At 38.4% G+C, this 283,099-nt stretch overlaps 1 non-coding gene and 3 pseudogenes across 1 annotated transcript; 2 read left to right on the top strand and 2 right to left on the bottom strand.

The window, feature by feature from the left end:
- Positions 1 to 140,621: 140,621 nt before the first annotated feature.
- Positions 140,622 to 185,862, top strand: LOC102401395 (annotated as a pseudogene).
- A 13,562-nt stretch (positions 185,863 to 199,424) lies between these two features.
- On the bottom strand, positions 199,425 to 282,790 carry LOC123332466 (annotated as a pseudogene).
- Positions 233,446 to 233,563, top strand: LOC112584163 (annotated as a pseudogene).
- LOC112584074 lies at positions 251,051 to 251,160 on the bottom strand. The gene has a single exon (XR_003108429.3). It is a non-coding gene; the product is annotated as a U6 spliceosomal RNA (small nuclear RNA).
- Positions 282,791 to 283,099: the final 309 nt, after the last annotated feature.

The raw sequence follows: 283,099 nt of genomic DNA, 5'->3' as shown, positions 1-283,099 counted from the left end.
TGTGCGGTAGTTTGAGCATTCTTTGGCATTGCCTTTCTTTGGGATTGGAATGAAAACTGACCTTTTCCAGTCCTGTGGCCACTGCTGAGTTTTCCAAATTTGCTGGCATATTGAGTGCAGCACTTTCACAGCATCATCTTTCAGGATTTGGAATAGTTCAACTGGAATTCCATCACCTCCACTAGCTTTGTTTGTAGTGATGCTTTCTAAGGCCCACTTGACTTCACATTCCAGGATGTCTGGCTCTAGATGAGTGATCACACCAATATGATTATCTGGATCATGAAGATCTTTTTTGTACAGTTCTTCTGTGTATTCTTGCCACCTCTTCTTAATATCTTCTGCTTCTGTTAGGTCCATACCATTTCTGTCCTTTATCGAGCCCATCTTTGCATGATACGTTCCCTTGTATCTCTAATTTTCTTGAAGAGATCTCTAGTCTTTCCCATTCTGTTGTTTTCCTCTATTTCTTTGCATTGATTGCTGAGGAAGGCTTTCTTATTTCTTCTTGCTATTCTTTGGAACTCTGCATTCAGATGCTTATATCTTCACAAGCTGGAATCAAGATTGCCAGGAGAAATATCAATAACCTCAAATATGCAGATGACACCACCCTTATGGCAGAAAGTGAAGAGGAACTAAAAAGCCTCTTGATGAAAGTGAAAGAAGAGAGTGAAAAAGTTGACTTAAAGCTCAACATTCAGAAAACGAAGATCATGGCATCTGGTCCCATCACTTCATAGGAAATAGATGGGGAAACAGTGGAAACAGTGTCAGACTTTATTTTTTTGGGCTCCAAAATCATTGCAGATGGTGACTGCAGCCATGAAATTAAAAGACGCTTACTCCTTGGAAGAAAAGTTATGACCAACATAGGTAGCATATTCAAAAGCAGAGACATTACTTTGCCAACAAAGGTCCGTCTAGTCAAGGCTATGGTTTTTCCTGTGGTCATGTATGGATGTGAGAGTTGGACTGTGAAGAAGGCTGAGTGCTGAAGAATTGATGCTTTGAAACTGTGGTGTTGGAGAAGACTCTTGAGAGTCCCTTGGTCTGCAAGGAGATCCAACCAGTCCATTCTGAAGGAGATCAACCCTGGGATTTCTTTGGAGGAATGATGCTAAAGCTGAAACTCCAGTACTTTGGCCACCTCATGCGAAGAGTTGACTCATTGGAAAAGACTCTGAAGCTGGGAGGGATTGGGGGCAGGAGGAGAAGGGGACGACAGAGGATGAGATGGCTGGATGGCATCACTGACTTGATGGATGTGAGTCTGAGTGAACTCCGGGTGTTGGTGATGGACAGGGAGGCCTGGCGTGCTGCAATTCATGGGGCCGCAAACAGTCAGACACGACTGAGCCACTGAACTGAACTGAAGCTATATTTATACCTTTGTTGATCCTTATATCCATGATTAGAGGGGTTTTTCTCAGAGTTATTACAGCCATTACAGCTTTTCATGCCTTTTAAACTTTGAGCATTAGGTTTTTAAGTAATGTTCTAACTTAGTTAATACTGTCACTAGATGCAACTTCTCAATTGATGTTTCAAAATATGGCTTTACCCATTCAAAAATTTCAAAAAGGACAGTGATAAATCTTCTGCTATTGATTTTCTCTTATAGACAACATCAGTTTACACATTAAATTACATTCTCAGATTTCTAGAGAAATTTACATTGTACTTTTGTTGTTGTTCAGTCACTCAGTCATGTCTGACTTTTTGTGACCCCATGGACTGCAGAACGCCAGTCTTCCCTTTCCTTTACCATCTCCTGGAGTTTGCTCAAACTCATGTCCGTGGAGTCAGTAATGCCATCCAACCATCTCATCCGTTGTTGTCCTATCTCCTCTTGCCTTCAATCTTTCCCAGCACCAGGGTATTTTCTAATGAGTCAGCTCTTCACATCAGGTGGCCAAAGTATTGAAGCTTCAGCTTTAGAATCAATCCTTCTAATGAATATTCAGTATTGATTTCCTTTAGGACTGACTGGTTTGATCCCCTTGCAGTCCAAGGAACTCTCAAGAGTCTTATCCAATACCACAGTTCAAAAGCATAAATTCTTTGGTGCTCAGCCTTCTTTATGGTCCAACTCTCAGATCCATACATGACTACTGGAGAAACCATAGCTTGGACTAGACAAACCTTTGCTGGAAAAGTAATGTTTTTGCTTTTTAATATACTGTTTAGGTTTGTCATAGCTTTTCCACCACAGAGCAAACATCTTTTAATTTTATGGCCACAGTCCCCATCTGCAGTGATTTTGAAGCCTAAGAAAATAAAGTCTGTCACTGTTTCCATTATTTCCCCACCTATTTGCCATGAAGTGATGGGACCGGATGCCATGATCTTAGTTTTCTGGATGTTGAGCTTTAAGCCAACTTTTTCACTCTCCACTTTCACTTTCATCAAGAGGCTCTTTAGTTCTTCTTCATTTTATGCCATAAGGGTGGTGTCATCTGCATATCTGAGGTTATTGATATTTCTCCTGGCAATCTTGATTCCAGCTTGTGCTTCTTCCAGCCCAGCGTTTCTCATGATGTACTCTGCATAGAAGTTAAATAAGCAGGGTGATGATATACAGCCTTGACAGACTCCTTTCTCGATGTGGAACCAGTCTGTTGTTCCATGTCCAGTTCTAACTGTTGCTTCCTGACCTGCATACAGGTTTCTCAAGAGGCAGGTCAGATGGTCTGGTATTCCCATCTCTGTCAGAATTTTCCACAGTTTATTGTGATCCACATAGTCAAAAGCTTTGGCATAGTCAATAAAGCAGAAATTGGCTCTCTCTGAGCTTCTCAGATGGTAAAGCATATTCCTGCAATGCAGGAGACCTGGGTTCAATCCCTGGGTTGGGAAGATCCCCTGGAGAAGAGAATGGCAATCCATTCCAGTATTCTTGCCTGGAGAATCCCATGGACAGACCACGAGATTGCAAAGAGTCGGACACAACTGAGCAACTAACACTTCACTTTCATACATACATACCTATGATAAAGTTTAACTCATAAACAAAGCTCAGTAGGAGATTAACAACAATAAGTGAAAAAGAAATGAACAATCATAACAATATACTGTAATAGCAGTTATGTGAATGTGGTCTCTCTCAAAATACAATACAAATTTAATGCCTTTTCCATCTTAACTAAGTACTTACGCACTGTGACAACTTTTGCATTTTGAGATGTGACAGCAAAACTAGCATTAATTTCTTTTTTCTCTTTCACAATTTCACGAATAGATGATTTGCTTTTATCATAGATATTAGTAATCTCAGCATACAATTTTATTATTTTTTTCTTCTTTAAGTGGAAAACTTACCTTTTCACTTAAAAAAAATATGTTAAGGCTTCTCTTTGGAATACCCGAATTGCTTGCAATACTACTACTCTTGCACATTAGGGACATTATTAAGTAAAATAAAGGTTACAATGAAACTATGAGCCATGCCGTGTAGGGCAACCCAAGACGGACAGGTCATGGTGGAGAGGTCTGACAGAATGTGGTCCACTGGAGAAGGGAATGGAAAACCACTTCAGTATTCTTGCCTTGAGAACCCCATAAACAGTATGAAAAGGCAAAAAGATAGGACACTGAAAGATGAACTCCCCAGGTCAGTAGGTGCCCAATATGCTACTGGAGAGCAGTGGAGAAATAACTCCAGAAAGAATGAAGAGACAGAGCCAAAGCAAAAGCAACACCCAATTGTGGATATGTCTGGTGATGGAAGTAAAGTCCAATGCTATAAAGAGCAATATTGTACAGGAACCTGGAATGTTGGTTCATGAATCAAGGCAAATTGGAAGTGATCAAACAGGAGATGGCAAGAGTGAACATCGACATTTTAGGAATCAGTGAACTAAAATGGACTGGAATGGGTGACTTTAACTCAGATGACCATTATATCTACCACTGTGCGCAAGAATCCCTTAGAAGAAATGGAGTAGCCATCATAGTCAACAAAAGAGTCCAAAATGCAGTACTTGGATGCAATCTCAAAAATGACAGAATGATTTATGTTGGTTTCCAAGGGAAACCATTCAATATCACGGTAATTTAAGTCTATGCCACAACCAGTAATGCTGAAGAAGCTGAAGCTGAATGGTTCTCTGAAGGCCTACAAGACCTTCTAGAACTAACACCTAAATAAAATGTCCTTTTCATTATAGGGGATTGGAAGTAGGAAGTCAAGAAATACCTGGAGTAGAGTTTTGCCAAGAGAATGCACTGGTGTTAGCAAACACCCTTTTCCAATAACACAAGAGAAGACTCTATGCATGGACATCACCAGATGGTCAATTCTGAAATCAGATTGATTATATTCTTTGCAGCCAAAGATGGAGAAGTTCTATACAATAAGCAAAAAACAAGACCAGGTACTGACTGTGGCACAGACCATGAACTCCTGAGATGGTTGGATGGCATCACTGACTCAATGGACATGAGTTTGAGTAAAGTCTGGGAGTTGATGATGGACAGGGAAGCCTGGAGTGCTGTAGTCCATGGGGTCACAAAGAGTCGGACATGACTTTGTGACTGAACTGACTGACTGACTGAAGGGTTATTTGAACACAAACACTGGTGTCACAACAGTAGATCAGATAACAAGGAGAGCTACCAAGTGATTTGCTGGACAAATAGATGGTTCACATCCTGGGTGTAATGGAGCAGGATTGAGTGAAAGTTCATCATGCTATTCAGAATGGTACAAAATTTAACTCATATGAATGGTTTCTTTCTGGAATTTTCCATTTAATATTTTTGGACTATGGTGGGTAACTGAAACTGTGGAAAGAGAAATAACGCATGAGGCCGGACTATTGTATTATGAATTCATCTGACACAGGTCCCTAAAACTCAAGAGTTCTTTTAACTCTTCAAAGTAAAGTCAATGCATTTCTCCTTAAAAATAAAACAAACTGTAGATTTGTTCTTTTTTTTTTGGAATCAGGAGAGTTCTATTGCTTATACTGCTTATTTTTCATAGCTGCTTTAGTGCTGTCTCTATTCTCCTCTTTTAAAAGATTGTGTGCAGTGAGAATGATTTTTCCACTAGAGTTTTTTCTAAATATCGTTATGTCTTACATGTCTATATTCATTAATCCAATAGTTATTTTTAAGTATCCATTTCTATCAGGTATTGTTTCAGGCATTGGGGATATAGCAAGGGGATTAAACAGTCATTTTTCTCTTATTGTGTTTTATGGTGTTCTTGTGTGGGGGAAGACAAACAATAATCAAGAGGTAAATGTATAATGTATTGGAGTATGAAAGTGTTTTGAAGAAAAAAACATCAGAATATTGGGGGTGCTAGCTTACATAGGATGGTCAGGAAAAACCTCTTCAATGTGGTATAATTTAAACAAAGGCTTCCAGGAAATGAGGGAGTAAGCCATATGGCTACATTGGGGGAAGGGCTTCCCTCGTGACTCAGCTGGTAAAGAACCCGCTTGCCAATTCAGGAGACTCAAGAGATGCAGACTTGATCCTTGAGTTGGGAAGATTCCCCTGGAGGGAGAAATGGCAACCCACTTCAGTATCCTTGCCTGGAAAAACAGAGGAGGCTTGTGGGCTATAGTCCATGGGGTCCTAAAGAGCTGGACATGACTAAGTGCTCATGTACACACACCCTGGGGGAAGAGGAGAAATAAAACCTTTCAATTTATAAAATGCATTACAAAAAGTATTATTTTATTTGAGTTCCACAACAACCATACAAAGATAAATATATATTATTATCATTTTTAATCTTGTGGAAATTAAAACTGAGATAAGGCCAAATGAGTTGAAGTTACCTACTAGGAGAATGACAGGAAAGCTGTTACACGGAATCCAAGTCAAATCCTGTTAGCTCAGTAACAAATGTTATTGCTGCTTATTAGGCAAATGACCTTACAAAAGTTACTTATCTTCTCTAAGACTCAGTTACTTAATTATTAAAATGGTCATAATATGAGTTGTGACTTCATAGAGCTGTGAGAATTATAAAATAATTTGTATTAAGTCACGATACAATGCTTAGCTTAACAACCCTTGACTCTAGTTCAGGGATTCACATAGTTCAAACTATGTGTGTGTGCTAAGTTGCTTTAGTCATGTCTGACTTTTTGCAACTCCATGGACTGTACACTACCAGATTCCTCTGTCCATGGATTTTCCAAGCAAGAATATTGGAGTGGGTTGCCGTTTCCTTCCCCAGGGGATCTTCCCAATCCGAGGTCAAACACATGTCTATTATGTCTCCTGCATTGGCAAGTGGGTTCTGTACCACTAGTGCCACCTGAGAAGCCCTTGGACCAAACCCTATCTGTTGGCTGTTTTTATAAGGCATGTGAGCTAAGAATGTTTTTCACATTTTAAGTGGTTGAAAAAAAAACCCAAAAGAACATTATATGAAATGCAAATTTTATTGCTCATATATAAAGTTTTATTGGAACATGGCCATTTTCATTTATATTTTGTCTATGACTATTTCATCCTGCAATAGCAGAGTTGAGGAGTTATAACAGACACCAGGGCTGCAAAGCTGAATATTTAGTATCTAGGCTTTTACAGAAAAACTTTGGTTGATCCCTGCTCTGAATGTAAGTGCTCAGTTTTGTGGCCCAAGCTATATTTCATTTCATTGATTCTAAGGGTTTATCTATCACACTTGATTGCTGAAGAGTGATTCCAGATTCTTCTTTTTTCCTAACCCTCTGACAGCTGATTTATTAACAAGTTTTGACAGGTCCATGGATCCAATCATTTCCCTATTCAGTTATTACCATTAGAGAGACAATGAGCTTCCCTTGTAGCTTTGTTGGTAAAGAATCTACCTGCAATGCAGGAGACCTGGGTTCAATGTCTGGGTCAGGAAGATTCCCTGGAGAAGGAAATAGCAACCCACTCCAGTATTCTTGCCCGGAGAATCCCCATGGACAGAGGAGTCTGGCAGGCTACAGTTCATGGGTTCGCAAGAGTCAGACACGACTTAGCGACTAAATCACCACCAAGAGAGACAGTATAAAACTGTCCAGTAGTCAAATCAAATATAAAAATAGAACTTTGACCCATAACCTGAAGCAACATGCCCAAGAAACTAACACCCTTAGGTACAAAAACAGCTCTGTAAGCCAGCCTACTGCAAGTTAGACTTGCAGGAAGCCAGACTGCTATCTTTAGACACAATCCAATAAGATAAATAATAACTTCTATGACAATCAACCCAGTTGGCTAAGATTTCATTAACAACTGAACTGGTCCCTAATTTTTGTTCCTGCTTTCCATTTAGGACTAACCAGAAAAAGCCAAAGGCTTCCCAGGTGCCACAGTGGTAAAGACTCTATCTGCCATTGCAGGAGATGTAGATTTGTTGCCTGTGTTGGGCAAATCCCCTGGAGTAGGAAATGGCAACCCACTCTAGTATTCTTGCCTGGAAAATTCCATGGATAGAGAAGGCAGGCTATAGTCCATGTGGTTACAAAGAGTTGGACATGACTGAGTGACTGAGCATACAGAGAAAACCAAATAAGCACTAATCACAAAGGATAACTTGCTTCTCGTTAGCTCACCTTCAGCTTCTCCATGCCAGCAGCTGCCAATTGGGGCATTCCTGAAGCCTTCTCTTCTCCTGATTACAAAGCTTTCCCATTCTTCTGCCTGCCTTTGAGTCTCTACCAAAATGAAAGTGATGGTGGCCAACTCCCTTGCTATGTAAAGCTCTGAATAAACAGCCTTTGCTTACCTCACTTAGTTATTTTCATTTATTTCCACACATCACAGAGCGAGCCTCTATCAACTTTTGCCTCCACAATACAGAAGCCACTAAATGGGGTTTTCCGCTCCTGGTCCTTTGGATTTTCTTCTTGCCCCCTTATAATTTGCACCCAGCATTCAAGTGATCCTTTTGGAATATTAAATCTGATCATATCAAGCCTGAATTTAAAACCCTCTTATTGTACTTTGAATAAAATCCAAATACCTACGTACACCTAAATGCCCTATAGGGTGTGTTTCCTGCTTACTTAAAAGAATTTTATCATTTGACCATCAACCCCTTTTCATCAAAGTGAAAAGCAAACTTATTCACTTTGCTTTTGTCTTAGTTTTGTTTCTTCAACCCACCAATCTCTGTTGTGCCTTCAGTCTTTTGCATCTATTTCCCAGCTCTTGCAAAGATGGAGTCCTTGCATTTTCAATTCTTCAGGTGACCTTCTCACACCACCCAATCTGAAGTAGTTCCTCCTGTCCCAAGGTTACCCCTTAAGCTTTCTATTGTTTTTTTTTTTTTTTCTTAAAGAACTCATCAGCATCTGAGGGTATCTTGTTTATTTTTCATCATCAGTTTATTTCCCACTAGACCACTCTATACAATAGGAATTCCATCTTGATATCTTGTCAGTTACAGTTGTAGCATAAAGATGATTTTTTTCTCTATTTACATCTCTTTGATCATATCTTACAATTGAGGAGTGTGCGCATGTGTGTGTGCATGCGCGCGCACACACACACACACACAGAGTTGTAAACAGGAAAAAGTCGGTGTTGATAGGCTCTGCTCAAAATCCTCAACAATATGTATAGATTCTTTTCACTGTTGAAGGGACTACACACTATATCTTATTTGACCATTTTTCTGTCTTCATCTTACCCTGTTTGTACATATTGGCTCCCTTTTTAAAAATAACTCAGATATATATTATTTAACTATTTCCAGTGGGATGGATCTAATATTTTTTTAACATAAACAATGATACAATAAATATTTTGTTCATTTGTACTACTATTTCTGTAGAACAGTTCAGTTCAGTTGCTCAGTTGTGTCCGATTCTGTGACCCCATGGACTGCAACATGCCGAGCTTCCTTGTCCATCGCCAACTCCCAGAGTTTACTCAAACTCATGTCCATTGAGTTGGTGATGCCATCCAGCCATCTCATCCTCTATTGTCTCCTTCTCCTCCTGCCTTCAATCCTTCTCAGCATCAGGGTCTTTTCCAAGGAGTCAGTTCTTTGTATCAGGTGGCCAAAGTATTGGAACAGTATTCAGTGAATACTGTGGAACAGTATTCAATGTTAATGTTGTCTCAAAGAGTATGCCTATTTTAAATTTGGTACATATTGCTGAACTGCTTTCTAAAGAGTTCTATGAATTTCAATGCCTCTTAATAGCTCCTGTTTCCCCATATCTCAACAACAACGAATATTGCCAAATTTTTCATTTGGATTAATCTGGTGTGTAAGACATGATATTACATTACCACTTTTAATTTTTTCATTCAATATATGAGGCTGAACATATTTACTTATATGTGTTGGTTATTTGTATTTATTTTCCTGTAAATGGCCAGTTCACATCATTGCTCTTTAAAGAAAATTGTCTTTATTTTGATTTATAAAAATCAAAAAATTGATTTTTATGTGCTCTTTAAAAAATTCGGACATTAATTTTTCTCCTAGGTAAATGTTTCCTATTGTCACTGACCTTTCAACGTTGCTTCTACTATCTTATAGCTAAATCTATTATTTTTTTTCTTTGTGGCTCTTAGATTTTGTTACTTGTCAACCTAGAACTTCTTCAGTCAAAAATTATAAAAATATTTCCCTGTAGTTCCTTCTAGTAGTTTTACAAATTTTTAATGTTTGGATCATTCATCCATATAATTTTACCTAACTCTAAGTGATCTAAATAAAATTTTCCCTTGGTAGATAGCTAACATTATTGACTGAGATGTCAAATTTCTACCATCAATTTGAAATGTTGATTTTATCTAATACTAAATATCCATATATATATGCATAGTTATTTCTTGAGTTTTATTCTTTATCTTTCAAGCAAAACTGAAAGATAGAGTATATAAAAAAGTACACAAATTGTAAATATAAAAGCTTGGTGATTTTTACAAAGCAAACATACATTATAACAATCAGCTATGTCAAGAGATAAAATTATCACTATTTCAAAAACTTCTCTTTTCTAGGTAGACAATTACATCTCCAAAAATTGACAACTCTATCTTTTAAAAATACTATCTTTCTTTTGCTCCTATTGTATTAAGAAAGTCTCCAGAAATGTTAAAAGCAAGGACCTACTTGTCTTATTTCTGCTTTCAAGGGAATGCCATTGATCTTTCATTATTAAACATGAGACTTGCTTCAGGTTCTTGATAGATTCTTCCTAATAAAATTACAGATTTTTTTCTTTTTCTATTCAAGTTTATGAAGATTTGAAAAGTCATGCATTGGAATTGAATTTTTATGAGGCAACAAGCAGAATTGTGCAAAGGTGACCTTGTTGTTCAGGTGGACTTGCTTGGACATCAGGCTATCTGAGATAAGGATGCCTCCCCTACTTCAGGAGGAGAGAACTCGGCTTTCACCCCTTGCCACTGTCCCTTTGCAAGAGGGGCTGCCATGTCCTATTGTCTCAAGGACTTCAGTAAGACAGATGACTAAACTTTCCAGGTAATTTCTGTAAAATGCTTTCGCTCCAAATCCAGAGAGGCTGATGTTAGGCAGTCTGAATGTAATCTGCACCCAAATGCTAGACTTTCATGACTGAATTATAAGGAAGAGAGATGAGGATATGGAGGTGGTAGTAGCGGTGGGGAATTAAGGTGTTGCCACTGGAATAACTGTGCCTTGGGATGGTTGACCTCTCTGTGACGTGTTGGAGGGATTAGGAATGTCTAACTATGCTGTCTCTCCCTTTGCTAACTACTGACATACTATTTCCCCATTTCCTCTCAAAAGTGTATTCCTTAACCTGTATGATGTGACATTGTGGACTTCATCCTGAACTTTGTGGGTACAGATGATAACTCAGATTAGACCCACCAGGTGGGGAAATCACATAAAGTATTCAATCATTTAGCAAGATTGTCATATTTTTAAAGCCAATCTGTCAGTGATCTGAATTATATGAATAGATATTTTAATAAAGTACTTTTTTTTTCTTTTTTTGTGATAAACTTTAACATGATACAATCCTGGGTCTGATTTGTCAATATTTATTTATCATTATTAAAATCTCTATTCATGAGTAAGAGGAAGCTATTCTATTTCAATAGAAATATGTGGTTTCTTTGTAAACAATAATTCTGACAAAATGTTTGATAGCTTTTCATTTTTATTCTTGTGTTCTGAATAAACTTAAATAACAAAATTATTATAAGTTTATTAGTTTATTAAATAAAAAAGTTATAAGTTTAGTAGAATGGACCAGAAAAGTGGGCCTTGTGCATTTTGGGTGAAAGGTATATATTGACTACATTTTCAATACTTTCTTTTCATTATTGTTTTATTTGGATTTCCTATCTCTTTTTAAATTCAAATTTTGTAGCTTCAGCCTTTCTGGGAAATATTCTATAATTGTCCATTTCATATAATCCCCACCTCAAACTACTGAAATCAATATCTATGTTTCTGTCTTTAAAAACTATCTCACAAAAAATATCACAATGTTTCTTTTCTTGTTCTTAATTTTATTTATTGATATCTTTTTTCTAAAAAAGATTTTCTAAAATTTTTGTTTCTAAAGAACCAGTTCCCCAATGTTCATCACAGCACTGTTTATAATAGCCAGGACATGGAAGCAACCTAGATGTCCATCAGCAGATGAATGGATAAGAAAGCTGTGGTACATACACACAATGGAGTATTACTCAGCCATTAAAAAGAATACATTTGAATCAGTTCTAATGAGGTGGGTGAAACTGGAGCCTATTATACAGAGTGAAGTAAGCCAGAAAGAAAAACACCAATACAGTATACTAACGCATATATATGGAATTTAGAAAGATGGTAACAATAACCCTGTGTATGAGACAGCAAAAGAGACACTGATGTATAGAACAGTCTTATGGACTCTGTGGGAGAGGGAGAGGGTGGGAAGATTTGGGAGAATGGCATTGAAACATGTAAAATATCATGTATGAAATGAGTTGCCAGTCCAGGTTCGATGCACGATAATGGATGCTTGGGGCTAGTGCACTGGGACGACTCAGAGGGATGGTATGGGGAGGGAGGAGGGAGGAGGGTTCAGGATGGGGAACACATGTATACCTGTGGCGGATTCATTTTGATATTTGGCAAAACTAATACAATTTTGTAAAGTTTAAAAATAAAATAAAATTAAAAAAAATTATTTTTGCTATTTTTCTATTTTTAACATTAATTTTTCTACTATCTTTATAAATATCAACTACCTATGATAAGTTGGTTTTGTTATTAAAATTTGACTTCTTGTATTTAATACTTAGTTCATTTATTTTTAATTCTTTCTTGTCAGCTAATACATGCATTTAAGTCTATAATATTTTTTGGCTAAGTGCTTCTTTGTTCATCACAGAAATTTTGGCAGTAATTTTAAAATAATCTCTAATATCCTCTTTAATATAAGTAATTTAGGAGATTATTTTTAAGTTTCAAAGAGACAGATTTTATTTTAGTTGTTGTTCATTACACATATTGAACAATTTGTTTTTTGATGCATGATATATTTCTACTTTTTTCCCAAGTCAGTACATTCAGTAACTTTTGTCTCATTTTCCTAAAAATTTCATTGTGTTAAGTTGTATGGATGTATCATAATTTATTTAATCATTACCATATAGGTGGAAATTTAGATTCTTTAGGACTTTGCTCTTGCAAAGAGTCCTACAAAAACATACAGTATCTCTATACATATGTGAAACTATTTCTTCAGGAGAACACCCTAAAATGGGACTCATGGGTCAAAACTTACATTTTGAATTAGGTCCATGAGATCCAATTGGGTTTTAAAAGTCTTTAGACACACACACACACAGGTACACACACACACAATAATACTGTTTTCCCTCATCCTCTAATTTTACCATCATTAGATGTTATCGGTCTTTGTGTATGTGTGCCAATCTGATTGTGCTACGCAGAATAATGGCCCCCAAAGATGCCCACACCCTAGTTCTCAGAATTTAAAAAACAGTACCTTGAAAATATGATTGAAGTTATGAGTTTAAGATGGGGATATTCTTTTCATTTTCCTATCTATGTGAGTCCCAATACAACTGCACGAGCTCTTAAAAGTGGAAGAGGGAGGCACAAGAAAGGGTCAGAGAAATGCAGTAAGAGGACTTGACCAACTTGCTGATTTTAAAGATGGAAGTAGGTAACTGCGAGGTAGAAAATCTGGTAGCTTCTAGAAAGTGGGGATCTGCGCTCAGTTTACAGCCATGAAGAAATCAAGACCTCGGTCTAATAAATGCAAGAAACTGAATTCTACAAACAACCTAAATAAAGAGAAAACATGCTTCCCTAGAGCCTCCAGAAAGGCAGGCAGCCTGCCATTACTTTGATTTTAGCCAGTTGAGATCTGTGTTAGACTTCTGACTACTAGAATTGTATGATAATAAATTTGTGTTGTTTTAAGGTATGGTGCTGTGTCACTCAGTTGTATCCAACTGTTTGAGACCCAGTGGACTGTAGCCGACCAGCCTCCTCTGTCCATGGGGATTCTCCAGGCAAGTACTGGAGTGGGTTGCCATGCCCTCCCCCAGGGGACCTTCCCAGCCCAGGGATCGAACCCAGGTCTCCCACACTGCAAGCAGATTCTTTACCATCTTAGCCACTAGGGAAGCCCTTTAAGCTACTAAATTGTGATGATTTGTGACAGCAGAAATAGAAAACTAATACACTGATGCTTGAATTTTCCTTCCCTAAAGCAGTGAAGTGGACCATTTTGTTTTTAGATCATAGCTTTTTTTTCAAATTGTGAGTAGGAAATGTGATGTAAGCCCTCATTTTAAAATTTTGTTGATATTTCCTTTGAGGCTTAGTGTGCCTGTGTGGGTTCTGTCTCCTGACTTAATTCTGATTGTTACTCTGGTATATGTAAATATTCCATTTCTATTTGAAAATAATGCAAATTCACTATTGGGTTCAAAATTCTTAATTGCTAAGTAGATTGATTAAATCAAACTCAAATAGTTATTCAAGCTGTTTATATCTTTCCTAATTATTATTTTCTACTATTTATTTTCCAATCATTCAGCTTTACATATGCTTATAGTTTTTCTCTTTTCATGCTTTTCTCAGGGTTGGTTAGAATTCTTTTTTCTATTTCATTTTTTTCCCTCTAGGGACCTGGAGTTATATTTTCTATTTCGTTACCATGTACATTTAAGCAAAAATCTAATATTCATATATTAACACTTTTACTGTAAATTTAAACTACACCTGACCTCTTGAATAACATGCTAGAAAATTCAGAACTGTGTCTTTGTTTAACCTTCAAAATTAGACATTATTATTATTATTTAATATAGACTATTGTGGTTATGTTTGTTTACACATTAATCGGTTTCTTTTTTCTTTGTCTTTGGTGTACTGCAGATGCACTTCAACTTACAAAGTATGAATTTCTTTTGTCCTATTTGTAATGCATTGTGTTTCTTGTCTTTGTGGTTTCATATCTCTCCTGAGTTCAAGAAAATTCCATCACTGTCTCTTCAAGTAGTGTCCATCTTCCTCATTCTTCATACTCTCCTGAGAATTGATTTGATGCATACTGAACCTCTTATTATATCCTATAGGTCTCTTGATTTCTCTTTCATATCATCTATTCTCTTTGTTTTCTGTGTTGTTATTCATCAGTGTCTAAAACGCTTCTTTAATATATATATTGCAACAATTTTATTTTACACTTTCAAAATTCTATTTGCTTATTAAAAAAAAAAATCTGTTGGTCACTCTGGGGTTTTACTGGTATCTCAGACAGTAAAGAATCCACCTGCAATGCGGGAGACCTGGCTTTGATCCCAGGGTTGGGAAGATCCCCTGAGGAGGGCATGCTAACCCACTTGAATATTCCTGCCTGGAGAATCCCCATGGACAGAGGAGGCTGGCGGGCTACAGTCCATGGGGTTGCAAATAGTTAGACATGACTGAGGAACTAAGCACAGTCCAGCAGAGCTGGTCACTCTAGATAGTCTCATGTTGCTTGCTCAGTTTGGTATTTTCATTAAAAAATTTTCTTCAACTATAATATAAAAGTTCTTTTATACTATATAGCTGATAATTTTAAATACCTAAAGTTCTTGAGTATTCAAATTTGTTTATTATTGATGTTGATATTCATTTACAGAAACTTGTATACTTCAGTGTTCACATTTCCTTGACTGTAGGCTCATCTAAGTTTGATTTGAATGTAAGAAATTTTAAGGGACTAAATTGATGAGGTTTTCCCCCTAAGATATATTTACTGATGTTTCTTCTGGAGACTAGTGGATCCTAGTTACTTTAAACCAAGTATGTAGTCACATTGGTTCTCTTGGGCCTGGTGCAGTACTGGTACATCATCTATCCTTCATGCAACCCTACCTTTCAGATTTTCCTAGAACGTATTGCTTCTCTTTCAGTTATAACTTTATTTCTCTTTCCCTTTTGAAGCTTTCTTTACTTTCCTGAAAGATCAACAATACAGTAAAAAGTTTTACCCTGGATCTAAATGTTTTGTAGTGGAAGGTCCTTCAAATATCTTTTGCCCCGTACTCCCTGAAAGAGAAACTACCTTCTATTTCTAATAGATTTTGAGTTTTATATTTTAAATATGTGTAATTAAGTACACAGCTTCTGCTTTATTAACTACACCAAAGCCTTTGACTGTGTGGATCACAATAAACTGTGGAAAATTCTGAAAGAGATGGGAATACCAGACCACCTGATCTGCCTCTTGAGAAATCTGTATGCAGGTCAAGAAGCAACAGTTAGAACTGGACATGGAACAATAGACTGGTTCCAAATCGGGAAAGGAGTACATCAGGGTTGTATATTGTCACCCTGCTTATTTAACTTATATGCAGAGTACATTATATGAAATGCCAGGCTGGATGAAGCACAAGCTGGAATCAAGATTGCCAGGAGAAATATCAATAACCTCAGACATGCAGATGATACCACCCTTATGGCAGAAAGCAAAGAAGAACTAAAGAGCCTTTTGATGAAAGTGAAAGAGGAGAGTGAAAAAACTGGCTTAAAACTCAACATTCAAAAACTAAGATTATAACATCTGGTCCCATTGCTTCATGGCAAGTAGATGGGGAAACAATGGAAACAGTGAGAGACTTTATTTTCTTGGGCTCTAAAATCACTGCAGATGGTGACTGCAGCCATTCAATTAAGAGACGCTTGCTCCTTGGAAAAAAAGTTATGACCAACCTAGACAGCATATTAAAAAGCAGAGACGTTACTTTGCCAACAAAGATCCGTCTAGTCAAAGCTATGGTTTTTCCAGTCATGTATCATAGTCCATGATCATAGTCATGAATGGATGTAAGAGTTGGACTATAAAGCTGAGCACCGAAGAATTGATGTTTTTGAACTGTGGTGCTGGAGAAGACTCTTGAAAGTCTCTTGGACTGCAAGGAGATCCAACCAGTCAATCCTAAAGGAAATCAGTCCTGTATATTCATTGGAAGGACTGTTGTTGAAGCTGAAAATCCAATACTTTGGCCACCTGATGCGAAGAGCTGACTCATTTGAGAAGATACTGATGTTGGGAAAGATTGAAGGGTGGAGGAGAAGGGGATGACAGAGGATGAGATGGTTGGATGACATCACCGACTCGATGGACATGAGTTTGTATAAGCTCCGGGAGTTGGTGATGGACAGAGAAGCCTGGGGTGCTGCAGTCCATGGGGTTGCAGAGAGTCAGACACGACTGAGTGACTGAATTGAACTGAATTAAGTACATTAATATTCATTACTGTTGTAACATCTTATTATCTTTTATCTGTATAAAACATCATTTTTTATCATATCATATTTAATGCTTTTTCCCCTTCAATGCTATTTTTCCAATAGTTATGTTATCACTTTTGTTTTCTTTTTGTTAGCATTCCCTTACCATTGGTTTGTTTCTCATTCATTAGAATTTTTGCATTTTTAAACTTTTTAAAACATTTATTGGTAATTCATCATTTATATTAGACAATGTGCAATATACTTGCGCAGTTTCATTATACATGGTTTCATTTCTCATTTTCAGCCTTTCTGGGACCTATCGATCTAAAGATTTGGATTTTCAGTTAAGAGAAATAAGTAATTTAATTATTTTCTCCTTCTATTCTCTTTCCTCTTCAGTTCAAAGTTCTAATAGATTTTGGAATTTTTGGATTTAGATACCATTTTAAAAATCATTATTTCTTATGATTTCTTTTTCTATTTACCTTGCATTTAGGATAACCCCATATTTGAATCCCTCAGTATAATAACTAATTTTCACCTAAATCCATTCTGTCATTCAGCTATTTTATGCCTGCATGCTAAGTCATTTCAGTCGTGTCCAACTCTTTGTGGCCCTATGGACTGTAGCCCTCCAGGCTCCTCCATCTATGGCATTCTCCAAGGAAGAATACTGGAGTGGGTTGCCATGCTCTCTTCCAAGGGATCTTCCTGACTCAGGGATTGAACCTGCGTCTCATGTCTCCTGAATGGCAGACAGGTTCTTAAAACTAGTGCCACCTGGGAAGTTCCTCAGCTATTTTATTAAATTTTAATTTTAGCAAATATGTTTTGAAAGATTCAATTATTCTTTTATTGTGGCTTATATATTTTCTTTTACTTTTAAAATACAGAGGCAATATCCTCAAAATTTTCTGAGAATATTTTTAAAATTTAATTCAAAAATTTCTGCTTTTTCCTGCATTGATTCTGATCCCAGGCAATTAGTTCTCTGAGTTCTGTTCATCGCTTATTTTTCTTTCTTTTGCATTGCTTGCCTATCATAATTACTGGTAATTTTTGCTTGCTCATTTGTACTTACAGATTAGGGCCTGCAGTAATCTCATGAGTAGCTATGCTGATAGTCTCTGACTGAGGGTCTCTAGACAGTGATTGAAGGTTTCTATTAGAGCTTTCACAGTTTTGTGGAAGTAGGAATTGAGTTTTATGCCTGGTTGGCATTTTTGTTGGATGGATTTTTCTTTTTTATGAGGAAGCTCTTTGTCCCTTGTAAGGACTGTAAGTTACCTGGGCTAGTGTCTCATTTCACTTGTCTTAGGACACAGTTGTTTTCTTCCTGGAGTAGAACTAAGTAATGAATGAATCAGCCTCCTTTCTAGGGCCCACCTTTTCTCCCAGCACTCACTGTTTACAGTCAGGAAGCTGTTTTGTGTTTCTGAGGAAAAACTCACTAGCATGGTGGGGTACTCTCTTTTGTGATTTTTGCCTCTTTCTGAGGCTTTGATTTCTTATCCCTACTAGATTTTGTCCAACATTCATACACACACCACACACACACACACAATCTCTCTCTACCTCTGGCCCAAATGCTATATACGGGAGGGTCTGCTAGAACTGGGGAGTGAACTGTATATGCTCAGGTCACAATTCTATATAGCCTTCCAAGACCCTGAAGGGCCCTGGACAGTCACCCAGGCCCAGGCTTCTAGTGTGAAACCCTGGGATCCCCATCTGACATCTACCAAGATCCAAGGCCATAGCAACTTCAATGCACCATTTTATTCTGAAATTAGAAAATTAGGTCAGGCAGTCAGAGGACCTGAACAGGAGCCTGCCTGATAATACCCAATGCTGTCAGCTTTTGCCATCTCTTTCTCCTCTTCCAATAGATGAGAGTACAGTGCCTTCCAAAGACCACTTGCCTTTATGTCTATGCAAACCACAGACCATGTCACACTCACCTGCCTAGAGCCTCCAATAATTGAAGGAGGGGCACTCAAGCTCTGTGATTGCCTGAACACACGCAGACCATGGGCCCATACAGGATTGGCGGGACTCTCGCCACTCTCATATCCTGGAGAAAGGCTCATTAAACCTACAGCCTATAGCATGTCTACATTTCACTGACAACCTTCCAAAACAACAGCCTGATGCCCTGAACTATGACACAGCAAACAGTCTCACTTCAAGACCCAGCAACCTCATTGAATGAAACAGCCTTTCCAGCAGAAGTTGAGTCCAAGGGAATAAATGGCCCTTACTCCCTGAATCCAAGGGGTACACTAAGGAGCACATAGACTGTGGCGCTAGGCACCTTGGGCTCCTCATCTGGGTACTGCTTTGTAGAAAAAGCAAGATCCTCCAAGTAGGGAATAAAAAGAGAAATACACACACACGCTCTCACAACAAAAAATTCCCAGACACTCACCAATATCCTCAGAGCTAGTTGCTTGTGTGGCAGCTGCGGAGCATCTAAAATTCGTGGCAGGGGGTCTCTGTCCCTCCTAGAGCACTTAACCTTGAAGAGCAGCCTCAGGGCATTGCTCTCTCTTTTTGACCCAGTCCATCTATCAGTACCAGTGATGGGGGAGCTGGCTCCTTCACCAAGTCTTCCGGGAAATAGTCTCGTTTGAATACCAAGCAGAATGCTCAAAGAATGAGGGATGAGGCCAGGGCTGGAGACACAGCCAAGTCCCAGAGGTTGTGCAGTGTGGAGTTTCCCAGGAAGGCAAACCACAGTGCAGTTGGAACTTGCAAGGTGAGGTACGTGACTTCGGCTGTGTGGGGGAAATAAACGCGGGTCCCAAGAGGGGGGCAGGTTGGGCTGGGATGCGCCAAGGGTCTAGGGGTGGCTCAGAATATGGAAAAATGATTCCCTGAGGCGGTGCAGCAGACATGACGCACCTGAGAAAGGAGTCTGATCTCGCGGGATCTCGGTAGCGGTACAGGTGCGCGTCAGGGGAGCCTGGGATGAGAGACACACAGGTGCCCAATGCCGAAGGTTCCTCCCTTCAGACGCGTCTGTGAGGAGTTTGGCTTACCTCGCCTACGGCACAATGCCTAAAGCTCTGGGGGCTTCTTGACCTCCTCTAGTCAGAGTCACAGAGCAGTGGCAGCTCAACCCAGAGGTCCGAACAGGTAGGGACAAGGTGCTTTGACCCAAAGGCACCTGAGTGGGACCCCAAACTCTAGTCTTCAGAGAGCCTGAAGTGGCCGGGGGACGGGGGGCGGAGGGGAAGCTACACCAGCCTCTGTCTCTGAAACCAGAGTCCACTTTTTGTCCTCTGCCAAGGCTCAAGGCCACAGCAACCTGCTGCTGCTGCTGCTAAGTCGCTTCAGTCGTGTCCGACTCTGTTCGACCCCATAGACGGCAGCCCATGAGGCTCCCCCGTCCCTGGGATTCTCCAGGCAAGAACACTGGAGTGGGTTGCCATTTCCTTCTCCAATGCAAAGTGAAAAGTGAAAGTGAAGTCGCTCAGTCCTGTCTGACTCCTAGCGACCCCATGGACTGCAGCCCACCAGGCTCCTCCATCCATGGGATTTTCCAGGCAAGAGTACTGGAGTGGGTCGCCATTGCCTTTTCCGACAACAACCTGAATGCATTCTAATCTTAACAAACAAACAAGACACAGCTTTTTTTTGGAGCTGTAATTCACGCAGCGTACATTCCGCCCGTTTAACCTGTACAATTCAGTGGTTTTTAGTATACTCAATTTTAGTATACTCAATGTACAATTCAGTGGTTTTTAGTATACCCAAAAGTTGTGCAACCATTGTCATTATGGAATCCCAGAAGAGTTCCCATTTTATCACTCTCAAAAGAAACCCCCTGTATTGGCAGTCACTTTACGTTTGTTCCTCCGTTTAGCCTATGGCAACAATTGATTTACTTTCTGCCTTGATGAATTCATCTATTTTGGAGATTTCAAATGAAAGGAATCATACAATATGTGTTATTTTATGTTTGGCTTCTTATATTTAGGATAATGTGTTCAAGGTTCATCTATACTGTAACATACATCAGTATTTCATTCCTTTTTATGGCTGCATGACATTCTGTTGCATGGTTATACTACATTTGTTTATCCATTCAGCAGTTGATGGACATTTGGACTATTTTAACCTTTTGACTTTTATGAATAGTGCTGTTATAAATATTCATATGCAAGTTTTTGTGTAGAACTATGTTTTCTTTTCTCTTGGAATATACCTAGGAGAGGAATTGTTGGTTCATATGGCAACTCTATGTTTAATTTTTGAGGAACTGCCAAACTGTTTCACAAAGAGGCTACACCATTTTGCAGCCCCACTAGCTATGTATGAGGCTTCCAGTTTCTCCACAAACTTGGCAATACTTGTTATTGTACATCTTTTTAGATTATAGTCATTTTAGTGGTCATGAATCAGTACCTCATTGTGTTTGAGAACCTAGCTTATTAAGTGTTTTTTCATGTGCTTGTTGGCCATTTATATATCTTTGAAGAAATGTCTATTTAGAATCTTTCCCATTTTTAAATTGGGAATTTTTCTTTTTGTTATTATTATTGTGAGTGTTCTTTATGTATTCCAGATACAAAACTGTTGTTATATATATGATTTGTAAATATTTTCTTCCATTCTGTGGGTTGTCTTTTTATTTTTTGAGGTGTTCTTTTGGACATAAGCATTTTTAGTATTCATGATATCTATTTACCTATCTACTTATATCGGAGAAGGCAATGGCACCCCACTCCAGTACTCTTGCCTGGAAAATCCCATGGACTGAGGAGCCTGGTGGGCTGCAGTCCATTGGGTCCCTAAGAGTTGGACAGGACTGAGCGACTTCACTTTCACTTTTCACTTTGCATTGGAGAAGGAAATGGCAACCCACTCCAGTGTTCTTGCCTGGAGAATCCCAGGGACGGGGGAGCCTGGTAGGCTGCAGTCTATGGGGTCGCACAGAGTCGGACACGACTGAAGTGACTTAGCAGCAGCAGCATCTACTTATATATTTTTTGGTTGCTTGTGCCTTTCATATCTAACAAAAATTTTCTTCTATTTTTTTCTTCTAAGAATTTTAAAATTTTAGTTCTTAAATTTAGGTCTTCATATGTATTGAGTTAATTTTTGTGTGTGGTGTGAAGTAGTGGCATTTTTCTAATAATTTTCTTTCATCCTTTGGATATGGTTTTTTAACAGTTTTTTTTAGCATAATTATATTAACTGATTTGAAGTCTTTATTTAGTTAATTTTATAATCTATGTTTCTCAGGAACTGTTTTTTTTTTTTAATTGATTTTCCCCCTGTGTGTTGGCCATAGTTGCCTATTTCTTTGAGGATCTTATACTTTTTTGTTGAAATGTTGACATTTAAAATAATACAATGCTATACTTTTGAGTAATAGACTCCTACTACCTCCAGAGTTTGTTGTTGTTGTTATTTGCTGACATTTGTGTTTATTTGTGACTTTTCTGGAATAATTATATAAAGTCTGTGTTCTTTGTTACATCTGACCACTGATGTCTCCACTTGGTTACCCTAGTGGTCAGCTCAAAATTGGAGAGAGATTTCCTTAAATAATTTGTGTAGGTAAATCTTCCAATCTTTGCTAAAGGGCTCTATGTGCATATTGGGTCATGCCTGAGTGCTCTAATGGATTACTTATAACTTTGCCTTGGCTTTAACTTTCTGCTTGTGCAGAGCCTCAAGTTCAGTCAGAGGTGAGAGATTAATATGTTCTTAGGTACTTACTGGGCATGCACACATTCCTCAACATGATGTGGCCTTCTAGATTCCAGTAACATGTCAGAGCTTTTCAAAGCCCCCTATGGACACATTACCCAGTTTTTTCTTTTAAACTTTTTTGGCTGTCCTCTTGGTAGTCCTAGCTGAAATACCACTTCGAGCATCTGCTGATTAGACAATTCCTACATTGTTGTTCAGTTACTAAGTCCTATCTGACTTTTTGCAACCCCATGAACTGCAGCACGCCAGGCTTCCCTGTCCTTCACCATCTCCCAGAGCTTGCTCAAAATCATGTCCATCGAGTCAGTGATGCCATCTATTACATTTATCTTATCCTCTGTCACCCCCTTCTCCTCTTGTCCTCAGTATTTCCCAGCATCAGGGTCTTTTCCAATGAGTTGGTTCTTTGCATCAGGTGGCTAAAGTATTGGAGCTGCAGCTTCAGAATCAGTCCTTCCAATGAATACTCAGGGTTGATTTACTTTTAGGATTGACTGGTTTGATCTCCTTGCTGCTAAGTGACTCTCAAGAGTCTTCTCCAGCACCAACATTTAAAATCATCAATTCTTTGGTGCTCAGCCCTCTTTGTGGTCCAACTTTCACATCCATACAAGACTACTGGAAAAATCATAGCTTTGATTACGTGGATCTTTGTTGGCAAAGTGATGTTTCTGCTTTTTAATATGCTGTCTAGGTTTGTTGTAGATTTTCTTTCAAGAAGCAAAAGTCTTTTAAGTTTGTAGCTGCAGTCCTCGTTTACATTGGTTTTGGAGCCCCCCAAAATTAAATCTGTCATTGTTTCACTTTTCCCCTATCTATTTGCCATGAAGTGATGGGGCCAGATGCCATGATATTCGTTTTTTTGAATGTTGGGTTTTAAGCCAGCTTTTTCACTGTCCTCTTTCACCTTCATCAAAAGGCTCTTTATTCCTCTTCACTTTATGCCATTAGAGTGGTATTATCTGCATATCTGAGGTTTTTGATATTTCTCCCAGAAATCTTGATTCCAGCTTGTGATTCACCAGCCCAGCATTTCACATGATGTACTCTGCATAGAAGTGAAATAAGCAGGGTGACAAGATACAGCCTTGACGTACTCCTTTCCCAATTTGGAATCAGTCCATTGTTTCATGTCCAATTCTAGCTGTTCCTTCTTGACCTGCATACAGATTTCTCAGGAGGCAGGTCAGGTAGTCTGGTATTCCCATGTCTTTAAGTATTTCTCAGTTTGTTGTGATCCAGACAAAGGCTTTAGCATAGTCAATGAAGCAGAAGTAGATGTTTGCTTGGAATTCTCTTGTTTTTTCTATGGTCCAATGGATGTTGGCAATTAGATCTCTGGTTCCTCTGCCTTTTCTAAATCCAGCTTTAATATCTGGAAGTTCTTGGTTCACATACTGTTGAAGCCTAGCTTGAAGAATTTTGAGCATTACTTTACTAGTGTGTGAGATGAGAGCAGTTGTGCGGTAGTTTGAGCATTCTTTGGCATTGCCTTTCTTTGAGATTGGAATGAAAACAGATCATTTCCAGTCCTGTGGCCACTGCTGAGTTTTCCAAATTTGCTGACATATTGAGCATAGCACTTTAAGAGCATCATGTTTTAGGATTAGAAACAGCTCAGCTGGAATTCTATCACCTCCTCTTGTTTTGTTCATAGTAATTCTTCCTGAGGCCCACTTGACTTTCCAGGATGTCTGGTTCTAGGTGAGTGACCTTACCATCAGGGTTATCGCAGTCATTAAGTTCTGTTTTTGTACAGTTCTGTGCATTCTTGCCACCTCTTAATCTCTTCTGCTTCTGTTAGGTCCTTGCTGTTTCTGTCCTTTATTGAGCCCATCTTTGCATGAAATGTTCCTTTGGTATCTCTAACTTTCTTGAAGAAATCTCTATTCCATTGTATTGTTTTCCTGTACTTCTTTGCATTGTTCCCTTAAGAAGGCTTTCTTATCTCTCCTTGTTATTCTCTGGAACTCTGCTTTCAGTTGGGTATATCTTTCCCTTTCTCCTTTGCCTTTTGTTTCTCTTCTTTTCTCGGGTGTTTGTAAGGCCTCCTTAGACAACCACTTTGCCTTCTTGCATTTCTTTTTCTTGGGGATGGTTTCAGTCACTACCTCCTGTACAATGTACCTTTGTCCACAGTTCTTCAGGCACTCTGTCTACCAAATCTATTCCTTTGAATCTATTCGTCACCTCCACTGTATAATCATAAGAGATTTGATTTCGGTCATACTGAATGGCCTAGTGGTTTTTCCTACTTTCTTCAATTTAAGCCTGAAATTTTCAATAAGGACCTGATGATCTGAGCCACAGTCATTCCAGGTCTTGTTTTTGCTGACTGTATAGCGCTTCTCCATCTTTGGCTGCAAAAAATATAATCAATCTGATTTTGGTTTTGACCATCTGGTGATGTCCATGTGTAGAGCTGTCTTTTGCCACATTAAATATTGTTGATTGTTTTTAAGAAATGCATAGCAGGTAAATCATTTTTCATAGGATACCCTCTGCATCAGGTCAAAATAAAGATATACCTTGTGAATGGTACTTTTTAGGGAACTGGTAGGTGATATACTGCTATTCTAGGGGCTTAGGGCTTTTGGAGGAGTTCCAAACCATTCTGTGCTCTCCAGACTCAGGGATTTCACAGCTACTGTTGTTGTGAAGTTATTGGTTTTCAAGCTTGGGAAGGTTGGGAAGACAGGATTCAGTTCAGTTCAGTCACTCAGTCGTGTTCAACTCTTTGCGACCCCATAAATCCCAGCATGCCAGGCCTCCCTGTCTATCACCAACTCCCGGAGTTCACTCAAACTCATGTCCATCAAGTCAGTGATGCCAACCAGCCATCTCAAATCCTCTGTCGTCCCCTTCTCCTCCTGCCCCTAATCCCTCCCAGCATCAGAGTCTTTTCCAATGAGTCAGCTCTTTGCATGAGGTGGCCGAAGTACTGGAATTTCAGCTTCAGCATCATTCCCTCCAAAGAAATCCCAGGGCTGATCTCCTTCAGAATGGACTGGTTGGATCTCCTTGCAGTCCAAAGGACTCTCAAGAATCTTATCCAACACCACAGTTCAAAAGCATCAATTCTTCAGCACTCAGCCTTCTTCACAGTCCAACTCTCACATCTATACATGACCACTGGAAAAACCATAGCCTTGACTAGATGGACCTTTGTTGGCAAAGTAATGTCTCTGCTTTTGAATATGCTACCTAGGTTGGTCATAACTTTCCTTCCAAGGAGTAAGCGTCTTTTAATTTCATGGCTGCAGTCACCATCTGCAGTGATTTTGGAGCCCCCAAAAATAAAGTCTGACACTGTTTCCACTGTTTCTCCATCTATTTCCCATGAAGTGATGGGACTGGATGCCATGATCTTCGTTTTCTGAATGTTGAGCTTTAAGCCAACTTTTTCACTCTCTTCTTTCACTTTAATCAAGAGGCTTTTTAGTTCCTCTTCACTTTCTGCCATAAGGGTGGTGTCATCTGCATATCTGAGGTGATTGATATTTCTCCTGGCAATCTTGATTCCAGCTTGTGTTTCTTCCAGTCCAGCGTTTCTCATGATGTACTCTGCATAGAAGTTAAATAAGCAGGGTGACAATATACAGCCTTGACGTACTCCTTTTTCTATTTGGAACCAGTTTGTTGTTCCATGTCCAGCTCTAACTGTTGCTTCCTGACCTGCATACAGGTTTCTCAAGAGGCAGGTCAGGTGGTCTGGTATTCCCATCTCTTTCAGAATTTTCCATCTGTGATCCACACAGTGAAATGCTTTGGCATAGTCAATAAAGCAGAAATAGATGTTTTTCTGGAACTCTCTTGCTTTTTTGATGATCCAGCAGATGTTGGCAATTTGATCTCTGGTTCCTCTGCCTTTTCTAAAACCAGCTTGAGCATCAGGAATTTCACGGTTCATGTATTGCTGAAGCCTGACTTGGAGAATTTTGAGCATTACTTTACTAGCATGTGAGATGAGTGCAATTGTGAGGTAGTGTGAGCATTCTTTGGCATTGCTTTTCTTTGGGATTGGAATGAAAACTGACCTTTTCCAGTCCTGTGGCCACTGCTGAGTTTTCCAAATTTGCTGGCATATTGAGTGCAGCACTTTCACAGCATCATCTTTCAGGATTTGAAATAGTTCAACTGGAATTCCATCACCTCCACTAGCTTTGTTCTTAGTGATGCTTTCTAAGGCCCACTTGACTTCACATTCCAGGATGTCTGGCTCTAGATGAGTGATCACACCATCGTGATTATCTGGGTCATGAAGATCTTTTTTGTACAGTTCTTCTGTGTATTCTTGCCATCTCTTCTTAATATCTTCTGCTTCTGTTAGGCCCATACCATTTCTGTCCTTTATCGAGCCCATCTTTGCATGAAATGTTCCCTTGGTGTCTCTAATTTTCTTGAAGAGATCTCTAGTCTTTCCCATTCTGTTGTTTTCCTCTATTTCTTTGCATTGATCGCTGAGGAAGGCTTTCTTATCTCTCTTTGCTATTCTTTGGAACTCTGCATTCAGATGCTTATATCTTTCCCTTTCTCCTTTGCTTTTTGCTTCTCTTCTTTTCATAGCTATTTGTAAGGCCTCCCCAGACAGCCATTTTGCTTTTTTGCATTTCTTTTCCATGGGGATGGTCTTGATCCCTGTCTCTTGTACAGTGTCACAAACCTCATTCCATAGTTCATCAGGCACTCTATCTATCAGATTTAGGCCCTTAATCTATTTCTCACTTCCACTGTATAATCATAAGGGATTTGATTTAGGTCATACCTGAATGGTCTAGTGGTTTCCCCTACTTTCTTCAATTTCAGTCTGAATTTGGCAATAAGGAGTTCATGATCTGAGCCACAGTCAGCTCCTGGTCTTGTTTTTGCTGACTGTATACAGCTTCTCCATCTTTGGCTGCAAAGAATATAATCAATCTGATTTCGGTGTTGACCATCTGGTAATGTCCATGTGTAGTCTTCTCTTGTGTTGTTGGAAGAGGGTGTTTGCTATGACCAGTGCATTTTCTTGGCAAAACTCTATTAGTCTTTGCCCTGCTTCATTCCATATTCCAAGGCCAAATTTGCCTGTTACTCCAGGTGTTTCTTGACTTCCTACTTTTGCATTCCAGTCCCCTATAATGAAAAGGACATCTTTTTTGGGTGTTAGTTCTAAAAGGTCATGTAGGTCTTCATAGAACCGTTCACCTTCAGCTTCTTCAGCATTACTGGTTGGGGCATAGACTTGGATTACTGTGATATTGAATGGTTTGCCTTGGAAACAAACAGAGATCATTCTGTCTTTTTTGAGATTGCATCCAAGTACTGCATTTTGGACTCTTATGTTGACCATGTTGGCTACTCCATTTCTTCTGAGGGATTCCTGCCTGCAGTAGTAGATGTAATGATCATCTGAGTTAAATTCACCCCTTCCAGTCCATTTTAGTTTGCTGATTCCTAGAATGTTGACATTCATTCTTGCCATCTCTTGTTTTGACCACTTCCAATTTGCCTTGATTCATGGACCTGACATTCCAGGTTCCTATGCAATATTGCTCTTTACAGCATCGGACCTTGCTTCTATCACCAGTCACATCCACAGCTGGGTATTGTTTTTGCTTTGGCTCCATCCCTTCATTCTTTCTGAAGTTCTTTCTCCACTGCTCTCCAGTAGCATATTGGGCCCCTACTGACTTGGGGAGTTCCTCTTTCAGTATCCTATCATTTTGCCTTTTCATACTGTTCATGGGGTTCTCAAGGCAAGAATACTGAAGTAGTTTTCCATTCCCTTCTCCAGTGGGTCACATTCTGTCAGATCTCTCCACCATGACCCGCCCATCTTGGGTTGCCCCATGGGCATGGCTTAGTTTCATTGAGTTAGACAAGGCTGTGATCCTAGTGTGATTAGATTGACTAGTTTTCTGTGAGTGTGGTTTCAGTCTGTCTGCCCTCTGATGCCCTCTTGCAACACCTACCATCTTACTTGGGTTTCTCTTACCTTGGGCGTGGGGTATCTCTTCACGGCTGCTCCAGCAAAGTGCAGCCGCTGCTCCTTACCTTGGACGAGGGGTATCTCCTTACCACCGCCCTTCCTGACGTTCAACGTGGGATAGCTCCTGTAGGCCCTCTTGCGCCTGAGCAGCCACCGCTACTTGGACGTGGGGTAGGTCCTCCCGGCCGCCATCCCTGGCCTCGGGCGTGGGGTATTAGGGTGAGTTAAAATGCCATTAAATTTGCTGTTCTTATCAATGTTCATCTCTTTTCCTTGAGTATACATTTACTATATTGTTGCACATCTTTAGTTAATTTCAGAGTTCTGAAAAAGTTGATTTTGATGATTTTTGCCAGTGATTTTCCTCATTGCTTTTATAGAAAAGCAGATTTTCAGCTATCAAGTCCTAAATAACTCAGCCATTTTGGAAGTGCTCTGATATACTGAATGCTGATCTATTTTCGAATTTGGTTGTTTTGTATACTAATACAGAGATTGCCATAAGTAAACATAACAGATAACAATATACTTAGCTCTCATAACATTTAAAAAAATAACTATTGTAATCTTTTGGAATCTATCAATAGTACAAAGATATCATGGTTTGATTATTTGCCTGTTTCTGTCCTAAGAGTTTTCTACCTTAAGGTAGAAAGCACTTAATATAATTGACAACCTAAGATTATCACTATGAACACAAGCTTTGTCTTCTGAAAAAACATAGGTTGAATATTTGTTTTCTTATAAGTGTATGACTTTAGACATATTGCTAATGTCACTGACTTTCAATCTTCTCACTTATAAAATAGCAACCGTAATATATACCTCATAGAGTTATGCTGAAGATTGAATGACACAATGTATGTAAAGCTCTTTCTTCAATAAATGGTACCTATTATTATTTAAAATTGAAGCTGGTACTTTAGATATAATTTCAGTGGAGGAAATTAGTAGGTGGGATGGTTTATTCATTGACAGAAATTTAATATCCTCCCACCTCTTTCATTTGGTTAGTTTGAAATTTTTCATTCTGATTTTTCTGCTGTGGTTTTTGGAGGGATCTCATTTATGTATTTTAATTCCAAAGCACAAGAGAGTCCTCCTTCTTATAGTGTCCCCATAAATTGCACTTATCTGCTTTTACCAAAGGGCCAAGAAAAGTGCTAGAGGTTACTATCTATCTAGATTGAGCAGTCAGTTGAGCAGAAGTAGGCTTAACACTTCATATAACATAATAATTTTAGGTATATAACTTGGCATGCCAATGATAAGCACAGATGTTTTACAGAATGTTATCTATCTTTTGTTGTTGTTTAGTCACTCAGTTGTGTCTGACTCTTTGAGAGCCCCATGGACTGTAGTCCACTAGACTCCTCTGTCCATGGGATTTTTCAGGCAAGATTACTGGAAGAGGTTGGTATTTCCTTCTTGAGGAGATCTTTCTTACCCAGGTATTGAACCTGCATCTCTGTGTCTCCTGTATTGCATGTGAATTCTTTACCTCTGATGCACCAGGGAAGCCCCATATCTATCTTATTAGTTAAGTAAATATAACCAGTCCTAGATGGCAATAGCATCCAAATGTCAAAATATTACTTCCTGATATTTTCCAATATCAGATTATGCCCTTCCCAGTGTGTGTGTGTACTCAGTCGCTCAGTTGTGTCTGACCCTTTGGGACACCACGGACTATAGCCTGCCAGACACCTCTGTCCATGACATTTTCCAGGCAAGAACACTGGAGTCGGGTACCATTTCCTACTCCAGGGGATTTTCCTGACCCAGGGATCAAACCCATGTCTCTTGTGTCTCCTGCATTGGTAGTCAGATTCTTACCCAGTAGCAGGTATTAAATTAATCCAATAGATAAAATGAAAAGATACCACTTTCATAATTTTCAGTTACTATTGTTGTTCAATCATTCAGTCGTGTCGAACTCTTTGAGATCCCATGGACTGCAGGATGTCAGGCTTCCCTGTCCTTCACTATCTTTTGCAGTTTGTTCAAATTCATGTCCATTGAGTCAATGATGCCATCCAACCATCTCATTCTCTGTCACCCACTTCTCCTCCTGCCCTCAATCATTCCTAGCATCAAGGTCTTCTCCAATTACTTGGCTCTTCATATCAGATAGCCAAAGTATTGGAGCTTCAGCTTCAGCATCAGTCCTTCCGATGAATATTTAGGGTTGATTTTCCTTAAGATTGACTGGTTTGATCTCCTTGCTGTCTAAGGGACTCTCAAGAGTCTTAACAAGCACTACAGTTCCAAAGCATCAATTCTTTAGTGCTCCGTCTTCTTTTTGGTCCAATTCTCACATCCATACATGACTACTGGAAAAATCATAGCTTTGATGATACGGACCTTTGTCAGCAAAGTGATGTCTCTGCTTTATAATATGTTGTCTAGGTTTGTCATAGCTTTCCTTCCAAGGAGGAAATATCTTTTAATTTCATGGCTGCAGTCACTTTCTGGAATGATTTTGGAGCCCAAGAAAGTAAAGTCTATCACTGTTTTCATTTCTCCCCCACCTATTTGCCATGAAGTTATGGGACTGGATGCCCAATTTTAAGTAGCACATACACAAATAATTAATAACAAAAAATTAAATCCAGTAGTGTTCACACACATGAGTAACAAAAATTTAAATTTGGTAAATGTATATAAGCTTCCCAGGTGGTGCTACTGGTAAAGAAACTGCCTGCCAATGCAAGAGATGCAAGAACCATGGGTTTGATCCCTGGATCAGGAAGATCCTTGGGAGGAGGAAATGGCAATCCTATCGAGTATTCTTGCCTAGAAAATTCCATTGGCAGAGGAGCTTGGTGGGCTACAGCCCATGGAGTGGCAAAGAGTTGGACACGACTGAGCAATTGAGTATAAACACGAAGTGTATACGTAAGCATTTATTTATACATAGTTTTCTCAATTAAATAGAATGAAGCTTTTTGTTTACATGATCTTGTGAGACTCAGAATAAATATGTTCAAGTATTTTGTTAAGATATATTTGAGTACCTGAGTACTTAATGAGTCAATATTTAGGTAAAATTATAATTTTTGTTACTAATGAACTTTGAGTTGCTACATAGAAGTTTATTGGAAGCAGAATACATGGAAAATAGCAATTGCTCTTTTGTGAATTTTTTCAGTCCACATGTGTTTTCTCTTCTGAAGTTTCCAGGCATCTCCTTAGTTTAATCCTGTGCCTCTTGTTGAGTTTTGGTGATGACAGTCTTTGCTATTTATAAGCGTGACTTGCTCACCCAGTCCATGGATCATTTTCAGAGATTATTAGTTTCCTTATATTCTTTCTTTACTTCCTGCCTTCATTCAGTTAGAGATTTAAGGAAATAGTTAATTTCCAGCATATTTTATAGATGATTTGAAGAGTTTTCTGAAATCAAAATGTTAATTTTTTTTCAAGCCTGAATAAAATTAGAGAGTGAACCAAGAGTATGTGTAGAAAAAAAGGTAAGTGGAGTACGAGTACTAAACACAGACATTATAGGTAGTAGTCTTCCCATTGTCATCTACGTTATTTGGCTATCCCTTCTTTTACAAGGAAAATGGATCTAGAATTATTTGACAAATGGAATCTGTAATGCTTTCTTTAGGATCCAAAGACATTTCCCCCCAAGTAAAAATTGGAGGAAGTTTAATATTTATGGAGAGACTGCAGTGATCCAGATGTTGTGATGAGAAGTCCTTTATACATTATTTAAAGTTTATCCCAGTCCTAAAGTCATTACTATTTATTTTTTCTTTTCAGATTAAGAAATTTTTGCTTAGAAAGGTTAAATATTTTGCATAGGTCTTACCACCAATAAAGATAGAGCCAAAATACCAACTTAGGTCTACCAAATACCTAATTCTATGCCATTTTCAAGATACTTTCTTGAATGTGGTGTAAATGTTTAGATTAAGGAGGCAAATAAGTATTTTTATGAAATGAAAAATGTTAAAGAGTGCATTTATGTAACTTTTAAAATGTAACTTTTGATAGCAATAGGTGGTTCAAGAATTGTAGCAGTGATATTTTTCCCAGGCGTTGATAAGTAAGGAAATAAAAACCAATGCTACTTTCTGTCATCCTTCTTCCCCCAATACCCCCACCCTCTTTTAAGAATGTAATGTTTAGTCATAAACAAAACAAAAAACCCTAAATATATGTCCTATTTCCTGTATGTGGGATGGCCATGTTTCCAAACATAAAGAGTCTATTGAACATTTGACTCAGTAAGTCATTAATTTTTTTGTGGGAACATTGATAATTCTTATTGTTAATATTTCATATTCCATTTCTTCTGTACATTTAGAGTTGTACTTGGAGTAACTATTCAGTGATTAAGGCACATTTGTCATCCTCTCTTTAATGATTTCTGTGGCCTATCCAAATCCAAATCCACTCTTCACTCTTCTCTCTCTTGTATGTCCTAGGAGGCTGACATTTATGGAGTACATTAATTTGATCTCCTACTCTCATCCTTTCTGTTGGGTTCTCTGCGGTAGTCCCCATTAACAAATTGGGAGCAGAAAGAAAATAAGACTGAAGTGTTTTTTCTTCCTGATTTCATAAGATTGCTTAAATCTACCTACAAAAGACCACTGCCCCTGTAGCGATAGTTATTCTCTTCAGGTTCCAGCAACTTCTTCCTCTCCATTTTTTTTTTTTTTTTTGGTCAGACCTAGGAGTAATAGCATTGTGGCTTGCTGATTTCCCTTAACACTTATTTACCGTTTTGTGAAGAGTCCCTTCTTATTCCCTTTGAGTGTGAAATCTGCTTCCTCCTGGGAGCCCAACTGACACACAGCTAAATACTGAACTGTATACTAGCTTCTGTAGTTAAGACAGAACAGAGGGTGATTTTTAGAGGAGGAGATACTACTAACATCAAAATAACATATCCAATGAAATAAAAAAATACAAATTAATATAACCCTGTGCCTGAATATGAGTGTGGACATGGAAAAGAGAAATGGAGTTAGTAAGGTTTATTGAGTCTTTAAGTAAGTTTGGTGGAGTACTGCTAAATATTTTAAAAAATTGGCCTCAGTATAAATTCTAAGCATTTTTTGTTTTCAAGGTATAAGACATAATCTGATAGAATGACATATTTGGATCATTTTTGATATAAACACACAGTGATTGATTTCAGAATATGATCAATGAGATCTATTCTATCCCTAAGACATTGAATGGTACAGTACTCAGAGAATTTGCCATTTGGTTGCCTTTATAGAATTTGACTTTTAAGTAGTGAACAGTCCTTTGCAAGTTGACCAATAGTTGATATAGTCTTAATGGAAATTGACCTTTGGATGGTGCAGTTCTTAGGGAATTTGATCTTGAATGGTATAGTCCTTTCTAATTTAACCTATAAAGTCATTGGATGAGTATCCAAAAAGATATGTACTACAATATTCAGCAATACTACATGCATATCTGATAAAGGACTTGAAGTTTATAAAGAACTTTTTTATAGTAGTTCAGTTCAGTCGCTCAGTCATGTCCAACTCTGCAGCCTCATGGACTGCAGTACACCGGGCCTCCGTGTCTGTCGCAAACTCCTGGAGTTTACTCAAACTCGTGTCCATTGAGTCAGTGATGCCATCCAACTATCTCATCCTCTGTTGTTCCCTTCTCCTCCATCCTGCAGTCTTTCTCAGCATCAGGGTCTTTTCTAATGAGTCATTCTTTGCATAAGGCAGCCAAAAACAATCCAGTTTTAAAAACAGACAGAAGTTTTAAACAGACATTTGACCGAACAGGCACATGAAAAGATGCTCAACATCATTAGTTATTATGTGTGTTTGTGCTCAGTCACTCACTCATGTCTGACTCTTTGTGACCCTATGGACTACAGCCCACCAGTTTCCTCTGTCCATGGAATACTGGAGTGGGTTTTGCTATTTCCTACTCCAGGGGATCTTTCTGATCCAGGGATTGAAACTGCGTCTCTTGCATCTACTCCATTGGCAGGTGGGTTCTTTACCACTGTGCTACCTAGGAAGCCTTAAAATATATATGTACCCCAAAGAAAGCAGTGGGATTGGAGATCAATATTATAGGGAAATGTAAGTTAAAATCATATTGAGATGCCACTATAGATTCATTATAGTAACTAAAATTAAAAAAGATTGACAGTAATAAATGATGATGGGCTTTTGGTATAATTTGGAGTCTCTTATGTTGCTGATGAGAGTACAAAAGGATAAGGTCACTTTGGAAAACAGCGTTAGCAGTTTTTTATAAACACACACCATATGATTCAGCAATCTTGCTTCTAGGTGTTTAATCAAAACAAATATAAACAGGTCCACACAAAGGCCCACTCTAGTCAAATGTTCATAGGAGTTTTATTCATAATAACTAAAAGCTGAAAACAAGCCTAAGTCCATCAGAGGATAACTGGTTAAATAGTTTGTGTTATACTCATGCAATGGAATGCTATTTAGCAACAAATAGGAGTGAGGTACAAATATTAGTATATTGGACAACATGGATAAATCTCAAAAACATTATGCTAAATGAATGAGGTCAGAAACAAAAGACTAAATGCTGTAGGACTCTATTTATATTACATTCTAGAAAAGGCAAAACTATTGGGATGGAAAACAAAACCAGGAATGGAAGCTAGGGGTGTGACTGACCTCAAAGAGGAATAACGGAGCTATATGGAAATGTTCTGGTTCTTGATAGTGGTAGTGTTTACATGACTGTGTATATTTGTCGAAACTCATCAGACTACATTTGAAAGAGTGAGTTTTATTATGTATAATTGTATTTCAATAAAGCTGACTTGAAGAAGGAAAAATAGAATTCAGCAAAATCTACTTCATAATAGATGTATATTCAGTTACTCTTTGAAGTTGTTGATGATATACTTTGATATTGGGTATATTTCAATGTAATTCACCTTATTTGGAATTTCCAGCTCTAAAGGATATAAGATTATTTATACTTCTGAATAGCATGTTACTGGAAAAGTAGAGTAAGCTAATATAATTTATTTCTTTTGAGAAAAGATCTTACTTATTTGCTCTTGTGCAACAGAAATACTTGTGCATATTATGAATGATGGATAAGGATGAAGTAGCTGAGAAATTCTAAGAGAGGAGGAAAGACTAGAGTCAAGGGTCCTTGAAAATGATAATTTCCAATTAAGGAAAATAAGCAATTCAAAGAGCTACGGCCAACAAAAATCAGTTTTGCATAAATCTTAGCCAATCAGACTGAGGAGTTCTTTTTGGAGTTACCTGGTAGAGCTCTCAAAGTAACTCTAAAAGAAACTCCTTAGTTATTTCTCAGTAAAGCTGGAAATAAAGAGAAAGTTATTGAAATCATACACATTAATATCTATTTGTTTTATAGTAGATTATACTTACTTCAACAAATAGAAAACCAAGATTATATAAAATAAGTTCTGTAGATTTCTCAGCATTTGGTTAGTTCCCAAAGTTTAAGCTGAATTTTAGATTTTCCTATTATCAATTTCTATACAAGAAGATTTTGAGGTGGTTCTTTTATTTTTATATTGTTTTATCAGATGCCTCCAACCCTTTCTGAAGCAACAACACACATGTTTTTATGTTTGTGTATTCTTGGGAGAATTACAAATATATATTTTGTCACAATCCTGTCCTTACTTAAACCAGTTCAAAGTGTATTTTACAGTCTATAATAGTTACATGAAAACAGTGATAGACTTTATTTTTGGGGGCTTCAGAATCACTGCAGATGGTGACTGCAGGCATGAAATTAAAAGATGCTTGCTCCTTGGAAGAAAAGTTATGACCAACCTAGATAGCATATTAAAAAGCAGAGACATTACTTTGCCAACAAAGGTCTGTCTAGTCAAAGCTAGTTTTTCCAGTAATCATGTATGGATATGAGAGTTGGACCATAAAGAAAGCTGAGTGACGAAAAATTTATGCTTTCGAACTGTGGTGTTGGAGAAGACTCTTGAGAGTCCCTTGGACTGCAAGGAGATCCAACCAGTCCATCCTAAAGGAGATCAGTCCTGAATATGCATTGGAAGGGCTAATGTTGAAGCTGAAGCTTCAATACTTTGGCCACCTGATGCAAAGAGCTGACTCATTTGAAAAGACCCTGATGCTGGGAAAGATTGAAGGTGGGAGTAGAAGGGGATGACAGAGGATGAGATGGTTGGATGACATCATTGACTCAATGGACATGAGTTTGAGTAAACTCTGGGAGTTGGTGATGGACAGGGAGCCCTGGCGTTCTGCAGACTGTGGGGTCATGAAGAGTTGGAAACGACTGAGTGACTGAACTGAACTGATGATAGTTATAAGCAGTCCTGAGAAGGGTTTGCAAGTATTATTTTACTGAGTTTTGTTCTGTATTTAGACCAAAAACTCTAAAAAGTAATTTATCCAACTTTTGTTTTGGTGATTTCCATGAAATGAGAAACAACTGTTCATCAGTAAATTTTTTTTTTTGAAACATTATCTGGAACTATCAATTAAATTAGATAAAGAAAAAGTGAATTTCATATCTCTGAGAAGTGGGTATATTAAGTGCTATACATTTTTTGGATGATTCGTTCAAATTAAAATAATTGAGAGTCTGCCAACAGAATCCAAAAGGAACTTGGCAGTGAATTTGTAGCATAGACATATATTTTATCTTCTATCAAAGAGTTTTTAATTTAATAGGGAAAGTAGGACCTATTTAAGTAAAGCATAAAGCAGAAAATAAATCCAATGAAAGAGGCATATATACATTTCTTATTCAGATCAGAAAGAAACATAACTTATCAAGGTCAAGATCGTGGAAGGCTTTCTAGAAGACGTGGCATTTGGACTGTGCCTAAGGGATGAAAATGGCAGGACAGGTAAAGTCATTGAAGTGGGAGGGCATGGACTGCCTGAAGACATAGATAGGAACAGTTTGGATGTGTATGAAGAACTGGGAGTGGAACAATTTGGCTTGAAACAGAGGAATAAAGTGGGGGAAATAAAGAGGAACAGGATGTGTTGAGATTCTGGATGCATGACAGGTTAAGGAATTTGGATTTTATTCCATTTACAGTTGAGAAATCAGTTGGTCCTAATTTAAGCATTGGAAAATTCAGTGTTCTACAGAGAATTCCTGTTGTCTTGTGAGAAGTGTTAAGAAGTCATTTGCGTGTGTACATGAGTGCTAAGTTGCATCAGTTGTGTCTGACTCTTTGCAACCCTATGAACTATAGCCCACCAGGTTCCTCTGTCCAAGGGATTCTCCAGGTAAGAATATTGGAGTCGGTTTCCATGCCCGCCTCCAGGGGATCTTCCCAACCCAGGGGTCAAACCCGTGTCTCTTATGTCTTCTGCATTGGCAGGTGGGTTCTTTACCACTAGTGCCACCTGGGAAGCTCAAGAAGTCATTTAGCAGAATTTATTTTTTATCTATATTCTTCTTTCTCTTCCCTCTGATATGCTGTCTAGAGTGTCTAAAAGCAAACTTTCCAAGATTTCCAAGTTGTATCTGATGGCACCTCAAATCAAATCATGGAGAAGGCAATGGTACCCCACTCTAGTACTCTTGCCTGGAAAATCCTATGGACAGAGGAGCCTGGTAGGCTGCAGTCCATGGGGTCGCTGAGAGTCGGATACGACTGAACGACCTCACTTTCACTTTTCACTTTCATGCATTGGAGAAGGAAACGGCAACCTACTCCAGTGTTCTTGCCTGGAGAATCCCAGGGATGGGGGAGCCTGGTGGGCTGCCGTCTATGGGGTTGCACAGAGTCGGACACGACTGAAGTGACTTAGCAGCAGCAGCAGCTTAGCAGCAAATCAAATCAATAATTTATTGAACCTCAATTTTATACAAGGCACTTTGTCCCAGTTGTGAGGCACTTCTCAAACTGTTTTATCCCAAATCCTAAATGCTGAGTGTAAAACCTCTTACTCTGAGGGTTCTAGGGAAATAGCCCCAAACAAACCACCAGCATGTTTCTAAAAGGAATTTTTTGTTTGTTTTTATTTTTTTATACAATTAAAATTTTTTTAAATTGGAGGATAATTACTTTACAATGTTGTGTTGTTTTCTGCAGTACAACAATGTGAATCAGCCATAAGTATGTATATATATATATATATATATATATATATATGTATCTCCCTTCCCTTTTGAACCTTCCTTCCACTACAAATCCCTCATCCTATACCTCTAGATCGTCACAGACACTGGGCTGGGCTCCCTTTGTTATACAGGAGTTTCCCATTAGCTCTCCATTTTAAACATGGTAGTGTATATATGTCAGTACTACTCTCTCAATTTGCCCCGCCTTTTCTTTCCCCTACTGAGTCCACAAGTCTGTTCTCTACATCTGTGTCACCATTCATGCCCTGCCAATAGGTTCATCAGTACCATTTTTCTAGATTCCATATATATGCATTAATATACTTGTTTTTTTCTTTCTGACTTAACTTCACTCTGGTTCCACTTATAATAGGCTCCACTGTTTTTTTTTTGGAAAGGGAACTTTAAACAACATAAACAATTTTTAAGACACTCATTAATCTTATTAGTATTAAAGGCAAGTATTCATAGCCTTGTCGTGGCGAAGGAACTTTGTTAGCTCAGTGAAGCTATGAGCCATGCCATACAGGGCAACCCAAGATTGACAGGTCATAGTGGAGAGTTCTGTCAAAATGTGTTCCACTGGAGGAGGGAATGGTAAATCACTCCAGTATTCTTGCCACGAGAGGCCCATGAACAGTAAGAAAAGGCCAAAAGGTATGACAGCAGAAGATGAGCCCCCCAGGTTGGAAGGTGTCCAATATGCTATTGGGGAAGAGCAGAGAACAATGACTAATAGCTCCAGAAAGAATAAAATGGCTGGGCCAAAGTGGAAATGATGCTCAGTTGGGGCTGTGTCTGGTGGTGAAAGTAAAGTCTGATGCTGTAAAGAACAATATTGCATAGGACCCTGGAATGTTAGGTCCATAAATCACAGTAAATTGGACATGATCAAGTGGGAGATGGCAAGACTGAACATTGACATCTTAGGAATCAGTGAACTAAAATGGACTGGAATGGGCAAATTTAATTCAGAGGACCATTATATCTACTCTTGTGAGCAAGAATCCCTTAGAAGAAATAGAGTAACCCTCATAGACAACAAAGGATTTTGAAATGCAGTACTTGGGTGCAGTCTCAAAAATGGCAAAATGATCTTGATTCATTTCCAAGGCAAACCACTCAATGTCACAGTAATCCAAGTCTATGCCTCAACCACTGATGCCAAAGAAGCTGAAGTTGACTGGTTCTATGAAGACCTACAACACCTTCTAGAACTAACACCAAAAAAAGACATCCTTTTCATCACAGGGGATTGGAATGCAAAAGTAGGAAGTCAAGAGATACCTGGAGTAACAGGCAAGTTTGGCCTTGGAGTACAAAATGAAGCAGGGCAAAAGCTAACAGAGTTTTGTCAAAAGAACACATTGGACATAGCAAACACCCTTTTCCAACAACACAAGAGATGACTCTACACATAGACATCACTAAACTGTCAGTACTGAAATCAGACTTATTATGTTCTTTGCAGCCGAAGGTGGAGAAGCTCTATACATTCAGCAAAAACAAGACCTGGAGCTGATGGTGGCTCAGATCATGAGCTCCTTATTTCAAAAATCAGACTTAAGTTGAAGAAAGTAGGGAAAATCACTAGGCCATCCAGGTTTGACCTAAATCAAATCCCTTATGATTATACAGTGGAGGTGATGAATAGATTGAAGTGATTAGATCCCTTGAAGGGTAAACAAAGTGCTTGAAGAACTATAGACAGAGGTTCATAACATTGTACAGGAGTCAATGACCAAAACCATCCCCAAGAGAAAGAAATGCAAAGAGGCAAAATGGTTGTCTGAGGAGCCCTAGAAATAGCTGAGAAGTGAAGAGAAGTAAAAAGCGAAGGAGAAAGGAAAGAATATCCATCTGAATGCAGAGTTCTGAAGAATAGCAAGGAGAGAAAAGAAGACCTTCTTAAATGAACAATGCAAAGAAGTAGAGGGAAACAATACAATGTGAAAGATTAGCAATCTCTTCAAGAAAATTGGAGTTATCAAGGGAACATTTCATGCAAGGATGGGCAAGATAAAGGACAGAAACAGTAAGGACCTAACAGAGGAAGAAGAGATTAAGAAGAGGGAGCAAGAATACACAGAAGAACTATTCAAAAAAGGTCTTAATAATCCTAATAACCATGATGGTGTGGTCACTCCCCTATAGCCAGACATCTTGGAGTGTGAAATCAAGTGGGCCTTTGGAAGCATTACTATGAACAAAGCTAGTGGAGATGATGAAATTCTAGCTGAGCTATTTCAAATCCTAAAATATGATGCTGTTAAAGTGCCGCACTGAATGAGTCACCAAATTTGGAAAACTCAGCAGCGGCCACAGGACTGGGAAATGTCAGTTTTCATTCTAATCCCAAAGAAGGGCAATGCCAAAGAATGTTCAAGCTACCAAACAATTGTGCTTATTTGCTGACGCTGGTGCAGCCTCGAGCTCTCCAGAGAAGGGCCACATCCCTGGGCTTGCGGCCGGTGAGTGGAGGGATTTGACCTGAACGTCCTCCAGGTGCGGGTGGGGTCCAGACGAGGAGGCGAGGAGGTGGCGGCAGGGAGGTGCAGGCAGGACCGCCGTGGGCTCAGGAGCAGACCCAACGTCAGGCTGTCTGCCCCTGAGCCCCGGCCTTGCTGCATCCTCGCTGTGTGGTTTTAGTTGCTGAGCCTTCTGGAGGTCTGCTTTCTCATCTGTGAAACAGGAAGGGTACTGAGAGCCAGGGCCCGGCGTGCTGATCTGCAGGGGCCAGCAGCCTGGGACGCCAGGCACTGTCTGTCCGCATGGGGAGCGGTTCCTTACACAGAGGTCACTCAGAAGCCCCCACACTGGCACCGCAGTGTTCTCGGGGTACAGGTGGTTTCAGAGCCCCTTCTTTGGCATTGCTCTTGGGCTTGCGTCTCTCACCTGAATGTCTTCTGTGGGGGCAGTCCTTGTCTTTTGTAGCCAAATGTCATTGGTGATCCTGTCTTTTGCAAAAGGAGGATAATCTGGCTGAAGAGCCCACTGGGGTCAAAAGCCAGGTCTTGTATGAAGGAATGTCACTGGCTCTGGGACCAGGAGGAGGTGGCCACGTGGAGTAAGAGCGGAAGTAACTTCAGGAAAAGGCGGGACCCCGAGGAAAAATAAATGCTGGCGTGTTTCAGAGAAACCCTAAAGCATAGATACTTTCTAGAGATTTGCCTAGAGATTTAAATGGAGGGAAGGGGCTGGTCCTGAGTTCATTCTGGCAGGCAGAAAGATGGATTTAAAAGTAGATGAGGTGAGAGAGGGGTTTGGGGACAAGATGTGACATTTGTTTGGAGGAAAATAAGTCTGGATGTCAAAGGATTGATTGGCCACATCCAAAACCAGTATCACAGCGAATGGAGAGATGCAAAAGAGGAGAAATCAGAAAGAGGACTTGGGAGGCAGAAAACGAGAGGGGAGAGGCGGTCTGTGGTAAAGATCCTAGAACCCCGCTGATGTCTCCGTGGGGTTTTGTAGTCCAGGTTCTGCCTTTCTAGCATCTTCTTAAAAGAGCTGGGACGGAAACATGGACCCTGTCCATGGTCAGCCTGTTCACACCCTCATCACAGGTGGGCCTTCCACTGAGTGGGGCCAGAATCAAGAGCAAATAACTAACCTCAGCCGTCTCGGCCCCAGGCGGGGTTGGTTCTGGCACAAGTGCGTCAGAGCCAGAGCGTTTGTGGGCAGCGGTGGCCTCACAGAGGCTGCCTTGTGTGGCTGGAATGTGCCATTTGTTCCACTAACCGTCTTCAGCCACCAGGAGCCTGACTGGAGAGGAGGACAGGAGCGGAACGGGAAGCACTGCCCACAGGGCACCCCTGTGTGTGGGGCTCTGGCCTCAGGGCCGCAGGCTTGTCCTATGAGTTCAGTTATCAGAACCCCAAACACTCCAGTGGTCACCTCTTATTTGCGTGTCTTCTCCCTCGGAAGGGCAGCCACAAGGCCAGCCCTGGGCCAGACCTGAAAGTGTGATACCAAGGAGGAAGCAGCTAGAAGACAGAACTGTCATGGTTCTAAATACACCGAACATCACCGTTTTATGAATTGGTTGAGTAAATGCAGTCCATAAGCTGTCATTTATGGTTCGGATTCCTAAGGGCAAGGAGGCCTGAAGGTGACTCAGATATTGGCCCTGCTCAAGTTCCCCGGAGCCAGGGCTCCTGTTCACAGCCCTGTAAGGGTGAATGGGGCCGGGGGAGCCAGAGACCACTGTCACCTGACAGATTAGCAGAGTGAAGCAAACACACCAGAAGCCATGGCTGAAATCCAGATTCTCTTATATTGTATGTAGCTTCAGCCTTTTTACAAAGCAATTTGATATTTTTTGGACTTAAAATATGTTTTAAATATTTAAAATATTCATTTACTTAACCTGATAATTTCCTTTCTGAGAGTCTGTAGCCTATAAAAAATCCCAAAATATGGATTAAGATATATAAATATCAGGGGACTTCCATGGCGGTCCAGTGGTTTGCCTTCCGATGTAGGGAGTGTGGGTTTGATTCCTCGTTGGGGAGCTAAGGGAGAAGGCAATGGCACCCCACTCCAGTACTCTTGCCTGGAAAATCCCATGGGCGAAGGAGCCTGGTAAGCTGCAGTCCATGGGGTCGCACAGGGTCAGACACGACTGAAGTGACTTAGCAGTGGTAGCAATAGTAAGGTTATGCTCAGTGTCCTTCAGACTGCTGCTGCTGCTGCTAAGTCGCTTCAGTTATGTACTGCTCTGTGCGACCCTATGGGCAGCAGCCCACCAGGCTCCTCCATCCACAGGATTCTCCAGGCAAGATTACTGGAGTGGGTTGCCATTTCCTTCTCCAATCCTTCAGACTAGGCTTCAGCAGTTTGTGAACCAAGAACTTTCAGATGTACAAGCTGGGTTTAGAAAAGGCAGAGAAACCAGAGATCAAATTGCCGACATTCTTTGGATCATAGAAAAAGCAAGGGAATTCCAGAAAAACATCTAATTCTGCTTCATTGACTACTTGAAAACTGTTGACTGTGTGGGTTACAGCAAACTGTGGAAAATTCTTAAAGAGACTGGAATACCAGACCACCTTACCTGTCTCCTGAGAAACCTGTATGCGGGTCAAGAAGCAATAGTTAGAACTGAACATGGAACAACAGACTGTTTCAAAATTGGGAAAGGTGTACGTCAAGGCTGTATACTGTCATCCTGCTTATTTAATATCTGTGCAGAGTACATCATGTGATATGCCAAGCTGGATGAATCAGAAGCTGAAATCAAGATTGCTGGGAGAAATATCAAAAACCTCAGATATGCAGATGATACCACTCTAATGGAAGAAAATAAAGAGAAACTAAAGAGCCTCTTGATTAACATTCAAAAAACTAAGATCATGGCATCCAGTCCCATCACTTCATGGCGAATAGAAGGGGAAAAAGTGGAAGCAGTGGTAAATTTTCTTTTCTGGGGCTCCATAATCACTGGGGACAGTGACTGCAGCCTTGAAATTAAAAGATGCTTACTCCTTGGAAGGAAAGCTATGACAAACCTAGGCAGTGTATTAAAAAGCAAAGCATCACTTTGCCGACAAAGGTCTGTGTAGTCAAAGCTGTGGTTTTTCTAGTTGTCATGTATGGATGTGAGAGTTGGACCATAAAGAAGGCTGAGTGCCAAAGAATTGATACTTTTGAACTGTGATGTTGAAGAAGACTCTTGAGAGTCCCTGGAACAGCAAGGAGATCACATCTGTCCATCCTAAAAGAAACTAACCCTGAATACTCATTGTAAGGACTCATGCCAAAGCTGAAGCTCCAGTACTCTGGTCACTTGATGTGAAGAGCTGACTCATTGGAAAAGACCCTGATGCTGGGAAAGATTGATGTTAGCTAAAAGAGAAGGAGGAGGCAAAGGATGAGATGGTTAGATAGCATCACTGGCTCAATGGACATGAGTTTCAGCAAACTCTGGGAGATAGTGAAGGACAGGGAAGCCTGGCATGCTGCAGTCCATGGGGTCACAAAGAGGTGGACACAATTTAGCGACTGAACAACAACAACAACTGGATCTCCCAAAAGTCTGAGTAAAAAAGTCTGCACAATATTTATACCTTGGCTTTGTGTACCTACTGTAGATTACCTTTCTTTCCTGAGTTCATTTTACTCAGTTTGGGGCATCTCAGATAGCAAATGTCTATGGCTTTAAAAACTTTGCAAATATATCAAGGATATGAAAGAAAAGGATTTTGGAGAAAGCAATATTATTTTATGCTTTAAATCCAAAGTGCTTATTTAACCCATTAAAATTTCAATTCAGCCCTTGATGATATATTATTAGGCAATGATTCAGTAAAACTAGCCAGATAGAAAATAAACAATTGAGTCTAGAAGAGAGATAGAAAATATCACTTTACATGAGCTCACAGAGTTAATGTAACATATACTTTTTATTTTAAAAGAAAATTGATTTTTTTAATGTTCTTGAAAAAAAATCTTGAAAATTAAAACATTATCTTAAAAGAGTTTAAATTTGTCATTAGATTAAAAACTATGTTAATGATAAAAATTTTAAGATTTAGTTTGTAAATACAAACATAAAAGAATTTTTGCCACAATTTCTTTCTAAAAGATCTTTGATTTTTATCCTTCCTCTCATCCTTTAGACTTACTTAAAATTCATGTAGTATTTTTAACATTTATTATTAATGGAGCTTGTATCTAACTTTTATTTTAGTTAAGAGAATTTACTTCAGTGATTCCCAAACTTCTATTTAAAGATATAAACCTTTTTTTCCAGTCATTATAAGTTATGATATAAATCTCAGAATCTGTATATATCTCCTAAGTATTCCAAATAATTTGGAAGGATATGCAGTGAAATATTAATAGTCTTTTGTATATATGTCTTATACATATTTATGTATTATAAGATATGTATGTCTTATGTTGTCATTGTTGATTAGTTGCTAAGTTGTGTCCAGCTCTTGCAACCCCATGGACTGTAGCCTGCCACGCTGGCTCCTCTGTCCATGGGATTTCCCAGGCAAGAATTCTGGAGTGCGTTGTCATTTCCTTTGGCAGTAGACCTTTCCTACCCAGAGATTGAACCCTCGTCTCTTGTTTGGTAAGTAGATTCTTTCCAGAGTCATCTGGGAAGCCCATGTATGTCTTATATGTGTATCTATATGTCTTAAATTTTTTAAATGAGCAAAATAATGTTAATAGTAGAAAATATAAGGCACTTAAAATAGTCCTTAAAATAATAGTCTGCTAGTCTTTGATATTAGCATGCTTACTTGTGGACATTTTGATTTTGTTTACTCTTGTCTTTGAAAAGGTGATTCTAGATTGAAAGTCTTATCCTTATATTTCCTGTTGGGCTCTCTTCTCCGCAATGAAGATATCCATTGTCTGATAGCTTTGATTTTGGAATGTTAGAACTATCAACTGTGATAGTAAAACAATAGGACTCGGAAAGGGGTTTCCTGTTAGTACCTTCTCTTAGTTTTGTTCATATCAGCAGGCATGTGGTTGTTCCAGGACAGGTATACTGGGAAATGCAAGCCATAATACTAGGGCTAATGTAGGCTACCACATCTCAGTGGAGAAAGTCCTGATGTTCATAGCAAATTGTTTTCCAAACACTTAAATCCTTGCTTTCTGTCCATTCCTAAGAGTAGGTAGTCTAGTTTAGGTAACCCAGTACTTACAAATTCATTTATTTCTCTGAATGTTTTCTTCTTTCTTCTCCTGTCTTGTAAAACTCAATCCTATGGTCTGGAATCCTAATATAATTCCTTCTGTACTTTGTTAATCTACATTTTCTTTGTGGTGATATATGCACTTATGTGGATGAATATCATGCTGGATATAGAAAGAGCAGTCAAAACCAATCATAAAATCACATATCTTCCATCCTTTCCACAAGGAAAGGAATTCTGAAATTCCCCTAGAGGATCAGTGTTGATTTTTTGGCATTTTCATCACCCAGGAATATAGTCTACCTTGACTGCCTGTGAGTTACAAAAATAAAAAATCAATTTTTTTCTATTTCCTACATATGAAATTTTATTGAATATACTCTCTCCAATTATCTATCTCTCTACTCTCAACCCAGCTCAGTTAAAATAATAAAATTTCACACTCTACTACCTCTAAATATCAACTTGAAGGTAAAATAAAACAGAGAAATCACAATGTAGTGAGAAGAGTACAGTGTTTAGAATCACACAGATCTGGGTTTGAGGTCCCTATCTGCTTTTCACTGTGTAATTACAATCATGCAGTGACTGTAATTACATGAAGAAGTGAAATCAAAGTCACTCAGTTGTATCTGACTCTTTGCGACCCCATGGACTATACAGTCCATGAAATTCTCCAGGCCAGAATACTGGAATGGGTAGCCTTTCCCTTCTCCAGGGGATCTTCCCAAACCAGGGATTGAACCCAGGTCTCCTGCATTGCAGGAGGATTCTTTACCAGCTGAGCCACAAGGGAAGTCCATCAAATCATATGACCTCTCTATACCAATTACAATTAGGATTGATATACTATTGTAGAGTAGTTGATATATAGTAGCTGTTACTGAAATTTATGGATGTGAAAATATTTTAAAATTTACAAATGCTTTATAAATGAAGAATTAGGGTTTTTCTTTTTCTGAAAAGTTTTCATGTTAATCCGCCTCAGATGCATTTGGCTTTTTTAATGCCCTAACAGCTCATAGATCCATCTTTCCCTTTAGCTTATTACTGTAGTTACTGGTTTCTTCTCTTCTTTTCTCTCCATCTCTGCTCAGGTGGAGCTTCTTGTCTGAATGACTGATTGAACACTTAGGATAAGCTTTTAAGCACTGATGTATATATTTTAAGTTTATATCTCATTTTCCCCATAGTATTTAACATAGTGCTTTGCCCATGATTCCTTCTTAGTACATGTGACCTGGGAACTTAAGGAAACTACATAGCATATAGGCTTTGGCTCAGACAGGCTGTCTTTTGGTAAAGGCAATCTGGAACAAGCTTTAGATCCAGTTTGAGTTTTGGCTCTGGCTCTGACTATCTCTAGATATTTGTTTAATGTCTCAGATTTGTTTTTGTTCTTTTAGAGGACCCAAATTAGATTATGGTTAGGAGAGTTGTTAAAGATCTGCCTTGGGGCAAAACCTTGTTTTCTTTTTTTAGGTATGTTAATTTGGATTGCTTTCTCTAGCCTCCTGCCCAGATGAGAAGTTTTTTTCTTTGTATATTATATTTTAATTATCTTCCATGGTAGCACAAACCTTGTCACTTGCCTCACTTTTTTCTACCCACTCAAATGTCAGAGCCTCATAGAATTTAAAAATAGAGATGTTTCTGCTACTTATTTTTGTACTTGGGTGTTTTGGGGCAAGTGGTGGGAATACTGACTCCTAAATTGTCAAATTTTGAAGGAAGTCTTAGTAAATGTATAAAAATTGTGTAATAAAACAAATGTTTTCATCTGCCAATAAAACAATGTTTTCATCTGCAACCACCTTTGTTTGGCTACCTTTCATTTCACCCTTCCTTTCTTATAAGGATTCTTCCAAATTCTCATGTAGCTGTACTTCTGATTTGTTGTCTAAGTGCTTCAGAGAAAGGTGACCACTCTCTGATTCCAAGGAGTAAGTCCTGGTTGGTCTAAGGCTTGTCAGTCTTAGCCTTTTTTCACAGTTGCAGTTCAGGATATGGGCCTAAGCCAGGTGGCCTGTCAGCGTCTTATGCAGGAAGGCCTGTGTGTGCGTGCTAAGTCGCTTCTTGACTCTGCGACCCTGTGGACTGTAGCGCTCCAGCTTCTTCTGTCCATGGGATTCTCCAGGCAAGAATATTGGAGTGAATTGCAATGTCCCCCAGGGAATCTTACCGACCCAGGGATTGAGCCCACATATCCCATGGCTGTGCATTGCAGGCAAATTCTTTACCATGGAACCCAATTTGAGTCAATTAAATACAGAAAGACAAGAGTGTTTGGAGCTTCAAGGAATTGAAGTTTTCTGACCCAGAAGAGAAACTGGGAATTGCCACAGCCACTTTTCTGGCATGAAGGAAGATATGTTGAAGATGAAACCAAGTCAGAGGAAAGAAGAGTGAAGGGGATCCCAAAGAAATAGAACTTAAGTTCTAGATCAAAGTTATCTTGAGGACTAGCCTACCTCTTGACTTACATTGATGAGAATTTGAACCTTTTGTTTAAATTGATCTGAGTAAGGTTTTGTGTTGCATGCATCTGAAAAGATTTTTAAGTGATATACCAGTTTAATATTAATGTTTTTTTTTAAGGCTGAAAATGTGGTCTAGGTCAGTACCATCCAAAAGAATTTTGTGCCGTGACGCAAATGTTCTGTATAAGTGTTGCCCAATGAGGTCACCGCTGTCCATATGGAGCTTTTGAACAATTGAAACGTGGTTAGTACAGCTCAGGAAGTGAGTTTTTAACTTAATTTTAATTAATTTGAAGTTAAGTTGCCTCATGCTAGTGGCTACCGTTTGAGGTAGCACACAGATCTAGACCAATTAACCTTTGATGGTTCAGAGCACTCTACAACATCCCTCTGAAACTTCTTTCTCCAAGTGATCACTAATAACTATTTTGAATTCTATTTAGAATTTGCCATATAATTCTAAAACAAAGCAAAGTTCACATTTTATTAAACTAAAATATCAGTTTTGTGTGTGTTTATATGTGTATTAACTGTCTTTTATTTGCTCAGATTTGTATTTCATGTACTGGGGCCTTAAGAAGAACAAGCATGTGCCTCTTCCTTGATAAGGCTTCCCTGATGACTCGGCTGTAAAGAATCCTGCAATGCAGGAGACACAGGTTCAGTCCCTGGGTTAAGAAGACCCCCTGGAGAAGGAAATGACAATCCACTCCAGTATTCTTACCTGGGAAATCCCATAGACAGAGGAGGCTGGTGGACTATGGTCCATGAGACTGCAAAGAGTCAGACATGACTTAGGGACTAAAAAAAGCAATAATTCCTTGTTAAATAGCTTCAGACAAACACATAAAAACAACCCTGAACAATACAGAGCAATGTGTTTATCTTTGAGTTGCTAAAAGGCTTGGAAAGAGAAAGACTGGGAAGGCTTCTTTGATGAACTCTAACCAATATGGTTTTCTAAAGAGAACAATGATGACGTGTGTAGTGACAGCTTTCTACTAAGGAAACACTATTTATTGCAAGGCATTTATCATCTTTTTTACTTTCTAATCTATAGACCTCAAGTAACATTATTAAAATTTTACTGCCTTCTTACTAGGAGAGAAACAGATTAATAGATAAGTGCCTTTTCTGAACTGATTATCTTTGTCATATTAAGTACTAAGTACAGCTTTTGATGATGAGTCTTATGCATTTTGATTTACTCTGTTTTGGGTGGCTCTCTTTTTCTCCTTCTCTTTATCTTTCCTAGGTATACTTTTTATAGACATATGTGCAAAGCATTGCATCTTTTCCATTAAAAAAAAAAATTCCTAACTTGGATATGGTAGTCATAGCATGGAGGGAATACATTCTTGGTTGAATTTTTCATTCTTTAGGTCTCTGCCAATTACTGTCAAAAGCAGTGGTGACTTTTTGTAAGGTGGATGCTTGTTCATTAGAAAGTGGCCTGAAACAATGAATTCCCTTCACATAAACCATTGAACTATCATGAGATGGTAATGACTTTCTGTCACTCCCAACCTAGGTCTAATCCAAACTCCTGACCCAGAGGTGTGAAGGCTTTGTAGCTCATTAGTGATTCCCTTGGAGCCATCAAGTGCCAAGTCTCTAGTCTGTAGTCACATGGAGCCTACAGTGAAAAAGTATTGCGCACCTTTTAGCATTAGTTGTATTTTAATGGCAAACGTAATAGGATTTACTAAGCTAAAATACTTAAAAGGTAGAAAATTAAACATTCTCAATATTTTCTATGTGAGATTAAAGTGATCATGTTAACATGATTTAAAGTACTTTATTTTAATTGCATTATGTTACTGAAACTGTTTCATGGTATCTTACTGAGGATAATGGTCTAATTCAGTAGGGCAGTAGTGGGTTTTTTCATTTATTCTGGTGTATAAAATGTGATTTCATGAACTAGGAAGTAAACTGAGGCAAAGGGATGGTTCTTTATGCTAAACTAAAGATAGCTTTTATTATGTGGTCAGGATAACTGAGTTTTCTTTGCTGATTTCTGAATTCCTTAAGAAAATCATATTTTGAATTTAAATGAGAATAAAGAACAGAGTTTTTAAACCCAGTTTTCCTGTTACTAAATTAGCAAAAGTTGGTGGTGGTCTAGGAGTGCTCTTTGAGCTAAGAAGCCTGATCAGGTTTTTTCAGTCCACTGTAAACTTTGAATTTCAGTTATGATGTAATGTTATACTGCTTCAGTTAAAACAATTTAATTAGTTTTATTTTTATTTCTCTTTATGTTTAAGCTTGAAACAAAACCAAATAAAACAATAGGTAGTTTATCCAGAGTGACTGTAATTTCATTTTCATTTCTGGGGTCTATCAAACCGAAGCATTGTCAATTTCATGCTTCCAAATATATCCATTATTTATAGGTCTTTATACTTCTGAAATATATATTTCTTTGTGAAACAATTTTCTTGATGAGAAAGTGGACCAGTTGAACTCTTAACTAAATACGGTGATATATTTAACCCAAACAATGTATAATATACATAATTGAAGTGTTAATCATTTTATGAAGTTAAGGATTTATTAGTGATTCTATTACAACACCTCATTTTAAGTTGTTATTTGTTGAAAATATTTCATCAGAAAAATAAGCTTGATGGCAAAATTTGATTGAATATGAGTAATTTTTATCTTCTTAGTTAATTTTTACTTGAAAATTACTTTAAGCTCTAATGATTTACATGTTTACAATTATTCAATTTTAATTGAATTAAATGACAGAAAAGATATGCTCAAACAAATTAATATATTATAAATTTATGTTTAGTAGTCAAGAAATAGCTCATGTTGACATGCAATTGTTGCTGCAATTTAAAATTCCTATTAACTTCTGAAGAAGAATCTTTTTGAAAGTGGCAGACATATTAACAGTGATCTTCATTTATCACATTTCCATCATAGCACTTTGTAAGTTGATATTCTCTTTGCTAAACTGACCAAAGTCAATATATACTCCAATTATAGCTGGATGAACCTGACAGCTTGTATCTTCTGTCTGAAGGTTGTCTGCCTTGTTGAGTAGCCTGTACAGACAAGCTGCCAGATCTTCATTAATACCCACATTGCTTTTTTATTGTTTAGAGAAAGTGGCATTTGAATCATTTGGTAGAATCATCCAAAGAGTTGTGTACTTTCATGGCTAGGGTAAATTTTTATTTTGAGTTATATCTTTTTTTTCTCTAAAATTCTGAAAATTTAGCCAGTAGCCAAGTATTTTTACTTTGTGGTTTGTTGTACCATTGTCTTACCAAGTCTTAATCCTTAAAACAGTGCACTGTACTTATTTTTCATAGTTAGTTTCAAAAGCATTTTTAGATATTTTTACCCTTATGATAATACTTGAAGTTAAATTAAAAAGATGATATTTTTATCATCATTTAACCAATAAAACATTTGAAATGCTGTTCTCAGAAGTTAATGATTTGCTGTTGATTAACCACCTGGTTACTGGTAGAATTTTTCTTGATGATATATTGCTTTTATGGCCATCCAATTATTTTCTAAATGAAAACCAGAACCTCTTCAGAGAGTAGATGAGTAACTTTGCACATAGTGTAACTTAAGTGTCTTATTATTCTCTTTAGGAAGCCATATCGATTACAGTTAGTGAAAAAAGTCTTTCCAATCTTCCAAGTCTTTTAGCACTTACAGATGCAGACCAATCATTTATTGCTCTGGATTATTCAGGGTTGTATTTGTATGTGCTCTCTTAACTAGTTGGTAAGGAATAGGCATATGCTGCTTCTTATAACACCCATTTGTGAAATACAAATTGAGCAAATAGAAAACTTTCAGCACCCCACTCCCCTCACATGTACCCGTGCACCACTGACATTTTAGAGTAGTCAAATCTGAACTTTGTTTTTTTTAAAGAATTATTAAATACAATTCAAAATGTAATTCAGAATAGTTATTAGTGTCTATTTGGACACAGAAGCTTCAGAGGGATGTTGCAAAGTCATCTCAGCCATCTGAATGTTGATTGGTCTAAATCTGTCCTATCTCATATGGTGACCATTAGCCACATGGGGCTATTTAAATTCAAATTAATTGGAATTACAAATTCAGTTCCTTAGTTGTGCTGCCACATTTCAATTGTTTAATAGCTTCATGTGGATGGTGGGTTACCTGTCCTTATTGGGCAGCACTTATACAGAAAGAACATTTCCATTATCACACAAAGTTTTTGTTGGACAGGACTGGTTTAGACATTTTAATCTCTAAGCTTAATATAATTATATTAAAATATAGTATTATTTTTTCTACAATAATAAAACCCTAAAGAAATAATTGGAAAATAATAGTGAACCCCAAGGAAAAAGAAGAAAATCAAAGATTAAAGTTTTGATTGGTAGCTGTTTTTCTTTGCAAAGGAGATAATTTGGTGTTGTTTTTTATACCTTGAATTCTAGTTTATAGGAAGAGGCATAAATATCAATTATGGGGTTCTGGGATCCCTCAGCCTTCTTTTTTTTTTTTTTTTTGTAATTAACAACTGTGCAAGCCTGCACAAGCAGAAAGCCCATAACCCTCTCCTATTTAGAAGACGAAGATATACAAATGCTTCTTTAATATCCCAGAGGGGAAATCCACTAACACATCATCAGAATACTGGAAGAGAAAGAGGATACTTGTACTTGGCAATTAATCAGTTTGAAATATTGTCCCCTACATTGTTCTATTAATGATGACCTAGCTATATAAAAAGTTTAGGGATTTTGGTAGATGGAAAAAGGGTCACTATATATGCTGCATCTGTTGACAGGTTTAATTTCATTTTGAGCTATTATCACAGAGGCTGTGTGAATACTATCTTAGTAATCTGCTGTTTTCTCAGCTTATTCATAACAGTCAAAGGAAAGATGGTATCTTTGATGCTTTCTTAGGAAGGCAGAAAGCAAGTCTGTTATTAAATTTTTGTCCAGGAGTTCATCTGTCAGGTCTAGAAATGACTAGTTATTGTTACCATATACCCAAGAACATCTATCACTGATATGAAAAAATAAAAATATTTTGAAAGAATTCGACCGATGGTGAGTCCATGTTATTTTGCCTGTCAATTTTATGATTAAACAACAGTTTCTTTTTTTATTTCCTGGATAATTCTTCCAATGAATGTTGGATCTTTTTGAAGTAGAAAACTTGGAGGTAAGGGTGGTATTAGGGAACAGATTAGATTTTATGAAACTGATAAAGGATGCTTTTACTGTAATATTAGTAACCGTATTTATAGCAGTATGAAGAAGTGAATTCTTCAGTATATTGGTCAAAGATGAATTAGTAAAACTTCCCACTCCAATGGGCTTCTCAGCTGGTGCAGTGGTAAAGAATCTACATGCCAATGCAGGAGACTGGGGTTCAGTCCCTGGGTTGGAAAGATTCCCCTGGAGTAGGTATTAGCAACCCACTCCAGTATTCTTGCCTGGGAAATCTCATGGACAGAGGAGCCTGGTGGACTACAGTCCATGGGGTCACACAGAGTCGGACATGTCTGAGCACGCAAGCAACAGCAACCCATTCCAATGTGCAGTTAGGTTGCTGAAGTATACCGGATAGAAGTTTTTATAAAGTGGATCCTTTAAAGTCTTAGCAAGTTAACCTAATGTCGACTTTAAAAAGTGATTAGGACTGTGGCTATTTGTGTATCCTGTTTTAACGTTGCTACCTTTATTCTAGATTGTTCATAAATAATTTTTACATCTACTTTCTCCTAGAGAATTCTGTTCTGTTACCCATCTCACAAGGATAAAACACAAGAATTTATTTACAATAAATACAAGTTTGCCTGAAAAATATAATTTTCCCATTAAAAAATTAAACTAAAGTGAGTCAGAGAAACAATGTTATTTCCCTTGTTCTAGGTGCCTGATACTTTATATACCAACCATGTCAGAAAGTGAGTATTTTCTTCTATAAATAAAGCATTTTGATGTTCCAAACTCTCTTAGAAATGAGATCCATTTATCCTAAGTGCTAAAATAAAATTTCTACATTCCAGTGAGTGAGGATACATGAGTAAAAAATAAGAGCAGAAGGACCGTCAAGGGAAACGTTAAAGAATCCAAGGAATGGAGAGTGGGTCAAAAGAGCAGAAATAGATGATGTGGCTTTTTTCCCCCTTTCTTAACACTCTCCCTTTTGCAAAGGTGAATATTTTCTTGCCTCAGCTTTATTTTTCAAATTATAATCAAGACAGAAATAAGTCAGATCGTTGAGACTCATTTGTTTTCCTTCTGAGCTAAGGTAAATAGATCTAATTTCTTTCAGAGATAAGTCAGTCAGTTAAGTTCAGTCATTCAGTTGTGTCTGACTCTTTGAGATCCCATGGACTACAAAACGCCAGGCCTCCCTGTCCATCACCAACTCCCAGAGCTTGCTCAAACTCATATCCATTGAGTCAGTGATGCCATCCAACCTTCTCATCCACTGTCATCCACTTCTCCTGCCACTTTCAAACTTTCCCAGCACCAGGGTCTTTTCAAACGAGTCAGTTTATCTCATCAGGTGGCCAAAGTATTGGAGTTTCAGCTTTAGCCTCAGTCCTTCCAATTAATATGCAGGACTCATTTCCTTTAGGATTGACTGATTTGATCTCCTGGCTGTCCAAGGGACTCTCAAGAGTCTTTTCCAACACCACAGTTCAAAAGCATCAATTCTTCAGCGCTTAGCTTTCTTTATAGTCCAACTCTCACATCCATACATGACTACTGGAAAAACCAGGAGATGGACCTTTGGCTAGATGGACCTTTGTTGACCAAGTAAAGTCTCTGCTTTTTAATATGCTGTCTAGGTTGGTCATAAATTTCTTCCAAGGAGCAAGAGTCTTTTAATTTCAAGGGTGCAGTCACCATCTGCAGTGATTTTGGAGCCCCCAAAAATAAAGTCTGTCACGGTTTCCATTGTTTCCCCATCTGTTTGCCATGAAGTGATGGGACCAGATGCCATGATCTTAGTTTTCTGAATGTTGAGTTTTAAGCCAACTTTTCCACTCTCCACTTTCACTTTCATCAAGAGGCTTTTTAGTTCCTCTTCACTTTCTGCCATAAGGGTGGTGTCATCTGCATATCTGAGGTTATTGATATTTCCCCTGGTAATCTTGATTCTGGCTTGTGCTTCATCCAGCCTGGCATTTCATATGATGTACTCTGGATATAAGTTAAGTAAACAGGGTGACAATATACAACCTTGACGTATTCCTTTCCCGATTTGGAAGCAGTCTGTTGTTCCATGTCCAGTTCTAAATGTTGCTTCCTAACCTGGATACAGATTTCTCAAGAGGCAGGTCAGGTCATCTGGTATTCCCATCTCTTGAAGAATTTTTCATAGTTTGTTGCGATCCACACAGTCAAAGGCTTTGACATAGTCAATAAAGCAGAAGTAGATGTTTTTCTGGAATTCTCTTGCTTTTTCGATGGTCCAACAAATGTTGGCAATTTGATCTCTGGTTCCTCTGCATTTTCTAAATCCAGCTTGAATATCTGAAAGTTCACAGTTCATGTACTATTGAAGACTGCCTTGGAGAATTTTGAGCATTACTTTACTAGCATATGAGATGAGTGCAATTGTGCGATAGTTTGAGCATTCTTTGTCATTGCCTTTCTTTGGGATTGGAATGAAAGCTAGTCCTGTCGCCACTGCTGAGTTTTCCACTGCTGGCCTATTGAGTGGGGCACTTTCACAACATCATCTTTTAGGATTTGAAATAGCTCAACTGGAATTCCATCACCTCCACTAGCTATGTTCATAGTGATGCTTCCTAAGGCCCACTTGACTTTGCATTCCAGGATGTCTGTCTCTAGGTGAGTGACCACACCATTGTGATTCTGGATCATGAAGATCTTTTTCTTCTATGTATTCTTGCCACCTCTTCTTAATATCTTCTGCTTCTGTTAGGTCCATACCATTTCTGTCTTTTATTGTGCCCATCTTTGCATGAAATGTTCGCTTGGTATCTCTAATTTTCTTGAAGAGATCTCTAGTCTTTCCCATTCTATTATTTTCCTCTATTTCTTTGCATGGATCACTGAGGAAGCCTTTTTTTGTTTTTATCTCTTCTTGCTATTCTTTGGAACTCTGGATTCAAATGGGTATATCTTTCCTTTTCTCCTTTGCCTTTCGCTTCTCTTCTTTTCACCCATGAACAGTATGAAATAAGTCAGGTGGGCCTAATCGACAGTGTGGGAAAGAGTGAAGAGATAACTTGGTAACTGAGGGGAGACCTCAGTTGTCATTTCTCTTGACTTATGACTGCAAGGGGGTGATTTGCACATTGTAGGGCAGGTTATGAATTTTAAATGACATTTGCTGTGATCAAGCACTTGTTCTTTACCCTCAAAATCTCAAAGGTTATGCTTAAGAAAACAAATAAGTGACCTCTTGCTATTATGAATCTGTGTATTCTGTTTGCTAGAGAGCAGGTAATCAGGACTAGAACAGTTTTGATTTAAATGGAATCATCCATTTCTTATATATGCATCTTTACCTGATTTTCTTCTTACCCTTCATGTTACCCTTTCCTGGAATTTTGAAGCAATTCTCTGTTGGTATAAGGGAGGACCAGTTACACAATTTGCAAGGCCCACTGCAAAAAGGCAATGTTGAGTCCCTTATTCATAAAGAAAGAAAAAAAAATAATGTAATGAAAGGTATTAAGATGTGATTAAGATGTGTTTTTAATTTGTTATTTAATGCCATTCTAAGAAAACAAAAACTGAAAATTTAAATTATTAGCATAAATTTTGTTCACCTTTATACTGCGTAATGCCAGTTTTAAATACAATTTTAAATGCAATTATCTTGTATATGAAATCATCAAAACTATGCAGTTTATATTTCGTAGCTCATACATGCATATGTATTTCTTTCTTACCGGAAGAGTGGAAACTCTATACAAAACTAACTCAGCTACTTTTATTTCACTTCTTCATGTGCACACATTCTACTGATACTCCAAGTTTTTGGCTTTTTGATGAATAAGAAAGGACTGAAAGGAAAAATGTCATGCGCTGCCTTCTTTCTCTTTCCTTGTGTGTCATCATTTTCAGTACACGAGATTGGCTGATACAAGGATCTAACACTGGTAAGAAAGGATAAATAGGATTTCTTGGTCATTTGTGTTTTTTAGAACACCTTTACCTTCTCTCTGTATTTGAATCAAGTTCTGATTTGAGTGGAAAGTTTGGCTTCTCAAGGGTTTCAGTCCCTCTACTTTCTCTGTCATAGGTGGAATACTTTTAGTACTCACTGTGAAAAGGCAGAGGAACCAGAGATCAAATTACCAGCATCCATTGGATCATATAAAAAGCAAGAGAATTCCAGAAAAACATCTACTTCTGCTTTATTGACTATGCCAAAGCATTTGATTGTGTGGATCATAACAAACTGTGGAAAATTCTGAAAGAGATGGGAATACCAGACCACCTGACCTGCCTCTTGAGAAATCTGTATGCAGGTCAAGAAGCAACAAGGACTGGTTCCAAATAGGAAAAGGAGTATGTCAAGGCTGTATATTGCTTCACTGTTTATTTAACTTATATGCAGAGTACATCACGTAAAATGCCAGGCTGGATGAAGCATAAGCTGGAATCAAGATTGACAGGAGAAATACCAATAACCTCAGATATGCAGATGACACCACCCTTATGGCAGAAAGTGAAGAGGAACTAAAAAGCCTCTTGATGAAAGTGAAAGTGGAGAGTGAAAAAGTTGGCTTAAAGCTCAACATTCAGAAAACGAAGATCATGTCATCTGGTCCCATCAATTCATGGGAAACAGATGGGGAAACAATGGAAACCATGACAGACTTTATATTTCAGGGCTCCAAAATCACTGCAGATGGTGATTGCAGCCATGAAATTAAAAGACGCTTGCTCCTTGGAAGAAAAGCTATGACAAACCTAGGCAGCATATTAAAAAGCAGACACTATGTTGCTGACAGCAGTCCATCTAGTCAAAGCTATGGTTTTTCCAGTAGTCATGTATGGATGTGAGAGCTGGACTATAAAGAAAGCTGAGCACCAAAGAACTGATGCTTTTGAACTGTGGTGTTGGAAAAGACTCTTGAGAGTCCCTTGGACTTCAGGGAGATCCAACCAGTCCACCCTAAAGGAAATCAGTCCTGCATATTCATTGGAAGGACTGATGCTGAAGTTGAAGCTCCCATACTTTGGCCACCTGATGTGAAGAACTGACTCCTTGGAAAAGACCCTGATGCTGGGAAAGATTGAAGGCAGGAGGAGAAGGGGACGACAGTGGATAAGATGGTTGGATGGCCTCACTGACTCAATGGACATGAGTTTGAGCAAGCTCTGGGAGTTGGTGATGGACAGGGAAGCCTGGCATTCTGCAGTCCACAGGGTTGCAAAGAGTCAGACATGACTGAGGGACTGAATTGACTGACTCACTGTGAATCTTGATGAACTCTTATGTATCCCAGATCCACTGGTTTTCTGTGCTCATCGGACATTTGAACTTCATATGTGAAGGGGTGGTAAGGAATGTGAATACCATATGGCACCTGTCTTCTCTGTTCAGGTACATGGTTGATTTTCCCATTGGACTTCACTTACAATTACACAAGTTTAAAGAACATTATGACAGATTTCAGATGCTGACAAAAGAGCAAGCTTGGGGACAGTGCTGCTGCACAGGTAACATACCCATGAACTTGGGCCTGATGCAGGGTCTTCATATACCTTCTCTACCTGCCATGCTCATACTCGTGGTCCCCTTTCTCTGATCTTGTCCACAACAGATAGTTGACCGCATCTTCCTGCAAAATTCTGGGTTTGTTTTATTCTGTAAGCCACAAAGCAAAGACTTCCTTGACTAGGCTGGGAAAGAAATTGCCATAATAAAGGACTACTTCTGAAGCTCCAATATTTAAACATGCAACTATGTCAGGTTTAGGTATAAAATACATGCTGAATTACATAATCTTTTTTTTTTATAAGTTAGAGGATATCCTCTACATGTTTTTTGAGCTCTTAGATCTTGCATGCAAAACTTAAAAAATATTTTCAGTTTTTGTCTAATTTGGGGCCTGAGAGGTTACGAGGGTTCATTATCCTGTTTTTAACTGTTTGTACCTCAGTTTCTAGAGATGGCATTCAAACCCTGTTCCTCTACCCTTATCTCCCTGGCTTTGACTTCAGTGAAAATTGACAAGGGTTCTCTAACCTATAAATTCATTGTGACCTTGGGCAAATTTTAAAATCTTTCTTAGTTTATTTCATTTGTTAAAATGGGATAATACCTATCTTGCAGATATAATTTAAGGATTTAATGAAATAATAAAAGTGCCTAACAGCAGTCCTATCACGTGTGCTCCACTAAATCTTTTCTGATAGTAAGTTAATTAATGTAGGAAATAAATCCCTATTTGCATCACAGTCGCCTCTCAATCTTTATGTGAGTTTAAGATGTTTAATTATTATTCCCATAACTACTGACTCAATCTTATTTCCTTAGCGTACTATGTTCTTACTCATTCTAAAGATTTTCACCTTGGGTGTGCTAGTGGATTTTAGGTAGATGAGTACTTGCCTGCTTGCTTCACAGTAAAATGCTAATACAAAAAACAGCTTGACACTTGGGCTTCCCTGATGGCTCAGACAGTAAAGAATCTGCCTGCAATGCAGGAGACCAGAGTTCGATCACAGCTTCATCCTTACCTTCCATCAATTATTTTTGCATCAGTTATGCAAACTAAAATTTAAAAAATCAGGCATAAAAATATTATTGGTGTGGTTTTACCCTTATGTTACTTTCTAGCTCAGTGTTTTTTATTATAAAATTTATGTTTATTAGAGAAAATTTAAAATACTAACAAAAGAAAATGTGCATTGAAGATACCTGATATAAATAGTTTGTCTTTTCTTTTTGGTCTTTCTTAACATACAACTGTAAAAACACTGTTGGGGTAGTAGCATATATAAAATTTTATATCCTGCTGTTTTAGATAATGTTATATTGTAAACTTTTTTCTATTACAGTCTGCATGAACATGACTGCAGATTATACTACAACATGGATTTATTTAATGAATCCTCTGTTTTCTGATACAGTTTCATTTGTAGTAAATACCATATTGAAAATCTTTTAATACAAAACTTTTTCCATTTTCAAAGCTATAACTTTAGTTTGGAGTCCCAGAAGAACATTATTCAGTTCAGTTCAGTCGCTCAGTCGTGTCCGACCTTTGCGACCCCATGAATTGCAGCACGCCAGGCCTCCCTGTCCATCACCAACTCCCAGAGCTCACTCAGACTCACTTCCATCGAGTCAGTGATGCCATCCAGCCATCTCATCCTCTGTCGTCCCCTTCTCCTCCTGCCCCCAATCCCTCCCAGCATCAGAGTCTTTTCCAATGAGTCAACTCTTCTCATGAGGTGGCCAAAGTACTGGAGTTTCAGCTTTAGCATCATTCCTTCCAAAGAACACCCAGGGCTGAGCTCCTTTAGAATGGACTGGTTGGATCTCCTTGCAGTCCAAGGGACTCTCTAGTCTTCTCCAACATTATTGGATTAAAGCATTTCACATGTTTTGTCTCTTGATGCGTGTGTGCTCTGATGCTCAGTTGTGTCTGACTCTGTGACCCCATGGTCTGTAGCATGCCAGGCTCCTCTGTCCATGAAATTCTCCAAACAAGAATACTGGAGTGGGTTGCCATTCCCTTCTCCAGGGGATCTTCCCAACCCAGGGATCAAACCCAGGTCTCCTGCATTGCAGGCAGATTCTTTACCATTTGAGCCATCAGTGAGGCCCGTATATAGCTATATTTTTATTTTCTATCTCTAATTCTTCCATCATGAAATACAATATCCTTCAGGTCATTTGGTAAACCACATATTCTTAATAGTTATGATCTCCTAGCAGGAGGATGGAAGAACACACTGAAAAATTCCTACAGAGCTTGTATTATTTTTGATGTTCTCATTTCTTTAACTACCCCTCCCTTCATAAAAACGTCAGGAAAAACCGTGATTTCCTGTCCTAGTGGTATGAGCAGGACTGGTTTATCCCTGTCCCAGACTTTGCTCATTCCCTGTCTTGATGCCTTTATGTGTCCTCCCATCCTTATTCTCCCTGTGGTCCCCAGACGTTGTTTTCTGTATTTGCGTATCGGCAATGTGGTTTTACATTTCTCTAACAGTTTGAGTTTGAAGCCCTTTTTGAGTTTTTGAGGGTTTTTTTTCCTTTATTTATTTATTTTTTTAAAGGTTCAGGCTCTTTTGCTGTATTAAATGTTGGGAAGGAAAATGTTAGAGAAACATTGTATTAGGATGCTAAAATCTCTTTCTTTCCCTGAAGCTAAAACACATACAGTTTTACCCTGAGGAACCAATTCTTTAGAAAACTAAACGAAAAGAAAAATGAAATGAAAGGCAGCCTACATTAAATTTCATTTACGCCTATTGTTTAATTTATGTTCTGGATCCCTTGATTCCTTTTCTGCCCTAGGCATGTGGGATAACATTTCTGTATGTTTGGTCACTTCTTTGTTTTTCATCCTATCTTTGGGCCTTCTGGAAGTTTCTGTTCTGGAGCTTTCTTAAATCAGCCAGCCCTTACTTCTTCCGAGGATTGATACGTCAAGTGGAATATTTTTTTGCAGATGTGTTGGCTTAGATTTTTTTTTTCCATTAAACCTTATTTGGCTTTCTCCTTTTTGACTTATAATAATATGATGTCTTCTGTTGACCAGTTTTTAAAATTTTGATTATTCATTTGTGCTTGTTTTCCCATATTTTCTTAGTATTTTGTTTATTGATTTATTTTGGGTACAGCCTTTGAACAGACATGGGGATTTCCCATGAAAGTTATAATGAATATGTGCTCTCAGCTGTGGTGTGGACCTGTGTAGATCAGGAGTGGTTCCATATTGGGAGCCATGTGGCTAAGCAGGATATAATTGCCTCATTTTTGACCCAGCAGTCGAAGATGCTGTGCTTTGCTGGAGGGAAGTGTTCACAGTAACTGCCTGTTGTAATTTTTTTTTTTTTTTGAGGATTAACAGAAGACCTTGATTTTTAGGGTTTACATATGGTTGCTTTCCCAATTGTACTAACATGGACTTGCAAAAAAGCACCTCTACTTCAAGGAAAAGAAAGTCCTGAGTCACTTAGTATTCCTTACACTCTGGAAGTCTGACTATAAAGGCTTACACTTCCTGCTGCGATTGTATCCTCCCTGAAAGAAATGAAGCAGCAATGTGAACTTAGTTCTCTTTATCTGCGCAGTGCTCCTAAGTCCCAATTTCTGCAGTCTTCCCTCTCTTGCTATTTAATACACTTATCGTTCTCTTCCTGGCATTCCCCTATAGGAGAGATTGAATTTAACAAATGTACACTAAGAATGATAGCTGACAGTAATTCAATGAGCAGAAGATTAAATCCAATCATAATTCCTGAGGTAATGGAGACGGGTAGGGTATGCAGATCTCAGAAGAGTCAGAGATTAAATGAAACTACACAGTCCTTTTGACTATGTAGCCACTAGGAAACTGTAATAACATTTTAAGGTAGGGTGATACCATAGCCTAAAGATTTATTTTTTTTAAAAAATGAACAAAGCGTCACAGTCAAGTTGATGCAATAATTTTGCAGTCCCTCGAGCTGTTAGGCTCAAGTGAAGAAAGATGTTAGCTAAATACAATCTGGAATGAATACATTAATTTGCAGAGTCCCTTTCCCCCATCGTGCATAAAGTCTTGAACAGTTTTAACTCAGATGGATTTTAGTCCATGATAAAAACTGGAAAGACTGTCTGCAGAAGCTTTTAAAAATATAAATAAGTCACATTAAGGATAAAAGGGTGGGAGGAGGAGGGAGAGAAGATTTGTGAAGACCTAAAAAAGTAACTGCTTGATTTAATGTCTGCAGATGAAAGCTGTGGACCAGCATTTCTCATGAGACTCCATGGAGGAGTGTCACTGGTGGCAGCTATTGGAGAACTAATGGCAAACTTGCAGCTGGGGTGCTTTCTGGATCCTTCTCTACCAGCCCTTCTCAGTGGGATGGCAGGATTAGGGCTGAGGCTGAGAAGATAATGGAATTTGCATGCCTGGCCTGATTGCTTCTCTCATCTGATCACTAGTATCAGGGTGACAGCTGCCATTCCAACTGTCTGAGCAGCAAGCGGTAGAGCAGAATATCGATTGCAGGTGTATCTTCATCAGTAATGTTTTGACAATTAAGGAGAAAATGATTCACTTTTTTATCACCCTTACTAAAGAGTATATGAAATATTTAGTCAAAGACTTGGAGGGTTTAGACATCCCAGTGTGAATTTTTGAATGACCCAGCAGGGTTCTGCTTTTAAAATGTACACACCATCATGAATAATCATCATTCTTGGGGTGGGTGTGTCTGTGTAAAGACATTGAACATTGCATGTGCAATTCACATACATATACCTCAAAGGAAGACTGTAAACTTTTAGGAATGCTACAGTAGGTCATGATATTGAAATTGGGTTAGATTTGTTAAAATTCCGATCGAAAGTGATAGAAAAAAAGTAAGGAAGAATGTTTTGTTTTGAAGGATTAATGAGTTGAAACAAAGTATTATGTGATTAAAAAATAAAATGCCTATTATATGTTAATTTTCATAGAGAGGAAACCATTGGATAAATAAACCTGCTAATATGTACCTCAGACATTTAAAATGTGCATGTTGTTTGACCTGATATTTTCATATCAAGGATTAGGTGAGGTTCACCTGCTTGTCTTACTTAAATAATGTATCTTCCTTGTTGTTTGATTTTTCAATTAAAAGGTACTTCTCTTTATCCTCTATTAAAATTATATAATGTTTAACAAATATGAAAGAATATATATATGACAGATATGTAAGTGATGAAGCATGATAATAACTGAGCACAGTAAATCCACCATTCAGTTAGGACCTAGGCCATTACATGATTATGGTTCTTTCCTATCTTGTCTCATTTTATCCTTTCAATAGATAACCAATAATCTGAATTTTATCATTTCCTTTTCAAAAATGATTTTATCACATAAGCATATATTCTTTTTATTTTGTTTTTCAAAACTAGGGTATCAGTTTCACCCATTATGGTGTACAATTCTACCATTTTGACAAATATGTACATTATTATAATCAAGTCAGTCCCTTGCCTTACCTCAGCCCTTGGCAAGCACTGAGCAATTTTTTTGTCTCAAAAGCTTCACCTTTTCTAGAACGTCATGTAAGCGGAATCATATGTCATGTGGTCTTTTAAGTCTGTCTTCTTTCACTCTGCATAATACATCTGAAATTCATTGATGTTTCTGTATGTATTAGAAGTTCTTCTTATGACTGAGTAATATCCTATTATAAGGACATGTTTTCTATAGTTTATTGATTCATCAGATGAAAAGTGTTTTGAATTTCCAGTTTTTGGCAATTACAAATGTGTCAGCTATAAATATTTGTATACATGTCTTTGTGTGAATTTAAATTTTCATTTCACCTGAGTAAATATAAGTGAGATTTCTGGGTTGTATGGCAACTGTATGTTTAACTTTATAAGCAACTCTACAAGATGTAACAAATATTTCCAAAGAGGTTTTGTCATTTTGCATTTTCACAAGCAATTTATCAAAGCTTCAGAGTACTCTGCATCCTCCTTAGCACTTAATATTATCAGATGTTATATTTTTTGTTTCAAATTTGGTCATTCTGATGTTAGTAGTACCTCATTGTGTTTTAATTCACACTTCCTGAATAATAAATGATTTGAGCATCTTTCATGTGCTTATTTGCCATCTATATGTCTTTGGTGAAGTGTCCAAAATTTTGCCCTTTTAAAAAGTGGGTTCTCATATTCTTATTGAATTCTGAGAATTTTCATAGACAGACACAAGTCATTTAACAAATATATGATTTGAAGGAAAAGTCAGAGGAACCAGAGATCAAATTGCCAACATCTGCTGGATCATGGAAAAAGCAAGAGAGTTCCAGAAAAACATGTATTTCTGCTTTATTGACTATGCCAAAGCCTTTGACTGTGTGGATCACAATCAACTGTGGAAAATTCTGAAAGAGATGGGAATACCAGACCACCTGATCTGCCTCTTGAGAAATTTGTATGCAGGTCAGGAAGCAACAGTTAGAACTGGACATGGAACAACAGACTGGTTCCAAATAGGAAAAGGAGTACATCAAGGCTGTATATTGTCACCCTGTTTATTTAACTTATATGCAGAGTACATCATGAGAAACACTGGACTGGAAGAAGCACAAGCTGGAATCAAGATTGCTGGGAGAAATATCAATAACCTCAGATATGCAGATGATACCACCCTTATGGCAGAAAGTGAAGAGGAACTAAAAAGCCTCTTGATGAAGGTGAAAGTGGAGAGTGAAAAAGTTGGCTTAAAGCTCAACATTCAGAAAACAAAGATCATGGCATCCGGTCCCATCACTTCGTGAGAAATAGATGGGCAAACAGTGGAAATAGTGTCAGACTTTATTTTTCTTGGCTCCAAAATCACTGCAGATGGTGATTGCAGCCATGAAATTAAAAGACGCTTACTCCTTGGAAGGAAAGTTATGACCAACCTAGATAGCATATTCAAAAGCAGAGACATTACTTTGCCAACAAAGGTCCGTCTAGTCAAGGGTATGGTTTTTCCTGTGGTCATGTATGGATGTGAGAGTTGGACTATGAAGAAAGCTGAGCGCCGAAGAATTGATGCTTTTGAACTGTGGTGTTGGAGAAGACTCTTGAAAGTACCTTGGACTGCAAGGAGATCCAACCAGTCCATTCTGAAGGAAAGCCCTGGGATTTCTTTGGAAGGAATGATGCTAAAGCTGAAACTCCAGTACTTTGGCCATCTTATGCGAAGAGTTGACTCATTGGAAAAGACTCTGATGCTGGGAGGGATTGGGGGCAAGAGGAGAAGGGGACGACAGAGGATGAGATAGCTGGATGGCATCATTGACTCGATGGACATGAGTCTGAGTGAACTCCTGGAGTTGGTGATGGACAGGGAGGCCTGGCGTGCTGCGATTCATGGGGTCGCAAAGAGTCGGACACGACTGAGCAACTGATCTGATCTGATCTTTAATCTGTGACTTATTTTTTTCATTCTTTTAATAGTCTTTTGAAGAACAGAAGTTTTTAATTTTGTTAATGCCCAATTTATCCAATTTTTTCTTTTATGTATCATGCTTTTGTGTTGTATCTAAGAATTTTTTATAAACCAGAGTCACAAGATTTTCTATTTTTTTCTAGGAGTTTTATTGTTATAGATTTTAGCTTAAACAAGTGATCCATTTTCAGTTAATTTTAATATATTGTGATTCATATTTTTATATGGATATTCACCATCATTTGTTGAAAAAAACTGTTCTTTCTCAGTTGAATTGCCCCTGCAGCTTTGTTGAAAATTAAATGAATATATATATTTGATCTACTTCTAAACTCTCTATTTTTGGGGGAAAAAAAAAGATTTATACGTCTATTCCTTGACTAATACTATATTGCCTTAATGGTGTAGCTTTAATGTAAACCTTAAAATCATGCAATATGAATGTGAGTGATTAATTTTAAAAAATTATCTTGGCTATTTATTTCTTTATCTTTCCATGTAAAGTTTAGAATCAAGTTACTTGTTTCTACAAAAAACTTACTGAGATTTTGATTGAAATTAAATTGAATCTAGAACAATATGAAAAGTGACACCTTAACCATATTGAGTCCTCTAGTCCATTGAAAGTAACACTTCTTCATTTATTGACTGATTTGATTTTTGATTTCTTTCATCAGTGTTATACAGTTTTCATCATACAGGTTGTGTTAGATTTTTGGTGCTGTTATAAATGGTACTTTTGAATTCCCAGTTGGTCATTGCTGACCACATACAAATACTGTCTATTTTTGTATATAGATTTTGTATCTGAAACCTCTATTAAGTCACTTAATAGTTTTTATAGCTTTTGAAAAATAGATTTTTGGGTTAAAAAAATCTACACAATCTTGTTTTCCATTAATAGAGACACGTCTCCATTGTATCATCTTGACTCTCTGGTATGATGATGAATAGGAAAACAAAGATCCTTGTCTTGTTCTGATATTAGGGAGAAAGCATTCACTTTTTCATTAATAATAGGATGTTAGCTGTAGATATTTTGTAGATGCCCTTTTATTCCTAGTTTGCTGAAAGTTTTTAAAAATTATGAATCAGTGTTGAATTTTGCCAAATTTTCTGTATCTACTGAGATGTTGATGAATTTTCCTCCTTATTTCCATTGATATGCTGAATATATTGTTTGCTTTTCAGATGTTTAAATCCAGCATTTTTTGAATAACCATTTGGACCTGATGCTTTAGTATTTCACACATTTCTTGATTTTTGTCTGTGTATTCATGAAGAATATTGATCTGTATTCCACCCTCCACACCTGATGCCCATGTTGTCTTTCTCTGGTTTTGATGTTAGAGTATTTCTGTCCTCAAAAAATGACTTTGCAACTGTTTGTTCTTTCTACTCTAGAAGAGATTGTCAAATTTTATTCTTTCTTTCTGAAATGTTTGAGAGAATCTGCCCATGTAACACTCTGGGTTTGGAGAGTTCTTTGTTGAACACTTTTAAACTAGGAATACACTTTAATTAATAGATATAGGATTAATTATGTGATGTGTTACTCGAGTGAGTTTTCATAGTTTGTGTTTTTAAATATCTGTTATATTTGCAGTGATGTCTTCTCTTTTAAATTCTTAATATTTGTAGGTCATGTATTCTTTCTTACTGTGTTGGTCAATTTGGCTAAAAGATTACATTTGTTTTTCAACTCAACAGCTATGGTTTCATATATTTTTGTCTTTGTGTTTTAGTTTAATTGATTTCTATTTTTACCTTTATTATCTTATTCCTTGTGCATACTTTGGGTATAATTTGACCTTCTTTTTCTAGTTTCTTAAGGTGTATTCTTAGATTATTTATTTTAAATTTTACTTCTTTTTCAATATAAGAATTTTAATGCTATAAATATTGATTTAAATGTGGCTTTAACTGAATTTCACAAATTTTGACAAAATTTTCATTTTCATTACATTAAACATATTTACTAATTTCCTTTGTGATTTCATTTTTAAGTTATTTAGAAGTATATTGTTTGTTAGCTAAATAGTTTTGAATTATCCAGTTATCATCCCATTATTAATTTCTGATTTAATTCCATTATAGTTAGAAAATATATTTGTGTGATTTCAGTTGCCTTGAATTTGTTAACATTTTGTTTTATGTTCTGAATACAGCCTATCTTAAGGTATGTTCCATATGCACTTGAAAGGAACATGTAGTCTATCATTGGTGGGTGGAGTGTTTTATAAATGTCAAATTATGTTGACTGATTGTACTGCTGATGTCTTCTACATTCCTTCTGAGTATCTGTTCTCTTCTTTCATTGATTATTGAGAATAGATTACTGAGGTCTCCAATATTATTTCAGTTTGTCTGTTTCTCCTTCAATTCTATAAGTTTTTGATTTGTATATTTTGATGCTCTGTTATTAAATGCATATACATTTAGGATTAAGTTTTCCTAGTGAAGTTTTCTTCTTTATTCTGGTAATATTTGTTTTTATGAAGTCTATTTTTTTTCCTCCTATTTATATATGACTTTAGTTTTTGCATGGCTTATATCCTCCCACCCTTTAATTTTTAACTTACTTATGTATTTGTGTTTTTAAGAAATTAATTAATTTTTGACAGCACTGGACCTTTCTTGCTGCATTCGCCCTTTCTTTAGTTGCAGTGAGTGGGGACTACTCTCTAGCTGTGGTGCACACACTTCTTACTGCGGTGGCTTCTCTTGTCATAGAACATGGGTTTAGGGTGTTCAGGCTTCAGTAGCTGTGGCTTGTGGGCTCTAAGGTGCAGGCTCAGTAACTGTGGTGCATGGGCTTAGTTGCCCTGCAGCATGTGGAATCTTCCTGGACCAGGGATCCAACCTGCATCCCCTGCATTGGCATACAGATTCTTAACCACTGGACCACCAGGGAAGTTCTGTGTTTATGTTTAATGTGAGTTTCTTATAGACAATAGAGTTGGCTCTTGCTTTTTTAACTAATCTAACAATGTTAGTATTTAAATTGTTATGTATTTTGGCGTTCTATGTAACAATTGATGTTTTTAGATTAACCTACCATCTCGTTAGTTATCTTTTATTGTTTCATCTGTTTTTGATTCCTCTCTTACTTTCTTATATATTATTTATTTGTATGATGATTCCATTTTATCTACACAATTGGCTTAGTATTTACCTCTTAATTTTTTTCCCATAGTTGTTCTTGGGTTTATATTTTTTATTAGTCATAATCTGTGTTCATGTAATATTTGCTACTCCATATATAGTGTAAGAAATTATAATGTTATACTTCCAATTCTTCCCTCTCATCCTTTGGGTTGTTGTTATAATTTTAATTTCACATATGCTATAATAACAAATAATAAGTTGCTACGGTTTTTGTTTTGATGGTTCACTATTTTTTAGATCAATTAAAATTGTTTTTACATTCATTAATGTTATTTCCATAACTGTTCATTTATTTGTGTAGCTCCAAATTCTGTCTGTTGATATAGTTCTTCTAACTAGGGAACTTCTTTTAATGTTCCTTGTAGTGCAAGTGTGCTGGTAATAAATTCTCTCAGCTTTTGGGTATCTAAAAAAAATCTATATTTTTACTTTTATTTACTTAATTTTGGCCACAGAGTGTGGCATGCAGGATCTCCAGCTTAATCTTCCACTCTCTGGTTCATACCTATGATCTTTGGGTTAAGGCATTTGTCTCTAAGTTGTGATATTAATGTATGCATGCCTTTTATGTGCGTTTACCATTTGCTAATCTGCTTTCGGAGAAGGAAATGGCACCCCACTCCAGTACTCTTGCCTGGAAAATCCCATGGATGGAGGAGCCTGGTTGGCTGACATCCATGGGGTCACTGAGGGTCGGACACGACTGACCGACTTCACTTTCACTTTTCACTTTCATGCACTGGAGAAGGAAATGGCAATCCATTCTAGTGTTCTTGCCTGGAGAATCCCAGGGACGGGGGAGCCTGGTGGGCTGCTGTCTATGGGGTGGCACAGAGTCAGACACAACTGAAGTGACTTAGCAGTAGCAATCTGGTTTCAGGTCATAGAATTTTTTTCTTCCCTTGGGAGATTTCTTGCTTCTTGAGAGTCTATCAATATAATATGTTTTATGCAGCATCTAGTTGTTTGGTAACAAATGAGACCTTTCAGAATATTTAGATTATCAAATCTCAAAGAGCACAGGTCTTCAACGGTGTGTTTTGTAATCTTTTCATATCCACTCACATAGATATACCTCCATCTTTCTAATGTTTGCATGGTATTATATTTTAAAGGTGTAGCATATTTTAAATTTATACTCCCTACTTAGAGGCATAAAGACTATTCCCAGTTGTTAGCTGTTTCACACGGTATACAATGAACATCATTGTGCTTAAATGTCTGTAAACTTGTATCAGTATGTATTTACAGGATACATTTCTAAAAGTGGAATTGCTGGGTGAAAGGCATTTTGAAGGTTTTTGGTAAATATTTTCTAGCAAATTTAAATGTTATTAGAAAATATATAGATTGTTTCTTATATGGTCAGTATTTCCCCTTCAATAACAGTAAAATCTTATCTATATATGGAACATTTTGTAAAAATGTAAGTTGTGTAAAAGGAGTTTAGTAACTGGGTCCCAGCGTTGGCTCTGCCATGAATTTAATTTGATTTTGGATAAGTGAGTTGAGTTTCTTAGTTCTTTGTATCTTTATATATAAACTGAAGACTATTAAACTAGACCAGGGATTATTGAATTTTATTTCAAAGATGAGCTGATGACCCTGATGGGTCCACGCTTCAGGGAAGAAAGCCAAGTATTTACCTTTTTTGTTTGTTTTATTTTATTTTTTTAATTTTATTTTATTTTTAAACTTTACATAATTGTATTAGTTTTGCCAAATATCAAAATGAATCCGCCACAGGTATACATGTGTTCCCCATCCTGAACGCTCCTCCCTCCTCCCTCCCCATACCATCCTTCTGGGTCGTCCCACTATCAGTTCAGTTCAGTTTAGTTCAGTCACTCAGTCGTGTCTGACTCTTTGCGACCCCATGAATTGCAGCACACCAGGCCTCTCTGTCCATCACCATCTCCCAGAGTTTACTCAAACTCACATCCATCGAGTTGGTGATGCCATCCAGCTATCTCATCTGTTTTTCCCTTCTCCTCCTGCCCCCAGTCCCTCCCAGCATCAGGGTTTTTTCCAATGAGTTAACTCTTCACATGAGGTGGCCAAAGTACTGGAGTTTCAGCTTTAGCATCATTCCTTCCAAAGAAATCCCAGGGCTGATCTCCTTCAGAATGGACTGGTTGGATCTCCTTGCAGTCCAAGGCACTCTCAAGAGTCTTCTCCAACACCACAGTTCAAAAGCATCAATTCTTCAGCGCTAAGCTTTCTTCACAGTCCAACTCTCACATCCATACATGACCACAGGAAAAACCATAGCCTTGACTAGATGAACCTTTGTTGGCAAAGTAATGTCTCTACTTTTGAACATGCTATCTAGGCTGGTCATAACTTTCCTTCCAAGGAGTAAGTGTCTTTTAATTTCATGGCTGCAGTCACCATCTGCAGTGATTTTGGAGCCCCCTAAAATAAGTCTGACACTGATTCCACAGTTTCCCCATCTATTTTCCATGAAGTGATGGGGTCAGATGCCATGATCTTCGTTTTCTGAATGTTGAGCTTTAAGCCAACTTTTCCACTCTCCTCTTTCACTTCATCAGGAGGCTATTTAGTTCCTCTTCACTTTGTGCCATAAGGGTGGTGTAATCTAATATCTGAGGTTATTGATATTTCTTCCAGCAATCTTGATTCCAGCTTGTGCTTATTCCAGTCCAGCATTTCTCATGATGTACTCTGCATATAAGTTAAATAAGCAGGGTGACAATATACAACCTTGACGTACTCGTTTTCCTATTTGGAACCAGTCTGTTGTTCCATGTCCAATTCTAACTGTTGCTTCCTGACATGCAGATAGGTTTCTCAGGTCAGGTGGTCTGGTATTCCCATCTCTTGAAAAATTTTCCACAGTTGATTGTGATCCACACAGTCAAAGGCTTTGGCATAGTCAAGAAAGCAGAAATAGATGTTTTTCTGGAACTCTCTTGCTTTTTCGATGACCCATCATTTTAATATGATAAGTTATGATATGAGATGATATAAAATATGATAAAACTAGAGAAGATTTATTAAAAAAAAAGTTTCACAATTAAAACTAGTTTAAAATCCCTCTGCCTAGATGGATCATCTAAAGTCATTTCTAGTTTCAAAATTTTGTAACTTATGATTCTGTGCATACCTATGATATACTTTTCCAGTATTTAAACTACAATTATGGTTCCTGTTATTTTCTCTTCATTTAATTCAAAAATAAATGCCATTATTTAAAAAAAATAACATGAGGTTTCTTCCTCTAATTTCTTCTATTTCTCTTTCAAATTGAAAATGTTTCATTCAACTACATTTTTTTTTCAAAGAAATGTTAAATTTAGTGTCTTAATTTAATATCCTTCACACTTATACTGAATTTAGATATATAACACCCTATCATGTCTTTTCAGAGAAGGCAATGACACCCCACTCCAGTACTCTTGCCTGGAGAATCCCATGGACAGAGGAGCCTGGCAGGCTGCAGTCCATGGGGTCGCTAAGAGTCGGACACGACTGAGCGACTTCACTTTCACTTTTCTCTTTCATGCATTGGAGAAGGAAATGGCAACCCACTCCAGTGTTCTTGCCTGGAGAATCTCAGGGACGGGGGAGCCTGGTGGCTGCCGTCTATGGGGTCACACAGTGTCGGACACGACTGAAGTGACTTAGCATAGCATAGCATGGCATCATGTCTTTTAAAATTTTCTTTGGAGTATATCCATAGCTCATGTATTGGTTGCTTTCTTATAGAATGCTTCATTGATTTCCAAGCCCCAGCATATTCTCTTATAGTTAGTATTGAATGCAATTGTCACATTTCTTTTGTCTGAACACTACTTCCACCATAATAAGATTTTTTTTTTTTTTTACATTTTTGTGGGAAACTCTAATTACCTTAGATAAAAGAACAAAACTCTTGGTTTAAATCTGTTAATCAGGCTTTCTTAAAATAGCCATTGAGGCAAACTGACTCACTCTCTCATGTGCCTGATTATCATCCATCTTCAGAATTTTAAAAAATCACTCATTTTACATCTATGTTAAGAACTTCTATACCTCCACAAATTCCACTTTTCACACTACTAAAATGTGACTTTGTCTAAGAAGTTTTGTCCTACTAACTAGGGAGGAAAGATTCTTCTTTCTCTCATTTCAAGCAAAGTACTTGTACTTTTTCTGTAATGAGGAAACTGATTTTATTGAAAGAGTCTTCAGTAAGGCTGAATTTGTAAGAATTTTACTCACATTGGGCTGAAGTTTGCACATGCTGTATCTAAAAAGAAATTCATCAGGGAAATAAGTAGATTCAGATTGTAGGATACACAATATGCAATACACACATGTGAGTGTGTGTATACATCCCCCCCTCCCAACACACATCAAATTTTGAAAAGGCTTTAAGTTTGGAAATTCTTATTTCTACCTTAGATGAGAATATGTTAAAATAAGAGAATATTTCAGCATGTTCTCTGTAATTTAAAGTGATTTTCCCTTGATCTGAATAGTGCTATATTATATGAGCTTATTAACTAGCGAAAAATTTAGGTAACTTACAATATGGATGGTATAATGAACTTCCCAGCTCTCCCTTTAGGGTCAAGGCACTCATTCCCGAGCTGTTAGAAATGTTGGTGACTGACAGGTCTCAAGTGAGTCCCTCTTTGAAAAATGCCTTCAGCTAAAGAGTGTAATCTTTACCACAGTCACAGCCCGTCTTTGTAAGCAGCCTGCACCCAGCACCACTCCAGTGGAAGTATAAAATCTTTGTCCTCTTGCCTTAACTGGGTTAACTCTGATGGGCCATTACAGCTCCACAGCTCACCATAGAATTGGAAAAGGCCAGTATTTGGTGAATGAATAAATAATTAAATATGTGAAAAGAGGAAAAGAAAGAGTCTCAACTGAGTCTTACTAGGGAGTAAGTTCCACACTTGCTCTTGGACAGGAAGCAGTCGGCAAATAAATTTAAGACTATGAGGAATTACATGAGGTATGAAACTAGGGCTTCTTCAGTATCTTCCCACCAACTTGCCTTAAGTCTCGAAATTCCCATTTTAGAGATTTATTTGTAATGGGAATGTGGCTGAAGTGAGAGTGCCGAGTTTATCTTGCCGGCTTCTGAAAAAAGAACTATGCAAGGTAAAACAAAGAAACAACCTCCTTTCCCAACCCCCAACCCCAACACTACAACATAATTGGAAAGTCAAGGAGATGCCTTGCAAAAAAGGGTGTCATGTTACACTGATATAGTATTTTCTCAGACTTAAATTATTCTGTTAAATACTGACTTTCTATGTTTTATAAAAAGATCTCTATCAATTTATTAAAGCCTTTCGGGGTTATATAAGAATCTTCTACCTTGAAAAGATTAAAGCAGAGACCTTCTAAATCAGTGAGCAAGAACAACTTCCTGCCACCTACAGAAAATCTTGCTGCCAAGGTAAGAAATGACAGACCTATAATATTTATGCCAAAGATAGCATTTCTTGGGCCCCAAATGATATATCTGGAGACCCTATATTTACTGACTTTGTTTTTATTGCTAAACTATCTTTTATTACAAATAAAGTTCACTTTAGTTCCCCTTTGGATGGAGAAAAACCATTTAAGAACTATGCCATCCCTTTTTCCTACAGTTATTTCAGTTGCAGGGTTTGGAAATTAATTTTTCTGTAGGTTCAGGAGAAATTTATCAAGAGCCTTTCTACGTTTTTTTCTGACCACTATATAAAACATCCTAGAAATTTAACTGCTTCTGATGTAGTCATCTTGGGCCTCTGGATTCCAATTGGCATTTTGGTGGATGAGGTAGAGGCATTTTTGATTTAGGTCACAAAATTTCAAACAACGTGCACTCTATAGGGGAGTAACATGTCCTATGATTTGCTTTTATCAACTAATGTTGTTTTCCCCCCTACATGTGGTATCTGTTTGATGTATATTGAAATGATTGTTATAGAATCTTAAGGGAGACCTTGGCTAGGTTTTGGCCTTTGACAACCTTTTCTCAATGAAATGGGGTCTAGGAGACTGGATAAAGGCTTTCCCCTAACAGAATTACCTTGGAAGTAGAGAACAGGGAGAAATGCCCCAGGAAGCTGAGTATTCATGATGGACAGAAAGGAGACCAGACACCTGGAGTAGGTGGGGCCTTGATTAGTGGAATACCCTGTTTGATAGGGAGGGAATCCCTTAGCAGTTCTTAGGATTTCATTATCTCTTTCTCTGCTGAGTTATTTTTGACAATAGAGTCTGTAACCTTGGAATATATTCTCTTTGTTGACTGAAAAGCTTTACTATATTTTTTCTACCTTAGAGTCAAAATAATTTTGTATTAAAAAACCATGAGCTTAATGACATGTAGCCAGTCATTTTAAAACCAAAAATGCTGACTGAATTTGGACTTACATTTTTTTTTCCCTTTGAAAGATGTTGCAAAACTAAAATGAAAAAAAAAAAAAAAAGCATGTTTGTTATTTGGTTTCTGTTCATAGACACAAACTTTCAGAGTATAACTTTTTGTTTATATATATATATATATATATATATATATATATATATATAGGAGAGGGCAATGGCACCCCACTCCAGTACTCTTGCCTGGAAAATCCCATGGACAGAGGAGCCTGGTAGGCTGCAGTCCATGGGGTCGCTAAGAGTCGGACACAACTGACCGACTTCACTTTCACTTTTCTCTTTCATGCATTGGAGAAAGAAATGGCAACCCACTCCAGTGTTCTTGCCTGGAGAATCCCAGGGACGGCGGAGCCTGGTGGGCTGCTGTCTATGGGGTCGCACAAAGTCGGACTCGACTGAAGTGACTTAGCATAGCATATATATATATATACACACACATATGTGAAAAGAGATGAATCCAGCTATTCCTTGTAATATTCAGCTTGTGATAGAAACCCTCTTCTTTACTTAAAAAGCCAAAATCATTTCTCACAGAAGTTTTGTTATTAATTTGTGCTGAGGTAATAATCTTTCTTTAAAAAAATAGAGTGAGTCAAAAGAGATAAATTTGACATTTTAGAAAGGTAAGATCTTGATTTAACTGCAGATGAGGACTTTGGTTACTGAGGGACATCGTTTTCTCTTTTAATTAATTCCTTTTCCTGACATTTCTCCCATCATGAGGCAAATTTGTTTGTGGTGCTTAACCTTTAAGTATGATATCAGTTTTCACTGAAGTCATGCAGTGACCAAAAGTAAATGTAAGACAAGAATAGTTTTTTTTTTTTTTAAAGGCAAAAATGCCTCAAACTAAGTTTGCAGTGATATTTGTATCTTAAATGAGTCTCTGTATTAGACATAAATTTTGCTAGTCCAGACTAGGAATCAGGTGGCCCATTCCAATAAACCTCAAATAATCTCAAGTGGGTAGTAATCTTCTCTCTTCATATATGTATGACAGAATCATTTTGCTATACAATAGAAATAAACACAACAAGCTAAATCAACTATATTTCAGTTTTTAAAAAGTGTGTCCGAATGCCTATAGAAAAATAAGGGATATAAAAAATGATAAAAGATTAAAGAAGATTATTACCTACTGGCCTGTTGGCCATCTGTATGACATACTATACATTTGTTGAAGAAGCATCCAAGTAGACCTGAGTTATGTTACTGAATGTGAAAAAAGTGAAAGTGAAAGTGAAAGTGTAAGTCGCTCAATTGTGTCTGACTCTTTGTGACCCCATGGACTATGCAGTCTATGGAATTCTCCAGGCGAGAATACTGGCGTGATTAGCCTATCCCTTTTTCAGCAGATCTTCCTGACCCAGGAACCTAACTAGGGTCTCCTGCATTACCAACTGAGCTATCAAGGAAGCCATCAGGGAATTCAGTTGAGCATATAAGTTGATAGATCCTTCTACCTTCTATTTCTTATATGTTTTCAGACTAACTCAATATATGAAAAGAAAGAAGAAGAAGCTCCTAAGCTAGTGCCCTGCCTTCTGATGTACTCCTTTTTTAGCTTGAGTGAAAGACAGAGTTAGGCAGAGTTGGCACTAAATCTTATGTCACTAACTAGCTATGTTACTCTGACCGAAGTCCATAACTTCTCGGAAAGTAGGGAGGGGAACATAATTTGTTCCTCATCTGTGAAAATGGGAAGTACACCTTTATCATGTAGATTTAAAGAGGAAGCTCATTTACAGATTGGATGATTATTCTTATTTTTTGTTGGCCATTAGCCAGAAGTTATATGCACATGCATATATGGCATTCAGAATTGAAATCAAATGATAAGAAAACTCCCCTACAGATGTTGCTAAAAGAAAAGGGCAGATTTTCTCTTTCTAGTGTGGTTTAGAACCAATTCTACTTGAAGGCAGAAGAGTGAGCTAGAACAATCGCTTATGCTTTATAGTCTTATTAATCTGCCTGTTTCATTTGCTTCCTTTTGGCACAAATAGTAACTCCCTCAACATGTTGAATTTAAGGGGAAAAGCCCACCACGCTGGTGCCGAATGTTAGTTAAGTGCTGATTAAGTGAGTTCTGAATGTACGTATGGCTTGACAAAAATTATTTATTCAGTCAGGGAAGAAACTAATTCACACAGCAGTGCCCTAATTGGCATCAGAGAGGCATTTCCATAATGCCCTTAGGAAAAGCAGGAAGTTGATTAAATAGAAAAAAATGCACATGGAAATAGGAGAACAAAATGTGCATAGAAGAATAAAAATGCAGTTGTTAAATAATCGCCCTCGTGATATTTTTTGCCAAGAAGTTACCTTTGATTTAATGCAGGAGAGAGCACCTGGGAAAATTTCAAATTGGAGTCCCTCCCAGTCCTCCCCTCCTTATACTAAGAATCCATGGCGCAGAATTCAAATACTAAATCTAAGAGAGGCAGGTAAAAAGAACAGTGGAAAACAGATGGCAGCAGTTACAACTAGCAAATTCCCAGTTGGTGGCTCTCACATTTAGAAGCGGGCATCTGTTCTTCTTCCCCACTGCAAAGTGGTTTTAACTTAGAGGTGTTAAAAATATCTAAGTTGCTGTTTTATTCATTTTTGCTATTTACTGACTTTAATGACTTACAGTATATCCAATGAAAAGTACAATGTTTACCCAAGCGGCAAGAGACTCAAAACAGAAATATGGGATGCTGTTAAAAAACCTTGTGGTCTACCAAACGGTATGTATGGTTTTATAGGTGTACCTTGCTTTGTGAAATAGGGGGTGCCTTCACCTTTGTGTAAATTGAAATACGCTTTAAAATACACCTGGAGCACTTGCTAGTCAAAGATTCCTAAGCAAGTCTCAACCTCTCTGGGCCTCAGTTTCCTTCTCCACAAATAAGGAAGAACAATGCCCACTTTGTTATTCTGTTGTGCAGGTTTGTTGTGAATATTAGAGACAGTGTCAGTAAACTGTGTTCAAAGACTTAAATCTTGTAGATACTTAATAAATGATAATACATTTTATTATTTATGAGAATTCCCATTTTGAGATACATATCCATCCATAAAAAATTGAAAATGTCAGGTGTGCCTATATTCATGAGTAAGAAAACCTCAAAAATGAGAGAAAAGAGGTATTCTTTCTAATTATGAATAAAATGTCAATAGCCTCTCATTTTTATGTTATTGTAAAGATGGCTTTCCCATAACTTTGTAATAGTTCCAGGAAGAGAGTCCTATTGAACTGAATATCATTAATATAGTGCCTGACATTGAGTAGATGATCAATAGGTATTTATTGACCACTGGCTAACTCATATTTCATTTTCTTTCCTTTCTTGCTTTAAAAATAATTTTATTCATTGTAGAAAGAAGTAAGCCAGAAAGAAAAACACCAATTCAGTATACTAATGCATATATATGGAATTTAGAAAGATGGTAACAATAACCCTGTGTACGAGACAGCAAAAAGACACTGATGTATAGAACAGTCTTATGGACTCTGTGAGAGAGGGAGAGGGTGGGAAGATTTGGGAGAATGGCATTGAAACATGTAAAATATCATGTATGAAACGAGTTGCCAGTCCAGGTTCGATGCACTATACTGGATGCTTGGGGCTGGTGCACTGGGACAACCCAGAGGGATGGAATGGGGAGGGAGGAGGGAGGAGGGTTCAGGATGGGGAACACATGTATACCTGTGGCGGATTCATTTTGATATTTGGCAAAACTAATACAATTATGTAAAGTTTAAAAATAAAATAAAATTAAAAAAAATTAAAAAAATAAAAATAATTTTATTCATTGTAGAAAATTTAGAAACATAAAAACATAAGAAATTTAAAAAAACTCAAAATCGTTAGACATACTTTTTAAAACTGTGTGTCTTATGTCACCACATTGACAAAGCACTGTTAATAAGATTAATTTATTAATATTTTTCCTTTCTCTTAAAACTTATATTGAGTAATGAATCTATGTACAAAGAGAGGGTTTGTAATCACTGATTCTAATCTCACAAATTCTATTCTAATCTCACACTCTGAATATTCTTTTTTCAGTGAGGCAATATTAATAATAATCACCTACATTTACTGAACTATTGTTATGTACCAGGTAATATATATTTAAACCTCAGAACAGCCCTAGATATGTGACACTGTTATGTGTAAGTGAGGAAATCACAGCATTCAATATTAAGGAATATGCCCAAGAGCTCGTGGTAGAGTTAGGATTAAGGTAAAAATGAGATCAGATTCTATAAGGTGCACTGAATTATTCTGCTTCTCTTTTTTGTCTTGAAAATGAATTTTTTAATGTCATAGTTTTATTTTTTAAACTGAAGTGTAGTTGATTTTCAATGTTATATTAGTTTCAGGTTTTACAGCATAGTAATTCATTATAGATTATACTCTATTGAAAATTATTATAAAGTATTGGTTATGTTCCCTGTACTAAACATTACGTCTTTGTTTGCTTATTTATTTTATACCTAGTAGTTTTTAATTCCCTGGTGGCTCAGACAGTAAAGTGTCTGTCTACTATGCGGGAGACCCAGATTCGATCCCTGAGGCAGGAAGATGCCCTGGAGAAGGCAATGGCAGCCCACTCCAGTACTCTTGCCTGGAAAAATCCCATGGATGGAGGAGTATGGTGGGCTACAGTCCATGGGGTTGCAAAGAGTTGGACACGGCTGAGCGACTCACTTTTTTTACTTTTTATTCTCTTTTGTGTAGTGGTAGGAGCCCAGATTTTGGAATCAGATATGCTGGGGAGGGGTACGCTTATTCCCCATATGCATGTGTCCTCTCACATGGAGAGAGTCTTACTTCTGATCACTTTCTGTCTCATGATTCTCCTTCTCTGTGTGATAAAGAGATTGACATCTGTTTGTAAGGAGGTTTAAGCTGGTCATCATGGCCTTAGACGTTTCTTCTTGATTCTTTGTTTGGGATCTACCAAATGGAAAGAACATGCTTTCTCAGCTGTTCCTTGGAAGTGCCGGTTCTATCTCTGTGAGTGAGTACAACCAATAATTTTTTTATAGGCAGAGGAAGTAAATTCAATTCAGGGATGATTAAGACAGCCTGTTTCTTTGTATCTGAGTTACCTTCTATTTAGCTCTTTGTCAGGAATCCATCGTTCTGACCGATGTTTATCTCTGAATTTGCTATACACTTAGGCATAGAAGGAAGGATTAAAAAAAAAAACATTTATTTATTCATTTATTTCACTGTGTTGGGTCTTAGTTGCCACATGCTGGATCTTTCATTGCAATGCTGGACTCTCTAGTTGCCGTGGGGTATGTTCAGTCATTCAGTTGTGTCCGACTCTTTGCAACCCCATGGACTGTAGCACACCAGGCTTCCTGTCCTTTACCATCTCCTGGAACTTGCTCAAACTCATGTCCATTGAGTTGGTGATGCCATCCAATTATCTTGCCTCTGTCATCCCCTTCTCCTCCTGCCTTCAATATTTCCCAGCATCAGGGTCTTTTCCAGTGAGTTGGCTCCTTGCATCAGGTGGTCAAAGTATTGGAGCTTCAGCTTCAGCATCAGTCCTTCCAATGAATATTCTGGGTTGATTTCCTTTAGGTGCATGGGGGAGGGAGGTGGGGCTTAATTGCTCCTCAGCATGTGGGATCTCAGGTACCACTAGTGATAAAGAATCCACCTCCAGTGCAAGAGTTGTAAGGGACGTGGGTTTGATCCCTGGGTCAGGAAGATCCCCTGAAAAGAGGCATGGCAGCCCACTCCAGTATTCTTGCCTGGAGAATCTCTGGACAGAGGGCTATAGTCCACAGGATTGCAAAGAGTTGGACATGACTAAAGCAATTTAGCACATGTGTATGCATGTGGGATCTTCGTTCCCCAACTAGGAATTGAACTCATGTTCCCTGCATTTTAAGGTGGATTCTTAATGACTGTACCTCTGGGAAATTCCCAAGGATTATATATTGACCTTACAAAACTCCTAGACTCAGATACTTTTCTAATCGTCAATGTCTTTGTTTATGTGAAACCTTGGGCAGGTGATTTTGGGCTCCAAAACCACTGCAGATGGTGACTGCAACCATGAAATTAAAAGACGCAGCCATTCTGACTGGTGTGAAATGGTACCTCATAGTGGTTTTGATTTGCATTTCTCTGATAATGAGTGATGTTGAGCATCTTTTCATGTGTTTGTTAGCCATCTGTATGTCTTCCGGGATGGGGAACACATGTATACCTGTGGCGGATTCATTTTGATATTTGGCAAAACTAATACAATTATGTAAAGTTTAAAAATAAAAAAAAAAAAAAAAAAAAGGGACGCTTGCTCTTTGGAGGGCTTCCCTGGTGGCTCAGACGGTAAAAGCATCTGTCTGCAATGAGGAGACCTGGGTTCAATCCCTGGGTTGGGAAGATCCCCTGGAGAAGGAAATGGCAGCCCACTCCAGTATTCTGTGGAAGAAAAGCTATGACAAACCTAGACAGCATATTAAAAAGCAGAGACATTACTTTGCCAACAAAGGTCCATCTACTCAAAGCTATGGTTTTTCCAGTAGTCATGTATGGATGTGAGAGTTGGACCATAAAGAAGGCTGAGCACCAAAGAATTGATGCTTTTGAGCTGTGGTGTTGGAGAAGACTTTTTAGAATCCCTTGGACAACAAGGAGATCAAATCAGTCAATCCTAAAGGAAATCAACCCTGAATATTCTGGAAGGACTGGATGGACTTCCAGCTGGAAGTACTGGTGCTGAAGCTCCAATACTTTGGCCACCTGATGCAGAGAACTGACTCATTAGAAAAGGCCTTGATGCTGGGAAAGATTGATGGCAGGAGAAGGGGATGACAGAGGATGAGATGGTTGTGTGGCATCACCGACTCAATGGACATGAGTTTGAGCAAGCTCTGGGAGATGGTGAAGGACAGGGCAGCCTGGCGTGCTGCAGTCCATGGGGTCGCAAAGAAATGGACACGATTGAGCGATGGAAGAACAACAATCGGCCAGTTACTTCACCACTCCATGCCTCAGAAACTTCAGTTGTAATTCAGGACATAGCTTTTCCTCCCTCATTTTTTTTTCCTAGTCTTAAATGAGTTAACATGTGTAAAAGTGCTGAGAAAAAAGTTTTTTGAAAAGTAAGGAGGGAAAATCAAGATGCAGAAGTTTGGTTTCAGTTCAGTGGGCTAAAATTTAGAAAGGAGAGGTGTTTTGGGGTACATGGAGTACTTACCATTCCAATCACCCCATGACCCAGTCCCCATGGACCTAGAACTGAACATAGCTTATGTTACTTTATCTCATCCTCACAAAACACTGTAATACAGAAAATGTTTTCGCCATTTTATGATGTGGACACTGAGGCTTAGAGAGGTTATACAGCTTATGAAGGGTCACACAGCTGGCAAGAAGAAAGACTGGCATTCCCTACCAAGTCTGAAGTCCATGTTCCTTCCAGGAAACAGCTCTGATGATTGTAGTGGGACCCGAGGTGGTGAGTATAGAATCAGATACTGAGATGTCCTGTGAGTATGGGCCATTGTGAAGGAGATCACTGAATGACACAGAAGGATGACTTGAACCAAGAAATACAGCCCTCATACAGATTGCAGGAGTAAAGGTTTACAAGTTGGCACAAGGATGCTATGGTTTCTTAAAGAGAAATGATTTTTTATCTATCACTTTTCCCTGTTTATAGTTCAGGTTTTAAAATACTGGTTTCTTAATACAGAATCATACAGCTTGTGGTCATGTTCTCACCCTTCAGAATTTCAGTACTGGGTTTTTTTTTTCCACTAAAGTTCCTACTACATCCAACTAGAGGTCATCTCTTTCTGTACCACCATCCCCATTAATCCCCTCTATGTCTGTCCTCTTTCATTCTCAACCTTGAAAGCAACGTGGTTACCACACAAGGAATAGTAATATGTAGAAAGAAATACACGTGACTTAGGGGAAATATTGGTAGTGCATCTGCTCTAAGAGCCACAGAGAGGCTGCATAAAAGGTAAGGGATTTGAAGGGAAAAAAACAAAAATCTGTCCCATTAGGGAATTAGGCCAAAAGACATTTTTTAGAACAAAGTGTGTTTGGCTTATGGTTGTCCTTTAAGGAAAAGGGCATTTTCTCGAGGGACAAACTTGACTTTAGTCATCATTTGAAACAGGTACAGATGATTTTATAAAGTTAATAGAAACTGAAAGCAACATTTGTTGAGTACACTGTGCTGGATGTTTTGACCCACATTATCTCAGTTCATCTTCATGATTATTCTGAAAGGTGGAGATGATTATCTTTGCATTTATGAAAAGGAAACTGGGGCTCAAAGTGAACGAGTATTTTGCCCAGGCTCACCCCCCTAGTAATTGCAGGTGCTCGTACTCGTGTCCTGTTTTCATGGCCCCTGCTCATTTCACTCTTTCTTGCATAAGCTATTAAATATGAATGAGGGAGTCTTCACTAGAAGGCATTTTCCTCAAAGCAAGTCTAGGAATCCCTTCTCTGCTTGTAAGTAGACACATTAGTATGATCTCCATGTCCATCTATAAATTTTCTATAGTGTGATCAATTCTGAAACTGGCAAGGACAAACGGGCAAATAGCTGCTCTTTACAGAAGGTCTGGAATTGGAAAGAGAATGGCTGTGCTGTGTACCATGAATTTTTCAAGAGAAATATTGCAGGGGATGGAAGTCTTGATGGATATGAATATTTTTTTTTGGGAAAAGATCCATATGAGAAAATCTTCCAACTTGGCAAAGACTAAAGATGCAGAGTTTCTAGGATCAAAGTGTATTCACAATGTGAAGAACTATCCCCTGACCATCAGACTGGAAGAGGGAGGCTTCTTTTAAATCTTTTTTCTTTTATTATTTTTTTTCTGAGGGGAAATTCCTTTTTAATTTTCTTTTGCTGACTAACTCTTCCCTTTAATCATTTTTATCTCTTGACTCATAGCAATTTCCCTCCTTTCCAATAATAATAAAGACAAATCTTTTTTGAGTTTTCATGTCAGGACATTGTTTTTCTCCTGAACTGTGCAGAGGTCAGCAACAGAAAGTCGAATTGAGACTAGTACCAACGCTTGAGCAGAAGCAGAAGTGTTTCATCTCTTTTCTTTCTGTGCATTCTAGAGTCACAGAGAATAAAATGTCTTTGGCAACAGGAAAGCAATGTGAATCAATCAAAGATCATTTATAATCTTTATAAACTAGAGAGAAGAAACAGACTTTGGAAAGTTCCTCAGAATCCAGGGAAGTTGGATAAAGGGAACCTGAGGTAGTTATTTCTAAATGAAGCTTAAGGTTTTTACTAAAGGACTTTAGTGCTAAAAATTTTTACAAGCTTCATTGACATGTCCTAATTTTTAGGATAAATGCCTAAATAAGGGAGTAGGGATTACTGTACAGAGCTCTCTGTCTTAGAATCTAAGGTGGTTGTGCACAGTTGATGCCAATGTTCACTTCTGAGTTGTTCTTTTCAAAAAAGCTTCAATTTATCAAAAATAAAATCGTCATTATTATCTCATTATAACATGGGCCCTGGATATGAAAAAAATTGATTACCTGATCTTTAGTTCCTTACTCTGTTCTATCTGTCTCTAATTTTGTTGCTTGGGGATTATTGAACTATCAACACTCTTCCTGAATAATCAATCTGGTTAATTTAGCCTATAAACCACTTTCCCCCTTGTGTCTGGTGTAGCATATTGTTTAGTAATGTGCCCAGTAAAGCATAAAAAGTAACTCCCAGAAATGGAAAAAGAAGCAGCACTCAGATTTTGAACTCTGGCATCTTGCACATTTTATCTGTCTTCTGGACTATGTGCTAACTGACTTTTTATTTATTTTGTTTTTATCCATATGACTAACCTTACCTCATTCTGCTCAGCAGCTGAACAGAATGCACAGTGTTATATTCTGAAGCGCTTACTCATTCTTTATTGCTTTTATGACAAAGCTGTCCCTCCACATGTCTGCTCTGCCCTCTGACCCAAGGCACTTGCATCAAGTAAACATGCCAGATGGTGGAGAAAAGTGATGGGTCAAAGAACAACCCTCGAGGGTCAGAAGTCACCAAATCCTTCTTCAGAAAGCAAACTTAAAAGCAACAATTTCACCAAGTGCTGGGAGTGCTTTCTAGTGGAAACAGAGGTGGGGAGGGTAGACCTTAGTTACATATTTTAATTTCAGTGTCTAATGGTTTTAGGTACAGTGTATATTTGGCTAATTTGAAAGTAAGCAATTTAAGAGAAATAATAAGGCAAGTGGCATAGATGGATCAATCTTATACTCAGCAGAGAGCTGCAAGGTGAACTGTTTGTGTGTGGATGAGCATTCTCAGCTCTGGCCAGAAAATTACAGAAACAGTGTAGATTCCTTTTCCATTTTGGGGGTTATTGTTGAAAGTTGAGGGCAAGGAAATGCCATTATCTAAATACTCTGAACCCCTAAAAAGGCTCTATTAACCCCCTTGAAGTATTCGGATGAGACATTCCTTTTCCTTTCTTTGTTTGGTGTGGTGGTGTGTGAGTGCAGGTGGATGAGTATTTGTGGAGTTACTGTAAATACCTTAAGCACAAGGGATGTGGAGAGCTGTTTTATATTAATGTTTTCAAAAGCAGTTTAACAAAATGCTTATTAGCTATTTGATAGGACTGGCTATTTTAGAAAGAACATTAGAGTAGTAATTACTCTTTGCAAATAAGCTATTAATAGCAATAGATAGGCACTCTAAATTCTGTTGTAGATGATGATGGTATAACGTAGAGTGAAATGTATTAGATTTATACATAGAGTCCTAAAATATTTTTAAAAATAATTTAAAGCAAGCAATCTCTGTGTTTTTTCTATTAAGAGCATTGCAATACACTCCTGGCCTTAAAATTCTTTCTGGGCTAAGTATTGTCATGTATGACTTTCAGGATGGAGTGTGTCTTTCAGTTGCTAAGACGTAGTGACTTTTTCCTTTGTGATAAAATGAATTCTCTAGCTAGCTTTCAAGTATAAAATAGCGATTTTAATTGGTATTCCAAACATAGAGGTTATTTCTAAGGCTTAATTTGTGTCTAAGCTATAATATATCATCCATGAAAAGAATGATACTAATACTCTTCAATTATTATCAAATTAACACTTATTAATATCAGTTTAATATTAATAACCACCAATTATTGAGTGGCTACTATGGGCTAGAAACTTGATGAGGCACTTTAAATCCAGTCTAATTTAATTTTTCTAGCAAAAGCAATAGCAACTAATATTTATTAGTGTCTACAAATTACCAGTTGCTGAGTTTACTGCTTTGTGTATGTTTTCTCATTAAATCCTCAAAACAACTCTACAGCGTAGGCACAGTTCTTCCTGTCATTTTTATAAATAAGAAAATTGAAGTTTAGATATTAAATAACTTGCAAGGTCATACACCTGGTAAGTGGAATGCATAGATTGGAACCCAGGGTGCCCTAGCGCCAAGGCATGAGTTCTAAATAATGTTCCCAGACATTATTATTATCCCAACTATATTAGTAAGACCACTGAAATTCAGACATATTGCATCTGACCAAAGTCACACTGCTATCAAGAGGCAGACTGTTGTTCAGTCACTAAGTCATGTCCAACTCTGTGTCCCAGTAGACTGTAGCCTGCCAGGCTCCTCTGATCTCCACTATTTCCTGGTGCTTAGTCGCTCAGTCATGTCCGACTCTTTGTGATCCCGTGGACTCTAGCCCACCAGGCTTCTCTGTCCATGGGGTTTCTCCAGGAAAGAATACTGGCATGGGTTGTCATGCCCTCCTCCAGGGGATCTTCCCAAGCCAGGAATTGAACCCAGATCTCCTGCATTGCAGGCAGATTCTTTACCATCTGAACCACCAGGGAAGCCCACTCTGTATCTCCTGGAGTTTGCTCAAATTCATGTCCAAGCAAGAGGACGAGGGAACATGCAAACTCAGGGTTTTCTGACTTACAGGACCACACTAGATATGGTGGAAACTCTCTCAGTAGATCTACTTTCAAACACCCTAATGCACTAATTAATATCCTTCATCACTTCTGTAAACTGTGCAGACTGGTACTAACTTCATTTTCAGTACTCATGACTAGTGGGCTACTTTCTAGTATACTTACATATTTCTGCTCCTGATAGTTTAGTTGTGTGTTTACAGTTGTATAGTTTCTAAACCTGTTTATGCCAGTTGACCATGTTATATAGTTATTTTAATGACTACATAAACCAATGAAAATGAATGTGGAAATAGAATTATTATTTCTATGAAAACTAAAGTGGATGGAAAGACTGAATAAGGCAAGTTGAAAGCAATTTTTTTTTTTTTTACCTAAATTAGGTGTGAATGATTCCATTATAAAGAATTGGGGAAAAATAATAAAGTATTGAATAAAATTTTTACTAACAGTTGCTTTGCAATTGTGCTTAAATTTTCACTTTCACTTTAAATAAATTCTAGGCTTTCAAAGAAAAAGCTTTGTTCTAAATCAAAAGATTGACCATTGAGTGGATATTTATACATGTCAGAGTAAAATAAAATATTTAATATGCACTTATCATTTTATGATTACATAATAATGCCCAATAAGAGCATTTCTTCTCTATTATTATCCTGTTTACAGCTGAGAAACTGAGGTGCAGGGTCAATAACCTAGATCATATCATCTGGTATAACGGCAGAGCTAAGACAAAGTTGCAAAGGCAGACATAGGATATAACTCTATGGTTCTCCATGGCCTATGCTTTGCCCTTTATGTCTTGCTAAGATGATAAATTTGAGGGTTACAAAACATATGCCAGGAAACCCTATGGAAAGTTATTGGACTAAGGCTGACCTTGAAAGGTCCCCACTATATTCCCTGCTCTCAGAAAGAACTTCCCTTTTCTCAGATAGATATTAACCTGTTTGATTTTTCAAAAACTCCAGGGAAAAATGTTTCATTGTATCACGTAGTGATTATCATTGTTATAAGAATTTTATTTTCCTTAGAGACTCTACCAGTATACACTACTTCTAAGATATAGAGCTTTTAAGCAGTAGGAAAGAACGGAAATAACTTATAATGACATGACAGTATTACTGAAGATGTAAGTCCCAGAACTTCTCTACTTCATAATGTCTTCCTCCAACTACTTACTTGACACTTTCTGAATTATTCATAAGTGAAAAAAAAGACACTGTTTTAGACTTGATTATTAAAATCGTTTGAAAAATTATTCATTAAACTAGTATCTATTTGTTGAATTAGTAGGAATAATTCAGCTTTCCTGGAAGATTTACTAGAGAGTAATCTATGATCACATTTTCTGAAGAATTGAGGCAGGATTATGGTGAACAGGGGGGTCATTGCTGTGTATACTCCCTTGCTTCAGGATTTGCCAGTGTAATGGCCAGGTTCTTTGTATTATTTGCTATGACTGCATAAAAAATCACCTCATAACCTAGTGGCTTGCGGTAGTAATATAACACTTATTTACCATTTCCCATGGTTTCCACTGGTCAAGGTTTCTGTGGCTTACCTGGGAGATTTTAGCTAAGGGATTTTCAATGAGGTTCCAGTCAGATGTTGGTTGGGGTTACAAGCATTTGAGGGGTGGACTCCGTTTGGAGGATCCACTTACAAGGTAACTCCCTCACATGATTGGCCATTTGGTGCTGGTTGTGGGTTGGAGGCCCCAGTTCCTCTGTACATGAGCCTCTCTGTGAGACTTCTTGAGTCTGCTCATGGCATTGTGGCTGCTTTCTGTCAGAATGATGATCCAAGAAACCAAAAGGTAGAAGCTGCAATACCTTGTCCTGTCCATACTCTGTTGGGGTCACACAGGGTTGTAAAGGGCAAAGGATCATAAGGGGCCATTTTAGAGGCTGATTAACACGTTCTCCTAGAAAAAATCCTCCTAGAATGATGGCAGTAATCAAAATCTGCTGTTGTTGTAATGAAGGCTTTCTCTCTTTCAGAATGTAAGTTCCTTTGCTGCCTATATTCTGCCATTTCTTTTCAGTTTTTTTAGTGTATAGATTTTAAGAAGTCTTTTCTTTTTGACCCTTGTCTATCCCTTCACCCTTGGTCTGAGTTTGGAGGCTGTATTGTTACTGCAGAACAAACCACACCAAACCTAGTGGTTTAAAATAACAAACATTAAAAAAAAAAACTTTTTATTTTGTTTTGAGGTATAGCTGATTAACAAACAATGTTGTGATAGTTTCAGGTGAATGGCGAATGAATTCAGCCATACATATACATGTATACATTCTGCCCCAAATTCTTTTCCCCTCCAGGCTGCTGTATAACATTGAGCAGAGTTCCATGTGCCATACGGTAGGTCCTTGTTAATTATCCATTTTAAATATAGCAGCGTGTTGTACCCATCCATCCTAAACTCCCTAATTATCCTTTCCTCCCAATCTTCCCCCAGACTCTTGGCAACTGGAAGTTTGTTCTCTAAGACTGTGAGTCTCTTTCTGTTTTGCAAGTAAGTTCATTTGTATCATTTTTTTTTTTTTAGATTCCACATATAAGGGATATCAGAATATTTCTCCTTCTCTGTCTGACTTACTTTACTCAGTATGACAATCTCTAGGTCCATCTATGTTGCTGCACATGGCATTGTCTCATTCTTTTTAATGGCTGGTTAATATTCCATCATATATATGTATCACAACTTCTTTATTCATTCCTCTGTTGATGGACACTTAGATTGCTTTCATGTCTGAGCTCAGAGAAGGCAATTACACCCCATTCCAGTACTCTTGCCTGGAAAATCTCATGGACGGAGGAGCCTGGTAGACTACAGTCCATGGGGTCGCTAAGAGTCGAACAACTGAACGACTTCCCTTTCACTTTTCTCTTTCATGCATTGAAGAAGGAAATGGCAACCCACTCCAGTGTTCTTGCCTGGAGAATCCCAGGGATGGGGGAGCCTGGTGGGCTTCCATCCATGGGGTTGCACAGAGTTGAACATGACTGAAGTGACTTAGCAGCAGCAGCAGCAGCGTGTCTTAACCATTGTAAACAGTGCTGGGATGAACACTGGGGTGCATGTATCCTTTTGGATTGTGTTTTTCTCTAGATATATGCCCAGGAGTGGGATTGTAGGGTCATGTGGTAGCTCTATTTTTAGTTTTTTAAAGAACCTCCATACTGTTCTCCCTCAAGGTGTGGCAGCAGTGGGATGTGGCTTAGCTGGTAAAGAATCTTCCTGCAGTGCAGGAGACCTGGATTCGATCCCTAGGTTGGAAAGATCCCCTGGAGAAGAGAACAGCTACCCACTCCAGTATTCTGCCTCAGAGAATTCCATGGACTATATAGTCCGTGGGGTCACAAAGAGTCAGACACGACTGAGTGTCTTTAACTTCACTACACTTCATACTGTTCTCCATAATAGCTGTACCGATTTATATTTCCACCAACAGTGTAGGAGGGTTCTCTTCCTTCCACAGCCTCTCCAGCATTTATTGTTTGTGGATTTTTTTGATGATAACCATTCTGGTTGGTGGGAGGTGATATCTCATTGCAGTTTTGATTTGTATTTCTCTAATAATTAACAATGTTGGACATCTTTTCATGTGCCTCTTGATCCTCTTTATGTTTTCTTTGGAGAAAGGTCTGTTGAGATCTTCTGCCCATTCAGGCTGCAGGACTGTGATTTTCTTGAGTCTAGTGTCTGCTCTCTGAATGATGAGACTGGTCTAGGGGGTAGTGCAAGCTGCCTGGAGGGCCAGGGTTGGTGCCTGCCTATTTGGAACTGAGTCCTGGTCTTCTGATGGGCAGCACCATGTCTAGGAGCATGGCTAGAGGTGTCAGTGGAAGACTCTAGGCAGCCTGTCTGTTGATGGTGGCTGGGGGGGCTATGTCCCCACCTAGTTAGTTATTTGGCTCGAGACTTCCCATCACTGACACTTATAGGCTGTTGGATAGGGCCATGTTTTGGCAGTCATGAGTGGAAAGCAGGTCCCAAGATGGCAGCCACCAGCAGGAGAGTTCATGCTGTAGAATGTTCCCCAATATCAGTCTCTATGATCTTAGTTTTTTGAATGTTGAGTTTTAAGATCATGGAGACTGCAAGCAGTCATGTTTGGGAACAGTCTACAGCATAAACACTCCTGCTGATAGCTGCCATCTTGAGACTCTCCTTCTACTCATGAGTGCCAAGACCTGGCTCTACCCAATACCTATTAAAACTCTACATTCAGTAAACTAAGATCATGGCATCTGTTCCCATCATTTCAGAGCAAGTAGATGGGGAAAAGATAGAAACAGTAACAGTCTTTACTTTCTTGGAATCCAAAATCACTGTGGATGGTGACTACAGCCATGAAATTCAAAGACCCTTGCTTCTTGGAAGAAAAGCTATGACAAACCTAGACAGTGTATTAAGCAGAGACATCATATTGTTGACAAAGGTCTGTATTGTCAAGGCTATGGTTTTTCCAGTAGTCATGTATAGATGTGAGAGTTGGACCCTAAGGAGGGCTGAACATTGAAGAATTTATACTTTTTAACTGTGGTGCTAGAGAAGATTCTTGAGAATCCCTTGGGCAGCAAGATCAAACCAATCAATCCTAAAGAAATCAACCTTGAATATTCATTGACCATACTGATGATGAAGTTGAAGCCCCAGTACTTTGGCCACATGATGAGAAGAGCCAACTCATTGGAAAAGACCCTGATGCTGGGCAAGATTGAGGGCAGGAGGAGAAGGGGCAACAGAGGATGAGATGGTTGGATGACATCACTGATTCAATGGACATGAACTTGGGCAAACTCTGGGAGATGGTGAGGGACAGGGAGGCCTGGCATGCTGCAGTCCATGGGTTGCAAATAGTCAGAGACAACTGAGCTACTGAGCAACAACAATCTGTTCTTGGTCACATCATTTGCAAATATTTTCTCCCAGTCTGTGGATTTTCTTTTTGTTTTGTTCATTGTTTCCTTTGCTGTGCAAAAGCTTTTGAGTTTAAATAGGTCTCATTTGTTTTTGTTTTTATTTCCATTATAATAAATCGGAGACTGCTTGAAAAAGATATTGCTGCAATTTATGTCAAAATGTGTTCTGCCTATGTTTCCCTCTAGGAATTTTATAGTGTCCAGTCTCACATTTAGGTCCTTAATCCATTTTGAGCTTATTTTTGTGTATGGTGTTAAAGAAGGATCAAATTTCCTTTTTTTTTTTTTTTTTTTAATGTGTAGCTATCCAGTTTTCTCAACACTATTTGTTGAAGAGACTGTCTTTCCAACATTGTGTAGTTTTGCCTCCTTTGTCATAAATTAATTGGCCATAAGTGCATGGGTTATTTCTGGGTTTTCTATCCTGTTCCATTGATTATATTTTTATTTTTGTGCCAGTACCATACTGTTTTAATGACGGTAGCTTTGTAGTAAAGTTTGAAGTGAGGAAACCTGATTCCTAAAGCTTTGTTTTGCTTTCTCAAGACTGCTTGGCTATTCAGGGTCTTTTATGTTTTAATAAGAATTTTGATATTTTTTTTGTTCTAAATGACATTGGTGATTTGATAGGGATTGTGTCAAATCTGTAAATTACCTTGGGTCTTTCAGTCTACGAACATGATATATCTTTCCATCTATTTGTGTCTTCTATTTCTTTCATCAGCATCTTATAGTTTTCAGACTACAAGTATTTTTCTCCTTAGGTGGGTTTATTCCTCAGTAGTTTATTCTTTTTGATGCAATGGTAAATGGAATTATTTCTTGAATTTCTCTTTCTGATCTTTTGTTTTTAGTGTTTAGAAATGCAATAGGTTTCTGTGTATTAATTTTGTAACCTACAACCTTACCAAATTCACTGATGAGTTCTAGTAGTTTTCTGGTAGTAGCATCTTTAGGATCTTCTATATATAGTATCATGTCATTTACAAATAATGACAGTTTAACTTCTTTTTCAATTTGGATTCCCTTTACTTCTTTTTCTTCTCTGACTGCTGTAGCTAAGATCTCCAAAACTATGTTGGATAAAAGTGGTGAGACTGCACATCCTTGTCTTGTTCCTGATCTTAGAGGAAATGAATTCAGCTTTTCACCATTGAGTATGATGTTAGCTGTAAGTTGGTCATATGTGGCCTTTATTATGTTGAGGTATGTACGCCCTATGCCCACATTCTGGAGAATTTTTATCACAAATATGTGCTGAATTTTGTCAAAAGCCTTTTTTGTATCTGAGATGCTCATGTGTAAAATGATAACCATTTGTTTGCTTATTATCTTGTGGATCAGCAGTTTAGGCTGGGCTAGGTTGGGTAGTACTATTTTGTTGTTGTTGTTGTTGCTGTTGGTTTTATTTTTGTCTTGCCTGGGGTCACTAATACAAATCATCTGACAGCTCAAATGGGGCTGAATGGTCTAAGGACCTTACCTGTCTAGTGTTTGGCCAGTTGTCACATCCTTGATTCGTTCCTATGTGGCTTCTCCAGTAGACTAGCTTGGGGTCATTCACACAGAGGTTTCAAAGTTGAAAGAACAGCTAGGAGAGGTATGAGTATGAGGTATGAGTATCAAAGTGAAAGTGAAAGTCACTCAGTTATGTCTGACTCTTTGCGACCCCATGGACTATACAGTTCATGGAATTCTCTAGGCCAGAATACTAGAGTGGGTACCTTTTCCCTTCTCCAGGGGATCTTCCCAACCTAGGGATTGAACCCAGGTCTCCTGCATTGCAGGTGGATTCTTTACCAGCTGAGCCACAAGGGAAGCCCAAAGTGAAAGTCACTCAGTCCTGTCCAACTCTTTGTGACCCCATGGACTTCTCCCAGACAGAATACTGGAGTGGGTAGCTTTTTTTCTTCTCCAGCAGATCTTTCCAACCCAAGAATTGAACCAGGGTCCCCTGCATTGCAGGCAGATTCTTTACCAACGGAGCTATCAGGGAAGCACATTCAATTCTCTGCTTGTAGTATTGTTTGCAAATATTCCAAGGGATAAAGGAAGTCTGGATAAATCCAGATTCAAGTGGTTGAGACATTGATGTTACTTCCAATGGGAGAATTGGCAAAGTCATATTGTAAAGGGGAGTGATACAGGATGAGAATTATTATGACCATCTGTGCAGTCTGCCAAAGTAGCTTTCCTTTGTCCTTTGGTATAGCCTTTCCTCATCTGTATCACCCTCTAAGCTATAAGCTCCCTGAGGCAAGGACCTTGACAGGCTTATATTTTTATGTATCTCTAGCACCTTTTCCATTGTTACATAATTATTCATTGAACTGAATTGAATATAAAGCACTTTCAGGGAAAAGAGATCATGAAAAGGGCAAGTAAAGAATGAAATTGAAAGACTCATGCTCTATTGACAGTTTTGACTAGATTAGTTATTTAAACAACTGCTCAATCCAGGCAAATAAAACCATTTGATTTTTAAAAGCTAGGTTATTAATTGTCTGAGCTGACTAGCTGTTTGGTCAATAAGTTGGAACGAATTGTGGATGTATAGCCAAAATAAAATTATAGTATGCCAGTCGATGTCAGTTTGACAATACTTTCCTATTGCTGGTTCACATTAGACAACTTTTCAAAGATTACTGTTAATGCGTTCCAAAAGTGGTTAAAAGCTTCATTTTATCAGTGAATTAATAGTTATTAAATTAACAAGTATTGGACAATGGAGATGGGAGCCCCTAGGGAAGTGAATGTTTTCTTCCACAAAACCCTGAAGCTGTGTCTGAGGTCTAAAGAACAAATTCCCACCCAGCAGAGTATCCAGTGATTGAATGAAAACATTTGGAAGTTGCATAGTCACTTATTTGGGAGGAATCTGATAAAAAACCAAAGCACAGAGAGGTTAAGTAATTTGCCCAAGATCGTACTAGTAAGTGGCAGACCTGGAATATAAGCCCAGCTCTCTGGATTCCTTAGTCTATGCTTAAGAGACAATATGTGAAAAGTACTAGACTGGATACAATAGCTCAAACCCTGAGTCTTTGGAGTGGGAGCACTGACACCAAGACAGTAGACTACCAGATAACTAACCCTAGGGAGTATTAAATAGTGAGAAATCACACAAAGGAAACCACTTGAATACAAGACCCAGCATCACCCAACCACCAGTAGCACCCTGTGCAGGATGCTTCATCTAAACAACAAACAAAACAAACATACAAGCCCAATCATCAACAGACAGGACTACCACCTCACTCAGCCTTGCCCATCAGAGGAAAAACAAACAAACAAAAAAACAAAAACTCAGCAAAAATCTGACCCTATACAAAGCTTACACAAACCACTGGACCAACCTTAGGAAGGCAGAAGCCAAAAAGAAGAAAGAATTCAACCTTCTTCAAGAAAAGAATTCAACTTTCCTTGAAGCCTGGGAAAAGGAGACCTCAAACACAATAACTTAAAAAAAATAATGAAAAGGCAGAGAAATACTGCACAAATGAAGGAACACACTAGAAACACAGAAGTCCAAATAAATGAAGAGGAAATAGGCAAACTACCTGAAAAAAGAATTCAGAATAATGATAGTAAAGATGATCAAAAATCTTGAAAAAAAATGGAGAAAATGCAAAAATCAATTAACAAAGACCTAGAAGAATTAAAGAATAAATATACAGAGACAACACAATTACTGAAATTAAAAGTACTCTAGAAGGAATCAATAGCAGAATATCTGAAGCAGAAGAATGAATCAGTGAGCTGGAAGATAAAATGGTGGAAATAACTTCCGAAGAGCAGAATAAAGTAAAAAGAATGAAACGAGCTGAGGACAGTCTCAGAGACCTTTGGGACCATATGAAATGCACCAACATTTGAATTATAGGGGTCTCAGAAGAAGAAGAGAAAAAGAAAGGGTCTGAGAAAATTTTTGAAGAGATTATAGTTGAAAATTTCCCCAACATGGAAAAGGAAATAGTCAATCAAGTCCAAGAGGCACAAAGAGTCCCATACAGGATAAACTCAAGGAGAAACACACCAAGACACATACTAATCAAACTAACAAAGACTGAAACACAAAGAAAGAATATTAAAAGCAGCAAGGGGAAGCAACAAGTAACATACAAGGGAAACCCCATAGGCTTCACAGCTGATAGTTCAGCAGAAACTCTGCAGGCCAGAAGGGAATGGCAGGACATATTTAAAGTACTGAAAGGGAAAAGTCTACAACCCAAGATTATTGTACCCAGCAAGGATCTTATTCAAAATTGATGGAGAAATAAAAAGCTTTTCAGACAAGCAAAAGTTAAGAGAATTCAGCACCTCCAAACCAGCTTTACAACAAATGTTAAAGGGACTTATATAGTCAATAAATAAAAGAGAAGAAAAAGATCTGCAAAATCAACCCCAAACAATTAAGAAAATGGCAATAAGTACATGCATATCAATAATTACTTTAAATGTAAATGGATTAAATACTCCAACCAAAAGACACATAGTGGCTGAATGGATCCAAAAACAAGACCCATATATATGCTATCTACAAGAAACCCACTTCAGACCTCAAGTAACACATATTGACTGAAAGTGAGAGGATCAAAAAGTATATTTCATGCAAATGGGAAGCAAAAGAAAACTGGAGTAACAATCCTCATATCAGACAAAATAGACCTTAAAATAAAGATTACAAGAGATAAGGAAGGACATTACATAGCGATTAAGGGATCAATCCAAGGGGAAGACATAACAATTGTAAATATCTATGCACTCAACATAGACATATGTCTCAATACAGGAGACAGACACTAACAGACATAAAAAGAGAAATTGACAGTAACACAATAACAGGAGGAGACTTTAACACCCAACTCACACCAATGGACAGATCATCAAAACAGAAAATTAAGGAAGCACAAGTCTTAAGTGATACATTAGATGAGATTGATATCTTCAGGATATTCCATTCAAATGCAGAAGAATACACCTCTTTCTCAAGTGCAGATGGAACATTCTCCAGGATAGAACACATCTTGGGTCACAAATCAAACCTCAGTAAATTTAAGAAAATTGAAATCATTTCAAGCATCTTCTCCAACCACAATGCTATGAGACTAGATATAAATTACAAGAAAAAAAGTGTAAGAAACACAGACACATGGAGATTAAACATGTTTCTAAATAACCAGCAGGTTACTGAAGAAATCAAAAGGGAAGTAAAAAAATTTCTAGAAACAAATGACAATGAAAACATAACAACTCAAAACCTATGGGATGCAGCAAAAACAGTTCTAAGAGGGAAGTTTATAGCAATACAATCCTACCTCAAGAAACAAGAAAAACATTGAATGGACAACCTAACTTTACACCTGAAACAACTGGAAAAAGAAGAATAACAACAAAAAAGTCCCCAAAATTAGTAGAAGGAAAGAAATCATAAAGATACAAGCAGAAATAAATGAAAAAGAAATGAAAGAAACAATAGTAAAGATTAATAAAACTAAAAGCTGGCTATTTGAGAAGATAAACAAAATGAACAAATCTTTAGCTAGACTCATCAAGAAAAAAAGAGAGAAGAATCAAGTCAACAAAATTAGAAATGAAAAAGGTGAGATTGCAACAGACAATGCAGAAATGCAAAGGATAATAAGAGATTATTATGAACAACTATACGACAATAAAAGAGAAGGCAATGCACCCCACTCCAGTACTCTTGCCTGGAAAATCCCATGGACGGAGGAGCCTGGTAGGCTGCAGTCCATGCTAAGGGTTGGACACGACTGAGTGACTTCACTTTCACTTTTCACTTTCATGCATTGGAGAAGGAAATGGCAACCAACTCCAGTGTTCTTGCCTGGAGAATCCCAGGGACGGGGGAGCCCGGTGGGCTGCCATCTATGGGGTCGCACAGAGTCAGACACGACTGAAGTGACTTAGCATATGGCAGTAAAATAGATAAATTGGAAGAAATGGACAGATTCTTAGAAAAGTTCAATCTTCCAAGACTGAACCAGGAAGAAATAGAAATTATGAACAACCCAATTACAAGCACTGAAATTGAGGCTGTGATAAAAAATCTCCCAAAAAACAAAAGCCCAGGACCAGATGGCTTCACAGGAGAATTCTATCAAACATTTAGAGAAGAGCTAATGTCTATCCTAAAATTCTTTCACAAAATTGCAGAGGAAGAAACACTTCCAAACTCTTTGTATGAGGCCACCATCACTCTGATACCAAAACCAGACAAAAACAACACAAAAAAAGAAAACTACAGGCCAGTATCACTGTTCATCACTGATGAACATAGATGCAAAAATCCTCAGCAAAATTTTAGCAAACAGAATTCAGCAACACATCAAAAACTCAAATACCATGATCAAGCTGGGTTCATTCCAGGGATGCAAGGATTCTTCAATATATGGAAAACAATCAATGTGATCAGATCAGATCAGATCAGTCGCTCAGTCGTGTCCGACTCTTTGTGACCCCATGAATCGCAGCACGCCAGGCCTCCCTGTCCATCGCCAACTCCCAGAGTTCACTCAGACTCATGTCCATTGAGTCAGTGACGCCATCCAGCCATCTCATCCTCTGTCGTCCCCTTCTCCTCCTGCCCCCAATCCCTCCCAGCATCTAGAGTCTTTTCCAATGAGTCAACTCTTCGCATGAGGTGGCCAAAGTACTGGAGTTTCAGCTTTAGCATCATTCCTTCCAAAGAAATCCCAGGGCTGATCTCCTTCAGAATGGACTGGTTGGATTTCCTTGCAGTCCAAGGGACTCTCAAGAGTCTTCTCCACCACCACAGTTCAAAAGCATCAATTCTTCGGCGCTCAGCCTTCTTCACAGTCCAACTGTCACATCCATACATGACCACAGGAAAAACCATAGCCTTGACTAGACGAACCTTTGTTGGCAAAGTAATGTCTCTGCTTTTGAATAAAACCATATGATCATCTCAATAGATGCAGAAAAAGCCTTTGACAAAATTCAGCACCCATTTATGATTAAAACTACTCAAAAAATGGGCATAGAAGGAACCTACCTCAACATAGTAAAGACCATATAGGAGAAGCCTACAGCAAACATTATTCTCAATGGTGAAAAACTGAAAGCATTCCCCCTAAGATCAGAAACAAGACAAGGATGTCCACTTTCATCGCTGTTATTTAACATAGTTCTGGAAGTCCTAGCTACAGCAGTCAGAAAAGAAAAAGAAATAAAGGAATCCAGATCAGAAAAGAAGAAATAAAGCTCTCACTGTTTGCAGATGACATGATACTGTACATAGAAAACCCTAAAGATAGAATCAGAAAATTACTAGAGCTAATCAGTGAATTTAAAAAAGTTTCAGGATACAAAATCAATACACAGAAATCACTTGCATTTCTATATACTAACAATGAAAAATCAGAAAGAGAAATTAAGGGATCAATCCCATTCACCATTGCAACAAAAAAATTAAATATCTAAGAATATACTTACCTGAAGAGACAAAAGAACTGTACACAGAAAATTATGACACTAATGAAAGAAATCAAAGATGACATAAACAGATGGAAAGATATTCCATGTTCCTGGGTAGGAGAAATGAATATTGTGAAAATGACTATACTACCAAATGCAATCTACAGATTTAATGTGATCCCTATCAAATTACCAATAGCATTTTTCACAGAACTGGAACAAAAAAAATTCCACAATTCATATGGAAACACAAAAGATCTCGAATAGCCAAAGCAGTCTTAAGAAAGAAGAATGAACTGGAGGAATCAACCTTCTCGATCTCAGATTATACTACAAAGCTACAGTCATCAAGACAGTATGGTACTGCCACAAAAACAGAATGGAACAAGATAGAAAACCCAGAAATAAACCCATGCACCTATGGGTACCTTATTTTTGACAAAGGAGGCAAGAATATACAATGGGGCAAAGACAGTCTCTTCAATAAATGGTGCTGGGAAAACTGGACAGCTACATGTAAAAGAGTGAAGTTAGAATACTTCCTAGCACCATACACAAAGATAAATCCAAAATGGATTAAAGATCTAAATGTAAGACCAGAAACTATAAAACTCTTAGAGGAAAAGATGGGCAGAACACTTGATGACATAAATCAAAGCAAGATCCTCTATGACCCAATGGAAATAAAAACAAAAGTAAACAAATGGGACCTGATTAAACTTAAAAGCTTTTGCTCAGCAAGGGAAACTGTAAGCAAGGTGAAAAGACAACCCTCAGAATGGGAGAAAATAATAGCAAATGAAACAACTGACAAAGGATTAATTTCCAAAATATACAAACAGCTGGTACAACTCAATACCAGAATACCAATACCAATCAAAAAGTAGGAAAAAGACCTAAACAGACATTTCTCCAAAGAAGACATACAGATGGCTAACAAACACATGAAAAGATGCTCAACATCACTCATTATTAGAGAAATGCAAATCAAAGCTACAATAAGACATCACCTCACACCGGTCAGAATGGCTCTCATCTAAAAGTCTACAAACAATAAATGCTGGAGAGTCTACAAACAATAAATGTGGAGAAGAGGAAATGCTCTTGCACTGGTGGACCGGTAAACTGATACAGCCACTATGGAAGACGGTATGGAGATTCCTTAAAAAACTAGGAATAAAACCACCATATGACCTAGCAATCCCACTCCTAGGCATATACCCTGAGGAAACCAAAATTGAAAGAGACGCATGTATCTAATTGTTCATTGTAGTGCTATTTACAATAGCTAGAACATGGAAGCAACCTAGATGTCCATTGACAGATGAATGGATAAAAAAGTTGTGGTACATATACACAATGGAATATTACTTAGCCACAAAAAGGAATGCATTTGAGTCAGTTCTAATGAAGTGGATGAACTTGGGACCTATTATACAGAGTGAAGTGAGTCAGAAAGAGAAAGATAAATGCTGTTATTCTAACACATGTATACGGAATCTAGAAAAATGGCATTGAAGAATTTATTTACAGGGCAGCAATGGAGAAAGAGATGTAGAGAATGGACTTATGGACATGGGAAGAAGGGAGGAGAGGGTGAGATGTATGGAAAGAGTAACATGGAAACTTACATTACCATATGTAAAATAGATAGCCTAATGGGAATTTGCTATATGGCTCAGGAAACTGAAACAGGGGCTCTGTATCAACCTAGAGGGGTGGGATGGGGAGGGAGCTGGGAGTTTCAAAAGGAAGGGGATATATGTTTACCTATGGCTGATTCATGTTGAGGTTTGACAGAAAACAGCAAAATTCTGTAATGCAATTATCCTTCAATAAAAATAAATAAAAAAATAACAAGTATTAATTTATATCTGATTAATGAGAAAAATAAAAGCAAATTGACATGTATATACTGTAGCTATTAAGTAGATAAACTTTCATAGCATGAGGTCCATGGAAAGAAAGAGTGAAAGGGACCCTATGATGAAAGTTGAAAGACTGAGAACTGGGTTAAGTGCCTTAAAATATGGGGAAGCCAGTATAGTTTTAAAAAGTAGGTCTCATAAAAATTGTGTGAATTAAGAGAGTAATGATAGAAATTAATATATTACTTATCTACTGCTCTGTACAAAAAATTACCCCAAAATATAGTGGCTTGAAACAGCAGTAATTGTTTTCTCTCATGAATCAGGAATTTAGATAGGGCATAATGGGATGAGTTATGTTTAGTAATATCTGGGGCCTCAGTTGGAAGAATTGAGAGTAGGGGCTAGCGTAATTTGTCAAAGGGTAATACCCATACAGGTGGCCTGATCTTTCCTCACAAAAGGTAGTTGGATTCCAAGGATAAAGACAAAATAAGAGATCAAAGTAGAATTAGAGAAGAGAGAGAGAGAGTGCTATTTGCTGTTGATGACCTAGCTTTGAAGTCATGCATTATCTCTTCTGCTACCGCTATTCATGCTGGTATTCATAAAGTACAGCCCAGTGTCTCTAGGTGGGGAAATAGGATCAGTCTCTTAATAGGGAGTGACAAAGTGCTTGAAGCACATGTGGAACCAGAAATATTGCTGTGGTCAATTTTGGAAAATGTAATCTGCCACCATGAAGTGTAAGAACACTTGTTAGATTTTTAAAATTATATACTCATATGGAATTTTTTGACTTGTGGCCTGAGTCATGAATATGATTAATAGTGTTAAACAGAACCCAGAATATTGACTCTAGGGGGAATGCATTAATTATAATATTTTTCAAAGAATTCAGGAAACATGAGCAATAACTTTCTTGTCATTTTGGTGGTACATTTTTATTACAAATGACAACAACTGAACTCAGATTGTATTCATCAATAATAGGGAATTTATTGATTTATGTAGCTGAAAAATTTGGGGAGATAATGCCTATTATAACTGGATAAAGAAAGGTCTCAAATGGTGCTGTCAGGAATCAGTGTCTCATCATCTTTCAGCTTTGTTTTTCCATTTTTATTTCTCAGGCAGACTTTCCTCAAGTCTTAGAAAAAGAAGTCAGCAGTAATTCTAGGCTTATATCCTTTCAGCTTAGCAACTCTTTTTAAAATAGAGTGTCTCTTTCTCAGTGGTCTCAGCCATAGTTCAGAGTACTGAGACTCAGTGGGCTGGACTCAGAAAAAAAGACTATGAATCACCTCTGGGTGGTTATGGTTCTCGTTAGGAAAGCTCGGATCACATCCATAAGGCTAGAGGTTGTGGTTGTATGTGTGTCTGTGCTAAGTCTCTTCCATAGTGTCTGGTTCTTTGCTATCCTACGGACTATAGCCCGCCAGGCTCCTCGTCAATGTGATTCTCCAGGCAAGGGTCCTGGGGTTGGTTACCATTTCCTCCTCCAGGGGATCATCCCAACCCAGGAATCAAACCTGTGTCTCCTGGTGCTCCTGCATTGCAGATGGATTCTTTAACCTCTGAGCCACCAGGGAAGACTCAGAGGTTGTGGTTGGCCACATCCACATTTTATGAATTAAGAGCCATAGTCCACCTTGAACTGACCTTTAACAGGAATAGGAGGAATATGGTACTGATACAGACACTGTGTGCCTGCGGAGAAAATATTTTCCAGCAATGACAGAGTGGATGACTTTGGAGGTCATCAAGAAAAGAATGAAATACCTAAGCACTGACACTATAAAGAGGAAATCAAGAGCTGGAGCTGCTGATTGAGTTAATGAGTTATGTACCAGTCTGACTTTATTCTTATATATTTATTTGACATGTAGTTATTGAATGGGCTTCCCTCATGGCTCAGCTGGTGAAGAATCTACCTGAAATGCAGGAGACCTGGGTTCAATCCCTTTGTTGAGAAGATCCCCTGGAGAAGGGAAAGGCTACCTACTCCAGTATTCTGGCCTGGAGAATTCCATGGACTATACAGTCCATGGGCCGTACAGAGTCGGACATGACTGAGCGACTTTCACTTTCTATTGGATATGTAATGTATGCCAGCCATGGAATTTTATATATTTAGCTAGTAGTGCAGCTTGAGTCTAAGTGAAAATTAGACTTGCCTATGTACGCCTGGCAGATACTTGGGGTGAGGCTGGTAGAAAACTATTGTGTGAAGACCTCAGAGCCTTTAGTAAAGTTTCATGCTGAGAGGAGGGGAGACTGAAGGAAAGTGAAAACCTGTACAGCTGGAGGAGAAAAGAAGGGTAGCATAGTGCCTCCCATTCAGATCAGTTCCCTAAGACCACTGTCCTTGAATTACACGTGTGCTTAGTTGCTCAATCATGTCCGACTCTTTGCGACCCCATGGACTGTAGCCCACCAGGCTCCTCTGTCTGTGGAATTTCCTAGGCAAGAATACTGGAGTTGGTTGCCATTTCCTTCTCAAGAAGATCTTCCTGACCCAGGAAGATCGAATCTGAGGCTCTTGCACCTTCTTTACCACTGTGCCACCTGGGAAGACTTGATTTATGTATGAACCCCAAAGAAAGCAGTGGGATTGACTGGAGGTCAATACTGAAGTTGCTGTAAGAAGCATCTGTAGCACTGTGTACAACTTCATCCAGAAGAAAGAAACCCAAGGAAAGAGCAATATTCTCCTACTTTGCAGCTGAATTAGCTGATTAGCTTCCGTATCCTGAGTATTACAGTGTCTTGGATGTGGCAGGAAATATTTCCTAACAATAATTCCAGCAGGCATAAATTCAGACTAGTGAGAGTGTATTTATTTATGAGTTTATATTTGATATTCTCTGGCTACTTCTAAGACTATCTGGGAATACTTTTTAGAGAAGGAAAGTGAAGGTCAGAATCATACAAATATGCATTTTTGCAACTAAGGAGGCATTTGCATTATATATAGTTCAGTGTAATCAAATACTAGGAGTACAAAGTAAGAATAAATTGTAGTAAGAAGCATTAGTAAGTCAATAGTTTTCAGTACTATTAGTATGTGCTATTTGTTTTTCTTTAATACTAGAAGTTGTGAGTAGATCAGAATGAAAAAGATTACACTTTAAAAAGTATAAATTTTAGACCAATGTATGAAAACCTAGAGTAATATTCAGGGGCATGTTGGAAAAAGCCACCATTGTTTCTCAAATGTACTGATTACATAATCTATAATTTTAAAAAATGACCATAATTATCTAATGGTTCTTCTAGGATGTTATGTCAGAAATGTTTGACCTTGTCTAAGATCCTACACATAAAATGGTGAAATATACTTCTCTTTAAACTGCTCTATTCTCAAATACATTAAGGAAACTTAGGGAGCTTAATTAGCCCTGTGATAGACCAGAAGAGAGATGGAGTAAGACATGAGATTTAGAATAGTGGGCTCTAATAAAAGTATGTTTAAAGTATGCAGGTTAGAAAAAGAAAACAAGTTCAGAGACGAAAACATTTGAATTTTACTTTGAAAGATGAGTTGAAATTCACTGGATTTCAGGGATAGTGGGAAGAGACGATTCAAGGTAGAGGAAAGAGCAGTGCACACACACAAAATAACCCCATGTTTGGGAAGAGTGAGCAGTTTTGGTTCTGGAGCACAAGGTATTGGAGGTAGACAGAGATTAGTGGATAGAGAATCTTTCACATTTTGCCTATGAGTTTAAAGTTTATCATGTGAGACACTAGGGGCTATGAAAAGATTTAAACAAAAGAGTGATTTACTTTGTCTCAGAAAGATTACTTTGGCGTCGTTTTGGAGCACTGGAGAGGGTCAAGATGAGGGAGAAGAAGCTAGTTAAGTCTTTCATTCATAAGCCATGCTAGACATGTCTGATACTCCATGGCAAATTGTCTTGGTAGGTGGTGGCTGAATGTTTACCAAGCAGCTGTCCTTTCTGTTTGGGGTTTGCTCTGGGCCTACTTCAGATTTCATGAAGCTAATGAATATGAAAAAGGTATTAATAGTCTACTGTATTTTAATATAGCATGACTTTTATTTGGGTATGCACAGAAGATAAATGGAATAATTGCCTATCTGATTAACTTTTGAAAAGGTTAAATAAAGGGATTCTGATAGGCTGCCTTTGACAGAATTTATATAAATATCAGGGTTTTTAAGGTTGTTTTATTATGTAATTAGGGCTATATTTTAAATGTCACAGTGTGTTTCAAATGTAAACATTTACTCAACAGATTTTTGGAATATGTGCGTATTATATGGGAAAGCATCTGTCCCTATAGCCTTTCTACATCTGGATCAATAAAGTTGCCCAACTGACAGCTTAGTCTAGCTTCAGGTTCTAGAGGTAATCCTGCTCCCATTCTGGAAAAATGAAGATGCTTCAGACAGACCACTTGGGAGGACCTACACTGAGGTCTTTGGATAGACCTTTCACTGGTCTGATTTTCTTACTTTATTAATTAGGATCCCAAGACTGTGCTTCTCAGGTGGTGCTAGTGGTAAAGAACCTGCCTGTCAGTTCAGGAGACATAAGAGATGTGAGTTCGACCCCTGGTGTGTTATGGTCCATAGGGTCACAAAGAGTCAGACACAACTAAAGAGACTTAGCATGCACACACGCACAGACTGTAGCCACCAGGCTCCTCTGTCCGTGGGATTTTCCAGGCAAGAATACTGGAGTGAGTTGCCATGTCCTCCTCCAGAGGATCTTCCCTACCCAGGATCAAACCTACATCTTTTACCTCTCCTGCATTGCAGGCAGATTCTTTACTGCTGAGCTACCAGAGGCCCAGGCTATAGTCTATAGGGTCACAAAGTGTTGGATATGACTGAAGCAACTTAGCATACACGCACACCCCAAGACTAAGCCATAGCTTGTATCCCAGATTCAGTAACATGTTTCAATCCCTGTCCTTTCTCTTAATCCCTGCTTTGATAATTCATTTAATTCATTAATAATTAATTGATTAATTATTCATTGAATAACTCATTTAATATTCCAATTTCTTGACTGTGACCTTTTACCACCTAGGACTCAAATCCTCTCTCTGACCATGCTACCTGCTATGGGGCCTCTTGGACAATCAGGCTAGCTCTATAACAGCTCTCTCCAGGTGTGACCCTTCTCTGTATTCTCTTCCCTAGGACGTTCACTCCCATTCCATACAGATAACTGGACCTTATAACTGGTTCTCAGAGAGCTGGTTCTCAGCTTCTTTTGACTTGTTCTGTCCATTTGCAGACTATTCTCTGGTTCCAAATGTAAACAAACAGCAATATTTTCTATTTACTCTAGGAGAGTGACTTTCAAACAGCTTCTCCCAGAATCTGTGGAGATATTTTAAGAATTCCATGTTTAAATTTGATACAATTTTACTTCAAAATATTTTGATTATTAAATATGCCCACCCCAACTCTTAGTCCTTGGGTCCTCAAAATAAAGTTTAAAACCATGGATACAGGGAAAATTTTAATTGGCTATTTAGCTTAGAAATGAGGCACCCATTCTTAAGATGTTTAGTAGTACTGAGGCTTTTTCACACATCTTAAATTGATTGAAGTGTTTACAAGTTACAGGAAAGGCTATCTTTCTGGTTATTTGTCTTTGTAATACCAAAAGGTATTTGTAACAGGAGAGTGATGAGTGGTCAACCTATCTTTGCCACTAGCTATCTGAGTGATCTTGGTCGAGTTCTTTAGGTCTCCTAGTGTTGGTCTCATCTGGAAGTTCCTTAGGAGGTAGAGCAAGGATCAGAAGATATTGATATCCTAGTAAATACTTATTATCTCATTTCATGGTAGGTTTGACACTATCTTATGATGTATAACACATAGAGATTCTTATGATGATTATTATTAGAATGAAGATAGTAGAGTCAGATTGTCCTTGTTGGTATTAGTTTTCAATAACTAACTAAATCAATAAAACCTAAACTATTGAGCCAATCATGGGAAAAGAACATCATAAAATGAGTAATGATTGGTCAAAAATAGTGTATGGCCCTGTCCTAGATGTCCTGCAGGACTCTTGATTGCATGTGATGAAAAACAAAAACAAAAAATATTTAAATTTGCTTTAGGGAAAAAAGTCAATGGAAGACAAAATGAAAAGCCTAAGGTATGGATCTGTGAGACCTCTGTGGAATGGCTAGATGAAGGAGTCAGATTATGTTTCTGTAATCTCTCTCTATCTCTCTCTCTTCCAGTCCCTCTCTGGACCAGGGCTTTTCATTCTCTGCTTTGCTTTTTTGCTCTGGTTGCTTCATTTCTAGCCAGGTTTTCTTCCTATGATGATGTGGTATGTTCAGTGTAATATATATGTAACAATTCTGGCAAAGGTCCCAGATGTCATCCTTGTTCTCTTATTGCTATAGATACATGGACCTAGGCTACATGTCCATTCCTCAGGACCACTTGTTAGGTCTGCCCCAACCAAACCTCAAAGGCTGAGGATAGGATGAGGGCTGGTTTCCCAAAAGGAGGAGTCAGCTTCTTTCACCAGAAATTGGAATATGCTGGAAGATGTCATTGCTGTCACTTCTAAGTGCATGATCTTGGATAAGTTCTTGAATTTCTGAACCTTAGATTCATCACCCCTTATTGATAGAAATAGTTCCTCCAGAGGTTTAGGTTGATAGTTAAATAACCTTAGGTATTAATAAGCTTCTCTGAGTAGTTGGCATAAAGTCCTCTTAGTACATCTAATTCTTTCTCTGTTTTCAGTAGCATGGAAATAAGACTTGGGAGGAAGCCAAGTGTAAAACAAGAATTACTCTGAAATTTCTACCACAATTTCCCTTTCCTTTTGATCTTACACATTTATAAATGGAAAGCATCATCTACGTAACTTTTTCTATAGGTCTGCACTGTGTTAGGCAGTAGACATATCCTATGCCCAAGAGGATAACTTCTTATGTTCTTTTGGGGCCTTGTGACCCTCAGGTAGCTCCAGTTACCTACCCAGGCTATATAAATATAAAAAATATATTTATGTCAGAGCCTAACAGCCCATGTCAAAAACGTCATCAGAGGCAGAAATGCCTGAAAAGCTCAATATGTCACCTCCTAGAGAATACTAGCCACCCTAGGCATAGAAGTTGAGAACTGTGGGACTGTCAATCAATGTGCTGATTGGTAATTAGCTACTCTCCTGTTTTGTCCTGTTAATGTGAGGACGAAAGCTGTGATGATATTGACACAAGCTGAAGAACATGCAGCAATTTGAATGTGTTGTTTGTTGGAATAAAGCTGTGGTTATGTAGCTTTAGAAGTGCTAAAAGTAATTAGTTACAACTGATCTTGACTATCAAAGAAATGCATGGGAGGGAGATTCTGGGGTATCCTTTTAGTTCCCGATTGATTTTTGCTGTAGGTTGTTTTTTGTAATTTTTCTAATAACAAATACTGTGTGACAATAGCCTTCCTTCTAGCATGATTGTGATCTTCGGTCTCTTGGTCCTGACAGAATCCATTAGTTGATGCATTACATGCCTGGGTAAAAGTACAGAGCTGGTCAAGTCCCATTACAATGAGAACCTTTGTTTAACAAAATGGTTCCCAAGTTTTCCTGTGGCATAATTAATTCAGGTAGCATAGAAAATGAAATATTTGGATAGCACAGAGTATTTGGAAATTCTGTTCGGATTCCTCTTAAATAATTGTGAAATTATTTATTGCTTATTCAACAATTAAAAATTATCTACTGTGTCTGTTGCTTGGCATTGAGCCTTTAGCAGTGGATGAAACAAAATCCCCTCTCTGAGACATCACATTCTAGTGGATGGCAAAGATAATTGTATTAGTTTGCGAAGGCTGTCATAACAAAATACCACAGACTGGAAGCTAAACAAAGGAAATTTATTTTCTCACAGTTCTGGAGACTTAAAATCCAAGATCAAGGTGTCAACAAGTTTGGTTTCTCCCGAATACCCTCTCCTTGACTTGCATAGGGCCACCCTCTAGCTGTGTTCTCATGTGGTATTTCCTTTGTGTGTGCATTCCCCCGGTGTCTCTGTGTCTAAATTTCCTCCTCTGATAAGGACATTATGTCAGATTTGATTAGGGCCCACCCCATGGCCTTCTTGTAACTTAATCACCTCCTTAAAGTCCTTATCTCCCAATGTGGTCACATTCTGAAGTACTGGTGTTAAGACTTCAACGTATGAATGTCATGGAGACACAGTTCAGCCCAGAACAACAATGAAAATAAAATCAATGACTTATTGATTAAGTATATATCTTATATATAAGTATATATTACTTAAGATATTATCCTGGTACTGTAAAAGAAAGTTAAGCAGGATAAATGATGGGATGAGAAAGGGGTACATTGTAAACAGGATGGTCAGAGAAGTTCTATCTGTTGAAATAGCATTTGAACTGAGAAATGAAGAGAAGGAATGAGGCCCAGAAATATCTGGGGAAGGGGTGAGGGAGTGTTTTAGGCAAAGGAGATGGTCCTTCATGTAGAAGGAGAAGTACCAAGAGGCAATGTGGCTGGAATGGAGAGTGTAAAGGGCCCAGATGAGATCAGAGGTAACAAGCCCATCATGGAAGGTCTCAGAGGCCTACTCAGAAGGTGTGGCCATCTTCTGGCAACAGTACATTACTAAAACCTGCAGTAAAGACTGTGTGATCTGTGTTGGTAGGCTTGTGTAGGGTGTTGTGGACGGCCCTGGCTACGTAATTTGTGGCCCAATGCAGAATGAAAATGTAGGACATCTTGTTCAGATGGCAAGATGGTGACAACAGCGTATAAAACCAGGGGCAGGGCCTTGTAGTTGTAGGACTTTGAGCAACTGTTCAGGCTATGTGCCCCAGCTGCGGAAATATACAAGAGGTAGCTGACTCAACACATTCTTTTTCAAAAGTAAAATGCACAGTTGGATGTTGTATAGTCTTATGGAAAATGTGTTCCTGAAGTTTGGATTTGAAGTCCCTGGTAAAGTCCTGGATTCTTTGTTTTCTCTTAGCCAGGGTTTGCCAGAGAAACAGAACCGGAAGGAGATTATATATGTAAATATAAAATATGTGGCTATTTTATATGTATATATATATATAATATGTGGCTAATGCAATTATGGAGGCTAAGAAGTTCCACAATCTTCTACCTGTAAACTAGAGACCCAGGAAAGCCCATGTTGTAATTTCATCGAGTCTGAAGGCCTGAGAACCAGAGGAGCTGATGGTGTAAACCCCAGGCCGAGGGCAAGAGAAGAAGAAGAAGATGATATGTCCCAGTTCAAACAGTGAGGTGGGAAAAATAAAGGGGTGAATTTCTCTTTCCTCTGCATTTTCTTCTGTCCTCATTAGATTGGATGATTCTCACCACATTGGGTTTACAATCTGCTTTACTGATGTACCCATCCAAATGATAATCTCATTCAGAATACCATCACAGACATGCTCAGAAATAATGTTTAATCTGGGCATCCTGTGGTCACTCTACACGTGAAATTAACCATCACAACCAGTGATACCTAGAGTAGAATTCTCACCTATAAGAGAAGGATTATCAGTTCAGTTCAGTTCATGTCCGACTCTTTGCGATCCCATGGACTGCAGCATGGCAGGCTTCCCTGTTCATCACCAACTCCCGGAACTTGCTCAAACTCATGTCCATTGAGTCGGTTATGCCATCCAAACATCTATAATAGAAGGATTATAGACCCTGTCTTACAAGGTTTGGTTTTGGTCCAATTTAGCCAAATAATAGTGGCAGTTTTTGGTGAACTGTAGGATTCCATGAAAGTATTATGATTTAGTAATATATTTAATTTGCTTCTCCTTTATGTTCTGTTTTGACATCTCCTCCTTCCTGTAATTCCTGAACAAAGAAAGCATTTTGTGAACTAATGGTGATAATTTATACAGAAATAAATATTATTCACCTCTTTTTTTTAATGCAGGAAATCAGTCTCATTATGCAATAACGTTTTATTATGGGCAAGAAGCCCAGACGTCAGATTGAATGTTATGCTTTGTCCCATGACATGACTGAGACTGTATATCAATGGTCTTTATTCCTCTGCAGCAATTATTTGGTAAAATGAACAAATTCTAAGTGAGCCTGTTGTTCTGGCCTCCTCTTTCCTGCTTCACTTTTTCTCCTCTAGACAGTCATTTTTCTTCTGTACTTGTCCAGTTCTCTCCCCAAAGAGCAGCTGTATTCATATGTCTCACCCTGAAAGGGCAGGCCACTGGCTGCCATCAAGGCCACTGTGTGGCCTGGTCAGTGGGGAGCCATGAAGAGCCATCTGCTTGCCTCTGCTGCAGAAGCTGAGTGTCACCTTTGCAGTAGTCCTGTTTACAGAAGGATAATAGAGTCGTTCTTAACTAAGTGTATTGTTTGCCAGAGAAAGGGCATAGTTTCAAGCAGTAAATAAGGAGCAAGTGTAACCAGTGCCAGTAAGATTACACACTTTGCTGCATGTTTTAGTTTTCCTGTAATCAAGTAAGAGATGACAGCAGGCACATGGGGAACGTACTTCTGACTGAATACAACTTCAAACAGTATGGCCCTCTGCATGCAAAAATAAATGACAAGAATGCCTGATTTATTGGAAGGAAAAATTGAGTTATTTTTACAGGCTGTATCAATTGTATTAAGGCTCAGAATTTTTCTTATTTCTCTCTGTAGCATCTCCCTAAGCCTATCTATTGTTCCTAAGGTTACAATTGCAGTGTGATGTGATGAAAAAATATGGGTTTAGCACTAGAGAGGCTTCCGTTCAGGTCTTCACTCCTTTACTTACTAGATGAATTATATGGTCTACTCAAAACCTTGGGATGGTTTCCTTATTTATAAAATGGGCATTAAAATATTGTTGGGAAATTTTGAGTAGTCTAATGGTCTTTATAGGAAATACTTGAATATAGTAGATGATCAGTAATGTAAGTATTGAGGGTTCCCCAGGTGGTAAAAAATCTGCCTGCCAATGCAGGAGATGCAGAAGACATGAATTCGATCCCTGGGTCAGGAAGATCCCCTGGAATAGGAAATAGCAACCCACTCCAGTATTCTTGCCTGGGAAATTCCATGGACAGAGGAGCCTGATGGGCTATAGTCCACAGGGTTGCAATGAGTTGGACATGACTATTTGAGCACATTGACATGCACAATATAATTATTACAATTAGCCAGTGTTAAGATAGCCGTTTTTTTTTTTTTTTTTACCTGTGCATGAATACAAGAAACTCATCCCAAGAACTATATACATCTAATTAACCAGATAGTTTTTATGGTGGTTGAAAACTTGAATCAAGCTAGATATACTTTAATATAATTCAGTACACATTTACTAAGTGCTAATTACAGAAAAGTCACTATGCTCAGAGTTAGAGGCCCAAAGACAAACCCTGAATTCAAAAGTTGGTAGAATGATCAAGACATGCAATTTCTAATTCCTTTTCTATTGGGCAGTACCCCATATCATTCTAAAATTTTTTTGTTATGATTTTCTTTTTGGATTCTAGGTCTCTCTAGTTGAGTACTCATTTTTACAAATATATCACATATTCTTATCTAAATTTGAGTTATCTCCTTCTTGATGCTTTATACTATTTCTAAACAAAAGCAGAAGAGTTTTTAACCTTGTCTGGTGCTATATTAAAGAACACTCACAGCAGGTATGAGTAAAAATGAGGAAAAAAACAGATTATCAGCCAAGATGGTGGAGTAGAAAGACCTCCTTTCACAAGCACACCAAAATCAGAACTATCTGTAGAAGAATCATCAAAGAAAAATGCTGAAACCTACTATGCTATGCTATGCTATGCAAAGTCACTTCAGTCGTGTCCGACTCTGTGTGACCCCATAGATGGCAGCCACCAGACTCCCCCGTCCCTGGGATTCTCCAGGCAAGAACACTGGAGTGGGTTGCCATTTCCTTCTCCAATGCATGAAAGTGAAAAGTGAAAGCGAAGTCGCTCAGTCGTGTCTGACTTTTAGCGACCCCATGGACTGCAGCCTACCAGGCTCCTCCATCCATGGGATTTTCCGGGCAAGAGTACTGGAGTGGGGTGCCATTGCCTTTTCCTACTAGAAAAGATATTTTGCACCTAAAGACATAAAGAAGGAGCTGCAGTGAGATGGGTAAGAGGTGCAGACTTGCAATATAATCAAGTCCCTTACCCCAGTGGCAACCCACAAAGGAGAATAATTACATTGCAGAAGTTCTCCCACAGGAGTAACAGTTCTGAGCACCCTGTTGGGCTCCACAACTTAGGGGTCCTGCACTGGGAAGATGGGCCTCCAGAGCATTTGGTTTTAAAGGCCAGAGGGACTTAATTTCAGGAGCCCCACAGGACTGGGGGAAATAGAGACTTACTTCACTCTTAAAGGATGAACATCAAATTCATACACATGGGAATCCATGGTGAAGGCAGTAACTTGATAGGAGTCTAAACCAAATCTACCTGCTGGTCTTAGAGAGTCTCCCAGAGAGGCAGTGGTGAGGGGTTGTGGCTCACTCTGGGGACATAGAGTTTGGTAGCAGTCATATTTGAGAATGTTCTATAGCTTGAACACTCCAGCTGGTGGCTGCTATCTTGAGATGCTCATTCTACTCATGAGTGCCAAAATCCAGTCCTACCCAACAGCCTGTAGGTATCATTGATGGTAAGCCCCAAGCCAAACAACTACCTGGGTGGGGGCATAGCCCCACCCATCAGCAGACAGGCTGCTTAAAGACTTCCTGAGGCCACAGACATCTCTAGACATGCTCCTAGACATGATGCTGCCCACCAGAGGACCAAGACCCAGCTCCACTCACCAATGGATAAGCACCAGCCCTGCCCTCCAGGAAGGTTGGACTACCCCCTAGACCAGTCTCATCATCCAGAGAGCAGATACCAGACTCAAGAAAACTACAGTCCTGCAGCCTGCATACCCAACCCACTTACAGCAGGCCATACCCTACCCTGGAACCAGCTGGGCCCTGACCCCATTCACTAGCAGGCGGACACAAGTTTCAGAATACCCCAGAGCCCATATCCAACAGTTCCAGGAGCTGATCCCCCTGTAAAAATCTGAAATGAGCTCTGAGATCCCAGGAACCTGCAGTCAGACTCCAGGAACTGGCTCTGACTGCCAGTAGTCTGACATTAACCCCAGGACCTGGCTTCACCCACCAGTGGGCAGGCCCTGGAGTCTTCAGAACACTGACTCCACTCACCAGTGAGCAAACGCTACCCTGGGGATCCCTAGGGTTCTGCAGCCAGCTGCCTCATTTCCAGGCTCTACTAAATAGCAGCCAGCAGCACCTGTACAAAGTAAGGCCTGGCAACCAACTGGGTTAGAAGCCTACCAAGCCCACCAGACCACTTGTATAATACACAACATCAGAAGGACTCATGTAACTCTCTAAGGGAGAATCCCTAGAGTGTATACTTGAGTGATGAGAGGCAAGTGTGTGCTGGAATGCATCTTCTACAGAAGGCCACTTCTCCAAGGTAAAGAAATGTGAATAACTACCACATACATAAAAAATGATGCCTTTGAACTGTGGTACTGGAGCAGACTCTTGAGAGTCCCTTGGACTGCAAGGAGATCAAACCAGTCAATCCTAAAGGAAATCAACCTTGAATATTTGTTGGAAGGACTGATGCTGAAGCTGAAGCTCCAATACTTTGGCCACCTGATGTGAAGAGTCAACTAATTGGAAAAGACAGAGCAGAGATGGTTGGATGGCATCACTGACTCAAGGGACATGAGTTTGAGCAAACTCCAGGAGATGCTGAAGGACAGGAAAGTCTGAAATGCAGTAGTCCATGGGGTTGCAAAGAGTCAGACACGACTGAGCAACTGAACAACAACAACATATAAACATAAGTAGCAACTTAGACAAAATAAGGTGACAGAGGAACATGTTCCAAACAAAAGAAGGAGATAAAACCTCAGAAGAAGAACTAAGTGAAGTGGACATAGGCATTCTACCCAAGAAAGAGTTTCAGAGTAATGATTGTAAAGATGATCAAAGAGCTCAGGAAATGAATGAATGAACAAAGCAAGAAGTTGTACATTCTTAAGTTAAAAAGAGTGAGAAAATATGAAGAACAACCAAACAGAGATGAATTCAATAACTGAAATGAAAAGTACAGTAGAAGGAAACAATAGTAAACTACATGATACAGAGGAATGGATCAGTGAGCTGGAAAACAGAGTAGTGGAAATCATTGCTGCTAAACAGAAAAAGAAAAGAAATGAGAACCATTTAAGAGACCTCTGGGACAATATCATGCATGCTAATGTTTGCATTATAGTGGTGTCAGAAGGAGAAGAGTGAGAGAAAGGGCCTGAATAAAATGTTTGAAGATGTAATAGCTGAAAACCTCCCTAACCTGAGAAAGGAAACAGTTACCCAAGTCCAAGAAGAGCAGAGAATTCCATCCAGGATTAACCCAGGGAGGAATACACCAAGACACAGTAATTAAAATGACAAAAATTAAAGAAAAAGAAAATTAAAACAGCAAGGGAAAAACAACAAATAGTATACAAGCCATAAGGCTATTCGTTGATTTTTCAGCAGAAACTCTGCAGGCCAGAAGGGATTGGCAGGAAATATTTAAAATGATAGAAGGGAAAAACCTACAACTAAGAATACTCTACCTAACAAGGCTCCTGTTCAGATTTGATGGCAAAATCAAAAGCTTTGTGGCGGATTCATTTTGATATTTGGCAAAACTAATACAATTATGTAAAGTTTAAAAATAAAATAAAATTAAAAAAAAAAAGAAAAAAAAAAGCTTTATAGCAAAAGCTAAAAGAGTTCAGTATCATGAAACCAGCTTTACTACAAATGTTAAAGAAACTTCTCTAGGTGTAAAAGAAAAGGCCACAACTAGAAACAAGAAAACTACAAAATGAAAAAGCTCACTGGTAAAGGCAAGCATACAGTAACAGTAGAAAACCATCCACACATAAAGCTAGTAGGGAGGTTAAAAAACAAAAGTAGTAAAATCATCTGTATCCACAATAAGCAGTTAAGGTATACACAAAACAATTAGATGAAAATATAATATAAAAACAGTAATCTTGATAGGAGGAGAGTACAAATACAGGGTGTTTAAAAATGCATTTGGAATTAAAGACATCAGCAACTAAAAATAATCACATTTGTATAGACTGCTATAGGAAAGCCTCACAGTAACTGCAAACCAAAAATCTATAATAAAAATGAGGATAGGACAAAGAGATGGGACTTTAACATGTGAAGAAATGAGAAGTGAGTAAAAAAAGCAGTTTGATAAAGATAAAATTGTGCAAAAGCTGGAGAAAATATATAAGGGGAAATGAAGTAGAAAATAATTTAAGAGAAATGCAAGAGGAAAAGGGAATTTATATCTGAATATGTGACTGTATCCTAAGATGTTTTATCTTTCTTATGGCTTGAAAGAGGTTTCTCTTTCTTGGAAAGATATTGTTAATCAGTGACATTTGTATCTTACCTATATTTTATAGAACATTTGGTAATTTTTGTCACTGGTCTCTACATTTATAGGATCAAACAGAATTTTTACAAGATTCTTACTACTTTTATACATCTACTGCTTGATCTCAGTTCAGCAGTAGATGCCACTGACTAAACACGACCATTCACAGAACAGTTTTCTCTTCCACGGGAGCAGGATTAAAATTTTCGTTTCTTTACATGAGAATATCAGGGATCACTGCTACAACAGTCAACAAATTGTGAAATGGTTCTATTGATAAAATAGTTGCTAGTTCTTTCTAGAAACAGTGGATTCTCATTCTTGCAAATCCAAGAGCTTAGTAATGTCTGAATAGTAAACACAACAGTAGGGCTGGAAATGATTTTTCTAAGCATAGAGGTGTCTAAGCTCCATGTCTCACCTCAATTTCTAAGGTGCTACTTGAAAGTTTTTGCTTTAAGCATACATTCCACCATGCAGCGCAACGTGTAGTAGTTTTGACCACAGTCGAGTTGTGCTTTGGATGTAGTTTGCTTCCTCTTTAGTTTTCTAAAGAACAAGATAATTGAACATTTTTTGGGGGAAAGTATTCAAGAGAATTGGGCTTCCCTGGTGGCTCAGATGGTAAAAAATCTGCCTGTAATGAAGGAGATTCAGGTTTGATCCCTGGGTTGGGAAGATCCCCTAGAGAAGGGAATGGCTACTCACTCCAGTATTCCTGCCTGCAGGATCCCATGAATAGAGGAGCCTGATAGGCTACAGTCCATGGGATTGCAAAGAGTTGGACACGTCTGAGCTGCTAAGCACCCTGCTCACAAGGGAATTATCTTACTGTTGTTGGGTGGCACTTAAATCTTTATAAGCCTCCTATAGTTCATTCCCATTTGGCTCAAGTGATAAAGCATCTGGCTATCAATGCACGAGACAGAAGAGACGTGTGTTTGATTGCTGGGTCAGAAGGATACCCTGGAGGAGGAAATGTACCCCACTCCAGTATTTTTGCCTGGGAAATCTCATGGACAGAGGAGCCAGGTGGGTTACAGTCCATGTGGTCACAAAGAGTCAGACATGACTTAGGGACTGAGTAGGCACTTTGGTTCTAGAGAGAAATCTGAGCAGTGAGTCAGAGAGGCTTCTCTTGGCAGTATTTTATCAATAAAGTGACTGCAAAATAAATTTCTTTTCAAAGTTTTGAAATAACAGCAGGATCCCATTTTTCATGAACATATCTGACTGATTCGAAACGAAATTTAAAAATGATTTTTATGTGTCTTCAAGATATTTTTTAGAAATAATTTTTTGCTTTCATTTATTAATAAAAAGTTAGAATACCAGTAATGTTGATTTTCCATCATTATTTATGACTATTTTCCTCTGGAAAGTTCATATGATAAATAGCAAATTTCCCTTTCTTGCTCCTAGTATATGTATTTTCCTTGGTATTAACCTGACCATAAACATAGCTCTGAAACTAAGCTAAATACTAAATTTTATTCCTCAGCACCAAAGACTCAACAAAGAAAAGAGATCCTCAAATCAAATTTTGCTTTGCAGTACTACAAGGGATATTCAAGTCAATCTTCAAGCCTCTAATAGTTCTTTCAAACTCCTAAAGAATCATTTGACACTTGTTTGTTCATCACAATTGAAAAAAAATGATAGGGAAAAAGCTCTTAAGGCAACAGGAAGCTTTTGTAGCATATTTTGTTACTAATTTGAGTCATTGTAGTAATAATATTGAAGCTGTCCAGAATCAGAAAGAGGCATTTAAGGCCAAAATTAATAAAAAGCATTTTGTTAAGGCTGTTAGTCAAGGCTTTCCACCTGGACAATATCTATTGTATAAAATATATTACTAAAAATTGGTATCTCATCTTTGGTAGAACATTATTTTAAAATATCTGTTGCCATATATATTATTAAAGCAATTGGCTCCTAAGAAAAGAATAGATTTTGTTCTGCAGTCTTTTCTTAAATTTGAGTATTAACACCTTGATTAATCCCAAATCTCCATGGCATCCCTGGTTTCTTTAAAATGAGGATTCTAAAGCAATTCTCCAAATTTAAAGACACTCCAGATTCAAACTCTGAGTGCATTGTGCGGAGGTTAAAACTTGGACTTGACCTCCAGTCTTTCCTTTGCCTGTTCTACATTGTTTTATCCACTCCTAATTTCCCCAAGAACTTAGAGAAGCTGGGGGAAGTAGCATGACTCAAAGATACAGGCAGATCTCCTGTATGGAATCCATAGAATGGACCCACAAATCAGTGGACAGTTTCCATTTAAAATCAATTCAGTTCTAAAAAGGAAAAGGCAAAGCTGAGAGGGTAAGGAACATCTTGTGTTAAACTCATTTGTTTGGATTTGCAGGTCAGGTTTCTTCATTTGTCCAGATGCAGTCTTTACTTCTTACAGGTTGCTCTGCTGTGGAATTGTTTCGGCCTTCACAGAAATGCTCAGGTTCCTGACTGGGGCAGATGATCGCCTCTCTAGAAGCTCTCTCTACCTGGTAGCAGCCTGTGGCTACCACAGTGATTTTAAAAAAATCTTGCCATCCTTATCTTTTGATTTTGTAATGCTGCTCTGGGTACTCAATCCCCAGGTTCTTGTCTCCTTGCCTGGATGCTTGCTTCCTTATTATTATCACTGATCTGTTTCCGACCATAACCTTACCTGAAACTCTGATGAAGATGTGTCCTGATTTCTAGGGTGGGTACTTGATACTTTATTTTTCTACCTGCATATAATTTTTCTGGGTACCTGGATTCTACCTTAACTAATGATTTCCTGGAATTATTCTACTCTGAAATCTGTCCCACCCAAGCTCTAGCTTTCACTGTAGGTTACCTGTTCTTTGTTTCCTATCTTGTCTCTGAAGTCTACTTGCCTTCCAGTTTCAGGGCAAATATTTACCAAAACCTATGGAAAGCACTTCTGGATTCCATAACAACACTGCTTCCCTCTGTATGGAGAAGCCCTGAATAAATATTTCTTTGTCTTGTAGTTGGTCCAAGGCTGATTGTCAATACAATGATATTATATATAAAAAAATAAGAGTACAGAAGTGTGAATGTTTGGGTTTGATGCCAAAGTCTTCTATTCTCTTTCAGCAGAGAAATACAACATTGGTTTAGATATGGTGGGTGTGAATTGCTTTGAAGCTGAAGAAAAATATATAAATCTCTGAAAAAAATGTTTTGTAATTGAGTAGTAGTAATATTGCTGTGTAAAAACAGGTGCCAACCAAAAAGCCTAGCTTTGAAGGAAAGCTTCTTAGTTGAGTTATGAGACAGCTGGAGAGCAGCAAAATAGATATGGATCCCTAAGCCCCACAGGAAAAACAACTTTAATCAGAGCCTGACACGTTGGGTGATTGTAACGAAGTCCCTCGGTATGTGTAAGCCCTGTATCAAATGGGACCAATTGACTATTGACAAGCGTTACATTAGTGCAAAAGTGGATGAAAAACTGGCTGTTGCCCTGCACAACTCCAGTAATGAGAAATGAGGTTCTTGTGAAAGAAAGGGACTTGGTTTCTTTTAAAAATACATAATGTGCACTGGCCCAAGTGTTACCTCCGGTGAACTCAAATTCCTCTAGGCCTAGCCTTTAGATACTGCAGTGGCATTTAGTGCTGTCTTTCCAAGGCTCTCCCTGTGACAGGCCTTTTGGACTCCTTAAATTGATTCCATGGCTCAGAACACCAGTAGCTCATGCTGGCAGCCTGACCCAGGAGTGGGGAGCATCATCCTGCCCTGAAAGCCCCTCAAATGGATTTTACAAGGGAGTGGTGCATTCCATGCTTCTAAGTGCAGTGAAGCGTGTTTTTAGCACTTTTCACAGATCATAAATTAATTTGAAATGAACCTTTCTCCTCCCACAAACTATAATACCAGAGAAGAACGGTCATCATGGTTTTTCTGCAGCATAGGGCTTGAAGGGGGAAAAGTCATTTTCTCCTACATTTGTTGATGGAACATGTGACAGGTGCCAAATGCTAGGCTTTCCACAAATGCATAGCATGTGTGTCCAATTCAAAATAATTTGTAGTTTGGGTAGATTCTCCACACCTTCGTCTCTGAACCTGACACAGTGGAAAGAGCCATGGATATTCTCATCCAAAGATGGGTGTTATGCAGAGTCGCAACTGATGTCTCAGGAATCCCAAAAGTCCTATCTTGACTGTTTCTGTATTGCATATATGAATGATTATCCTTGGTAATTATTCTGGAAAAGATAAGAAAGAGCAAGTAGCACATGAAGCCCTATTTTACTATTGTGTGTGGGTATTTGGTAAACAATAAAATAAAGCGATATGCTTTTTGGTAATACGTTAAGGAGGAAAACATGAAACTGTTTTTAGAACTTAATGTTCAGAGTGCTTCATTAACTTGTGTGGAACACCTGCTCTCTTACATACAACAAAACTTTACTAAATTGGTTATACTAAAATTGGTTGATCTCATTAGTTTTCTTACTTTCTTTTGCTTTAGTATGTAGTAGAGGCCATAGGAAGCAATATTTGATTAATTGTACAATGATTGAAAGTGATTGTGGGTTACAGAGTAAACAACACTGAAGTGAAAAAGAAGGGCAAAAGAAAAGCAGAAAGATGTTCTGTTAATAGTGAGTATCCGGGAAACTCAATATCAACTCTGTCGTCAATGTTTTTTTTTTTTCCCCTGCCTAGATCCTCTTCTGATTTCCAGAACTACACATCTAACTGTCTAGAGATGACTCCTCCTATATTTCACGGGTGCCTAAATTCAATGTCCAAACAGAACTGCTCATTTTTCCTCCAAATATGTTCATCCTTTCATGGTCCCTGTCATAGGAATGACACAATCGTTCTACAAAAGATAGACACTTAAGAGTCATCTGAAATTGTTTTGCCCATTTTCATTCTCACTTAATAGCTATAAATGGCCTGTAGAGTCTTAGCTCCCACATTCACTACTCTTTTATAGCCAAGTCAACTGCTTTAGCAGTTCTTGTTTGGGTTACTAGCTGCTCTGGCTCCCTGGCTCTACCCTCTATCTCACTTAATTTAGCCTTTAGCCCATGGCCATTGCTTTTTAAATGCAAATGTGATTACATCACTTCCTTGATTAAAATTCTGTGACAGCCCTTATTGCCCACAGGATAAATTTAGCACCCCAAATTCTTCATGATCTAGCTGTGCTTGCTTCTTTAATCCTATTTCCTACCACTGTTTTCTGAGGTCCTTTCACTAGATGAAGAGCAATTTTTCCATATGTGTAGTTCTAATTCATACTTCCACGTTGCTGGGAACACCTTTTAGCCTTTAGAACCTGGTTTGGAATCTGGGAAGCCTGCCATTACTTCTTGGTTCAAATTATGTTTTTTTCTCCAGCCCTCCTAGTGTCCTGCGCATAATATTGATATTGTATCCATCCAGTTAGTTTAACTGCTGGTTTCTCTGTCTCCCTTATTTATTCTGAGCTCTTTAGGGTCAGTAATAGTGCTTTATATATTTTTGTATACCGTATGCAGCACAGCCCTTGATATATGATAGGTATTCAACGTGTATTTGTTGAATCAACATGTGGATGCAATGGTAAAAAGCAGAACTTGATCTGGTTGGTGGTTGAGGAGGTACCACTTTGGAGAGGTGATCTCTATTGTTTTGGGGGATTTGGCCATGTGTAGACATAAGAACTGAAAGAGGATTTGATCCTAATTCAGATTTGATATGGACTTCTGTTACATATTGATCCTAAGAAAGCTAGCAGTGATTTACAATTGGAGAGTGCTATAGGGCATAGAAGTAGTAACACTTACATGAAAAACTGAAGAAAGATAAATTCCTCTCTCTCTTTCTACCTTTTCTTCCTGCTGCTGCTGTGTCACTTCAGTCGTGTCCGACTCTGTGCGACCCCATAGACGGCAGCCCACCAGGCTCCCCTGTCCCTGGGATTCTCCAGGCAAGAACACTGGAGTGGGTTGCCATTTCCTTCTCCAATGCATGAAAGTGAAAAGTGAAAGTGAAGTTGCTCAGTCATGTCCGACCCTCAGCGACCCCATGGACTGCAACCTGCCAGGCTCCTCCATCCATGGGATTTTCCAGGCAAGAGTACTGGAGTGGGGTGCCATTGCCTTCTCCCCCTTTTCTTCCTAGCTTCTTGCAAAAGAGATATAAAATAAATACGTTAGAATATATATATTTTATTTTTAAGGTGGCTATGTGACTATAAGTGCATGTATATATATGTCTACATATATAACTAAAATTTTTAAAAAATGTGGTATAATCCTTTTTGTTGAACAGTTCTATGTTGATGTGGGTAGTAATCAGAAAAAGGAAGTTTGGGGCAGGGGATGGAGAAGGGAAATCAAGTAATGGTAAAGCTAGAATATATATTTTGAGAGTGGGCCTCTGGGAGAGGAAAAAGCAGGAACAGAGCACATGGGTCTTCAGAATTTCATTCTTCTGCCCGTCAGTGGGGGGAGTGGTGGATACAAAAGTTGACGGTGTCTGGGCTGAGTGTGCCTTGGTCCCGCAGACTCGGTGTGGAGGTACCATGGACAGAGCTAAGGCTGGATCCCTCTGGGTTAGAGAGAATACTAAGAAACTACCGTGGCTATAGGAGGAACGTCTTTTATTTTTTAAATCGTACTGAACTAATTATGAGCATGAGAATTACCAAAAACTTTTTTTCTACTTCAAGTAGCTTCTGTTCATACTTTGGAGCTTTAGCGTGGCTGAAAATTCGGCAGTCAGCATGTTAGATATCCATTCCACTGTGAGCCCAATCTCGGTTCTTTCTCAGAGAGAATGAATTTAGGGAAGAAAATATAGCCAATGACTTCTGCAGTGGGGAGTTCGTTAAAAGCTGGCTGATACTGCTGGGAATTTGAAAGCATATATGCCTAAGTAAGGGGCTTCCCGGGAGGCTCTAGTGGTAAAGAACCCGCTTGCTAATGCAGGAGACATCAGAGATGTGGGTTTGAACCCTGGGTTGGGAAGATCCCCTGGAGGAGGGCATGATAACCCACTCCAATATTCTTGCCTGGAGAATCCCATGAACAGAAGAGCCTGGCAGACTGCATAGAGTCCATAAGGTTGCAAAGAGTCGGACATGACTGAAGTGACTTACCATGCGTTGCATGCCTAAGTAAAGTGATAAGTAGGTTATGCTTTGTGGAACTTCTTACTTTGGTGTGTAAATATAAGTTGTTATATTGATTGTTTTCACAATGTGGCAGTTGTGATATAACCAGTTCCTGTGTTTCAAGCACTAGTCCAGGTACTTTAATTTACTCCTAATAACAATCAGTCATGGATTTATCATCCTGATTTTACCATAGAAGAAGCTGGGCTTCCCAGCTAGTAAGTGTAGAGCTGGGTTCAGCCCTGAGTCCGGCTGACTAGGATCCTGTTCACATTCTTTTCTCCACACTGCCTTCCTTGCATCACATCTTGGCTTGCAGCAGGAGAGTCAAACCTGACAGGAACGGTGAAAAGCCTGGAGTTTTCAGCCTGCTAGGCAAGCAGCAGTGCCATAGAGGGAAGTCACTGCGAGCCCTGTCATTTATTTCTGTCTACTTTAAATCTCTTATCTGTAGGGCAAAAAGCATTTACAAAGCTTTCAGAAAAATGCTTTGTGATTACCAGCACTAGGCGAGCAATGGCTTGCCTGTTTTCCACAGATAGCTTCAAAATATGTCTTTTAGGGAGAATTATCAGCTTTCTCCCACTTAGATTCATATATAAACACATGGATGAAAAAAAATGTTTTGGAAATCCCATAGTTCTGGGTGTGAACAGACTTTCTATTCTAGGTTGCACTGAATCAGATGGAAAAAAAAATCTTGAAAAACAAAAAATGAAGAGTAACTATTCAGTTGTAAATAGACAAATAAGAATCGTTACATCTTAGTAACAAATTCCTGTTCAATGCTAATTCCTGTTAAGTCTAGGAATTCCAAGATGTAATTCTACTGGTATGAAGTATTAGGTGTTCCCTGCCAAAGCACCATATTTTTTTTGAGGGGGAGTTTGAGAAAACGATAAGGACAGGGCTATTAGTTCATTCTTCCTGAAACCATACCCAGCCCTCTTGGTAGAATCTGCTTTGGTGATATTTTTGTCTTAGAAGAGAGAAAGAGGATGTTAGAATTACCATCCCCATTGGCCTGATAGGAGCTAAATTTTCATTGTTCTTTGTACTTTCTCCATGTAGACTTCAGCTTTGGGAATAATTCTTAACAAATTGTACTACTGACCTTCTATAAGCAGGCCCTTCTGCATGATTAAAAGATGTGCAATTGCATGCGCGTGTGACAATTCATGAAACCCTACACACCTTAGACCCCTTGCTCTAACATACCTTGTTGAAAGCACAGATCCAGAGATCCTTGCTGCTCTCCTGGGGAACCTTAGGAGCCTTCTGGCTTTGGAGCTCAGGTCCTGCCACAGCTGCTATGCTTGTTCTCCTCCTTCTTGAGACAGGAAATTCCCGACAGAGGAAATTCTGAGAGCCCGATAAAGAGCCAGTTTTTGTATAGTCTCACTGAAAAAAAGAAACATAACCTTTAAAGGGTCAGAAATCTGTTATTCTGAGTCTTTTTATTTTTTTACATTCAAAGCCTACCGATTCTATTTGAGATGTCTCTTCCTCTGAAGGTATACCGTCCTGGCTGAAAAGGGCTTTAATAAGCCAGACATGATAGGGTGATTGCTTTGCTCCACTTTGCTTTGCTGTTAAAACATTAAGTGTAATCTGATGTGTCAATAGAGCCACCTCAGGTACTCAGAATCATTTTAATTCCTCTTACCGTCAAAACATAGTGTCAATACTGACACGAATTGGCATTAAAAATACGTGTGAAATCACCTGGAGAATAGCACTTTCTACTGATGGGAGGGCTCTTTAAAGGCAGTCTCTGTCACAGACTCAACGTGAACTTTTTCTTGGCTCTGAATTTTACAGAGCACCTTTTTTTCTTTCCAACCTGACCTGCTTTGCATCATCCAAACCTATTGGTGGAGGAAAGTAGGTTTTCCTTTTTATCTGACCCTATGGGAGATGTTGTATTAAATTCCCAGTGTGTGCTTTGTAACAGATGTGAGGATGTCACAGAGGGGATGACATCACTCATGGTTGGTGATTAAATACTTCCCTGGGACTCCCAAAATGCACTCAAAAGACAGTGGGAAGGAGGAGTGGTGATGAGAGAACTTTCTTTATGTTCCACCTGGGTGTATGTTGTTATCACCCTAGACAGATTTTAATTTTGGGGAAAATGAATGTACAAAATGGAAGAATAGACATATGATAACTTAGAAAAATATACACATATAAATATTCATGTATTTTCAGCATGTTACATTTCATGTGCCTTATAATTTATAACATGGGATATATCATGTATGAATATATGAATGTTTATCTAATATATAAAGCATTTGCGATATGTAGGTATATTCACTTTATATCATATATGCAATGTTCTAGATCCCCAAGCAAACAGAAAAACTAGGAAAGAAATATTTTATTTTTTGGCAAGTGCCATATTCTTTGCTAAGCTGCACATATAGATTACCGCAGGGATTTTTATAAACATATTGTAATATGGGAGATGGTGATGGACAGGGAGGCCTGGCGTGCTGTGATTCATGGGGTTACAAAGAGTCAGACACGACTGAGTGACTGAACTGAACTGAATATATTTGGAGTGTTGAAGTGATCATCAAGCATTATTTATCCAATAATTCACTTATTAATATCTATTGACATTTGGCAAACACACAGTTTGTTTTATTTTCTTGCTTTACAAAGTTTTGGGGGGGATAAATGACCTGTTGAACTAAAAAGTGAATATCCTTGAATTTCAAGCTTTGAAAGCAGTAGAATCTATTAACAGGAATGACTGGATTTTCTTTGTTGTTTTAAATCTGAAAGCTGGTCATTCCTTTTCTGTTTTCCTAATGTTAGCAGGTGTGTGTGTGTGTGTGTTTGGCAGAAAATCCCTCAGCTGACCTTTTTCATAATCAGCTACAATAAGTGAAGTGCCTGTGTGTGTGTGTGTGTGCTTGCACTTCTGGTGTGATGGACAGTTTACTAAAATATATGGGAAAAGTTAATCCCTCTGCCCCTGACCTTTGGCACAGGAACCTTGTGCTTTCAGGAGAAAGTGTAGTAAATGCCAAGTCCTTTGGGCAGAGGATGTTTGCATTAATGTTTTCTATGCTAGAGCCTGAGCCATAGATTTTCTGTCAGACATCCTTTCCACTGCGGGTATGGATTAGGTTGAGGTGGATGTAGAATAGAGTGCCTGATGCCATCTGACACCCCAAATATTTTAGCCCCAGCCAGTGTATAAAGGAGAAAGCCTTCCATACCCTATCGCACATGTAATTGGAATGTTGTATGGGAGGTAGAAAAAGTCACACAGTTTAATATGATTGTCAAAGGGTCAGTTGTCATGTTAATTATCAAGATCTGAGTGATTATAATATGACACGAAGAGGAAGGAGGATGCATACAGTTCACACCGACCTTGTAAATGCAGTTAACTCTTGATCTCACCCCACTCCAGCACTCTTGCCTGGAAAATCCCATGGATGGAGGAGCCTGGTGCGCTGCAGTCCATGGGGTCACGAAGAGTGGGACATGACTGAGCGACTTCACTTTCACTTTTCACTTTCATGCATTGGAGGAGGAAATGGCAACCCACTCCAGTGTTCTTGCCTGGAGAGTCCCAGGGACGGGGGAGCCTGGTGGGCTCCCGTCTATGGGGTCGCACAGAGTCGGACACGACTGAAGGGACTTAGCAGCAGCAGCAGGGCTGTGATACTAGCACACAGGCATGCTGCTGCTAAGTCACTTCAGTCGTGTCTGACTCTGGGCGACCCCATAGACGGCAGCCCACCAGGCTCCCCCATCCCTGGGATTCTCCAGGCAAGAACACTGGAGTGGGTTGCCATTTCCTCCTCCAATGCATGAAAGTGAAAAGTGAAAGTGAAGTCGCTCAGTCGTGTCTGACTCTTAGCGATCCCGTGGACTGCAGCCTACCAGGCTCCTCCGTCCATGGGATTTTCCAGGCAAGAGTGCTGGAGTGGCGTGCCATTGCCTTCTCCCCAACACAGGCATACAACTCTGCATATGCCAGACTCTCTGTCTGAAACGTTTTATTTTTTGGTGAGTAGTTTTTGGGGGAGTACAGGTTGCAAACAGAGTGAAGTAGCTTTGGAGGAAAGACTCTGCTTTAGGAGATTAAGTAGTCCAGCACGGCAACTGATTTAACAGTTTAGAAGTAATCCTTTACTCCTCTGTCTCCACGTTGCTTCCTCCAAAGAGACATAAGTCCTACTGATTCTAACACTTCAGTATCACCCAAATCTACCTCTTCCTGTTTGCATTTTATTGTCTTAGGTTCCCCTTATTTCTTGCCCAGATTATTTGCTAGATTACTAGAAGCTGTCCAACTTCCAATTTTAGGTTCTGTAAAATTAAAAAGAAAGCAAATCTACCACGCCCCTCTGAACTGAATGTTGTTCTCAGATGCCCTGTGTTCTCCTGTGCCCCTTTTGTCATTCTGTGTATCGTTCCCTTCACATTTCCTATGTTTGTGCCTCTAAATCATCCTCTAAGCCCAGGATACATATCACCTTCTCACTGTAAGCCTTTAGTAGTATGATTTAAGAGTTCTTCTTTGGGCTTCCTTCATGTCATGTGCTTGTTTTGGTTATAGTTCTTTTCCTGATTTATTTGAGTTGTTTCTTGAAAATTGTCTTTATAGCTCCTGCCTTCTAGAGCATAAACTCCTTGAGGGCAGGGCCCATTGTATTTTGTTCTGTGTCCTAGAGCCTGGCATAGAATAAGTGCTAAGTGAGAATTTCTTAAATAAGATAATAAAAGGACATGACTTTTAGATAATAGAATAATATATGACAGGTAATAGTCCTGCTAAATGATCAGTAAGAGTATTTATGTAGGAGGCGGTTGGTGACACACGTTTGTTCTCACAGATCTCTTCCCTGAACCTCTCTCACTGTTCACCTACACCAGTCTTGATATGATCACCCTCAAGTGACTAGGGATAAATAATCTAAATCCTTGCATGCTATCTCTTAATTTAATTATAATCCTTGGTTCTGAGAAAGGGAGGCCCTTCTGCCTTCCTCCTCTGGTTTCCAATTATTTCTGGGCTCTTGTCTCATCCATTATACTTCCCTTTGTAGCAAGTAAGAGTTGCTGATTGTGAGATTGGGAATGAAGTTAAGCCAGCATAGTTCATCTCCTTGCCCTCCTTTTCCTTCTGGAGCATACCCATACCAGGGGCATGCATTCTATTCTGCTACTCTATGTCCTAAAGCCTGTAGTGGTCTGATGATGCCTATGACTGGATGGGCAAAAGTGTCTAAATCTGATGTCCAGTAATAGGAATCCCAGTTTACCAAATATGTAAATCACATTCTTCAATAATAGATTTATCAGTATAAGAGATATGTTACTGTAACAACTGTCAAACTCTTTTGTTATATTTTGTATTTGTTCCAGAACTCAGTTGGAGGATTGTTTTGGTTGGGCAAGCTCGTAACTCAACACATAGAATTTGAGAGCTAGAAGGAACCTTGCTGCTAAGTCGCTTCAGTCATTTCCAACTCTGTGTGACCCCATAGACGGCCTCCTACCAGGCTCCTCTGTCCCTGGGATTCTCCAGGCAAGAACACTGGAGTGGGTTGCCATTTCCTTCTCCAATGCATGAAAGTGAAAAGTGAAAGTGAAGTCGCTCAGTCGTACCCGAATCTTCGCGACCCCATGGACTGCAGCCCACCAGGCTCCTCTGTCCATGGGATTTTCCAGGCAAGAGTACTGGAGTGGGTTGCCATTGCCTTCTCTGAAGAAGGAACCTTAGCTCTACTCTAAATATATTGAACTTTGAAAAGTTCATCTCTGTTTCCTAAAGAAAAGTGAGTCACTCAGAGTTATATAGAATCAGTCATCATTGTAAAAATTAATTAGACTCATGTCTGAACAATTATCATTTTGGGATGTAGGCCATGGTAGGATATATGTGCAAACAAGGAGGCCACAGCCAGGTAAAAAGAAAGATTAGTACTAGCCATAAATGACTGAACGCAGGAGTAAAGAATGAGAATGTCTATGTGTGGGAAGGGTAGGATAAGAACAAACATGGGGATAAATAAGGTTGTAGAGATCAATAATCCAACCAAGAATACTTAGCAGAAAGAGCTCAGAAATCCAGGGAAAGATTTTGGACAAAAGACTGTACCAATATCAAGAAGCATAGTACTTTAGGATTGGAAGATATCATATATGTCATCGATTCTATCCACACATTCAGTATTTAAATCCTATTCCCAATATTATCACTTTGCAATATCAGCTCCATGTAGTACCTATTTCCAAAGACAAAATCCCCACTGTGTATTAATTTATTACATCTTCACTAAGTCCATTCCACCTTTGGATATGTATAACTGTTCTGTTTTGAGTGATCTGTTTCTGTTGATCTCTTACTATGCTAACTTACAAACTTTGTTATAACTAAAGTAGGGAATTTTATGGTTGAAAGGAACATAGAATAATTTTTTCTGCCATTATAATACATCAGTTCAGTTTAGTCACTCAGTTGTGTCCGACTCTGCGAGTCCATGGACTGCAGCACGCCAGGCCTCCCTGTCCATCACCAACTCCTGGAGTTTACCCAAACTCATGTCCATTGAGTCGGTGAGGCCATCCAACCATCTTAAGTTCTGTTGTCCTCTTCTCCTCCTGCTTTCAATATTTCCCAGTATCAGGGTCTTGGCAAATGAGTCAGTTCTTTGCATCAGGTGAATAAAGTATTGGAGTTTCAGCTTCAGCATCAGTCCTTCCAATGAATATGCAGAACTGATTTCCTTTAGGATGGGCTGGTTGGATCTCCTTGCAGTCCAAGGGACTCTTCAACAGTCTTTTCCAACACCGCAGTTAAAAAACATCAATTCTTTGGCACTCAGCTTTCTTCATGGTCCAACTCTTACATTTATACATGACTACTGGCAAAACCGTAGCTTTGACTAGACAGACCTTTCTTGGCAAAGTAATGTCCCTGCTTTTTAATATGCTGTCTAGATTGGTCATACTTTTCTTCCAAGGAGCAAGCATGTTTTAATTTCATGGCTGCAGTCACCATCTGCAGTGATTTTGGACCCCTCCAAAATAAAGTCTGTCACTGTTTCCATTGTTTCCCCATCTGTTTGCCATGAAATGATGGGACCATATATCATGATCTTAGTTTTCTCAATGTTGAGTTTTAAGCCAACTTTTTCACTCTCCTCTTTCACTTTCATCAAGAGGCTCTTTAGTTCTTCTTTGCTTTCTGCCATAAGAGTGGTATCATCTGCATATCTGTGGTTATTGATATTTCTCCTGGCAATCTTGATTCCAGCTTGTGCTTCTTCCAGCCTAGCATTTCTCATGATGTACTCTGCATTTAAGTTAAATAAGCAGGGTGACAATATACAACCTTGACGTACTCCTTTCCCAATTTGGAACCAGTCTGTTGTTCCATATCCAGTTCTAACTGTTGCTTCCTGACCTGGATACAGATTTCTCAAAAGACAGGTCAGGTGATCTGGTATTCCCATGATTTTAAGAATTTTCCATAGTTTATTGTGATCCACACAGTCAAAGGCTTTGGCGTAGTCAACAAAGCAAAAATAGATGTTTTTTTCTGGAATTCTCTTGCTTTTTCTATGATCCAGTGAATGTTGGCAATTTGATTGCTGGTTCCTCTGCCTTTTCATGAACTGCCAGATGTTCAAGCTGGATTTAGAAGAAGGCAGAGGAACCAGCAATCAAATTGCCAACATTCATTGGATCATAGAAAAAGCAAGAGAATCCCAGAAAAAACATCTATTTTTGCTTTGTACTAGTGAAGCCTGGCTTGGAGATTTTGAGCATTACTTTACTAGCGTGTGAGATGAGTGCAATTATGCAGTAATTTGAGCATTCTTTGACATTGCCTTTCTTTGGGATTGGAATGAAAACTGACCTTTTCCAGTCCTGTGGCCACTGTTGAGTTTTCCAAATTTGCTGGTGTATTGAGTGTAGCACTTTCACAGTATCATCTTTTAGGATTTGAAATAGCTCAACTGAAATTCCATCACCTGCACTAGCTTTGTTTGTAGTGATGCTTCCTAAGGCCCACTTGACTTTGCATTCCAGGATGTCTGGCTCTAGGTGAGTGATCACACAGTCATGATTATCTGGGTCATGAAGATCTCTTTTGTATAGTTCTTCTGTATATTTTTGCCACCTCTTCTTAATATCTTCTGCTTCTGTTAGGTCCATATCATTTCTGTCCTTTAATGTAGCCATCCTTGCATGAAATGTTCCCTTAGTATCTCTCATTTTCTTGAAGAGATGTCTAGTCTTTCCCATTCTGTTGTTTTCCTCTATTTTTTTGCACTGATCACTGAGGACGGCTTTCTTATCTCTCCTTGCTATTCTTTGGAACTCTGCATTCAAATGGGTGTATCTTTCCTTTTCTCCTTTGCCTTTTGCTTCTCTTATTTTCACAGCTATTTGAAAGGCCTCCTCAGACAACCATTTTGCCTTTTTGCATTTCTTTTCCATGGGGATGATCTTGATCCCTGCCCGCTGTACCATGTCATGAACCTCTATCCATAGTTCTTCAGGCACTCTGTCTATCAGATCTAATGCCTTGAATCTATTTGTCACTTCCAGTGTATAATTGTAAGGGATTTTTTTAGGTCATATCTAAATGATCTAGTGGTTTTCCCTACTTTCTTCAATTTCAGTCTGAATTTGGCAATAAGGAGTTCATGCTCTGAGCCATAGTCAGCTCCTGGTCTTGTTTTTGCTGACTGTATAGAGCTTCTCCATCTGTGGCTGCAAAGAATATAATCAGTCTGATTTTGGTATTGACCATCTGGTGATGTCCATGTGTAGAATTTTCTCTTGTGTTGTTGATGAGTGTGTTTGCTATAGCCGATGCATTCCCTTGGCAAAACTTTGTCCTGCTTCATTCTGTATGCCAAGGCCAAATTTTCCTGTTACTCCAGGTGTTTCTTGACGTCCTACTTTTGTATTCCTGTCCCCTATAATGAAAAGGACATGTTTTTTGGATGTATTATAATACATAGAAGGAGAAAAATTATCCTACACAGAGATGGCCTGGTTTTATTGTCTCATAGTAGGGGTGGCCTTAAGAAGGACTAGGTTCCAGTATCTGCCTCTTGATAAAAAAAGAAAATATGGCTCTGTATTTAGAAGGTTAAGATCTTTGCCTATGGCAGACATTCACCAATTTGCTTGGACAATATCAGTGAACAACTTAAGTCCTTCAGTTGCCTGGGGGTCATTCTGCAGTTAACTTTACCTGGCAGGTGCCATGATGTGTACTTTGTTTAGAGCCAGCTAATCTGTTGGAGCATAAAAGAGGCATTCCTGCCACAATAGGTGACTGGTAATACATGTGAGAAACTATTTCAGACGAAAATAAAAATGTCTATCTATCTCATGGTCTAGTGGATACTCCTGAGACTCTATCAAGCACTTGTTTAAATGCTTGGGTCAAACAGTCCAGAGCTGAGAAAAATTCTTGCAAAAACATCTAACAGATATGCTTTTTCTGTTATAATGGAAAACTGGAATGACCTTTCACACCAGAGGGAATAGCTGGTTAATGACTTGATATTTTTAATAGGAAGGATAGTAGCCATACTCCCTTCTTATTTTTAAAAAATGTAGATTTTCTTTATCACATCCAATCTCTTTAAATGTATCTACCTCATCTACTCAAACAAATGGTGGTGGCATGCAAAAGTGCAGCCATGTTTTAGCTTCTACAGCTCTGACATTCATCTCTGTTATCTCCTTGTCATAATTTACGACAGATTTCTTTTTCTTGTGCTCATCCTTTCTGTGTTACTGATTCATTTGGGGGCTGTGCTGGCCTCTTTTGGACAAGTTTCCGCTTTAGCTCTCTGACTGCAAGACCATTCTGGTATTTGACCTCTCCTCTAAATCTCTGGATAAGAATCACCACTTTTAAGGCATATATCTTTTTACTGCCCTTGCTGGAGAGAGAAATTTGACAGATATGACCTGAATCTTTTACAGAATGGCAACATTCCTGGCTTGGGAATTGTTTATTTCCTACCAAATGCCTTCTTGAAAGGAATGACATATAGGGATGTTGTATAAGGATTATACTATTATCTACTTCTGTAATTTACCAGATTACTATATATACATTACTTTCATCTCCCTTAGAGTATATTAAAGCATTAGGTGTCTATACACATGGATTAGTTATCTTAGCCTATTACAAAGACACCTTGAAGGAGTTATGCTTTGAGGTTATACCCTTATTTGTGACTGAGGCCCACTATAAGATACAGCTTATTTTGGACCTCTTTTGTAAAATTGTGGGAGATCTTGTCCATTATATCACTTATTATATCATATATAAAGCTTCAGAAATACATGCCTTTTATTAATAGAATTTAACAGAGGAAAATGTTATCTTTTTCCATGAATGTTTTCCCCTTTCTATAATGAGAAATTCACATTTCTAATAATGTAACTCGATGTATTCTCACTTATTTGCCCTGGATGCCAGAAAGCTGAGGGAAAAATGCAATAGTTAAATATAGCATTTAATACAAATGCATTTTTCTTTTATCTGATTTTTCTGTCTGTATTTTATTGTTTTTTTTTTGGGGTGTATCTGTGTTTGTATGCCAATAATTTTAAATCTATTTTTGAAAGATCAATATTACATAGACTTACAATATCTTCCCTGAACAACTGTCTTTCTTACTTGGTAAAGTTGTGGTAAAGTCTTCAGGGACCTACTTCAGGAATTTCTACAGCATCCTTAAGGGATTCAATGTATCAGGCCTATTCTGAATTCTTGGATACTTACAAAACACTTGGCACCCCACTAAATGCCATAAGTTATGTTTAAACTAAACCAAACCAAAAATAGCCACCTTCCTCAATTGAGGAAGTGTCTTCTATAAAGAGTGGGACTTTAAGGAGAAATAATAAATTTACAGATGCTGTCAGAGGCTAAAATGTACACATTGAGCAGCCAAAAAAGATCTCAATTCTACTTCATCTGAGATCCAAAATGTGGATGGATTTGGGTACATATTTTGGAGATTTGAGGGCTATGGTGTGCTGGTAAACTAGCTTGCCCTCCCCCTTCTGCCATGTCCTGATTTGTAGTGTTTTCCAATTTCCATGGTGTAAATACTGCTTTCAACATAGCCAATTTTAAGCTAATAATGATTTAACAACTGGCTTGAAAAAAAATTCCTAAATATTTAAAAATTGACAGTCATGAGCCTATTTGAGTTAAAGGCTTGCATACCACTGGATGAAGGCATTATAGCATGTGATATTATGAGCAAGGGTTCAGATTTGTGAAGTCCCATTAAGGGACAGGAAATAATCCTGAATGGCTGCATCAGAAGTTTCATGTCTAGTGAAGATGATGACAAGATTCAAGAGATAAATTGAAGTAGAGTTTGTCCTGTGTGGATCACAACACACTATGGAAAATTCTTTAAAAAATGGGAATACCAGGCCACTTTACCTGCCTCCTGAGAAATCTGAATGCAGACTAAGAAGCAACAGTTAGAACCAGACATGGAACAAGAGACTGGTTCCATATTGGGGAAGGAGTACGGCAAGGCTGTATATTGTCACCTTGTTTATTTAACTTATATGCAGAGTATATCATGCAAAATTCCAGGCTGGATGAAGCACAAGCTGGAGTCAAGTATGCCAGGAGAAGTACTAATAACCTCACATATGCAGATGGCACCACCGTTATGGCAGAGAGTGAAGAGGAACGAAAGAGCTTCTTGATGAAAATGAAAGATGAGAGTGAAAAAGCTGACTTAAAACTCAACATTCAAAAAACTAAGATTATGGCATCTGGTCCCATCACTTCATGGCAAATAGATGGGGAAACAATGGAAACAGTGACAGACTTTATTTTCTTGGGCTCCAAAATCACTACAGATGATGACTGCAGCCATGAAATTAAAAGATGCTTGCCCCTTGGAAGAAAAGCTATGACCAACCTAGACAGCATATTAAAAAGTAGAGATGTTACTTTGCCAACAAAGATCTGTCTAGTTAAAGTTATGATTTTTCCAGTAGTCATGTATGGATGTGAGAGCTGGACCATAAAGAAGGCTGAGAACCAAAGAATTGATGCTTTTGAACTGTGGTGTTGGAGAAGACTCTTGAGAGTCCCTTGCACTCCAAGGAGATCCAACCAGCCCATCCTAAAGGAAATCAGTCCTGAATACTCATTGGAAGGACTGATAGTAAAGCTGAAACTCCAATATTTTGGCCACCTCATGTGCAGAACTGACCTATTTGCGAAGATCCTGATGCTGGGAAAGATTGAAGGCGGGAGGAGAAGGGGATGACAGAAGATGAGATGGTTGGATGGCATCACCAACTCAATGAACATGAGTTTGAGTAAACTCCGGGAGTTGGTGATGGACAGGGAGGCCTGGCGTACTGCAGTCCATGTGGATGCAAATAATTGGACACGACTGAGTGACTGGACTGAACTGAAAATCACTGCAGATGGTGACTGCAGGCATAATATTAAAGATGGTTACTCCTTGGAAGAAAAGCTCTGACCAGCCTAGACAGCATATTAAAAAGAAGAGACATTACTTTGCTGACAAAGGTCTGTCTAGTCAAAGCTATGGTTTTTCCAGTAGTCATGTATGGATGTGAGAGTTAGACCACAAAGAAAGCTGAGTGCCAAAGAATTGATGCTTTTGAACTGTGGTGTTGGGATCGACTCTTGAGAGTCCCTTGGACTGCAAGGAGATCAAATCATTCAATCCTAAAGGAAATCAATCCTGAATATTCATTGGAAGGACTGTTGCTGAAGCTGAAGCTCCAATGCTTTGGCTACCTGATGCAAAGAACTAGTTGGAAAAGACCTTGATGCTGGGAAAGATTGAAGGCAGGAGGAGAAGGGGATGACAGAGAATGAGATGGTTGGGTGGTATCATTGACAATGGGCATGAGTTTGAGAAAGCTCCAGGAGTTGGTGATGGACAGGGAAGCCTGGTGTGCTGCAGTCCATGGGTTTGCAGAAAGTTGGATACTGCTGCTACTGCTACTGCTAAGTCACTTCAGTCGTGTCCAACTCTGTGTGACCCCATAGATGTTAGCCCACCAGGCTCCCCTGTCCCTGGGATTCTCCAGGCAAGAACACTGGAGTGGGTTGCCATTTCCTTCTCCAATGCATGAAAGTGAAAAAGTGAAAATGAAGTCGCTCAGTCATGTCTGACTCTTAGCGACCCCATGGACTGCAGCCTACCAGGCTCCTCCATCCATGGGATTTTCTGGGCAAGAGTACTGGAGTGGGGTGCCATTGCCTTCTCTGGAGTTGGATACTACTTAGCAAATGAATTGAACTTGGAGTTTATGCAGTTGTACATACTGTACCCAAATATGCGAAGCTCTTGAGTTCTTTGAAATAGATATGTGATAGGATAAAATTAATATTTCAGGAGGATTGATCTGTTATTAGTTATATGTTGGATTGTTTTAGGGGAGTAGAGGGAAGCAGGGATGGTAGTTATGATCTCTATGAAATGCTGTAGGTGTGGAGTGATAAAAAAACTAGATTTAGAGAAAAAATGGCTAGTGTGAAAAAAGAATAGTGGAAGAGAGGATAGTGGGAGCAGTGGGGACAGTGAACCTCTGTTACACATAGAATCTTTTGGGTTAGTTTGAAAGCTGGGACTGTAACCATCTCAGGGCTCATTTGGTCATTTGTTTGGGGATTGATATTGGCTGTTACTGAAGGCATCACTGGGGCTGTGGTAAGAATACCTGTATATCATCTTTCCATGTGTTTGCTTGGCTTAATTACAGAGTAATGGCTGGGTTCCAAAAGCAAGCATCCCCAGAGATGGCCACAGTCAACCCTTAAAAGTCATGTTTCTTTTGCTACATTCTTGTTGACTTAGTCACAATATCACATTCAGTTTCAAAAGGAAGGGAAATAAAGGTCCACTTGTTGATGTGGAAATACTAAATTTCTGAAAGACCATATGGCAGTAGCACAAAAGCATTTCCCAATAGGTGGTTGCTATTATTATTATTAAATAGGTTTAAATGTCCTCAAGAAGCTAGTTTCCTCCAAAACCTACCTATTATTTTCAGTAAATGCTTGATAATGGTTAAATAACAACCAGGATATAGTAGATATGTAACTCTTGTTAAGCGAATGGTATGATTAATGTGTGGTACTATTGCGCGAGACTGAAGATAATAGCATTCTCTGAGAAGGGAGAACAAGGTCTTACTTGTATGATGAGCTTGTCTTTGGATTAATTAACTGGGGAAGAGTAATGTAATAAATTGCAAACTCTTATTGAAAATTTATCATGCAATAGATTCAGTAAATCATTTTTATCCATTATCTCATTTAATACTGAAATAAAAACTGAGGTTCAGAGAAGTGAGATAATTTGCCTGGGGTCACACTATCAAATAATGAAGGCTGGACTCAATCCCAGGCCTGTATTCTTAACTGTTATATTCTACTTTCTAAGAAGTGGGGAGAAAATGGAATAGAAATAGAGTCTTCATTTTGACTGCAAAGAAATGTGTCTAGGAGTGGAATTGTTGATGCTGTACATGAAGTGATACTTTAAATGTGGAGGTGGACTGGGATTTAGAAAGTGATGGAGTTAGGCATGTGTCCTGAAAACTTTGAGGTCCTTTGAATTAAAAATGTAGGTCTCTTGGACTCTGTGGGAGAGGGAGAGGGTGGGATGATTTGGGAGAATGGCATTGAAATACATATAATATCATATATGGAACGAGTTGCCAGTCCAGGTTCGATGCATGATACTGGATGCTTGGGGCTGGTGCACTGGGACGACCCAGAGGGATGGTATGGGGAAGGAGGAGGGAGGAGGGTTTAGGATGGGGAACACATGTATACCTGTGGCGGATTCATTTCGATATTTGGCAAAACCAATACAATGTTGTAAAGTTTAAAAATAAAATAAAATAAAAATGTAGGTTTCAAGTTAGAATAGGAACGAGGTAAGGCCAGAAAACCTTAAAACATGCTTGCACAAGAGTGTAACTGTTTCCACACATCTGTTTTAGCACTAACAATATTAGATATTAACTATACGTTTATATATCTGCTTCACTCACTAAGTTCTGAGCTCTTGGCTATCAGTAATGCCTAACGCGGCTAAGTGGCGCCCAGAACAGGGGACACTGAAGAGTAAGTAATCTGAGATTGTAACGCGGGACAGTTAGGATTGTACCTGTGGGTGTCTGGCACCCCTCTGCAGTTTAGGCAGGGTGAGGAGGGTACAGGATCAATAAGACTATTCTCTAGAAGAATGGGTTTCTCTGTATCTAAGAATAGACAAATGTTTATTGAAATATTACTTCATATGTTAGCCCATAGAGGCGTTAAAGTAAGCACAGGAAGACTGTCTAAATTTCTACATTTGTTTTATACTTTGCATGGGCCACAAAATGTTCCTGCAGATGCCTTTGCTCTGTGGAATATGATTAGAAATGTCCTGGACCCCCGTCATGAGGCTGTTAGATAGCCTATGGGGGAGGCTATAGCGGTGGATGGTGGGTCTCCACCTCCTGCGCAGATCATGTTTTCTGCCATTGACGAAGAAAAGGAGGGAGATTGTGCTCTACCTCCTGAGGAAGGAGAGGGCCTGCAGGACGCTGCGGTAGGGCGTCCTGGGGAGCTCCCTCCGCGTCTACGCAAACCTTTAAAAATTTATCCACCACTTTCTGATTTAAGGCGATCGCCGCCACCTCTGCTTGTGCCTCCCAGGGCCCAGGAGTTCTCCACTTTGCCTCCAAAGCCTCCCAGAGCATTGCCTAAGGCTGAGAAAGATAAAGAGTTTTTTGAAACGAAGGAGCTTTTAAAGCAGACGTATGCACAATATACAGAGCCTGCTCCTTGGAGGAAACCCCCTCAGGGGGGCCTCACCCAGGCTTAAAAAAAAAAAAGATTAATCCTAATGGAAACGATTCTACAAATAAAAAATGTTTCTCTTGTGGCCAAATGGGGCATTTTTGCCGGCAATGTCCTGCCAAGCAGGGACAACAAGCCGTGCCAATACAGACTAATACCAACCCCCCCAAAGGCACTTTGCCCCTGATGCCAGAAACGGCATCATTGGGCAAAGGACTACAGATCTAAATTTCATAAGGATGGGACTACGCTCATCCCTCCAAGTACAGGGAGGTAATTTTTCCCAGTTTCAGGGAAACGGGCGGCAGGGGCAGCCCCGGCCCCGGACAACAGTAGGGGCAGCCGCGTTGAATCCCTTTATCCCCTTTGTTCCATCTCAGAACTCCTCAGAGCAACCCCAGGTAGCGCAGGACTGGACCTCAGTTCCATCACGGCAACATTAACCCCCGACACTTGGCAATGTGTAGATAGCGCTCTAGATAGTCAATGCATGTCTATACAATTAAATAGAAAGGATTTACACTTTATTCTTCCCTCATGCTATAATTTATTTACATTTTGTTTTCTCTAATTTTTGCTTGTAAAGTTTCTTCAAAGTTTTACTGTGTTTTAGTAATTCTCAGTTCAGTTCAGTTCAGTTGCTCAGTCATGTCCGACTCTTTGCAACCCCATGAATCGCAGCACGCCAGGCCTCCCTGTCCATCACCAACTCCCGGAGTTCACTCAAACTCACGTCCATCGAGTCAGTGATGCCATCCAGCCGTCTCATCCTCTGTCGTCCGCTTTTACTCCTGCCCCAATCCCTCCCAGCATCAGAGTCTTTTCCAATGAGTCAACTCTTCGCATGAGGTGGCCAAAGTACTGGAGTTTCAGCTTTAGCATCATTCCTTCCAAAGAAATCCCAGGGCTGATCTCCTTCAGAATGGACTGGTTGGATCTCCTTGCAGTCCAAGGGACTCTCAAGAGTCTTCTCCAACACCACAGTTCAAAAGCATCAATTCTTCGGCGCTCAGCTTTCTTCACAGTCCAACTCTCACATCCATACGTGACTACTGGAAAAACCGTAGCCTTGACTAGTTGGAACTTTATTGGCAAAGTAATGTCTCTGCTTTTTTATTTTTTCTTCTAATATTATTTTCTTTCTTTTTTTTTTGAACATTTATAATCATATTTATTGCATTATTAAGTATATTGCTTTTTGAATTGAAATATAATTTATGTGTAAAATATCATGTATGAAATGAGTTGCCAGTCCAGGTTCGATGCAGGATACTGGATGCTTGGGGCTGGTGCACTGGGACGACCCAGAGGGATGGAATGGGGAGGGAGGAGGGAGGAGGGTTCAGGATGGGGAACACATGTATACCTGTGGCGGATTCATTTTGATATTTGGCAAAACTAATACAGTTATGTAAAGTTTAAAAATAAAATAAAATTAAAAAAAAATTAAAAAATTAAAAAATAAAAAAAAAAAAAAAAAAAAAAAAAAGAAATGTCCAATGAAATAAGGAAGCCACAGGGATGTATAACATACAGCATAAGGAATATGGTCAATAACACTGAAATTTTATAGGGACAGTGGTTTACTAGACTTGTGCTGATTAATTCATAAAGAAGGCAAATGTCAAATTACTATGTAATATACCAGAAATTACCATGATATTATTTTCTTTCTTTTTTTAAAATTTTTTTCTTTTTCTTTTCTTTTTTTTTTTTTTACTTTACAATATTGTATTGATTTTGCCATACATCAACATGAATCCACCACAGGTGTACATGTGCTCCCGGTCCTGAATCCCCCTCCCACCTCCCTCCCCATACCATCCCTCTGGGTCATCCCAGTGCATCAGCCCCAAGCATACTGTATCCTGCATCGAACCTGGACTGGTGATTCGTTTCTTATATGATATTATACATGTTTCAATGCCATTCTCCCAAATCATCTCTGCCTCTCCCTCTCCCACAGAGTCCAAAAGACTGTTCTATACATCTGTGTCTCTTTTGCTCTCTCTGATCTGATACTGTATTGGTGTTTTTCTTTCTGGCTTGCTTCACTCTGTATAATAGGCTCCAGTTTCATCCACCTCATTAGAACTGATTCAAATGTATTCTTTTTAATGGCTAAGTAATACTCCATTGTGTATATGTACCACCACTTTCTTATCCATTCATCTGCTGATGGACATCTAGGTTGCTTCCATGACCTGGCTATTAGAAACAGTGCTGCAATGAACAGTGGGGTACATGTGTCTCTTTCAATTCTGGTTTCCTCGGTGTGTATGCCCAGCAGTGGGATTGCTGGGTCATATGGCAGTTCTATTTCCAGTTTTTAAAGGAATCTCCACACTGTTCTCCATAGTGGCTGTACTAGTTTGCATTCCCACCAACAGTGTAAGAGGGTTCCCTTTTCTCCACACCCTCTCCAGCATTTATTGCTTGTAGACTTTTGGATCGCAGCTATTCTGACTGGCGTGAAATGGTACCTCATAGTGGTTTTGATTTGCATTTGTCTGATAATGAGTAATGTTGAGCATCTTTTCATGTGTTTGTTAGCCATCTGGATGTCTTCTTTGGAGAAATGTCTATTTAGTTCTTTGGCCCAGTTTTTGATTGGGTCGTTTATTTTTCTGGAATTGAGCTGCAGGAGTTGCTTGTATATTTTTGAGACTGGTTGTTTGTCAGTTTCTGCATTTGCTATTATTCTCTCCCATTCTGAAGGCTGCCTTTTCACCTTGCTTATAGTTCCCTTTGTTGTGCAGAAGCTTGTAATTTTATTTGAATATGCTATCTAGGTTGGTCATAACTTTCCTTCCAAGGAGTAAGCGTCTTTTAATTTCATGGCTGCAATCACCATCTGAAGTGATTTTGGAGCCCAAGAAAATAAAGTCTGTCGCTGTTTCCACTGTTTCCCCATCTATTTCCCATGAAGTGATGGGACCAGATGCCATGATCTTCGTTTTCTGAATGTTGAGCTTTAAGCCAACTTTTTCACTCTCATCTTTCACTTTCATCAAGAGGCTCTTTAGTTCCTCTTTACTTTCTGCCATAAGGGTGGTGTCATCTGCATATCTGTGGTTATAGATATTTCTCCCGGCAATCTTGATTCCAGCTTGTGCTTCCTCCAGCCCAGTGTTTCTCATGATGTACTCTGCATATAAGTTAAATAAGCAGGGTGACAATATACAGCCTTGATGTACTCCTTTTCCTATTTGGAACCAGTCTGTTGTTCCATGTCCAGTTCTAACTGTTGTTTCCTGACCTGCATACAGGTTTCTCAAGAGGCAGGTCAGGTGGTCTGGTATTCCCATCTCTTTCAGAATTTTCCACAGTTTATTGTGATCCACACAGTCAAAGGCTTTGGCATAGTCAATAAAGCAGAAATAGATGTTTTTCTGGAACTCTCCTGCTTTTTTGATGATCCAGCAGATGTTGGCAATTTGATCCGTGGTTCCTCTGTCTTTTCTAAAACCAGCTTGAACATCTGGAATTTCATGGTTCATGTATTGCTGAAGCCTGGCTTGGAGAATTTTGAGGATTGGAGTGATTCCAAGTGAACCCAAATGTGAGATCTTTTAGCAATCTTAGTTCAGTGCATAAAAGAAAGAGAAGCACCTCCTTGAATGCTGCTTTTCTGGTTGTAATAATCTTGGTGGGAGAATCCTAAGAGGAAGATGAATCAGAGAATGGAAGCAACGGTCTCTTACCATTTCTAGAGAGAGGCATAATCCTTGTCCACAATCCTATATGGGTATCCTTCTGCAATAAGAATTGGGAAAGAAGGGTTCAATCATACATCTGACAGTTATAAAACTGTTAAAAACTTTATGACTTTATGTTCTTTAAAGTAACCAATTTATTGTATTGTTGTGACATTTTTACATGTTCTGACATTTTGACCTTAATATGATGAGCACCTCTGGTGGTGGTTGAAATTAAACATAGACTAAAAGGCTACAGGATATACAAGGATGGTGTCCTCTAATTTTCCTGGAGATTAATCTCTCCCTCTCAAATATATAAAAGTAAACTTTTCCTTGGTTTGATCTTTCCTCCCAAAGTCTTTTCTAAGTTATAATTAGAGATGAAAATTAAGATATCAATGAAAAAATACACTCTGATTTATCACTTCTGACAGAAGAGGTCTTTTCCCCAGGCTGCTTCCCAATTCCTTATTTTAGAGAAAACAGCAGGTGAGGGTGACTACTTCTCAGCTAGTGACAGCTTCCAAGACAAGAATTATATTCAGGAAAATATTTGTGATTAAAGCACATCAGAAAAGAGACATCACATCAAATCAAGATATTTTACTCAAATCAGCTCACTGCCCAGCTCAAATACCAATGTTTCAAGGTTGGAATTTTAACACCTTAAGCTCCTTAATAGGCAGATGACGTAAATCTCCCAGCAAGATTTCACTTAAATATAGTTCAGTTCAGTTCAGTTGCTCAGTCGTGTCCGACTCTTTGCGACCCCATGAATCGCAGCACGCCAGGCCTCCCTGTCCATCACCAACTCCCGGAGTTCACCCAGACTCACGTCCATCGAGTCAGTGATGCCATTCAGCCATCTCATCCTCTGTCGTCCCCTTTTCCTATTGCCCCCAATCCCTCCCAGCATCAGAGTCTTTTCCAATGAGTCAACTCTTCGCATGAGGTGGCCAAAGTACTGCAGTTTCAGCTTTAGCATCATTCCTTCCAAAGAAATCCCAGGGCTGATCAACACAGGGCACAGCATTTAATGAGCAGTTACAAGTCAAGTGCCTTATAGACTATGTATTTTTGCTACTTTTAATCTTCCCAAGTCTCTAGTGTAGGTATTATTATTTTTTGTTTTGTAGAGGAGGGATTGAGGCTGAGAGAGGTTATTGCCTTGCCCAGAGACATGTAAAACGTGTGTTAGTCACTCAGTCACATCCGATTCTTTGTGACCCCATGGACTATAGCCCTCCAGGCTCCTCTCTCCATGGCATTTCCCAGGCAACAATGCTGGGGTGGGTTGCCATTTCCTCATCCAGGGGATCTTCTGACCCAGGGATCCAGTCTGTGTCCCCTGCTTGGCAGATGGATTCTTACCTCTAAGCCACCTAGGAAGCACCAAAAGAGCAATAGAAGAACCATAAATGTAATGTGGGTATCTTAAACCAATGCTTCTCAAACTTTTTCTTGCTTCCTTCCTAAGGGATTCCAATCCTCCCATGCCCACCTCTTTTTCTCTGCTTAGTTATGAAATATTTCTATTTCTGCCATCCTAAAAGATTGTTTCTGGCCTGCTTTCTTTCTCCCTCCCCTTTCCCCCTCCTTCCTCTTTACTTTCTCCCCTCCCTCTCTCCCTTCCTTGCTCCCTCCTCTTTTTCTTTCTTGTCAAGAAGCCAATATTTTTTTTTAAATTTTCAATATTGAAAAATATATTTTACCCATATTTTAGTAAATCTATGATGCCATTGATTGAAAGATACACAATTGAACTATGTTAAACTGAGAAAAAAATGCTATCAACTATGATGTAATGTTTTAAAGACAGTCCGGCTTGATACATGGATCATTTACACCAGCCACTCATTGTTTTTCATCAATGCCAAGGCATTTAGCAATTTGTTTTCAGTTCCTCTGCTTGGCATGTCATAGCTAATTCCTTTGTATGCATCTTAATAACAAAACTCAACATATACGTCTGTGTATTTTCTTAGGTCTGTAAACACATGGTTATTATTAGTAAGAAAATATGGGGCTCAAGTCATTCCTGTACGTTGAATGTTTGCTTCACTAAATCAAATTTATTCCCACTCTTTTATTTCTGTATATTTTTGTGTATATAATGACTTCTGCTCCGATGCTAAATCATGCAAGCCTATAGAAAACATTTTAAATGGTGAATAAACTAAACACTTGTAGCACCAAAAATACTTAAGACTCGGGAAATGAGGGCAATGTGAATAAATTTAATCAAGGCAGTGACCACCATGTCAGAACTGTCACGTGGCTGGCATGGCTACAACATGCCACTAAGACTCAATTTCAGGGATATTAAAAGGTGACAAACTATACTTCTTGGAGTCAGTGAAATAAAGAAATACTGAATATGCTTTCTGATAGCCTCTGTTTTCTGCTTCTCAGATCCTGATCAGGTCCCAGCTATTTTATTCTTAAGGCATTGCTTCTCTTGTGCTTCTCATCCTTCAGAGAAATATTGCTGTGCACTGTGCCTCTATCCACTGTGATACGTTCCTTCCCTACTCTAGGCAGCTTTTTAGTATTTACCCCAAGGCCTGTTATAAATGTTCAGAAAATTTAATTTTACTTTTTCATCTTAGGGAGAAAAATCCCAACTACGTTTCCAACTTACAGCAGTATATGTTCCCTTTTTCCATTGTACCGTGATGATATGTAAGCCTTTGCTGATAGGTACAGTGAGCATAAAAGGATTTAATTCACATTGATTGATTTAACTCTGCTTGAAACTTTTAAAAGAACTCTATAATTTGGAATTATTTTCCATTGTTGAATATTTTGGAAACATTTTTATATGTAACTAATGAACAGTTCCTTTGTGCCTTGAAGAAAGTACATATGTAGTAGTTGATTTTTATTACATATTCATTTATTTTTCTTCATTCTTAATAATTTTTTCATTTTTGTGTAATGATAATACCTACTCACTGTACTAATCCAAACAATACATAGTCAAAAGTGACACTGAAAGTCTCTTACTTTCCCTTTCTAATCCCATTTTCTAATATGATCACTGTAAACTACTATTTCCTTTAATACAAACACACACACTCACACACACACACACACACACACACACACATAGCAACTCCATGTAGGGACTTGGTGTTTCTACATAGATACATGTATATACATCTATCTATCTATCTATATATAGCTTATTAGCATATTGTAGGCTTGTTTCTAATTTAATTCATAATGATCTACATTGTTTTTAATAACTGCTTAGTATTTCATAGAATTAATATACCATGATTTAGGCAACCATTTCCCTCTATATGGGCATTCTAGTTGTTTACAGAGATGTTCATAAACATTTTAGAGTTATTTTTGACTAAGGTTTTAAGAATATTTAACATTGCTGATTATTTTCTTTTTCTTTCTTTTTCTCTGTCTTGTCAGTTAGTATCCCAGAAATGAAAATACTCAGGATATATACATATTAAAAAATTTTAATGTCATTATTTAAATTTTTCACAATATAAAAAGACACTAGTAATCAGTGAATATGTGGGTTCTTCTAGGTTTTCTAATGAATGTTATTAGCATTGAATGTTATAGATTTTTGGTTGTCATCCAATAGGCAAGATTTGATCTCTTGTTTTAATGTGCATATTCTCTGTTTACCACTATTGCAGTGGTATACTTTCATTATTTATTGATCATTTTGATTTCCATTTTTTGTGATTTGCCTACTCCTATTTTAACCCATTTTAGATTATCTTTTTCTTAATGATTTGAAATACTTCTTTACATTTTAATAACAGCAAACATCAAATGCTTACTATTTCAACTGACTTTGATTCTGAGTGCTTCATAAGTGATAACACAATAATTTGCACAACATTATGAGGTAGGCACAATTTATAGGTAAGAAAACGAAGGCAGAGAAAGGTTAAGTATATGTCCTAGGTCACACTGCTAGTGAGTGGCAGAGGTGACATTCAAATGAATGCACTGCAGTATGAAGTCATGTTCCAGCTTCTGAACTACGGGCTGCTCAGCCAGAAAGGTAGATCACTTTGTGCTGAATGCACAGATACGCTGTTGCCACGTTCATAGGAGCTGGTGGCAGGCATTTTCAGAACATGTTGGAAAACAAATGTTTCTGTCTAGGGTCTGGTAAGAATGATACTTCTCATGAAGAAAAAATAAAAACTGTAATGTTTCAAGGTTGAGTATTGATGGTATATATTTTTGAAAATGAACTATGGAAAATGCCAATAAAGCTGATAAGGTAGAAACTGAACAATGAAAGCAAAGGAGTGGGGGGGGGGGGGATTTTCTTCGTCAGACCAGGCATGAAAGGTCACAAATTCTTTAATGAAGTGGGATTGAAAAAATATAAGAACTACTTTGTAATTTGTAGTTTACCTAAGTAAATAATTTGTATGTAGTTTTCATTACATTAGCTACTCTTAATTAATCCCTTTGTGGTCTTTATAAAGTTTGTGGTTTAAGAAAACTAACAACAGGAAAAGCTTTGACAAAATTCAGCACCCATTTATGATAAAACCTCTTCAGAAAGTGGGCACAGATGGAACATACCTCAACGTAATAAAGGCCATATATGACAAACCTACAGCTACCATTATATTCAATGGTGAAACACTGAAAGCATTTCCTCTAAGATCATATCTCTCACACCTAGAATTGTCAAAATGGATAGATTTATGACTGTTATGATATTTATTTTAGCAAATTTAATAGTGCCAGGATTGTAACACCTTTTAAACGTCTACCTCCATTTAGTTTTATTTTTGGAACCCTCATAGTACCTGATTGCAACAGTGAAAAAAGAATCTTAATTCAAGATAAACCCAGGCATGTTACGGTTAAAGTCTTTTAAGTAAGGATTTCCTCTTTAACTTCTCTCCTTTCTCCCAAGAGTTAGTCTAAGATCTAGGGGCTCTGGAGCATCAGATTTGGGAAAGATATTTGGTTCAGGGCCATTTGTCTTCTAAGTGGGTATCCATAAGATGCTACAGTCCTGTAGGGTCCTGGAAAAGTGAAAAAAATCAAAGTGTTAGTCACTCAGCCATGTCTGACTCTTTGCAACTCTGTGGATGGTAGCCTGCCAGGCTCTTCTGTTCATGGGATTTCCCAGGCCAGAATATTGAAGTGAGTTGTCATTTCTTTCTCCAGGGGTCTTCCTGACCCAGGGGTGGAACCTTCATCTCCTGCATTGCAGGCAGATTCTTTACTGCCTGAGTCACCAGGGAAGCCCTGTTTGGTCCATGGTCATGGCCAGACCTCCTCACTGGAATTTTCTGCTGGCATCACTTATAGATTGAATTGTATTTTCCTAAAAGATGAATCGAAGTCCTAACCCCCACTACCTCAGTATGTGACTTTATTTGGAAATCGGGTTGTTGCAGATGTAATTAGTTAAGAAGAGGTCATACTAGAGTAGGGTGAAACCCTAATCCAGTATGACTAGTACCTTCTTAAAAGTGAAGACAGGAGACGATAAGGTCATGTGTCAATGGAGGCAAGAGATTGGGCCTATGCAGCTATAAGGCAAGGGATGCCAAAGATTGCTGATGACATAGAGGCTAAGAGAAAGTTATGGAACAGACTCTCCTCCAGAACCTTTAAGAAAGGATAGCTCTATGACATCTTGATTCTGGACTTCTAGCCTCCAGAACTTTGAAGAAATAAATTTCTGTTGTTTTAAGCCACTAGGGTTGTGGAACTTTATTATGGCAGCCTTAGGAAACTAATACAAAATCCAAACTCATGCTATTTCTGTGTTGTCTTCTTAGCCTGCGGGTCCACTTGCATTCAGAGGTGTATCCACTCAACTCATTTGGGAAAATGTTTGGCTACTTCCCATGCCCTGTCAAACTGCCCATCTGCCATAGAACTTCTTGTAGCTTCTCTGTACTATTGAAGGGACAGGTTGTCATGGACACTTTGTAGTGTTTGACAACTTCCAGGACAACCACAGAGGAAACCAGGCTTACATACTGTCTTATCTGAATCCCATAACCTTTCTGGGGTTGCTGTAATTCTCTTATGCCTTGAGCTCACCTAGGAGTGAGGACATGGAGCAGGATTTCATGCACAGTTCCTACACCAGTATGTCCTTCTTTCTAAGCCTTCCCATTTCCTACTTACAATTTCTACCCAATTCATTTTCCTACAGTTTCAAACTCCTGGGATTTCTATCTAGTTTGGGTATACAGATAATAATTGTCTCTACAACCTGAGTCTATCACTATCTATTCTTGAATTTTCTGTCTGACATCTAGGAAGAGTAAAAATTTAGAATTGACCCTCTTTTTTCCTCTGGTTTCTTTATTACATGCTCTCTTTGGACAATGAAAAATTTTAGTCTTGTGGTTTGAATGGAAGTGAGTCACTATTAAAGGAAAAATGCAGATGCATAATGCTGGAAACTGTAAACTCCTAGAAGAAAACATGGGGGGAAGCTTCTTGACAATGTTTACATAGAAATGACATCAAAAGCACAGGCAAGAAAAACAGAAATAAACAAGTGGGACTACTTCAAACTAAAAAGTTTCTGAACAACATAATAAACAATTAGCAGAATGAAAGGGCAATCCACGGGATGGGAGGAAACATTTTCAGACCATATATCTGATAAAGGTTAACACCAAAAATATATAAGGAACTCCTACAATTCAATAGCAGAAAAACCACACACACACACACACACACACACAATCCAAAACCAAACTGATATGTCAATTATAAAATGGGCTAAGGACTGAACAGATATTTCTCCAAAGAAGGTATACAAATGGTCAACAGGTATATGAAAGAAGTCTCAATGTTACTAATCATCAGGGAAAAAAGTGCTAATCAACACTACAGTGACCTATCACTTCACACCTGGCAGGATGGTTATTATAAAAAAACAAAAGCAAGAGCTAACAAGGGTTGGCTAGGATGTGGAGAAATTGGAACCCTTGTGCACTGTTGATGAGAATGTAAATTGATGCAGCCACTTTGGAAAACTGTATAAAGTTTCCTTAAAAAATTAAGATAAAACTACCATATGTTCTAACAATCCCCCTTCTAGGTGTTTATTGCAAAATAAATGAAATCAGGGTTTCAGAAAGATATTAGCACTTTCTTTTTGACTGCACCATTATCCATAATAGCCAAGATGTGGAAACAACCTAAGTTCATCAACGGATAAATGAATAAAGAAAATGTGATACATAATGGTATATTCAGTTCAGTTCAGTTCAGTCGCTCAGTCGGGTCCGACTCTTTGTGACCCCATGAATCCCAGCACGCCAGGCCTCCCTGTCCATCACCAACTCCTAGAGTTCACCCAAACTCACGTCCATCGAGTCGGTGATGCCATCCAGCCATCTCATCCTCTGTCGTCCCCTTCTCCTCCCGCCCCCAATCCCTCCCAGCATCAGGGTCTTTTCCAATGAGTCAACTCTTCGCATGAGGTAGCCAAAGTATTGGAGTTTCAGCTTTAGCATCATTCCTTCCAAAGAACACCCAAGACTGATCTCCCTTAGAATGGACTGGTTGGACCTCCTTGCAGTCCAAGGGACTCTCAAGAATCTCTCCAACACCACAGTTCAAAAGCATCAATTCTTCGGTGCTCAGCCTTCTTCACAGTCCAACTCTCACATCCATACAGGACCACTGGAAAAACCATAGCCTCAACTAGATGGACCTTTGCTGGCAAAGTAATGTCTCTGCTTTTGAATATGCTATCTAGGTTGGTCATAACTTTTCTTCCAAGGAGTAAGCATCTTTTAATTTCATGGCTGCAATCACCATCTGCAGTGATTTTGGAGCCCCCCAAAATAAAGTCTGACACTGTTTCCCCATCTGTTTCCCATGAAGTGATGGGACCAGATGCCATGATCTTCGTTTTCTGAATGTTGAGCTTTAAGCCAACTTTCTCACTCTCCACTTTCACTTTCGTCAAGAGGCTTTTTAATTCCTCTTCACTTTCTGCCATAAGGTAGTGTCATCTGCATATCTGAGGTTATTGATATTTCTCCCAGCAATCTTGATTCCAGCTTGTGCTTCTTCCAATCCAGCGTTTCTCATGATGTACTCTGCATATAAGTTAAATATGCAGGGTGACAATATACAGCCTTGACGGACTCCTTTTCCTATTTGGAACCAGTCTGTTGTTCCATGTCCAGTTCTAACTGTTGCTTCCTGACCTGCATATAGGTTTCCAATCAGTCATAAAAAGAAGGACATCATTGTCGTTCAGGATAACATGTATGGATCTTGAGGGCAGAAGCACTGGATTCGAGTGGTGATAGGAGGTGGAGAGAAGAGTAGAGAGATAGGTTTCATGTATCTCTAAACAGATAGATGGTGGAGGTCTTTTTAGCTGTGTAAGAAAATTTTAATTTCATTCATAGATAAGGGGAAACTGTTGCAGAATTTTACACAGGCAAATAATTAGATTTTAAAATGTTGGGTCTGTTTTTACTGAGAGAATTGCATTGAAATGATAACAGAAGACTCTGAGAGAAGTTAGTTTCATCATTGAGAGATAACTGTGTTCTAAAGTCATGTAGAAGATGAAGTTAATATCTCTAACAGAGTAGTGAATATCTAGTGGTAGAAATGATTATATTTAAAAATTAATTGGTGAGGAAAAAGACTGAAAAAAAGTGAAGGATAATCTTGGGTTTCTGGCTAGGGGCCACATTGTAGACAGAAATGCCATTCTGAAAATATGCAACGTAAGAGGATAAACAAGTACTTTGGAGGTAAGATAAAGTAGTTTTTAGAAATGTAGGATTTGGGAGTTCTACAGACATTAGAGCATGAAAATTTAGTAGGCAGTTTTTAACTTGGACTTGGAATTTGAGGAAAGGTCAAACCAGAGTTTTGGATTTGGAGGCCTTCAGGCAGTGACAGGTACTGAAGCCATGGAAGGGATTGTGATTGCTTATGGAGCTGACTCTTTGGAAAAGACTCTGATGCTGGAAAAGATTGAAGGCAAAAGAAGAGGGTGACAGAGGATGAGATGGTTAGATAGCATCACCGTCTCAATAGACATGAACCTGAGCAAGCTCCCGGAGATTGTGAAGGACAGAGGAGCCTGGCGTGCTGCTGTCTGTGGGGTTGCAAAGAGTTGGACATGACTTAGTGACTGAACAAGAACAACAGTGGATGGTGTCGCAGTTAACTGTTGTGGCATAACAAGCCACCTCAAAACTTAGTGGTTTTAAACAAGGATGCCTAATCCTGCTCGTATTTCTATGATCTGGGTAGGGCATGGTTGGGCAGCTTGTCTCTGTTTCTATAATTTCTTTAAAATTCTTATTGATGTACAATGGATTTATAATGTTTTGTTAATTTCTTCTGTATAGCAAAGTGACTCAGATATATGTGTGTGTGTGTGTGTATATATATATATATGTATATGTGTATGTATATTCTCTGTCTCTGTTTCATATGGTGTTGGCTAGGCTCATTTATGCATTTACAGTCAGCTTGTGATGCATTTGGGACCAAGGATGCAGTGTAGCCTTACTCACATGTCTGATACCTGTGTTAGGATGGTCGGAATGAATGTGACTGGCTAGACCTTTCTCTTGTCTTATGGTCTTTCATCTTCCAAGGACTTTTTCTTTACGTGGCCTTTTATCTTCAAGGAAGATGGCCCCAAATTCCTTTCATGGCATCTCAGGGTAGCAAAAATGGGAAAGCAGGAGCTGTAAGATTATCACTGCTGCCCTAGAATTTGCAATGTCATTTCCACTCAGTTCTATTGTCCAAGGAAATCATAAGCCCATCCCATTGTGGGAGGGGCCTGGAATGTGATTTCACCAATTCACTGGGGGCAATTTTCCAATAATCTATCATAGAAGGTATGAGAGTGAGAAGAATCTAGAGCTCTGAAAAGTACAACATTTAAAGATGGGTGTAGACAGAGAAGCCCATGAGTGTGACAGAGGAGTGAAAAGTAAGGGAGAAGAATAGCATTGTGACAATTAGAAGATTCTACTTCCAGGAGGGAGTGGTCAGTAACTGCTGAAGTTAAGAAAATAATAGCTTAACAACTTCAGATTTAGTAATGAGCAGGTTGTTGGCACCTTTGACGGGAAGAAGTTCAGTGGAACAGAAGAGTTAAAGCCAGGTTGCAGGGTCAAGGGAAGGAAAAACAAGTATCAAGAAGGTGATCTGTGAAAGGGCAGAGAGAACTAAGGAAATAACCAGAATATGACACATTTCTGTGTTAGTCTGTTTGTTTTTAAATAAGGGAGGGATTTGTGCCTGTCTAAATGCTGCCATCAAGGTGGCAATCAAAAGGAAAAGGTTGAAGATATTTAAGAGACTAATATTAGGGAACTGAGTTCTACTTTCTTGAATTTACTGCTAGAAATTTGAACTCATTTTAGCTGCACAGAACAAAATATGGTTACCTTAAGCTATTACTTTTTAGCTCTTTTTAGTTTTTTGAAAGAATTTATGTTGAGTCAAAAGTCAAATGCATTAAAATGTATAAATATGGGATTCCTGCTTGCTCTTTGAAGTGTCCAATTAAAATAATTTTATCTAAAATGAATCCAATTGCAAATAAAAATGTTTAAATTAAAATGAAATATTTTGAAAGTATATTGTCTTATAAAGGTAAACACTACATTTGAAGTATGCATTTTAGCACTGGATATATTTATTTTCTTCAAAATGCAAATGCTGTAACAAACGTTGCCAATGTAGAGAAATAAATTAACTTTACATCAAAGAGAAAACATCTTACAAATGGCAACAAGAGACCAGTTTTATTTAAGATGTCTGATATTGCTTTATGTCTGTATTAATAATAAAATATTTTTATGCACTATTTCTCCTCATGGAAAACCCTGCTGTCCTTATTCATATACAAATAAAGTTGAAAGGGGATCTAGATGCCTGTGTGTCTCCCACAAGCTTTTTCTGGAACTAATTTGATGAGAGTAAAATTTACACTGTCTCACTACCCTTTTATACAGATATGCCCTTCTCTATTTTACTCCTAGAGCCCTGAGTATTTCTGTAGTTTCTATAGAGTTGATCAGACACACGTTTGCTCCAGAGCATTTAAACATACATTATTGATTCTATTGTTTGAAGGTAAAAATGCTTTTAAAAGAAACTTGGAAAACAAATTCTAAATGCATTGAATTTAAAGACCAAGAGAAGTCCCTCTGGAGGGTTTCCACAGCAGCAGTTTGAATGTTGTATATTTCTTTGCAAGCAACAGGTAGTCACTTAATGGCATCAACAAAAAATTTGGAACCTACTATGTGCTAGGTAGCTGAGAAGCAAAAAGAATTAGGGCAAACTATATCCTGTTCTCAGCTCCTCCTCTGTTACTGATCAGATCCATCACAGTCTATTCAGGGTGTCAGGTGAGTAAAGAATTTTAAGAATAATGTGATATGTGCTATGATAAATGTGGGAAAAATGTACTTTGTGAGTACAGAAAGAAGAAACTAAATTTGTATGTTGGAGAAGGATGCAGACAAGAGAGATGTTATCACCTCCTAAAGCAGCAGAGAAAAGGCATTTGATTTTTATCGTAGAGAAGGAGTGTGGTTGGTAGGATGGATTGAGGGCTTGGCAGGTTGGGAGGAAGAATTACACTTTGTTTAGAGGAAATAATTTATAATGGCAAAGAACCATGTTAGGAGTTTTTGGCTTGAAGTGCTCCTTGTGTTTTTCTGGGTAGTATGGCAGAATCATAGGATGTGCTAAGGGCGTGGCAACTTATTATACTGAAAGAACAGGTAGAAATACAAATTAACATTTTCAAGACATCATAAAGTTTTAAACTTTATACCATAAGTGGTGGGGTAGGCTGAATGACCAGTAATTTATATATGCCATAAACATTAAAATCAGGAAAATCACAGCAAGAAATCATAGGACTTGTGTAACAAAAAGCAATTATTATTTCTCCCTCTCTGTTTTCAAGAGAAGCAATAATCAAACACTGTAAGGCATTTCTGGTAACTGTTTCTTTGAAGTAGAAGCCTCTGGGAAATGCCTCCTTGTAACTTGTGCCATTTCATAGCCTTAACCACCATGACATAATTCCACATATTAAATCTCACAGTTTGTTATTAAGCTCATTCCTTTTGTTTTATCTTTTTGGTGTCGAAGATCTCTTTTCAGCAGCTTTTGATTCAGTTGAAGGCAATTTTAAAGTTATCTCTTGGACTTTCCACTTTAGACTACATAATTCCATCTCATTTAGTTTTTTTTTTTTTTTCCTCACAACTTCTATGCTACAGCCCTTTAAGCCATTTTAATTGCTATTTTCTGGATCTTTTCCAGTTTCTTGACATCTTCCTTATATGTAATGAATAAAAAGCAACATAGTAATTTTAAAGAGTCTAAGTGATGTTACACCTGGTATAAAGGATTATTTTCAGCCATTATACATTATACTGCTATTAGGATATGTCTGGTTTCACGTGAGAATTTTTCAAAGACAGCTCTGTATTGGTGGAAGATACAATTTTCTTTGCTGTTTTGATCATTCCTTTACCTTTTCTGTATATGCAGCTAAAAATATTTTTAAAGCAGTATTGTTATATTCTTTTTTGTCGTTTATGATTTATCAGCCGCTTTTAAACTCTATTCTCTTTTTTCAAACTTTATCGAGGCATAATTGACAAACAAAATTTTGAAGTATTTAAAGTATATGACCTGGTGATTTGATATTTGTATACATAGTGAAGGAATCTCTACACCATTTAAACACTATTCTTATCTCAAAGCAACAAGATGTAATGGAAAGAAGATAAGTTGAGATCTGGATTCAAGCCATGTCCCTGTACGATGTGTTGGAAAAAACAAGTTAGGCTAAAAATGTTGTCCCAGAATAACTGTGGGGCATCTTCAAAAGTGTTCTAATTTAGATGGTAACTTGAATAGTCACCTCGGGCTCCATCAATTACTCGTGTGTGCCTCTCTGACTTTCACCTTCCTCATTGGTAAAAGGGGAAAGCAATATCTAGCCAATACAAATATTAAAAAATTAAAGCTTCTACTATGAAACCTGATACATGGTAAATATTTTAAATAGGTCTTTCCCTTTTTATTTTCCCCTTTTAATAATGATTTTGTATACTTAAATTATCTAAATAACTGAGGTAAAAGCAAGTTCCTCTACATAGCATACTTGTGAAGGTCATCCTTGTAGACGACAGTAGGGCATTTGATGAGCATCTTTACTTGTATCTACAGTTCAAGTCATCACTAATGACATCACATAGCACAGACATGCTCATATGATAGCTTGAGTTGTCCTTTAGCTTGACAGACAACCGATACGAATGACCCCGTATTCAGTCAAGTTTCCAGTTTTCAGGTTGAATCCCATTAAAATAGGATTTCACCAAATGCCTTCTGAGGAACACTGTTCCCTGTGGGTAATTGATGGATATCATGGATGGAGGGGCAGGGGGAGGGAAATGCTTTAGTCACATAAACTGGGGAAATGGGAAATGCTGGAGTAAACAGTTAAAGAGATTTCTACTTTGCAGGATTTTCCAGAGCCTTTAGAATACTCATCTATACTGTGGTTCTGAAAGAGTATGCTATAGTGTACAGCATGTACAAAATAACTAATTGAACTTGAATTTTTTAGAAATAAAGTTCCTCAATGCTCGATAGAAATTACTTTGGAAAATACTACAGTACTGATAGCTCAGTTTATCACAGTGTTTTCCAGTCTTGGCAGGATGTTCATCTGTTCATTCATCATCCATTGATTCAGCAAGCATGTATTTGGTCCACATTAGTGATTGAGTGCTTTGTGTCTAAGTAGCATTTCAAACCAAATTATATATCACACGTACGTGCGTGCATGCATGCTAAGTCCCTTCAGTCGTGTCCGACTCTTTTCGACCCCATGGACTGTAGCCTGCCGGGCTCCTTTGTCCATGGAATTCTCCAGGCGAGAATGCTGGAGTGGGTTGCCATGCCCTTCTTCAGGGGATCTTCCCAACCCAGGGATTGAACTCAAATCTCATGCACTGGCAGGCAGATTCTTTACCACCAGCGCCACATAGGAAGCCCATTTATCACACAATTATAGTTTAATGAAAGCAATCTAAGTAGTAATTATAAAATATAAATATATTATCAAAAATATATCTTAAATTATGTAAATATTTATTTAATTCTCATTTGGTTGTAAGAATTCAGGGTTCTATGGCCTTCAAATGTTTTTGATTGTGCTCTCAGTTCTTCACACGATGAGATGAGAAGGAAACAAATTTAATCATGCTACAGACTTGAAGGGACTTTTATTTTTCATCCATTATATTTGTCCTCATTTATTAAGAGTAATTTTAGGTTTACACTATGGTGAACAGTTCACCAAAAAAAAGATAAAGAAATATACATATTTCTCTGATCTTCATAAGCTTGCTCTGATTGAAAAGAATGGCTGTTTAATAGAGCAATATCAGTTTAGAAGTTGGGATTCTTGGATCCATTCTATTAAGATTATCAAATATTTGTAGAATATCTCTCATATCTAAGTGCTAAGCATTAGGAATAATGGAAATAATTCATGGCCCTTAACTTTGGAGAGTTTTTATCACCAAAGGAGTGATACTGAGTTTAACAGTATTTTCAGGACAGAAGGGAAGGTTACCCTGGAAAAGCACTTCTTAATATTATGAATATTATATTTTGAGTAGAAGCTCTTTCTATTAAAGGATTGCAGAGAAAATGTCCTAATGTAAAAGAATTGTGAAGTTAGCTTGCTCGGAGGGACGCCAAAACTCTCTTGTTGCTTATGGTTCTTACTTGGTGCTTGTTCTCATGAATTCTAGTTGTTTCTGGGTACTCCTTTCTGCTTTATATCCATTTTAGTGTGTAAGACCTCTGCTATCCTGTAAGATGCTGTGGCTAGTGATTGCTGTTTCTCCTTATCACCTGCCCTTGGTCTCAGTGGATTCACCATTCTAACCTGTTTCCTTGTTAACTTCTACCATATTGTTCAGCCACCAGTAGCCTGCCATTTCATCCTTTGTGACCATTACCCTAGTATATTATTACTTTAGATTCATTATATTTCATCATGACTCTTAATTCTAGCAGATGTCCACTTACATTTCAATCACATGTAGTCTCCACTAGAATTATTTAAATGCATGTGAGTTTAGAATGTTTCAAAATGTATTTGTTATCTTTGTTTTTTCATACGCTCACATTTTCACCCACATATAAAAGCTTCATTATTTGAGGGATGGATGTAATCCAGAGAAGGATTTCTCAGGTTTCTAGTTTTATTTTTCTGAAACATTTCACTTCAAATAGAGTTTTAATTGTATTGGCTCTAAGTGAATGTAAACCAAGTTAGTATTGAACCAGCAGATGGAAAAATCTTTATCATTGAACAATGAAACAACTTGAATTCTTTTTTCCCCCTTTTGCCATCTGGTATCTGTGCTCATATTTGAAACATTAACCATTCAGAAAAGAGTTGTTTTCTGTATCCAATCGTCAGAAGCTTTCTCTGAAGACTGGTGCTTATCTTTTTAGAAAAAAAAAAAAAGATACAATGTTGCAAATACAAATGGAGCCCTGAACTAATATTTGACAGTCACATAAAAACTTAAGAAAATTCAGAGTACAAAGTGATTCTAAGGAGAGACCATTTTCAATTTATTTTCATAATCTAATTCTGCATTGCTTGTAAAGGTTAATCTAAATCCAGCAGAACAAAGCCTGTCCACTGTTTACTTGTAGGCACTCTTACCTTATTCTAAACACAGCAAAGTAAACATAGCCCATCTTTACAACCTATTGCTATTTTTTCCAAATTGTAGCAGATATGATTTTTATCATGTGATCCTCAAATTATCAGTTGTCAAATGGTGTCTGTAATAGTAAAATTTTTCTAAGAAAACATCTAGAAGAGAATTTATAATACTCACTTTGAAATTAATGACACAATACATTGAACCTCTAGTTATTCAAATAACCTTGCAGATCAACTTTTTCTGAATGTCTAGCCATATTTGCATTTCCTACTTGGTGGGGGATGAAAGCCAAAGGAGCTCGCATAGTTTAAATATTATTTGAAATATTAGCCTAAGGAAATATCTATCTAACATTAAAAACTTCAGCCCCTGTGATTCAAGCATTACAATATCTGGTAGGAATGACTTTTAGATTTTTCTGGTGTTTCATTATATGTGAAACTTTATTTCTATTTTTTTCATGAGTTTTCTTAGTATAAACAAAACATGAGTAATTAATATGGTATTTCTGTTGTACTTAAAGCCTTGGTCTAAGTCTAGATCTTTTAGCTTGTGAGATATTTACTATCACTTTTTGGATTGGTTTGTCTTTGATAGATTTTGAAGACTTTACTTCTGTGGTTGTGTTTTCCACTTGGGGACTACGATAATGCCTCAGTTTGTGGCTGAGTGGACCAATTCCAGAAGTTTACTTTGCATGGACAGATAATACCATTCTATGAATTATGCTTTAGTTTTAGAAATGATTTTTCACAGACCGATCAGTCTCTGATCAACAATTTTAAGATTACAAATAATGTTCACTAGGTTAAACTTAAGTGTTTTCTTGTATAAACTTGGACCTTTATCCTTCTGCTTAATCTAACTCTGGCTCACTTGGATTTAAGACAGATAATTTAACTTTTACTCCCAACTGGTCTTTCAGGTGTTGAAGGGCTTTTGGGTACAGAGATGTGCTCAACCTAATCATGTGATGTGTAGAGAACTGAGATTTCTCTCAGTAGCTACAGAAAAGTCCTTGCAAGGAACCTAAGTTCCTTCCCTGCCCCTGGGAAGGCTGCAATCTCTCCAGAGCAACTCTGATCATTGTGAATCTGAACTTTTCCCTCAGAAGAGGTGCCTGGTGCTCACTGCTTTTGTGCCCTGCCATGTGTTGTGCTTAGGTGCTTAGTCGTGTCCGACACTTTGCGACCCCATGGGCTGTAGCCTGCCAGGCACCTCTGTCCATGGGGATTCTCCAGGCAAGAATACTAGAGTGGGTTGCCATGCCCTCCTCCAGCGGATCTTCCCAACCTAGACCTGGGATCAAACCCAGGTCTCCCGCATTGCAGGCAGATTCTTTACCATCTGAACCACCAGGGAAGCCTGAGAATACTGGAGTGGGTAGCCTATTCCTTCTCCAGGGGTTCTTCCTTACCCAGAAATAGAACCAGGGGTCTCCTGCATTGCAAGCTGATTCTTGATCAGTTGAGCTACTAAGGAAGCCCCTGCCATGCACTAGTGGTAAACAGTCTATCTTCCAACGCAAGAAACTCAAGAGACACAGGTTCGATCCCTGGGTTGGGACAATCTCCTGGAGCAGAAAACAGCAACAGTTAATTGGACTAGAACAATAGCTAAAACCAGAGGCAGTACCAAGGACATTGTTATTGTTCAATGGCTCAGTCATGTCTGACTCTTTGTGACCCCATGGACTGCAGCATGCCAGACTTCCCTGTCCTTCACCATCTCCCAGAGCTTGCTCAAACTCATGTCCATTGAGTCGGTGATGCCATCCAACGATCTCATCCTCTATTGTCCCCTTCTCTTCCTGCCTTCAATATTTCCCAGCATCAGGGTCTTTCCCAATGAGTCAGTTCTTCACATCAGGTGGCCAAAGTATTGGATCTTCACTTAGCATCGGTCCTACCAATAAATATTCAGGGTTGATTTCCTTTAGGATTGACTGATTTGATCTCCTGGCTGTCCAAGGGACTCTCAAGAGTCTTCTCCAACACCACAGTTTAAAAGCATCAATTCTTTGGTGCTCAGCCTTCTTTATGGTCCAACTCTCACATCCATACATGGCTACTGGAAAAACCATAGCTTTGACTAGACTGAACTTTGTTGGTAAAGTAATGTTTCTGCTTCTTAATATGCTGTCTAGGTTTGTCATAGCTTTTCTTCCAAGGAGCAAGTGTCTTTTAGTTTCATGGCTGCAGTCACCATCTGCAGTGATTTTGGAGCCACTGAAAATAAAGTGTGTCACTGTTTCCATTGTTTCCCCATCTATTTGCCATGAAGTGATGGGACCGGATGCCATGATCTTTGTCTTTTGAACATTGAGTTTTAAGCTAGCTTTTTCACTCTCCTCTTTCACTTTCATCAAGAGGCTCTTTAGTTCCTCTTTGCTTTCTTCCATAAACGTGGTGTCATCTGCATATCTGAGGTTATTGATGTTTCTTCCCGCAATCTTGATTCCAGCTTGTGCTTCATCCATCCTGGCATTTCCTATGATGTACTCTGGATATAAGTTAAATAAGCAGGCTGACAATATATAGCCTTGTTCCATGTCTGATTCTAACTGTTGCTTCTTGACCTGCATATAGGTTTCTCAGGAGGCAGGTGAGGTGGTCTGGTATTTCCATCTCCTGAAGAATTTCCCACAGTTTCTTGTGATCCACATAGTCAAAGGCTTGAGTGTAATCCATGAAGCAGAAGTAGATGTTTTTCTGGAGTTCTCTTGCTTTTTCTATGATCTAACAGATGTTGGCAATTTGATCTCTGGCTCCTCTGCCTTTTCTAAACCCAGCTTGAACATCTGGAAGTTCTCAGTTCATGTACTGTTGAAGCCTCGCTTGGAGAATTTTGAGCATTACTCTGCTAGGGTGTGAAATGAGTGCAATATTGTGTAGTAGTTTGAACATTCTTTGGTGTTGCCTTTCTTTGCGATTGGAATGAAAAATGATCTTTTCCAATCCTGTGGCCACTGCTGAGTTTTCCAAATTTGCTGGCATATTGAGTACAGCACTTTCACAGCATCATCTTTTAGGATTTGAAATAGCTAGCTGGAATTCCATCACTTCCATTAGCTTTGTTCATAGTGATGCTTCCGAAGGCCCACTTGACTTTGCATTCCAGGATGTCTGGCTCTAGGTGAGTGATCACACAATCGTGGTTATCTGGGTCATTAAGATCTCCTTTGTATAGTTCTTCCATGTATTGTTGCCACCTCTTAATATCTTCTGCTTCTCTTAGGTCCATACTCTTTTCTGTCCTTTATTGTGTCTGTCTTTGCATGAAATGTTACCTTGGTATCTTTAATTTTCCTGAAGAGATAGATCTCTAGTCTTTCCCATTCTATTGTTTTCCTCTATTTCTTTGTGTTGTTCACTTAAGAAGGCTTTTTTGTCTCTCCTTGCTATTCTTTGGAACTCTGCATTCAGTTGGGTATGCATTTCTGTTTCTCCTTTGCCTTTCTCTTCTCTTCTTTTCTCAGCTATTTTTAAGGTCTCCTTAGACAACCATTTTGCCCTTTTGAATTTCTTTTTCTTGGGGGTGGTTTTGATCACTGCCTCCTGCACAGTGTTACCGACCTCCATCCATAGTTCTTCAGGCACTCTATCAGATCTAATCCCTTGAATCCATTTGTCACTTCTACTGTATAATTGTAAGGGACTTGATTTTGGTCATACCTGAATGGCCTAGTGGTTTTCTCTACTTTCTTCAATTTCAGTCTGAATTTGGCAATAAGGAGTTCATGATCCGAGCCACAGTCAGGTCCTGGTCTTGTTTTTGCTGACTGTGTAGAGCTTCTCCATCTTTGGCTGCAAAGAATATAATCAATATGATTTTGGTATTGACTATCTGGTTGATGTCCATGTGTAGAGTCTTCTCTTGTGTTGTTGCAAGAGGGTGTTTGCTATGACCAGTGCATTCTTTTGGTAAAACTCTGTTAGCCTTTCCCCTGCTTCATTTTTTACTTGAAGGCCAAACTTTCCTGGTACTCCAGGTATCTCTTGACTTCCTACTTTTGCATTCGTGTCCCCTATGATGAAAATGAAATCTTTTTTTGGTGTTAGTGCTAGAAGGTCATGTAGGTTTTCAGAGAACTGTTCAACTTCAACTTCTTCGGCGTTACAAGTTGGGGCATAGGCTTGGATTAGTCTGATACTGATATTGAATAATAAACTAAGGACATCATTTATCTATTATTTAAATTACTCTGTGAAAGAAGTTTACATTACTGCTCATCTTAGCCCTGGAAGGTAGGCTTATACTTTTCCCTATTTTATAGGTATGGAAATCAGACTCATAGTGACAGAAGTAGGACTCAAACTCAATTCTGTCTAACTTCAAATTCATTCCTTTAACTGCTGCAGTACAACAGAGGTTAGGTCTCAGGGTTATATTATTCAAAGTCCAGAGACCTTTTGCAAATAGGCATGCTCAGAATGGCACCTCAGGCATAGTTGCCCTGAGGCTTTTCGGGGGGGGACATTTTCACCAGCATGCACTTTTCCACATGGCATACTTCCCTGGCAGCACAATGGAGACTTTAAACAAGACTTCTTGGTGGCTTGAAGATGTGAGTAAAATCCTATTAATAAACTTCAAAGCAATAACACATAAGGTACAGTTCAGTTCAGTTCAGTTGCTCAGTCATGTCCAACTCTTTGTGACCCTATGAATTGCAGCACACCAGGCCTCCCTGTGCATCACCAACTCCCAGAGTTCACTCAGACTCATGTCCATCGAGTCAGTGATGCCATCCAGCCATCTCATCCTCTGTCGTCCCCTTCTCCTCTTGCCCCCAATCCCTCCCAGCATCAGAGTCTTTTCCAATGAGTCAACTCTTCGCATGAGGTGGCCAAAGTATTGGAGTTTCAGCTTTAGCATCAGTCCTTCCAAAGAACACCCAGGACTGATCTCCTCTAGAATGGACTGGTTGGATCTCCTTTCAGTCCAAGGGACTCTAGAGTCTTCTCCAACACCACAGTTCAAAAGCATCAATTCTTTGGCGCTCAGCTTTCTTCACAGTCCAACTCTCAAATCCATACATGACCACTGGAAAAGCCATAGCCTTGACTAGACGGACCTTTGTTGGCAAAGTAATGTCTCTGCTTTTCAATATGCCATCTAGGTTGGTCATAACTTTCCTTCCAAGAAGTAAACGTCTTTTAATTTTATGGCTGCAATCACCATCTACAGTGATTTTGGAGCCCAGAAAAATAAAGTCTGACACTGTTTCCACTGTTTCCCCATCTATTTCCCATGAACTGATGGGACCAGATGCCATGATCTTCGTTTTCTGAATGTTGAGCTTTAAGCCAACTTATTCACTCTCCTCTTTCACTTTCATCAAGAGGCTTTTTAGTTCTTCTTCACTTTCTGCCATAAGGGTGGTGTCATCTGCATATCTGAGGTTATTGATATCTCTCCCAGCAATCTTGATTCCAGCTTGTGCTTCTTCCAGCCCAGCATTTCTCATGATGTATTCTGCATAGAAGTTAAATAAACAGGGTGACAATATACAGCCTTGATGTACTCCTTTTCCTATTTGGAACCAGTCTGTTGTTCCATGTCCAGTTCTAACTGTTGCTTCCTGACCTGCATACAGATTTCTCAAGAGGCAGGTCAGGTGGTCTGGTATTCCCATCTCTTTCAGAATTTTCCACAGTTGATTGTGATCCACACAGTCAAAGGCTTTGGCATAGTCAATAAAGCAGAAACAGATGTTTTCCTGGAATTCTCTTCCTTTTTCCATGATCCAGTGGATGTTGGCAATTTGATCTCTGGTTCCTCTGCCTTTTCTAAAACCTGCTTGAACATCTGGAAGTTCATGGTTCATGTATTGCTGAAGCCTGTCTTGGAGAATTTTGAGCATTACTTTACTAGCATGTGAGATGAGTGCAATTGCGTGGTAGTTTGAGCATCCTTTGGCACTATCTTTCTTTGGGTTTGGAATGAAAACTGATCTTTTCCAGTCCTGTGGCCATTGCTGAGTTTTCCAAATTTGCTGGCATATTGAGTGCAGCTCTTTCACAGCAGGGTATGAATTAGTTGATCCCAGTTTCTGTGCCCAATCCTGGAACTTACTGACCTTTACATTTTGGACATATTACTCAGTCTATTGCTTTATTCATCTTTAAAATTAGACAATCCAAATTTTAAAAGGACAATTGCCCATTTTTAAAAGACGATTAGATTATTTTGATAAAGAGTCTGTAGTTTGATAGGGTTTGAGTATGTTAATGGCTTGTTTCTTATTTTCCAAAGAAAGACTATATGTGGCTACTTAAAAAAATAAAAAAGATTCTAATGAGGTGGATGAAACTGGAGCCTATTATACAGAGTGAAGTAAGCCAGAAAGAAAAACACCAATACAGTATACTAACGCATATATATGGAATTTAGAAAGATGGTAACAATAACCCTGTGTACGAGACAGCAAAAGAGACACTGATGTATAGAACAGTCTTATGGACTCTGTGGGAGAGGGAGAGGGTGGGAAGATTTGGGAGAATGGCATTGAAACATGTAAATATCATGTATGAAATGAGTTGCCAGTCCAGGTTCGATGCACGATACTGGATGCTTGGGGCTGGTGCACTGGGACGACCCAGAGGGATGGAATGGGGAGGGAGGAGGGAGGAGGGTTCAGGATGGGGAACACATGTATACCTGTGGCGGATTCATTTTGATATTTGGCAAATCTAATACAGTTATGTAAAGTTTAAAAATAAAATAAAATTAAAAAAAAAAATAAAAAAAAAAAAAAAAAAAAAAAATAAAAAAGAACCTCTTAATTGAAGTATAACACACATAGAAAAGTGCAGAAATAATAAGTGCTTGGCTGAATTAACTATCTCAAAATGAACTCACTTGTGAAACCTCCTCTCTACTCAAGAAATAGAACACTGCCAAAAGCATAGAAGCCCCACTCATGTCCCTTCCCAATAACTGAAACCTCCCTCTCTCCCAGAAGTAAGCATAATTTGAATTCTAACACCTTAGATTGGATTTGTATGCTTTTTAAAAAACTTTGTGTAAATGAAGTGTAAAGTGAAAGTCGATCAGTTGTGTTTGTCTCTTTGTCATGGAATTTTCTAAGCCAGAATACTGGACTGGGTAGCCTTTCCCTTCTCCAGGGGATCTTTGCAACCCAGGAATTGAACTGGGGTCTCCTGCATTGCAGGCTGATTCTTTACCAACCGAGGTATCAGGGAAGCCTGTGTGAATGAAGTTATAGATAATGTATTCTTTTGTACTTGGCTTCTTTTGTTAAATTATGTCTGTAAGATTCATTATATTAGTGCATGTGAGTATAGTTTCTTTATTTTGATGAGTGCAGTATATTTTATTGTATGACTGTATCATAGTTCATTTATTTATTTTGAAGTTAATGGGCATTTGGGTTGTTTCCAGTTTTCAGCAATTATGAATAATGTTGCAAGTGTTCTTGCCTATGTCTTTTGGTTAATATTTGCACATATTGAGTTACTTGGTCATTCACTATGATATCTTTAACCTGAATAGATAATACCAGCAGATATCCAAAACTATTTTCTATTTCTGTCAGTAGTATGTGACTGCTTGTTGCTCCTAAGATTAGTTAGCTATTCGTGTTTTCATTCAATTGAATTGTGATGAGTTTGTAGAGGTGTGTTTTTAACTTTTCTTCACTGCTAATGTGGTTAAGCCTCCTTGCCTATGTTTGTTGAACATTCGGATATCCTTTCCTGTTAAATTCTTGTTCCTAATCTCTTGCCTACCTTTTCTATTGAGTTTTGACTATTTATTCTCAGTAAGAGTCCTTTGTTCCTGTATGGGTTGCAGATATTTTTTCCCAGCCTGTGGTTGACTTTTCACTTTCCTAATAGTATTTTTTAATGAAAACAAGTTAATTTTAATGTAATCATGTTTATTGATTTTTTTTTTTTCCTTTGGTTAGTGCCTTTGTCCTCTGTTTGGGAAATATTTCTTAACTTCAGAATCATCTAGAACATATTCACTTGCATTATCTTATGGTAGCCTTATTGTTTTTACTTTCATATTTAAAACTACAGTCCTCCTGGAATGGATTTTTTGTCTAATGTGAGATAGAAATTTACTATTTTTTAAAATGCTTTTTTGATCTCATGTTTCTCCCCTTTATGGAAAGCAAATGAGACCATGGCCTGAGGAGGATATAACTCTTTCTTCATACATCTGTGTGCTCTGTGACTGTCCTTTGACATATTACTACATTTTCCCCAACTTGCTTGTTGTTTTTCTTCAGCATTTTGATACGTTGGATGAGTTTCACAAATAGCTATTTAGTACGCTAGCTTCCTGAGGAGGTTAGGACAAGCACATTCCACGAAATTCTTAAAGAAAACAGGGTAGTTATAGCAGACATATGGAGCGATTTATTCACAGAGATGCAGATCTTTCTTGCTTTTCAATATTCTTCTGACTATTCTCTGCCATTCACTCCTGAGCCCAGAATCACTATCAGTACCTGAATTTAATCAGCACTGATATCTCTTCCATTTGATATAATATGGAAGAAAGAAGGAGGCTTCCCCTATTTTATCGTAGAACTTTTGGCATTGTGAAAACATAGCTAATGCTTCTTAGGGAGAACATGGCCACTTAGGTGCTTGTTGGCATATTTGTTTTGTGGAGAGCTTTTCCATGACTAGATAAAACATAATGACAATAATGTTTGTATTGTCAGCAGATATTCCATTACGGAATAGGCATCTTTTAGATTTTTTTTTTCTTTTTTTTTGGTGCTGCTACTTTACTTTCCAAATTAAATACTGCTGTGAACACAAACCATTGGTCCAATGATGGAAATGTAGAAAGAATGCACAAATGGAGGCTTGCCCAGAGGCCTTGCACCCATTTCTCCTAGGCTGTGTTATTTTTGTCATCTTCTGTGCCTGTGCTATGGTAATATGGTGATTTTAATGCTAACATTCTTGTGTATCTCTGAACAGTGGCATCCTACTGTTTTTTAAAAATTGTAGGTCAAATTACAATTTTTTTTTCTTACTTTGTTTTCTAGAGTTGAAAATAAAGGAAGAGCTATGCAAGGAGCAAGGTGTGAGTGAATATGCCATAGGCTAGAGCCATCCATGAGTTACATCCATTTCTAATTCTTTGGGAGAGCACTGTTTTCATGTCTTTGTGTAGTTCACAGTTTTTGAAGGGCATGTTAATAAGGGTGCACTCGAAAGAAGATAAGGAAAGGTCAACTAGTGCTTCTTAACTAGTTTTAAAAAACTTCTGACTTCTACAGTTGTGTGGGTATGTGCACAGGCCTAATTGTTAAGGGCTCACCCTGCAACTTAGTCAAAAAATAATGTGCTTTTCCTTTAGCATTGGCCTTTTTAAATGTCAGTAAGTTTGTTAATTCCAAACCAATTATTTTCACACTTTTCAGAGCATAAAGTCATACTGGTCATTTGTATCTCTATATTGGGATATAATAAAAAAACATACCTATGCACATACAGGGCTTCCCTGGTGGCTCAGAGGATAAAGCTTCTGCCTGCAATGCAGGAGACTCGGGTTTGATCCCTGGGTTGGGAAGATCCCCTGGAGAAGGAAATGGCAACCTACTCCAGTATTCCTGCCTGGAGAATCCCATGGACAGAGGAGCCTGGTGGGCTACAGTCCACGGGGTTGCAAAGAGTCAGACACGACTGAGTGACTTCACACACTCACACACATGTATATACAGACACATATGTATGCTCACATTTACTTATTACCTTTATCTGTAAGTATGATGCCATTTTCCTCACTATTTTGATTTAATGTGTGCAAAATTGGTCAGTGTTAAATACCAGTGGTGAAAAGATAAGCGAGACAAGGATCTTGATCTTAAAGAGATTCTTTTTGTATACTTACTAAGTCATGTCCAAACTTCCCTGGTGGCTCAGACGGTAAAGCATCTGCCTGCAGTGTGGGAGCCCTGGGTTCGATCCCAGGGTTGGGAAAATCCCCTGGAGAAAGAAATGGCAACCCACTCCAGTACTCTTGCCTGGAAAATTCCATGGACTGAGGAGTCTGGTGGGCTACAGTCCATGGGGTCGCAAAAAGTCAGACACGACTGAGCGACTTCACTTTCAAGTCATGTCCAACTCTTTTGTGACCCCGTGGACTGTAGCCCACCAGGCTCCTGTCCATGGGATTTTCCAGGCAAGAATACCGAGCAGGTTGCCATTTCCTGCTCCAGGGGATCTTCCTGACCCAGGGATTGAACTCATGTCTCCTGTTTGGCAGGTGGATGCTTTACTACTGAGCTAACTAGGAAGCCAAAATCTGGTAGTATGTGTGTGCTAATCAAAAGGTAAGCTTTGGTCTACAATATTTTCACTTTGAATATTTAGAAAATAATATTTAGGATCTAAAAACTATCACCAGGCTATTCAGAAAAATCTCCCAGCTCTGAGCCTATGTGAGCATGTTCTATGTGCAAGTTTGTGGTAGAATAAAGAGAATATCTCTGCTCTCAAGGTACTCACAAGCCAATATGCTACTTTTTCACTTTGCATAGATTCAAAATCATGAGACTAGTGAAACGCAGTGGGTAATTTTAATTCTTATCTGCTTCTGCTTATTCCGCTGGTTTAATTTATTCTTTTCCTTCATACCCTCTCAGAGTTAAAACACACCTGTATACAGGATTTTAACTATTTTTTATCCTGGTATTAAGGAACAATACCTCTTTTACTGGGATTGGAAGTAAAGTGCTCATGCACAATAACTTTTTCATGAAAAGAATGCCGGGTAGAAAGTTCATATTTCCATTGAATTCTGTGTAAGTATGACTTCCTCCAGCCAGTGAATTGTATTAAATATTTGATACCAAATTAAATATTTGATATCATAGGGCTTTACCTATAGGGATATCAAATTAATTTGTATGTTATTTTGACATAGTGTGGTATTTTTCCCTTTTCTTTGTTTTTTGGCTAATCAACAACCAAATGGATAGATAGTCCATGTGAATATTTTGTAGAATGTGGAGATTTCAATACACTAATAAAAAGCATGGACACTGGTGCAATGTGCCTGATCATTTTTATTAGGCTTCATGGATTATTGTGCAAGGTCAAAGATGCCATTTGTTCACAAATTAATTTATGGACTTGATGTAGTTATCCTAAAATCTCAATACCATTATCTTAAACTTGATGAAATAATATTAAAATTCACCTAGAAGAGAGAAAAAGCAAGAAGAGCTAAGAAAATATTGACCAAAAAAGTAATGGATAGAAGCTTTGACCTATGAGCTATTAATATTAAAAACTACATTAACTCAATGGTTAAAAACTATGTTGTAAGTCAATCCAATTTATGTATAAGTATGTGAAATTTTAGTAAGCATGTATATGGATATAATATTCAGATGTCTATCTACCTACCTACCTATATTCTACCTAAAACCTGATTCTAATATTCAAATCTGTGTCTATCCACTATACTATACTATCTACACTGTACTCAGTGTATATTTGGTACATTTACCAAGAAAATATGCAGGAACCATATAAAAGGATCTAAGAATTTTATTGAGTAGTATAAAACATGACAAAGTTATGTTTCTACATGGGAAAAGGCTTGTAGGACAATATAAATTTCTTTTATGTACCTTGTTATACACTGCCTAGCACATAAAGTGAATATTCAATGAATGTTTCTTAAAAGAATGAATATTAAAAAGCTTGTGGTATTTTTTAATCAGTTATTGGAATTCTATCAGCATGAGATACAATCTAAGTAAGTATTAATATATTGAAAGTAATTGTCAAGATAATTGGGGAAAAGTTTCGTCTTAGTTATCTGCTAAGAATATGTTTGGAAGAGGTAGGGGAATATGGATGAGAAAACTTTTGAGTTAGCCTCATTACATGTTGGTGGATGAATAGGGAAAAAACCTGTAAGAAAATAGTAGATTTGATCATCTATGTTCAGGTCCTGGATTAGATACTTTTTGTGTATTCTCATTGTTTGGTAGTTAGGGCAATACCAGACCAGAAAAATCTCATATATCAGGCATTACATTCAAAACAATAGGAAATTGGGAAGAAATGCAAATTTCTAAGGGAGAGAGAAACTTAGTTAAAATGAGATTTAATGTCTGTTTCTACATATCTTCCCTAGTGTCTCAGATGGTAAAGAATCTGCCTGCAATTTGGGAGACCTGGGTTCAATCTCTGGGTCAGGAAGATCCTCTGGGGAAGGAAATGGAAACCCACTCCAATATTCTTGCCTGGAGAATTCCATGGGCACTGCAGTCCGTGGGATCACAAAGAGTTGGAAATAACTGAGTGACTAATACTTTCACTTTCAATTCCCATGATATATGATTCATCAAAAATTCTTTCCCATATAATTACTCATGACCATGGGAAGTCAACTGCAATTTAGTTGCAGGAATCAATCAGTGCTTTTCTTGCTTGATCGATCCCTCATGGGTTTCTGATCCCTATGCCTGGATTTGAACTGGTGATGTAAATTTATTCATTAGTCATTCATGTATTCCATCAACAAATATTTATGAAATGTCTACTAAATGACACAGTGGTGCTAGGTACTACTGGTTTAACAGGAAACAAGACCTGGTTTCTGCTGTCTCAGGAAGAGAGAATGGGAAGCTGCAAGGGATCACATTCTGGTATGTCTACAGAATATGGTATAAGGACTGTAAAGCAGCTGGAGAAATTGTCTGTAGATCATAAGATATATGTAGACTACAAAAGATTTAAATTTAAGGAGTTGATATGAAATCCTAAGAAAAACATGCCACAACTGGAAACTTTTGAGCAATGGAAGTACATAGTCATATTTGTGTTTAAGAAAGACCTCTTCATCTACATTTTCAAGGAGATTGGAGGTTTTTGCAGATAATTTAGATAGAAAAAGATATAAATTTTTGTAGGGTCCACAGGTTACATATTTTGGGATTCTCTTTAAGAAAGAATACAAAATTTTGAATGTAAAATCAGATACAAGGCTCTAGAAGGGACCTAAAGACTCATGAGTCTTCTAGATTTATCTCTAGATCCAGAGAAGTGATTTTTGGTAGTCTGAAATATGCTGATGATAGAGGGGATGAAGAGAAATGAAGGGAATAAGGAAAATTGAAAGACTTGTGATTAGATGTGCAAGATGTGAAGAGGGAACCATCAAAGATGATGCTTACTTTTCTGACTTGAGCAATCCATTGGGTAAATAAAGAGTCTATTCACTGAGACAGGAAACAAGATAGGGAGTAGATTTTGGTGGCAGTATAAGTTAAATTTTGTACTTGTGTTAGGTTGAAGTGACTGAAACATTTGGGTGTTAAGCTCAAGTTTAATTTATCCTGATAGTTGAAATTATCTCTGCTCTGATGTGGCTCAGTCAATTTTGGCAACTCACATGTTCAGTGTCCTGAGGATGAACATAATGCCCTATCAAATGTGAGTCCTAAAGTAGCCATAGATTTCAACCTGCATAATAAATAGTTAAACGATCATTGCCTTGCAGCACTATTAGCTAGGTCTGAAAACTAATGCTGAGTTATGTAGGACTTCTACTGTTTTTCTCACCTTTAATGTGTTGCTTTGCAGGGTGAGTTTTTTCCTGGTCCCTAGCAGCATAATACTAGGGCAGGTGCTGCCTCACTAGCAGGTTACACAAAAGGTTTCAGTTCTCTGCAGATGATGAATTCATGGTTGTATGTGTAGGGTTTCTCTAATGTAGGTCAGTGTCTGAGCTCCCTTTGATTGTTAATCCATAGTCTTGAACTGATTATGCAACCCACGAAGGACCTGCTAAATATAATGTTTTAAAGTTCAATAGCAAATGTCCTTCCCCATTGTCCTTTAATTTGAAAATGGCTGAACAAACTTTTCGTACACTTCTCATGAAAAAAAAGAAAAATATAACTTTCAAAGAAAATAAAAATCACCCTACTAGAAAAGTTTTAGACAGTTATCAAATGACTTAATACAGAAGGTAATAATAGAGACTGCTTTGCAACCTAAAATACAGCAGTTTCTACTCTGAACACTGTAATTACTATTTATGGCTAGATTATAAGGAAATCTGTGGGTGTCATAGAATTCAGTTTCAGAATTATGGAAACTCTGTTTGCATAATTAAAGGGCTAGTTAGTAAATTCCCTCCTATTTTCTAACCTATTTAAGTAGATCATATATGTGCCAATATTTCTTTGCTAACTATGGTGGAGACAGCCAACTTTAAATCTTTTATTGCTGAATAATACCCATAATAACTGTGTAATATATGGTTCATAATTAGTGAATATGCCAAGGTTTTTCCAGAAGTGCACTAGATATGGCATAGATACAAATTTCTGCTTCATTAAATGACTTTATAGACTGTATTTTGCTGCTTCTGCATATGTGATTTTTTTTTCCTGTTTGATAGTGAGATTACTTTACAGCTTCTTGATGAGAATACCTAGTTTTTATTGGAACCTTTTCTGAAGTTTTATTGAAACTTTTGGTGACCTATTTCTAATGATTTTAGAGCTGTAAAATTTTCTCTCCCTTATTTAAGTAGCTTTAACTTATGTTTGATTAGTGGCTTTGGAAGTAGATTCACAATCTAATTTTAGGAAGGAAATCTTTTCTTACAGGAAACAAATTCAAAAATAACCTTGCACATCACAGGATGCCTATGAATTATGGAAATGGCTTACATTCCCACCCCACTTATTAGGTGAAGGGAGGGTGAAAGTCGGAGATGACGCCTCTTAGTTGCCTTTTGTTCTCAGTTGCATTTGTGCAGACAAATTTCTCTTTAATATCCTGTTAAATAAACGCTGAGGACTCAAATGAGTAAGTTTATTAGTTGGTCTGAGAAGTGACTGTGAAGCAATGTAAAATGCTTTAATTTCATAGTCCTGTAGAAGCACAGATGAGATGCTGGTTTGGGGTGTTTGTGGAATGGGTGGTGGGTGGAAAGTTTGTAAGCATCCAAGTGGACCATACTCAAGTTAGTTTAGAGTTATTATTTGAAATTTAGAGTAGCTATGACTTATACTGGCTTCCCTGGTGGCTCAGGGATGAAGAATCAACCCGCAATGCATGAGACACAGGAGATGCAGGTATGATCCCTGAGTTGGGAAGATTGCCTGGAGAAGGAAATGGCAACCCTCTCTAGAATTCTTGCCTGAAAAATTCTATGGGCAGAGGAGCCTGGTGGGCTATATATAGTCCATAGGGTTGTATTGAGACTATTCACACCAAGAGGATTCAGGTGCTAGATGCCTGGTACAGGGCTGCTTCAAGACTCAGAAATGATCTTAAACTGGTCAAGGTAGGGGGTAAAGCATTGAAGCCTTTTATCTGTCTAGGACATTTCCATCTCTTCCCTAACTCTTTATTATTGGATTATATCTTATATCCATCTTTAACAGTGTAGCTCAGATTTATACCTCTAACAGAGGTATGAAGACCCTTGACTAATCTCCATTCTGTGTCCTCAATGTTCCCATAGATTCTTGGGATGGTGGCATCACTATGTCATCATCATCACCATAGTTGACATCATTATCTGATGCTAATATTTATTTAAATTACTATGTGCCAGAAATTTTGCTAAATAATTTATTTGGATTACTTCATGTAATTCTTACTATGAAATAGGTGATACAGTTATAAGTATTACAAATTTAGAGGTACACATAGCACATTATTTATAACCTTTTTGACTTGCCTTCCTCTCCAAATTGTCAATTTACTGATAGCTTGGACAATCTCTTTCATCTTGTATCTCTGCATCCCTGATAGTAAGAATAGTGACAGTAAATATGGAATACCCAAGATATTTGAATGAATTTTGGTTGAGTCTGGGCTTCCCTTGTGGCTCAGCTGGTAAAGAATCTGCCTGCAATGCAGGATATTTGGGTTCGACCCCTGGGTTGGAAAGCTCCCCTGGAGAAGGGAAAGGCTACCCACTCCAGTATTCTGGCCTAGAGAATTCCATGGACTGTATAGTCCATGGGGTTGCAAAGAGTCAGTTATGACTGAGCGACTTTCATTTTCACTTGGTTGAGTCTGGGTTGATCTAAGTTCTAGGTGTCGCTTGGATATCATCATTTTTAAATAATTTAAATTTTTAAATAAAATGATACTTTGGTCCTTATCATGCAATCAGTACATTTTTAGAACAATAGTTTTTTTTTATTAAATTCAAAAAAATATTTGTCAAATTAAAATAAAATCCCCCTTGGATTTTAGTTCTCTGTCCTGAATGTGTGTTCAATTCACATTGGATGAAAGACTGGTAATCACAGATTTCTGCTATTGGAGAAAATGGGATAAAAGACTTCTTGGCAAAATAGTCACAGTTTTTCAACTTGCAAATTAAATTATAGTGTAGATTTGCTATCTTGCCCTCATTAACTTCTTGCCCTCTTTGGCTTTCTGAGCCCTCTGGGGATCAGATTTCCTGTGGCCCTGTATAACAGGCTATTGATCACCCTTTCTGCTTTGCCACCCTTACCTCTCAGTACAAATTGGCCTGTGTCACTTGGAAGGGGAAGGTAATTAATTTACACTCACATTGAAATTAGATGCATTCTAAAGGGAGACAGTCACCTAGGCTCTACCATTTGGGGATGTGACTTCCTGAGTTAACATTCTAAAGTAGTAAAAGTGTGGGTAAATCTAATTTTTGTATATCTGTGTGTACTGGGATGGGAAAGATTGGAAGATATCCTAAAATAAATTCTAGTGCTGACTTTTCCAAAATTTTTACACAGAGAATATCCCTACTTTATAATCAAAGCTGTTATTATGAAATAAAGTGCAGGTCATGGAGCCATTTATATGTTTATAAACAAGTGTTTTTCTTTACTACTTATAGCTCTACTTTTATGCTAAATAATATACTTGAAGCACTGAATTAGTAATTTTTACAAGCAGAGTGATAGGAAACTCCAAGAAATGGGCAAGGCTGGTCTTCCAGAATGCTTGTCACTTAATGGAATACAGATAAATTAACATATAATAACATTTCCAGGAAAAGTGATATTCATTCCCAACACTGGTACAGAAGAGATGAATAACTGCAATTTTTCCGGTGGGTTTACTTCTTAATTCATTCTGATCATAGCAGTGAAAACATTTTAAGAGGATAATGGATGTACCATTCTCCAGAACCTGGTGGCAATCCTCCTAAACATTATACTTGAAATGAAGTCGCTAATGTTTATAGTACTCTCTGAGAGTGATGTGGGGAGGATTTGGGCTCATTATTGAAAAGCAAAAACTTGTGCATCAGGAGTCCTTTGTTGTTTTGATCTTATACTCAAGTTATGTTTATCTCAGCAAATTCTAAGTAAACTCAGTAAACTCACAGTTTGGAGAGGAAGACAAGTCAAATATGTTTATCTCAGCAAATTCTAAATGATACTTTGTTCTTCAACTAATATGAATAGTAAGGATTATATTATTGGTCAACTCTTTCAGGAGGGAGGAAAATTAAATGGATAGATGGATTGTCTTAAATAAATGGTTTATTAATTTAGAGAAAAAGATATGTCACAAATAACTCTAGAACTTTTTCATTGCTAACACTCATAGATTACTTAACGGGTGCTCAAAAAACATATTTTAAACATGAAACAATATATTAAGATCTGAGTCAGTTCAGGTGACTTTCAGGAATCAATTACCTTAGGTCAGATATCTTCCTGGATGTGATAAAAAATCTGCATATAAAGGGAAAATTCAATCACCAATACATATATTTTTAAACTATATAAATCACTTCAACAGTCATTGAGCACTTGCTGTGTGCCAGGTGCATTGAGGGTAATTGAAATAAAGAAAACTTGACAGTTGACCTTAGGCATTATTAATGTATACAAGCTGGATAAATTTTACTTGAAGGAGAGAATTCTAGGAAGCCATTTGGTTTTTTAAAATAGGAGACTCAGAAACAGAATAAAGCTTATAAAGAGACTATTATTTGCTTTATGGCCATTAGAAAGGAGAAAAGTAAGTGGATAGTTTGCCCAGTTTTCCTGTGATAGGTGAGCTTGATTTGAATAAGCTAATATTGTTCGAAGTTACTGGGTGGTACATTATAATCAACTTAATAAATAATGGTGTTATAATGAGATCCTTTGGCTTAATGTGATGGTTTCATCTTCTCTGAACCATTGTCATTTCCTTTGGGCCAACATAGACTGGAAGTGACCGGATGCAGCATACTAAATCCTGTCTAGGATTTGTGCCTAAAGGTGGAGGTAAAGAAATGCTTCTTTTCAAAACCCAGATAGAACAGGATTTGCTATCACACCTTCTAGAGGAAGAAGTCAACTGATAATTTGAAGCTACTTAATCTGTTTAGCTATTCTTTGGTTTGGGGGTTCTCATAATGCTTTAGGTAACCATATCAAACAATTCTTAGTGATCAGCTCATTCAGTGCATATAACCAACTGTATTTCTCAAGGCACATTATAGTGGTTGTACTAGTATCAGCCAAATGCTGCAGAGCCAGCCCTTCCTTACAACATTCCAGAGCCTGAGGTTGGCCTCATTGGCCAGTACAGAGAATCACATTATTTTTCTAGGAGATTTTCTCTTTGGACACCTATACTTTCCCATGATCTTGCCTTTAGGTATATTCTAGTAACATTAAATATCCTAGGGAATATATTCTTCTTTTAAAAGTCTTATTGGTCCTACATTAAGTTTTAGGGCTTCCCAGGTGGTACTAATGGTAAAGAACTTGCCTGCTAATGCAGGAGACAGATGTGGGTTTGATCCCTGAGTTGTGAAGATCCCCTAGAGGAGGGCATGGAAACCTATTCCATTATTCTTGCCTGGAGAATCCCCATGGACAGAGAAACCAGGTGGGGTATAGTCCAAAGGGTTATACAGAGTCAGACGCTACTGAAGAGGCTTAGCATGCACGCACATGGCTTTGTGGGAGAGAGGTACTGCCTAATTCCACCAATTACTGGTATTTTAAATCCTAGCAACTCATATGATTTAAAAAACCTTTCAGAGTCTTGTGTGGGATGCTTGCTGTTTTATATTGTATACTGAAGTGTCATTCATTTTACCCGCTCCAAACTAAGGTTCTCTCTAGCATAACTGATGTCTTTACCAAGGAACTGCTATGAAGTTATACAGAAAATTTTTCTCTCTTAAAAATTATAGACTGCCTCGCTGAGCACACTGCTACACTTGCATACAAGGTGGAAATATTCAGAGGTCTCAAAATAGAATAATGACTAAGTAAACTGGTCGGTATACTTATTCAACTGGACATTATTCAGGCATTAAAGTCAGGGCTGTGAAGGCTATATAATTATATTAAATATGCTCGTGTTGCTAAATGACAAAAGCAGAGGCAAATCACAAACGTATGTATACTTATATGTTTCATATATATGTATATATTTATTTAGTCTCCAAGATAAATTATATAACCACTTTGCCATGCCCTTAATTTTTGGAAGGGCATTCAATCTGTTGCAACAAAGCCTAAGACTATCAAATGCACACACAGGGGCCAGAGAATGGTGCAATATACTCCTTTGCTTTTTTGCCTCAAGTTACTTTTAGGTTCATTATGAGTCTATTTGGATGTAGAGCAAGGAGTGTATTCTGTCCAGGCTGCTCTCTTCTCCCCCTCCCTTAATGTCTCTTTATCTACCCTGTGGCTATTCCCTCAGGTTAGGTTCTTTCCTCTTCAGTTCAGTTCAGTCACTCAGTTATGTCTGACTCTCTGCGACCCCATTGACTGCAGCTCGCCAGGCTTCCCTGTCCATCACCAACTCCTGGAGATTGCTCAAACTCATGTCCATTGAGTTGGTGATGCCATCCAATCATCTCATCCTCTGTTTCCCCTTCTCTTCCAGCCTTCAGTCTTTTCTAGCATCAGGGTCTTTTCCAGTGAGTCAGTTCTTCACATCCGTTGGCCAAAGACTGAAGTTTCAACTTCAGCATCAGTCCTTCCAATGAATATTCAGAACTGATTTCCTTTAGGATTGACTCCTTGCTGTCCAAGGGACTCTAAAGTGTCATCTGCAACATCATGGTTCAAAAGCATCAATTCTTTGGTGCTCAGCTTTCTTTATAGTCCAACTCTCACATCCATACATGACTACTGGAAAAACCACAGCTTTGACTAGACAGATGTTTGTTGGCAAAGTAATGTCTCTGCTTTTTAATATGCTATCTAGGTTGGTCATAACTTTCCTTCCAAGGAATAAGCGTCTTTTAATTTCATGGCTGCAGTCACCATCTGCAGTGATTTTGGAGCCCAAGAAAATAAAGTCTGTCACTGTTTCCATTGTTTCCCCATCTATTTGCCATGAAGTGATGGGACCAGATGCCATGATCTTAGTTTTTTGAATGTTAGTTTTAAGCCAACTTTTTCACTCTCCTCTTTCACTTTCATCAAGAGGCTCTTTAGTTCTTCTTCACTTTCTGCCATAAGGGTGGTGTTATCTGCATATCCGAGGTCATTAATATTTCTCCTGGCAATCCTGATTTCAGCTTGTTCTTTCTTCTTGGCCCTTAGAATCAAATCAGTTTGTTTTTCATAAAGCTGGTGTGTGTGTGTATGTGTGTGTGTTAATGACATAGGTCAGTCCTGCTTCACAGATAGGCAACCACAAGACAAAATGTTAGTGCTCAATCATGTCTGACACTTTGTGACCCCATGGACTGTAGCCTGCTAGGCTCCTCTATCTATGGAATTCTCCAGGGTATAATACTGGAGTGGTTGCCATTCCCTTCTCCAGGGGATCATCCCTACCCAGGGATCGAACCCAGATTTCCTGCATTGAAAGTGAATTCTTTACCATCTGAGCCACCAGGGAAGCCCTAGGCAAAGAAACCTAAATAACTAAGATTGAAGAGAACTCTTAGAATGTCATTATTCTCTTTGTCTCTCTTCTTTTATTTTTCTAATCTGGTCTGGGTCCCATAAAGATACGACCACTTATTTTTCTTTAAAATGAAGTGACACAAGAAGGAAACTTTACCTTCCTATGTGCCAGAAAGGAAACTTAGCAAAATATTTACGGTGCTTTTATTAGAGTGGCATATTGTGTTTCCCCTTCATAGATCACAGACTTGTCATGGCGAAGGGGCTTGTATAACACAATGAAGCTATGAGCCATGCCTTGCAGGGCTACAAAAGAAGGATGGGTCATAGAAAGTGTTCTGACAAAACGTGGTCCAGTGAGAGAGGAAATTGCAACTCACTATAGTAGTCTTGTCTGGAGAACCCAATGAACAGTATGAAAAGGCAAAAAGATATGACAGCAGAAGATGAGCTCCCCAAGTCCAAAAGTGTCTAGTATGCTACTGGGGAAGAGTGAAGGGCAGTTACTAATAGCTCCAGAAAAAACGAAGCAACTGGGTCAAAGCGGAAATGATGTTCAGTTGTGGATGTGTCTGAAAATAAAGTCTGATTCTATAAAAAACAATATTGCCTAGGAACCCGGAATGTTAGGTCTATGAATCAAGGTAAATCAGATGTGGTCAAGCGGGAAATGGAAAGATTGAACACTGATTTCTTTATTAATCAGGGAACTAAAATGGATGGGCTTGGGCAAATTTGGTCCAGATGACTGTTGTATCTACTCTGTGGGCAAGAAGCTCTTAGAAAAAATGGAATAGCACTCACAGTAAACAAAAGAGTCCAAATGCAGTGCTTAGATGCAACCTCAATAACAACAGAATGATCTCAGTTCATTTCCAAGGCAAACCATTCAGCATCATACTAATTCAAGTTTATGCCCCAACTACTGATGCAAAGAAGCTGAAGTTGATTGATTCTATGAGACCTACAACGCCTTCTAGAACTAACACTGAAAAAGATGTCCTTTTCATCACAGGGAATTGGAATGCAAAAGTAGGAAGTCAAGAGATGCCAGGAATAATAGGCAAGTTTGGCCTTGGAGTACAAAATGAAGCAGGACAAAGGTTAGCAGAATTGTGTCAAGAGAACATGCTGGTCATAACAAATGCCCCTTTCCAACAACCCAAGAGATGATTCTACATGTGGATACCACCAGATGGTCAATACTGAAGCAGCCAAAAATGGAAAAGCTCTATACAGTGAGCAACAAAAAGACCTGGAGCTGATGGTGGCTCAGATCATGAGCTCTTTATTGCCAAATTCAGGCTTAAATTGAAGAAACTGGGGAAAATCACTAGGCCATTCATGTATGATCTAAATCAAATCCCTTATGATTATAAAGTAGAAGTGAAAAATAAATTCAAGGGATTAGATCTGATAGACAGATTGCCTGAAGAACCAGAGATGGAGATTCATAACAATGTACAAGAGGCAGTGACCAAACTCATCCCAAAGAAAAAGAAATGCAAGAAGGCAAAGTGGTTATCTGAGGAGGTTTTATACATAGCTGAGGAAAGAAGGGAAATGAGAGGTAAGGGAGAAAGGGAAAGGCATACAAAACTGAATGCAGAATTCAAGAGAATAGCAAGGAGAGATAAGAAGGCCTTCTTAAAGGAATAATGCAAAGAAATAGAGAAAAACAATAAAATGGGATAGACTAGAGATCTATCTCTTCAAGAAAATTGGAAGTATCAAGGGAACATTTCATGCAACGATGGCATAATAAAGGACAGGAACAGTAAAGACCCAATAAAAGTGGAATAGATTAAGACGAGGCAGCAAGAATATACGGAAGAAGTATATCAAAAAAGTCTTAATGACCCAGATAACCACAATGGTGTGGTCACTAATGTAGAACCAGACGTCCTGGAGTGTGAAGTCAAGTGGGCCTTAGGAAGCAGTACTATGAGTAAAGCTAGTGGAGATGATGGAATTCCAGCTGAGCTATTTAAAATCCTAAAAGATGATGCTGTTAAAATGCTGGACTCACTATGTCAGCAAATTTGGAAAACTCAGCAGTGGCCACAGAACTGGAAAAGGTCAGTTTTCATTCCAATCCCCAAAAAAGGCAATGCCAAAGAATGTTCAAACTACTGTACAATTGTGCTCATTTCACATGCTATTAAGGTATGCTCAAAATCCTTCAAGCTAGGCTTCAGCAGTAGCTGAAATGAGAACTTCCAGATGTACAAGCTGTGCTTAGAAAAGGCAAAGAAACCAGAGATCAAATTGCCAACATTCATTGGATTATAGAGAAAGCAAGGAAATTCCAGAAAAACATCTACTTCTGCTTCATTGATCACACCAAAGCCTTTGTGTGGATCACAACAGACTGTGGAAAACTCTTAAAGAAATGGAAGTACCAGCCCACCTTACCTGCCTCCTGAGAAACATGTATGCAGGTCAAGAAGCAACAATTAGAACTGGACATGGGATAATGGACTAGTTCAAAATCGGAAAAGGAGTACCACAAGGCTGTATATTGTTACCCTTGTTTATTTAACTTCTATGCAGAGTACATCATGTGAAATGCTGGGCTGGATGAATTATAAGATGGAATGAAGATTGCTAGGAGAAATATCAACAACCTCAGATATTCAGATGATACCACTCTAATGGCAGAAAATAAAGAAGAATTAAACAACCTCTTGATGAGAGTGAAACAGAAGAGTGAAAAAGATGGCTTAAAACTCATCATTCAAAAAACTAAGATCAGGGCATCTGGTCTCATCACTTAATGGTAAATAGAAGGGGAAAATGTGGAAGCAGTGACAGATTTTATTTTTTAGGCTCCAAAATCACCGTGGACAGTGAGTGCAGCCATGAAATTAAAAGACGCCTGCTCCTTGGAAGGAAAGTTATGACAAACACAGTGTATTAAAAAGCAGAGACATAATTTTGCTGACAAAGGTTTGTATAGTCAAAAGTATGATTTTTCCATTAGTCATGTATGGATGTGAGAGTTGAACCATAAAACTGAGCACTGAAGAATTGCTGCTTTCAAACTTGGTCCTGTAGAAGACTCTTGAGAGTCCCTTGAACAGCAAAGAGATCAAACCAGTCAATCCTGAAAGAATCAACACTGAAGATTCATTGGAAGGACTGATGCTGAAGCTGAAGCTCTAATACTTTGGGTACCTGTTGTGAAGAGACAACTCATTGGGAAAGACTCTGATGCTGGACAAAATTGAAGGCAAAAGGAGAAGAGGGTGGCAGAGGATGAGATGTTTAGCTATTATCACCAACCCAGTGAACATAAATTTGAGCAAACTCTGGGAGACTGTAGAGGACAGAGGAGCCTGGTGTGTATATTCCATGTGTCCTAAAGAGTGGGACGCAACCTAGTGACTGAACAACAACAACAACAACAATATTGCATTTAGTTTTTTCCATTTTGTTTCTAATTTCCAATGTGTATATAATGGGCTATCATACTTTTGTAGTGTAATAAATTATGAAAACAGTAGGGGAAGACACCAGTTATTTTATTGATTAGGAAGGTGAATTCCATTTGAGGTGAGATGTCCAAGAAAAATTAGTGAGTAGCAGAACCAGGACTAACACCAGGGATGAACTCAAACTGGTGGCAAGCAGATAAGCATTGATGATATACCTAAATTCTTAACATGGGCCCACCATCTTCTAACTGCATTACTAGAGAAGTCTTTTCATTTCTTGCAGCCTCCATTTCCTCATTTATAAGATGGGGGTAACTGGTTGGATTGTAATTTCCATGGGCTTTACACATGCTAGCACACGTGAAATATGTAGCACAACAAAACAGAGGAGGCCTGAAGTGGCAGCTTTCCTCTCCTGGCTGCTCATCAGCATCTGTTCTGTCAGTGATGCCAACATGCAGAAGCTGATTAAGTACATGATGACTTTTATTGACGAAGTCAAGGAGGAAGCAGAATAGACAGGAAAGCAAAAGAAGAGTTCAACATTGAGAAAGATCAGCTTGTGCAAGCGTAAAGAATGAAGATTATGGAATATTATGAGAAGAAAGAAAAGCAGATTGAGCAGAATAGGAAAATTCAGATGTCCAGTCTGATGAGTCAAGTGAGGCTCAAAATTGTCAGACTGAAAGATGGATGATCTTGTCACAAACCTAAAGACAGTGACTCAGCAGAATGGTAAAAGATAGAGCCAGGTGCCAACTGCTGCTGAATGGCCTGATCCTCCTTGGCTTGTACCAGTTGTTGGAGCCCTGAATGGTCATTTTTGCAGAAAACAAGATTTCCTGCTGGTGAAGGCAGCAGTTGAAAAGCAATGTCTGTGTAAAAAATCACCACCAGAAGAGATGTTAATGTCTACAATGATCCGAAGGCCTACCTGCCTGAGGAAATAGCTGGCAAGGTTGCAATCTATAGTAGGGATTGCAAAATCAATGTTTCCAATATCCTCAAAAGCTGGCTGGACCTCATTGTCTAGCAGATGATGCCAGAAGTATAGGGAACCTTGTTTGGTGCAAATGCCAACAGGAAGTGTTTGGACTATGCCTACCGGAGGTAGTGTCCATCTGCTGCTGTGACATGGATGCTTCCGACATTGGAAGAAACAAGATGACCTCTGTAATTTCCTCTTTGCTGTTCTCATATTCTGTATTTATCAGTGGATAGAAGGAAATGACAACCCACTCCAGTATTCTTTCCTGGAGAATTCCATGGATAGAGGACCCTGGCAGGCTACAGTCCATGGGGTTGCAAAAGAGCAGACACAACTGAGTGACTGAACAACAACAACCCTTTTGTAGGTAATACCCCTGGCTGATTGGTAACAATGGGAGTGTTTTACTTAATATGGTCAGGAAACCTTCCTCTAGCATATCTGAGATTTCAGCTGCCTGCTGGCTCTGCAGTAAGAAGGCAAGGGGTCAGACGGTGGGTGCATGAATGTCTCTGAGTCTCCTGTTCTCCTCTGGTCCAGTGTCTAGCCTGGAAGGGCCAGTATATGGTGGGCTCTGGAGTCAGGTCTTTGCTCTTTGGGCTTGAATTGCATGTGAGGCCACATTCCTTCCAGCAGTAGTGGCTTCACTGTTACCTGTTTTGGCCTATAAATGTTTGTAGTGTGATTTAAGATCTACACCATGAATATGCTTTATTTATTAAAACAAAATGCATACCTGGAAAAAAGTATGTAGCTGTCACATAATGGGTAACCAATAAATGCCATTTCCCTTCTTTCCAATTGCTCCATTGCCTGTTATCAGTTCAGTTCAGTTCAGTCACTCAGTCGTGTCCGACTCTTTGCGACCCCATGAATCACAGCACGCCAGGCCTCCCTGTCCATCACCAACTCCCGGAGTTCACCCAGACTCACGTCCATTGAGTCAGTGATGCCATCCAGCCATCTCATCCTCTGTCGTCCGCTTTTACTCCTGCCCCAATCCCTCCCAGCATCAGAGTCTTTTCCAATGAGTCAACTCTTCGCATGAGGTGGCCAAAGTACTGGAGTTTCAGCTTTAGCATCATTCCTTCCAAAGAAATCCCAGGGCTGATCTCCTTCAGAATGGACTGGTTGGATCTCCTTGCAGTCCAAGGGGCTCTAGAGTCTCCTCCAACACCACAGTTCAAAAGCATTAATTCTTCGGCGCTCAGCCTTCTTCACAGTCCAACTCTCACATCCATACATGACCACAGGAAAAACCATAGCCTGGACTAGATGGACCTTTGTTGGCAAAATAATGTTCTGCTTTTGAATATGCTATCTAGGTTGGTCATAACTTTCCTTCCAAGGAGTGAGCATCTTTTAATTTCATGGCTGCAGTCACCATCTGCAGTGATTTTGGAGCCCCCCCAAAATACAGTCAGACACTGTTTCCACTGTTTCCCCATCTATTTCCCATGAAGTGATGGGACCGGATTCCATGATCATCGTTTTCTGAATGTTGAGCTTTAAGCCAACTTTTTCACTCTCCACTTTCACTTTCATCAAAAGGCTTTTTAGTTCCTCTTCACTTTCTGCCATAAGGGTGGTGTCATCTGCATATGTGAGGTTATTGATATTTCTCCTGGCAATCTTGATTCCAGCTTGTGCTTCTTCCAGTCCAGCGTTTCTCATGATGTACTCTGCATAGAAGTTAAATAAACAGGGTGACAATATACAGCCTTGATGTACTCCTTTTCCTATTTGGAACCAGTCTGTTGTTCCATGTCCAGTTCTAATTGTTGCTTCCTGACCTGCATACAGATTTCTCAAGAGGCAGATCAGGTGGTCTGGTTTTCCCATCTCTTTCAGAATTTTCCACAGTTGATTGTGATCCACACAGTCAAAGGCTTTGGCATAGTCAATAAAGCAGAAATAGATGTTTTTCTGGAACTCTCTTGCTTTTTTGATGATCCAGCAGATGTTGGCAATTTGATCTCTGGTTCCTCTGCCTTTTCTAAAACCAGCTTGAACATCAGGAAGTTCACGGTTCACGTATTGCTGAAGCCTGGCTTGGAGAATTTTGAGCATTGCTTTACTAGCATGTGAGATGAGTGCAATTGTGCAGTAGTTTGAGCATTCTTTGGCATTGCCTTTCTTTGGAATTGGAATGAACACTGACCTTTTCCAGTCCTGTGGCCATTGCTGAGTTTTCCAAATTTGCTGGCATATTGCGTGCAGCACTTTCACAGCATCATCTTTCAGGATTTGAAATAGCTCAACTGGGATTCCATCACCTCCACTAGCTTTGTTCGTAGTGATGCTTTCTAAGGCCCACTTGACTTCACATTCCAGGATGTCTGGCTCTAGGTCAGTGATCACATCATCATGATTATCTGGGTTGTGAAGATCTTTTTTGTACAGTTCTTCTGTGTATTCTTGCCACCTCTTCTTAATATCTTCTGCTTCTGTTAGGTCCATATCATTTCTGTCCTTTATCGAGCCCATCTTTGCATGAAATGTTCCCTTGGTATCTCTAATTTTCTTGAAGAGATCTCTAGTCTTTCCCATTCTGTTGTTTTCCTCTATTTCTTTGCATTGATCACTGAGGAAGGCTTTCTTATCTTTTCTTGCTATTCTTTGACACTCTGCATTCAGATGCTTATATCTTTCCTTTTCTCCTTAGAAATGTACCCGCCAATATCTTCTTTTGAGTTACTCTAATGTCATATGCTTTTTACACTTATATATTAATACAATACCTTGTATTGTTCATATGTTGATGTCTTAACCGCTAGTACCACAGAATGTGACTATATTTGAGATGGGGCCTTTGAAGAAGTAAAGTTAAAATGAGGTCTTTAGGGTGGGTCTTAATCCAGTCTGACTGGTATCCCTATAAGAAGGGGATGTTTGGGTATATGGAGATACACCAGGGATGCATGTGCAATGAAGAAAGACACTGTGAAGATGTAGAGAGGTTGACTTGCCACTTGCAAGCTGAGGAGAGGACTGCGAGGCCTCAAGAAAAACCTAACCTGAGGATATCTTGTTCTTAGACTTCTAGCCTCCAGAGCTGTGAGGAAATAAATTTCTATTGTTTAAGCCACATAGTTCATGATATTTTGTTATGGAAGCCCTAGCAAAGTACTACCTCTTCTATCTTTAAATAGAAGCTAAGCTGCTCGAGGGCAAACTGTATTGTACTCCTTCGTAATCAGAGCAGATGATCAACAGTTTCTTGATGAATACTATGATTTTTATGTAGAATAGATTTTTATTAAGGATATTACTTGTATTTGTTTTGTATTTCTTTTATGTCTCCCATGGAGGCCCAGCTATTGAGGTTACAAACAACTGTAATATAATAATGAGGATTATATATAATCTTTTTTTTCCTGTTGCAAATAGCAACTAGAATTGTCCTTTTTATGAAGTCATAGGAGTAAATGCAATTAAGGCTGAAAAGATTATTCCTTGTTGCCTGTCTAGACATAGGAAGAGAGAATTAAATCTTCAAATGTAATTTCTGAAATTAAGATTAATGACCAGTAGTACATGATTCCCTTATATGTTCATGACCTCATGTTGTTTTAGACTAAATGTGGGGGCTTCCCACCGTCTTTGTATTAATGAATATGATTGAATTATTTTAAATATAGCTAGACTATAGCATTAACTTGTCTGTGTTTGAAGTTTGCCTTGTATTTTTCAGAGGATCAAAAACAGGCAATCATAAAAGAGAAAATCAAAGAGCTTTTTACTGAATTTTAAAAATTACATTTAATTCTCATTTTCTGGATTATGAGGAATGTGGGAGAAAATGAATTATCTTAGTGAATTTATGGAAGGGACATCAAGAGATAAAAAAAAAATTTGTAGGTTTTCAATGTTTGCCAAGTGTAAGAGTTTAAAGGGGGATTTAGTGATAAACGAGAAATCTTATGAACAGTATGGTAGCAAGTTTATTACTGGGAAAAATGCAGAAAATAGTTTTTAAGGAAGTGGAGGGGGCTTCCTCCACTTGTTTTTGAACCAACACGACCTTTGTGTTTTCCCTCGTGACTCAGACGGTAAAGCGTCTGTCTGCAATGCAGGAGACCCGGGTTTGATCCCTGGGTTGGAAAGATCCCCTGGAGAAGGAAATGGCAGCTCACTCCAGTATACTTGCCTGGAAAATCCCATGGACGGTGGAGCCTGGTAGGCTCCACCGTCCATGGGGTCGCAAAGAGTCGGACCTGACTGAGCGACTTCACTTTTCAGCACATATGTGTTTACATACACATAAGGAATATTTTTCTAATGTCTTGTCATTGTCATTACCTGCTGAGTAATGTTTGGATGTTAATTAAAGCTTATGGCACTCATTCAGACATCTGTAGATAAAAGGCATTAGAATAGATGATCTAGAAAAATTAACATACTTTTCAATTCTAGGATTCTCTCTGTAGTATATCTGGATATATGGGAAAAAAGGGAGAGGATGAAAGCGATGTTACTTAGGGAGGGTACTGTTTGTACTTGTTCTGTGAGTCTCCTAAAGACAGTCTTTGCCACGGGGCGTTGACTGGCTTCTGAGCTCAAACACCAAGCCCTGTGCTTTAAGACCATGGGTACTATTCACTGCTGAATCTCCAGAACTAGAAGAATGCCTGCAACATAAAAGACAGTCAAAATACTTGTTGGAAGAAGGAGTAGATTAATGTTTCTAATGCTGTTTTGAATATAATCTTTCTATTATAGGGTAACTTGCCTGTATTTTTCAGAGTTATGTTGACATATGTCCACTCAGTTATTAGACATCTGGATTAGAGGACTAGAGAATTAGAGAAAGGTAATCACATGTTGCTGCTAAAGTAAAGCAAATGTAGCAGCAAAATTTTAAATAATGTTTTCTTCTGACATAGAAAAACAATAAAGTTTGCTTTATTTCTACCCCTTCCTTTTTTGTGTTTTGTTCTTTTGTTGTTGTTGTTGTTATTAGGAGAAAGATGTATTTTCTGAAACTCCAGAATGAGTATCTTATGTGAGGGCAGGGGACACTGTCTGTTTTTTTTTTTTTTTTCATGGACCTAGCAATACTGAATCACAAAAGTGTTTATTTAATTTTTATTTATATTTAGTATGGGGCTGCAGGAAGCTCCCTGGGCCAACTCTACTACCTGTGAGCATGGAGCTCACGGGGGCTGTCAGCGGGAGCAAGGAGAATGTGAGGTGCAGGGAGGGCGCCGAGGTGGGGGCTGTGATCATGGTCAGGACAGAAGCTGTGGATCAGAGAGACAGAGCTGAGGAGTATCCTCCCATCGAAGGCTTGAATGGAGCTACAGGGAGAGGTCCTGGAGTGGCATCTCTCCAGGGCTCTACTACCTCCTGGCTCTGTGACCTTGTGCAAGTTTCAGGGCTTCAGTTTTCTCACCTTAGCCTCAGCTGAGGATCTTTAAAAGTGCTAGTGCTTGAGTCCCACCCCAGAACGTCTAATGTTACTGGGATGTGCCCGAGTGTTGAGGACGTGAAAGCTCCCCTATTCATGCTTCTGTGCAGCCAGGGCTGGGCACAAAAGTATTGAATGGATGAATGGATGCTGAAAATGGTAAATGGTTGCAAAAGTCATGGTATTTGGCTCAATGTTCATTAGAAGTGGGCAAAGGTAGTCTGGAAAGAAGGGAGTGAAGCATACTGCTGCTGCTGCTGCTAAGTTGCTTCAGTCGTGCTGACTCTGTGCGACCCCATAGACGGCAGCCCACTAGGCTCCCCCGTCCCTGGGATTCTCCAGGCAAGAACACTGGAGTGGGTTGCCATTTCCTTCTCCAATGCATGAAAGTGAAAAGTGAAAGTGAAGTCGCTTAGTCGTGTCCAACTCTTCACGACCCCATGGACTGCAGCCTACCAGGCTCCTCTGTCCATGGGACTTTCCAGGCAAGAGTACTGGAGTGGGGTGCCATCACTTTCTCCATGAAGCATGCATGTATGTATATATTTATAGAAAAATCAGAGAAATATACTGATACTTCTGTTTTAACAAAACATAAAAGCTCTGTTAAGTCTGTTGATTTTTTTGGTCAAGTTCAAGGGAAGATTCTTGAGTAAAAAAAGACAAAATCAAAAATATTGAAACATCTGGCCATTATTTTGAAAACGCTTGGTGACTTTATAAGAGAGAATATTCTAAATATTAGCCATATGGCAAGAAAGAATTAGAGAAAACTGAGTTGTCTTGTAGTATGGCTTGTCTCAGATACTAGTCTTCTAGCAGGTAGCTTATCATTATCCTACTCTCCAAGTCATTATGGCAGCATTTCTCTGTATGTCTGAGTTTGGTGCACACTTTCTGTGACTTAGGAGTCTAATGTCACTGAAAAACTCTGTAAGGACAATCATCAGCATGGGAATCAGCCCATCATTCTGACTGAATAGAGATAAAGAGGAAATCAGCTGTCTAATGAAGCTCCTTCTCTGACCCCTGCCATTGTAAAAAATAGCAGCTACAGTATTTCATTATGAAATCTGTGTGCTTCACTTCTCACCCTTCCTTGGTTTGAGAATCAAAGGCCATTTCTGTCAGATCTCACCCTTGGAGTTCTCATCGTCACTCATGACTTCAACTATCACCTCTACGCAGGTATCTCCCCAAATCTGTATTGCAAGTCCCACTCCCTCAGCCCTTGCTACAATCCTGCCTCCCAATAAAACAAGTTTTATTTCTTAATCTAGACAACTTTGACCTTATAGTTGCATGTTTTGATAGAGTCAGAATCACAATATTTTATTCTGCTTTTTCCTCAAAAATTAAATCATTAAACCTTATGGACTGGACTTTTATATTTTTCTTCTTAACAGATATGCTTCAGGGACTGAAACAATTTTTTTTTTAGGATTAGGGAATGTCAGAGCTATTTGCTGGCTTCCTTTTTTATTTTCTGAATAAAAGCACTGAGTAAGTGTGACATGTATATCACTTTAAAGTTGAGACTGCAGAATAAAATTTAAGAGATTTATTCTCTCCTCGAATTTGACTCTGAAAATAACTTGTACTAACATCAGGAACCTTGCATCCTCATCTGTGTAATTGCATGGTTCCCACAGTCAAATTAAAGACATAGAAGTGATTGCAATAGAAAAAAATATTTAAAGAATGCATTAGCTCTGTATTAAGACTGTTCAGTAATTAATACATTCAAAGTTTATACTCAAAGAGTATGTTTTTTGATTAAGTATGTCTAGGCACTATTTGTACATCTCAGAAAACCTTAAATATATATGTCTCTGAAATTCTTACATTTTACAAACTACAACTTAGTCATTCTAGTCTTATATCAACACTTACTGAGATATCTCCATGACTTACCCAAGTCCCAGATTTGAAATAAAATTTCATCTATCCATCTACAATATATAAATTCATTTTGTTTTTAAATAATTTATTTATTTTTGGCTGTGCTGTGTCTTCGTTGTTGTCGGGCTTTTTCTGGTTGTGGTGAGCAGCAGCTACTCTCTAATTGAAGTGCACAGGCTTCTCATTGTGGCGGCTTCTGTTGTTGTGGGCATGGGGCAGGGGCTCTCGGGCACGCGGGCCTCCATAGCTGCGGCACATGGGCTCAGTAGTTGCAGCTCCCAGTCTCTAGAGCACCAGCTCAGTGGCTGTGGCTCATAGTTGCTCTGTGGCATTATGGGATCTTCCTGGATCAGGGATTGAACTGAAGTCTTCTGCATTGACAGGTGAATTCTTTATCACTGAGCCAGCAGGGAAGCCCCCAGATATATACATTTAAAATGATATATGATCCATGGTGCTGGAAGTTTACTCCAGCAGGGAATACCTTTCTTCTGAACAGGACTTTATCATTTACAAGGTGCTTATCTCCACCACACCTATTAATCCTCCATTAGACAGAGGAGCCTGGTAGGCTGCAGTCCATGGGGTTGCTAGGAGTCGGACACGACTGAGGGACTTCACTTTCACTTTTCACTTTCATGCATTGGAGAAGGAAATGGCAACCCACTCCAGTGTTCTTGCCTGGAGAATCCCAGGGACGGGAAGCCTAGTGGGCTGCCGTCTCTGGGATCGCACAAAGTCGGACACGATAGAAGTGACTTAGCAGCAGCAGCAGCAGCAGCCTCATAGTAATACTGATAAAGGAAAGCCATGAATTTGCCTTTCTAGGCTTAAAAATTCTAGAAATGAATTTCCTTGTCTATAGCCATATAAAGGAGATCTTCTTCATCATCATCTCTATACCATAAGCATTCAGATTCTGGATTTATTTTTGTCTAATTGCATGGTTCCTCTCTATTTACTGTTCTATTTCTTTATGCACTCTGGTGTCTCTTCATGAGGTATCTGCATTACATCTATGTAGAATGAGTACCTCTTGCCTCATGGTTTCTTGCCATGTAGTTTGACCCTTATTACCATCAGAAACTTATAAAACTTGCCTATGGTTTAGCTGAAAAACTTACAGACTTCACCCATCAAATATATATTTTTAAAGTATTATATTTTGAAACAAAAATTATTAAAATATATTAAAACTGATTTTAGAATAATTTCATGAAGATGTTTGACAACAATGTTTGGCAGTTTACCCAGGGAGAGACCAAAGTGAAGAACCCCTGCACACTGCTTTCTCTGGAACCTTAGATTTTCCCTCTTGTGCTATATTTACATGTGTAGCTTGTCTAATTGTCTGCTGTTGGGCCTCCTTGTACTTCTAGTGCTTATCATAACCAGCTAGAGTGTCAGGGCAAAGCGTGAAGAAAACCTTACGTTCTCACCTGAGTAAGCCAGCTTACAGCAGTATGTGGACCCTCTGTGCTGGGTCCCTCTCATCCTGTTTTTCATTATGTGTTTCTGACATTGCAAAAAAAGAAGTCAACAAACTGTCTTCTCAGTAAAGTGGCTCTAAAAACTTAAAAGTTGTTTACTAATTCAGCCAGACTTGAGATGTCAATGATATAACCAGATTAATCAGATGGTAACAAATGCCAATTAAATTTAAATAAATTCAGTATAGTTCCACTCAAGGCAGGCCAATCCAATATAATTCAATTCATTTCAAGCATATCTGAGTGTACAAGGATAAATAAAATGCACTCACTGTGTACATTCTAACAGTGAGAGTAAGCATACAAACAAAATAAATTGCAATGTTCAATAAGTAGAATAATGAAATTATGCACACTATCCTGAAGGACTTTGAAAGATGCCCAAGATGTCAGAGTGGGGTCAACTTTAGACAGAGGGAAGATCATTGGATACCTTGGTCCATTCCCTATGACCTTGGATAGGCTCTTATGCCTATAATAATGATCTTAGCTATTTTCACACAAATACTTTTCACTTCAATTATTTTATGAAACATGAATGTTTTACTACAAATATATTAAAAACAAATGCATAAACCAAAAGATAAATGGCTTTGACTTGAGATTCTATACTGTGATATGAACAGTTTTGGATCTGTGAAATGTGGTGAACTTGGTTTCAACCATCATTTAAAAAGATAGCAAGGATATAGTGGGAAATAGGAAAAATACAAAATGCATATGAATTGAGAGGTTGTTTAATTTCCCATTCTAACACCAAGAAACTTCCTTGGTGGCTCAGGTGGTAAAGAATCCACCTGCAATGTGGGAGACCTGGGTTTATCCCTGGAGGAGGGCGTGGCAACCCACTTCAGTATTCTGGCCTGGAGAATCCCCATGGACAGAGGAACTGTCCGGGCTACAGTACACGGGATGGAAAAGAGTCGGACACGGCTGAGTGACTGAGCACAACAGCACCAAGAAGCCTTTGATTTAGATTATATTATAAATCTGCTGAGGGTTTAAAATTTCTTGTGTGTAAACAGGGAAATGGTTATCAAGGAAATCTCTGTGGTCTCTGCTGGCTCTTAAAGCATTCTCTGATTCTACAGGATGATCGGGCCAGTGAAAATATCCCAAGGGATGCAGAATGAAGAGTGGAATGAGTACAGTCTTTGCAGCCAGCAGAGCTCAGACTGAACCCTGGCTGAACTTCATCCGGTTGAATGATTTAGGGCACATGGGCATCACTTCATTAGTAATTCTCATTTGTAGAACACCTATTTTATAACACTGTGAGGATTAATACAATAACATGATCAAAATACTGCAGAGCTCTTGGCACATACTAGGTACTTAAATGTTAATTTCTGTTTACATCTTCTTTTGTTCTGATTAACAGAAACAAGTCAATCTCTTTTATAGGGAGCCTCAAATATTCAGGTGTTAATGTTCAATAATTCTCAGAATTATAGGTTGTCTGAGAATATGTACTATGGCCAAGACATGATAGATCAAGTGAAGCAGAGAAATGGATTAAGGTATCATGTAGCAAGATATTTGATAGCAGTGTTGTTGTTTTCTTTAAAGAGAAAGTCATTTAACAAACTCATGCCATAGTGGCCTTGCTGCTTTTCTATCTCTCATGACCTTTCAGTTGTGCCTGATTATTCGCTGATACCGTGCAACCTGACTAGTCAGCACATTTGCTGATAAAGGGACACTGCTTACATAATATTTCTCTTGCATTTCACTTCACAGCCAAGATTTATTAACTTTGTTGGTAGGAGTCTTCATATGAAAACTTGGATGCTTTTATGGAGACACACTGTGCTACACTTACAGAAAGATCGTTTCATAAGTATTATTATAAAAGGCAGTATAGCTCTGAAATAAGCTGAATGCAGAGTCTCTAAGATCTAAGGTGGATGTTGCTCCATCTCTGTTCTTCCTGGGGACATTCTGTTCTTGTTTCATTCTCTTTGTCCATCAGTTCAGGCCCAGTTTCACAGAAGCTTAAATCCTCTGTTTTTTTGGTAGAAGATGTGAGGAGAAGCAACTCTGGCTGGAATGGGAAAAATCCTTCCATTTCTTATCAAATGCTATGATAATATGTGATAGCATGTTTCTAACAACCCCTCAGTAAAGAGCATTTACTAAGGGGTTATTAGAAACAATGATGTATATGTCTGCTTGGTATCCTGAGAAGACTGGGATCTTTCAGATCAGACAGGTACAGTTTCAAGTATCAGGTCATCACTTAATAACTGGGACTTTCAATGATGAACTTATTTTCTCTGAGACTTAGGCTAATAATAACTTTTGTATGGGATGATGTGAGGATAAACTAAGACAGTAAATTCAAAGTTCTAAGCAGTATCTCTTGCATGAAGGTATGTTGCTGCTAAGTCGCTTCAGTCGTGTCCGACTCTGTGCGACCCCATAGACGGCAGCCCACCAGGCTCCTCTGTCCCTGGGATTCTCCAGGCAAGAACACTGGAGTAGGTTGCCATTTCCTTCTCCAATGCATGAAAGTGAAAAGTGAAAGTGAAGTCACTCAGTCGTGTCCGACTCTTAGTGACCCCATGGACTGCAGCCCACCAGGCTCCTCCATCCATGGGATTTTCCAGGCAAGGGTACTGGAGTGGGATGCCATAGTGGCCATTAAATGGGGGCATCATAAAAACAAAAACTGTGTACAAAGTGACAAATGAAAAGTGTCTTTATAAAAAAGTGTCAGTCACCTCAGTGATGGTTCTGTTTTCCAAGCGAATGACTATCACACACATCTGATAAGAATAAAATCTTTTAATCCCAGCTTGTATAAATCCCCTTTCCTTTTGTTTCAGCAGAATTGACTTCAGTCTGTCTCTCCAATTACAGTATTCTTGAATAAAGTCTTCCTTGCTTCTTTAAAAAAAAAAAAAAAAAGAATAAAATCTTTTTTCTAAACAGGTGACATTTCAACTTTCACTCTTTTGTTTGTAAAATAAACAGGAAACAAAAAAGCGACCCCAAACTAGACTTTTTTTTTTAAGAGAATCTATGACAGCATCTTTTTTCAGAACTTGGCAAAAGTTTTCTGGTTGTTATGTGAAAGGTAACTCCTGAGAGAAGGCAGGAAGATTTATAGGGCATAAGTAACAATCTTTCAGCACAGTAATAGTATGTTGCAAGCAAACATAAGGGAAGCCATTATAAAAATGGAAAAGGATGTTACTTTTCACATCTAGGGTACATTTTCAGGGGAGCATGTTGCTATGAGTGGCCAGCATGAATATCTGTGATTATATGAATATTCTGTGATTACCTCACTGATAGTGAGCCTGCTAATGTGACTGACAGGGATGGAGAGTGCTGGTGCGGAAAGGGAGGGATAACATTGCAGTCACTGACACAATAGGCTTTTATCCTACTGTACATTTCCCACAGAGTCAAGTGGCTGGTGATGTTAGTATTTGGAAAAACAGCCAGTGGCTTTCTATGCTAATAATCTTAATCCCAAGCCCGTAAAATTGTTATACACACTCCTTAAAGTAGTAGTCAAAGGTATTCCACGAAAAAAAGGGCTTCCGCAGTCAAATAAGTTTTGAAATGCTGAGTAGTATGTCCTCCCCACTGTGGATCAACACAGTATAAAATACTATATGAAAAACTTAGAAGTCCTGCACTGAAAGAAAGTTAATTAATTAGGGAATGGTTCAATCATTCCCCCATTTTAAACTGGTGTCCTTTATCAACAAAAGTTTATAAACATCCTGTTGAGCAAGTGATCTGGAAAACATACTTTGGAAAACCCTGTAATTGGCATTCAGGGAAAAAATTATATATGTGATAATGTGAAGGGGTGAGTTGTTTTGGAGAGATGGACTTTCACGATTACACATCTTCTGAAACATACTCCTTGTGCTTTCTCAGTGAAGGTGTTTTAGAGTCATCTGTGAAGAATATATTGTAATCTTTGTTCTGGCTTATGACTAGTTTTCTTGTCCAGGGAATATCTCGAGGATACTGTGGGTTGGGTTCCAGTTCAGTTCAGTCGTTCAGTCATGTCCGACTCTTTGCGACCGCATGGACTGCAGAATGCCAGGCTTCCCAGTCCATCACCAACTCCCAGAGGTTGCTCAAACTCAATGTCCATTGAGTCGGTGATGCCATCCAACCATCTCATCCTCTGTCTTCCCCTTCTCCTCCTGCTTTCAATCTTTCCCAGCATCAGGGTTTTTTTTTTTTTTCCAGTGAGTCAGTTCTTCACATCAGGTGGCCAAAGTATTGGAGCTTCAGCTTTAGCATCAGTCCCTTCAGTGAAAATTCAAGACTGATTTCCTTTAGGATGGACTGGTTTGATCTCCTTGCAGTCCAAGAGACTGTCAAGAGTCTTCAACACCACAGTACAAAAGCATCAGTTCTTTGGTGCTCAGATTTATGGTCCAGCTCTCACATCCATACATGTACTACTGGATAAACCATAGCTTTGACAAGATGTACCTTTGTTAGCAAAATAATGTCTCTGCTTTTTAATGTGCTGCCTAGGTTTGTCATAACTTTTCTTCCAAGAAGCTAGTGTATTTTCATTTCATGACTGCAGTCACCATCTGCAGTAATTTTTGGAGCCCCTCAAACATAAAGACTGTCACTGTTTCCATTGTTTCTCCATCTATTTGCTATGAAGTGATGGGCCTGGATGCCATGATCTTAGTTTTTTGAATGTTGAGTTCCAGAATGTTGGGTTCCAGACTGCCACAAGAAAGCAAATATTGCCATAAAGTGAGTCACATGAATCTTTTGGTTCCCAGGACACATGACAGTTATGTTCATAGTATGCGGTAGTCTACTGAATGTGAAATAGCACTACGTCTAAAAAATGTACACACTTTCATTAGAAAATACTTTATTGCTAAACAAGGCTAGCCATCATCTGAGGCTTCAGTAAGTCATATTCTTTTTTCTGTGGAGGTTCTTGTCTTAATTTTGATGGATATTGACTGATCAGGGTGGTGGTTGCTGCAGGCTGCATGGCTGTGGCAATTTCTTAAAATAAGACTCCAGTGAAATTTACTGCATCGATTGACTCTTCCTTTCACAAATGATTTCTCTGTAGCATACAACACTGTCTGATAGCATTTTCCCACAGTAGAACTTTTTTAAAAATGGAAGTCAATCCTTTCAAGCCCCACTGCTGCTTTATCAACTGAATTTATATAATATTATAAATCTTTCATTGTTATTTCGACAGTCTTTTATAGCACCTTTGCCAGGAGTAAATTCTATCTCAAGAAATCACTTTTTTGTTCATCTGTAAGAAGCAACTCCTCTTGAGATTGCAACAATTCAGTCACATCTTCAGGCTCTACTTCTAATTCTAGTTCTCTTGCTATTTCCACCATAATGGCATTTACTTTCTCCACTGCAGTCTGCTGCTGCTGCTAAGTCACCTCAGTCGTGTCCAACTCTGTGCAACCCCTTAGATGGCAGCTCACCAGGCACCCGCATCCCTGGGATTCTCCAGGCAAGAACACTGGAGTGGGTTGCCATTTCCTTCTCCAGTGCATGAAAGTGAAAAGTCAAAGTGAAGTCACTCAGTCGTGTCCGACTCTTAGCGACCCCATGGACGCTAGACATGGAGCCCACCAGACTCCTCCGTCTATGGGATTTTCCAGGCAAGAGTACTGGAGTGGGGTGCCATTGCCTTCTCTGCCACTGCAGTCTAGAATGCTTCAAAATCATTCATGAAGGTTGGAATCAACCTCTTCTAAATTCCTGTTAATGTTGATATTTTGACCTCTTCTCATAAATCATGAATGTTCTTAATGACATCACCTTCCCAGAAGGTTTTCCATTGACTTTGCCCAGATCCATCAGAGGAATCACTATCTATGACAGTTATAGACTTATGAAATGTATTTCTGAAATAATGATTCAAAGTCTAAATTACTCCTTCTTTCATGGGCTGCAGAATGAATATTGTGTGAGCAGGTATAAAAACAACACTAATCTCATTGTATACCACTATCAGAACTCTTGGGAGACCAGATGCATTGTCAATAAGCAGTAATATTTTGAAGGGATGTCTTTTTCTGAGCATTATGTCTTAACAGTTGGGTGAAAATATTCAGCAAGCCATATTGTAAACAGATGTGCTATCACTAGGGTTTGTTGTTCCATTTAGAGAGCATAGTCAGAGTAGATTTAGTAGACTCATTACTAAGGGGCCTAGGATTTTCAGCATGGTAAAATGAGCATCAACTTAAAGTTGGCCCTAACAAGAGAATCAACTTGTCCTTTGAAGCCTCGAAGCCAGGCATTGATTTCTCTTCTTCAGATATGAGAGCCTCAGATGACATCTTCTTCCAATAGAAGACTGTTTAGTTTACACTGAAAATCTGTTGATTAGTGTAGCTGTCTTTATTAATCACCTTAGCAAGATCTTCTGGGTAACTTGCTGCAGCTTTTGCATCAACACTTGCTGCTTCACCTTGCACTTTCATGTTCCGGAGATGGCTTTTTTCCTTAAACCTCGTGACCCAACCTCTGCTCATTTCAGGCTTTTCTTCTGCAGCTTCCTCACCTCTCTCAGCCTTCAGAGAATTGAAGTGAGTTAGGGCCTTGCTCTGGATTAGGCTTTGGCTTAAGGGAATGTCATGCCTGGTTTGACTTATACTGCTGAAACTATCTCTGTATCAGCAGTAATACTGTTTCACTTTCTTATCATTTATGTGTTCCCTGGAATAGCACTTTTAATTTCTTTCAAGAACTTTGCATTCATAACTTGGATAGCTATTTGGGGCAAGAGGCCCAGCTTTTGGCCTATATCAGCTTTTGATTAGCTTTCTGATTTGCTCCCTCATCTTAATCATTTCTAGCTTTTGATTTAGAATGAGAGACACGTGGCTCTTCCTTTTGCTTGAACACTTACAAGTCTTTGTAGGGTTATTAGTTGGCCTGATTTCAACATTGCTGCGTCTCAAGGAATAGAAAGGCCCAAGGAGAGGAAGAGGGACAGAGACCAGTACATCAATGGAGCAGTCAGAACACACCAGAACATTTTTTGATTATGGGTGTGGTCTGTGGCACCTCAAAACAAGTACGATAGGAACATAGAAGATCACTGATCACAGATCATCATAACATACAGTAATAATGAAATAACTTGAAATATTGTGAAAATCACCAAAATGTGACGCAGAGACATGAAGTCAGCAAATGCTGCTGGAAAAATAGCATCGATAGATTTGCTGGACACAGGGTTGCCACAGACCTTTAATCTGTAAAAAGGCAGTATCTGTGAAGCTCAGTAAAGCAAAAACACAATAAAAAGAGGCCTGCCTGTACGGTTGTGTTAAACAGGAATCAGTTATTTCATAGTTTCGTTTTGCAGATTAAGGCACCAGAGCTGGATCTTATTGTCTGATGAAATCCTTTTCAGGTTTTATTCTACAGCTTTCAAGTTCTGCAGCAACTTTCTTTTTAACTAAAAATATTTTCTTAATTTAAGCAATCCGCCACGTTGAAGAGAACTTGTAAGCACTGTTCGTACTTGTCAGGAGTAAATGGGACTCTGGAGAGTTCTATGAAATAGGAAACATTTGAACAGAGTATCATCTTTCCTTCAGCTGTTTGTATAGATGCAATTTCTGCAATTCTATACCCCACAGCTCTAATTCCTCTTCATCTGTGTCTCAGGCTTCCATCAATAATCCTTGTGCTGAAACACATTTGACAAGAGAGGTAGAGTGGATACCCTTGCAATATCTTCTGAATGTCACTCAAGAGCAATTTGTAATCGAGATCATAAATTTTAGGAAGAAAAATGTAAAACTAAGTGGGGGGTTCAATCTGTATGAATCTGGATTGGATAAGGGTATGGCTAGTAGCATTTTATAAAAATCATCTTTTGATTAGACACTGGAGATTTTGTAAAACATTAAAAAAATCAGTGATTATTATGGATATATATCTTAAAAAATAAACCGCTCTTGCAATGTACCTTAATAAATGAATGAATTGGATGTTTTCTGGATCCAGTTATATTCACCTTACACACCGTGATTTCTAATACATCTTTCCATCCTAGAAAGTCTATAGCACAGTTGTTATCCCATCTCATAACATTTGTATTGAAAAAAGGATCTAGTCTGTTTGTATGTGTTAGGTAAGAGACTGAATTTCTGCTGCCCTTCTGAAATTCAGGAGAAATATATGCTATTGCCTACAATAATATATCATTAAAAAACTGAGTAAGAAAAAATGAGATAGTCTGTTTGGACAGTGAAAAATGTTAAATTAATTTTATTGATTTGGACCTTTCTGTTTATTAGGTGAAGCTATTAAAATTGTTCTAATTGTTTTTGAACAAAATATTGAAAATTAAATATGAAAGCCATGTAGTGTATTTTACTCTTAATTTGTTCAAGAGCACTATACTCATATTAACTTTTCATTATTTGTTTATATAATAGCATTATATAATAGAACTTTAGGGGAAACATACTATATTTAGGTATATTTATCCTGTACTATTTTTCTCTCAACTCTAGTACATTTATGTGTTATACATATGTTTAGTTACAAAATGAAAGAACATTGTGTATTAAGCATTTAGAAAAATGAATGATGAATTTAAAATAACCTTTGTCTAAACATATGACTTCATACTGTTCATGGGGTTCTCAAGGCAGGAATACTGAAGTGGTTTTCCATTTCTTTCTCCAGTGGACCACATTTTGTCAGAACTCTCCACCATGACCCGTCTGTCTTGGGTGGCCCTACATGGCATGGCTCATAGTTTCATTGAATTAGACAAGGCTGTGGTCCATGTGATTAGATTGATTAGTTTTCTGTTATTGTGCTTTTCAGTCTGTCTGCCCTCTGATGGACAAGGATAAGAGGCTTATGGAAGCTTCCTGATGGGATAGACTGACTGAGGGTGATACTGGGTCTTGTTCTGATGGGTGGGGCCACGCTCAGTAAATCTTTAATCAAATTTTCTGTTGATGGCTGGAGCTGTGTCCCCTCCCTGCTGTTTATCTGGGCCCAAACTATGGTGGAGGTAATGAAGATAACGGTGACCTCATGCAAAAGATCCCATGCATGTACTGCTGCAGTCCGGGCCCCCAACCTTGCAGCAGACCACCACCAACCCATGCCTTTGCTGGGGACTCCTGGACACCCACAGGCAAGTCCAGGACAGTCTCCTGTGGAGTCACTGTTCCTTTCTCCTGGGTGCTGGTGCACAACGTTCTGTAGTGCCCTCCAAGAGACTATTTCCCAGTCCTATGTAAGTTCTGGCAGCTCTGTGGTAGGGTCAATGGCAACCTCCTCCAAGAGGACTTATGCCATACCCACACCCAGAGCCCCTGTCCTTGCGCATACCACTGATGACCTGTACCGCCACACAAGACACTCAAACACAGTTCTGTCTCAGTGTCTGTGGGGTCCCTGGGTCCTGGTGCCCACAAGGTTTGTTTGAGCCCTCTGAGCATCTCTGGCAGGAATGGGATTTGATTCTAAATGTGAATTTGCACCTCCTACCATCTTGCTGGGGCTTCTCCTTTGCCCTTGGGTATGGTGTATCTCCTCACAGATGCTCCAGTGCCCACCGTCTTACTGGGATTTCTCTTACCTTGGACATGGGGTATCTATTCAGGGCTGCTTCAGTGAAATGCAGGCGCCGCTCCTGACCTTGGATGTCAGGAATGTCCTCTTGGCAGCTCCAGTGCTGCGTAGCTGCCACTCTCTGCTCCAGTGCTGTGCAGCTGTTGTATGAAAAGGCAAAAAGATAGGACACTGAAAGATGAATTCCCCAGGTCAGTAGGTACCCAATATGCTACTGGAGATCAGTGGAGAAATAACTCCAGATAGAATGAAAAGAAGAAGCCAAAGCAAAAGCAACATCCAGTTGTGGATGTGACTGGTAATGGAAGCAAGGTCCGATGCTGTCAAGAACAATATTGCATAGGAACCTGGAATGTTAGGTCCATGAATCAAGGCAAATTGGAAGTGATCAAACAGGAGATGGCAAGAGTGAATGTCGAATCAGTGAACTAAATTGAACTGGAATGGGTCATTTTAACTCAGATGACCATTATATCTACTACTGTGGACAAGAATCCCTTAGAAGAAATGGAGTAGCCATCATGGTCAACAAAAGAGTTTGAAATGCAGTACTTGGATGCAGTCTCAAAAATGACAGAATGATCTCTGTTCGTTTCCAAGGCAAACCATACAATATCATGGTAATCCAAGTCTATGCTCCAACCAGTAATGCTGAAGAAGCTGAAGTTGAATGGTTCTCTGAAGACCTACAAGACCTTCTAGAATTAACACCCCCAAAAGATGTCCTTTTCATTATAGAGGACTGGAATGCAAAAGTAGGAAGTCAAGAAATACCTGGAATAACAGGCAAATTTGGCTGTGAAGTACAGAATGAAGCAGGGCAAAGGATAATAGAGTTCTGCCAAAAGAACACACTGGTCATAGCAAATACCTTCTTCCAACAACACGTAGAGAAGACTCTACACATGGATATCACCAATGGTCAACACTGAAATCAGATTGATTATATTCCTTGCAGTCAAAGATGGAGAAGCTCTATAGTCAGCAAAAACAAGACTGGAAGCTGACTGTAGCTCAGATCATGAACTCCTTTATGCCAAATTCAGACTTAAATTGAAGAAAGTGGGGAAAACCACTAGACCATTCAGATATGACCTAAATCAAATCCCTAACGATTATACAGTGGAAGTGAGAAATAGATTTAAGAGACTAGATCTGATAAACAGAATGCCTGATGAACTATGGACGGAAGTTCTTGACATTGTAAAGTAGAGAGGGAGCAAGACCATCCCCAAGAAAAAGAAATGCAAAAAAGCAAAATGGCTGTCTGAGGAGGCCTTACAAATAGCTGACAAAAGAAGGGAAGCAAAAAGCAAAGGAGAAAATGAAAGCTATATACATTTGAATGCAGAGTTCCAAAGAATAGCAAGGAGAGATAAGAAAGCCTTCCTCAGTAATCAGTACAAAGAAATAGAGGAAAACAATAGTATGGGAAAGACTAGAGATCTATTCAAGAAAATGAGAGATATCAGGGGAACATTTCATGCAAAGAAGGGCTTAATAAAGGACAGAAATGGTATGGACCTAAGAGAAGCAGAAGATACTAAGAAGAGGTGGCAAGAATACACAGAAGAACTGTATGAAAAAGATCTTCAGGATCCAGATAATCACAATGGTGTGATCACTCACTTAGAGCCAGACATCCTGGAGCATGAAGTCAAGTGGGCCTTAGGAAGCATCATTATGAACAAAACTAGTGGAGGTGATGGGATGCCAGTTAAGCTATTTCAAATCCTAAAAGATGATGCTGTGAAAGTGCTGCACTTAATACACCAGCTCATTTGGAAAACTCAGCAGTGGCCACAGGACTGGATAAGGTCAGTTTTCATTCCCATTCCAAAGAAAGAAAATGCCAAAGAATGCTCAAACTACTGCACAATTGAACTCATCTCACGTGCTAGTAAAGTAATACTCAAAATTCTCCAAGCCAGGCTTCAACAATACATGAACCATGAACTTCCAGGTATTCAAGCTGGGTTTAGAAAAGGTAGAGGAACCAGAGATCAAATTGCCAACATACACTGGATCATCAAAAAAGCAAGAGAGTTCCAGAAAAACATCTTCCACTTTACTGGCTATGCCAAAGCCTTTGTGTGGATCACAAGAAACTGTGGAAAATTCTGAAAGAGATGGGAATACCAGACCACCTGACCACCTCCTGAGAAATCTGTATGCAGGTCAGGAAGCAACATGTTCCAGTGGACATGGAACAAAGGACTGGTTCCAAATAGGAAAAGGAGTACGTCAAGGCTGTATATTGTCATCCTGCTTATTTAACTTATATGCAGAGTACATCATGAGAAACGCTGGGCTGATGAAGCACAAGCTGGAATCAAGATTGCCGGGAGAAATATCAATAACCTCAGATATGCAGATGACACCACCCTTATGGCAGAAAGTGAAGAAGAACTAAAGAGCCTCTTGATGAAAGTGAAAGAGGAGAGTGAAAAAGTTGGCTTAAATCTCAACATTCAGAAAACAAAGATCATGGCATCTGGTCCCATCACTTCATGGCAAATAGATGGATAAACAGTGGAAACAGTGTCAGACTTTATTCTTTTGGGCTCCAAAATCACTGTAGATGGTGACTGAAGCCATGAAATAAAAAGGTGATTACTCCTTGGAAGAAAAGTTATGACTAACGTAGATAGCATATTCAAAAGCAGAAACATTACTTTGCCAACAAATGTCTGTCTAGCCAAGGCTAATGTTTTTCCAGTAGTCATGTATGGATATGAGATTTGGCCTATAAAGAAACCTGAGCACCGAAGAATTGATGCTTTTGAACTGTGGTATTGGAGAAGACTCTTGAGGTTCCCTTGGACTGCAAAGAGATCCAACCAGTTCATCCTAAAGGAAATCAGTTCTGAACGTTCATTGGAAGGACTGATGCTGAAGGTGAAACTCCAGTACATTGGCCACCTGATGCGAAGAGTTGATTCATTTGAAAAGAGCCTGAGCTGGGAAAGATTGAAGGCTAGAGAAGAAGGGGATGACAGAGGATCAGATGGTGGGATGGCATCACTGAGTCACTGTACACGAGTTTGAGTAAACTCCAGGAGTTGGTGATGGACAGAGAGGCCTGTCATGCTGCAGTGCATGCAGTTGCAAAGAGTCAAACACGACTGAGCGACTGAACTGAAACATATGAATTAGAGAAATTAAAGCATATGACCACAGGCTATCACTCTACTTTCTCTATAATAAATTGCACTGTTTGAGGAATTCCTTTATGCTCACAAGTTGCATCAGATAAACATTATGCAATTCATTAGAAGATCTATATTGGATAATGAAACAGATAATTTTAAAAGTGGTGCAAGTGGTGAGGCCTAAATGCCCATTAAACATTTCCCTCTGTTTATTTGTAGTCATTCTTCTTTCATTCAACTCTTTGGGGATTAGAGAACTCCAGCCTGTCCTGGAAGAAGTCTCTGTCGCCGTGAGGAAGGCTTCTGTGTTCTCTGTGTCTGTTTAGCTTTCAGCTGCCCTGAGACCCTGCCAAGTGTCAATCAGGGCTGATTGGACACCTGTGTCCAGGGACCGGGACAGAGCAGCTCACCTCACTCAGGTCATCAGACCATCTCCAGATGCCAAAGAATCCCTGAAGTTATGAACAAATTTGCTTATGATGCAAATTAGTGACCTGCGCCTAGATGCTTCATTAATGCTCTGTCTCCCCTGAGCCACCAAGGTGTCAGAAGTTGCACTGTTTGCTCTCACATTTTTTTCTCTCTGTAATATATGTTAATAACCATTTATCCTCATAGAAATGGTTTCATCAATTACTAATGGCTAGTTGACAAACTATCAAGGTGGAGATGAAAATTAGATTCCATTTAGAAAAACAAACAATATTTACCTTTTCTCGTGGAAATGTGTGAAAAAACTTCGGAAAATTCTGTTATTATATGAGGTCTCTGAAGAATCTGTGATTAAAAACAATGAAAGAAGAGAAATATGAGTTTCCATCTAGATCACTATTTTGTTTTTTTATATAAAAGTGATGAGAAAAATTATGTGAATCCATAATTGTATTATATTAACGTCAGCTGACAATATTCTGTACAGACTTTTGTTTGCTTAAAATTCTGCCTCTTGGGTTTAAACACACATCTAAAATTCAGTCAACTCATTTCTTTCTTGCTGAAGTCACTTTATCAGTTACTCTCAACTACTGAACTTATTTTACGTGTTCCCTTTTTCCAATATTACATTCTCAAACTTTTGGCACCTGGGAATTCCTCTCTGTGGTGGTTTTATTACTGAATTCAAGATTTGTAGTTATTATTAATTATTTGGCTAATAAGATGAGTTGATAGGGTCTTGCTGCTTCTTTTGCTTAGTATTATGGAATGATACTGACTGCTGTGGACAATGCCCAGGCATTTTCCAGTGAAGTACGCCCATGAAGAATGAGTTGTTTTTTTTCATGAATTGCCTCAGCAGAGAAAACAATGCTTGACAGTTTCCTGTGGCTGTGGTCTTTGGTTTTAGGTAGCTCATACAGTAGAATGGATTTTAGCAATATTTGAGAAAGATACTTCCAGAATTTCACCACTAAAAAGAACAGGCACTAATAATAATAAATATATGGAAAGAGTAAATATTTGAGAATCTGTTTTATGTCTTTGAGGATCATTTGCTTAGTTGTTTTGCTTTTCAATAAGATATGTTATGTCATTTAGTGCCAGATTATGAAACCGTGGAGTGTATTTTCTATAAAAAATGGGAAGGTTCTATTATTCAGCCATTTTATAAAAAGAATACATTTGAATCAGTTCTAATGAGGTGGATGAAACTGGAGCCTATTATACAGAGTGAAGTAAGCCAGAAAGAAAAACACCAATACAGTATACTAACGCATATATATGGAATTTAGAAAGATGGTAACAATAACCCTGTGTACGAGACAGCAAAAGAGACACTGATGTATAGAACAGTCTTATGGACTCTGTGAGAGAGGGAGAGGGTGGGAAGATTTGGGAGAATGGCATTGAAACATGTAAAATATCATGTATGAAACGAGTTGCCAGTCCAGGTTCGATGCACGATACTGGATGCTTGGGGCTGGTGCACTGGGACAACCCAGAGGGGTGGAATGGGGAGGGAGGAGGGAGGAGGGTTCAGGATGGGGAACACATGTATACCTGTGGCGGATTCATATTGATATTTGGCAAAACTAATACAGTTATGTAAAGTTTAAAAATAAAATTAAAAAAAAAATGGGAAGGTTCACTTTCTGCTCAAATTGAATAAGTTACTTCCAGCAGATATTCGAGTCCTCTGGAATTATCCTTTATTGTGTATCAGGTGGACAAAAAGGAAAGTTTCAGAGAAAAGAGGCATGAGTCGTTATGTGAGTTTTGGGGAAATGTAAATACTGGCTAATTCTTTATTCTAGTATGAGCAGTACTTTGAAAGATTAAGACTAATCCTCTTCAAAAGTTCATGAGAGCAGAGGCTTGGGGTTGTAGTTCTATCAATGAAAAATCATTTTTGTGTAGTTCTAAAAATTGCCAGTATAGAATCTGAAAATTATGAAAACAACAGTTTAGCTAGTATCCATGAATGAATTCAGTGTGCTGTTAGATACATGCTTATTTTTATTTTCTTGACTCACTAATCATAAGAAGAGTCCTCTAATTGTTAGAGATCAGCTACTGGATTATGATACTGCTGCAGTTTCTACAATTAATTTGATAAAATGGATATACTAAGTTAAGTACAACTTCAGGTAAATGGAAATATTAATTTTGTTGACAGACATTTGAAAATTAAACTATTTCCTAAATGTCATTTGAATATTTAGTTTTATAAAGTTCCTATTTAGCATGGAAGACTATGAGGGTTAGATTCTCTTGATCCCTGTACAGATCAGTGAAAATTAGATATAATAATGTATTAATTCAGTTGAAGAAAAGCTTTTACTGGAAGCTTAGAAGTCATTTGAGTTTTTAAATTTTGAAATAAACATGTAGTTCTTATTCATCTTAAATTATATACTCCCTAAGGAATTTCCACAAGTATAAATTTAAGTTAGGAAATATTTAGCTTCACCTAAGTCAGAAAAAGTGAAGTTTTAAGAATAAAAATTGATGACATGGAAAATTACTTGAGCTGATGATGTACAGTACATTTCAAAGCAAATGCTTTGCTGTAATCTTGATGCCACTGTATCAGTGTTAAAAACTTTAGCTGCTACCAGGTAAGAGGAGAAAAGGGTGAGGCAATTTAATATACAAAGTATCTGCACAGAATGTCCTCTAAGGTAGCTTGAATTTTTGAAAGATGTGATGGAAGGCAGGACAAATACTTGAGAATGAACTAGGAAGAGCAATGCCATGGCCAAGTGGTAATTAACCATGTAAGAAGATTTTTAAAAAGAACTGAAAATGATTTCTAGATCGTTGACTAAGAAAAATTACTTTCTAGGGAAAGTAAACACGGTTGGGAAGAGGGGAGTTGCCTCTTATTTACAGAGTCTCTATTATGCTTAAGGGCTTTAGTCTGTTTTTTCATTTAATCCTCAGAGCAATACACAAAGGGTGGGTATTTAATAGATAAGAAGGCAGAGGCTCAGAAAGATCAATAATTTGCCTCAGTTAATATAGTGAGGATCCAGGTTTGTTTGTCTCTAAGCTAATGTTCTTATTCATGGCACACAGAGAGGTACATAACTGAAAACTATTGCTCCTAAACTTTTAAAAGTTTTATTTTGCTTGAATTATTTTTACATTGTTTATCTTCTCATTTAAGAGTTATTTCTGAATTTTCAGTTGAGTTCACTATGTAATTTTTTGATATATCATTTGTTTAAATATTAGCATTGCTCACTGTAGGGTCTTATATCCCCAGATTTTTCATGATTGAGCTCTTTCTTTCGATTCTTGGTCAGATGAGTGTGTCCTGGGTAAGTATTTCAAATAAGGGTACTTGGATAATATAGTTTGAATCTTTGAATATTTAATAATATATTTTTTGTTGTCTTCTCAAATAAATGACAGCCTGATGAAAACAGATTCTTTGGGAAATAATCTTTCTTCCACTCCCCTAAGTCTGTAATCATTATCCCACTGCCTTCTAGGTTTTAATGTTGCTTAGAAGCCTGAGGAAAACCTGATTTCTGTCCCTTGCAAATAATCTTTCAATGTTCTTACTAATCTTCCTTGATATTTACATAATGTTTTCCCCTGTATCCTTTGAATTAGAAAATGTCAGTATATGTTTGACATTTACTGTTTGACCCAACCCCACACCTACTGACCTAGGAGAGATCAAACTGCAGATCCTGTTATTTTAATTTAATTTTTAATCTATTAAGTTTTTGCCAATTGTATTTTTAATTATCCCTTTTACCTCATCTTTGCTTTCACTCCTGTATTAAAAAAATCTATATATTGGATTTGTTCTTTGAATTGCCACTAAACTTTGCTAAAACAAAAATATTGGAAGAAGCATCAGAAAAACTGCAAATAATTTTCAAAAAGAAAAACTGACTATAGAAATTATTAACTGATCAATTTAACATTGATAACTTTTTGCCAATATGTTGGAGGGTTTGAAGAAACTGATTATTAAAGGAAAAATTGATTAATGACAAAGAAACTGGTTAATAAACATTTGCATTTAAGAAAGAATAGGTTGATGACTTCTATCTATCAACATAAGCCCATGCTAACATCACACCAAAATTACCTCATTTAAAAAATCAATTTACTAGAAAAGTTTAGTAGATTTTAAAATGAGGATTTTAATATACATTTTAAATGTATATTATATATACATTATAAATGTATATAAATATACATTTATACATTAACATACCTGTATAAAAGTACAAAAATTATATATCTTTGAATAACCTTGAGAGAATATATTCTTATCTAGAAACTGAAGGTGGGTGGTGACCCCTCTCTATCACCGTCTTTATCTTCCACTCCCAAGTTAACTGTTCTTCTGACTTACGTAGATTAATTTTGCTTGCTTTTGAGTTTCTAAAAGAAATGCTTGCATTCCTTTGTCCCAAGTTTCCTTCATTCAACATTGTGTTTATGGGATTCTTCTATGTTCTCATGTATAATAGAAGGTGATGAACTTTCATTTCTGGACACAATATTCTATTGTGTAACTCTATGATTATTTATCTATTGGGTTTAATACTGGGTTTCTTCCATTTTAGGGTTATTATGAATACAATTGAAACAAACTTTGTTAAACAGATCTCTTGGGGTATATATTTATGTATATGCCTTCTGTTAATGTCCATTTGAGTTACATATGTTCAACGTCAGTAGATAAGGCCAAATGGTCTGGCAGTATATGAGTTCCAGTTGCTCCGCACCTGCTGTGTGCTGAATGTTTGTGTCCTCCCCCATTTCAAATTCATGTATTGAAATCCTAATGTCCAAAGTGAGTGTGTTAGGTGGTAGGTTTTTGAGAAATTATGAGGGTGGAGCCCTCAGGAATGGGACCAGTGCCATTATGAAGACTGCTCACAGCCCTCTCCATTCTTCTATCATGTGAGGATGCAGCTAGAAGACACAGGATATGAACAAGGAAGAGGGCCCCTTCCAAAGGTGAGCATGTTGGCTCCTTGATCTCAGAATGCCCAGCCTCCAGAACTTTGAGAAATAAATGTTTGTAGTTAATAAGTAATCTAGTCTGTAGTATTTTATTATAGCAGCCTATAAGGACTAACATTACCTCCTTGCAAACACTTGGATTGTCAATCATTTTAATATTAACAAATTTAGTGAGTATATAGTAATATCTCATTGTGGTTTTAATTGAAGCACCTTAACAACTAATGAAATTTGCAGCTTTTTATATGATTTTTAGCTATTTGAATATCTTTTCTAAGTACTGTTGACTATTTTAAAAATTGGATTATCTATTTTCTTATTGATATTTAAGAAATTTATTTGATAACTGTTGTTCAGTCACTAAATTGTGTTTGACTTTGTGACCCCATGAACTGTAGCACACCAGGCTTTCCTGTCCTTTGCTATCTCCCAGAGTTTGCTCAAACTCATGTCCATTGAGTTGGTGATACCATGCAAAATCTCATCCTCTGCTGATCCCTTCTCTTCTTGCCTTCAATCTTTCCCATCATGAGGGTCTTTTCCAATGAGTCGGCTCTTTGCATCAGATGGTCAAAGTATTGGAACTGTATAATTTTCCAGATGTTTCCTCCCACTCTATGGCTTGCATTTTCACCCATAATGGTGTTTTGCTTAAGCAGAAGTAGCTAATTTAATACAATCTAATATATTCATCTTTTTCTTTATGACATATTAAGTGTCATAAAAATATTACTCTGTTTTACATTACCTCCTAAAACATATTTAGATAAATAATCTACTTAGAAGTGATTTCTGTGTTTAGTGTGTAGTTTCTTTCTTTCTTCCTTTTATTTTCTTGGTCTTCACCTGGTGAACTAAACTAGTGCTGTTTATTTGAAGGTCTCGTCTCCCTCCCACCACTCTGCAGGGCCACTTTTGTCGCAAATCAGGTGTCTGTATATGTCTTTTCCTGTACTTTGTCTCCTGCTCTGCTTTTCTAATTGTGTATCTTATCACTTATACCAAATTTTCTGAACACTGTATCTTTATACTCACTCTTGATATACTGTGGTGTGAATTGTCTCATTCTGTTCTTCAAGATGCCTGGTTATTTTGTCTTTTTTTTTTTCTGTTTACATAGATTTTAGAATTAGTGAATTTCCATAAGACATCTGCCTGAGACATTGACAGGGATTGCTTTGATATAAATCAATTTGGGAAAATTGATATTTTAAAAACTTTACAGTTTCTAATTCATGTACCTGATATATGCCTCCATGCATTTAGATCATCTTCAATTTATTTGTTCATTTTTATTATTTTAAATGATAAACTTTATCTTTTATAGCAGTTTTTGGTTTACAGCAAAATCCAACGGAAAGTACAGGGAGTTTCATATATCCCCCGTCCTCCCATGTATACAACCTCTCCCACTATCAGCATCCTGGACTACAGTGGTATTTTTGTTGCAATACATGAACCAACATAGGCACAAGAACCTAAAATCCATAAATTATGTTGGGGTTCACTCTTGGTGTTGTACATTCTGTGAGTTTTGAAAAATGTATAAAAACATGTATTCACCATTGTAGTATCATGCAAAATAATTTCTTTCGCTACCTTAAACTCCTCTTGTGTTCCTTCTATTCATCTCTTTCTTTCCCTAGCTCTTGGCAACCACTGATCTTTTCCTAACTCCATAATTTTGCCTTTTCTGGAATGTCATATTGTTGGAATTACAGTCCATGACCTTTACAGTTTAGCTTCTTTTGGTTAGTAATATGCATTTAAGGTTTCACCATGTCTTTTCACGGCTTAATAGTTTATTTCTTTTTCTTTTTTAAATTGAGGTATAGTTGATATAAAATATTATATGTTTCAGGTGTACAGCATAGTGATTCACAATTTTAAAAGATTTTATTCCACTTATTATAAAATATTGGCTATATTGCCTGTGTCATACTATATATCCTTGTAGTTTATTTATTTTATACATAGTAGTTTGTACCTCTTAATCCCCTACCCCTGTCTTGCCTCTTCCTTTTTCCTGTTCCCCACTGGTAAACACTATATATTTGCCTGTGCTCTGTATCTGTGAGTCTGATGCTTTTTTGTTGTATTCACTTTTTGAACTTGCATTTTTGCTTTTTTTACAGATAAATGCCCAGGAGTGGACTTGCTGGATAATATGGTAGTTCTATTTTCAGTTTTTTTGTGAAATCTCTATACTGTTTTCCACAGTGGCTCTACCAGTTTACATTGCCACTAGCAATGTGTGAAGGTCCCTTTTTTCCACATCCTTACCACTATTTGTTATTTGTGGTCTTTTTGATATTAGCCATTCTGAAAGATGTGAGATGATATCTCATTGTGGTTTTAATTTGCATTTCTCTGATGATAAATGGTATCAAACATCTTTTTATGTGCCTATTGGCCATCTGTATGTTTTCTTTGGGAAAATGTCTATTCACATCTTTTGCCCATTTTTTATTTGGGGTCCATCCTAAAGGAGATTAGTCCTGGGCATTCATTGGATGGACTGATGTTGAAGCTGAAACTCCAATACTTTGGCCACCTGATGTGAAGAGCTGACTCACTTGAAAAGACCCTGATGCTGAGAAAGATTGAGGGCAAGAGGAGAAGGGGACGACAGGGTGAGATGGTTGGGTGGTATCATCGACTCAATGGACATGGGTTTGGGCGGACTCCGGGAGTTGGTGATAGACATGGAGGCCTGGCGTGTGGCCATTCGTGGGGTTGCAAAGAGTTGGACATGACTGAGCGACTGAACTGAACTGAACTATTTGGGGTTTGTTTTTTTGATTTTGAGTTGTATGAGCTACTTATATATTTTGGATTAGTGTTGTTGTTTAGTTAGACTAAAGTCATGTCCAACTCCTTGCAACCCCATGGATTGTAGCCCACCAGGCTCCTCTGTCCATAGGATCTCCCAGGAAAGAATACTTGAGTGGGTTGCCAGTTTCCTTCTTCCAGGTATCTTCTCAACCCAGGGACTGCACCTATGTCTCTTATGTCTCCTGCACTGGCAGGCAGGTTCTTAACTACTCATGCCACTTGGGAAGTCCAATCTTAATTTCAGTTCAGTTCAGTTGAGTCGCTCAGTCATGTCTGACTCTTTGAGACCCCGTGAATCGCAGTATGCCCGGCCTCCCTGTCGATCACCAACTCCCGGAGTTCACCCAGACTTACATCCATAGAGTCAGTGATGCCATCCAGCCATCTCATCCTCTGTCGTCCCCTTCTCCTTCTGCCCCCAATCCCTCCCAGCATCAGAGTCTTTTCCAATGAGTCAACTCTTCGCATGAGGTGGCCAAAGTACTGCAGTTTCAGCTTCAGCATCAGTCCTTCCAAAGAAATCCCAGGGCTGATCTCCTTCAGAATGGACTGGTTGGATCTCCTTGCAGTCCAAGGGACTCTCAAGAGTCTTCTCCAACACCGCAGTTCAAAAGCGTCAATTCTTCGGCGCTCAGCCTTCTTCACAGTCCAACTCTCACATCCATACATGACCACAGGAAAAACCATAGCCTTGACTAGACGAACCTTTGTTGACAAAGTAATGTCTCTGCTTTTGAATATGCTATCTAGGTTGGTAATAACTTTCCTTCCAATGAGTAAGTGTCTTTAATTTCATGGCTGCAATCACCATCTTCAGTGATTTTGGAGCCCAAAAAATAAAGTCTGACACTGTTTCCACTGTTTCCCCATCTATTTCCCATGAAGTGATGGGACCGGATGCCATGATCTTCATTTTCTGAATGTTGAGCTTTAAGCCAACTTTTTCACTCTCCACTTTCACTTTCATCAAAAGGCTTTTTAGTTCCTCTTCACTTTCTGCCATAAGGGTGGTGTCATCTGCATATGTGAGGTTATTGATATTTCTCTTGGCAATCTTGATTCCAGCTTGTGTTTCCTCCAGTCCAGCATTTCTCATGATGTACTCTGCATATAAATTAAATAAGCAGGGTGACAATATACAGCCTTGATGTACTCCTTTTCCTATTTGGAACCAGTCTGTTGTTCCATGTCCAGTTCTAACTGTTGCTTCCTGACCTGCAAACAAATTTCTCAAGAGGCAGATCAGGTGGTCTGGTATTCCCATCTCTTTCAGAATTTTCCACAGTTTATTGTGATCCACACAGTCAAAGGCATTGGCATAGTCAATAAAGCAGAAATAGATGTTTTTCTGGAACTCTCTTGCTTTTTCCATGATCCAGCGGATGTTGGCAATTCGATCTCTGGTTCCTCTACCTTTTCTAAAACCAGATTGAACATCAGGAGGTTCACGGTTCATGTATTGCTGAAGCCTGGCTTGGAGAATTTTGAGCATTACTTTACTAGCGTGTGAGATGAGTGCAGTTGTGTGGTACTTTGAGCATTCTTTGGCATAGCCTTTCTTTGGGATTGGAATGAAAACTGACCTTTTCCAGTCCTGTGGCCACTGCTGAGTTTTCCAAATTTGCTGGCATATTGAGTGAGCACTTTCACAGCATCATCTTTCAGGATTTGAAATAGCTCAACTGGAATTCCATCACCCCCACTAGCTTTGTTCGTAGTGATGCTTTCTAAGGCCCACTTGACTTCACATTCCAGGATGTCTAGCTCTAGGTCAGTGATCACACCATTGTGATTATCTGGGTTGTGAAGATCTTTTTTGTACAGTTCTTCTGTGTATTCTTGCCATCTCTTCTTAATATCTTCTGCTTCTGTTAGGTCCATATCATTTCTGTCCTTTATTGAGCCCATCTTTGCATGAAATGTTCCCCTGATATCTCTAATTTTCTTGAAGAGATCTCTAGTCTTTCCCATTCTGTTGTTTTCCTCTATTTCTTTGCATTGATCGCTGAAGAAGGCTTTCTTATCTCTTGCTATTCTTTGGAACTCTGCATTCAGATGCTTATATCTTACCTTTTCTCCTTTGCTTTTTGCTTCTCTTCTTTTCACAGCTATTTGTAAGGCCTCCCCAGAGAGCCATTTTGTTTTTTGCATTTCTTTTCCACGGGGATGGTCTTAATCCCTGTCTCCTGTACAATGTCACGAACCTCATTCCATAGTTCATCAGGCACTCTATCTATCAGATCTAGGCCCTTAAATCTATTTCTCACTTCCACTGTATAATCATAAGGGATTTGATTTAGGTCATACCTCAATGGTCTGGTGGTTTTCCCTACTTTCTTCAGTTTAAGTCTGAATTTGGCAATCTTAATTTAGGCAAGTAATTTAATATTGAATCTAATAATAAGCTCTTGAAAAAGATGTTAAAATATCTTAATACATAGTTAGATTTTTAAAAACTTACTGAAAGAGAAGCTGTTAATATATCACTTTCATTCAGTTGTGAGATTTCCAATGTTGTCCCCTGGTTTTATTCCATGTTATTGATCATTTATTATCAGACATAAATGCCTTAAAACAAGAACTAATTAATGCATCATGTTATTGAATCATTACAAAGAAATAGATCAATGGTTTGTGATGACTGGATAAAAGTAGCTGCCTAAAATTTAATGGCAATAAAATCCTGATTTTCAGCAGTTGCCAACATTAGCAGTATTTTATATGAAAAATTATGGAAATTTTATTAGCATATGTAATTGTTATTTAACAATGAGGCCCAATATTGTGAACCAGTGCTTGAATCTAGCTAATTAAACTTTATAGATCAATGTGCTATTACTTCAGTTATATTATCAAAGAGTTGAATTTCATTTTTTTTTTTATACAGTTTTCTAAAAGTATTAATTAAACATGTGCTAGGGACATGGCAGAGGTTTTAACTTAGTGGATGCTGTAAATACATTACAAATAGACTATCTTAAACAAAATTATATTCCAACAGGGGATATTGTCATTTACCTAAGATATTTAAAATATTAGGCTAATAAATATGTCTGTTGAAAGAGATGGAGACATAGCTAAATTTTGTTGTTTTTATATTAGGGAGAGGATACTCCCAGTCATAGGAGTTAGAGAAGATTTCATCAAGAATACAGCATTGTGCCTGGTGGTAGAAAATTTAAAAAATTTGACATGAAGAGATGGGAGACAAAATATTCTACAAAGCATGGTGGAATGGATAAAGGATGTGTTTTAGTATCAGAAAGATCCCCATATTTAATTTGTGATTTCACTAGTTGTGAGTCATTATTTGACTCAGATTTTAAGAGCATGTCTCACATCCATGTTTTCTAATTTTTTACATCACATCATTTTTTTTTCACATTCAAAATCAATGAAAATCTTTAAAGGAAAGATGCATAAACTCTGAGTATAATATAGTATTTTAAGAAAATGTGAAAACCCCTTTTTGTCTAAGTTTGATCCTGTGATCATTTTGTTTTCCATTTAGAAAAGTTAGAGACACAACTATCTTCTTTCTAGATTGCAATAACATATCATCTATGGTTAAAAATTGCCAAGTAGTTGTCTTATTCTTGGAAAGGAATCAAGGTAATTAAAAAATTTATAAGGCTATCAAATTCTTTTAGTGAGAACCTATTCTTTATATTTCTTGTGTTAATAAAAGATGATTATATATATTTCAGCAGAGATCAAAGAAATAATTTTTTCTGCCCTATTAATTCTATATAGTTATGTTATGGTGACATAATAAATATGTTAGAGGGTTTTACAGCTTCTTCTTTTTTTTTTTTTTATAAAGTCAGATTAATTCCAAACACTTTTTAACATTTACATTCCCATATCATCTTTTTCCCTAAATTAAGCTATTTTGGGGAGGATTGTTTAATTTCCATTATGAAATCTCTCTGCCTTCAATGTTAGATTTTTCACAATAAACAACTATCCTTTATATCCAGGTTGGCTTGGTGAAGCATGAGTTACATTGATGGCAAAACATTCTAAAATATGGATCCTAGTATTTATGCTCATTTATAAATTTGAATTTAAGGTATCTTTGGAATATATTTTCTTTGACTTAATTAAGGAGGAGGAAGAAGAGAGAGGGTAAAACTCAGTGCTGTCCATGCATGAAATTGGCTTTGGTAATTGGCTTTGGCACTACTAAGGTACTAAACTACACAGCTTCACAAAATGTGAGTCTGGGAATAGAAGGGTATGTAGTAATTAGTCAGTCACTTTGACTTTCGACTTGGCTTAGCATATTACCGTTTCCCTCATTGCTCTGACCTGAATCAATGACCTTTAAACTGGAATATATTTCATTGTGCCTCCTTATACCCCCTCCCTTTTCCGTCTCTATTACTCCAAAAACAAAAATGATTCAAGTATGGAAGATACCTACCCATCCATGGAAGTGTGGCTATTTTTAACTCCACTGAAACATTGAGAAGTAGTCATTATGACCAAAAAATATGCCTCATTTAACTTAAGAAGTAAAAACTGGGCCATTTATGATCAAAGTGAGAAGTATTACTTCATTTCTTATAAGTTTTGTTAGATATAATTTCTTCTGAAACCAGTATTTTTTTGAGATAAACAAATAAAAAAAAATAGAAACTTTGAGGGGAAAGGAAAAAAAAGATTCTTCCAATATAAATTATCTTTTTCTTCCATTTTGCCAAAAGGCATGTAGGTTTGGAATTATTCAATTTTTAAAAAGTAGTCACTACATATGAGGTTCAATTTATAGTCATTTAAAAATCACTTTTATACTATTGTTCTACCCCCTGCCAATGATTTAATACTAGACTTACACAATCAGAGTCTTTGAAAATTAGGCCCTGACTCTCAAATTTTTAACATGATCCCCAGGTTGCTAAAAAAAAATTCTGAAAAATCACAGATTTATTTTTAAATTAATTTTTATTGGAGTATAGTTTTTTTGCAATGTTGTGTTAGCCTCTACTGTACAGCAAAGTGAATCAGCCATGTATATACATATATCCCCTCCCTTTTGGTCTTTCACCATCAATTAATTTTGCAATTCTTAAACTTCTTAGAATCATGCACTATGACTTCTTTTCTATACTGCTTTTTGCATATGGTGTTTTTTCTTGTGTGTGTGTTTGTAGCATCTCATGTCACAATTTTTTTTTTTTAAATCATCACAGAGTTAGTTTACAGTGTTGTTTTAGTTTCAACAACTCAGTCAGCAAAATAATTCAGTTGTACATAGATACAGACATTGAGTATAGTTCCATGTGCTATACAGTAGGTCCTTGGTTTGGTGGTTTAGTTGCTAGGTGGTGTTGGATGCTTGCAACCTTATGGACTGTAGCCTGCCAAGCTCCTCTGTCCGTGGGATTCTCCAGGCAAGAATACTGGAGTGGGTTGCCATTTCCTTCGCCAGGGGAATCTTCCCCACAGTAGGTCCTTGTTGTTTGCCTATTTTATATGTAGTAATGTGTTTCTGGTTGCTTCCCAGGTCGCACTAATGGTAAAGAATCTGCCTGACAGTGCAGGAGACATAAGAGACTCAGGTTCTATCCCTCGGTTGGGAAGATCCCCTGGAGGAGGGCATGGCGACCCACTCCAGTATTCTTGCCTCGAGAATTCCCATGGACAGAGGAGCCTGGCAGGCCACAGTCCATGGGGTCACAAAAAGTCAGACGCGACTGAATTGACTTAGCATTCACACAGTGTGTATAGGTTAATCACAAACTCTATTTCTGCCCTGCTGGCCCTTACTATCCCCTTTGGTAACCATACATTTGTTTTCTATGTCTGTGGGTCTATTTCTGTTTTGTAAATAAGTTCATTTGTATCAGTTTTTTAGGTTACACATGTAAGTGATATCATATGATATTTGTGTCTGTCTAATTTTCTTACTTCACTTAATATGATGATCTCTAAGTCCACCCTGTGCTGTGTGCTTAGTCGCTCATTCGTGTCCAGCTTCCCTGGGGCTTCCCTGATACCTCTGTTGGTAAAAGAATCTGCCTGCAATGCAGGAGACCCCGGTTCAATTCCTAGGTTGGGAAGATCTGCTGGAGAAGGGATAGCCTACCCACTCCAGTATTCTCAGGCTTCCTTTGTGGCTTAAATGGTAAAGAATCCGCCTGCAAAACAGGAGCCCTGGGTTTGATCCCTGGGTTGGGAAGATCCCTTGGAGAGGGGAAAGGCTACTCACTCCTCTATTCTGGCCTGGAGAATTCCATGAACTGTATAGTCCATAGGGTCTCAAAGAGAAGACATGACTGAGTGACTTTCACTTTCATTCTGACTGGTGTGAGGTAATACCTCATTGTAGAGAATTGCATTTCTCTAATAATTAGCAATATTGACAATCTTTTCATGTGGCTGTTAGCCCTCTATATGTCTTTTCTCAAGAAATGTCAGTTTAGGTCTTCACTCATTCTTGTTTTTTTTTTTTTTTTTTTATCATTAAGTGGTATGAGCTGTTTGTATACTTTGGAAATTAATCCCTTGTCAATAGTATCATTTGCAAATATTTTATCCTAGTCCATAAATTATCTTTTTGTTTTGCTTATGGTTTCCTTTGCTGTGTAAAGGCTTTAAGATTAATTAGGTCCCATTTGTTATTTTTTGCTTTTATTTCCATTATGCTAGGAGATGGATCCAAAAAATATACTGCAATTTATGTCAAAAAGTGTTCTGTGTTTTCCTCTAGGAGTTTTATAGTATCTGGTGTTACATTTAAGTCTTTAATTCATTTTGAGTTTACTTTTGTATATGGTGTTAAAGAATGTTTTAATTTCATTATTTTGCATATAGCTGTCCAGTTTTCCCAGCACCACTTATGGAAGAGACCGTCTTTTCTTCACTGTATATTCTTGCCTCTTTTGTTGTATATGAATTGACCACAAGTGCATGAGTCTATTTCTGAGCTTTCTATCCTGTTTCATATTTATATACATATGTCTGTTTTTGTGCCAGTACAATACTGTTTTGATTATTGTGCAGTAATGTCACGGCTTATGCATTCATTTTACTACTGATAGTTATTTTGTTTGTTTCTAGTATTTGGTTATAATAAATAAAAGAATTATGAACATTCTTGAGCATGTCTTTTGGTGTACAAATACATTCATTTTTCTCAGATACATACCTCAGAGTGGAATTGCTGGGTTATAAGATTGGCAGTGCAAGGTTTTCCAAAGTAGTTTCACCAGTTTACACTCCAGTGCGCAACATATGAGATTTCAGTTGCTCTGTATCTTTATCAACACTTGGTATGATAACTCATTTGGAATTTTAGCCATTGTGGTTGATGTATAAAAATATTTCACTGTTGTTTTAATTTCAGTTCCCTTGATGACCAATTGTGTATCTTTCCATATGTGTGCATAGTCACTTGGTCTCTTTTCTTGTGGATACCTCTTTAAGAATTGTGCCCTTAAAAAAAATGTAATGTTTGTGTCTTTCTTAATGATTCTTAAGAGTTCTTTATGTTTTCTGGATGTGAGCCCGTTTATCAATTACAGTTACTTCCTCTCTGTGGCTGGCATGTTCTCTTTTTAAATTATGCTTTTGGATAGCTAGAATATCTTAATTTTAAAGAAACTCAGTTTCTGAATCCTTTTGAAAAAATGGTTAATGCTTTCTTTGTTCTTTTAAGAAAGTTTTGCCTAACTCAAGGTCATGATGATGTTTTCCTGTTTTTCACTGGAAGATTTATTGTTTAACATTTAGGTTTGTGATCCATATCAAATTAATTTGTGTATGGCATGAAGTAGCCATGGTTCATTCTTTCATATTTATATATCCAGTTGCTCTAATACCATTTATCTGAAAGACTATCCTTCCTGATTAGAAGGTACAGTTCAGTTTAGTTCAGTCGCTCAGTCGTGTCCGACTCTTTGCAACCCCATGGACAGCAGTACACCAGGCCTCCCTGTCCATCACGAACTCCCAGAGTTTACTCAAACTCATGTCCATTGAGTCAGTGATGCCATCCAACCATCTCATCCTCTGTCGTCCCCTTCTCCTCCTGCTTTCAATCTTTCCCAGCATCAGGGTCTTTCCAAATGAGTCAGCTCTTCACATCAGGTGGCCAAAGTATTGGAGTTTCAGCTTCAACATCAGTCCTTACAATGAACATTCAGGACTCATTTCCTTTAGGATGGACTGGTTGGATCTCCTTGCAGTCCAAGGGACTCTCAAGAGTCTTCTCCAACACCACAGTTCAAAAGCATCAATTCTTTGGTGCTCAGCTTTCTTTATAGTCCAACTCTCACATCCATACATGACTACTGGAAAAACATTAGCCTTGACTAGATGAACCTGTGTTGGCAAAGTAATGTCTCTGCTTTTTAATATGCTGTGTAGGTTGATCATAACTTTCCTTCCAAGGAGCAAGCGTCTTAATTTCATGACTGCAGTCACCATCTGCAGTGATTTTGGAGCACGCCCCCCACAAAGTCAGCCATTGTTTCCACTGTTTCCCCATCTATTTGTCATGAAGTGATGGGATCAGATGCCATGATCTTTGTTTTCTGAAAATTGAGCTTTAAGTCAACTTTTTCACTCTCCTCTTTCAATTTCATCAAGAGGCTCTTAGTTCTTCTTCACGTTCTGCCATAAGGGTGGTATCATCTGCATATCTGAGGTTATTGATATTTCTCCTGGAAATCTTGATTCCAGCTTGTGCTTCATCCAGCCCAGCATTTTTCATAATGTACTCTGCATATAAGTTAAATAAGCAGAGTAACAATATACAGCTTTGACATACTTCTTTTCCTATTTGGAACCAGTCTGTTGTCCCATATCCAATTCTAACTGTTGTTTCCTGACCTGCATACAGAATTCTCAAGAGGCAGGTCAGGTGGTCAGGTATTCCCATCGTTTTCAGAATTTTCCACAGTATATTGTGATCCACACAGTCAAAGGCTTTGGCATAGTCATTAAAGCAAAAATGGACATTTTTCTGGAACTCTCTTGCTTTTTCGATGACCCAGCAGATGTTGACAATTTGATCTCTGGTTCCTCTGCCTTTTCTAAAACCAGCCTGAACATCTGGAAGTTCACAGTTCACATACTGTTGAAGCCTAGCTTGGGGAATTTTGAAGGTATAAGTACCTTTAAAGTAAATAATGTGATAATTAATGTGTGAATCTGTTCTTGAATTTTATCGAGTCTATTCCATTGGTATATTTGTGTGTGTGTGTGTATCCTTTTGCCAATACTGCATTATCTTTTAAAACTATTTACTTAATTAATTTGTTTATTTGACTGTGGTGAGTCTCAGCTGCAGTATGCGGAATCTTTATTTGTGGCATGTAAACTCTCAGTTGCAGCATGTGGGATCTAGTTCCCTGACCAGCGATGGAGCAGCTTAAGATCTCAGATTCTGTCTTGACTATTTTAGGTTCCTTTAATTTTTATAAAAATTTTCAAATTTGCCATTTCTGTCTCACACAATAAACATGTTGGTATTTTAGGGTTGCATTGACACTATAGATCAATTGAAGAGAATTAATATTTTAATATTCAGCTTTTAATCCACGAATATTGCATATTTCTGTATTTATGTAAGGTTTTAAAAAATCCTCTCAACATGTTTTATTGTTTTTCCTTGTAGAGTTCTTCTATCAGTCAGTTCAGTTGTTCAGTCATGTCCGACTCTTTGCAACCCCATGAACCGCAGCACGCCAGGCTTCTCTGTCCATCATCAACTCCCAGAGTCCACCCAAACCCATGTCCATTGAGTCAGTGATGCCACCCAACCATCTTATCCTCTGTCGTCCCCTTTTCCTCCTGCCCTCAATTTTTCCCAGCATCAGGGTATTTTCCAATGAGTCAGCTCTTTGCATGAACTGGCCCAAGTATTGGAGTTTCAGCTTCAGCATCAGTCCTTCCAATGAACATTCAGGACTGATCTCCTTCAGAATGGACTGGTTGGATCTCCTTGCAGTCCAAGAGACTCTCAAGAATCTTCTCCAACACCACAGTTCAAAAGCATCAATTCTTTGGCGCTCAGCTTTCTTTATAGTCCAACTCTGACATCCATACATGACCACTGAAAAAACCATAGTCTTGACTAGACGGACATTTGTTGACAAAGTAATGTCTCTGCTTTTTTAATATGCTGTGTAGGTTGGTCATACATTTCCTTCCAAGGAGTAAGCATCTTGTATATATTTTGTTAGATTTATTCCTATATATTTGATGTTTTGATACTATGTAAATGGTGTTATTTTAAAAGTTACATTTTCCATTTGTTCCTTGAAAATGTATGAAATATTTTTGTATATTGAATTCATAAACTATTTGTTAACTATTTATGCTCATTAATTTACTTACTAATCCTAATAGTTTATATATTCTTTTTATTTTCTATGTATATAATCATATCATTTATGAATATTGACATTATGATTTCTTCCTTTTCAATTTGAAAACTTTGTTTTCATTTTTCTTACAATATTAAAAGCATAATGTTGAATAGAAGTGGTGATGTGGATATCCTTATCAGTTTCTTAACTAAAGAAAAGTGGTCAATATTTTACCATTTAGAAGGATGCTAATTGTAGAATTTTTATGGCTAACTTTTATCAGACTTTGATAGCTCTCTTTTATTAGTAATATACTAATGAGTTTTATCATTAACAAATTTAAGATTTTAGCAAGTGATATTTATGTATATACAGAGATAATAATTTTTATTTCTGTTAAAATGGTAATAGATTTTCACATGTTAATCCAACATTGTACTCTTTTGTTGGTGATATATTTTATATATTGTTGAATCCATTCACTAATACCTTATTTAGGATTTTTGCATTTATTTTTATAAGACATATTGGTTTGCAATTTTCCTTTTATATAATGTCCTTGCTAGTTTTGGTATCAGGGATATACTAATATCAGGGACAATGGGAAGTATTTTCTCCTTTTGTATTCTTTGGAAGAGTTCACATGAAATTTCTTGTCTTTTTTTTGAGATTCAACCCATTTATTGCACAATAACTATAATTCTTTTTTTACACTTTTGTATAGTATTCCATGCTATGATATAATTTATTTGTCCTCCTTTTAAAAAATGAAACAAAGATGAATATTTTTAATGATAAAGGTACAATTCACACAGAAGATAGACATCATAAACCATTAGACACCTAACAACAAAGATACATAAAGCAAAAATCAGAAGAAATATAGGAAGAAGAAAAATATATATAATCATCTGCTAAGTCACTTCAGTCGTGTCCGACTCTGTGCAACTCCACAGACGGCAGCCCACCAGGCTCCCCTGTCCCTGGGGTTCTCCAGGCAAGAACACTGGAGTGGGTTGCCATTTCCTTCTCCAATGCATGAAAGTGAAAAGTGAAAGTGAAGTCGCTCAGTTGTGTCCGACCCTCAGCGACCCCATGGACTGCAGCCCACCAGGCTCCTCCACCCATGGGATTTTTCAGGCAAGAGTACTGGAGTGGGGCACCATTGCCTTCTCCATATATATAATCATAGTGAGACATATTAACATTTCTCTGGGAATATTTTTATCAAGTGTGAAAACATAAGAATAGGAGCATCTTGAATGATGTCATTAATAATTTAAATATAATAGATTTCATTTAATTAATTTATGTTAATCTTATTTCCTACACAAATATATTTAAAATTTTGTATCTCAGACATTGTTATTAGATGTCCATAAGACATTTAGAAAACCTGAAAAAAGTTAAACATTACTAAATTTCAAAAAGTATAATTCTTTTATTGTGTGTGTCATTCAGTTATACATATGTTATTACATATGTTATATGCACATGTTAATTTTGAAATTATTTTCCATTTAGTTTATTACAAGATATTGGCTATAGTTCCCTGTGCTATATAGTAAATCTTTGTTACTTGTTGCATATCTATTGTTTTAAGTTAGATGTCTAGAATTCTATTCACACTAAGTCAAATAAGTAGAATCAAAATGTCATACATTTTTTAGTTAGGTAACAATTCATATGTTTTCTAAAATACATATATTATACATATTATATATATTTATAAAAAGCATTTATACTATGCTTGATAAAGGCTTGAGAAAAAAACATAAAAAAAGAGATGAAGAAATTGGAAAACATAAGTGAAATGAAATGGGAGTGCTGAATATGATGTAGCAAAGTGAAACAAACTACATAAGAGTGAAAGATCCTCAGATGGTCCAGTTGTTTTTAAACATGGCTACTCATTAGAAATATAACTGGATGATGCACGATCCTAGATGCTTGGGGCTGGTGCACTGGGACGACCCAGAGGGATGGAATGGGGAGGGAGGAGGGAGGAGGGTTCAGGATGGGGAACACATGTATACCTGTGGCGGATTCATTTTGATATTTGGCAAAACTAATACAATTATGTAAAGTTTAAAAATAAAATAAAATAAAATAAAAAAAAGGAAATATAACTGGAGCTCTGACCAAAAAACAGCAATAATTGGGTACTTGTATTTTTCAAAAATTTCCAAGATAATTCTGATATGCATCTAGATTTTAAAAAGAGATTACAAGTTTTTCTGTTAAATGAAGTTTTGGTGATATACATTTCTATTCTTTTTCTGTCTACCAATCATGATACAATAGTATTAAGTGAGTAATAGTTATATAATCACAATTTTAAAAGATGTTTATCAATTTTCATAATCAATAACCAGACAAAAAAGATAATTAAAATTGCAAGCCATAATGGGAACATGATTAACCTAACAATATAAAGTAATTACATGCAATTTGAGGGGTCAAGCAGAGTGATACCGCAAGTGGAAGTGCATACATGCACATGTTTTCATCTGCTCATCCAGTTTGTGTCTTTCAGTTGGTGCATTTAATCAATTTACAGTTAAGGTAAATTTCTGCTTTATTGACTATGACAAAGCCTTTGACTGTGTGGACCACAATAAACTGTGGAAAATTCTGAAAGAGATGGGAATTCCAGACCACCTGACCTGCCTCTTGAGAAACCTATATGCAGGTCAGGAAGCAACAGTTAGAACTGGACATGGAACAACAGACTGGTTCCAAATAGGAAAAGGAGTATGTCAAGGCTGTATATTGTCACCCTTCGTATTTAACTTATATTCAGAGTGCATCATGAGAAACGCTGGACTGGAAGAAGCACAAGCTGGAACCAAGATTGCCAGGAGGAATATCAATAACCTCAGATATGCAGATGACACCACCCTTATGGCAGAAAGTGAAGCGGAACTAAAAAGCCTCTTGATGAAAGTGAAAGTGGAGAGTGAAAAAGTTGGCTTAAAGCTCAACATTCAGAAAATGAAGATCATGGCATCTGGTCCCATCACTTCATGGTAAATAGATGGGGAAACAGCAGAAACAGTGTCAGACTTTATTTTGGGGGGCTCCAAAATCACTGCAGATGGTGATTGCAGCCATGAAATTAAAAGACGCTTACTCCTTGGAAGGAAAGTTGTGATCAACCTAGACAGCATATTCAAAAGCAGAGACATTACTTTGCCAACAAAGGTCCATCTAGTCAAGGCTATGGTTTTTCCAGTAGTCATGTATGGATGTGAGAGTTGGACTGTGAAGAAAGAGTCCCGAAGAATTGATGCTTTTGAACTGTGGTGTTGGAGAAGACTCTTGAGAGTCCCTTGGACTGCAAGGAGATCCAACCAGTCCATCCTACAGGAGATCAGTCCTGGGTGTTCATTGGAAGGAATGATGTTAAAGCTGAAACTCCAGTACTTTGGCCACCTCATGCGAAGTGTTGACTAATTGGAAAAGACCTTGATGCTGGGAGGGATTGAGGGCAGGATGAGAAGGGGATGACAGAGGATGAGATGGCTGGACAGAGGATGAGATGGCATTACCGACTCAATGGACATGGGTTTTGGTGGACTCTGGGAGTTGGTGATGGACAGGGATGCCTGGCATGTTGCGGTTCATGGGGTCACAAAGAGTTGGGCACGACTGAGCGACTGAACTGAACTGAACAGTGGAAACAGTGGCTGACTTTATTTTTCTGGGCTCCAAAATCACTGCAGATGGTGATTGCAGCCATGAAATTAAAAGATGCTTACTCCTTGGAAGGAAAGTTATGACCAACCTAGACAGCATATTTAAAAGCAGAGACATTACTTTGTCAACAAAGGTCCATCTACTCAAAGCTATGGTTTTTCAAGTGGTTATGTATGGATGTCAGAGTTGGACTATAAAGAAAGCTGAGTGCAGAAGAATTGATGCTTTTGAACTGTGGTGTTGGAGAAGACTCTTGAGAGTCCCTTGGACTGGAAGGAGATCCAACCAGTTCACCCTAAAGGAGATCAGTCCTGGGTGTTCATTGGAAGGACTGATGTTGAAGCTGAAAACTCCAATACTTGGGCACCTGATGCAAAGAGCTGACTCACTGGAAAGGACCCTGATGCTGGGAAAAATTGAGGGCAGGAGGAGAAGGGGACACCAGAGGATGAGATGGTTGGATGGCATCACCGACTGAATGGACATGGGTTTGGGTGGACTCTGGGAGTTGATAATGGACAGGGAGGCCTGGTGTGCTGTGGTTCATGGGATCACAAAGAGTTGGACATGACTGATCAGCTGAACTGAACTGAACTGATGATCCTATTATTGTTTTCTTGATTGTTTTGGGTTTATTTTTGTAGGTAGGTTCTTTTCCTTCTGTTGTTTCCTGCCTGGAGAAGCTCCTTTACAATTTGTTGTAAAGCTGATTTGGTGGTACTGATTCTCTTAACTTTTGCTTGTGTGGAAAGCTTTTGGTTTCTCCATTAAATCTGAAGGAGAGTCTTGCTATTCTTGGTTGTAGGTTCTTCCCTTTCGTCACTTTAAATATATCTTGCCATTCTTTTCTGGCTTGTAGAACTTCTATTGAGAAGTCAAATGATAGCCTGATGGGAGTTCCCTTGTATGTTATTTGTCATTTTTCTCTTGTTGCTTTTAATATTTTATCTCTGTCTTTAATTTTTGTCAGTTTGATTAATATGTGTCTTGGTGTGTTCCTCTTTGGGTTTATCCTGCCTGGGACACCTTGTGCTTCCTGGACTTGATTTACTATTTCCTTTCCCATGTTAGGAATGTTTTCAGCTGTTAGCGCTTCAAATATTTTCTCAGATCCTTTCTCTTTCTCTTCTTCTTCTGGGACCCATATAGTGTGAATGTTGGTGTGTTTAATGTTGTTCCAGAGGTCTCTTAGGCTGTCTTCATTCTTTTTTCTATATTCTATTCTGTAGCAGTGATTTCCACCATTCTGTCCTCCAGGTCATTTATCGGTTCTTTTGCCTCAGTTATTCTGCTATGGATTCCTTGTAGTGTACTATTCATCTCTGTTTGTTTGTTCTTTAGTTCTTCTAGGTCTTTGGTTAACATTTCTTGCATCTTCTCAGTCTCTGCCTTCATTCTTTTTCTGAGATCCTGAATCATCTTCATTATCATTATTATGAATTCTTTTTCTGGAAGGTTGCCTATCTCCACTTCATTTAGCTGTTTCTATGGGTTTTACCTTGTCCCTCATCTGGGATATAACTTTGTGCTTTTCCACACTGATTAACTTTCTGTAATGTGGTTTGGTTTTAGTTGCTGTGGGATTGTGATTCTTCTTGCTTCTTCCAGTTTCCTTGGTGGCTCAGATGGTAGAGTCTGCCTGCAATATGAGAGACCCAGGTTTGATCCCTGGGTTGGAAGATCTCCTGGAGAAGGAAATGGAAGCCCACTCTAGTATTATTGCCTGGAAAATCCATGGATGGAGGAGCCTGGCAGGCTACAGTCCATGGGGTCACAAAGAGTCAGACATAACTAAATGACTAACATTTCTTTCTTGCTTCTTTTGTCTGCCCTCTGAGAGAGAAGGCTTAGAGGCTTGTGTAAGCTTCCTAATGGGAGGGACTGGTATTGGGGAAAACTGGGTCATGCTCTGGTGAGCAGGGCCTTGCTCAGTAAAGCTTTAATCTAATTGTCTCCTGAGAATCCCATGGATAGTGAGCATAGTGGGCTACAGTCCATAGGGTCGCAAAAAGTTGGATATATCTGAAGTGACTTAATACACACTGAGTAAGTCTGTTTTAGGACAGAGACCAAAACTTATCCATTTTTATATTACTTATATCTAGCACCATGTACTAGCTTTTGTGCTTATTGGATAAAGATAGGTAATGTTTTTTTTTTTCCAGATATTGAGACCTTAACTTTAATGTTGATATAAAATACTACTTTATATTCACAATTTTATCAATATTTTGGTGAAATGTTTTCTTTTTTTAACTTTTTTATTATAAATTTATTTATTTTAATTGGAGGCTAATTACTTTACAATAGAAGATAGGTAATATATAATTTTGAATTATAGCATAATAGTGTATTTGACAATATGAATGACTTTTCTCAGGTAAAAATATTGTGTACATAGGTAGAAAATATTAAATGAGCTTGCTATCATCCCCATTCTTGTGTCCTTGTAACACATCACTCATCAGTTAAGGAACTCCTGCCTCCTAAACTTGGATATACCCAACAGTTATCTCTTTAACCACGCAGTTCACTACCAAATTATGCTAGTCAATCTATTCCTAGAGTATTACTTACTACTTCTAGTATAATAGTAAGCACACTGGACTAGATGTCTGGAAACATGGGGCAAAGCCTGGCTTTGAAGCATATTAGGTACATGACATGGAGCTTATTATATAAATTTTTGTCCTTCATTGCTTTATTTGTAAAATAAGGATCATAGTAACTGTAATTCATTGCATTTTCCCCACCCCTTTTTCCTTTTGAAAATTGGTAAGATTTAGAGGACCAACAAGAACAGAAGGGCATGCTGGATACTGAAAAGAGCTTAGAAATAAGGGATTTGGGTCACAGTCTTGGATCAGGCTCTTATAAATTAGATAAACTTGAACAAGCAGGAAACCCCATGATGACAACGTCTGCATATATTTTGTTTTCCTTCCTATCCACAGGCAGCATAGCATCTACTTAGAGAGTATGCAAATGGTATTTATTGACTTAAACGATTTGCCAAATAAGGGGATTTTAGAAAATTGTTCCTTATATCCCTTTTTGTTCATACATTCTATAATTTTTGGTCATGGAAGTATAAGTGCTTTGAAGATCAAAGGGTGTATTTATAAGGGACTCTTTAAATTTTGGCTGCATTACTATTTTGAAGCTGCTATAGGAGAAGGAAGAGACTTTTATTGATATTAAGGCTAGATAACTAGTGTCAGGGTTCGATTTTTCAATCAGTTCAGTTCAGTCACTCAGTCGTGTCCGACTCTTTGGACTGCAAAGTGCCAGGCTTCCCTGTCCATCACCAACTCTCAGAGCTCACTCAAACTCATGTCCATCAAGTCAGTGATGCCATCCAATCATTTCATCCTCTGTCGTCCCCTTCTTCCTGCCCTCGATCTTTCCCAGCATCAGGGTCTTTGCCAATGAGTCAGATCTTCACATCAGGTGGCCAAAGTATTGGAGTTTCAGCTTCAGCATCAGGCTTCCAATGAATGTTCAGGACTGATTTCCTTTAGGATGGACTAGTTGGATTGCCTTGCAATCCAAGGGACTCTCAAGAGTCTTCTACAACACCACAGTTCAAAAGCATCAATTCTTTGGTGCTCAGCTTTCTTTATAGTTCAACTCTCACATCCATACATGACTACTGGAAAAACCATAGCTTTGACTAGACAGACCTTTGTTGGCAAAGTAATGTTTTTGCTTTTTAATATGCTATCTAGGTTGGTCATAGCTTTTCTTCCAAAGAGCAAGCATCTCTTAATTTCACAGCTGCAGTCATCATCATCAGTGATTTTGGAGACCCCCCCCCCCAAAATAAAGTCTGTCACTGTTTCTACTGTTTCCCCATCTTTTTGCCATGAAGTGATGGCTATGGCCATATCATCCTGAAGGCACCCGATCTCATCTGATCTCAGAAGCTAAACAGGGTCGGGCCTGGTTAGTACTTGAATGGGAGACTGCCTGGGAATAACGGTACTGTAGGCTTTTGGGGGCTTTTCCGATAGCTCAGTTGGTAAAGAATCTGCCTGCAGTGCAGGAGACCCCAGTTTGATTCCTGGGTTGAGAAGATCCGCTGGAGAAGGGATAGGCTACACATGCCAGTATCCTTGGGCTTCTCTTGTGGCTCAGCTGGTAAAGAATCTCCCTGTAATGTGGGAGACTTGAGTTTGATCCCTGGGTTGGGAAGATCCCCTGGATAAGGGAAAAGCTGGCCTGGAGAATTCTGTGGACTACAGTCCATGGGGTTGCACAGAGTCAGACATGACTGAGAGACTTTCACTTCACTTCACATTTTTCAATAGGGAGGCAAAATCTAGAGTAAGGACTATAGAATTCTGCTTGGCTATTATTTGTATATTTTTACATAATTATTTGCATGTCAATATTGCTGAGACTACCTGCATCTAATTTTAAAAAAATATTTCCTTGATAATTCTGATATATATACAGCACCTTTGTTTGACAGTAATTCATGGCACTTTCCCCACCCCTTTTTCCTTTTGAAAATTGGTAAGACAATACTTGGTTCTTATCTGGCAAGAAATACTGTTTTGTTGCTACTTTGTAGGAATGATTTGGCTAGAATTGGTATACAATAGATATTGGTATACAACTGTATGCCTCTGGATGCAGGGAATGAAAATCTTAACGTGATTTTCATTCCCCCCCCTAGAACATTGTGGTTTAAACCTGTTGAAAATAGAGTAAGTTAATTTTCAGGCTTGTTTATTTTCTCAAAAGTTAGGCCACGGAATAGAGTACTTTTTGACATGTACATTCTGCTGTCACATTAAATCTTACATCTGCATCTAAAAAATCAGCATAATAATGATACTAGTAAACTTGAGCAATTTTTAAAGCTTTTCTTCTGCTTATGGAAGGTATTACCTGCTTTCTTTTGACTGTGGAAGTCTCAGGTCAGCAAAGATATAGCAGGATGCATATCACTGCAGATTTTCTTCATTGTCATCTGTTGCTGGCAATATGGCCAGATGTGAAAAAGAAAATGACTGCTTCTTTTAATTTCCTTTTCCTATCTTTTAAAACAAGTTATCTGTGTGTGTGTTCATGCCAAAACATCATTTATGGTATGTGTGTGTGTGTGTGTGTGTGTGTGTATAAGAGACACAAAGGAGGGAGGAACCTGGATGGAAGGTACATTTAACTTTTCTTGGGCAAAACTGTTTTCCTATTTGGCCTTCGTATTAAAGGTAAGTTGTGAATCATGACTTTCGAATCAATACATTTTCCAACAGAATATATGCTGTAACTTCCTGTTTATTTGTATTGAAGTATAGTTGCCTTGAGGCTTCTTGGGTGGTGCTAGTGGTAAAGAACCTGCTTGCCAGTGCAGGAGACACAAGAGACACAGGTTCAATCCCTGGGTCAGGAAGATCCACTGGAGAAGGAAATGGCAACCAACTCCAGTATTCTTGCTTGGAGAATCCCATGGACAGAGGAGCCTGATGGGCTACAATCCATGAAGGCACACAGAGCTGGACATGACTGAACGACTTAGCATGCATGGTTGCTTTACACTGCTGTACAACAACGTGAGCCAGGCATACATATACATGCATCCCCTCTTTTATGGAGGATATTTCTTTCTTTCTGTCTTTCTTTTTATCTTTCCTCGCTGTGCCACATGAGATGTGGGGTCTAAGTTTCCCAGCCAGGGATCAAACCTGAGCCCCCTGCGTTGTAAGCGCAGAGTCTTAACCTTTAGACCACCAGGGAAGTCCGATAACTTCTTGTTTGGAATGTTCTTATTTTATCGGCTAATGTCTCTGTCTTTCTTTCCTCAGGAATTTCTGGACTTGGAAACTTGTGGACATGTGAGAACTATGTTATATTCAAAACTTATACTTTTGTCCATGTGTTACATTACAATTTTTCTGTATAACTATACAATAAATACACAGTCTTTGTTGGTTAGAAAGTAGCAGCATTTGTTCTTTCCGAAATTAAGCTTTGAGTTTCATTGATAGACTATCAATTGATAGTTTCATTGATACACTATTGATAGACTATCAGGTTTCAGTCATGTCCGACTCTTTGCGACCCCTGGACTGTACCCTGCCAGGCTCCTCTGTCCATGGAATTTTCTCCAGGTCAGAATACTGTAGTGGGTAGCCGTTCCCTTCTCCAGAGGCTCTTCCTAGCCCAGCAATAGAACCCAGGACACTTGCATTGCAGGCAGATTCATTACTGTCTGAGCCCCCAGGGAAGCCCAGACTATCAGGATTACAACAAGTTCCAAGATAGTTTAGCATTTCTGTTTTTCAGATGAGGGAATTGTGGGTGAGAGCGAGCAAGTTACTGTGTCCAAGGTCTCACTGCTTTAACAGTGACAGGACCGCTGTGACACACTAGATCTCAAACTTCATAGTTCTTTCTGTATTCTGTTGTATCACATGCAACATAAATATGTCAAAAAACAAGACTTAGTTTCCCCATTCCCTTACTTTCCAATTCCCATGGAAATAGGATTGTAGCTTGAAGATTGCCTGAATTTGGTAGTTTAAAATATCTCTCTTCTCCCTCCATGATGCAGTGGAAAGAGCATTTATCTGGAGTCAATTTTGAACAATATTGACTGGATGCCTTCTCTGTACCAAGTTTGAGACCAGCACCTGGAAATACAGGAGTGAATGAGGCACATAATCCTAGTGTTTACAGTCAGCTCAGACTTCTGGTCCGGCCTCTTATTACTTATCTATCTTTAGGTAAATCATTTCATCTCTCTGAAACTCCATTTTCTGATCTTTAAAATAAGGGCAAATTCTATTTTTGAAAGTTGTGAAGATTAATTAAACTTTAATAAAAGTAAATCTTACAGCACATTTCTGACAAACAGTAGGCGGGCACTCAACAAATGTTAATGTCTTCCCTCTTACATCTAAGGGTTACTGTGAAAAGCAAATAAGAGAATATACATGAAAATGCTTTGTGAATTGGACACAAAATTCCATGGACAGAGGAGCCTGGCATGCTACAGTCAATGGGGTTGCAGAGTCGGACCTGACTTAGTAACAATAGCAACCACAAATTATAGACAAAGTTGGGGTTTTACACATTTTGCCTTTCTTCACTTGTAAGTTCCAGTCAAATGAAAAGAGGCGAGCATCTCAAGATAAAGTAGCAACTTAATTATAGATTAAGGCTGTGTTCGAGATTGTAGTTTTGATGTGCTTCCCAACACTTTACTCTAGAATTAAATTTACCCACTCAGATAGGCACAGAACAGTGTGTGTAGGCACAGGTCTTACCATTGGGGCAATTATTTTGCAATGCAGAAGGCAAACAGAATGAATGCTTCCTGAATGGAAGCAGAGAACCCTGAAAGAGCAGAGCTGCCCATGGACAAATTGTTTTTAAACTCACTAATTACTCCATCTCAGTAGATAAGTAACTCCATCGCACATGAAAAAGAAACGGGAAATGGTATTTAGGAAGGAAGCCTTTCTCTGTGGAAAGAAAACAAGAGGACAGAAAATACAGGTTTCTCTAACAGACACATATACATTGCTATGAAGAAATTAAAATTCAACCCTCTTCCCCCAGCCCCCCATTCTTATGCGAACTGCTATTTCATGTATGAAAATATCCTTATATTGTCTTCAAAGCTATTTACACCTCTTTCCCAAGCTTATAATATGTTCAGTAAAAAATACAGATTAGAAAATTCTGCTGTATTACATTGTATATTATATTCTGTATACACAGTATATACAGACTGTATGGTATGTTTGTGTGTCCTAAAGGAATGTATATTTATTAGAGGAAGTGGAGAGGGAAATTAAAGTCCTCAGTGTGTCCATCTTCAGGTATGATTATGAGTGATTATTATTATGCATTTCATACTTTTCAGAATTTGTTAATGATGTATTTTTTAAAAGGTGGCAATCTCCTTCCTGCCAAAATGCAACTTTAAAAAAGCACAAACAATAACAAAATCTAGCCATATTGTTTCTTCTTCTCCAATGCTGGCAATATTTTCCATTTTTCCCTTTTCAGTTATGTTCAGTACAAGTGGTCTAACAAACTCACTTGGTGCAGTAAACGGTGGTGGAAAGTCACCTGAAGACTAATTAAACGTAATCGTGTGTAAGTGCATGCTATCATTTCTATCGTGTCTGATTCTTTGCAAGCCTATAGACTAAAGCCCACCAGGCTCGCTATTCATGGGATTCTCCAGGGAAGAATACTGGAATGGGTAGCCATTTCCTTCACCAGGGGATCTTCTTGACCCAGGGATCAAACCTATGTCTCCAGCATTGCAGGCAGATTCTTTACCACTGAGCCACTGGGGAAGTGCCAATCAAACGTCAAATTGCAACTATTATAGCAGACATTGTCATTTCTAAATACCTATCTTTTAATTATTTGTGAATGATGATAAATCCTGGAGTTAAGTTCAACAATTTAAATTCCTTTTCCTTAATCAGCATCTTTCCACATTTCTAAGAGCCATCTTCAGATCAGATCAGATCAGTCGCTCAGTCGTGTCTGACTCTTTGTGACCCCATGAATTGCAGCACGCCAGGCCTCCCTGTCAATCACCAACTCCCGGAGTTCACTCAGACTCACGTCCATCAAGATAATGATACCATCCAGCCATCTCATCCTCTGTCGTCCCCTTCTCCTCTTGCCCCCAATCCCTCCCAGCATCAGAGTCTTTTCCAATGAGTCAACTCTTCGCATGAGGTGGCCAAAGTACTGCAGTTTCAGCTTTAGCATCATTCCTTCCAAAGAAATCCCAGGGCTGATCTTCAGAATCGACTGGTTGGATCTCCTTGCAGTCCAAGGGACTATCAAGAGTCTTCTCCAACACCACAGTTCAAAAGCATCTATTCTTTGGCACTCAGCCTTCTTCACAGTCCAACTCTCACATCCATACATGACCACAGGAAAAACCATAGCCTTGACTAGATGGACCTTTGTTGGCAAAGTAATGTCTCTGCTTTTGAATATGCTATCTAGGTTGGTCATAACTTTCCTTCCAAGGAGTAAGAGTCTTTTAATTTCATGGCTGCAGTCACCATCTGTAGTGATTTTGGAGCCCAGAAAAATAAAGTCTGACCCTGTTTCCACTGTTTCCCCATCTATTTCCCATGAAGTGATGGGACCAGATGCCATGATCTTCGTTTTCTGAATGTTGAGCTTTAAGCCAACTTTTTCACTCTCCACTTTTACTTTCATCAAGAGGCTCTTTAGTTCCTCTTCACTTTCTGCCATAAGGGTGGTGTCATCTGCATATCTGAGGTTATTGATATTTCTCCCGGCAATCTTGATTCCAGCTTGTGCTTCTTCCAGTCCAGCGTTTCTCATGATGTACTCTGCATAAAAGTTAAATAAACAGGGTGACAATATGCAGCCTTGACGAACTCCTTTTCCTATTTGGAACCGGTCTGTTGTTCCATGTGCAGTTCGAACTGTTGCTTCCTGACCTGCATACAAATTTCTCAAGAGGCAGGTCAGGTGGTCTGGTATTCCCATCTCTTTCAGAATTTTCCATAGTTTATTGTGATCCACACAGTGAAAGAGTATTTACTTTCTCATTTTGTTATTTTTGTTATAACTATTGGTGTGAAGGATTTTTGGTTATATAAATTTTAATTTTTTAAAATTAGGTCCAATTTATCCATCTTTTCTACTTTTTCTGTTTTTTCATACTTAGAAAAGCTTCTAATGCTGGGTTATGAAATTTTTTCCCCACATTTTCTTCTGAACTGGTTTAATTTTCCATTTAAGTATTAATATTTTGAAATGTTTACTGAAATAAAGTGTTAGTATGGATGCACTCCCCTGCCCCTAGATAGCTATCCAACTTTACAATATCCTTTATGGAATAACATCATTACCTCAACTTTATCATATACTAAATTTTTGTATGCGTGTGTCTTTCTTGACTTCTACTTTGTTTTCAAAGCTCTATTTTTTTTTCAAGAGAGTACTGTGGCTTAAAAATTATGTTGTTGTAGTATGAATTTAATTTAATTTATTTATTGTATTTGTTTAAAATTAATTTTTATTGAAGTATAGTATATTTATACTCTAGACACCCCAACACTAAAAATAAACTTTGAGCATGGCCTCCCAGGTTATGTATATCACTTAAAAATTTGTATATATAAAAGAATGAATACTATTATGTCCATTATAAAATCACTAAAACATATATTTGAAAGCTAAAGGTAAAATAAACAATATTTAAATTTGTAAGCAATACATTAAAAATAACATAATAAAATTTTACAATATATTGCTGTCACTAATGAAATTAAAAGACGCTTACTCCTTGGAAGGAAAGTTATGACCAACCTAGATAGCATATTCAAAAGCAGAGACATTACTTTGTCAACAAAGGTCCATCTAGTCAAGGCTATGGTTTTTCCTGTGGTCATGTATGGATGTGAGAGTTGGACTGTGAAGAAGGCTGAGCACCGAAGAATCGATGCTTTTGAACTGTGGTGTTGGAGAAGACTCTTGAGAGTCCCTTGGACTGCAAGGAGATCCAACCCTGAGTGTTCTTTGGAAGGAATGATGCTAAAGCTGAAACTCCAGTACTTTGGCCACCTCATGTGAAGAGTTGACTCATTGGAAAAGACTCTGATGCTGGGAGGGATTGGGGGCAGGAGGAGAAGGGGACGACAGAGGATGAGATGGCTGGATGACATCACTGACTCGATAGACGTGAGTCTGAGTGAACTCTGGGAGTTGGTGATGGACAGGGAGGCCTGGCGTGCTGTGATTCATGGGGTTGCAAAGAGTCGGACATGACTGAGCGACTGAACTGAACTGAATGTTGTGAACCATATATCATTATCTTTTTTTAACTTTTTATTTTATATGGGATATAGCTGATTAACAATGTTGTAATAGTTTCAGGTGAACAGCTAAGGGACTCAGCCTTACATACATATGTATCCATTCTCCCCTAAACTCCCCTCCCATTCAGGCTGCCATATAACATTGAGCAGAGTTCCACGTGCTTGTAGTGTGTATTTAAAAAATACAGTTAGTTTAAATTCTCTTTTTTTCTCAGAATATAGTAAGCTAAAACTACTAAAGTTAATTCAAGAGTTGATGTTTAGCTGGAAAGATCCCACATAGATCTATCATCCTTTATTCTAACAACCTCAGCAGTTTCTTTGCTTTGATTTGTAACATAGCTTTTGCCATCTTGTAATGTGCCATTTGAAAAGATATTTAGTCAAGCCTGTGAAGCAATGGATTTTCAGTTATTAGCAAATTGGAATGTGGCTGGATTTCAAGTAGAAGGAAAAGTCGGAGATAGGGAGTTCCTTAGGTAAAACTAGTTGTTATCATAAGGAGGCAGGTTCAGAACAAGGAATTTAGGAAAAACGGGTGTTCTTTATCTTTTGCTAAGACAACTTTTCAGTATATCTTTGGCTTGAGAAATATTACTTTTTTCTCAGTTAGGAAAGCATAAGAATTGTGCCATCTTTGGAGAAGGAAATGGCAACCCACTCCAGTGTTCTTGCCTGGAGAATCCCATGGACGGAGAAGCCTGGTAGGCTGCAGTCCATGGGGTCGCACAGAGTCGGACACGACTGAAGTGACTTGGCAGCAGCAGCAGGCACTTGAAAGACGCGTGTAGGGGTGTGTCAAGCCAAGTACTTAAAATCGATCATTTCAAATAATACAGAAGCTCAAAAATCTATTCCACTGGAAAAAGAGCCAAACTTTATGACTCTTCTCATCAGATTTAAGAAATAATTTCAATCTACTTGAATATAATAGTAATTTACAGTACATCAGTACCTTCATCCCACTGCTAATTTTAGCAGTACTTATGTAGCTTCTCTGAGAATGTTGTAATTACAGCTAGAAAAAGATATCTCCGAAAAGTTACTGCTGCTGCTGCTGCTTCTAAGTCGCTTCAGTGGTGTCCGACTCTGTGCAACCCCATAGATAGCAGCCTACCAGGCTCCCCCATGCCTCGGATTCTCCAGGCAAGAACACTGGAGTGGGTTGCCATTTCCTTCTCCAATGCATGAGAGTGAAAAGTGGAAGTGAAGTCGCTACTAGAATTCTCTAATTCAGTGTGCGTCTTCAGCCTTCATTTTATATGATTCACCATGACTTAAGAATTCATCTTCTAGAAATTTATGTTAAAGAAATAATGCACACTATAGAAAAATATATATGTAGAATTTTTTTTTTATTGCAATGCTACTTAACCAAATTAGAACAATTGAAATGTTCCCATTTAGGGGAACGATTATGTAACTTATGGTATTTACAAGTATGGCATATTCACTGTAAAATAACTTTTACAAAGAGGTTTTCCAGACATAGGATAAGGCCAATGATAAACGGTTAAGTAATATAAATAGGGATACAGAAGGTAGTGTCAGTTACTAACATTAAATTATAATTGTTAAAATGATACTAGTGATACTCTGAGTGTTGGGATTATGGGTTGTCAATATTTTTAGATAATTTTTATGTTTTTTCTCAATTAATTTTACAATTAATGCAAAATGAAGCATCTTCTACTTTCTTTCTTTTTTTTTTTTTAAAGCACTTAAGTTGTACTCTCTTGGCAAATTTCAATGATACAGTGTTATTATCTGTGGTTACCATGTCATATATTAGATCCTCAGACCTTATACATCTTGTAATTAAAAGTTGGTAACCTTTACCAAACTCTCCCTATTTTCCCTAACTCCAGTTCTTGGCAGTCACAGTTTTATTCTCTGTTTCTATGAGTACACTTTTTTTTTGTTTGTTTTTTAAAAGATTCTACATAGACGTGATACCACACATTATTTATTTTTCTTTACTTGCCTGTTTTATTTCACTTAGCATAATTTCCTCTAGGCTCATCCATGTCATCACTGATGACAGAATTTTCTTCTTTTTCAAGGCTGAATAATATTCTGTTGTGTATATACACCACAGTTTCTTGTTCCATTCATCCACTGGCAAACAGGCTGTTTCCATACTCTGACTATTGCTGCATCAAATATGGGAGTCCATGTATCTCTTTAAGATAACAGTTTCCTTTAAATATGTACCCAGAAGTGGAATTGTTGGGTCATATGGAAATTCTTTTCATACTGTCACAGGGCAAAAGAGCAGAGTGAAAAAGGTGGAACTCAACATTAAAAAACTAAAATAATGGCATCTGGTCTCGTCGTTTCATGGCAAATAGAATGAAAAATAGTGGAAACAATGACAGATTTTATTTTCTGGACTGCAAAATCACTGCAGATAGTGACTGCAGCCACAAGATTAAAAGACGCTTGCTCCTTGGAAAGAAAGCTATGACAAACCTAGACAGTGTATTAAACAGCAGAGACATCACTTCGCCAACAAAGGTCTGAATAATCCAAGTGTTGATTTCCAGTAGTCACGAATGGATGTGAGAGTGGGACTAAAGCTGTGCTGCTGGAAAAGACTCTTGAGAGTCCCCTGGACAGCAAAGACATCAAAACAGTCAATACTAAAGGAAGGCAACCCTGAGTATTCATTGCAAGGACTGATGCTGAAACTGAAGCTCCAGTCCTTCGGCCACCATATGCAAAGAGCCAACTCATTGGAAAAGACCCTGATGCTGGGGAAAATTAAGGGCAAGAGGAGAAGGGGGTTACAGAGGAGATGGTTGGACAGCATTACCGACTCAATAGGCATGAGTTTGAGCAAACTCTGGGAGATAGTAGGGTCGCAAAGAGTTGGACACCACTGAGCGACTTTCATTTCACTTCACTTCTCTTCACTGGGAGATAGTGAAGGACAGGAAAGCCTGGTGTCTTGCAGCCCCTGGGATCACAGATTTGGGCACCACTTAGTGACTGAACAGCAACAACATGGCAATTCTAGTTTTAATTTTTTGAGGAATTCCATACTGTTTTCCACAGTGGCTGTGCTAGTTACATCCCCACCAACAAGGCACTAGGATTCCCTTTTCTACACATTCCCACCAGCGTGTATCCCTTGTCTTTTTTTTCTTTTTTAATTTTTTTTATTTTTATTTTTATTAGTTTTTTTTTATTAGACCAAGTATTAGTATTGTATTTATGCACAATAATAAAAACAGATTTACAAGTTCAACTGGAAATTTAAACATAAGAAGTTTAACAGCTTTTGTTTATTATTATTATTTGGCTGCTTCATGTCTTGTTGCAGCAGGCAGGATCTTTCGTTGTGGAGTACAGACTCTCTAGTTGTGGGACATGGACTCAGTAGTTGTAGCTCGTGGTCTTACTTCTTGCATGGCATATGGGATCTTATTCCCTGACCAGGAATTGAACCTGTATCCCCTGCATTGCAAGGTGGATTCTTAACCACTGGACCACCATGGAAGTCCCTATCCATTGTCTCTTGATGACTGATGCCATTCTAACAGGCATAAAGTGATACCTCAAGGATATCTTGATTCATATTTCCCTGATGACTAGTGAGGCTGTGCATTTTCTTGTGTACCTGTTGGCCATTTTGTATGTCTTTTTTGGAAAAATGTCTATTGAGGTCTTCTGTCCATTTTCTATTCATATTATTATTATCATTGCTATTAATTTGTATTATTTCCTTATATACTTTGTATATTAATGTCTTATTGGATAATATAGTTCAGAAATGTTTTCTCTCATTCCATAGGTTTCCTTTGGTTTTATTGATGGTCTCCTTTGGTGAACAAAAGCTTTTTAGCTTTATGTATTTCCACTTGCTTATTTTTGCTTTTATTGCCTTTATTTTTTGTGTCATATCCAAGAAAAATTGTTGCCCAGACTAATGTCAAGAAGTACTTCTTCTATTTTTTTTCTAGGACTTTTACAGTTTTAGGTTTTACATTTAATTCTTTAATCTATTTCCAGTTAATTTTTTGTGAGTGATGTAAGATAGAGGTTGAATTTCATTCTTTTCCATGTGAAAGAATATCCAGTTTTCCCAATACTGTTACCTGACATAAATCCTACTTGGCCATTTGGTTTTCTAATGTTTTGTTGATTTTTGCAACTACGTTCATGAGAGTTATTGATCTATAGGTGTTTTCATTCTGGTAATATCTTATTTGGATTTGGTTTTAGGGTGATGCTGTTTTCACAGAATGGGTGAAGAAACTGCTGTTACTTAATCCTTAATCTTCACTCTTTGTTCCACCTTCTGTGCACACTCCTCTGACACTACCTGGATACCACTCTTTCACTCTCAAGATAATATTTTTTAAGGCTTTGCACTTAACAAATTTTACACAAGATTTGGTATCCAAGAAGGGGATTAATGTGCAGTGCAGCAAAGCACAGCATATAATTCAAGTTTATATTAGACATCCTTTCTCTTAAACACCCCTTTGCCACTTCAAATAATGTGAATTCACTAATTGTTCCACTTCATTTATCCCTGTCCTTTAGATGTACTGCAAGACTCTACCTTCTTATCTGTTCTTAACTTTCATTTTAAAAACTCATCTGGTTTTACAGTGTAAACAATTCAGTTTTCTTCAGTAAGTTTGGACAAATGTTTGTGTGTGAACCAGGCTGGGTGGGTATCAGCTGATATTTTTATTTCTTATTTAATATTTAAGTCATAGATGGCCTTCGGTCCACAAGGAGGCTTTTCTCCATGCAGTCGTCAGGGCACCAGCCTTCTTTTATGTAGTGACTCTACCATCTCCTTGGACAAAGCAGAGAAAGAACTTGAAGGGTGGCCCAAGGGACTTCAGGGCCAGGCATCAAAGTATTATTTATCACTTCTTCTCACATTCAGCTGCTCAGAATTCATTCACATGTCCCCATCTGATTGCAAAATGTTGTCTTGCTATGTGCTTCAGAGAAAATGAAATGTTCTTTGATGAACATGTAAAATTCTTCCTGCCACACTTTAAAAAAATTAGGGTGATATGCTAAGTATAAGCCTAATCTGGGTCTCCATTCCTTTACTAGCATTTTAGTGGAAATTTCTTTCTTTTACATGAGCTCACTGTCCTGAGGAGACCTTCTTGTCTGACACAATACTCTAAAATCACTTAGAAAAAAGAGGCTCCCATCAATTTTACTTGCTGCATTGCCTATTGATTTGAGTATCTCAAACTCCCCCTTTTTATTGCTGTATACTTAGCCTAGCTTATGCAGTATGCATATATAATTTGGTACCCTTACATTTTTCACTAATAATACTTGATGGATTTTTTTCTTATGGATCGATGCTATCTAATCAATATCAAAAATGATATTAGCTACATCTAGTTGTGATTTTAACTAATAAACTCACTGTTAATATCTCATGAGATTTTTGATTGTAGCTGAAAATCTGTTCCTACATTTTGTTAAAGCCCACTTTCCTTCATTGTCCCCTAAGGATTCCCCATCACCTCTTTCAGTTTGTCAGCTGCTTTCTTTAATTTTATTCCTTATCTGTTTCCAAGTTATTTCCTTTAGCTGCCTTGGTTTCTTGCTCTTTCTGTTTTTTTTTTTTTTTTTTTTTAAACTTTGATTGCTCCCTGTGTTCCCATAATCAACTAGATGTTGTTTTTCACTGCTTATATATTCAGTCCCCCACAGTGAAAGAAGTTAAAGACTATTTCAGTTATTCCTATTTGCTTTCCACTCCCTCACCTTCCTGTTAATTTCAGATTTGAGCAGTATGTTTTACATATTAGAGCTGTATTTGGTGCAGTTTTGTTTTTCAGAATGTTAATATGTGAATCGCTTTGACTTTGAATTCATTTTTTATGAACCAACTTGTGACAGTCCTTATTAAGTGCTTTTGAGATCACTGCTGGTATGCTAATAAAGATTGTTTAAACTGAGCTCAGAAAAGGTTTTCTGTGCATCTGGTGTGGGTTGAAGAGATTATAATTCCAATAATCTAGAAGAAACAATTAAGTGTTTGTTCATATTTGGATTTTTAAAATAAAAATATCTCTCAATTGCAGCCATTTTAATGCATACATCTGTTTAGAATCTTGCTACTAGGTTGTTGCTTTTTGTGGTGAGACTGGCACTTTTTATAAACTAATGGGTTGAATATAATGGGTAAACTTAGTAGAGTCACTAATACCACAAAATGATTTAAACTAAGGTTTTTAAAAAAAATCTTTCTTGGTGGTGGAAGTCATTTTATGAAGGGTAATTTTTTTGAATGATTAAATACAGAACTGTTTCTTGCCCAGTGAGTTTATGGAGGAGTAAACATTCTTATTTCCTTAATAGCAGTAGGTATGTGGTTTATTGGCAAGCTTCCCTTTTTCTACTGTTCACCCCCCTCCCCCACCACAGTGAGCTATGAGCACATTACCAAGGCAAGGCCAATGAGTCTGGCCATTTTGATTGTCTTAGAGATGAATGTATGACCTAAGCATGGCCAATGAGAGCTCCACCAAAAGTGTTTGCTGGAACTTAAAGGAAAAGTACTTTCTTACCCCTTAGTTACTAGGATGTATTATAAGTTGCAGCCCCTGGGAGCTCTTGTTACCATCACATGGAAAGACCTCTGTCTCAGGATAAAACAATGAGGAAAACAGAATTGAGAGAGAGAAATTTCTTATGGCATTTCTAAAACCCTAGATCTAATTGTGTTTGAAGTCAGTCACCTCTTAGATTTCTTAGGAGTGTAAGTCGTTAAGTTACCTTTTAACTCAAGCTAGTTTTGGTTGAGTTTCTTTCACTGACAACTGGAAGTGTACCATCAAAAGCACTATGTAGAACCATTTTCTACAGGAAAGTAAAGAAGACCCTTACCTACAATGTTGACCATTCACTTTCTATCATACATCACAGTAACTGGCACAGAGACATGTTTAATAATATTTATGGAATGAATAAATGATTCATCTAATTAGATTAATTTATTTTAATAATTTAGTTCAAATTGTTGGACACCTATTTTGTTCAAGGTCTTATCATAGGAAATAGTAAGATGATAAAAGAAATAAAAGGGACAGAGGCTCTCTCCTGCATTTTCTGAGTTTGTGCAGGCAATAAATTATAATAATAACTTAAGGCAAACTCACAGAAGGGTCTAAATGGAGTGAAAGCTGTCTGTTAAAAAATAGCTAAGTCATCAAAAAGTTTTCAAGTTGGACTACTTAGACTTGACTCCATGTTCTGTGCTAGTTAACTGAATAAATTTGGGTACATTATTTAAACTCAGTTTTCTTATCTGTAAAACGAGGGTAATATTTGTATTCCCTTTATAGATCTTTCATAATAGCAATATGTGAACCATGAACTTCCAGATATTCAAGCTGGTTTCAGAAAAGGCAGAGGAACCAGAGATCAAATTGCCAACATCCGCTGGATCATCGAAAAAGCAAGAGAGTTTAAGAAAATATTTATTTCTGATTTATTGACTATTCCAAAGCCTTTGACTGTGGATCACAATAAACTATGGAAAATTCTGAAAGAAATGGGAAACAGACCACCTGACCTGCCTCTTGAGAAACCTATATGCAGATCAGGAAGCAGCAGTTAGAACTGGACATGGAACAACAGACTGGTTCCAAATAGGAAAAGCAGTACATCAAGGTTGTATATTGTCACCCAGCTTATTTAACTTCTATGCAGAGTACATCATGAGAAATGCTGGACTGGAAGAAGTACAAGCTGGAATCAAGATTGTTGGGAGAGGAGAACAAGGACAGTCCTGTAGTGCCTGACAATTTGAAATGTCACGTTTTATGTCGTTCATAATTTTCAATATGTCTTTTACAATGCAATTGAGAATAAAACTTGCTCAAAAACTAGAAGAAGAAAAGGACTTACTTAAATAAATTATTACATCTTTAAAAAAAAAAAAAGATTGCTGGGAGAAATATCAGTAACCTCAGATATGCAGATGACACCACCCTTATGGCAGAAAGTGAAGAGGAACTAAAAAGCCTCTTGATGAAAGTGAAAGACAAGAGTGAAAAAGTTGGCATAAAGCTCAACATTCAGAAAACGAAGATCATGGCATCTGGTCCCATCACTTCATGGGAATTAGATGGGGAAACAGTCGAAAGAGGGTCAGACTTTATTTTTTGGGGCTCCAAAATCACTGCAGATGGTGATTGCAGCCGTGAAATTAAAAGACGCTTGCTCCTTGGAAGGAGAGTTATGACCAGCCTAGATAGCATATTAAAAAGCAGAGACATTGCCAACAAAGGTCCATCTAGTCAAGGCTATGTTTTTTCCAGTGGTCATGTATGGATGTGAGAGTTGGACTGTGAAGAAGGCTGAGCGCCAAAGAATTGATGCTTTTGAACTGTGGTGTTGGAGAAGACTCTTGAGAGTCCCTTGGGCTGCAGGGAGATCCAACCAGTCCATTCTAAAGGAGATCGGTCCTGGGTGTTCTTTGGAAGGACTGATGTTGAAGCTGAAACTCCAATACTTTGGCCACCTCATGCGAAGAGGTGACTCATTGGAAAAGACTGATGCTGGGAGGGATTGGGGGCAGGAGGAGAAGGGGACAACAGAGGATGAGATGGCTGGATGGCATCACCGACTCGATGCACATGAGTTTGGGTGAACTCCGGGAGTTGGTGGTGGACAGGGAGGCCTGGCGTGCTGCAATTCATGGTGTCGCAAAGAGTAGGATGTGACTGAGTGACTGAACTGAACTGAACTGAAGGATAAATAGAGATTTTTATTTAAAATAATTAAAAACCTAGGATATATTAAGTAACTTTTAGCTGTCTTTTCAGCAAGCAGAGATGGATTGTACAGGATTTAAATATGGAAGAAGATAGAATTGGAAATGAAGTCACTCTTGGGAAGCTGAATATTTATTATATTGCAACTAAGTGTCAGTCATTAGGAAAACTCTGTGTACAGAGTTTGTAATACAAAATCATCGAGCAAAATCATACTTTATTATTACGTGTGTTAGATTTATACTGTGATAGATTTATTTTAGAAAAGATAAGATATGCATCCTTGTAAATGGGGTAAAAAAGGGTCCTGTATCTTATATTTTTATGAATTTTTACAGGAAAGCATTTAGCATTTTAAGCTCAGATTGATAACAATGTCAAATTTTTACTAGATATTCTGTGACAGGAAAGAAAAAAAAAGGATTTTCAAAAATAGTGTCTTTAATTGTCTGCAATAAGGTAGATAAGCAGAAGATTAAGTATTATATGTTATATAGCCTTCTGGATTCATTAATATATAATACAATGCTTAAAGCTCATAAAATTTGATGAAATTTTATAAGGTCTCGTTCAGAAATAATTGTCCTTCTATGTCATGAAATGATTTTTATAATTACTTTTTAATTTTCCTTTAATCTGCAACTCATGGTAAAGTAGTAGTTTCCCAGGGGTTTCTGAATAGAAAGGAGAAAAGTAGTTCAAATATGCTTAATATTGCTGGCCTACATGTTTCAGAAGCATGGGGGCATTTCCATTTGATTCAGGGGTCAGTGGAGAGAATGAAACAGCATAGTATAGCAGTGGAAAGAACACAGACTTTGGAAATCTTGACAAAAATAAAATAAAATTGCCTCATTTTGGACAATATAACCTTATTGAGCCCAGGGTTCACAGTGAGAAGAAGACAGCAACATTAACTTCATAGTGTTTTTGTGATTGATTAAGGGTGATCTTTATAGGGTGATACTCATGTTGTTTGGCACATGGAAGGTGATCAATGTATGACTACTATTCTTAATATAAATTATAATTTCCAGTTAGTAACAAAACATGTCAATGAGATTCTATTTCATATGTTGTGAGTAAAGGGAAATATACATCTATCAAAATCAAAATAAAAGAATGGATAAGTGCTGGAAATCCTAAGGCAGAAATATGAATAAATAAAACTAAAGAGATAAATGTTAAGAATCAACCTCCAAGATTTTGATAGATGTTGACTGAGTCTTAGCTGATATCCTAGCTAATGAATAGCCAAGTTCAGCACTGCAGTTTAACTCCACTCTTCCAGCCTGCTCCAAAGATAAAATGGATGTGGAGGTGTTCTATGTAGAGATGATGATGGAACAGCTGTTCTTCACTCTCTCTTCTTCTCAAGTTGTTTGCCTTTTTCATTTAGCCTATAAAGTAAGCATGAGTCTAGTTTCTATCAGGAACCAGAGTTCCTATCTTAGCGTTTTCTATCCAGTTTTCCTGTCTTTGTCCTTATGATCTTTTCTGGCCTCCTCTCTTGACCTTTCTCCTTGTCCAATTCTCTTTCTTATTTGCTTAATGAAAAGTCCAACTCTCTTCTCAAAACTAGGCTCTTCAGAGGCAGCCTCAACCCACCTCATACCATGGAAGGACACATTCCTCCTTAAGAATTATAAAATACACATTGGGATGTTAAAAACTGTTACTTTCTGGCTAAGGACTCTTCATTGTGTTAAATTTAAACTAATCAAATCCCCAGATTTACATTTTAATATATATATATATATATAAATATATATATATATATATATATATATATATATATATAAACAGCTTTACCACTGGCCTCAGGTTATCTAAAAAGTCATAAGTTTTCCTCCTTTTGTTTTTAATGGAGCATTTTGTGAATTCTATCAGTTCTTTGTGAATTCATCCTTGTGTAGGGACCATGCTGGTCTTCTCTGTATCATTCCAATTTTAGCATATGTGTTGCTGAAGCAAGCACTCTTTCCTCCCTCCTTTTCTCCTCCCTCTCTTCTTCTCTCCCTTTCTCTCTGTCTCTTTTTCTGAGATGGTGCTCTCTGACATATATATATATATATATATGCCGTCTGCTTGCTACAGTTTAAAACTTATTTTTACTTTAGGCAAGTATATATTTTTTCCCTCTGTTTTTCCTTTTTCTTCCCCTAGAAAAAATCTTGCAACTGAGTCCGACATATTAAAAAATATAAATTAAGCTTTTTATTAGGGGAAGACCCTGATGCTGGGAAAGATTGAAAGCAGGAGGAGAAGGGGATGACAGAGGATTAGATGATTGGATGGCATCACCGACTCGATGAATGTGAGTTTGAGCAATTTCTGGGAGTTGGTGATGGACAGGGAAGCCTGGTGTGATGCAGCCTAAGGGGTTGCAAAGAGTTGGACATGACTGAGTGACTGAACTCAACTGAAGTGGGATCAGACCTCTCCTCTTTCATCTCTATCATTTTCATGGTCCCTGCAGTATCTCTGAGGAGCCCTAGGCCCAGAGAAACACTATTGAAAAGCCTTGAGCTAATGAAAAGAGTTATTAACTGAAATTCTGAAGACTGGAGTTTTAGCTTTAGCTCTAACATCAAATTTATATGTGTCACTGATAGGGGTAATTGTCTTATCCATAAAACAAAGGTTTGAACAGTGGTTCTCAATTTTGTCTGTGTATTAGAATCACCTGGGGAGCTTTTAAAAATACTGATGCTCAGGCCTTATATCAATTAAATTAGAGTCTCTGGGGCGTGACCAAGACAACAGCATATTTTAGAGCTCCTTGGGTGATTCCAATGTGCAACCAAGTTTCAAAACTGCCAGAGTTTTTGAGCAATAATGTTTCACAAATCCATAGGTCTTTGCAGCTTGCTTTGGTAGATGTAGTTAAAATGTGCAGTCTATTAATTTATAGATAGTACTTAGTGAAGAGTGGGGATGAACGTGGTCATAAAGATTGAAACCTAGGAAAAAAGTTTTTTGATTATCTTAATAGCTCAGTGTGTTGGGCAAAACACTTAACTCTGTTATATCCCTGATGGGAGTAATTTTGACTTCCTCTAAAATGAGGCTCTCAACGGAGAAATCATATTTAAATGTAGTGTTATTAGATTTATACCAATAATGACACCATTTGTTAGTATGATCTGCTAAGAATTACACCTAGCTATTTCATTCACAAAATAAATAGAATGGCCAGATTGACTACTGAAATGTAAAATATGGTTAATATTCCTCAGTTGGTGGTATAGCTAGAAGACAGATTAAAGTAACATGCTATCAATGGAAATCTCTGATATTGAGATGCTGCATTAAAAGTGCCTCCATCAAAAGGGCAAAGAGAGAAAAAAAACCGCAGGATTACTGCTGTGTGCTTGTCAGTGAAAAACTATTGTTATGAAAAACTATTGTTTCAGCTGAGTTTTCAAAGTAGGAATAAAGCTCATAGTATTGGTGAGCAATTGATCCTCAAAGATATACAAATTGTATGACAATATTCAGTCTATAATCTCCAAAGGTCAAATGAATTTCTTATGATTGAATAAGTTACAATGAATACCAAGTAGTATAAAAGTGATGGCAGCATTAGAGCAAAAATGATTGATTCTAAATATGTTAGATGTAAAGCTAAATAGAAATGCCTTTTCATTTTCTTGTTACCAAGGCCATTTACACATTTTCTCTCATATTTGGGCAGCTAATAGGTATTCAAATTCATGTGCTTTAATCTCCTCTTTTACCAATGTAGTTCTTTGCTAGAAGTTGGTAACCTTTAAATAAAAGAAAGTGCAGTTATCACTTGTGGCATGACAATATATTAATAATTTTATTCCCTTGTTCTTAGAATTTTTTTTGCTGGAATGGATTTACTAACAACAGAATAAAAAAATCATATTTTTAAAATTTTTCCTGTCCTTTCTGGACAGGAAGATCAGCTTTATGTTTTCATGTGTTCTAGGCCTCCTTACCCCAGAGGAAAGTTTACCCTAGGTTTCTTTGTGAAAGTACCCAAGAAGTTGGGCAGTGAGCCCAATGTTGACTTGGCAGACTAGGAGAAAGTCCACAGAAACAAGTTTGACAACATGAATTTGAATCAATAGCAACACTGTCCACCTCTGAATGAACTGTGTTACGAAGGACAATGAGTGCTTTACTATGGCTAAGAGTGACCACTGGTTAGGAATCACCTCTATTTTTTCTTGGCCTTTGTAAGATCTGATATCTTGATACAGTATAAAATAAATGAATGAGAAGAATGGCGTGTGGGGAAAGAGAAAGAGGGAGAGGTGTGTAGGGGAATGAAATGTAGTGGTAAATTACAAAATAATTATTGATGTTGTTATTTTCACCAGACTTGGCCAATGGAGACTGGAAGCTAAATATAGTTTGGTTTGGATAAATTTAAAAGCATAGAATGTTTTCTGTACTTTATTTGTTGCATAGAAATTCTTAATTTTCACATACCTTTGAAAATGTATGCGTGTGTGCTAAGTTGCTTCAGTCATGTCCGACTCTTTGTGACCCTATGGATTGTAGCCCACCTGGCTTCTCTGTCCATGGAATTCTCCAGGCAAGAATGCTGGAGTGGGTTTCCATGCCCTTCTCCAGGGGATCTTTCTGACCCTGGGTTCAAACTGGCATCTCTGATGTCGCCTGCATTGGCAGGCAGATTCTTTACTGCTATACCATCACCTGGGAAGCCCTGGTACAAATAAATCTCAGTATTTGGTTGTTAAAATTAAGTTAGTTGCTCAGTGGTGTCTGACTCTTCGTGGCCCCATGGACTGTAGCCCCCCAAGGCTCCTATGTCCATGGAATTTTCCAGGCAAGAATACCAGAGTGGGCTGCCATTTCCTTCTCCAGGGGATCTTCCCTACCCAGGGATTGAACCCAGGTCTCCAGCATTGCAGGCAGACTCTTTACCCTCTGAGCCACCAGGGAAATGGTTAGTTATCTCTTTTTAGAACAACTCCATGAAGCCATCTTTAGTTTGCCTAGTTCTATAGTGATCTCTTATAGTCTGAAATGATCTCCTATGCATACTATTTATTTCATGACTCGTTGATACACTGCTTAGTGACTTTTAGTTCTTTGGGTGTTTCTTATTTCACTAACATCTTAGCAATACATCTAGATTTTAAACTTCTGCTGTGACAGAATTGCTTTAAAAAGAAAGCTGAGAAAGTGAATGTATGAAAATTGCTCTAGACTGAGTTGTCTACGAGCAGAGACCAATGATACCGTTTATACATGTGGTGTCAACAAACAGTGCAGTACAGGCGCATAGGAGGCACTCAGGACTTGTTTGTTGAAGGGCTGTGTGAGTAGATGAATGGACTAACATTGAATGAGGACACAAATGTGTATATCCACTTGAGGAGTTGGTTCTTTCATATCCTACAAAGGATTAATCTGTTACCCCCAGATATGAATTTCTAATCCAGGGCAGTGGGTGCTCTTTACTAATATATTCTGGAAATCAGTCTGATTAATGCCAGTAATAGACGGAACTTTGATCAGATCTTACATATTATAAAGTCCCTTCTTCATTTCTCAACCAAGTCTCATTGCTTATATTTGTTTATTTTTCTCTTTTCAGCAAAAATGAAGATAGTACCCCCCTCACCAAAGCTCAATTTTCTCTCAAGCTTCAACCCTCAGTCTCTGTCACTTTTCTCTGAGAGTTTGTATTTCAAGTTGCTCCAAATCATTCTATCATGCCACTTCACTTTATTTCAGGTGAATCAGAGAGAGGAAATCTAGAAGTTCTTTTGGTGGAGAAAATGTTGAAATTTTTATAAAGTATTTCCATGGCAGCTTAAATTATTGACAATTATTTCATTGAGATTCGGGATCTATGTCCACTCCCCTTGTATCTGGGTGAGGTTGTGACTGCTGGAACCAAGAATATATAATTTAAGTGATGTTTGGAGACCTTTGAGATTAGATCATAAAAGGCCTTGGGTGTTCTGACTTATTTGTTGAGACAATGGTCAGCAGTATGAGAAGTCTGGCTATGGAAAGCTGATGTGTGGATGTGCTCAGCCAATTATCTCACCTGACACCGGCTTTCCAGCCATCCATTTCAAGGTGCCACACATGTATGTAAAGAAGCCATCTAGGAAGTGGGTCCCCAGCCTCAGCTCTTTGAGTCTCCCTCAGCTAAGACCACGGAGAAGGCAATGGCACCCCACTCCAGTACTCTTGCCTGGCAAATCCCATGGACAGAGGAGCCTGGTAGGCTGCAGTCCTTGGGGTTGCTAGGAGTTGGAGATAACTGAGCGACTTCACTTTCCCTTTTCACTTTCATGCATTGGAGAAGGAAATGGCAACCCACTCCACTGTTCTTGCCTGGAGAATCCCAGGGACGGGGGAGCCTCGTGGGCTGCCGTCTCTAGGGTCGCACAGAGTCAGACATGACTGAAGTGACTTAGCAGCAGCAGCTAAGACCAAAATATCAAAGGGCAGAAACAAACTGTACTCTATATGAATGCATGACCCACAGTTTCTGTGGTCATTCTAAAAATTATCATTTTATGCTACTAAGGTTTGTAGTGATTTTTTAATACAGTAATAATGATCAGGACAATTTCACAATCAAATTTTATATACTTAAGTATATATTTTAGAGAGCTGTCATAGCTCAGTCAGTAAAGAATCTGCCTACAATACAGGAGACCCGGTTTCAATCCCTGGATTGGGAAGATCCCCTGGAGAAGGAAATAGAAATCCACTCCAGTATTCTTGCCTGGAAAATCCCATGGACAGAGGAGCCTGGTGAGCTACAGTCCATGGGGTCACAAGAGTCGGTCACGACTTAGCGACTGAACCATCAAGGATATATCTTATTTTAAAAGTTATAATCAAATGATTTTTGTAAATAATGTAGGTCTGTTATTAACCAGTATCCTTTCTCCCAGCTCTATTCCTCCTACTTGGATCCAGGCTTTTCTTCAGACTGTCCAACAGAAGCACAAAAAGAGTTAGAAGTAGGCGTGTTTAACATGATGATTAAATACATCTGCTTTTACTTGTATCATTCAATTCTCTTGATGTTTCAAATAATAATAGAGGTTGTAAGCAAGGATATGACAGTTGGGAGCTTCAGGTCTAGGAGAGCAGTTGAGTGACAATGAGGACAGGGAGGCACCATCTTGGTATCTCAGACTAGTTAGGGAATGGTATATTCTGGTCAACCAAGTTCCCAGTTGCTTCAGTTTGACAGTGAAACTGATATTAGTAAAAAGGTGAGAGGATTGAAATGTAGAATTCTCTGGATTGATTTTTCAAGTGGTGTATACATTCTTTAGAAAAGCAGTACTTTTAACAGCTACAATTCCTTAATAGAATTGCTAGACCATTAACTGACCTGACAGGTCAACATACCTTGCAAAAGTCTTCCTAAAATGCAAAGGTAAGTTCTGTCAGCTGTTGTTAGCAAAGCAAAATAAATTTATAGGAATAAAGAAATATTTCTTCTAAATACTCTAGCATTATAAAATGCAATTCTTCAAAAGTCCTTGAGAAAGTGTTTCAGATATGAAGTCTGGATGAAATGTAAGAGATTGAAAAAGCAATACAGTAAATGAAAAGACTTCTCTCAAGATTTAAATAGGAAGTGATAAATGTCAAAGTGAAGCTTCATTTAATAATGGGGGAAAATCCCTCTATTACTTTAAGCTGAATCAACTGTGGATTCCATAGGGTGAAAGCAAAAAGAAAGATAATGCTTCACAGGCTTGGGGAAATAAAAGTTACATTGTTCATATGAACTTAAATTAACCCAGAACTGCTTTATTTAGATAGTTTCTGACACACAACGCACTCTTAGTAAGTTAAGGATAGTTGCATCAAAAAAAGTTAGAGATCTTTTTACTTCAAGATTTCTGAGGCTTTAATATACTAACGTGCATTTTGAATCATTCCAATGTGCATCTGTTATACAGTGTATATCTAAAATTCACTTGACTATGTCATTTTTTTTTAAAGAGATGATCTTTTGGGGGACTTGGGTTCCGAGGAGGCAAACTTTGGGAAACACTGATTTAGCCCTTCTATTTGATAAGATCTTCCTGACCTTATTATGAAACTAGAAGATGCATGTGATCTGTAGGTTTCTCATGGTTTCCACTCTTTGTACTCATAGCTGTAGTTATCACATGTATTTTCAGTAGAATTTGTGCCTTTCCGTGGCTTCCTTCTTTCTTCCATGCAGAAGCAATTTTCTACTTGTTGGAGTGTTGGCAATGCCCTATTCTTGACCTGTGTGATGATTACATAAGAGTTTGTACTTACACTAGCAATTATAAGCTGTGTAATAACTATGTGTTCTATGTACTGTTCTGCATACGTATTTCATTAAAACTAAAAAATTAAAAGGAAAGTCATGTATTTTATATGCTTTTAGACTAACAGTGACTTTCAACTTATTGAGAACATTTGTATACATTTTAAAATTTCCAATTCTTAGAAATCTATGAAAATTTCAGGATGTGGAACTTTCTATTTCTGTTACTCTTTATTTATGAATGAGCCTCTAATACTGCTCATAAGCGATTTAAACATGTATTTAATTGTATAAAGAACATAAAGAGTAAGACTTGCATTTTTATTTTATTTTTTATTTTTCTGGCATAAATAACTAAGCAAATTTTTGTAAAATTTCTCAAGTGCAAGGTAACAAATACTTTTAAGTGCTTTGCTTCCAATGTATGTAGTTTATACATCAGATCAGATCAGATCAGTCGCTCAGTCGTGTCTGACTCTTTGCGACCCCATGAATCGCAGCACGCCAGGCCTCCCTGTCCATCACCAGCTTCCAGAGTTCACTGAGACTCACGTCCATCGAGTCAGTGATGCCATCCAGCCATCTCATCCTCTGTCGTCCCCTTCTCCTCCTGCACCCAATCCCTCCCAGCCTCAGAGTCTTTTCCAATGAGTCAACTCTTCGCATGAGGTGGCCAAAGTACTGGAGTTTCAGCTTTAGCATCATTCCTTCCAAAGAAATCCCAGGGCTGATCTCCTTCAGAATGGACTGGTTGGATCTCCTTGCAGTCCAAGGGACTCTCAAGAGTCTTCTCCAACACCACAGTTCAAAAGCATCAATTCTTCGGCACTCAGCCTTCTTCACAGTCCAACTCTCACATCCATACATGACCACTGGAAAAACCATAGCCTTGACTAGATGGACCTTTGTTGGCAAAGTAATGTCTCTGCTTTTGAATATGCTGTCTAGATTGGTCATAACTTTCCTTCCAAGGAGTAAGCGTCTTTTAATTTCATGGCTGCAGTCACCATCTGTAGTGATTTTGGAGCCCAGAAAAATAAAGTCTGACACTGTTTCCCCATCTATTTCCCATGAAGTGATGGGACCGGATGCCATGATCTTCGTTTTCTGAATGTTGAGCTTTAAGCCAACTTTTTCACTCTCCACTATCACTTTCATCAAGAGGCTTTTTAGTTCCTCTTCACTTTCTGCCATAAGGGTGGTGTTATCTGCATATCTGAGGTGATTGATATTTCTCCGGCAATCTTGATTCCAGCTTGTGCTTCTTCCAGCCCAGCATTTCTCATGATGTACTCTGCATAGAAGTTAAATAAGCAGGGTGACAATATACAGCCTTGATGTACTCCTTTTCCTATTTGGAACCAGTCTGTTGTTCCATGTCCAGTTCTAACTGTTGCTTCCTGACCTGCATACAAATTTCTCAAGAGGCAGATCAGGTGGTCTGGTATTCCCGTCTCTTGAAGAATTTTCCACAGTTTATTGTGATCCACACAGTCAAAGTTTTTGGCATAGTCAATAAAGCAGAAATAGATGTTTTTCTTGAGCTCTCTTGCTTTTTCTATGATCCAATAAAGAACTTTATATAGCCTTTGGTGAATGAAGCACATCTTTGCAAACTTTTGTTCTTTTATTCCTTTGAACAAATATACAGATTATTGTATATGTACAAACATAACATAATTTTGTTTAGGTCATTTTGTAAACAGAAGAGAAAAAGTGTGGGTTTTTGTCATCAAATTTAATTGAAGATTTATTGCTTTCTAGGTATTTATGGTTTCCAAATTCAAATATGAAATGTTTATTTTCTGCAGAAAAAGCTAATAGTTTAAATGAAAAAATTTAAAAATTACTAAGATATCATTATATCATATATTATTGATAATATCCAGTACTAAGATAATATGCCATATTTACTCATATTGTTTTATATCCTATTTGACAGAATATTTTTGCCCTTATATAGCCCTAACCTACAAATAAAATGTTGAGTTTTGGTCATTGTAACTTTAGATTCTGGAAAGATTTCCTGCAAATTAAAAAAAATAATAATTTTCCTTGGGAAAGAGAAAGTAAAGATGATAAAAAAGTTAAAAAATTTGGTGTAGAATGTAATATTTTGATCATATATAACACAGTAGATGTTGCTTCTTTCTTGCAGAATAATTAAACTTTAGCTCAAATCACAAAACAAACCCAAAAGGCAGGATAACAGTATCTGTTGAGCTAATCCTGGGAATAAGTCAGCCAATTGGGAAAGAACTCCCACTTCTGAAAATGCAAACTGGAGGAACATACTCACTCTAATTCTTGATGACAGAAGAGGATAAAACTTGTACAAAGAGTGAATTCTGATTGTGTTGTTGGAACTGTATTTGTGTGTGTTGCTTTGAGATTCAAGCAACTCCTTGTCTTTCTCGTTTACAAGTAAGTATTGAACTTAGGAGCTACTAACACTACTCCAAGTGCTCTTTCCACTCCACCAAATTTTCTTTCATTCCTCTACTACTTGGACTCTGTGTATAGTCTGGCACAGATATTTAAATTTAGAGAAAGACAAGGAGGACACTTTAATAATTGTTGATAAATTTATTCTTTAAATTGCCTGATATTTAATTGGTACTCAATCAGCTCAGATGGTAAAGAATCTGCCTGCAATGCAGGAGACCTGGGTTTGATCCCTAGGTCGGGAAGATCTCCTGGAGAAGGAAATGGCTACCCACACTCCAGTGGTCTTGCTGGTAGAATCCCATGGACAGAGAAGGCTGGTGGGCTAGGATAGTCCATGGGGTTGCAAAAAGTCATGTATGACTGAGTAACTAAGAACAAACAAATAATGTTTATATTCAACTGATTCAAAATCAAGTTGGAGTACAGAAAGCTATGAACCAAGAGATCCTTTTTTTCCCTGGTTCTGGTCTTTGCCACCTTTAGTGGTTTATCCTAAGGTTCAGTTCTTAGACTTCTTCTATGCCTGAACTGACTGTCCTGTGCTTTCAGTCTCATGGCTTTATATGCAATCTATATCTTGACTTACCATATGCACAGCCCTAGTCTAGATTTCTCCCATGAATTCCAAATTCTTTTACATGCTATTTCTAGCTTCTGTTGGATATATTATAGTCATTTCAAACAAGCAGCCTAACAGGTTCCTCTGTCCTTTGGGTTCTCCAGGCAAGAATACTGGAGTGGGTTGCCGTGCCCTCTTCCAGGAGATCTTCTCAACCCAGGAATCAAAGCCATATCTTTTACGTCTCCTGCATTGGCAGGTGGGCTCTTTACCACTAGCGCCACCTGGGAAGTGTGGATATATTATAGTCGATTCAAACATAACATGTCTAAAACTGAATTCCCCCATTTATTCCTACCAAAGATTGCCCATCACATCAAATGCCACCTGAATTCCCCTAGTTGTTCAAATTAAAGACCATGGAGTCATCATTGATTCTGTTCTTTCTTTTATACCCCAGTTCAGTTCGGTTCAGTTCAGTCACTCAGTCGTGTCTGACTCTTTGCGACCCCATGAATCACAGCACACCAGGCCTCCCTGTCCATCCTGAACTCCTGGAGTTCACTCAAACTTATGTCCATTGAGTCAGCGATGCCATCCAGCCATCTCATCCTCTGTCGTCCCCTTCTCCTCCTGCCCCCAAACCCTCCCAGCCTCAGAGTCTTTTCCAGTGAGTCAACTCTTCGCATGAGGTGGCCAAAGTACTGGAGTTTCAACTTTAGCATCATTCCTCCCAAAGAAATCCCAGGGATGATCTCCTTCAGAATGGACTGGTTGGATCTCCTTGCAGTCCAAGGGACTCTCAAGAGTCTTCTCCAATACCACAGTTCAAAAGCATCAATTCTTCGGCACTCAGCCTTCTTCACAGTCCAACTCTCACATCCATACATGACCACTGGAAAAACCATAGCCTTGACTAGATGGACCTTTGTTGGCAAAATAATGTCTCTGCTTTTGAATATGCTATCTAGGTTGGTCATAAGTTTTCTTCCAAGGAGTAAGCGTCTTTTAATTTCATGTCTGCAGTCACCATCTGCAGTGATTTTAGAGCCCCCCAAAATAAAGTCTGACCCTGTTTCCACTGTTTCCCCATCTATTTCCCATGAAGTGATGGGACCAGATGCCATGATCTTCACTTTCTGAATGTTGAGCTTTAAGCCAACTTTTTCACTCTCCACTTTCACCTTCATCAAGAGACTTTTTAGTTCCTCTTCACTTTCTGCCATAAGGGTGGTGTCATCTGCATATCTGAGGTGATTGATATTTCTCCTGGCAATCTTGATTCCAGCTTGTGCTTCTTCCAGCCCAGCATTTCTCATGATGTACTCTGCATAGAAGTTAAATAAGCAGGGTGACAATATACAGCCTTGATGTACTCCTTTTCCTATTTGGAACCAGTCTGTTGTTCCATGTCCAGTTCTAACTGTTGCTTCCTGACCTGCATACAGATTTCTCAAGAGGCAGGTCAGGTGGTCTGGTATGCCCATCTCTTTCAGAATTTTCCACAGTTTATTGTGATCCACAGTCAAAGTTTTTGGCATAGTCAAGAAAGCAGAAATAGATGTTCTTCTGGAACTCTCTTGCTTTTTTGATGATCCAGCGGATGTTGGCAATTTTATCTCTGGTTCCTCTGCCTTTTCTGAAACCATCTTGAACAACTGGAAGTTCACGGTTCACGTATTGCTGAAGCCTGGCTTGGAGAATTTTGAGCATTACTTTACTAGCGTGTGGATGAGTGCAATTGTGCGGTAGTTTGAGCATTCTTTGGTATTGCCTTTCTTTGGGATTGAAAAAAACTGACGTTTTATAGTCCTGTGGGTACTGCTGAGTTTTCCAAATTTGCTGGCATATTGAGTGAGCACTTTCACAGCATCATCTTTCAGGATTTGAAATAGCTCAACTGGAATCCCACACCCAGTTAATTAGGATATGTGGTGCCTTTATATTCAAAATATTCAGAATCAGACCATTTTCTAGAATTCCATTGCTGCCACTTTAATAACTCTCCTTTAAAAACTGGGGCATAAGTATTATTTGAACAACTATGAGCTTCTAAAGTGGTGGGCTGAAGCTGGCTTGCACAATCGACTCCCATTTCTCACCAGGGTTATGGTAATGCCTTCCCACATAGCCTCTCTATTTACATAATTCATTCAGTTTGCACAGAAACAATCCATTCTCTGCACATGAACTAGAGTGATCTTATTAAAATGCATATCAAAAGCTATGACAAACCTAGTCAATCAGTTCAGTCACTCAGCTGTGTCCAACTCTTTGTGACCCTATGGACTGTAGCACTCCAGGCCTCCCCGTCCATCACCAACTCCCGGAGCTTACTCAAACTCATGTCCATTGAGTCTGTGATGCCATCCAACCATCTCATCCTCTGTCGACCACTTCTCCTCCCACCTTCAATCTTTCCCAGCATCACGGTCTTTTCCAATGAGTCAGTTCTTCCCATCAGGTGGCCAAAGAATTGGAGTTTCAGCTTCAGCATCAGTACTTTTAATGAATATTCAGGGCTGACTTCCTTAAAGGATGGGCTGGTTGGATCTCTTTGCAGTCCAAGGGACTCTCAGGAGTCTCCTCCGACAACACAGTTCAAAAGCATCAATTCTTCAGCGCTAAGTTTTCTTTATAGTCCAAATCTCACATCCATACATGATGACTGGAAAAACCATAACTTTGACTAGATGGATCTTTGATGGCAAAGCAGTGTCTCTGCTTTTTAATGCGCCATCTAGGTTGGTCATCACTTTTCTTCCAAGGAGCTAACATCTTTTAATTTAATGGCTACAGTCACCATTAGCAGTGATTTTGGAGCCCAAAAAACTAAAGTCTGTCACTGTTTCCACTGTTTCTCTATCTGTTTGCCATGAAGTGATGGGACCAGATGCAATGATCTTCATTTTCTGAATGTTGAGTTTTAAGTCAATTTTTCACTCTATTCTTTCACTTTCATCAAGAGGCTCTTTAGTTCTTCTTTGCTTTCAGCCATAAGGGTGGTGTCATCTGCATATCTGAGGTTATTGATATATCTCCCAGCAATCTTGATCGCAGCTTGTGGTTCCTCCAGCCCAGCGTTTTTCATGATGTACTCTGAATATAAGTTAAATAAGCAGGGTGACAATATAAAGCCTTGATGTACTCCTTTCTCAATTTGAAACCAGTCTGTTGTTCCATGTCCAGTTCTAACTGTTGCTTCTTGACCTGCATACAGATTTCTCAGGAGGCAGGTCAGGTGGTCTGGTATTCCCATCTCTTTCAGAATTTTCCACAGTTTGTTGTGATCTACACAGTCAAAGTCTTGACTACTGGCATAGTCAAAAAAGCAGAAATAGATGTTGTTCTGGAACTCTCTTGCTTTTTTGATGATCCAATGGATGTTGAATATTTGATCTCTGGTTCCTCTGCCTTTTCTAAATCCAGCTTGAACATCTGGAAATTCATGATTCATGAACTGTTGAAGCTGGGGTTGGAGAATTTTGAGCATTACTTTGCCAGTGTGTGAGATGAGTGTAATTATGAGGTAGTTTGAGCATTCTTTGGGATTGAAAGGAAAACTGACCTTCACCAGTCCTGTGGCCACTGCTGAGTTTTCCAAATTTGCTGGCATATTAAGACAGCACTTTCACAGCATCATCTTTTAGGATTTGAAATAGCTCAACTGGGATTCCATCACCTCCACTAGCTTTGTTCTTAGTGATGCTTCCTAAGGCTACTGGACTTCACATTCCAGGATGTCTGGCTCTAGGTGAGTGATCACACCATCATGGTTCTCTGGGTCATGAAGATGTTTTTTGTATAGTTCTTCTGTGTATTCTTGCTACCTCTTCTTAATATCTTCTACTTCTGTTAGGTTCATACCATTTCTGTCTTTTATTGGGCCCATCTTTGAGTGAAGTATTCCCTTGGTATCACTAATTTTCTTAAAGAGATCTCTAGTCTTTCCCATTCTATCGTTTTCCTCTATTTCTTTGCATTGATCACTGAGAAAGGCTTTCTTACCTCTCCTTACTATTCTTTAGAACTCTGCATTAAAATGGGTATATCTTTCCTTTTCTCCTTTGCCTTTCACTTCTCTTCTTTTCTCAGCTATCTGCAAGGCCTTCTCAGGCAACCATTTTGCCTTTTGGATTTCTTTTTCTTGGGGATGGTCTTGATCCCTGCCTCCTGTACAATGTCACAAACCTCCATCCATATTTCTTCAGGCACTCTATCAGATCTAATCCCTTGAATTTGTCACTTCTACTGTATAATCTTAAGGGATTTGATTTAGGTCATACCTGAATGGTCTAGTGTTTTCCCCTACTTTCTTCCATTTCAGTCTGAATTTGGCAATAAGGAGTTCATGATCTGAGCCACAGTCAGCTCCCAGTCTTGTGTTTGCTGACTGTATAGAGCTTCTCCATCTTTGGATGCAAAGAATTTAGTCAAACCTGATTTCAGTTTTGACCATCTAGTGACTCTACACATGTAGTCCATGTGTAGAGTCTTCTGTTGTGCTGTTAAAGAGGGTGTTTGCTATGCCCAGTGTGCTCTCTTGGCTAAACTCTGTTAGCCTTTGCCCTGCATCATTCTATACTCCAAGGCCAAATTTGCCCATTACTCCAGGTATATCTTGACTTCCTACTTTTGCATACCAGTCCCCTAAAATGAAAAGGACATCTTTTTTGAATGTTAGTTCTAGAAGGTCTTGTCAATCTTCATAGAACTGTTGAACTTCAGCTTTTTCAGCTGGTCAGGGTATAGACTTGGATTACTGTGATATTGAATGTTTTGCCTTGGAAATGAACAGAGATCATTCTGTTGTTTTTGAGATTGCATCCAAGTACTGCACTTTGGACTCTTTCATTTACTATGATGGCTACTCCATTTCTTCTAAGGGATTCTTGTCCACAGTAGTAGAAATAATGATCATCTGAGTTAAATTCACCCATTCCAATCCATTTTAGTTTACTGACTCCTAACATGTTGACGTGCACTCTTGCCACCTCCTGTTTGACCACTTCCAATTTGCCTTGATTTCATGGACCTAACATTCCGGGTTGCTATGCAGTGTTGCTCTTTACAGCATCAGACTTTACTTCCATCACCAGACATATCCACAATTGGGTGTTCCTTTTGCTTTGGCTCTGTCTCTTCATTCTTTCTGGAGTTATTTCTCCACTGATCTCTAGTAGCATATTGGGCACCTACCAACCTGGGGAGTTCATCTGTCAGTGTCCTATCTTTTTGCCTTTTCATACTATTCATGGGGTTCTCCATGCCAGAATACTGAAGTGGTTTGCCATTCCCTTCTCCAGAGGACCAAATTTTGTCAGAACTCTCCATTATGACACGTCCATCTTGGGTGGCTCTACAAGGCATGGCTCATAATTTCACTGAGTTAGACAAGGCTGTGGTCCATGTGATCAGATTGGTTAGTTTTCTGTGACTGTTGTTTTTAGTCTGTCTGCCCTCTGATGGAGAAGGGTAAGAGGCTTATGGAAGCTTCCTGATGGGAGAGAATGACTGAAGGGGAAACTGGGTCTTGTTCTGATGGGTGGGGCCATGCACTATAAATCTTTAATCCGATTTTCTATTGATATCCAGTGTTCCCTCTCTGTTATTTGACCTGAGGCCAAACTATGGTGGAGGTAATGAGATAATGACAAACCTAGACAGCATATTAAAAAGCAGAGACATCACTTTGCTGACAAAGGTCCATATATTCAAAGCTATGGTTTTTCCATTAGTCAGGCATGTACAGATGTGAAAGTTGGACCGTAAAGAAGGTTGAGCACTGCCAAAGAATTAATGCTTTAGAATTGTGCTTCTAGAGAAGATGCTTTCAAATTGTGGTGCTAGAGAAGACTGAAGAGTCCCTTGAACAGCAAGGAGATCAAATCAGCCAATGCTAAATGAGTTCAGTCAGTTCAATCACTCAGTCATGTCCAACTCTTTGTGACCCCATGAATCACAGCACGCCAGGCCTCCCTGTACATTACCAACTCCCGGAGCTTACTCAAACTCATGTCCACCAAGTGGGTGATGCCATCCTGCCATCTCATCCTCTGTCGTTCCCTTCTCCTCCTGCCCCAATCCTCCCAGCATCAGGGTTTTAACAATGAGTCAACTCTTCATATGAGGTGGCCAAAGTACTGGAGTTTCAGCTTCAGCATCAGTCCTTCCAATGAACACTCAGGACTGATCTCCTTTAGGATGGACTGGTTGGATCTCCTTGCAGTCCAAGGGACTCTAAAGAATCTTCTCCAACACCACAGCTCAAAAGCATCAATTCTTTGGTGCTCAGCTTTCTTCACAGTCCAACTCTCACATCCATACATGACCACTGGAAAAGCCATAGATTTGACTAGTCGGACCTTTGTAGGCAAAGGAATGTCTCTGCTTTTGAATATGCTATCTAGGTTGGTCATAACTTTCCTTCCAAGGAGTAAGCGTCTTAATTTAATGGCTGCAATCACCAACTGCAGTGATTTTGGAGCCCGAATAATTAAGTCTGACAATGTTTCCACTGTTTCCCCATCTATTTCCCATGAAGTGATGGGACCAGATGCCATGATCTTCGTTTTCTGAATGTTGAGCTTTAAGCCAAATTTTTTACTTTTTTCTTTCACTTTCATCACGAGGCTCTTTAATTCTCTTCACTTTCTGCCATAAGGGTGGTGTCATCTGCATATCTGAGGTTATTGATATTTCTCCTGGCAATCTTGATTCCAGCTTGTGCTTCTTCCAGCCCAGTGTTTCTCATGATGTACTCTGCATAGAAGTTAAATAAGCAGGGTGACAATATACAGCCTTGATGTACTCCTTTTCCTATTTGGAATCAGTCTATAGTTCCATGTCCAATTCTAACTGTTGCTTCCTGACCTGCATATAGGTTTCTCAAGAGGCAGGTCAGGTGGTCTGGTATTCCCATCTCTTTCAGAATTTTCCACAGTTTATTGTGATCCACACAGTCAAAGGCTTTGGCATAGTCAATAAAGCAGAGATAGATGTTCTGCTGGAACTCTCTTGCTTTTTTGATGATCCATCAGATGCTGGCAATTTTATCTCTGGTTCTTCTGCCTTTTCTAAAACCAGCTTGAACATCTATCTGGAAGTTCATGATTCATGTATTGCTGAAGCCTGGCTTGGAGAAATTTAAGCATTTCCTAGCGTGTGAGATGAGTGCAATTGTGCGGTAGTTTGAGCATTCTTTGGCATTGCCTTTCTTTGGGATTGGAATGAAAACTGACATTTTCCAGTCCTGTGGCCACTGCTGAGTTTTCCAAATTTGCTGGCATATTGAGTGAGCACTTTCACAGCATCATCTTTCAGGATTTGAAATAGCTCAACTGAAATTCCATCACCTCCACTAGCTTTGTTTGTAGTGATGCTTTCTGCTGCCACTAAGTCGCTTCAGTCATGTCTGACTCTGTGAGACCCCATAGACGGCAGCCCACCAGGCTTCCCCGTCCCTGGGATTCTCCAGGCAAGAACACTGGAGTGCGTTGCCATTTCGTTCTCCAATGCATCAAAGTGAAAAGTGAAAGTGAAGTTGCTCAGTCGTGTCCAACTCTTCGCGACCCCTTGGACTGCAGCCTACCAGACTCCTCCACCCATGGGATTTTCCAGGCAAGAGTACTGGAGTGGGTTGCCATTGCCTTCTCTGAGTGATGGTTTCTAAGGCCCACTTGACTTCACATCCAGGATATCTGGCTCTAGGTGAGTGATCACACCATCATGATTATCTGGGTCATGATCTTTTTTGTACAGTTCTTCTGTGTATTCTTGCCACCTCTTAATGTTTTCTGCTTCTGTTAGGTCCATACCATTTCTGTCCTTTATCGAGCCCATCTTTACATGAAATGTTCCCTTGGTATCTCTAATTTTCTTGAAGAGATCTCTAGTCTTTCCCATTCTGTTGTTTTCCTCTATTTCTTTGCATTGATCACTGAGGAAGGTTTTCTTATCTCTCCTTGCTATTCTTTGGAACTCTGCATTCAGATGCTTATATCTTTCCTTTTCTCCTTTGCCTTTCACTTCTCTTTTCACAGCTATTTGTAAGGCCTCCTCAGACAGCTATTTTGCTTTTTTGCATTTCTTTTTCTTGGGGATGGTCTTGATTCCTTTCTCCTGTACAATGTCAAAAACCTCCGTCCATAGTTCATCAGGTACTCTGTCTATCAGATCTAGTCCCTTAAATCTATTTCTCACTTCCACTATGTAATCATAAGGGATTTGATTTAGGTCATACCTGAATGGTCTAGTGGTTTTCCCTACTTTCTTCAATTTAAGTCTGAATTTGGCAATAAGGAGTTCATGATCTGAGCCACAGTCTGCTCCCAATCTTGTTTTTGCTGACTGTATAGAGCTTCTCCATCTTTGGCTGCAAAGAATATAATCAATCTGATTTTGGTGTTGACCATCAGGTGATGTCCATGTGTAGAGTCTTCTCTTGTGTTGTTGGAAGAGGGTGTTTGTTATGACCAGTGTGTTCTCTTGGCAAAACTATTAACCTTTGCCCTGCTTCATTCCGTAGTCCAAGGCCAAATTTGCCTGTTACTCCAGGTGTTTCTTGACTTCCTACTTTTGCATTCCCTTATCCTATAATGAAAAGGACATCTTTTTTAGATGTTAGCTCTAAAAGGTCTTGTAGGTCTTCATAGAACCGTTCAATTTCAGCGTCTTCAGCATTACTGGTTGGGGCATAGGCTTGGATTACCATGATATTGAATGGTTTGCCTTGGAAACGAACAGAGATCATTCTGTTGTTTTTGAGATTGCATCCAAGTACTGCATTTTGAACTATTGTGTTGTCCATGATGGCTACTCCATTTCTTCTAAGGGATTCCTGCCCACAGTAGTAGATATAATGGTCATCTGAGTTAAATTCACCCATTCCAGTCCATTTTAGTTCACTGATTCCTGGAATATTGACGTTCACTCTTGTCATCTCCTATTTGACCACTTCCAATTTGCCTTGATTCATGGACCTAACATTCCAGGTTCCTATGCAATATTGCTCTTTACAGCATCAGACCTTGCTTCTGTCACTAGTCACATCCACAACTGGGTATTGTTTTTGCTTTGGCCCCATCCCTTCATTCTTTCTGGAGTTATTTCTCCACTGATCTCCAGTAGCATATTGGGCACTTACCTACTGGGAGAGTTCCTCTTTTAGTATCCTATAATTTTGCCTCTTCATGCTGTTCATGGGGTTCTCAAGGCAAGAATACTGAAGTGGTTTGCCATTCCCTTCTCCAGTGGACGACATTCTGTCAGAACTCTCCACCATGATTCACCCATCTTGGATGGCCCCACATGGCATGGCTTAGTTTCATTGAATTAGGCAAGGCTGCCGTCTGTGTGGTCCGATGGCTAGTTTTCTGCGGTTATGGTTTCAGTGTATCTGCCCTCTGATGCCCTCTTGCAACACCTACCGTCTTACTTGGGTTTCTCTTACCTTGGACGTGGGGCATCTCTTCACGGCTGCTCCAGCAAAGCGCAGCCACTGCTCCTTACCTTGGACAAGGGGTATCTCCTCAGGGCCGCCCCTCCTGACCTTGAACTTGGAGTAGCTCCTCTAGGCCCTCCTACACCCGTGTAGCCGCCCCTCCTTTGACGTGGGGTTGCTCCTCTTGGCTGCCGCCCCTGACCTCGGGAGTGTGGTAGCTCCTCTTGGCCACCGCCACTGCAAATCCTAAATACTCATTGGAAGGACTGATGCTGAAGCTCCAATACTTTGTCCTCCTGATGTGAAGAGTTGACTCATTGGAAAAGACCCTGATGCTGGAAAGTTTGAGGGCAGGAGGAAAAGGGGGCAACAGAGGATGAGATGGTTGGATGGCATCATTGACTCAATAGGCATGAGTTTGAGCATCATTGACTCAATAGACATGAGTTTGGGAAAACTCCAGGTGATAGTGAAGGATAAGGAAGCCTGGTGTACTGCAGACCAAGGGGCCCCATAGAGTTGGAAACGATTTAGCGACTGAATAGCAGCAGTATCAAATCATGTTACTCCTTTGCTTTTTATATCTCACTGTAAAAAGACTGAAAGCCCTACATGATCTGTTGTCTCCAGTCTCTTATATCATCTCGTTGCTGTGACTTGGGAACTTTAAGTAACTTCCTGCCTCAGGACCTTTGTACTTGTGTAGCCTGTCCTTGAAAAATTCTTCCCTCACTTCCTTCAAGCCTGTACTCTAATATCTGCTTCTCAGACTCTTTGACCAAACCATTTAAATTGAGAGCGTGCATATTCATTGCCTTTAATTTTTCTGCATACCACTTACCACCATGTAACATACATATTTTATTGATCTGTTATGCCGATGGTCTGTCCTTTATAATGGAAGCACCATGAGGATGTGAATTTTTCTGTTATTCCCTTTTCTATCATGGTGCCTATAAGTACCTGGTAGCTAGTAGATACACAATACATATTTTGTTGAAAAATGAATGGTATACATTTACCAGGCTTCTTTTCCTAAGTCAGGGATGGAATACATTCTGTAGCAGGGTCTTGGGAAGACTAATAATTTACAGCTATTATTTTTGTTTGTGTGTGTGTTAGTCTTTTAGTCGTGTCTAACTCCTTGCAACCCCATGGACTGTAGCCGACCAGGCTCCTCTGTTCATGGAATTCTCCAGGTAAGAATACTGGAGTGGGTTGCTATTTTCTATTCCAGAGTGTCTTCCCAACCCAGGGATCAAACCCGCATCTCTTGCATTGGCAAGTGGTGTTTGTTTTTATTTTTTCTTTTTGATACCACTGAGCCACCAGGGAAGCACTTTTATTTAGCAGGTCTGGGGAAAGGCCTGAGAAGATGTATGTCTAACAAAATTTTAGGAAACACTGATACTGTAAGTCTGGAATTCTCATCTTGAGAACTGCTTATTGAAAGGAAAAGGCAGAGTCAGGAAGGTAATATAGAGCCTGAGAAATCTGGCTGGCAGCACCTAGTCATTCTAATATGGTTTTGAGCAAGACAGCCACTGTTCCAAGCTTATTCATGTCAAAGTCCTGCAGTTAGCAAGATCCTTATTCTTCACAAGGCAATTTAGCTTCTTCAATGGTCTTATTTCTTCTTCCTTCTAAGGTATCTCATTCCTACCAATGGAATACAGTATTCTTCTTGATAGAGTTCTGATTAGCCAGTTTTCTCATTGTATTTCCAGTAAGAATCATGACTCATACTATTTTTTGTCCTTTGCTGGAAAATCTCTCTCAGTCTAGCTCTGCGTTCAGTCACATGATGATGAGACAATACAGTGTCAGTGATGATTAAGATGCTGTTTCTCATCCCCAGCCCAGTGGATATCGGGTATATGGGAAATAAGACTGATTCTAGGCTCACGAGTTAGGGAGTTGAGGTGATGACATGTCTACCTTTTCAAAGATTGTGTGATTGTGTGTGTATATGTGTGTGTGTGTGTGTGTGTGTGTGTGTGTGTAACAGTGAGAGGAAGAGAGGGAGGGGAAGTTGGAATGAGAAATGAGACATGGGATTAATGTGACTGAACCTACAGATAGAAGGAAATATCAGAAATTGTAGTTGGGAAGAATTAGGAAAAGTAGGAGCCATTGCAAATGTTGTATTTGTTCCTATTGCAAGGTCGTATTATCTAATCGTGAATGAAAATGTATTAACATCTTCTATGCACATGATATACTGATACAACCTACTTTCTAATTACATATATTTAAAAAATCTATTCATTGAAAGAAATATCTTAAGGACTTCTGGAACTCTTACTCAATGAATAAAAGATTGGTTGAACTTGTAAGACTATTGATAAAGATGGTATTTTGAGACAGAAAATTACATGTCTTTCAAAAGTATTCTAACATGTTGAATTTCCATTAATTTAGATAGACTTTTCCAATTAGTCCAAATTGTGGAAGTTTTCCTCTCTTCACTAATCCTTTGGTCTTCTAAGCTCTATTAGGTGAGATAATAATTAGAAGTTTAGTGGAAAACTAAACTTGCATATAGGAAGAAGTGTAAAGTTTAGAAAGATGTTTGCATCACAGCCTGGAGCATGCCTAGCTTTCATTTGTTAGTTGTTGGCTTCCCAGTTTATTATTATGTAAGCAGATTTGCACTCCATTAGTGGTTCTCTACCCTAACCACACATTAGAAGCACCCTTTGAGAATAGTAATTTCTCAGTTGCACCTTAGATCTTCTAGTTTAATTGGTCTAGGATGGGACTGGGAATTGGAAAATTTTTAAAAGCTCCCTAGATGATTTTAATGTGCAGCCAGGTTGAGGACCACTGCACTTGAGAACAGCAAAAATCATGATAGCTTAGAGTAACTAAACAAATACCTTTTGACAAGTTTTCAAGACCAGTGGCCAAATCTGATGATTCTATATTGATTTATGATTCACTTCAGTTCTTTAACATAAATATGCTGTTTCAACCCATTGCTATTTTGTGACATGAGTAAGGGGAGATGGTGCTATACTTATTTTATAGAAGAAAATGCTGAGACTTTATACTCATTTTGTAAATTACCTTAGGTGCTTAAGTCAGTAATTTTCAGAAGATTTTCATTGTTGCCATATGTTGCCAAACATCTAACTGAAAAGTTTGTTTCATAGCACAAAGATGCCACATTCAATTTCATAGTGTGAGGATAGTACATCTGCATCTTTTATCAAATGCTTTCCTCACGGGCTTCCCTGATAGTTCAGTTGGTAAAGAATCTGCCTGCAATGCAGGAGACCCTGGTTCGACTCCTGGGTCGGGAAGATCCACTGGAGAAGGGATAGGCTGCCCACTTCAGTACTCTTGGGCTTCCCTTGTGGCTCAGCTGGTAAAGAAACCACCTGCAATGTGGGAGACCTGAGTTCAATCTCTGGGCTGGGAAGATTCCTTGGAGAAGGGAAAGGTTACCCACTCTAGTGTCTGGCCTGGAGAATTCCATAGATTGTATAGTCCACGGGGTCGCAAAGAGTAGGACATGACTGAGCAACTTTAACTTTCACTTTCCTTTTCACACTCAAATTTGACCCTTGGTGTATACAATCTCAGCTTATATTTTCCCCTTTTTGTTGCCAGTATTAGCTGCAAAGAATTTCAGGCCCACTTTGTTTTTATCATCCTTGTTTACTTAAACTTATTCATCACACTCAGGATGTTTACCATACATTCCTAACTTTGGGGCCATTATTAGGCTGAGGGGTGACATTAACCTTCCAAAAGAGAATTGTTGACACAGGAAGGCTGACAGCCTGATCCTCTAATATGAAATCACAGGTTTGAAAGGTGAGGAAATTGACCTTGAAATCTTCCTTTTGCTGCCTACCAGACTCTGAACAGTCAAAGTCATTCTGACTAAAGGGCAAGCTGGGCCACTTGATGTTTGCTTTTCATTGTGCTTTTTGTGTCAGACCAAACCTCCATTAGAAGACTATTGAAAAATGCAATAAGCACGTCTACAAGAAAGATTTCTTTGTGTTAGCACATTAACACAGTAGTTTCAAAAAACAAAAAAACAAAAAAAACACAGTAGTTTCCAGATGTGTTTGAATGCCATGGGATGTTCATAGGCAGCTCACATCTTCACAACATAAGCGTGTTGGAGTTGGGATTTGAACTCAAAGTTACTGACTTGTGCTCAGACCAGCAGGTCCTGCTGCTACTTAGATGTCTCCTATTGTAGAACTGGACTGAACAGCAAAGAGAAAGAAAACATAGCCTGTGAAATGACCTGGTTGGTTTACCAGGTGCAAATATGTGGATTGGCAGCTTAATGCTTCTGAAAATGATAAATGAATTAAAGGAGAATCATCTGTGGCCATTTTAATAAGTATATTGGTGAAAGAATGGAACCATGGAAACAATGCAATAGAATATTTATTCAAGTATATTTTGTCCAGACTGTCAACTGACAGGACAAGAAATATTTTTTTCAGAAGCCATAATTGGAAACTTCAGAATACCAGATAGAGAGAAATTAAAACTATGTCTCAAGGGAGAATTCTTGTGGGCTAGCCCTGTGGGTTTAGAAGAAGAAGAGGAACCAGAGATCAAATTGCCAACATTCGCTGGATCATACAGAAAGCTAGGGAATTCCAAAAACAAAAAACAAAACCTTCTACCTCTCTTTCATTGATTATGCCAAAGCCTTTGACTGTCTGGATCATAATAAACTTTGGAAAGCTCTTAGAGAGATGGGAATACCAGACCATCTTATCTGTCTCCTGAGAAACCCGTATGTGGGTCAAGAAGCAACAGCTAGAACTCTGTATGGAACAACTGGTTGATTCAAAATTGAGAAAGGAGTATGGCAGGGCTCTCTGCTGTCACTGTTTGTTTAATCTATAGCTGAGGACATCATGAGAAAAAGCGGGCTGGATGAATTACAAGTTGGAGTCAAGATAGGTGGGAAAAACATCAACAACCTCAGATATGTGAATGATACCACTTTAATAGCAGAAAGTGAAGAGGAATTAAAGAGCCTCTTGATGAGGGTGAAGGTGGAGAGTGAGAGAACCGGCTTAAAACTAAATATTAAAAAACTAATATCATGGCATCTGGCCTCATTACTTCATGACATATAGAGGGGGGAAAAGGTGGAAGCAGTGACAGATTTCCTCTTCTTTGGCTCTAAAATTGCTGTGAATGGTGACTGAAGCCATGAAATCAGAAGACATTTGCCTTTTGGCAAGAAAGCTATGACAAACCTAGCCAGTGTTTTGAAAAGCACAGACATTACTTTGCCAACAAAGGTCCATATAGTCAAGGATATGGTCTTCCCAATGGTCATGTATGGTTGTGAGAGCTGGACCATAAAGCAGGTGGAGCACCAAAGAATCGATGCCTTTGAACTATGGTGTTGAAGACGACTTCTGAGGGTCCCTTGGACAGCAAGGCGATCGGACCAGTCAATTTTAAGGGAAATCAACCCTGAATACTCGTTGGAAGGACTGATGCTGAAGTTGGAACTCCAATATTTTGGTCATCTGATGTGGACAGCTGACTCATTAGAAAAGTCCCTGAAGCTGGGAAAGATTGAGGGCAGAAGGAGAAGAGGACATCAGAGGGTGAGACGGCTGGATGGCATCATTGATGCAATGGACTTGAACTTGGGCAAATTTCGGGAGATGGTGAGGGACAGAGAGGCCTAGCGTGCCACAGTCCAAGAGGTTGCAAAAAGTCAGACATGACTGGGCAACTGAACAACCGCAACACCAGCACCAACAGCCCCGTGGAAACACCTGTGTTCCTTTTATTCCCACCAGCATGAATGGATACCTGGCAGAGAAGGAAGAAGCTCTCATTTTATGTGGGTCTGGTTAATTGCTATATCCACTGCAAGTATAACCAGAGGTAGCATTAGTTAAACATGGGCCCCAGTATAACCAATCCAAGTATAATGTGGGCTCCACCCTTCAATGCATAATCGCCATAATGCATAATCTCCTGTTGTATCAGTGTTGAAAACCAGTTAGACAATTGTTAACCCTACTCATAAAAAAAACAAAGTTAACAATAAAAAACTTCAGAGCATTTGAAAACACAACTGTGTGTGTGTGTTAATATTTTCTGTAATTAACCTTATAAATTCAATTGTTCCGGTTTTCATGTTATTGTGGTTTAGTCACTACATCATGTTTGACTCTTTGTGACCCCCGTGGACTATAGCCCACCAGTCTCCTCTGTCCATGGAATTTTCCAGACAAGAGTACTGGAGTGGATTGCTGTTTCCTCTTCCAGGGAATCTTCCCTACCATGCCTTTTTAAAGAGACTACAGTTCTGTACAGGATTTGGCCAGGATTTTCTTTCAGGATGCCTATACAGTATACAAATTTGTTCTTGGGTTAATGCTTCACAGTACTTATGAACCAAGTCTCTTCCATTTGTAATTTCTAGATGAGAAGTTTCCCTCAGGCTAATATGTTTTCTACATATAGGGACATAGATGTGTGCGTGCGTACTAAGTCACTTCAGTTGTGTCCAACTCTTTGCAGCCCTGTGGTCAGGCTCCTCTGTCCATGGGATTCTCCAGGCAAGAATACTGGAGTGGGTTGCCATGCCCTCCTCCAGAGGATCTTAATGACCCAGGGATGGAACCTGTGTCTCTTTTGTCTCCTGCATTGGCAGATGGGTTCTTTACCATGATCACTACCTGGAAAGTCCAAGGACATAGATATTTTCTATTAATTTTTTTCACTTATAGCCACAACTAAGTTAAACAAAAAGTTAAAGAAATATTAGGGGAAACTTAATAAAACTATTACTTACAGCTTATATATCATATGTATATGCACATGTATGTTGTCATTAGTTGATGTATATATACGTACTTAATAACTCCTCCACTACTTTAATTCTAGATCTTTTGGGACATTATTTCACTAGGGGATTGACTCTGAGGGAATTTCTATTGGTAATGAGGCTAACATTTTGAAGGGGAGAAGGAGGAGCTTATGATTACAGAATAAGAGAGCTACACTATTTAAGAGCAGCCCTGCCACAAAACCAGCATCTACTTAAGGCACATAGTTATTTTACTGTTTGAAAAAGAGCAATTTCCTCAGATGAATATACTATTTGGATAGAGATACATGACTCTAACATGATTTGGCCAATGTTGGTAAGATGCCACTTAGAATCATGGAATACTGTTGCTGGAAACCACAGAAAGCTTGTAGTGCAAACCTCCTCTAGACAGGTGAGAGGACAGAGGCCAGCTCCCTTCTGCTGGATCGTTGAGCAAGGTCGTAGCCCAGAGAGGACTAAAAACCAGAGATCCCCTTAGCCAGTCTGTCTTGCTTACTGTCTCTAAAATGTGTGGGCACATTAGGGAACTGTTGATGTAAAAAGGCACTCCAAAATAAATCTGTTGGTAAATTGCATATAAAACCAAAGGACATCTATAAAGAAAACAGAGTATCTATAGACCCAGGGTCCAGAAGTGATCATGGGCTTCTCATCAGTAATATTCTTCCATTTTCCTTTCATTCTTCTTTCCCTACTTTACCGGTTCATCCCAATCCCCAGATGAGGAGCTCATGCTCACTTCTAGACTCTGGGTCTATAGATACTCTATTGTCTTAGACTGACTCAGGCTTAATTACCATTTTGGCTATGTCCCAAGATTCATCTTTTCTGTTACTCTTGAGTCACAAATACTATCTTTGCTTTTTCTAAGTTATTCTGGAGCCCTCTCCTCTTCTCAGGATAGCTTGAAAATATTCTAGGTAGTAAAGACAAAGAACCCATTCACAAATCCCAGGGAAATATATGTATAATATGTACTACATCTCTGTATAAACATTTATAAATATCTCAAAGTTAAAGGTGCATGTAGGTCACCTTATTAAAATGCAAATCTCAGGGTGGGGCATGAGATTCTGTATTTCCAAGGTTTCCCTCAGGTGGTGCTGATGCAATTAGTCTGTTGGTCACACTGAGCAACAAGGCAATTGCTACAATAGTTAAAATGTTTGCATTTTAACAAAAAGCATCAATATTTTAACCTAAAAAGTGACTCAACATGGGAATTTCAAGCAGGTCTATTTTTGACAATTTTTACATTGCAACATATAGTCAGGGAGTATTAGCCTCTGTCTTTATCAGGTCTATTCTGGTAAGCCCCTTTGAGATCATTATATGAAAGAGAGCACAGAAGAGCCGACAGATGTTCTTCATTGGTTGTAAATTTCAACCGTGAGCAGATGACTTTCTATTCCTCTTGGATTCCTTCCTTCTCTTCCCACACCCCATCTCCCACCCCCAGTTCAGAAATGCATGTTAAAACTTCTCCTGTACAAGATGCTGGTTTTGTTGGATCTGCCTTTGAAATAAAATAAGAACACAACAGGTACGTTTATTGAATGTTCTTTATTTCTTAATTGATAGGAGCAATGGGTTTTAATTTTAATTTGGGAGGAGCTTAGTTTTCTTTATCTTTCTCTCTCCAGTCCCCATTGCAATCTATTTCTATAGCACATATCTTTTGCTGTTTTTGTTTCCCCTGTAATTGTCTTTTTAAAACCAGAGTTAGAATTTTTCTTCTTCCCTCAATAGTATGGAGTGCATCTGGAGTATGACTTAATTTTGCCTCAGCCTCTATTAGGGTGCTTTGTGTATTAATGTTCACAATAAAGTCTCAATGAATAAATGTACACTTAATAAATATTCATAGTATTTAATTATCCTGATCCTTCAAGGTAGCTCCTTTCCATGCTGGTTTACACAGACATAAGGACAGTACTTGGGGATTTTTGGTTTTCTCCTTCTAGACTCTAGGAATGCAGTTATTCTCTGTTCTGTGTATATTTATATACTTTTCAACTAGAACAGAAACACTATTTTTTCAAATAATATCCCTAATCCTACTGGTTCTACCTGTGAAGTTGCATATGTGTCCTCTTTCGCATGCCTGATGTAGAATAATCTTATATACCTCTCCTATATATCACTGTATTCTGATGCAAGTAGGAAAGAAAAGTAAGTGTTTCTGATTGATAGTTCTTTCTGAATTGGAGGCTCTCTTGTTTGAATGACCTAGTGGAAAGAATGTAGATAACAAAGTTATCAGGCCAGAAGGCAGATCTTTTATGTGTTTGTAATCTAGGTGATAATATTAGTTATGAATCATTCATTCATTCACTCAGTTCTCATTGAGCACTCCCATGTACTGGGCATAATTAGCAATAAACTCCCTGCCTTCTTACAGTCAAATTCTGTTTGTGTGTGTGTGTGTTTTATAAAGCTAAAAAATAAATTTAGAACATAATTTCAATTAGTGATAAGAATGGTAAAACTATATAAAGCAGGTTAAGAGGATAAAGGAGAATGATAATAGCAGGCCCTAGAAAAGGTTTGTATGAGAAGACATTTGAGCAGAGAACTGAGGTGAAGTGTAGAGTGAGACATTTGGATGTTGGGGAAAATGGTCTACAGGCTGAGTGAACAGCAGATGCAGAATTGAGAGCAAGTCTGGCATGCTGGATGAAGAGTAAGACTTCCGGGGGTAATGGAGTGATTGCAGTGACTGAGGAGGTGAGTTTGACAAATGGGCTGGCCCATTATTGTGGGTGTGGTAGCTGCTTAGTAAATGGACACTGTTCTACTCTTATGCTTAAACCTTTCAGTGGCTTTTACTGCTCTTAGGAAGATGCAAGAGCTTGAATGAAAGCTTAGTCTTCCAGCCTCATCAAGCATGCCATCTTCTCCTAAATTCCCTCTGCTCCAGGCACAACCCACCACCACCTCCACAGCCCACCATCTTTTAGTCCTTCTCTCTTCCTGCTCTTCTCACCACAGGGCCTTAGTATGTGCCAGTCTCACTACCTAGAGGACTGTCCACCTGCACCCTCAAGCCTTTGCCCCTTCACATCTCAACTTCATTATCAATTCTTTAGAGAAGATTTTTCTGGCCCTCCAATAATCCCTGTTATTATGCTGTCAGAGTATCATGTACCCCTCTTCATTATGCTTACCAGCATTTCAACTTTACATTTGTGTGGTTCTTTGTCTTTTTCTACGACCAAATTATAAGCTCCATGAGGCTGGGAACCAGACTGGTTTTTTCCCACTACTTTGCCTCTGACACCTGGAGCAGGGTCTGTCACACAATAGTGGCTCATAAGTACTTGAATGGGCTTCCCAGATGGCTCAGTGGTGAAGATTCTGCCTGCAAATTCAGGAGATGCAAGAGATGTGGGTTTGATTCCTGGGTCAGGAAGATCCTCTGGAGGGAGAAATGGCAACCCACTCCAATATTCTTGCCTGGGGAAATCCCATGGACAGAGGAACCTACAGTCCATGCGGTCAAAAAAGAGTTGGACATGACAGTGAATAAACAATAGCAACAACACGTATTTGAATAGTTGATTAAAAAAAATTCTCTTAGCTTTTTTCCACATTTTATTTCTCTTTTTCTGAAAATTCATATTTCTCCTTTTTCCTTTGTTCTCTATCTCTCATTTCTTCCTTCTCTCATCTTGCCTGATGAAGACTCACTGCTGAGTTTAAGATTCTGTATGTAAGTGAACATTTTCTAAAGACTAAAGGAAAAAGGTAGAAAAGAGTTGGTGGCATTTAATAGCATGTTGCCAGTGTATGTGAAATCAAAGATAGCCCTTCATAAGAGAACGTGACTATTATATCTTCCTTAAAATGAAGACCTACATCAAACACTGCGGCAGGGGTGTTTTTCCATTTCATTTCTTTTGTTCTGCTTGTGGCTTTGCTGGATCCATCTATCATTAACATTTATAATTTAGCACTGTCTTCTGGCACAGCGTGATGCTATCTGTATTGCTGACAGATTTGTCTCAGTCTTGGTCTTAGGTCTTTCAGCTGTCTGGTTTCCCAAATTTTGCTTATCCAAGCATTTCATTTGTCACACTACCTGCCATTGTCACCACGTTTTTCTTCATCCTCAGTCATTAGTTTTCTATGCTCTGTCTTAATCCCATTACAGGGCTTGTTCTTGCTATTTTTATTTGTCACGGTATCTATTTTAGTAACAGATGTAGTTGTCAGAACAGCTCCTTTACTCTCATTACTGGTGTCACTTGTGTATTTGGTGTGAGAGTTTGTCTTGTATGCTATTCTGGATCTTTCTGTGCACACATGTTAGTCCACTTCATTGTTTTAATTGTATAAATTTTTTCTTTCTATGATGATACATAACTATAGTTTATTTCTACTTGCCGTTCTGAATATTGTTGACTTGCTGTCTCTAAGGAAGGCATTTTGGGGAGGCCAGATCAATAGAGTAACAGATGAGAATGCAAATTGATGAGTGTTTGCTCTTAAGATGTGTGCATTCAGTCAGAGACCTGAGCTACAGTGTGTGCGCTTTTGAGCATGTTAGGATAGCATGTTCATTGACTGAGTTTGATTTTCAGTATATGCTCTTCACATTCGGCTTAATATCATATTTGATGGGATGTTATTTTATTTTATTTATTTTTTTTACTGTTTGAAGTTACTGTATTTCCATGGTAAATGAAGTTTTGAAGAAAATACACTTTGTCTCTCCTACTCTTGCATGATGAGTTAACAAAGCAAAGCATAACAGATTTATTCTAAAATGAATTTATTACTTGAAGAAAAGCTTACTAAGCAGCATTTAGTGAAAAAAATAAGATGAGGAGAAACATGGAGGAGTGCAGATAATAAAAATAAATAGAATTTGTCTTGAGGATGGGTACAAAGAGGATTAGCTTCTCTGAATTAGCCCTCTAACCTTTATAATTTATTCTCAAATAATTTAAAATAACTAAGGGTATGTGAGAGAACTTCAGCTTACTAAAAGATAGAAGAAGATCTCATTCCTCAGGGTTGTGGGTACTCTCTCAGTGAGATTAGCTATAACTTCTCTAAGGTTAGGTCTAATCCAATTTGTGAAAGAAAGGAGAATATATAAACAGGTTAAACCTTGAAATCTTGCAAGTGTATAAAATGTTTTATGTTCAGTCAACTGACTTGGAACCAGACCATGATGAAATTCACATTCTTCCTCTGCTCCATGATGTTATGATTGCTTTTCAGTTGATATTTGAACTGCTTTGTTAGTTTGATTCCTCTAAACTGAGAAAATTAGAGTATCAACCACTTGTGGGAAAAATTCAGTTTCATTGTGGTCTTAGTAGTCAAGGAATTCAAGGGATAGTAGATACGTGCAAGTTATGAAATACAACAGTGTAGTCCCCACTTGTCAGTATCTGCCTCCCATTTCTAATTTTTATAAGATATAAGCTAGCAGGGAAGCTCTCTAACCATTAAACAGTAGGAAAATGGGGTTTTGTAGGTCAAAAAAGGGAAATGTTCATGGGAGTCTGGATTTTCTATGACTAAATGACACTCGGCAGTTATGAATTTGAAAGGCCTATATATTGCTCCTCAAGTGAACAGAAGAATGTGTGCATGTGTATGAAGTCGCTTCAGTCATATCTGACTCTTTGCAACCCTATGGAACATAGCCTGCCAGGGTCTTCTGTCCATGGGATTCTCCAGGCAAGAACACTGGAGTGGGTTGCCACACCCTCCTTCAGGGGATCTTCCTAACCCAGGGATCGAACCAGCGTCTCTTTAAGTCTCTACATTGGCATTTGGGTTCTTTACCACTAGCACCACCTGAAAGCCTGTACAGAATAGCCTCCACATTTTTCCTGTGAAGGAATAAAAATACACAATAGCAATTTGTGAAGAAGAATATTTCATGTATATATTTAAATATCATTTCAGAAATCTCCTTACCTGTATTCTGTGGCATTTTCTCTCCTTTGTACCGCTGTGGTGTTTGGTGTTCAGCTCTTACATAAGACTTTTCATTGCATCCTGATTGCATATCTTCTACCACCCTGGCTATGAGCTCTTTGAGTGTGAAGCTTACTTATCCACTATTTATTAATGCCAATGCTTTGTGAATAATTGCTTTTCAATATATGATTGGAAATGAAGAGTTACTATTTTATGGCTTATGCCAGGTAATTGTTATGAATACATGCTTTAAAACATTTATTTATCTGATTGAAGATTTTATAATCTTAAATGAGGTAGTGAAAAAAAAATCTATGTTGAAATATTTGAGGCAGGCTTCTAATCTTTGTTTTTCAATGTAAAATACTTGAAAAGGTAATTTAAAGTAAAAGAAGGT

This window comes from Bubalus bubalis, chromosome 3, assembly GCF_019923935.1.
Source record: "Bubalus bubalis isolate 160015118507 breed Murrah chromosome 3, NDDB_SH_1, whole genome shotgun sequence".
NCBI classification, from domain to species: domain Eukaryota; kingdom Metazoa; phylum Chordata; class Mammalia; order Artiodactyla; family Bovidae; genus Bubalus; species Bubalus bubalis.
Note: the sequence above shows the minus strand (reverse complement) of the source record. Positions and strands in the feature narration are given on the sequence as shown.